The sequence below is a fragment of the Saccoglossus kowalevskii genome, chromosome 18, assembly GCF_978046115.1.
Source record: "Saccoglossus kowalevskii chromosome 18, keSacKowa6.1, whole genome shotgun sequence".
Taxonomy (NCBI): domain Eukaryota; kingdom Metazoa; phylum Hemichordata; class Enteropneusta; family Harrimaniidae; genus Saccoglossus; species Saccoglossus kowalevskii.
Window position 1 is genome coordinate 11,587,829 of NC_140658.1, and position 288,358 is coordinate 11,876,186.

The window sequence follows — 288,358 nt, forward strand, 5'->3', positions numbered from 1 at the left end:
AGATGGTCTTTAAACACAGGTTGTCAATATGTTATGCCTTGAGACTGCCTAAAAGTGGTCACTATAGACAGATGGTCTTTATACACAGGTTGTCAATATGTTATGCCTTGAGACTGCCTAAAAGTGGTCACTATAGACAGGTGGTCTTTATACACAGGTTGTCAATATGTTATGCTTTGAGACTGCCTAAAAGTGGTCACCATAGATAGGTGGTCTTTATACACAGGCTGTCGATATGTTATGCCCTGGGACTGCCTAAAAGTGGTCACTATAGACAGGTTGTCAATATGTTATGCCTTGAGACTGCCTAAAAGTGGTCACTATAGACAGGTAGTCTTTATACACGGGTTGTCAATATGTTATGCCTTGAGACTGCCTAAAGGTAATCACTATAGACAGGTGGTCTTTATACACAGGTTGTCAATATGTTATTCCTTGAGACTGTCTAAAGGTAATCACTATACACAGGTTGTCAATATGTTATGCCTTGAGACTGCCTAAAAGTGGTCACTATAGACAGGTTGTCAATATGTTATGCCTTGAGACTGCCTAAAAGTGGTCACTATAGACAGGTTGTCAATATGTTATGCCCTGGGACTGCCTAAAAGTGGTCTTTATAGACAGGTGGTTTTCATACATAAGTTGGTGATATGTTATGCCTTGAGACTGCCTAAAGGTAAACACTTTAGACAGGTGGTCTTTATACACAGGTTGTCAATATGTTATGCCTTGAGACTGCCTAAACGTGGTCACTATAGACAGGTTGTCAATATGTTATGCCTTGAGACTGCCTAAAAGTGGTCACTATAGACAGGTGGTCTTTATACATAAGTTGGTGATATGTTATGCCTTGAGACTGTCTAGAAGTGGTCACTATAGACAGGTGGTTTTTATACATAAGTTGGTGATATGTTATGCCCTGGGACTGCCTAAAAGTGGTCACTATAGACAGGTGGACTTTATACACGGGTTGTCAATATGTTATGCCTTGAGACTGCCTAAAGGTAATCACTATAGACAGGTGGTCTTTATACACAGATTGTCAATATGTTATGCTTTGAGACTGCCTAAAAGTGGTCACTATAGACAGGTGGTCTTTATACACAGGTTGTCAATATGTTATGCCTTGAGACTGGCTAAAGGTAATCACTATAGACAGGTGGTCTTTATACACAGGTTGTCAATATGTTATGCCTTGAGACTGCCTAAAGGTAATCACTTTAGACAGGTGGTCTTTATACACAGGTTGTCAATATGTTATGCCTTGAGACTGCCTAAAGGTAATCACTTTACACAGGTTGTCAAGATGTTATGCCTTGAGACTGCCTAAAAGTGGTCACTATAGACAGGTGGTCTTTATACACAGGTTGTCAATATGTTATGCCTTGAGACTAGCTAAAGGTAATCACTATAGACAGGTGGTCTTTATACACAGGTTGACAATATGTTATGCCTTGAGACTGCCTAAAAGTGGTCACTCTAGACAGGTGGTCTTTATACATAAGTTGGTGATATGTTATGCCTTGAGACTGCCTAAAGGTAATCACTTTAGACAGGTGGTCTTTATACACAGGTTGTCAATATGTTATGCCTTGAGACTGCCTAAAAGTGGTCACTATAGACAGGTGGTCTTTATACACAGGTTGTCAATATGTTATGCTTTGAGACTGCCTAAAAGTGGTCACCATAGATAGGTGGTCTTTATACACAGGCTGTCGATATGTTATGCCCTGGGACTGCCTAAAAGTGGTCACTATAGACAGGTGGTCTTTATACACAGGTTGTCAATATGTTATGCTTTGAGACTGCCTAAACATGGCCACTATAGACAGGTTGTCAATATGTTATGCCTTGAGACTGCCTAAAGGTAATCACTATAGACAGGTGGTCTTTATACACAGATCGTCAATATGTTATGCTTTGAGACTGCCTAAAAGTGGTCACTATAGACAGGTGGTCTTTATACACAGGTTGTCAATATGTTATGCCTTGAGACTAGCTAAAGGTAATCACTATAGACAGGTGGTCTTTATACACAGGTTGTCAATATGTTATGCCTTGAGACTGCCTAAATGTGGTCACTCTAGACAGGTGGTCTTTATACACAGGTTGTCAATATGTTATGCCTTGAGACTGCCTAAAAGTGGTCACTATAGACAGGTGGTTTTTATACATAAGTTGGTGATATGTTATGCCCTTGCACTGCCTAAAAGTGGTCACTATAGACAGGTGGTCTTTATACATAAGTTGGTGATATGTTATGCCTTGAGACTGCCTAAAGGTAATCACTATAGACAGGTGGTCTTTTTACACAGGTTGTCAATATGTTATGCTTTGAGACTGCCTAAAAGTGGTCACTATAGACAGGTTGTTTTTATACACAGGCTGTCGATATGTTATGTCTTAGGACTGCCTAAAAGTGGTCACTATAGACAGATGGTCTTTATACACAGGTTGTCAATATGTTATGCCCTGAGACTGCCTAAAAGTGGTCACTATAGACAGGTTGTCAATATGTTATGCCTTGAGACTGCCTAAAAGTGGTCACTATAGACAGGTGGTCTTTATACATAAGTTGGTGATATGTTATGCCTTGAGACTGCCTAAACGTGGTCACTATAGACAGGTTGTCAATATGTTATGCCTTGAGACTGCCTAAAAGTGGTCACTATAGACAGGTTGTCAATATGTTATGCCTTGAGACTGCCTAAAAGTGGTCACTATAGACAGGTGGTCTTTATACATCAGTTGGTGATATGTTATGCCTTGAGACTGTCTAAAAGTGGTCACTATAGACAGGTGGTTTTTATACACAAGCTGTCGATATGTTATGTCTTAGGACTGCCTAAAAGTGGTCACTATAGACAGATGGTCTTTATACACAGGTTGTCAATATGTTATGCCTTGAGACTGCCTAAAAGTGGTCACTATAGACAGATGGTCTTTATACACAGGTTGTCAATATGTTATGCTTTGAGACTGCCTAAAAGTCGTCACTATAGACAGGTGGTCTTTATACACAGGTTGTCAATATGTTATGCTTTGAGACTGCCTAAAAGTGGTCACCATAGATAGGTGGTCTTTATAAACAGGCTGTCGATATGTTATGCCTTGGGACTGCCTAAAAGTGGTCACTATAGACAGGTTGTCAATATGTTATGCCTTGAGACTGCCTAAAGGTAATCACTTTAGACAGGTAGTCTTTATACACGGGTTGTCAATATGTTATGCCTTGAGACTGCCTAAAGCTAATCACTATAGACAGGTGGTCTTTATACAAAGGTTGTCAATATGTTATGCCTTGAGACTGCCTAAACATGGCCACTATAGACAGGTTGTCAATATGTTATGCCTTGAGACTGCCTAAAAGTGGTCACTATAGACAGGTAGTCTTTATACACGGGTTGTCAATATGTTATGCCTTGAGACTGCCTAAAGGTAATCACTATAGACAGGTGGTCTTTATACACAGGCTGTCAATATGTTATTCCTTGAGACTATCTAAAGGTAATAACTATACACAGGTTGTCAATATGTTATGCCTTGAGACTGCCTAAAAGTGGTCACTATAGACAGGTTGTCAATAAGTTATGCCTTGAGACTGCCTAAAAGTGGTCACTATAGACAGGTGGTCTTTATACATAAGTTGGTGATATGTTATGCCTTGAGACTGCCTAAACGTGGTCACTATAGACAGGTTGTCAATATGTTATGCCTTGAGACTGCCTAAAAGTGGTCACTATAGACAGGTGGTCTTTATACATAAGTTGGTGATATGTTATGCCTTGAGACTGCCTAAAAGTGGTCACTATAGACAGGTGGTCTTTATACACAGTTTGCTTATATGTTATGCCCTGAGACTGTCTAAAAGTGGTCACTATAGACAGATGGTCTTTATACACAGGTTGTCAATATGTTATGCCTTGAGACTCCCTAAAAGTTGTCTCTATAGACAGGTGGTCTTTATACACAGGTTGTCAATATGTTATGCTTTGAGACTGCCTAAAAGTGGTCACTATAGACAGGTAAATTTTATACACAAGCTGTCGATATGTTATGTCTTAGGATTGCCTAAAAGTGGTCACTATAGACAGATGGTCTTTATACACAGGTTGTCAATATGTTATGCCTTGAGACTGCCTAAAAGTGGTCACTATAGACAGATGGTCTTTATACACAGGTTGTCAATATGTTATGCCTTGAGACTGCCTAAAAGTGGTCACTATAGACAGGTGGTCTTTATACACAGGTTATCAATATGTTATGCTTTGAGACTGCCTAAAAGTGGTCACCATAGATAGGTGGTCTTTATACACAGGCTGTCGATATATTATGCCTTGGGACTGTCAAAAAGTGGTCACTATAGACAGGTTGTCAATATGTTATGCCTTGAGACTGCCTAAAGGTAATCACTTTAGACAGGTGGTCTTTATACACGGGTTGTCAATATGTTATGCCTTGAGACTGCCTAAAGCTAATCACTATAGACAGGTGGTCTTTATACACAGGTTGTCAATATGTTATGCCTTGAGACTGCCTAAACATGGCCACTATAGACAGGTTGTCAATATGTTATGCCTTGAGACTGCCTAAAAGTGGTCACTATAGACAGGTAGTCTTTATACACGGGTTGTCAATATGTTATGCCTTGAGACTGCCTAAAGGTAATCACTATAGACAGGTGGTCTTTATACACAGGCTGTCAATATGTTATTCCTTGAGACTGTCTAAAGGTAATCACTATACACAGGTTGTCAATATGTTATGCCTTGAGACTGCCTAAAAGTGGTCACTATAGACAGGTTGTCAATAAGTTATGCCTTGAGACTGCCTAAAAGTGGTCACTATAGACAGGTGGTCTTTATACATAAGTTGGTGATATGTTATGCCTTGAGACTGCCTAAACGTGGTCACTATAGACAGGTTGTCAATATGTTATGCCTTGAGACTGCCTAAAAGTGGTCACTATAGACAGGTGGTCTTTATACATAAGTTGGTGATATGTTATGCCTTGAGACTGCCTAAAAGTGGTCACTATAGACAGGTGGTCTTTATACACAGTTTGCTTATATGTTATGCCCTGATACTGTCTAAAAGTGGTCACTATAGACAGGTGGTTTTTATACATAAGTTGGTGATATGTTATGCCCTGGGACTGCCTAAAAGTGGTCACTATAGACAGGTGGACTTTATACACGGGTTGTCAATATGTTATACCTTGAGACTGCCTACAGGTAAGCACTATAGACAGGTGGTCTTTATACACAGATTGTCAATATGTTATGCTTTGAGACTGCCTAAAAGTGGTCACTATAGACAGGTGGTCTTTATACACAGGTTGTCAATATGTTATGCCTTGAGACTGGCTAAAGGTAATCACTATAGACAGGTGGTCTTTATACACAGGTTGTCAATATGTTATGCCTTGAGACTGCCTAAAAGTGGTCACTCTAGACAGGTGGTCTTTATACACAGGTTGTCAATATGTTATGCCTTGAGACTGTCTAAAAGTGGTCACTATAGACAGGTGGTCTTTATACATAAGTTGGTGATACGTTATGCCTTGAGACTGCCTAAAGGTAATCACTATAGACAGGTGGTCTTTATACACAGGTTGTCAATATGTTATGCCTTGAGACTGCCTAAAAGTGGTCACTATAGACAGGTGGTCTTTATACACAGGTTGTCAATATGTTATGCCTTGAGACTGCCTAAAAGTGGTCACTATAGACAGGTGGTTTTTATACATAAGTTGGTGATATGTTATGTCCTGGGACTGCCTAAAAGTGGTCACTATAGACAGGTGGTCTTTATACACGGGTTGTCAATATGTTATGCCTTGAGACTGCCTAAAGGTAAACACTATAGACAGGTGGTCTTTATACACAGGTTGTCAATATGTTATGCCTTGAGACTGCCTAAAAGTGGTCACTATAGACAGGTGGTCTTTATACACAGGTTGTCAATATGTTATGCCTTGAGACTGCCTAAACATGACTATAGACAGGCTGGCAATATGTTGTGCCTTGAGACTGCCTAAACATGGCCACTATAGACAGGTTGTCAATATGTTATGCCTTGAGACTGCCTAAACATGGCCACTATAGACAGGTTGTCAATATGTTATGCCTTGAGACTGCCTAAACATGACTATAGACAGGCTGTCAATATGTTATGTCTTGAGACTGCCTAAACATGGCCACTATAGACAGGTTGTCAATATGTTATGCCTTGAGACTTCCTAAACATGGCCACTATAGACAGGCTGTCAATATGTTATGCCTTGAGACTGCCTAACATGGCCATTATAGACAGGTTGTCAATATGTTATGCTTTGAGACTGCCTAAACATGGCCACTATAGACAGGTTGTCAATATGTTATGCCTTGAGACTGCCTAAACATGGCCACTATAGACAGACTGTCAATATGTTATGCCTTGAGACTGCCTAAAGGCAATCACTATAGGCAGGTGGTCTTTATACACGGGTTGTCAATATGTTATGCCTTGAGACTGCCTAAAGGTAATCACTATAGACAGGTAATCTTTATACACAGGTTGTCAATATGTTATTCCTTGAGACTGTCTAAAGGTAATCACTATACACAGGTTGTCAATATGTTATGCCTTGAGACTGCCTAAAAGTGGTCACTATAGACAGGTGGTCTTTATACACAGGTTGTCAATATGTTATGCTTTGAGACTGCCTAAACATGGCCACTATAGACAGGTTGTCAATATGTTATGCCTTGAGACTGCCTAAACATGGCCACTATAGACAGGTTGTCAATATGTTATGCCTTGAGACTGCCTAAAAGTGGTCACTATAGACAGGTAGTCTTTATACACGGGTTGTCAATATGTTATGCCTTGCGACTGCCTAAAGGTAATCACTATAGACAGGTGGTCTTTATACACAGGTTGTCAATATGTTATTCCTTGAGACTGTCTAAAGGTAATCACTATACACAGGTTGTCAATATGTTATGCCTTGAGACTGCCTAAAAGTGGTCACTATAGACAGGTTGTCAATATGTTATGCCTTGAGACTGCCTAAAAGTGGTCACTATAGACAGGTTGTCAATATGTTATGCCCTGGGACTGCCTAAAAGTGGTCTCTATAGACAGGTGGTTTTCATACATAAGTTGGTGATATGTTATGCCTTGAGACTGCCTAAAGGTAAACACTTTAGACAGGTGGTCTTTATACACGGGTTGTCAATATGTTATGCCTTGAGACTGCCTAAACGTGGTCACTATAGACAGGTTGTCAATATGTTATGCCTTGAGACTGCCTAAAAGTGGTCACTATAGACAGGTGGTCTTTATACATAAGTTGGTGATATGTTATGCCTTGAGACTGTCTAAAAGTGGTCACTATAGACAGGCGGTTTTTATACATAAGTTGGTGATATGTTATGCCCTGGGACTGCCTAAAAGTGGTCACTATAGAGAGGTGGACTTTATACACGGGTTGTCAATATGTTATGCCTTGAGACTGCCTAAAGGTAATCACTATAGACAGGTGGTCTTTATACACAGATTGTCAATATGTTATGCTTTGAGACTGCCTAAAAGTGGTCACTATAGACAGGTGGTCTTTATACACAGGTTGTCAATATGTTATGCCTTGAGACTGGCTAAAGGTAATCACTATAGACAGGTGGTCTTTATACACAGGTTGTCAATATGTTATGCCTTGAGACTGCCTAAAAGTGGTCACTATAGACAGGTGGTCTTTATACATAAGTTGGCGATATGTTATGCCTTGAGACTGCCTAAAGGTAATCACTTTAGACAGGTGGTCTTTATACACAGGTTGTCAATATGTTATGCCTTGAGACTGCCTAAAGGTAATCACTTTACACAGGTTGTCAAGATGTTATGCCTTGAGACTGCCTAAAAGTGGTCACTATAGACAGGTTGTCAATATGTTATGCCCTGGGACTGCCTAAAAGTGGTCTCTATAGACAGGTGGTCTTTATACATGAGTTGGTGATATGTTATGCCTTGAGACTGCCTAAAGGTAATCACTTTAGACAGGTGGTCTTTATACACAGGTTGTCAATATGTTATGCCTTGAGACTGCCTAAAAGTGGTCACTATAGACAGGTGGTCTTTATACACAGGTTGTCAATATGTTATGCTTTGAGACTGCCTAAAAGTGGTCACCATAGATAGGTGGTCTTTATACACAGGCTGTCGATATGTTATGCCCTGGGACTGCCTAAAAGTGGTCACTATAGACAGGTGGTCTTTATACACAGGTTGTCAATATGTTATGCTTTGAGACTGCCTAAACATGGCCACTATAGACAGGTTGTCAATATGTTATGCCTTGAGACTGCCTAAAGGTAATCACTATAGACAGGTGGTCTTTATACACAGATCGTCAATATGTTATGCTTTGAGACTGCCTAAAAGTGGTCACTATAGACAGGTGGTCTTTATACACAGGTTGTCAATATGTTATGCCTTGAGACTAGCTAAAGGTAATCACTATAGACAGGTGGTCTTTATACACAGGTTGTCAATATGTTATGCCTTGAGACTGCCTAAAAGTGGTCACTCTAGACAGGTGGTCTTTATACACAGGTTGTCAATATGTTATGCCTTGAGACTGCCTAAAAGTGGTCACTATAGACAGGTGGTTTTTATACATAAGTTGGTGATATGTTATGCCCTTGCACTGCCTAAAAGTGGTCACTATAGACAGGTGGTCTTTATACATAAGTTGGTGATATGTTATGCCTTGAGACTGCCTAAAGGTAATCACTATAGACAGGTGGTCTTTTTACACAGGTTGTCAATATGTTATGCTTTGAGACTGCCTAAAAGTGGTCACTATAGACAGGTTGTTTTTATACACAGGCTGTCGATATGTTATGTCTTAGGACTGCCTAAAAGTGGTCACTATAGACAGATGGTCTTTATACACAGGTTGTCAATATGTTATGCCTTGAGACTGGCTAAAAGTGGTCACTATAGACAGATGGTCTTTATACACAGGTTGTCAATATGTTATGCCTTGAGACTGCCTAAAAGTGGTCACTATAGACAGGTTGTCAATATGTTATGCCTTGAGACTGCCTAAAAGTGGTCACTATAGACAGGTGGTCTTTATACATAAGTTGGTGATATGTTTTGCCTTGAGACTGCCTAAACGTGGTCACTATAGACAGGTTGTCAATATGTTATGCCTTGAGACTGCCTAAAAGTGGTCACTATAGACAGGTTGTCAATATGTTATGCCTTGAGACTGCCTAAAAGTGGTCACTATAGACAGGTGGTCTTTATACATAAGTTGGTGATATGTTATGCCTTGAGACTGTCTAAAAGTGGTCACTATAGACAGGTGGTTTTTATACATAAGTTGGTGATATGTTATGCCCTGGGACTGCCTAAAAGTGGTCACTATAGACAGGTGCACTTTACACACGGGTTGTCAATATGTTATGCCTTGAGACTGCCTAAAGGTAATCACTATAGACAGGTGGTCTTTATACACAGATTGTCAATATGTTATGCTTTGAGACTGCCTAAAAGTGGTCACTATAGACAGGTGGTCTTTATACACACATTGTCAATATGTTATGCCTTGAGACTGGCTAAAGGTAATCACTGTAGACAGGTGGTCTTTATACACGGGTTGTCAATATGTTATGCCTTGAGACTGCCTAAAGGTAATCACTATAGACAGGTAGTCTTTATACACAGGTTGTCAATATGTTATTCCTTGAGACTGTCTAAAGGTAATCACTATACACAGGTTGTCAATATGTTATGCCTTGAGACTGCCTAAAAGTGGTCACTATAGACAGGTGGTCTTTATACACAGGTTGTCAATATGTTATGCTTTGAGACTGCCTAAACATGGCCACTATAGACAGGTTGTCAATATGTTATGCCTTGAGACTGCCTAAACATGGCCACTATAGACAGGTTGTCAATATGTTATGCCTTGAGACTGCCTAAAAGTGGTCACTATAGACAGGTGGTCTTTATACACGGGTTGTCAATATGTTATGCCTTGAGAATGCCTAAAGGTAATCACTATAGACAGGTGGTCTTTATACACAGGTTGTCAATATGTTATTCCTTGAGACTGCCTAAAGGTAATCACTATACACGGGTTGTCAATATGTTATGCCTTGAGAATGCCTAAAGGTAATCACTATAGACAGGTGTTCTTTATACACAGGTTGTCAATATGTTATTCCTTGAGACTGCCTAAAGGTAATCACTATACACAGGTTGTCAATATGTTATGCCTTGAGACTGCCTAAAAGTGGTCACTATAGACAGGTGGTCTTTATACATAAGTTGTTGATATGTTATGTCTTAGGACTGCCTAAAAGTGGTCACTATAGACAGATGGTCTTTATACACAGGTTGTCAATATATTATGCTTTGAGACTGCCTAAACGTTGTCACTATAGACAGGTTGTTTTTATACACAGGCTGTCGATATGTTATGTCTTAGGACTGCCTAAAAGTGGTCACTATAGACAGATGGTCTTTAAACACAGGTTGTCAATATGTTATGCCTTGAGACTGCCTAAAAGTGGTCACTATAGACAGATGGTCTTTATACACAGGTTGTCAATATGTTATGCCTTGAGACTGCCTAAAAGTGGTCACTATAGACAGGTGGTCTTTATACACAGGTTGTCAATATGTTATGCTTTGAGACTGCCTAAAAGTGGTCACCATAGATAGGTGGTCTTTATACACAGGCTGTCGATATGTTATGCCCTGGGACTGCCTAAAAGTGGTCACTATAGACAGGTTGTCAATATGTTATGCCTTGAGACTGCCTAAAAGTGGTCACTATAGACAGGTAGTCTTTATACACGGGTTGTCAATATGTTATGCCTTGAGACTGCCTAAAGGTAATCACTATAGACAGGTGGTCTTTATACACAGGTTGTCAATATGTTATTCCTTGAGACTGTCTAAAGGTAATCACTATACACAGGTTGTCAATATGTTATGCCTTGAGACTGCCTAAAAGTGGTCACTATAGACAGGTTGTCAATATGTTATGCCTTGAGACTGCCTAAAAGTGGTCACTATAGACAGGTTGTCAATATGTTATGCCCTGGGACTGCCTAAAAGTGGTCTCTATAGACAGGTGGTTTTCATACATAAGTTGGTGATATGTTATGCCTTGAGACTGCCTAAAGGTAAACACTTTAGACAGGTGGTCTTTATACACAGGTTGTCAATATGTTATGCCTTGAGACTGCCTAAACGTGGTCACTATAGACAGGTTGTCAATATGTTATGCCTTGAGACTGCCTAAAAGTGGTCACTATAGACAGGTGGTCTTTATACATAAGTTGGTGATATGTTATGCCTTGAGACTGTCTAGAAGTGGTCACTATAGACAGGTGGTTTTTATACATAAGTTGGTGATATGTTATGCCCTGGGACTGCCTAAAAGTGGTCACTATAGACAGGTGGACTTTATACACGGGTTGTCAATATGTTATGCCTTGAGACTGCCTAAAGGTAATCACTATAGACAGGTGGTCTTTATACACAGATTGTCAATATGTTATGCTTTGAGACTGCCTAAAAGTGGTCACTATAGACAGGTGGTCTTTATACACAGGTTGTCAATATGTTATGCCTTGAGACTGGCTAAAGGTAATCACTATAGACAGGTGGTCTTTATACACAGGTTGTCAATATGTTATGCCTTGAGACTGCCTAAAGGTAATCACTTTAGACAGGTGGTCTTTATACACAGGTTGTCAATATGTTATGCCTTGAGACTGCCTAAAGGTAATCACTTTACACAGGTTGTCAAGATGTTATGCCTTGAGACTGCCTAAAAGTGGTCACTATAGACAGGTGGTCTTTATACACAGGTTGTCAATATGTTATGCCTTGAGACTAGCTAAAGGTAATCACTATAGACAGGTGGTCTTTATACACAGGTTGACAATATGTTATGCCTTGAGACTGCCTAAAAGTGGTCACTCTAGACAGGTGGTCTTTATACATAAGTTGGTGATATGTTATGCCTTGAGACTGCCTAAAGGTAATCACTTTAGACAGGTGGTCTTTATACACAGGTTGTCAATATGTTATGCCTTGAGACTGCCTAAAAGTGGTCACTATAGACAGGTGTTCTTTATACACAGGTTGTCAATATGTTATGCTTTGAGACTGCCTAAAAGTGGTCACCATAGATAGGTGGTCTTTATACACAGGCTGTCGATATGTTATGCCCTGGGACTGCCTAAAAGTGGTCACTATAGACAGGTGGTCTTTATACACAGGTTGTCAATATGTTATGCTTTGAGACTGCCTAAACATGGCCACTATAGACAGGTTGTCAATATGTTATGCCTTGAGACTGCCTAAAGGTAATCACTATAGACAGGTGGTCTTTATACACAGATCGTCAATATGTTATGCTTTGAGACTGCCTAAAAGTGGTCACTATAGACAGGTGGTCTTTATACACAGGTTGTCAATATGTTATGCCTTGAGACTAGCTAAAGGTAATCACTATAGACAGGTGGTCTTTATACACAGGTTGTCAATATGTTATGCCTTGAGACTGCCTAAAAGTGGTCACTCTAGACAGGTGGTCTTTATACACAGGTTGTCAATATGTTATGCCTTGAGACTGCCTAAAAGTGGTCACTATAGACAGGTGGTCTTTATACATAAGTTGTTGATATGTTATGTCTTAGGACTGCCTAAAAGTGGTCACTATAGACAGATGGTCTTTATACACAGGTTGTCAATATATTATGCTTTGAGACTGCCTAAACGTTGTCACTATAGACAGGTTGTTTTTATACACAGGCTGTCGATATGTTATGTCTTAGGACTGCCTAAAAGTGGTCACTATAGACAGATGGTCTTTAAACACAGGTTGTCAATATGTTATGCCTTGAGACTGCCTAAAAGTGGTCACTATAGACAGATGGTCTTTATACACAGGTTGTCAATATGTTATGCCTTGAGACTGCCTAAAAGTGGTCACTATAGACAGGTGGTCTTTATACACAGGTTGTCAATATGTTATGCTTTGAGACTGCCTAAAAGTGGTCACCATAGATAGGTGGTCTTTATACACAGGCTGTCGATATGTTATGCCCTGGGACTGCCTAAAAGTGGTCACTATAGACAGGTTGTCAATATGTTATGCCTTGAGACTGCCTAAAAGTGGTCACTATAGACAGGTAGTCTTTATACACGGGTTGTCAATATGTTATGCCTTGAGACTGCCTAAAGGTAATCACTATAGACAGGTGGTCTTTATACACAGGTTGTCAATATGTTATTCCTTGAGACTGTCTAAAGGTAATCACTATACACAGGTTGTCAATATGTTATGCCTTGAGACTGCCTAAAAGTGGTCACTATAGACAGGTTGTCAATATGTTATGCCTTGAGACTGCCTAAAAGTGGTCACTATAGACAGGTTGTCAATATGTTATGCCCTGGGACTGCCTAAAAGTGGTCTCTATAGACAGGTGGTTTTCATACATAAGTTGGTGATATGTTATGCCTTGAGACTGCCTAAAGGTAAACACTTTAGACAGGTGGTCTTTATACACAGGTTGTCAATATGTTATGCCTTGAGACTGCCTAAACGTGGTCACTATAGACAGGTTGTCAATATGTTATGCCTTGAGACTGCCTAAAAGTGGTCACTATAGACAGGTGGTCTTTATACATAAGTTGGTGATATGTTATGCCTTGAGACTGTCTAGAAGTGGTCACTATAGACAGGTGGTTTTTATACATAAGTTGGTGATATGTTATGCCCTGGGACTGCCTAAAAGTGGTCACTATAGACAGGTGGACTTTATACACGGGTTGTCAATATGTTATGCCTTGAGACTGCCTAAAGGTAATCACTATAGACAGGTGGTCTTTATACACAGATTGTCAATATGTTATGCTTTGAGACTGCCTAAAAGTGGTCACTATAGACAGGTGGTCTTTATACACAGGTTGTCAATATGTTATGCCTTGAGACTGGCTAAAGGTAATCACTATAGACAGGTGGTCTTTATACACAGGTTGTCAATATGTTATGCCTTGAGACTGCCTAAAGGTAATCACTTTAGACAGGTGGTCTTTATACACAGGTTGTCAATATGTTATGCCTTGAGACTGCCTAAAGGTAATCACTTTACACAGGTTGTCAAGATGTTATGCCTTGAGACTGCCTAAAAGTGGTCACTATAGACAGGTGGTCTTTATACACAGGTTGTCAATATGTTATGCCTTGAGACTAGCTAAAGGTAATCACTATAGACAGGTGGTCTTTATACACAGGTTGACAATATGTTATGCCTTGAGACTGCCTAAAAGTGGTCACTCTAGACAGGTGGTCTTTATACATAAGTTGGTGATATGTTATGCCTTGAGACTGCCTAAAGGTAATCACTTTAGACAGGTGGTCTTTATACACAGGTTGTCAATATGTTATGCCTTGAGACTGCCTAAAAGTGGTCACTATAGACAGGTGGTCTTTATACACAGGTTGTCAATATGTTATGCTTTGAGACTGCCTAAAAGTGGTCACCATAGATAGGTGGTCTTTATACACAGGCTGTCGATATGTTATGCCCTGGGACTGCCTAAAAGTGGTCACTATAGACAGGTGGTCTTTATACACAGGTTGTCAATATGTTATGCTTTGAGACTGCCTAAACATGGCCACTATAGACAGGTTGTCAATATGTTATGCCTTGAGACTGCCTAAAGGTAATCACTATAGACAGGTGGTCTTTATACACAGATCGTCAATATGTTATGCTTTGAGACTGCCTAAAAGTGGTCACTATAGACAGGTGGTCTTTATACACAGGTTGTCAATATGTTATGCCTTGAGACTAGCTAAAGGTAATCACTATAGACAGGTGGTCTTTATACACAGGTTGTCAATATGTTATGCCTTGAGACTGCCTAAAAGTGGTCACTCTAGACAGGTGGTCTTTATACACAGGTTGTCAATATGTTATGCCTTGAGACTGCCTAAAAGTGGTCACTATAGACAGGTGGTTTTTATACATAAGTTGGTGATATGTTATGCCCTTGCACTGCCTAAAAGTGGTCACTATAGACAGGTGGTCTTTATACATAAGTTGGTGATATGTTATGCCTTGAGACTGCCTAAAGGTAATCACTATAGACAGGTGGTCTTTTTACACAGGTTGTCAATATGTTATGCTTTGAGACTGCCTAAAAGTGGTCACTATAGACAGGTTGTTTTTATACACAGGCTGTCGATATGTTATGCCTTGAGACTGCCTTAAAGTGGTCACTATAGACAGATGGTCTTTATACACAGGTTGTCAATATGTTATGCCCTGAGACTGCCTAAAAGTGGTCACTATAGACAGGTTGTCAATATGTTATGCCTTGAGACTGCCTAAAAGTGGTCACTATAGACAGGTGGTCTTTATACATAAGTTGGTGATATGTTATGCCTTGAGACTGCCTAAACGTGGTCACTATAGACAGGTTGTCAATATGTTATGCCTTGAGACTGCCTAAAAGTGGTCACTATAGACAGGTTGTCAATATGTTATGCCTTGAGACTGCCTAAAAGTGGTCACTATAGACAGGTGGTCTTTATACATCAGTTGGTGATATGTTATGCCTTGAGACTGTCTAAAAGTGGTCACTATAGACAGGTGGTTTTTATACACAAGCTGTCGATATGTTATGTCTTAGGACTGCCTAAAAGTGGTCACTATAGACAGATGGTCTTTATTCACAGGTTGTCAATATGTTATGCCTTGAGACTGCCTAAAAGTGGTCACTATAGACAGATGGTCTTTATACACAGGTTGTCAATATGTTATGCTTTGAGACTGCCTAAAAGTCGTCACTATAGACAGGTGGTCTTTATACACAGGTTGTCAATATGTTATGCTTTGAGACTGCCTAAAAGTGGTCACCATAGATAGGTGGTCTTTATACACAGGCTGTCGATATGTTATGCCTTGGGACTGCCAAAAAGTGGTCACTATAGACAGGTTGTCAATATGTTATGCCTTGAGACTGCCTAAAGGTAATCACTTTAGACAGGTAGTCTTTATACACGGGTTGTCAATATGTTATGCCTTGAGACTGCCTAAAGCTAATCACTATAGACAGGTGGTCTTTATACAAAGGTTGTCAATATGTTATGCCTTGAGACTGCCTAAACATGGCCACTATAGACAGGTTGTCAATATGTTATGCCTTGAGACTGCCTAAAAGTGGTCACTATAGACAGGTAGTCTTTATACACGGGTTGTCAATATGTTATGCCTTGAGACTGCCTAAAGGTAATCACTATAGACAGGTGGTCTTTATACACAGGCTGTCAATATGTTATTCCTTGAGACTATCTAAAGGTAATAACTATACACAGGTTGTCAATATGTTATGCCTTGAGACTGCCTAAAAGTGGTCACTATAGACAGGTTGTCAATAAGTTATGCCTTGAGACTGCCTAAAAGTGGTCACTATAGACAGGTGGTCTTTATACATAAGTTGGTGATATGTTATGCCTTGAGACTGCCTAAACGTGGTCACTATAGACAGGTTGTCAATATGTTATGCCTTGAGACTGCCTAAAAGTGGTCACTATAGACAGGTGGTCTTTATACATAAGTTGGTGATATGTTATGCCTTGAGACTGCCTAAAAGTGGTCACTATAGACAGGTGGTCTTTATACACAGTTTGCTTATATGTTATGCCCTGAGACTGTCTAAAAGTGGTCACTATAGACAGATGGTCTTTATACACAGGTTGTCAATATGTTATGCCTTGAGACTGCCTAAAAGTGGTCACTATAGACAGATGGTCTTTATACACAGGTTGTCAATATGTTATGCCTTGAGACTGCCTAAAAGTGGTCACTATAGACAGGTGGTCTTTATACACAGGTTGTCAATATGTTATGCTTTGAGACTGCCTAAAAGTGGTCACCATAGATAGGTGGTCTTTATACACAGGCTGTCGATATGTTATGCCTTGGGACTGTCAAAAAGTGGTCACTATAGACAGGTTGTCAATATGTTATGCCTTGAGACTGCCTAAAGGTAATCACTTTAGACAGGTGGTCTTTATACACGGGTTGTCAATATGTTATGCCTTGAGACTGCCTAAAGCTAATCACTATAGACAGGTGGTGTTTATACACAGGTTGTCAATATGTTATGCCTTGAGACTGCCTAAACATGGCCACTATAGACAGGTTGTCAATATGTTATGCCTTGAGACTGCCTAAAAGTGGTCACTATAGACAGGTAGTCTTTATACACGGGTTGTCAATATGTTATGCCTTGAGACTGCCTAAAGGTAATCACTATAGACAGGTGGTCTTTATACACAGGCTGTCAATATGTTATTCCTTGAGACTGTCTAAAGGTAATCACTATACACAGGTTGTCAATATGTTATGCCTTGAGACTGCCTAAAAGTGGTCACTATAGACAGGTTGTCAATAAGTTATGCCTTGAGACTGCCTAAAAGTGGTCACTATAGACAGGTGGTCTTTATACATAAGTTGGTGATATGTTATGCCTTGAGACTGCCTAAACGTGGTCACTATAGACAGGTTGTCAATATGTTATGCCTTGAGACTGCCTAAAAGTGGTCACTATAGACAGGTGGTCTTTATACATAAGTTGGTGATATGTTATGCCTTGAGACTGCCTAAAAGTGGTCACTATAGACAGGTGGTCTTTATACACAGTTTGCTTATATGTTATGCCCTGATACTGTCTAAAAGTGGTCACTATAGACAGGTGGTTTTTATACATAAGTTGGTGATATGTTATGCCCTGGGACTGCCTAAAAGTGGTCACTATAGACAGGTGGACTTTATACACGGGTTGTCAATATGTTATACCTTGAGACTGCCTACAGGTAAGCACTATAGACAGGTGGTCTTTATACACAGATTGTCAATATGTTATGCTTTGAGACTGCCTAAAAGTGGTCACTATAGACAGGTGGTCTTTATACACAGGTTGTCAATATGTTATGCCTTGAGACTGGCTAAAGGTAATCACTATAGACAGGTGGTCTTTATACACAGGTTGTCAATATGTTATGCCTTGAGACTGCCTAAAAGTGGTCACTCTAGACAGGTGGTCTTTATACACAGGTTGTCAATATGTTATGCCTTGAGACTGTCTAAAAGTGGTCACTATAGACAGGTGGTCTTTATACATAAGTTGGTGATACGTTATGCCTTGAGACTGCCTAAAGGTAATCACTATAGACAGGTGGTCTTTATACACAGGTTGTCAATATGTTATGCCTTGAGACTGCCTAAAAGTGGTCACTATAGACAGGTGGTCTTTATACACAGGTTGTCAATATGTTATGCCTTGAGACTGCCTAAAAGTGGTCACTATAGACAGGTGGTTTTTATACATAAGTTGGTGATATGTTATGTCCTGGGACTGCCTAAAAGTGGTCACTATAGACAGGTGGTCTTTATACACGGGTTGTCAATATGTTATGCCTTGAGACTGCCTAAAGGTAAACACTATAGACAGGTGGTCTTTATACACAGGTTGTCAATATGTTATGCCTTGAGACTGCCTAAAAGTGGTCACTATAGACAGGTGGTCTTTATACACAGGTTGTCAATATGTTATGCCTTGAGACTGCCTAAACATGACTATAGACAGGCTGGCAATATGTTGTGCCTTGAGACTGCCTAAACATGGCCACTATAGACAGGTTGTCAATATGTTATGCCTTGAGACTGCCTAAACATGGCCACTATAGACAGGTTGTCAATATGTTATGCCTTGAGACTGCCTAAACATGACTATAGACAGGCTGTCAATATGTTATGTCTTGAGACTGCCTAAACATGGCCACTATAGACAGGTTGTCAATATGTTATGCCTTGAGACTTCCTAAACATGGCCACTATAGACAGGCTGTCAATATGTTATGCCTTGAGACTGCCTAACATGGCCATTATAGACAGGTTGTCAATATGTTATGCTTTGAGACTGCCTAAACATGGCCACTATAGACAGGTTGTCAATATGTTATGCCTTGAGACTGCCTAAACATGGCCACTATAGACAGACTGTCAATATGTTATGCCTTGAGACTGCCTAAAGGCAATCACTATAGGCAGGTGGTCTTTATACACGGGTTGTCAATATGTTATGCCTTGAGACTGCCTAAAGGTAATCACTATAGACAGGTAATCTTTATACACAGGTTGTCAATATGTTATTCCTTGAGACTGTCTAAAGGTAATCACTATACACAGGTTGTCAATATGTTATGCCTTGAGACTGCCTAAAAGTGGTCACTATAGACAGGTGGTCTTTATACACAGGTTGTCAATATGTTATGCTTTGAGACTGCCTAAACATGGCCACTATAGACAGGTTGTCAATATGTTATGCCTTGAGACTGCCTAAACATGGCCACTATAGACAGGTTGTCAATATGTTATGCCTTGAGACTGCCTAAAAGTGGTCACTATAGACAGGTAGTCTTTATACACGGGTTGTCAATATGTTATGCCTTGAGACTGCCTAAAGGTAATCACTATAGACAGGTGGTCTTTATACACAGGTTGTCAATATGTTATTCCTTGAGACTGTCTAAAGGTAATCACTATACACAGGTTGTCAATATGTTATGCCTTGAGACTGCCTAAAAGTGGTCACTATAGACAGGTTGTCAATATGTTATGCCTTGAGACTGCCTAAAAGTGGTCACTATAGACAGGTTGTCAATATGTTATGCCCTGGGACTGCCTAAAAGTGGTCTCTATAGACAGGTGGTTTTCATACATAAGTTGGTGATATGTTATGCCTTGAGACTGCCTAAAGGTAAACACTTTAGACAGGTGGTCTTTATACACGGGTTGTCAATATGTTATGCCTTGAGACTGCCTAAACGTGGTCACTATAGACAGGTTGTCAATATGTTATGCCTTGAGACTGCCTAAAAGTGGTCACTATAGACAGGTGGTCTTTATACATAAGTTGGTGATATGTTATGCCTTGAGACTGTCTAAAAGTGGTCACTATAGACAGGCGGTTTTTATACATAAGTTGGTGATATGTTATGCCCTGGGACTGCCTAAAAGTGGTCACTATAGAGAGGTGGACTTTATACACGGGTTGTCAATATGTTATGCCTTGAGACTGCCTAAAGGTAATCACTATAGACAGGTGGTCTTTATACACAGATTGTCAATATGTTATGCTTTGAGACTGCCTAAAAGTGGTCACTATAGACAGGTGGTCTTTATACACAGGTTGTCAATATGTTATGCCTTGACACTGGCTAAAGGTAATCACTATAGACAGGTGGTCTTTATACACAGGTTGTCAATATGTTATGCCTTGAGACTGCCTAAAAGTGGTCACTATAGACAGGTGGTCTTTATACATAAGTTGGCGATATGTTATGCCTTGAGACTGCCTAAAGGTAATCACTTTAGACAGGTGGTCTTTATACACAGGTTGTCAATATGTTATGCCTTGAGACTGCCTAAAGGTAATCACTTTACACAGGTTGTCAAGATGTTATGCCTTGAGACTGCCTAAAAGTGGTCACTATAGACAGGTTGTCAATATGTTATGCCCTGGGACTGCCTAAAAGTGGTCTCTATAGACAGGTGGTCTTTATACATGAGTTGGTGATATGTTATGCCTTGAGACTGCCTAAAGGTAATCACTTTAGACAGGTGGTCTTTATACACAGGTTGTCAATATGTTATGCCTTGAGACTGCCTAAAAGTGGTCACTATAGACAGGTGGTCTTTATACACAGGTTGTCAATATGTTATGCTTTGAGACTGCCTAAAAGTGGTCACCATAGATAGGTGGTCTTTATACACAGGCTGTCGATATGTTATGCCCTGGGACTGCCTAAAAGTGGTCACTATAGACAGGTGGTCTTTATACACAGGTTGTCAATATGTTATGCTTTGAGACTGCCTAAACATGGCCACTATAGACAGGTTGTCAATATGTTATGCCTTGAGACTGCCTAAAGGTAATCACTATAGACAGGTGGTCTTTATACACAGATCGTCAATATGTTATGCTTTGAGACTGCCTAAAAGTGGTCACTATAGACAGGTGGTCTTTATACACAGGTTGTCAATATGTTATGCCTTGAGACTAGCTAAAGGTAATCACTATAGACAGGTGGTCTTTATACACAGGTTGTCAATATGTTATGCCTTGAGACTGCCTAAAAGTGGTCACTCTAGACAGGTGGTCTTTATACACAGGTTGTCAATATGTTATGCCTTGAGACTGCCTAAAAGTGGTCACTATAGACAGGTTGTCAATATGTTATGCCCTGGGACTGCCTAAAAGTGGTCACTATAGACAGGTGGTCTTTATACATAAGTTGGTGATATGTTATGCCTTGAGACTGCCTAAAGGTAATCACTATAGACAGGTGGTCTTTTTACACAGGTTGTCAATATGTTATGCTTTGAGACTGCCTAAAAGTGGTCACTATAGACAGGTTGTTTTTATACACAGGCTGTCGATATGTTATGTCTTAGGACTGCCTAAAAGTGGTCACTATAGACAGATGGTCTTTATACACAGGTTGTCAATATGTTATGCCTTGAGACTGGCTAAAAGTGGTCACTATAGACAGATGGTCTTTATACACAGGTTGTCAATATGTTATGCCTTGAGACTGCCTAAAAGTGGTCACTATAGACAGGTGGTCTTTATACATAAGTTGGTGATATGTTTTGCCTTGAGACTGCCTAAACGTGGTCACTATAGACAGGTTGTCAATATGTTATGCCTTGAGACTGCCTAAAAGTGGTCACTATAGACAGGTTGTCAATATGTTATGCCTTGAGACTGCCTAAAAGTGGTCACTATAGACAGGTGGTCTTTATACATAAGTTGGTGATATGTTATGCCTTGAGACTGTCTAAAAGTGGTCACTATAGACAGGTGGTTTTTATACATAAGTTGGTGATATGTTATGCCCTGGGACTGCCTAAAAGTGGTCACTATAGACAGGTGCACTTTACACACGGGTTGTCAATATGTTATGCCTTGAGACTGCCTAAAGGTAATCACTATAGACAGGTGGTCTTTATACACAGATTGTCAATATGTTATGATTTGAGACTGCCTAAAAGTGGTCACTCTAGACAGGTGGTCTTTATACACAGATTGTCAATATGTTATGCCTTGACACTGGCTAAAGTTAATCACTATAGACAGGTGGTCTTTATACACAGGTTGTCAATATGTTATGCCTTGAGACTGCCTAAAAGTGGTCACTATAGACAGGTTGTCAATATGTTATGCCTTGAGACTGCCTAAAAGTGGTCACTATAGACAGGTGGTCTTTATACATAAGTTGGTGATATGTTTTGCCTTGAGACTGCCTAAACGTGGTCACTATAGACAGGTTGTCAATATGTTATGCCTTGAGACTGCCTAAAAGTGGTCACTATAGACAGGTTGTCAATATGTTATGCCTTGAGACTGCCTAAAAGTGGTCACTATAGACAGGTGGTCTTTATACATAAGTTGGTGATATGTTATGCCTTGAGACTGTCTAAAAGTGGTCACTATAGACAGGTGGTTTTTATACATAAGTTGGTGATATGTTATGCCCTGGGACTGCCTAAAAGTGGTCACTATAGACAGGTGCACTTTACACACGGGTTGTCAATATGTTATGCCTTGAGACTGCCTAAAGGTAAACACTTTAGACAGGTGGTCTTTATACACGGGTTGTCAATATGTTATGCCTTGAGACTGCCTAAACGTGGTCACTATAGACAGGTTGTCAATATGTTATGCCTTGAGACTGCCTAAAAGTGGTCACTATAGACAGGTGGTCTTTATACATAAGTTGGTGATATGTTATGCCTTGAGACTGTCTAAAAGTGGTCACTATAGACAGGCGGTTTTTATACATAAGTTGGTGATATGTTATGCCCTGGGACTGCCTAAAAGTGGTCACTATAGAGAGGTGGACTTTATACACGGGTTGTCAATATGTTATGCCTTGAGACTGCCTAAAGGTAATCACTATAGACAGGTGGTCTTTATACACAGATTGTCAATATGTTATGCTTTGAGACTGCCTAAAAGTGGTAACTATAGACAGGTGGTCTTTATACACAGGTTGTCAATATGTTATGCCTTGAGACTGGCTAAAGGTAATCACTATAGACAGGTGGTCTTTATACACAGGTTGTCAATATGTTATGCCTTGAGACTGCCTAAAAGTGGTCACTATAGACAGGTGGTCTTTATACATAAGTTGGCGATATGTTATGCCTTGAGACTGCCTAAAGGTAATCACTTTAGACAGGTGGTCTTTATACACAGGTTGTCAATATGTTATGCCTTGAGACTGCCTAAAGGTAATCACTTTACACAGGTTGTCAAGATGTTATGCCTTGAGACTGCCTAAAAGTGGTCACTATAGACAGGTTGTCAATATGTTATGCCCTGGGACTGCCTAAAAGTGGTCTCTATAGACAGGTGGTCTTTATACATGAGTTGGTGATATGTTATGCCTTGAGACTGCCTAAAGGTAATCACTTTAGACAGGTGGTCTTTATACACAGGTTGTCAATATGTTATGCCTTGAGACTGCCTAAAAGTGGTCACTATAGACAGGTGGTCTTTATACACAGGTTGTCAATATGTTATGCTTTGAGACTGCCTAAAAGTGGTCACCATAGATAGGTGGTCTTTATACACAGGCTGTCGATATGTTATGCCCTGGGACTGCCTAAAAGTGGTCACTATAGACAGGTGGTCTTTATACACAGGTTGTCAAAATGTTATGCTTTGAGACTGCCTAAACATGGCCACTATAGACAGGTTGTCAATATGTTATGCCTTGAGACTGCCTAAAGGTAATCACTATAGACAGGTGGTCTTTATACACAGATCGTCAATATGTTATGCTTTGAGACTGCCTAAAAGTGGTCACTATAGACAGGTGGTCTTTATACACAGGTTGTCAATATGTTATGCCTTGAGACTAGCTAAAGGTAATCACTATAGACAGGTGGTCTTTATACACAGGTTGTCAATATGTTATGCCTTGAGACTGCCTAAAAGTGGTCACTCTAGACAGGTGGTCTTTATACACAGGTTGTCAATATGTTATGCCTTGAGACTGCCTAAAAGTGGTCACTATAGACAGGTGGTTTTTATACATAAGTTGGTGATATGTTATGCCCTTGCACTGCCTAAAAGTGGTCACTATAGACAGGTGGTCTTTATACATAAGTTGGTGATATGTTATGCCTTGAGACTGCCTAAAGGTAATCACTATAGACAGGTGGTCTTTTTACACAGGTTGTCAATATGTTATGCTTTGAGACTGCCTAAAAGTGGTCACTATAGACAGGTTGTTTTTATACACAGGCTGTCGATATGTTATGTCTTAGGACTGCCTAAAAGTGGTCACTATAGACAGATGGTCTTTATACACAGGTTGTCAATATGTTATGCCTTGAGACTGGCTAAAAGTGGTCACTATAGACAGATGGTCTTTATACACAGGTTGTCAATATGTTATGCCTTGAGACTGCCTAAAAGTGGTCACTATAGACAGGTTGTCAATATGTTATGCCTTGAGACTGCCTAAAAGTGGTCACTATAGACAGGTGGTCTTTATACATAAGTTGGTGATATGTTTTGCCTTGAGACTGCCTAAACGTGGTCACTATAGACAGGTTGTCAATATGTTATGCCTTGAGACTGCCTAAAAGTGGTCACTATAGACAGGTTGTCAATATGTTATGCCTTGAGACTGCCTAAAAGTGGTCACTATAGACAGGTGGTCTTTATACATAAGTTGGTGATATGTTATGCCTTGAGACTGTCTAAAAGTGGTCACTATAGACAGGTGGTTTTTATACATAAGTTGGTGATATGTTATGCCCTGGGACTGCCTAAAAGTGGTCACTATAGACAGGTGCACTTTACACACGGGTTGTCAATATGTTATGCCTTGAGACTGCCTAAAGGTAATCACTATAGACAGGTGGTCTTTATACACAGATTGTCAATATGTTATGCTTTGAGACTGCCTAAAAGTGGTCACTATAGACAGGTGGTCTTTATACACACATTGTCAATATGTTATGCCTTGAGACTGGCTAAAGGTAATCACTGTAGACAGGTGGTCTTTATACACAGGTTGTCAATATGTTATGCCTTGAGACTGCCTAAATGTGGTCACTCTAGACAGGTGGTCTTTATACACAGATTGTCAATATGTTATGCCTTGACACTGGCTAAAGTTAATCACTATAGACAGGTGGTCTTTATACACAGGTTGTCAATATGTTATGCATTGAGACTGCCTAAAAGTGGTCACTCTAGACAGGTGGTCTTTATACACAGATTGTCAATATGTTATGCCTTGAGACTGCCTAAAAGTGGTCACTATAGACAGGTGCTTTTTATACATAAGTTGGTGATATGTTATGCCCTGGGACTGCCTAAAAGTGGTCACTATAGACAGGTGGTCTTTATACATAAGTTGGTGATATGTTATGCCTTCAGACTGCCTAAAGGTAATCACTTTAGACAGGTGGTCTTTATACACAGGTTGTCAATATGTTATGCCTTGAGACTGCCTAAAAGTGGTCACTATAGACAGGTGGTCTTCATACACAGGTTGTCAATATGTTATGCTTTGAGACTGCCTAAAAGTGGTCACCATAGATAGGTGGTCTTTATACACAGGCTGTCGATATGTTATGCCCTGGGACTGCCTAAAGGTAATCACTATAGACAGGTGGTCTTTATAAACAAGTTGTCAATATGTTATGCCTTGAGACTGCCTAAAAGTGGTCACTATAGACAGGTTGTCAATATGTAATGCCCTGGGACTGCCTAAAAGTGGTCTCTATAGACAGGTGGTCTTTATACATAAGTTGGTGATATGTTATGCCTTGAGACTGCCTAAAGGTAATCACTTTAGACATGTGGTCTTTATACACAGGTTGTCAATATGTTATGCCTTGAGACTGCCTAAAAGTGGTCACTATAGACAGGTGGTCTTTATACACAGGTTGTCAATATGTTATGCTTTGAGACTGCCTAAAAGTGGTCACCATATATAGGTGGTCTTTATACACAGGTTGTCTATATGTTATGCCTTGAGACTGCCTTCAAGTGGTCACTGTAGACAGGTTGTCAATATGTTATGCCTTGAGACTGCCTAAAAGTGGTCACTATAGACAGGTGGTCTTTATACATAAGTTGGTGATATGTTATGCCCTGGGACTGCCTAAAAGTGGTCACTATAGACAGGTGGACTTTATACACGGGTTGTCAATATGTTATGCCTTGAGACTGCCTAAAGGTAATCACTATAGACAGGTGGTCTTTATACACAGATTGTCAATATGTTATGCTTTGAGACTGCCTAAAAGTTGTCACTATAGACAGGTGGTCTTTATACACAGGTTGTCAATATGTTATGCCTTGAGACTAGCTAAAGGTAATCACTATAGACAGGTGGTCTTTATACACAGGTTGTCAATATGTTATGCCTTGAGACTGCCTAAAAGTGGTCACTCTAGACAGGTGGTCTTTATACACAGGTTGTCAATATGTTATGCCTTGAGACTGTCTAAAAGTGGTCACTATAGACAGGTGGTTTTTATACATAAGTTGGTGATATGTTATGCCCTTGGACTGCCTAAAAGTGGTCACTATAGACAGGTGGTCTTTATACATAAGTTGGTGATATGTTATGCCTTGAGACTGCCTAAAGGTAATCACTATAGACAGGTGGTCTTTTTACACAGGTTGTCAATATGTTATGCTTTGAGACTGCCTAAAAGTGGTCACTATAGACAGGATGTTTTTATACACAGGCTGTCGAGATGTTATGTCTTAGGACTGCCTAAAAGTGGTCACTATAGACAGATGGTCTTTATACACAGGTTGTCAATATGTTATGCCTTGAGACTGCCTAAAAGTGGTCACTATAGACAGATGGTCTTTATACAAAGGTTGTCAATATGTTATGCCTTGAGACTGCCTAAAAGTGGTCACTATAGACAGGTGGTCTTTATACACAGGTTGTCAATATGTTATGCTTTGAGACTGCCTAAAAGTGGTCACCATAGATAGGTGGTCTTTATACAGAGGCTGTCGATATGTTATGACCTGGGACTGCCTAAAAGTGGTCACTATAGACAGGTTGTCAATATGTTATGCCTTGAGACTGCCTAAAGGTAATCACTTTAGACAGGTGGTCTTTATACACGGGTTGTCAATATGTTATGCCTTGAGACTGCCTAAACATGGCCACTATAGACAGGTTGTCAATATGTTATGCCTTGAGACTGCCTAAAAGTGGTCACTATAGACAGGTAGTCTTTATACACGGGTTGTCAATATGTTATGCCTTGAGACTGCCTAAAGGTAATCACTATAGACAGGTGGTCTTTATACACAGGTTGTCAATATGTTATTCCTTGAGACTGTCTAAAGGTAATCACTATACACAGGTTGTCAATATGTTATGCCTTGAGACTGCCTAAAAGTGGTCACTATAGACAGGTGGTCTTTATACATAAGTTGGTGATATGTTATGCCTTGAGACTGTCTAAAAGTGGTCACTATAGACAGGTGGTTTTTATACATAAGTTGGTGATATGTTATGCCCTGGGACTGCCAAAAGTGGTCACTATAGACAGGTGGACTTTATACACGGGTTGTCAATATGTTATGCCTTGAGACTGCCTAAAGGTAATCACTATAGACAGGTGGTTTTATACACAGATTGTCAATATGTTATGCTTTGAGACTGCCTAAAAGTGGTCACTATAGACAGGTGGTCTTTATACACAGGTTGTCAATATGTTATGCCTTGAGACTGGCTAAAGGTAATCACTATAGACAGGTGGTCTTTATACACAGGTTGTCAATATGTTATGCCTTGAGACTGCCTAAAAGTGGTCACTCTAGACAGGTGGTCTTTATACACAGATTGTCAATATGTTATGCCTTGAGACTACCTAAAAGTGGTCACTATAGACAGGTGGTCTTTATACACAGGTTGTCAATATGTTATGCTTTGAGACTGCCTAAAAGTGGTCACCATAGATAGGTGGTCTTTATACACAGGCTGTCGATATGTTATGCCCTGGGACTGCCTAAAGGTAATCACTATAGACAGGTGGTTTTTATAAACAGGTTGTCAATATGTTATGCCTTGAGACTGCCTAAAAGTGGTCACTATAGACAGGTTGTCAATATGTTATGCCCTGGGACTGCCTAAAAGTGGTCTCTATAGACAGGTGGTCTTTATACATAAGTTGGTGATATGTTATGCCTTGAGACTGCCTAAAGGTAAACACTTTAGACAGGTGGTCTTTATACACAGGTTGTCAATATGTTATGCCTTGAGACTGCCTAAAAGTGGTCACTATAGACAGGTTGTCAATATGTTATGCCCTGGGACTGCCTAAAAGTGGTCTCTATAGACAGGTGGTCTTTATACATAAGTTGGTGATATGTTATGCCTTGAGACTGCCTAAAGGTGGTCACCATAGATAGGTGGTCTTTATACACAGGCTGTCGATATGTTATGCCCTGGGGCTGCCTAAAAGTGGTCACTATAGACAGGTGGTCTTTATACACAGGTTGTCAATATGTTATGCTTTGAGACTGCCTAAACATGGCCACTATAGACAGGTTGTCAATATGTTATGCCTTGAGACTGCCTAAAAGTGGTCACTATAGACAGGTGGTCTTTATACATAAGTTGGTGATATGTTATGCCTTGAGACTGCCTAAAAGTGGTCACTATAGACAGGTGGTCTTTATACACAGTTTGCTTATATGTTATGCCCTGAGACTGTCTAAAAGTGGTCACTATAGACAGGTGGTTTTTATACATAAGTTGGTGATATGTTATGCCCTGGGACTGCCTAAAAGTGGTCACTATAGACAGGTGGACTTTATACACGGGTTGTCAATATGTTATGCCTTGAGACTGCCTAAAGGTAATCACTATAGACAGGTGGTCTTTATACACAGATTGTCAATATGTTATGCTTTGAGACTGCCTAAAAGTGGTCACTATAGACAGGTGGTCTTTATACACAGGTTGTCAATATGTTATGCCTTGAGACTAGCTAAAGGTAATCACTATAGACAGGTGGTCTTTATACACAGGTTGTCAATATGTTATGCCTTGAGACTGCCTAAAAGTGGTCACTCTAGACAGGTGGTTTTTATACATAAGTTGGTGATATGTTATGCCCTGGGACTGCCTAAAAGTGGTCACTATAGACAGGTGGTCTTTATACACAGGTTGTCAATATGTTATGCCTTGAGACTTCCTAAACATGGCCACTATAGACAGGCTGTCAATATGTTATGCCTTGAGACTGCCTAAACATGGCCACTATAGACAGGTTGTCAATATGTTATGCCGTGAGACTGCCTAAACATGGCCACTATAGACAGGTTGTCAATATGTTATGCCTTGAGACTGCCTAAACATGGCCACTATAGACAGGCTGTCAATATGTTATGCCTTGAGACTGCCTAAAAGTGGTCACTATAGACAGGTGGTCTTTATACACAGGTTGTCAATATGTTATGCTTTGAGACTGCCTAAACATGGCCACTATAGACAGGTTGTCAATATGTTATGCCTTGAGACTGCCTAAACATGACTATAGACAGGCTGTCAATATGTTATGCCTTGAGACTGCCTAAACATGGCCACTATAGACAGACTGTCAATATGTTATGCCTTGAGACTGCCTAAAAGTGGTCACTATAGACAGGTGGTCTTTATACACAGGTTGTCAATATGTTATGCCTTGAGACTGCCTAAACATGGCCACTATAGACAGGTGGTTTTTATACATAAGTTGGTGATATGTTATGCCCTGGGACTGCCTAAAGGCAATCACAATAGACAGGTGGTCTGTATACACAGGTTATCAATATGTTATGCCTTGAGACTGCCTGAAAGTGGTCACTATAGACAGGTGGTCTTTATACACGGGTTGTCAATATGTTATGCTTTGAGACTGCCTAAAAGTGGTCACTATAGACAGGTGGTCTTTATACACAGGTTGTCAATATGTTATGCTTTGAGACTGCTTAAAAGTGGTCACCATAAATAGGTGGTCTTTATACACAGGCTGTCGATATGTTATGCCGTGGGACTGCCTAAAAGTGTTTACTATAGACAGGTGGTCTTTATACATAGGTTGCCAACAGGTTGTGCCTTGGGACTGCCTGAAAGCCACACTGGAAGCTTTTAACATCAGTCACGGCACATGGGAGCAGTTGGCCCAAGACAGAGTAACGTGGTGATCAGCTGTTCACAAGTTAAGGTAAAGTATGCGAGGCCAACAGGATTGCTGCTGCTGAAGACCGCAGACAGACCAGGTAGAACAGAGTCAACAACCTTGTAGCAGCTACTACCATTCCCTGTCCCCACTACCAGAGAGCCGCTTCCAGGCACAGATTGGCCTCACCAGCCACCTGCGGACTCACAGAGCACCCCCCCCCCCACCCCAGGATGACTAGATGGTCCTCATTGCATCGACGAACAAACAAAGACATTAAAACAAGTTTGACCATACATTATGAACCTTTCAGCAGTACTGACAATACTCAAGTGAACACAGTAAATGTTGTTGAACTGCACAATATACATATATATATAAATGTGACAAGAGTGCAATGAAAAGGCAATAAATGCACAACTTAAATGCAAGCAACAACAAAATGTACTGTGCAAATATGAACAATGAAAGCTATTGATCTGAAGCAAAATTGCATGCACGATTAACAAAACTTGTTCAAAATCTGACCACGGACAGCATAATAACGAACTATGCAAGCCATATTGTCATTGTATGAAAATTATCATCAAATTCACTGCTTAGAGGGATATCGCATTAAATGGTCTGATAGGAAAACAAGACGACACAAACCACCAAGACAGACAGCATTTATCTCATTTCACTTTATTTTATAATCCAATTTGTTCAGAAGTAAAATACATCATTTCAATTCTGACATGTATTCTCAAACAACATTAAGTCAAAATAAATTTTCAAAATATTTGCTTTTTGTTTAAAAATGGCAACCAATATATACACAATATATATTATATATATGCGATGAAAACTGAATCAAATAGACTGCATATACCGAGTGTTCAAAGTTGCATTACCACTTCGCATGTTTGTGAGGTCGCTTGACCAATATAACTAGTATGTTGATGAGACTGTGTTCGAGTAATGAGCTACAGAATATGTAAGTAAGCATTCTAACTTAAGCTAAATTTGTAAACAGACACGAGATAAGTACAGGCGTGTTTGAAGAAGAAACTCTCCAGCATGGGTGGAAAGCAAAGGCAGGGTATCTACTTTTAATATACATTTTTTTAGCTAAAACAGCAACATTTGAACTGATTTTTTACATATTTGCAAGGTTGTAATGCAACTTTAATCACAAGCTTTTAAAAAACCCAGTAATAATAAAAAGTATGATTTAAATTAATCACATCGTTGGAATGTCAAAATTGTTATGTACCGTAAGTGTGACTCATTTCAATAAGGAAAGTCTATGCTTTGATCAAAGCTTTGTTGTACTGTGAAGCTAGCAAAAATAAACTAGATGGGTTAACGTATTAAAACAAAATACTGCATTGGCGCAGACGTACTTCTGAATGATTGTTGTACATCCAACATTTCTTGTGCATTATCTTCATATAACGATAGTAAATGAAGATTTGCAGGAATGTTTCACTGATCGCTGCAAGACAATTCAACCATACAATCCCCCTAGATATTAATCAAACGGTGAAACTTCTTACATGGCTACACCATCGACATCAACACTGACACTAAAAATAATATCATTGGTGAGGATGATAGTTAAATAGTCATATCAACAAAAGTGTCCCGAGATACACTAAAATTCCGTTGCAGCCATGTTAGAAGCCAGTTATAGCAGGGTTTTTGACATTGCTTTACTCGCTTCTTCTTACCCTTAAATCCTGTATTGATTGCATGTAATTCTATTCTATGTAGGTTACATAACGCGTGTAGATTATATTTGTGCGACAACTGCGGCAAGATCAAGAGACATCTAAAACAAACCATTTTGAGACAAAAAATAACAAAACAAGTCATCTTCCCATTTGCCTGTGTCACACATGTTTTTTTATCTACACAAAATCATTGGAGAATACATCCAAGATGTATTTACAGAAGTTGATTAAGTTGAGAGCACAAAACAAACACAAAATTTAAAAAACAAACAAACAAAAAACCATTTTTTTTTTAAGTAAAACCCGACAAACATAAAATCTGATAATATATGGGTAAGATGCAGATAAATTGAATTGGATACAAGCATTGCCATTAAATGGATGGATGAGTTATGATTTAAAACAATATTGTAGGGCAGCTCATGCATAAGCAATTTGGAAGTATTGGATGACAATGACAAACAATAATGTGGAACAGTCAATGTGGATAAAGTTGGTCACTGATTTGGTGAACTGAAAGAAATACAATTATACTTTGAGTTTGACGTTATACAATTCGTAGAATTCGAGGCTAGTGAGTGAATGAATTGCAAGAGGAGTGGAAATAGTTTGGGTATTGGTGAATCAATTCATTATCAGTTTTACAAATTATTGGTATAAACGATTGAGTGTTTTATGTGATATTATAATATTTTTCTAGGGATCTAAATCACTAATCCAACGTGTCAAACCCTGATAATTAGGTATATTATGTATGATATTTAACACTCGCAGGAGAACCTGATGAAATAACAACAAAATCAAATGAGAAGACAAAACAAAATTGAGAAATCTAAAGGAATCTTCTCAGTGTGCAACTTTAAAGTGCAGTGATCAACACAACTGCACGTTTGGCATGGGTCCCATATTACACATAGCAACGTCAATTACAATGCATACACCAAATTACAATGCACACTGCTGTATTGACCACTGTTCTTTGAAGTTTCCCACCACTGAAATAACAAGAAGTGTTGCCACATGTTAACCCATGTACGCATTCAATGAAAACTTGTGACACAGAAGCAGTAATTATGCAGCACAATATCAGTTGGCTAATTCATAAATGCATCAACATAAAAGAAAACGTACATATTATTGGAAAAATTGCCATGAAATGCTACATGGTATGAAACTGTATAAGGTAAACTGAAGAATTCTACACTATGCTTTAAAGTTGCTCTCTGAGATTATTTGATAGCTTCAGTGCCAGTACTATGCTAAATATTTCACTGATCTGAATTTTTGTGCGATTTGCAGGAAGTGTTCATGTATTCATCCTGATTCACCATTGTGAACAACAGCCAGAATGATTCAGAGTGCAACTAAAAGCTATGGTTTTAAATAAGCTAACATCAAATATGGAAGCGGTGACATGTAGATGAACATCACTGTTAAAAGAACACTTGTCTCATTACAACTCACAAGGGACATCCTCTCTGATTCAAAGTACACTGTAATTGTTGCATACTGTTTTGATAATATAATGATTACAATGATAAAGTTATAAATGTTACACAAGAAAGTTAACTTTAAGTACCAACAAATGATTTTTTTTTTTTACCTTGCCACTTTTATCTCGCCTATAAAAAAAATATACTAGCTCATATTATATATTCCAACACTTGTACATAAACTGTACTGTCAACCATTTTATTCTTGTGAGAGTCGATAAAAGTTGTATAATTTTGTAGAAGTGAAAATTCTCGAAAATTGCGAACATTTCTAGAAGTGAAAATAAAAATAAATGATGTGAGTCTAGGATCAGAATAAATCCTATTTAAAGGACCAAGCATGTAAGCAAGTATTCTGCGTGTATTTCTATTAGTGCTGCTAATAAAGCAAATATGGCATATTAGAAGTAGGCATATTAGAAGTAGGCATATTAGAAGTAGGCATATTAGAAGTAGGCATATTGGAATTCACACTTCTGATTGGTGTGATCAGAACATGGAAAATTGCATTCAAAAACAATCTATTCTTTGGTATGCGTTGGAGTGCTTACAGTTCACAAATAAAAACAGATGCACATATCAACAATTTAGTTTTTGTTGAAGGAAGATATCGGCAATATCTTTTCCCAATTTACTTTGTATATACATTACAAAAGTTTGACCTGACTTAAATGAATCTACATGGATAAAGCGCTAATTCTTCCAGACTATAATGTAATTGTGCGAATGATGGAATTATGGTCCGGTTACAAGACTGTAAAAGATTTGTACTTACTAGCTTATTTAATTTTCATTTATTCCTGATAAATGAAATAGAAGATTATTTATGACTTCAAACTTCTAAATAAGTGTTCTACAGTAAAATAACTAGCTACTAGAGGACTAGAAAATAACAGAAAATTCACTGATAATCAGACAAAACAACTTTATCGTATTATTTACTTGGGCCATTTTTTGAATTTAATTCTCATTGGTTCATGAACAATACATATAGTTTGACCTATTTTGGGGGATTTTGTTGTTTTAAGAACAAAATAAGTGTACCAATAAGTATAAAATTGATACTATAGGCCCACAAAAATAAGTTATTTTTTTACGATTTAGTCTGAATATGAACAATGTGTGAACAAATCTGGTTCAATAATTTGATACAGGTTTGATTTGATGTCTTTTAAGTTCATTTGCAGAATGTAGTACTGCGAAGCAATTCATAACCATTTGTAAATTTTCGGAAGAATATTAGACATGTTATTTATACGGAGGCCAAAAAGAATGAGCTTACTTGAGAACCTCCCAATTCATAGTCACTTCTATCCTGTGTAGAAGATTCTCGTTTTACTGATTACCAACTTTTTATAATATTTTGAAATTTCTAAAACTTTTTAACTGTGAAATCAGTTGATTGCCCAGGAATACATATTCGATACCTTTATGGCGAGTGTAACCAGTACATCGATATCTGTTTTCCAGGCTAAAGTCACTTCATAATAATGCATTAAATGCAATCAAATATACATAAACTAATAAGTGACAAGGTCAAATACGATAAATTGAATAAAACGAAAGTCTCGCACACACAAAAAATCTTCAATTGAAAAGTTTCATCACAAATTTTACAAATACCTTTTTGAAAGGCTGCTTAATAACAATGTTCATAATTTCTATAAAAAAAATATTCCATGAAATAATGCTGTTCATTTCCTCTAAGATTTTCCTGTATATATTTCAAAAAATTTACAAACATTTGCAGCTTTTTTTGCTTATTAAAAATAGACAATTCATAGTTTTAATAATCTCTTCACTTTCAAGAAAATACAATGATGAAAAGATTGGTCCTGTAAAATAGCCATTTTTCTTGTAACTACTGAAATACAAGTGGAATACACACGCACCAACTCTGATATGATATTGCTCATAAACTTAGGTGGTCCATGTAAACATTTATCAAGGTTTTAGGGAGTCTTATAAAATCATTTGCTTCCCTGCATGCAGGAGCAGACCCTGGTCGATTAATAAAGATTAGAAAAATATCAACTGTTTACAAATAGGTCAGCTTTACAAATTGCACGTTTCATGCTTGTAATTTTACTAACAAAAAAATTGCAATATTTTATGAACTTCTTACCTGGTATACTTTTGTTGAACTTTTATGAACGTAATTTGTTTTGAACTAAACAGACAAAATGTACTATTGGCTGAAGGTTTTGATCAACAGTTGACAAAAGTTTTGGCATTCAAAGGGTAAATCAAGTTATACACAAACTGGCAGTAATCATGTCAATTTTTGGGCATGAAAAACAAAGCAAATATCAACAATTTCCAGAAATTTAATTTGCTTATTAAGTTATATACCTTATGAGTCAACCAAGGTCTGAATACATACAGGTATATTGTACACCCAACCAATAGCAGCTCATATTGTGGCTTGTTGATTTGCATATACTGTATAGATCTATAAGTGTTCTCCCTAGCATTTTGTTAGCAAGGGAAACAACAACAAAGGAATACATATGACGACACTTGGGGAATGGGACGTATACATAGCATTCTATGCAACTGTTACAGTGGTACTAGTACTTTTCTAATTTTATTATGCACATAACTATAGTTGTAATTAAATTTAAATTATTTGCTACCACAAAGAGCCAATCAAAGATGGCAAGGGGGGCAACGAAGCCCTGTTCAGGGAGAACACTGTCTACCATCTGCAATTACTCTCAATCAGGCAGGCCTCTCACGCCTTCAGGAGGTAAAACAAGCATGTTTGATTGGAAGTACATTCAAGATGTTCATTGGCTGGTGTACAATATTCATGTAAATACAGAGAAAAGAAAGTACCCCCTCCTTGGTACATGTAACATGGACCACTAACAAATAATATTGTCCCTGACTATTATACCACTATTTCTCATGTTGCAAGGTGAGAAAAAAAAGAGACCCACAATGCACTATTGTTGCATTATGGGTGTAGACCACAGTAAAAATGCATGTTAAATGTAAATAGATGAACTGTTAAAACAGATTTGGTAGCGATGCACAAATACCCACAATGCATCTTGTGAATGTTCATTGGTAAAAATTAGTACCAACGTAACCGAGTGTACAAGTCTTATTTACCACACTCTTGCTACAAACTGACAAACTACAAGCAAGCATCATCTAGTGTACACCTAACACTAAACCACCTGCTAGTAGATTCGACAATCAATGTAAATCTAACACACAGCGTAGTTCATAACATAATAACCCACCTAAACAAAAATCTATATGTAAAATGTCAATGGGAATTGAATAAATTTGGTCATACAAAATCCATTTAAAGTATTTACTGAAATCTTCTCATATTGCAAAATGCACATTTTTCTCGGGTTGTCAAATCATTTTTCTATTGACAATTAGCACCAGCTGTATTATTAGGTAAAAGTCTAATGATATTTTGATAAAGTCACGCTGCCTACCAACACAATACAAGTTGCTGTCAATCATTAATAAACAAGTTTTCAGTTCGTCTCTGACACAAAATTGAGGGAAGGGGTTATAACATAAAAAGACATTCATAATTCTATTTGCTGCAGTTTTTCACAAGTTTGATAGATTTCCTAGACTATCTGGCCTCATAGATGCCTAGTAATTTATGAATCAACACCAATATGCCTCAATTTAATAATCATACTTTGTCCTATGTTTTGAATACTTGACAAAAATTTGGGAACATTCAACAGTGACCTAGACAATGACAATACAAAATCAAAATTGTTCAGTACAAGACTGAAGCTAGAACACTAAAATCTGCATGTAGCTGCATATTTTCAATGCCTAAAAGTATATAGTAACAGCCCTTACCACTTGGGAAATCTACGCTGTCACATTCAAAACCTGGGAAACTAATATTGCACATTTCAAACTGAATTTAAGGTGACACTAGGCTCATAGGCCAAACTGAAATGAACAAAGATAGTTCCTGTATGTGTAGCTTTACTTTATCATGATTGACAAGTCATTGTAAAATCATTGGTGAGCCAAATAAAGCAAGGAAAGGTTGAATGAGACAATTAGCAGGACTGTAATGACAACAACTGGCAGCAATTATTGCAGTGATAGTTTTTAGTAGTTTCATTGCAAGTAATGCCACACGGCCCAACACATTGATAACAAAGTTACTCTGTCCTAAATTGAAATTAAAAGCTTACGATTCTCACATTAGATTTCATAGTGCTGTACACTAGTTGCACATAACGTATGATTAAAACATACATGCCACCTAATGCATTCATTTTTCAAAATTGTTTTTCGAAATTTAAGAACCGCAAAAGAAACTAGTCATTTGAACCATGTTGACTGCGTTAAAAAACAACTGCTTACAAATGTACATACTTGCAACTATGACGTGGATCAACAGACATTAGCATCCATTTTATGAAAGCCATTGTTGGTAAAAGTTTGGTATGTGAAGTTTAAACAAATCAAGCACAAAAATCACAATTACGCAAACAGTTCTTTGTCCGATTTCATAGATTTTTTCAGAGATTGAACTCAAGATCAATTAAAAAAACAAAATGTAAAATATTTTTCAAGTATCAGTAATAATTCATTACTAATTGACCTGTGAAAACGGAGCACTCTAATTTATTACTCTAACAGAATTCTTCTCCACCACTTTGTAAAAGAACCAAACAATTCAGAAACTATCTCTTTTACATTATTGTTAAGAACATTGTAGTCTTCCTTTTCTCATAAAAATGTGTTGGCTAACTGTTTTCGTTTTCTAGTAGCAGTAAAAATTGATTTTGTTTATTTAGCAGTCACGTGCTGTAATTAATGTTGACATTAGTGTTATCATAATTTTTGGATAGAGTGTTGCAAGGGCTACAACAACATGTAAAAATTGTTAGTCATTAATCATTATTATTATTTTTATCAAGCTTTTTCTGTTTTGCCCAACGAAAGTCTACTACATCATTAAGTACATGTTAAGTATTGTGTAATTATCATTTGATATACAACAGAAAAATGTATGTATTTAATCTCAATCAAAGTTGGGATTGAGGCATCTACGAGGGCAAATAGTCTAGGACAATCCTTAAATTTGCTGAGAGACTATTTAGATCACCAGTAACTTTAAATAGCTGTCATGGCAGCATGAACTTTATCACATAAACATTCAAGGTAAATAAGACACACCCGAACAACTACACTGAGCAGCCAAAGTAATATTGTAGTATATCAAAATAAGGATACTCTGTTGAATAAGTTGAAGGAATCCATCTATATTTACATACAGTTCTGTTTCTGCTTGTTTACAGTTTGCTACATAAAATACGACTATGTATTTGACGTGCGTCATAATGTCCCAAAGTACGGCTCCATGATTTCATCCATTGTGCCCGGTCCCCAATGTGTTAGTTGGTCCTGTAGGAAAATAATAAAAAAAATTTTCATGATTGATATGACAAGTTCAAACACCAATATGTTACAGAATAAGTGAGGAGGCCAAAGCAACTGACAAGATTAATTAAATGAAACTAATTCACTAACAGAGCAAAAAAAATGTAGTTAAAATTTGCACTTATGAACCTGGTTGAATCAAGGATAGTACTGGATAGTCCATTGAATATTTTTTCTGAACTGCACAGAACTATAAATTCTGATTCGTACCATTAGACATTGATTTTTCTGAAATGTTTTACTGGCTTACCATTTTGACCTTATTAAATTTCCTAACGAGTCTGCTGTATGTTTTGCAATTTGTGATCAGAATATCAAATGAACTAAACTAAGAATATCTTTCACAGCAATGTCATAACGACAATGTAATTTATTAATTATTGTTTTCTGTATATGTTTAGTCACCTAAAGAAGATGTGCTGTCCTCACACAAGTAGAAATGTCAAAACCCTCGCATAAATATAGCTGATATTTTATAGTCTCTTTTATCAGTGGTTGATCAGTTATGGCATTACATTTGAGGTAAATATAGAGAATACAGAACAAGACCCCAGCAACTTCCTGTTTTAGTTATCATCAAAAAACATTAGTCAAGATTTGTGCCATCGAAAAGTTGCTGATCTTGTTAACAATCAAATCAGTCTTCTTTCTGATCACTATTTGTGATGCATAGTCTGAAAGCAATCTGGAAGAACAATATAAAAAGAGTTGGATTGAAAATATTATAAAGTGATTCAACCCATTCAGCAATTAGGTTAGCGTTTTTAAGAGAAATTTTTTTGTGATTAGACTAAATCATTTTGATTTTAGATATGTTTAGGGCAATAAATAGTGTTTGTAATATTGACCTGTATGCATTGGTTATTTGGTGGTGACCATTTTTGATTTTGCATAAAACAGCACCACGGTCTATTCCTTTAGCAGGTGTGCGAAGAAAAAAAAGTTGATGGAATAATGAACTCTTTTGTTAAAAAGTTTACAAAATCCTTACCTGTGCTAGATAAAGGCAAATACTGGACAATTTAAAGACAAGAACTGTTCTTTTGGTTGTCTAAAATTAAAGAAAGGATCACTGTTATTATGTAACAAGTAGCAATGAATTGGAGTTGCTTTCTTAGAAATCATCCAGCACACAAGTCAGAGAAAATCACCACATTATTTTGCAATGACTTTTGTCAAATTACTTGCAAATATTGCCAATATCGTTAATAATCTCAATTGATTGCAAAAATTCTTGATTATTCGTGAACATTCTCCGTGTCTCGTCAATAAGTATATAATATTCTCATTTTTGGTAGTTTTATTAGTTCAAACAGTCTCTGGTTCTTCAAAAATTAAATTTATATAAATAAGTGTATGTCACAGTGTTCAAATCTCATAAACTAGTAAACATGTTATGTTAACCACTACATTCATCCAACTCAATATTACCCAGGGTATTCAGCATTCATCATGTCATTTGTTTTAATTCACGCGTTTTAGGAGGTGGGCACTCTCGCAAGCACACCCCTAAAAAATTATGTAAATGACAACTTTAGTTTCCATGTAACAGATTATGAAATTAGTCGTGTAGTCATTGATTTCAGCAACAATTTTACAATGAAGAAATATGCACATATTATTACATTATTAATTATGTCGAACAAAAATCTAGGGGGTTAAAATTATTCGTCTGTCGGAACACAGTCAGAGTCAAAATTTCCTCAGTTTCTTCATTGTCTAATGTGTTTGATCGTACATAAACTCTTGATGTTTTTTCGCATGATTTGACCTGCAACAATGCCTTTGTCCTGATAGGTCATCTGTTATTAACCCATCAGTATGTTGTGTTGTACCGACACAACTGTTGTAATTGATTTAAACGAAAAAATGGCATATTTTTTTTTAAATTGGTAATTAGCAATTTTTTAAAGAAACTTAATATGGTATTTACTGACTTTCACTTTTGTAACAGGTCATTGTCGATGCATAGTTTACGCACAGTTACATATTGACAACGGTCGATATCCACACTATATTATATAAATATGATAACAAGTATTCAGAAAAGGTCAAACAATGATTAAAGACCATGTTATATGATTAGACAGTTAAATTAGAGGCATTTTGGAGGGGATGGGTTTTTAGCTGAAAGTGACCCTGAAAAATGAGAAATGCCCGAAAGTGTAGGGGGTGCTTAACCGCGCATGGGCACTAAGCTGGATGAGTATGGTAGTAAATCAGAACATACTGATCCATTATTTAGTAAAGCAAAACAAGTCATTGAAAATGACACAGTCCCCATTAAATTAAGTTCTCTTTGTGCTCGTCATATTAAAGTGGAGGGGTTGTTGCGAGCGTGTCCTTGAAACTTAAGTTCCAAGTGGCGTATACAACAGATTGTTTATTTACATCAAAACACATGTTCCGTTTAGTAGTAATATGGCCAAAAATAAAAACAGCCGTTATTCGGCCATCTTTGATCTGATTATGAAACACACTGATATGTATGATGTATGTGCCAAATACAAATGAAAATGGTACATAAATTGTGGAAATATAGTAGTAAGGCCAAAAAGTCAGATGGCTGTCAATCGGCCATCCTTAACCAGATTTTGAAACAAATTGTCATAGACATGCCCACAGGATTCTGAAATATGACTCTGGACAGACTGAGGGACAGACTGAGGGACGGACGGACGGAGGGACGGACGGAGGGACGGACGGACGGACGGACTCACGAACGGTCGGGGACATGTATTCTAACATGTATGATCTATGTACTGAATTTGAATGAAAACTGACAAAGCATGTTCAAAATAAGGCATTATCAAAAAACAAGATGGCTGTCAGTCGACCATCTTTGATCCAATTGTGAAATAAATCGTCATGAACATGTATCCTAACATGTTTAATCTATGTACCAAGTTTGAATGAAAACTGACACAGCATGTCCAGAATACAACATTTTCAAAAAACAAGATGGCTGCCAGTTGGCCATTTTGAATCGAATCGCTAAACCACTGCATGTGCATATGTCCCACATAAAGTACTAGGCACATGCAAAGAATGAATGGAATCGGCCCACAGGATTCTGAGATACGACCCCGGACGAGCGCACGGACGAGCGCACGGACACACAGACGCACAGACGGACGCACGGACGGAGACCGAATTATAAGTCCCCGTTTTGGGACTTCGTCCGAACAGAGACTTACAAAGGGTCCCTTCAGCTGGCAATGTAAAACCAAGTGTATATTGTCAACTAGCAAAGCAAAATGCATCAGATTAAGCACAGTAAGCGTCCTGTTAACAGTATGAACTACACAGACCATATTAGTACCATATGCAGAGATGTATATCTTGTCATATGTCTTATTTTTGAAATCCAGTACTGTAAAGGGATTAATTATTCACTGGGTTTTAATTTTGCTTATTTTGCCGACTGGAAAATGCGATAAGTTAAAACCCAGTGAATATGTAAAATTTAGCATAGAACACATTATCTAAATGATAAAACCATGAATTTAAAACCTACTGAATATGCCTGAAATGGTAAATCAGCGAAATTTAAACCCAGTGAAACTTAGTCATTTTACAGTATACAATTAATGCAACTCTTGGCTTGCATGCACTTCTTTTGGAAATGTACAATAAAAATTTTTACCCATTACTTACCTGTGAAAATTTCCTATCAATAAATAAAAACATGGACTGTGATGGATTGTTTATGATAAGCCCAGCTTTATCTTTCCTACTAACCAGTCTCATCAACTGTTTCTCATAGTCTGGGGTCAAAAACTCGAAATCGGCCTGAAATAACAAGAAAGATAAATACGAGTTCTGTTTTTTTTAGAAATATGATGAATAGACTTATGTTGTATTATAAAATTCCACGGTTCGTATATGGATATTGCATTATGTCATAGCTATTTGTTATCAGCCACCAGGGGTATGCATTACATAGGCCTTGAACCAGTATATCATTTTTACATTTTATTCTGCAACAAAATACTCAAGTCAAGTCAGAAAGACTATTCCAGGAATATTTGAGATTATGAGGTTATCACTCAGTAGCAATTGTTCGAAGATATGGTTGATACGAGAGACATGATAGAACAGTATTATCCATGAACCGAAGGTGAACAGATAACCCTACCCATGACACCACAAGTATCAACCAGCTGTATGAACAAGTGACATCAGGTGATAATCTTTTTATCTACGTTGTAGACAGAAATGGTAGCACATCCCATGATGTCACGAGAATCAACCAGTTCTACAAATAATGGATATCTGGGTAGCATAGTCCATAGCATAGTCGACGCAGAACTAAATCTTTTCAGAATGTTAGTATACTGTAAAAGGGTTAATTATTCACTGGGTTTTAATTTTGATTATTTCGCTGACTGGAAAATGCGCTAAATTAAAACCCAGTGGATATGCCTGAAATGGTAAATCTGCGAAATTTAAACCCAGGGAAAATCATTTTACAGTATTGCAATGTGATAAGAACTCACAAGCATCGGTTTGTAAGGATCCTCTTCTCCCTTCCACTTGGAGAATAAACGACACTCCATCTTTTCTAAATCATTTCTAGGCCATAAAAAGAAATCCATTTCTTTTGTAAACCCCATAACATCCTACAGACAAGACATCGGTATTAGTACATACACAACACATTGAATTCTTTAGGTGATTTGTTGACATCTACAGGTTGTACATGTTGCATGGAACCCACTCATTGTCGCTTTGCATTGTATACAACTTAACGAACCTACTGAATGCTATCATTTTTCTATAACAATTTTAGTGCATCATTTTCATGCATTTTTCTCAACTTTTTGTTGTTGATTTTGTACCAAAAAGTTCATAATTTGCCATGGGTAACATAAAGGGATTAACATAATTTATTAATGTTGACGCATGTTGATTTAGAAATCAAAGTCTGTAGCTTAAATTCAGCCCCCCCCCCCCCAAAGAAAACAAAATTGTACGTCTGTCTCTAAGAAATTTCAGATTAAATGAAATTATTACTTGTGGAAATGTATACTTTAAAAGGGTGCCAGTTTCTTGTAGGGGTGTTTACTGACGATAGAAAGTAGTGTATTATATATGGAAAGACTGAGAACATCAAATAATACAATTATATAGCTCGATGACATACAAGTGAAACATACACAAGATACTTTTATGGTTCTTACCCGTCTCATGGATTGATATCTGGGTGCATGTAACTGTACCACATCCCTTTGTAATAGCTCTTTTGAACTCTCTAGAGAATACGCTTCATCCTACAAAGACAAAGACTACATCACAACCACCATGCTTCTAAATTTTACCAAGCAATTTACCTAAATATATCTCATACTAGTATCACATGTAAATACTACAAAGAATAAGTTGAAACTACTGACGACAATGCTTTGTATGTTTTCATTAAATGCTATGCCAGCTCAGAAGCCAGCTTGGCATTTAAGTTACGCTTGAATTGTACCTAAATGCCCTTGGTAAAAATAAATAATATCATACATACAATTAATGGAATTTGGTTTATTGTGTTATTAGAGGTTCATTTCCAATACAGCAAATGCCCAAATCTTCCTGAAGAACTGATGAGAACTCTATTGTTGGCACAGTGGTTACATTAGCCCGAGTGAATACCTTACACCTCAGAATTCAAAAAATTAATTGTAACAATGACTTAACGATCACATACATACATGTATGGCAGGAAATTCAGTGCTAGTTTTTCTCACATTGAGATACTTACTCTAACTCCCTGAAGTATACTATCTTCGTAATTATTTGTCATAACTGGAACTACTTCTGCTGCTTCAAATATAGCGGGACTCTTCTTCTGAAATGCAAACCAAGAAGGATGGTTATTTTCAGGAGTGGAGCTACGTCACAGGACATTCCACATTGCTAAGACCAATCTACCATGTATTTCTATGGGCTCTGTGCGAGCTGCTGTAGAATGTCGGTCAAAGAGGCAGTGAAAACGTCTGAAGTGGAGAAAACGGCCAAACAAAACTATTAATTTTGTAAATTTGCGCAATCAAATGTATTTATGCTGCACACGTAGGGGTATTCTTGATGCACTGTTCAGAGGAGTCTCAACAACCATCCCAAAGTACAGGTTTCTGAGAGCTTGGGCCTTTGTTTTCACCGTGATGGTTGCCAGGCGGTAAAAATGCCTAGATATCCACGCCCAAAAATATTCAATCTAAACTCAATGAGTATGTATGGACGCTAGGAAAGGTCTTTGTGACAGACAAGAGCATATAGTCTCAGTGTACTCTCTAAATCTATACGATGCTTCATTCATCTACATAAATTATTTTTCGATGTAACTACTAATGAAACTAACTTGTCCTGTTAGAAGACACAATGAGTAACACTTTATGCAAGATTATTTGCTAGTAGCACTTCCACCTTGTTGGTAGTAACACTTGTCAGTTTTTGACCTTGTAATACACTTGTAAAGTGGTAGACATTGAATGTTCCTGTTGTCTCTCCTGACCTTTTTTATGTGCAAATTGCAAGTATGAGTGCTGACACAGAGTGCAAAGATGCGTGTGTTTGATGCACGTGGATGCCAGGATAGCACATTGATTGATTGGTTGGATGGTTAATTGGTTGATTGATTGGATAATTGGTTGACTGGTTAATTGGTTAGTTGATCAGTTAGTTGGTTAATTGGTTGGGTGGTTAATTGATTTAGTTTGATTAATTATTTATTTCCTTCTTTATTTACTCTGTATTTCTATGTTTAGTTCTATGTATTATTTATTTACTGTTATAACTAGTCTTTGTAGCATTTTTGTAATAATCAATTGTGTTAGGTGAATACTACCCCCTTGTATTTTTTTTTCCCATTGAAATAATTGTATACAGGGGAATAGACTTGTCTAGCATTACGATTGCTATCTTCTGTTACCCCAGCCATGGACCAGTTGCTCATTTTTTTTTTCTTTTCTTTTTTAATATTTATTATTTCGCAATGTTCTCTCTCTCTTGTCATATGTTTTTAGTTCTTTGTACTACCTGTAATCTATGGCAAATAAATAAATACAAATACCCGGTACATTAAATTGTCATTTGATCTGAAGATGGTCGCACAGCCCTGTCATAAAGTCCAAAACATGAATATGGCATGAATATGTGTCTGCCTTGCAATGTTGCATTTAATCAACACTTGATCAACAGCCTTTACTCTTATTTTGTGCATTTTTTTTTTCGATCTGTATACATCTTATTAAAAACAACTTGCGTAATAAAATTTGAGTTGTGTGTAAGTCACAATTGGCAAGTTACAAACTGAAAGTACAACTCACAAACACCATTTTTTACTATTAATATTTTCTAGTTACACCTTCTTTTATGACAGGCTGTAAATATTTGGATTCACACTGTGTACATGTAAACTAGAAACTTGGCATGTAGGTAATATTTTAGAAATTTAAATTACAAATTGTTAACATGTTTAGAATCCATGATAAAAAAATAATAACACACTCAATGCGTAACTCATAGCCCAGGAGTAAATGATGTAGGATTGTGAATGTAATTTTCCTATGATTTGAGTTATTTCAAGTTTGGCAATAAATTCTAGCTATGGTAGAGTTATTAGCATCCCACCCATTTTTTTTTTCAATTTGTGGTATGACTGGTATAATTATTGGAAACACAGATGAATGGCTAGCTTCACTAATGAAGAAACAATAGTCTCGTTCTCATTAGCAACTCTATCCTGGGTGGAAACCAGTACAGGAACGGTCAAAGTTGACAGAGTCAGCACTTGCTAAGATTTATCATATCTGTCTGCTTAGATCCAACTAGCCAAGATCCGACTCGACACATGTCGACTTTTGCGTATCAGAATGTATTATAATAGTTGTCCCGACACTGGCACCCAGCAAACATTGTAATTGAAATTACTGGTACATGTATAATAAAAATGTTTTAAATGTTACAATCATATCTGTGTACAAACATTTCTTGGCACTTTCAGAAACACTGCTTTTAATTTCATGCATAATGTAATCAATGCAACTGATTCAAGGTGAATTTTCAGATGAAACCAACTTTTATTGGTGCAACTTTTGCTCAGAAATTACACTGACTGCAATTCGCATAATTACATCACCATATGTGTGAAATACAGTACAGCTTACATCTACTCCTTCACAAATATTTGCATATTCTCAATCCAAATTTTCACAATTTGTATCACCATCATCGCATTGCATTTTAGTGCACCATCCAGGGATAAAATAGGCTGGCTCAACCATAGTAATTTTATTAGGAAATGTTTTTAGAGACATGGGTGAAAGCATATCAGTCAGTCGGTGATGTTTGTGCACAGTAACAAGCTTCCCCCCCCCCAAATAAGTCTATATCTTTATGATAGTTGGAATGCATGATACCAAAATGTGTTATGTAATGGACAGTGTAGCCAATATAATGCCAACTGATACACAGATAGCTGTTTATGGTGCAACTTGTTATAATAATTACCAGGTGAAAATCAATAATCTTCAAAAACATCTTACTATAGTTACAGAATATGGTAATATAAAATAAATATTTTCTAAACAAAACAATGATAAATACAAAGGATGAACTAATTGTGTGCCTTCAGGAACTCTCGGCAGCTATATACAATGTACATGATTGTTTAATACCTCTCCTCAAGCAGGCATCAAGATTACTCAAATTGATTTATGTACTTCCATTGTAGTTCAAGATTCCTACTGAATTAGTCATGTTAGGGGTATACTGGTGATGGCAAGATACTAAATGCAGAACTTGAAAATGTTTCAAGCATAATAAATGATAGAACTGTACTGTGACATTTAACACACCATTACATATACATTTTGAAGTGGCACAATCGCAGAGTGCTACTTCAATATCTGGAGTTACACTTTAGTATTGTGGCAGGGATTGTTTTAAACAAGGGAACAGGGGCGCAGCGCCCTCATGCCATGGCCATGCGCCCCTCACTCTGGGGAGCAGATGCTCTGGCAACCATCAAATTCTGATTGACCAGGGATCACATGTGGCCACAGTCTTCAACTGTGACCTGTCTGACAGTAATTTTGGCCCCAAAAAAGCCATAGCATGCTGCATTTTTAATTCCAATTATCAAAAATTTCACACCCTGGTAGGGAGAACCATATCTCCCCCACTTGGTGGCGCCGCTAAATTGCAGTACTCCCTCTTGCAGTTTTATTCTAGAAAACCCCCTGTTGTGGTCTTGAAAGTAGGGAATGATGCACTGAGGAGGGGGTCTGGTTTTTAAGTTCAATTTATAACATTTCTACAATCAGTGTTTAATTTCTTACATGCATGAATTTGGATTTGAATAGTCTGTGATAGCAAGCTGGTAACAAGCACACTAGAATAGTTGATGGTGCACAAGTGCTGTCTTTATTCAATCAATTTTATTTCACTCTCCCTTCTCAGAACCACCTCCATCTCAAGAGATGTAAAAGATTAGAGGGGTTTCACCATAGTATTTAGCTTAGGGGTGGGTTGGTGTCAAGACACCACTACCAGAATTTCACCTGATTATTTTAATAAAAACCTCAAAGGCTGAAGGTTGATGAAATGCAAGAGTTTTTTTTTTGTTTTTTTTTTTTGGTGGGGTTTTGTCACATTATTAAATACCAAATCCCTATTAAAACCTAAGGTGAAAGAAGTCAGGAATGAACTGACTGAAACGCATGGTAGAAATCACCCATATTGTTTCCGAAAATGTGAGAGAGGGTACAAGGTTCATTTCCCAAATATAAAATATTTATAGTAATTAATTAATCCAACTGTAGCGAGTTAACTTAGTCCACTTCTGACTGCGTATATCTATCGCATTCCATGCCAAAAACCACCCGTTATATGCAAATCAGCTAATGCGGAAGTAGACAACTTGATTACAGAGTTTTAGAATAATCGGCATTCAGCAACAAATATAATCCTAGGGTGCGTGGAAAGTTAGTAAAAGTAGCAGAGTTGGGCACCAGTATAAAACAATAATAAATAAAATATAGAAGGTCGTAAAAAAAAATCGAAAAAATATATGGCCTTTGATCTTGCGCTAAGTGCGCAGGTGACGACATCGCCTGCCGAGACTTGATTTTTTGCTTACCTTGTCTTTAAAAGTAAAAATTATGTACATCTTAAAATCAAACTGGTCAGCTAAAGCTTCACGTTTCTTTCTTAGTTGGCCCCGCAGTCTGCTTAGCTGAACTTTTCTCCTCGTATTTGGGTCTCCCATAATGGGGGAAACAAAAATGGAATGGTCGGCGAAAACTGTTGAACAAGTTAGTGTTGCGGTCGAACATTGAGTTTCCACCTCGTTTCCTCCGTACTTGGCGTCTCCGATGTGCTTGGACCTAGGCCTACACTTCTGAAACCAGTACGGAGTATAGGTTCCATACCTCGCTTTGCGACTCACGCACCGACCCAGATTTGAAGAAACGAAGAGAAAGCAATGACACAAAACAGAAATTTCAGAAAGCAGGTCAAAACCTGAACGAGAGTTCACAACATGCGGAAATCTAAAATGGCGACCCATGACGTCACGAACGTCGTCTGCGCAGTCGTTGTTAATTTCCTCCGCCATTTACCGATGGTGTCCGACATATTCCGAGCAGGTGGTCACAGAAAAAAATGCAGATGATTGCTATACTCTCTCGGTTTCTCTTTTAAAAATGAGGAGGGTGTATTTTCGAAATAAAACAATTTTCAAGAGCCAAAATATAACAAATGAAAATTTACACGACGATTGCATATAATGTAAACGTGAAAACAATATTTGCAAAATTCTTAACTCATCCAGATCTGACCGGGGGCGTACACGCGTCTCTCAATACTCTGAAACATTGTTTTTCTGCGTAGACATAGACCCTAGAAAATCAAAAATATATTTTCGTGAAAATTCACTACCTAATTGCAGTTACCGTGAGACATTGCTTTTGTTCAAAGTTTTAATTACATTTTCTGACGATAAAGTGAGCATTTCCATAGCAACCATGACCACGCCCATAGTTTCCAGTTCAAAACATGCAGCAGCTAGATTACCTAATTATGTGGATGAGCTGAGACCTCTTTCAGATTTAATCATATCTTTAATTTCAACATGCCATACTTTTTCATATATCTATACATTTGTTAGCTGAATATTCTGCATGTATCACATTTGCTCATTCGATAAAGATGCAGAAATACTGCATATCTTTGCTTGTCTGTGAATATAAACTTGGGTTACCCCCCCCCTCTCCCGTAAGTTTGAACACTGTTTTCTCTCAGCAACAACAGAGTGTGCTGTTTCACAAAAAATTAAAATGATCAAAAAAAAATATCAAAAATCTTGCTGAGGTAAATGCTAATTTACGGATCAGTCGAACTATGCTTTTTAGAGATCCCGCCGGTATGAAGACGTATATCTGAGCAGCTTGCCATCATGCAACGACTTCCTAAATGAGCAACTCAACTAGGCCGTGTATTGTAATTTGTTTTATTGTTGCGTTGCCACTCAAGTACCGTTATTTTACACGGTATTCTAAGACGTTGTTTAATTTGTGTACACATGTTCAGATGTATTCCAGAACTGCCTTTATGTACGTGTTACGCTAACGTCTTGTCGGTTTCTTACATGAGAGGCTCGAGTTCGTAAAATGAATGAAGCTATTTATTTAGTTGAATTATTATTTTTTACAATGACAAATTTAAAATGAATATTATTCTGTTCGTATGTTTTATTATAGTGTCATGTACACACATGTCGTGTGGGCACGATGTCCAAATGTAATAAATACTTTATGACTTTATTTAATCATTTGTGCTTCAACTCGAGTTGTTCATTTATTTCACCAAGGTTTCTCGGTCAATTCAGTATTCGTCCATATATAAGTCTGATTTTAGATCGAGAACGCATGGCACAGCAAGGGTATAAATCCAATATTTCGTCACCGCTTCCGTCGTCAATTACAAGAAAAGTTTGCAGTGTCGCTACAGCCTATAACTGACGCACCTCTCAGTAGAAGTATATAATTTGTCGTTTTTGATTTTTTTTTATACTTGTCGTAATTTAAAGTAAAACATAAACTCATATTTAAAAATTTTGGAAGTATTGGGCCTCTAGAGCTCTTAGACCTTTGGACCTTTGGACTATTGGACTTTCAGGATAGAAGTACAGATTTGAGATACCGAGACTGCTTGCTCGTGCGTATTTGGTGAATTTCTGTTGAATCCACCCCAGAAGTGGCGTTCTTACTGTGAATGTCAAATACTTATAGTATTTTGTCTAATCAGGTAGGCATTTATGAATCGTTGATGTTGTGTTTACAGCTGTTCTGTTGTAGTACGTATACGCCCACGCCGTCAATGTTGTTACTGTAATCGCTGACTGGGCTGGGAGATATGCGGTACCATCGGCTATCGGGCATGTCATGTTCGTTGTGTACGAATCCATGTTACTCTACAACAAGCCCCGGTTGTATGTGTGTATTTGTGTGTGTGTGTAAGCATAGCAACGTATACATTGTGTTGTATAACCTCGGAAAATAATTTAAAAAAAAAAAAACATTTCAGCTCCAACACAGACACCATCATACTGTCCTGTGACAAACACAGTATATGTTAATTCCATAATCGAAGGTGATATATTCCGGTTATGAGCCGTGGTCGTCCCGTCGTGTTCGATATAGGTCTCATAGCGACGTATACAACGCGCGTAAAATACTAGTCTAGTATATTGTTTGTTTACACGCTGTGTGACGACCACCACAAATTCATACTAGTAGACTCTACACCAGAATTTATTACCAAATAAAATTTAATACTGAGATATCCAATTCATATATTATTTAGGCACCATCGTCCTTGGTGTATAATAATAATAATAATAATATATTCGTATAATTAAAATGACTAACTTATTAAATTTAATTATTTAATGTATTTCCACGCATTATATACGTCGCTACTGGATACATGTCGAATACGGAGCGGCGATGACCACCATGTTTTAAATAAAGAAAAGGACAGCTCGTGATTGTGGGCAACGTATAGCTCTCAGTTTGGAGGCGTTTAGAGCACACATTCTATTACGTGACACAAGTTATTACGTTAAAAACGCTATGAACATGGTCAAAAATAGTGTGGAATTATTAATGTGGGGTTAACTTTAAAAGTATAGCATGGTATTTAATTTTTGTCTATTTGTGTATACAATATTTATAAAATAAACATGTATATTGAAATTGAGTATGACATGGCATCACATTTCATGATCATTTGATTTTTTTTAAATCTTTCAATTGAATAAAATTTAACCAATTTATAATTCTGTGTGCATGAATTAAACGCCATGTCAACTATTAGAAAGTACAATAACGCAAAACGACAAAAAACATTATTATCATTTGTTGCATTGTAGGATTAAAAGAAAAAAATATCTACATATATAGATATTTACTGGCAAAACAACTGTCCATATAATACTAATATATAATCAGCTGTGTCAGTTTATTTATAACACAATGTTTTTTATTACTACTATGAACAACTTGTACCATCAATGGTTTGAGATTGTATGTATGCTAAAAAATGTCATCATTGAACTTTCATTCATCGCTTTTATTCTACACATTTGTATAACTGAACTGTAACTCACTGGGACTCACGCACTAGTATGAATATTTTAGAAATGTCTACACTAAACGAATACAAACGGCACTATGGCCTGCTATTGGTCGCACATCTGATTAGAAATGCTTGTACGTGAACAGTGCCAACGAATTAAAACCCAAATAAGTAAAAATGGTTACTGACCTTCTTAAAAAACACTTTAATTTTTTTACCGGTCTCTGCTATTAATAATATATGGGAGATGTATTCTCATCTCTCTCTGCCCACTTCAAGGGGTTCCTCAACCATATTGAACCAACTTTTGCAGTATTTTCGTCACGGACTTTTCATTTAGACGCACAGTTATATAGCAATCCAGTAGCTCTTTTTTTTATAAATGTTAATTAAATGTATTTTTTACCTATTTAGGTGTTAGGTGTCAGCAGCAACGCTCGGGACGGCATAGAATTTCAAAAATCCTACAAGAAAAAACTAAATATGAAAACTGTAAAGAAATTATATTGTTCACGAAAACTAGTATCATTATTTATATATAAAACAATTCCTAATTATATAATTCACTAGGTGATCTCCCAAGATGAGTTCTGACGACGAAAACAAGAAGAAAAAGAGGAACAGCAGAAAGAAATCACATCGACAGAAAGTAATTCCCCGACCGCTGGGAGAAACCGTGGAAGGTATAGATAATGACATTGACACATTGGAACTCGAGGAAAAACCGAATTCCAACAATGAACCCTGGTTAAAAGAGTCGAATAAATTCAAAGCAGCCCAGAAGGGTTCTAAATCTATTGGAGATGCATTTCTGTTGTATAATAACGACATAAAAGCCGGTGATAAATTCAAGAGTTTTAGGACATCCAGAAGGAAAGACTTCTGTCCCGATTTCAGCAGTAAGTGTAAAATAAAATTTGTTTTATTTTTAATTAATGGATTTTTTACAGCCACTTTTTTTCTGAAAAGGTATATTGCTTGAACAAATCTCAGTTTTCACATGTTTGTTTTATTACAAATGAAGATGAAGGCGGGATTGAAGCACGTAGACAACATAAACATAGAAAACATTTGGAGCACTTCTGCTAGTAGACAGGAAAAAATCGCGGTCACGCTAGTTTTCGTGATCACGTTAAAAAGGCAAAATAGACAATTAATTATATTTACTATCATTGTAAAACAAAAAGAAGTCCCGACTTTGCTAGTCTATTCTGCTAGGAACGCGTGGATGTTTTGCTTTGTGGAACAATTTGTTATACCTAAGATTATTGGAAAAAAGTCACATAAGTAAGAAAACAATATATTAGGATAGTACTTAAACATTTACATATGACGTACTAGAATTAAAATGCATGTAGTAACATGTCCCTGGGTGTAGTGTGCCTCTGTAATTGGCCTTTTGTCAGTATAGCAGATAGGATCAAATGGAATCCTCGGAATGTTTAGTTTCTGTTGCTTAGTTATATATGTGCACATAATTACAGTCGTATATACATTATTTTCGTAAATTGGATTTTTGGTGATGATTTAAAAATTTACTGAAAATGTTTTTACATATAACATTTTTCAAGTAAAAAAAATCCTACGCCGTGTCTTCTGTATGGTTTCAAAGTTATTGTGTTCAGTGATCCCCATTGTTAGTTGACTGAGAGAATTTATATGTATATTTGTATATAATTTCCTTCGTGTCTTCGAAAATAAAAATATGATTCTCACTGGAAATTACATTGACAAAAACAAATGATAGAACAGATAAAATAATAAGAAATGGTGCCATGCTGTCAAGATATATGTTTGTTTGGATGAATATGTTTACGGGAGTTAAGAGTTTTATTAACTGGCTGTGTATCGACTTGAAAATAATTCACAATATTTGAAGCCCAGTACAAATCTGCCATCACTGAGGAAACAGTACACTGAATACTATTTCATAAACATAATGTATTATTATATCGATCGAGCTGACTGAAATTAGAGAGTATAGCAATTCGAACTTTCATTATTTAAATTTACTTTGGAAGGGCATCCATTACATATAACGTCATGTGTAGGCTACAAAACCGATTTATTAATTGCCGTTACTGCGGCTCTATCGGGCATGTCGTAGCAACGCACCTAAACACTTCTATTTTCCGTGTAATTGTTTTTTATTCAACTTTATGGTGGTACTTACGTCGTCCATAATTCCATTCATGTAGGACGTCGAGTGGTTGTAGGCAGTTTTAGTAATTTTATACGTTTATTTTTAGTTCATGTTTCCTTAAAATATTACTTATTTGCTGTATGAAAAAATAAGGGAGAATTAAAAAAAAACATCCAAATCAAATCTAACAGTTACTAGTATACCATTTTAGTTCGATCAATCTATAATGTGTGTTGCTAATACCATGTGTCTGTATGTATAATTTGTATCCAGGGGATGGTACCTGGCACCTTTCATATATTCTAAGGTCACACAATAAATAATCAAATAACAACTATGTAAACTATGTCAGGTACTATCAACAGATTAAAAAATAAATAAAAAATAAAATCACAAAGAAAATTTGTAAAAATCTGTAACCTCCAGTTTATTACCGAACACAATTCTGGCGACTGCGATTTCAGCATGTCTAAATAAAATGACATCGTCATGACATACATATCTCCATGACAACAATCTATCAATGATCTCACGCCTATAGATAACTAGTGTACTGATTTCTGCTGGCTGGCCTTGATAGGTTTGGCACACACCATATACTAAAAGTCAAAGGTTACAATTTAGAGCTTGTTTCTGTCAATCTTAAAATACTTCGTTTATACGTAATATAATCAATTGGGTACATTTTCAATTTTCAGTCGGGTTCGTATATATTGTCTTAATATTCTAAGCAACATAATTGACTTAACTATGACTAATGTTAGATTTAATATTAATATCAAGGCTGATGAATTACATTCAATTGCGTATGTATGTTTTCGCCCATTTCGTAGTCATACTAACTGTGTGTTCGTAGTGTAGAATGACATGACCTCAGTCTGAGTTAAACAAGTCCATACACGATCTTGGCATGAATATACATGTAGCTGACCCTGCATCGAAAAATAGGTTTCTAAACAATTACTTATCTAAAATCGATGCTTGCATATTTTTTAAATAACATAAAATAATTATCATAACAACTTTTGAAATTTTTTTCCCGGATTTTGTTTTTAAAATTATGACGGGCATTCTTTTAAAACTGACGCACCATGACAGGGGCATACATATTTGTTGGGCCATAGTAATAGTAATCCGAATCCGAATCTGGAATGTTTGAAAAGTGATGGCTTCATGTAAACAAACATATATTACATGGCTGTATGCGTCGCTATGGGTCTCATATCGAAAATGACTTGGTGGGACGATCACCGGCTTTAATCATTAAGGAAATTTACTTCACCATCTTAATGTATTTTTTTATTCATATATTATAATGGTGAAGGAGCCAAAGGAGGACAGTTGGATGAATATACAGCTGAAGACCAAACGCCATGTAGCAATGCGAATAGAGCGCTCATCTCGTACTTTGCTGCCTTGGCCTCATCGAACAAAGAAGATGACACTGTTGATTTGGGGTTTGTTGAGAAAATGCTAGATAATAACGCCGACATTCTGTGTACAGATAAATACGGACAGAGTATTTTACATGAGGTGAGAGTGTCTGTCAGTATTCTTGTATCCTATGTGTGTAATGCATTTCAATGAATTTAGTAAATCTTTAATTAGTTGCGTGTTTTTTTGTTTTTTTTTTAAAAGTTCTCATAATTCATCATAATGTTTATGGCAGGTTGCTAGAGTTTGGGAGACGGACGTTGCTAAGTTTATGTTGGATAAAGGTTGTGACATCAACCAAGGCGATGAATTTGGTAGAACAGCGCTCCACGTGGCAGCCGCTGTTGACTACTCAGAAATGGTAGACTTTCTGTTAGACAATGGGGGTAAGTAAACACATAACGCTTATACATTTGAGCACAGTTCCGAATAGTTTCTAAAGTTGAGAAATGGGAACAAACAAGCTGTTATGTTGTAAAAAATAACTGTAATTCTGTTGACGCAATCTTTAATGGGGTATATTATACATTTTCAATCATTATGTCTGAACAAAGTAAGTTTGTGGGTCGAGGTATGGAAGAGGATGATGTATAATAAATACATATATTAATAATGTACTTTTAGGATAGTGCATGTCTGTAAAATCATGAAAAAAACAAATTGTCACAGCGAGGCTGCGAGATAGATGCACTGCTTTTCATAGCATCTTAAAAAGCTGTATTTGTCCATTCGCTGATGTATCATGTTTGTGCTGTACAGCTGATATTGAGATCAAAACGGACGGAGAACAGCAAACCCCCTTACACTATGCAGCCAAAAATGATGCGGGTAATTCATTAACAACTTTAATCAGAAGAGGTGCTCACATCCATGCCAGGGACTACAAGAAGAGAACGCCTTTACAAGTGGCCGCTGAAGGAGGTTAGTTGATTTGATTACCCTGGTTGCATTGGACATTGAAGTCACTGATCCTTACAAGAGTGGCACCAGTGAGCAACTTTCAAATTTAAATATTGGTTTGTTTACATCTATATGTGTGCTAGAGATGCACTTTACCTGACAGGTATTATAATTAGTTAATTAGGAAATCAAGATGACCTCTCTTGTCCACAAAACTATATATTTTCGGAAAGTTTATTGTATGAATTTTAAAATTTTTTTAGTGTTTTTTTGTTATGGACACTGTAGTTTGAAATGTGCACAAAAACGTGCTTTTTCAAATTTCACTACTTTAAGTTTATGCATAAATTAACACCCAGGCTAATTGTCTGTACGATTATTGTAATACTGTTCAACGTAAAACAATGCTCCGACATTGTCAATCATTTGTGAAAATTTCAAAACAAAAGGTCAAAGCGTATAGGAGCAAATTTTTTAAAGTTCTGGGATGTGCAATAAAAAGAAGATGAGATAATTGCTAATTTGTATAACAATTCACTCTGTAAGAAGTTTGCTAATGCCCATAATTAAAATGGCTGTAACAGTTCCAAATTTAAATGTATTATCGTTTTGTAAAAAGTTAAATATAGTGCATAATATGGAGATCCCGTCATTTCTTTGTTTTCACCATGTTTCTTTTTTATTATTTATGTACAGCCTTGCTAAATCTTGCTAAGCATTCAAAAGAGAGAATGTTTGCACCTGTTATCTATATTTTAAAATCGTTTTTTGAGTATGTTCCACTTTTCACAATTCTACCAAATTTTAACAGTCTATAGCCAAGACTGTTTGGATAATAAAATGCAAAAAAAAAAAATTCACTCCCAAGTGCCCATGAACCTGCATCTCTACCTTAAGGTAACAGTGGTTGAGATTTCACTATTTGGGGAGGTCGCTGCAGAACTTAGTGAAGAGTTGTGCTCTATTTAGTTGTAACTGTCGTTTAAAGAGGTTGGAGTCAAAAGATGATATGTCATATTCATCAAACCTTCACTGTTATGCATTCACGTCATCGGATTACCGAAAAGAAAATTGGGGTCACGGGATAATTTTTCTAGATATAAAAGCCTAAAATATCAAAAACATGATCAAAACTATGGTGAAAGGGTTTTTTTCTCTCCTATTTCTTCTTGGTGATATGGAATGAAAAAGTCATATATATTAATGAACATAAATCTAACATTGCGAAAACATTAGAAAAATTGACATATAATTTAGTTTCCAGTGTGATAACATTTATTATTAATATTAATATTAAAATTAAAATATTATATACAAGGTATTGCGTATATGTGACGTAACATGTTCAGTAATTCAAAATTTGAATTTGACTCAATGTGCCTTAAGGTAGCGAGAAGGGAAATTTTCACTTTTTTCTTGATTTATTTATTGTTCTCGCCGCCAGATGTACCGTGTTTAAAGTAACAGTGTCTTAATTACTTTGTAGTGAACCTGCACAACATGGAGGCAACTCCTCTTCAGTATTTCCAACCAAACTAACTTATAAACCATTTTGCTTTGATCCCAGCTTAGATGATGCATATGGAAATATAAACTGCATGCGAAAGTATGATGTATATTCAGATTTAGTTTACTGTTTTGCAATGCCTAACATGTACTATGCTGTGTTTTTCTTCTGTACTTTCTGAATTTGGATTTTTCCTCAAGATCGCAGTGAAACAGCTCGACTTCTATTAGAATTTGGTGCTGATGCATCAGATGAAGATGACAGTCACATGTTAGCATTGGTGTTAATGATTACCAAGATGCCACCTGTGGTATGTGTATTTCAAATATTATGTTGAAATATCATATTTCACTTAATGCAACATTGTCAACAAAGTTAATTTCACTAAAGCCATCCGCATCCAATTGCATTTATATAATGTTTCATATAACTACATATAATTACATATTAATTGTGAATACAACAAATTAAAACAAGTTAATTAAAATAGTAAACGAAACAAATGTTGTTGTTTTTAACCCTTGGGGAGAAAACGCGTTAACGGCAACTGGTAAATGTAACTTTGTTTCATTGTGTTGTGTTTATTGTGTCTTATTGTATTTTGCTTCCAATTCTCAACAGAAAGTCATGTTTATATGGAATTGATATCAACATATTTGTTCATATGAACATTTAGATGGATGTAAACGTATCTCACCTGATATTAGTACATCGTGTTGTTTAAGTTAGAATTGGGTTAAAACATTTTCGCAAATTGATTTTTATAAAAAAAAAATAAAAAAAAAAAACTTTGACAAAATCATCTTGTGTCTATCTAGGCTGAATTATATGTATAGTGTATACATACGGCCCTTGAATGAAGTGGTTCTTCAATTCTTCAAGTAATGTTCCTGAAACATTACTTGTATCAGCAGAACCTTGCATAGACAAAACATCTTCGCATAGTAGAAACGGAATTAATAGTATATTTTAATTGTAGGCCAAAGCAGCCATGAATCAATATCATAGAACTGATAGAGCTAATAGAATACAGTACTTTGATCTGCATCATTTGGAACCTTTCAAACCAGGTAGGTGAAGTAATATGGTCAAAGAATCTCCAATCCACCAGAATTAGAGTTTGGATGTGATTTTCCGTACAATTGCGAGATCTCGCGAGATGCACGAAAGACGCGCGTCGAACGTCTGCCGCAAAAATCGAACGATTTGATTTTGAACTCGAATTTTCTTATTTCGTAGCTCACACCGACCGGCCGATCTTCGACAGAGGAATATTGCTTCCGAATACCCTTACTTAATCGAAATTGCCTATCATCAGATGTGGACAGCACATTATTAAGCATGGAAATGTCCCCGAAATACTTTCGCGTTTGTCGAATCCCACGCGATGTTTGACGCCACTACGATGCTATGACCTTTGTTTGTCCTGTTTTTACGTTCGATTTCACGCATAACGCGTGATTCTAGCAGTGTACGGAAAATGGTCTATTCATGCTGTATATATCTGATAACCATGCATTGAATGACGTAACACCTGGAAGAATCAGAATAAGCAAATATGTTATGTATATTGTTGCATATTCATGGATCGTCTAACAGCAAACCAATTCATTCATATATTCCGTCATTTAATTAAGCGTAATGTATTTTCACATGCCATTTGCTGGTGCTAGTTGTATGCGTTATTGGATTACAACTGTTTTTGATGCACTAAACAGTGACATTGATTTCTTTGTTCCCAAGGTGTATTTGTTTCTCCAAGCACATCAATAATGTTACAATTTTTTTTTGCAGAAGAGAAGAGGCCCCCATGTCAACTACCAGTGAGTGCATGTGGCTATGATATTTTTTCTAAAGCTTTTATGTTAGACTGATGTTATATTATGGATATTGGCTAGGATTTGTTCTCATGATGCCGTGTTATTGTTTCGAAATCACCACTGAACCTTCAACAGGATTAAATTTCCATACAACATCCGTACCCTTTAAATCAACCACCAAATTATTATAAATAGACTAACCTTTCAATGTGTTTTGTTTTGTTGTAGTTACAAGTTATTGTTGAGTACAGACAACACGATCTGATTATACATCCAGTTATGAAGAAGCTCATAAAAACGAAATGGAAACGATTTGGAAGGTAATTTAACGCCTCAATCGAAAGTGAAAGTTATTAAGCTCCGACAGACAGACAGACGGACAGGCAGACAGACACTAACATACATGAGAGAATGAATCATGGCATGTGATGAGGATATATGTGTTGTTCAATTGTCATGCACTGAGAACATGAACAATACATAACTTAGACATATTTGATCAACCCATCATTCTCTCAATGACACACTGTTCTTTTAACTTGTCTTTTAAAGCGAGAATGAAACGATGATGGGAAGACCATTCCAGCACGAAGCAACTGAAATATTGCACTGCTGCTGCCCTGAAATTTGAAATTTGCAGAGTATCCAATGGCAGCAGTGTGTATATTTAGTTGCCATTAAATATTTTGCCCAGTAAGTGCAGACATGTGCGTTTTCCCAGCTCCAGAAAGTCCCCATAATATCCAGTGATTTATCTCTCTACCCGAGCTTCTTCACTTGTAATTAACTCTTAATTAATTAACTTACGTACTTATTTATTGCAGTCGTGGGGCATGGACGCAGACCATTTTGAACTTTATTTTCATTATGCTGTGGACAGTGATAGGAGTAACACTACCCCAGGACAGTGACCAGTATAACTTCCCTGAAGACCTTTGGAGAGTCACATTAGAAGTAAAGTCGAGATAATTCATTTAACAATGTACTCTCTACCACACATAATCCAATTTAGTTGTTACATAATGCAATAATCAGTCAACTCTCATGTGAATACATGTGCACACACGTTAACCCACACGTGTTTCCCTTGTCTGCAGGTCATAGCACTTGTGTTTACAGTGTACATGATCATAAAAGAAGTACAAGAGTTCTTAAAGTCCAAGAACAATTTTAATGTAAGTCTGGAGTCTCATCAGAATTTAGTTTTAGTTAAAATCTCCAACGCCTATAATGTAGTTTAGTTTTCATTCAATCTGTATTTTCTCGCTTGTTATATTGAAATAAATAAATATATTTAAAAATGCCATCATTTTGTACAAGTTGCTTTTTACCATTATTTTGGAACATTTTTAATCTACTCAGAAATGGAAAGAATGGCGGACTGCTGAGCTTGAGCGAGACATTGAATTTTGTCACCCAAGATGGCCACAAGAAAAACTGTATTTAGAAAGAGAGGTGGAAGAAATTCAGGATATGGGACCATCATATTTTAGTGATTCATGGTAAGTCAGTCCTTGGTATTAGCTAGATCCTCATACTCCAGAAGGACCACGTATCTCTCCTTAAATTGACTTTGTTGTGTTTTCCTGGCAATTGCTTGTGAATTCTGATGTTGTCGGAGTTTGCTTATTGTTAAGTATTGGCATTCACAAACTGGTTTTCGTAATGCTGCCAATAATTGTTGCTAATTCGGGGAGTCTATATTTTGGGAAAGTCACATGACTCAAATGACGTCTGAAGAAGCCAAGCGATATTTTCCCTTGATGAATAACTAAATTAGCACAGTTTGCAGTTACTCTTCTTATATATTCAATCTCCACTTTTCAGGAATTACTTTGACTGGTTTGTGTATCTTCTGCTGTTTTGTTGCACCATCCTCCATTTAGTTGATATCGCATTGGAACAGGACAGCGATGAAACAGGAGATGATATTCCAAGTAAAGTATTGCACAGACTCTTCGCTGTCACCATCATATTCCTGTGGCTGAGATTAATGAAGTCCTGTCGCGCTTTTACTGCCCTGGGTATGCTACAACACTAATAGCAACATTTTAATACCGCCCTCTCATCTGTCACTCATCCCAGTAAATCATATCTGTATCTCACACCTGAAACTTCAAAAAGTCAGCCCCAGAACCAGTCTGGTGTCTGAGTTGATATTAATTTATATAATTTTCATATTGCAGGGCCATTTATTGTCATATTGGGAAAGGTCCTGGTGGACGTTGCAATATTTGCATATCTGTACTTGGAGTTCTGGATTCCATATTGTAAGTAATTATTATAGCACATATATAGCACCAGTTAGCAGTTATATCAGCTTCTAGTGGTATCTTCCTTTTGGGGTTAACACGTCTAGCAATTACATCGCCCTGTAGCCATTATAAGGCCGTCTATCAGTTGCATTACCTTCTAGTGATTGTGTCACCTTTGCTTGTATCACCTGCTAGCAGTTGTATCATTAGTCAAAGGCTATATAATTTACTAGCCACTATCACCATCTTGTTGTTATAGCGCCCTCTAGCTGTAATATGAAACTAGAAAGCTATATAACTTAGAAGCTTAGAGTTTGGAAGCTTCTCTAGCGGAAGCTGTTTTCAGCATTCACGGAAATTCCCTGTCATGAATTTATGTCACTCTCAGTGTCATTTTATACGATATTGTATCTTTATGTTTTGTAGGCTGTGCTTTCTGGATGATATTTGGAGTGACTGGTTTAGTTTTAGGCATGGAATCTTTTTATTCTGTTGGTTATAGCCTGTTTCGTATGACATTAGTTGATGACTATGATTATGAGGTAAGTGGTATCATTCATCTTTCACGTAACATCCAGATTCTACTTCCAGTTACAGACAACTAGTATATACTATTCGAGGTCACATTTTAAGTTTATGTACAACTACTCGAACTGTACCGCCATGGTGATTATCAATTGTGGAAGCTAATAAAAAACGGTATACATTTAATAATACTTGGCTTTGCAAAAAATATTCAAGTTACTCATTGTCAAATTTGCTTATTGTTTTACAGGGTATGAAGGCGGTTGACCCAATTATGGCTGATATTCTATGTGGTACATTTTTAGCTATATCTGCTATATTCTGTCTCAGCATGCTGGTCGCATTAATATTCCATACCTTCCAAAGGTAATCAGAACAATTAATTGACTCAAAAATCGGTATACCTGTGGTGCTCTTATTGTACACCTGTAATGCTGTAATGTTGCATACACAAGATATCAACTGTAAACTCATGGCACACCCATAGTGCACCCATGCTACACTCATGCAACAGCAATGATACTCAGAGTGAATCTATATGCTTGACGCATCAGTTTATAGTCAATCAATATACCATGTTCTCGTGCATCCATTGACTAAGATGTTTTGTCACGAGACAATGATTTCACTCAATTAAATTATAAAATAATGCTCTTTGTGAGTAGAATACTGTTTATTGTTGTGAACCATTAGGGTATTGTTAATTTTGTTTCATTATTCCCCATTCTTTAGCTTTTATGACAATGCAAAATCCATTGCTGCGATGCAAAGGGCTGCAATTATCCTGGATATTGAAAAAGAACTCTCAGAGAAGCAAAGACAGAAATTTGTGACTCACATATGGGATAAATGTGCTCCAGAAGCATTGTACTACGACGATGACATCACAGGACCGGATGCTGATAATGACGTGAAGAAGATAACCGTCCAAATTAAAGTAAGCTTATACTAGTGTAACTGAAAGATCCAGTATAGGCAAATTGTCTAATAATCGAAAATTCATTGTATTTTGATAAAACCTCATTTTTGCATTGCGATGGTATTAAACATTGTAGCCATACATTACTACTCAAGTTGATGATGATGATGATGATGATGATGATGATGATGATGATGATGATGATGATGATGATGATGATGATGATGATGATGATGGATGATGGATGATGATGATGATGATGATGATGATGATGATGATGATGATGATGATGATGATGATGATGATGATGATGAAAATGGCCGCCGAGGTTTTCTTAAGAGTAAAGACTTGTCATTTCCCTTTAAATATTGTTCTATTCACTCTTTCGTTCACTGAGGAAATGACATGTTATTGTCACTTCAACTTATTCTTTGTAGTATTACATATGATACTAATATGAGACATATTTAGGCAGATGACACAATTTAGATAAGTGATAGTTTTGATTGCAAGCTACATTGTAACCTAGCTTTAAGCTATCTTAGTCTAGCTAAATGTTTAGTTGTGTATGTACCAAAATGTATGACCATGGGCAATCTGATTAACATCAAATGTATAGTGTATAGTTCCAATTTGTTTTTATTAATTTCCCTATTTTATATGTTGTTATTTTTGTTTATTTACACAATGTGTATCTATTTTCTTGGTTTTACTTATGTTATTCAAATTTTCATACAATTGTTAAGACAACTGAAATACATACAGTACTTAAAAACATCAAATTGGTTTTAACAAAAAGACCACCTGACCACCTTTATCTGGTCAAGTTAGTGTATAAGTACATAAGGATGGTAGGGTAAGGGTTATCAATGTGTAAATATCGATTGGTAGCCTTTTTGTTTTATTTGTCAAATATTTATCTTGAGACACTTGCCGGACTGGTTTCTCACTTGATCTTATTGGCGACTGTCCAGTTCTTAAATAGCATGTTCACCCTGAACCATTTTTGTGTTGTGTGCTAATAAGGCTGGTAACAATGTAGTAGGCGGAACCTCAACCAAATACAAGAAAAATGTATCATTTTTGCCGAACTGTGCTGTACAGACGATATTTCAGACTTTAAACTTGATGCTATTTTGAACCGATTTACCGCTCGAACCTCGGCGAGATTTTTAGAATTCAAGGGGGACATTTGGTGAGACACTCATTTCAAACAACTGAGTACATTTTGATTGCAAGTTGCATTGTAACCTAGCTTTAAGTTATCTTAAGTCTAGCTGAGTAAATGTTTCAATGTTCAAAGAACATGGCATAACTATTTGGTGTGGTTATATTTCTTGGGGTAACGACAATGAAACGAGTAGATTGACTGAGGTTTTGTCAGCAGTGCTTCATAGTTATATCAAAATATCAAAAACTTTAAAATTGATCGATTGATATGATTCGATTTCAGGATGATCTTGATGAAATGAGTGAAGCCCTTAGAACAGCTATTGTTACAAACACACCTGGTACGAACAGCCTCAACGATGAAGTGCGAAGTTTGAAAGCAGATTTGGAGGACTTGAAGAAAGCACACGAAATGCAGTATGATGATACCAAGAAAGATGTTCAGAATATTTTGAAAATTTTGAACGAACTCTTGAGAAGAGGTAAAACATGTGATTTTTATTTTAAAAAAGTAACATCTCTCAGTATAATCATCTAAATGCATATGGTGTGTGGCAGTTAGAGACATTATCACCAACATATTACAAACATAACACCAACAATTAATCTTCCTGTGGTTTAACAATAATCACATTCTACAAGATAACCATACTTAATGCATTTTTCCATGTTGACTAAAACCTGTAGTCAATAGGACTTAGATGCAAATATACAGCTGTCGATATCTTGGTGAGAGCGAGAAAACCTTTATACTTGTTTTTGCCCTTCAAATTGTGTTCTAATCTTCCCCATCATCTCATCCATGATCTCCATGGTATTTAGATCAATTTGAGTAAAGTTTCAAAAAATTACGTTTCTCTCGTTGGACATGGTGAATGGAACACAAATTTGTGGGGCATGAAAAGTCTCTCATACTTATCGAAACTTAGATGGCCATTTGCGACATAGTTCTATTGGCAATTACAAGGCAATTTGAGTGTGTGTGTGTAGAACCAAAAGTTGGCAGACCTAATGACGTTCAATGAGTTAATTATGATATTAGTCACGCAAATAAAATATCAGATATATCTTGTTTTAATCAAAATACATGTTAATAGGTGGTAGAGGCGGTAGTGTTGGTGACAGTTTCACCCGAGAGGATCCGGGTAACCAAACTGGTCGTGGAGGCAACTTTCATCCGAGGGGTAATGATGATGATGATGAGGAAGGTGGAGATGATGATTACCTTGGTATGAGTAGATCACATAGACCAATCAGTACTGCCGACGACCCAAGACTACAAACATTACAACGTATATACACAGCTCAGTTGATGGCTGCTGATAATGAAAGGTAACTGTTAATATAAAGTCATTTTGAACTTATTTTTGAAAACCACCCACCTAATTATTTGAAACATGATATGTTGTTGCCTTTATTAGATCTCTATTTGATTTATTCATTTCATGATATATATTTCTGTTCAAAGTATTGTATAAACATAACATCCCTGGGATACCATACCTTCAAACAATTTTCTATTTCTTATCAGTTCACTGCGTACCAGAGGTAACTCCATACAACACTACAGCAGGTCGTCTTCTGTTCTTCCAGATTCATTGCTGGAACCTGGCACTAACCGGTTCAGTATTATGGAGGATTTTCCACCAATACCTGGCTCTATTAAAGAGAAATCCCCATCGGCATCTGCAGAGAAAGCGAAGTGAGTCTATAGCAGTGTAATCCAAATGTCCCTTTGAACTAACCGTATACCCACGAAATTCATTAAATCCGTATTTTTATATGTTTTCATTATCTTGTGTGGATTTTATTATTGTTAAATAAATCCTTACAAGCAAAATTGAAGTTAATTTGAAAATTCAACCATTCGTCTATTTGCATATTTGTTTGTCAATGTGCATATTAAATTGACCGTTATTTTTGGTTTTCTTTGCCTATTCAATGAACCGGTCACTTATTTGCATATTCAACAAAACAATGGCCTAAACTGGCATATTCATACATTTTATATATTCAGAGAGGGTGTGGGATTGTAGGGCAGCCCGTATTTCAGGAAATAAAAGAATTCTTCAACTGATAAATTACTAATTTTCATACTAAACAAACTTGCACATTTTTGCAATTAATTGGTCACTTATCTATAAATTAAGTAGAACAACTGTTTCTTTCATCCTGATTTGAATATTCAGCCGACACTAATTTACATATTGAAATGCAAATATTGTCATTTTTAGACATACATGATGAGAGTAGAAATCTACCATATTATTTACATGATCGTGTCTGGTTTCAACTATTAGACCCATTAGTACAAATGTAACATTTTGTTCAATGACTCTTGGAGCACGTGTTTGGTATGCTTAGAATATCGTATTCCTGGTATTGTAGTAATGAAACGCTTTTAAATTTTGTAGACTCAAGAAATACAGAGGAGAGAGTGCACAAAAAAGAAAGAAACGACATGCACAGGAAGAGTACTTACTGCATAGACAATCTTCGGATGGAAAGGAGAAAATATCTTATGAACTTGATATTCACCAGGTGTGTTATTATCCAACGATACGTTTTTCTTATTATCAATAATGTGTTTTTTTGATGTTTTCCATTAAAATCTATTAGCTAAAACTTGCTATGTCGTGGTAGATTTGCGAAAAAGGGAATGTATTTTGTCATTTTTGTAACAAATCAATATGTTTACCTCCTCGAAATACTGATTATATTGATATTTAAATTGTAGGTATACTTACTCTGCTACTTTATCGTCAATCCTCTGTTCTAATTGATCATATGTTTTTATCGTTTAGGGTTAAAACAACTATTTTAGAAACTACTACCCTTACCATTTATTACTTTTACAATGTCTTATTAACTGGCGGTGGTCGTCGCGCCACGCATGTGTGAGATATGGGACTGATATGAACAAATACCTTGACTGTAAACCAGCGAGTACAAACTGAGGCGTTACTAAGCTTTATCTATGTAATTTCTTTGGTGATTGGAAGTTATCAGTAGTCACCGGTGGTAATTAGCGCACGTTGCTCTCAGGCCAAAACTCGTACTCGCGATTTCCGTCAGAAGAGCACATTGGATTGTGAGAAAATCAATTCTTATCAAAACAAATGTCGCACATGTGCAGCGCGACGACTACATCTCTTTAAATTACATGTATCTTTATGTTTCTATTATTTATACAAAATATAACATGTTTATAAAACACCGTGTTGCTTTGCCAATTCGTGTTCTCTCGTTTATAAACAAATTCACAGCCTACATCTGTCATAAATTATTTCACAAAATTTATATAAATGAGAGAAATACATATATGTTCTCATTTTTACTCTCATATAACCTGAAAATCAAGCAGTCTAATGAAAAATCAAGTTGCTTACATGTACATGTTTGTTTTATTTTCTTACCCTATGCATCATTTATTTGTATCTTTTAGGGAGAATGCTCTCCAAAGTCATCAAAGGCGTAACATTTGAAACAATCCTTGCCATTGGTTCTCTACATGACAAACAAGACTTGCAACCAATCAGGAGTAAGAACTAATTGTGGCAATGAAATGTGTGAACTGTTACCACTTCGCAGTCCAGAATCCGTCAGAAGACTGAACACTGACAAACCAGTTATGTAGTAAACAATTCGAGATTTTAACAGTAACCATAATATCCGTCCGCCATTAATCAATGTATTGTCTTTTTATGAAAATAATCAAATAACATCTTGAAGAAAAACTAATAATCAAAGGAGGGCCACCCAATTTGCATGTCATGTAATTGGTAAATATACTATTTATACCTAAATAATGTTAATAATCTAATACTTAGTATTTTGAATATAAAGGGCTATTTTTACAAAAACTTGAGAAATACATTAAATTTGTGATGAATATTGTTAGCATTTTGTATATTTTTATGTGAAAACGAATCTTGTAAAAAGTTTATATAACAATTTATTGTGAACAGCAATTGTATTATACTTCACACAATATATCGAATTTATTGACTCTTTTTTGTGAATTAATTTGCGATCATGTCATCTCTTTCTCGTGCAAAGCAAACATTGAGATTATGTGTGTATACGTGTCTGTTTCACTCTTGGATGTTGAACAGGCCTGATTATAATTGTTGATTTGATACTTGCATAATGATTAACTAATTTGCATAATACTTTCCAGTCTTTACACTCCCTTTAACGAAACCTGAGGTAAAAAAAAACTAAAATTCTGGAAAAGCGACAGTGTGCAAGAACTTACAGTAATGTAGGCGTTATCGACCTCCTCGTTCAAGTTTTTGGACTGCGGTAACCACTACGTCAGCAACCACGCACACCTGTCGTTGAAAAAGTTCTGCTCAATGGGACCATACAGTATTATGCCTAACAGATGACATCACGACAATATCCAGTCAACATATATATATATATATATATTACACACGTATGTTACACATGCCCGTCACGTCAATCACATATCTCGGTGAAACAAAATTTCTTCGAAACGTGCATTTGCATATTTTCCCCATTCTGTATTGATGTGTTAACGGGTGCAGCCAACGAGTGGTGTACCTTAAAATATTCTATTCAAGACAACATATATTTTACGAGTCTAGAAAGTCTGACTGTCTAATTTACATTAAAGAGAAAGTTGTTACTAATCTACAATCCGACCAGAGTATTTTTGAACACCTCTTTATGTGTTTGATTTGTTTGCCACCCCCCCCCCCCCCGCCAAGATTTTTTGAGATTTCTGGTATTCCACTGCCCGCGAAATATTTTTGTGAATGTTCCCTTTTGTATAGTGGGCGAAGTGGCGTGAATTTTATTTTTTCCCCGTTACTTTTGTTGTTGTTATTATTGCGAAAGCCGTACGCGGACTCAATAGAAGATGTGAAGATAACAGATAATTGTAGAATGCTCTAAGGACATGAAAATAGACGAAAAACTATTTTGTAATAGACACAATGTTACGGTCTATATATCTCATTGTGAAGAAATATACGGAGCACGGATACACTGTGACGAACTCACGGATGCATGACGATCTAAGTGTCGATGGATAAGTTCTATCAGAAAAAAAAAACATTCTTACAGCATATATCTATATTTAAAGCGAGAGGGTCGCCACCTGCGCACACGCGGGAATTGAGTTCCAAGCGATGATAACAACACACGCTAAAAACGCAAAGACGCATGGATAGACGCTTGTTTGTAAACAATGACACGCTATGACCATCTGACGCATGCGCAAGTGACGACTCCCCCGCTTTAATGTCGAAATATTACCGCTAAGAGGATTTAGGAAGTGTTTGAAATGCATAATATGTATTTTATTTTTCCTCTAAAATTATCGCTAGATATTCCTTATTTCAAAACTGAATGAATGTTTCAGGTGTAAACAAATATTTTATTTTGTTCAGCTAAAAACAATGGAAAGATCAACGTTGATGGCGCTTTTTGGTAAAAAAATATCGTTTTTCCTAAATATAGCTTAAATTTTGCTAAAATGGTCGAAAATCGGGGGGGGGGTGGCAAGAAGACCGGGCAATGACCTCACAAACGATATAATTCAATGCCTACAGTTCTGACTTCAGTATGTCAGTATATTTTCTTTTTTCTTTTTGCGACTCATGTACCGATCTAAGAAAGCAGTGACGCAGAAGTTTCAGAATGCGGAAAAACTTGAACGCAAGTTCACTGTACTTAAAATGGTGACCTATGACGTCATGGTATTCGTGACTGCGTAGTCATTTTACCTCCGTCATTTGCCGAAGATGTCCGACATGTTCCGAGTAGGTTGTCAAATGATTTTCCGAATCCGGTGACATTTTCACATAAATCTACCCTTTAGAAACATTATTATATTTACGTATATGTTTTGGCAGTCACTTTATCTTCTATAGTGGCTATTGTTGTTCTGAATAGTGAGAAAAGACTAAGTTTACAGTGTTATTTACGTGCGTATGGCAACAATGCAAATGAGCTACTGTTTTGCATAATCGAAGGCGACGTTAGAAAGGTGCGATATACCAAAACTGTCTACTCGTACGTGTTTGGTTGATTCACGTTGTATCCGTCCATGAAATGATATTATTAATGTGATACACCAAGTACTTAAAGTATTTTAGTCAATCAGGTAGGTGTTCGTTTATCGTAGTTATCCAATTCACAGCTGTCTAAACGGTTGTACGTCTGGACCGTCTGTTATAAATAACATATACACACATTGCTTGTAACTGTGTTGCTGTGATTGCGGTGCTGGCTCTATGTAATGCTGGGAGCTATGATCATCGTCTATCGACACACAAATGGCATATCTACGAAACCGCGCTGTCTTTACACCGACATTGTCGTATCGGTGGGTAGCAGCGTAAACACGTTTGTGTGCGACCTTGTTAAAACAAATACACGCTTACTCGAACAGCTCTGTGACCCGGGGTCTGTGACAAGCATACATACATACATACACCACAGTCCCTTAGAGAGACTGTGCATACACATATGTATTAAACCTCCGGAGATTGCTTGACTAAACGTGAATACTGCTATTGCAAAATGATTTTTTGACTCCCATGTGCGAAGCACAAAATGGGAGTCTTTGCAGTTAGTGTGTCTGTATGTGTGTATGTGTGTATGTGTGTATGTGTGTCCGACTGTTCCACTGCTATCTCAAGAACCATACATTGGTTTTTGATGAAACTTGGTGCATAGATGCTCTGGGCCAATGCGCAGATTTGATTAGGTTTTGGTAAAAATCCATGCTCGTTAATTACCTAATTTGCATGATAATTAGCTAATTTTTAGCTGTTCTATGACTGTTCCACTGATATCTAAAGAACCACTCATTGGATTTTGATGAAACTTGGTACATAGATGCTCTGAACATATGCGCAGATTTGCTTAATTTTTGGTAAAAATCCGTGCATATTAATTACCTAATTTGCATGATAATTAGCTATTTTTTAGTGGTTCCATGACTGTTCCACTGATATCTAAACAACCACTCATTGGATTTTGATGAAACTTGGTACATAGATGCTCTGAACTAATGCTAGGTTTTGATTAGTTTTTGGTAATAATCCGTGGATACTAATTACCTAATTTGCATAATGATTAGTCAATTTTCGGTTTTTCCACTGATATCTCAAGTACTAATCATCACATTTCAATGAAACTTTGTACATAGATGTCATACGACACTGCACAGACCTGATAGTTTTTATGGTAATATCAGTACATATTAATTACCTAATTTGCATAATTAATTAATTTTCAGCATTTGATATAAGTAGTTAGCATTACATTTCAATGAAACTTGGTACTTACATACTCAAGGACTATGCAGAGATTGATTGTTTTCGATAAATATTTGTGCATATTAATCACCTAATTTGCATAATTAGTTAATTTTCAGCTTTTCCACGGGTATCTCAAGTACTAATCATCGCATTTCAATGAAACTTGGTACATAGATCCTTTAGGACTATGCAGAGACCTGATTAGTTTTAGGGTAAATAATTGTGCATATTAATTACCTAATTTGCATAATTAATTTTCAGCTTTTCTACTGATATCTAAAGTACTAATCATCATATTTCAATGAATCTAGAATTATGCAGACCCAATTAGTTTCCGGTAAATATTTGTGCATATTAATCACCTAATTTGCATAATTAACCAACTTTCACACTGATATCTCAGGTACTATACATCACATATCAATGAATGTACATGGATGCTGTAGGACAATAGACAGACCTGAATAATTGTGGGTTAAAATCTGTACATATTAATTACCTAATTTGCATAATTAACCAATTTTAATCTTTCACACTGATATCTAAAGTACCGTAAAAACTCCAAAATTTCGACTGGTTTTAAATAATTTGTGTTAGAAATGTGACGTGTTTTTAGAGTCAAAATTAAGGTGCATTTTCGGACGGTCGAATTTTTCAGAATAGAAATCAGCAAAAAAAAATGGGGATGATAGACAGTGTGCTTCATTAGTTTTTAAAAAATGCAATGTCCGTCAATTGACGTAAACTTCCTCATGTTTCACGGTAAAAGCAAAGGTCGTGGCCGAGTTGTAACTCAAAATCTAAACAAAGTCATCAATCAGTGAGTATTATGACAAGCAAAACAAAACATCAAGACGCGGAGAAGAGGTCAGCACAAAACTAATAGGTCAAAAGACAAAGCTGTCTCGCACTACCTAGGAAAACTTGTGAATGTTCGAAGTACAGGTACCCATTGGACAAAAGATACATGGAAGTTTAGCAAACGATCTCCCCGACCCAGTGCAATGTATCCGGTTAGAATCAAAGCTCACGTGTCCCTTATTTGAGCACCGTACCGGTGATTTGAGGGACCAAATTCTGCCGTAAATTCGCCCTTGGATTAAAAAATATAATGGGATTTAAGAAAATAAAATGGGACTTTTAAGGTGTATTTTGGCGTCATTTTTCGGACATTTCAATCAATCCTGCCGGCTAAAATAGAGTCTAAGTTTTACCGTAGTCATTGACGTCTGTCTATTCAAGAGTACACGTGTATGATTTTTATCGTGACTAGCGTGAGCGGGTAAGCTTCCTTTCGAGAATGAGCTGTTATCACTGTGAACAATGTTAAATTTTTCTTCAGATGACCAGTTTATTTTTTAAAAACAACTAATTTTTTTATTTAAAAAAAATCATGCCGTTTTCGCATCATCCAGCTTTTTGATTGGTTAATTAGCGATTTGACCTATTTGACCTAAGAGAACATGGCGGATATCCTACAGCATCAAACGTTTATACGAGACCGGAATCATTCGCTTACGATGAAACTAAGTTGACTTTTATTTGTATTTCATAACCATTCAACAAATTTATTTTGTGTACATTATTATAATCACTACTGAGTACAGTAATAATCAACAATTCAGAAACGCAGCATGCCGAGATTTTTGTGTTCGTTTTTATTTGAAACTTCGTTTATTTAGAATATATTTTCGTTACCAATAAAATAAAAATCTCTCAGTCAATCAGAAACCCGGATTCATGCCTTTGAGGAAGGTCCCGTTTGAACGCTCACATCGGTTTTTTTTTCGTTTGGGGGAAAACTAAAACTGGTCGCAATTTTCGAATAAGAATGAGTCGGCAATTTTTAGTGGAGTCGAAAATTTGGAGGTAAATAAAACACCGAAACCCGGCAAATAAATAGGCGGTCAAATTTTTAGAGGGGTCGAAATTTTGGAGTTTTCGCGGTGTTAATTATTCCATTTCAATGAAACTTAGTACAAAGATGCTCTAGGACAATGTACAAACCTAATTAGTTTGGGGTAAAAATCTGTTCATATTAATTCCCTAATAAGCATAATAATTCATAATTTTTTGGTTCTGTTACATTGCGCAGACCTCATTAGTTTTACACTCAAATCTGGTCATATTAATTTTCTGATTTGCATAATTAGTTTTCAGCTAAGTAATTTCGAATTATATTTAATGTGTCTCCAATACTCTCAGCACATGGGAGTTCTTTCTAAGCTTTCTTTGATTTATTCTGTGATGTACATAGATTTATTAATACTAGTTTTAATAGTGATATACAACTTACCTTTTAGATTTCACATATTTATTTTGCTGGTTGTCATTTTAATCATTAAAAAAAAACATTTTTAATCACTGCACCTATGGGAGTGGGGTTGGTGGGACTAAATTACTAGTAATTTATTACCAAACGCTTCAGCGTGGTATTAAGATTTTGTTTTCAGGCTTGGGTGGTACCAAGGTGGAAAATGGTTGCACATATGGGGGGTAATTCCTGGAATTGCAATAGAGAGGGTTCAGGCCGAAATACATATATATAGTGTTTCCATGTTTCGTCTGATATTTCTGTGGTATTCTGCTGCTGTAAATAATGCAAGATTTGTTCCGAAATTCAGTGTGTTGTGTGCACTCCAGGGTTATTCGTTTTTTTGCTCAAAACACCCCTATTTTTTAATGGCAGAGTCGAATAGTTTCACTCCCACTGGGAAATCTGCATTGTTACTTGAATGAGAGCTAACTAAACACATTTTCCAGACCGGCGAAAGTGTATGCAACAGCCAATTTTAACAGCCTGTCACGTGATTTTAGTCTGAATGTCAACCTCAAAAGAGGCTAATCCATTTACGCAGGTATAACTGGGAATAGAATATGTGAGGGATTGTATCAACAGAGATGTGTATAATGAAAAGTAACATCTATCCTTCTTTTGCATCGCTGAGCATTTCTGTTTTAGTATACTGGTTTGAAAATGTTGAATTTGCATGATTTGCAATGTGTTTTTTTACTGAAACTCCCCTATTGATCGAATCCCGGGTTTGAAAGAGAACGGCACACCACGTGATTCGTTTGAATACAATGGTGAAGGCACGCAAGCATGACTTACGTTGTCAGCAGTAGTCGCTGAGCTTCACGCTACAACTTCACTTGTGATGTTGCTTGTTAGCCGTGGATTGAATTAATCTTGATTACCGGTTAAAATGTTGCTTATTTGGCGTTGGTGATCTTTATTTGGAACTGGGTAACGTCGCCAGCAGAAACCTCCTGGGATTTTGATGTTGATGGTTGCGCCTCCATGGCAATCGCTAATTTTACTGCGGGTGGATCTTCCAAGAGCCCTTCGGGGTTTATAAAACTCATTCAACATACATAAAGTTCTCTCAATCGTAGTAGTCCATGTGATGTACACCTAATATGCCAAACATGTTACTGAACGATTTTGCCAATGAAAACAAGCCGGTTGTCGATCCACTCCACTAAAAAAAAACTAGCAATATGTTTTCGGCTGTTGCCATGGTAGGACATGAACGTGAAGCTAACGTCGGTTTATAACTAAAACTGGGCACCGTATACAAAGTTCGCAAAAAAACATTCAGTCCTTAGAAGTCATTTTATTTTATTGCTAGGACGTATGCTGTTGTTAGGGATTGGTCAGTTACTTCGGCCTGGGGGTGGATAAGTTAGTAGGGGGGTTACCCTGTTTTTGATTTTGCGAATGGGGGGGGTCACCCTGTTTTCCACAATTCACACACGCGCTTATGTATATATTTTTTTTAATTTTATTTCAGAACAATAGATTAAAAAGTTAATCGTACAAATGTGTTCTTAATAACAACTATTACCCATATTGCCTATAAATTTGTTGATGCAAAAAATGTTATAGGCTAAATATTTTGGGGTTGAAGTTGACAAATAACTAACAGATTATGCAATGCGGCAGAGCCCCATGCAATTATACAGTTAAGTTTTGAACACATCCCAAGTCCATGTGATATCAGATTATTTTATTTAAAGTCTGAAGTCACCATTGTATAAGATATTTACTGGATTTATCCAATTGTAGCTGGAGACGGAAAAACACAGCAATTAGTACAAAGAGCAGTGACAGTTTTTGTTCAGCAAATCAAAAAAGTTAAATGGATTCATGTATATAAATAAATAGTTTTTTTGTTTTTTTAACTTTTAAATATGCATATTTTGCTCTGTAAAATACCAAAGTCCAACACAAATTTATACAAAAATCAAAGTGTCCTTTGTTTTCATAAGCACAGACTGTGCTTCAGGTGTAAAGCTTTCCTGGTCTATAAGATATGAAAGATATATTAAATCCAAATTAGTTTTCGAACCGCCTAGATTCAAATCCTCTTTTCCTATCTTATAAGGGCGTTTATCAAGTGAGTACTCCACAGCTTTGTTTTTATTTACTATCTTTAGCAGCATAGATTTCCCTACTTCCTGCAGCTTTTTCTGTAGTCGTTTTTTGGCTTTATGCTTCCCTTCCCCTCCTAAGGTGACTGGTCTATTAAATGCAAACACTAAAAATTACGGCAAACCACGATATTTTCAATGCACATCATACATTTTGTAATCATGTCAGAGCCAAAACTGTTAATGTTTCTTTGTTTTTCGGGGGGGGGGGGGGGGGGGTCAGCATGTTTTAAAATATAATGTTAGGGGGTCGCCCATTTTTTTGTTGTCGATAGGGGTGGGTCAACTGAGATTTACAGCTGACAAAATGGAATCTGCCGACCCCCCAGGCCAGAGTAACTGAACAATCCCTTAAATTTATTATTTCCAACCGATAGTATTTTCTAGATTGCAGGCAGCATTTACAGTTCATTCAAAGTTCAAAGTTGCGTCGGGATTACGTTGATACAGTGTAACAATGTCGGCGTCGGTGATCTCGTACCGGTGTGCAACGTAGCCAAAATAAAAGGCATGAATACAAGACTAGTGGGAGGTAATAAATTTGGGGTCGAAAGTATTCAAAAAACAGTTTTGGGCTGTTGCCATGGTAGCTGTGGACCAGGATTGTTTTGCCAATTAGTGACGGTACGACCTGCCTGTCAATTATAAACAAAATTAGCCAAGCCAAAAAAAATCTCAGTAAATTTTTGCCCACACTCAAGCGGATTAGAATGAGCTACGTCCATGCTTTTTAATCATAGAAATGTAGGGTGTGATACATTTGACGTGAAGGTATTAAAACATTCAGTTGTTGGCTGTTTCCATGGAAACGGTGGTCAGAATTTGTTTTCAGATTTTACCAATAGTAACTTTGTGCCCACACTCAAGCTGAGCAAAATGAGCTATGTCTGAGGTGTTGCATCCAAAATTTGTAGGAGATACATTTCCTGATAACTAGGGTGAAGGTGTGACCTACCTGCTAAGTTTGAGCGAAATCGGCCAAGCCAAACAAATCACAGAAGAATTAATACGTGGAAACACTAGAAATCACACGCACACACATATACACAAAATTAAAGTGATTTTAAGGGCAATCCAAGTGGAGCGAATCGCCAATACCATGTTCATTTGCATATTGACCGTGAAAATACCAAAAACATCATTGCACGGGTGATATGCAAATTAGTTTTAGTCAAAATAAGTTACTGCTTAGAAGTACCATTACTGTTCAAATTTCATTTCACTCGGCAAATATATTCATGTACCCAAACGTAAAGTATCGTACTTCTAAATATTGTTTATTTCTGCTATGTTTCGAAAAACGCTACTCTTGAACGGACTACTTTATTCGCTCTCAGACCTCATTTGCATATGGGTGTGGAAGTACAGATTTTGATTTCAGGGACGAATCAAAATAAACTGCAGTATATATGTAATAATGTGGAATACTTCCTTTCACTGTGAACATTTTTCCGCTAAAATAAATTCCAGTGAAAATGCCATTTCCCTCATACTCTATTGAGACTTGACACAGCACAGTGAAAATTTGATTCACACCGTATGCTTGAAAACTTTTCATCGAAAATAAATTAAGTGAAATTCTGTGTGATTTCATGAGAGTTGAAAATGAAAAAATTATATGACACCCAACCCTACCACTCCATACACAATGTAACCACACCTCAAAAACATCCTTTCACCAGTGTATTCTATTTGAATTCACGAGAAATTTAAATAAACAAATTCGGAGTGTCTCGTGCCACGCCCGTGGCTATTGCCACGTCCCGGAAGTAAATGTACCGACGTTCTATGTGTAGTTTCGGCCGTCATATACAGATTTTTCACTTGTTTTACCATCGGTGTTTGAATAAAATACTTTCACAGTGGTGTCGTTGTCAGAAATAATTTCAATTCGCGCATTTTATACGAAATTGTGAAGTCCAACCATTGACGGAACTTTTGTACGCCCTCCGGTGTTGGGAACTTGGAACACTACGTTTACCTAAAGCCAACCTCGGCGTTTATCAATCTAGTAAAACAAGTGAAAAATCTGTATATGACGGCCGAAACTACACATAGAACGTCGGTATATTTACTTCCGGGACGTGGGAACTTGGAACACTACGTTTACCTAAAGCCAACCTTGGAGTTTATCAATCTAATAAAACTCGCAAATCACGGCGTCGTTATATAACGAAAATACACTATTAAAATAATTTTCTTCAGGAGATACGTTACTTGGTTTCTCTGGAAACTAGTAAATCAAATTACTTCAGAAATGACTAGGTAGTGCCTGCATGAACATGTATTGAGCAATCATTACATAGCCTTGTAATTTAACATGCACTGGTTTAATTTTCCCATTTAGGCGGGGACATTGAATTGTGTAATTGCGTCGATTAACGACTTGTTTAACAGGGAAATAGTGTGAACGTACCACACAGTCAGTTGTAAAAGTAAATGTGGAAATATTGTTGAAATTTACTATGCTAAGTTGCAAGGTTTTTTCTCTAAAAAAAACAACAGGTCGCAATGACAATGAATATACTATTGATATTAGTCGTGCTACAAGTGTGTTCATGCTCTGTGTTATAAACTCACTTTCAATTATAAAACCTGTTTTATTATTCGGATAAAATAACTTGGGTTTTCATTCGTACAGTCGATGGCCTCGTCGTCATAATTCAAAGTATCACCTGTTGCATATTATTGAATATTGGTAATTTCCAGTTACATTTAACATTAACCATATCTCTGACTGTAAAAAAGAGGAAATAATATATTATCGGTACTATATTCATTTTATTTAAAACTTTAAAAATACGGTAACGACGCCATAATTTGCGAGTTTTACTAGATTGATAAACGCCGAGGTTGGCTTTAGGTAAACGTAGTGTTCCAAGTTCCCAACACCGGAGGGCGTACAAAGTTTCCGTCAATGGTTGGACTTCGCATTTTCGTATAAAATGCGCGAATTGAAATTATTTCTGACAACGACACCACTGTGAAAGTATTTTATTCAAACACCGATGGTAAAACAAGTGAAAAATCTGTATATGACGACCGAAACTACACATAGAACGTTGATACGTTTACTTCCGGGACGTGGCAATAGCCACATTGTCTCCTGCCACGCCCGTGGCAGTAGCCATATTGTCTCCTGCCACGGGCGTGGCACGAGACTCGGCCAAACAAATTATATGACAACGAACTTAATTATAATTTCAACCTCTAGTTCAGCACTGATTAAATAAACTACCTCGTCTTTATGCCAACTTGAAGTTATTCAATGCCTACACCAGTGACTTCAAAATCTATGTTTCAATTCCAGGAATTTCACTTCCTATTAATTGTATGAGAGTGCCAGTCTTTCATGAATTTCTATTGTCATGTCAATTTCTTGTGATTACTCGGAAAATGAAGCTGTAACCACAGACCACAGTGCTGCAACTAAATCCTGGTATAAGCACCGGTTAGGCAGTCTTGAACTATGCATGTGAAGCCAGCTGAGAGGTATATCCAATCCTATAGATTTCTCATTGTTTGGTAACTATTTGCTGCAAATGCAACAAAAATCAATATAAAAATATTACCCACACAGCATTCTACAGGTTACTTGTTTAGATCAGTTTTTGTTTTAATTGTATTCATTCTAGTAATTGTTTTTAACATTTATTTTTTAACTCTGTCTTTATTTTATTCTTATTTTCTATTATTGTGTTTTCTATTATTGTCTTGTATTGTATTTAGAATTGTCCTAGTCTTGTAATACTTTTTATTTACCATACTGATCCCCCTTGGTAGTGTAATAAAGTTATTATTATTATTAAAACGATTTAACCTAATTATTATGTGTGCGTATAAGGATTCTAATTTAGTCAGGTGACAGTTGGAGCCCGTAATTTTATCCTATTACTCAGACAGATTATAATTACATAAACTCAAAATGTTGATTTGCTATGAAATGCTTGTGTAAACATTCAACTTCATTTCATTGTGAGTGTTTTCAGTCAGGAGTGTACTGTCGCATAGAAGTGCACACTCGATGCGAGAGTATACCTTTATATTTCTGAATTTCCCTGTACAATTTTACCTACAACTTTGTTTTTTTGACCTGATAGATCAAGTCGGTTATTAACCAACCGAAAAGTTAATACCATAATTGCTCTATTTAGAAGTCTGTCTCCAAATGAAAATCAGATTTTTGTATGTATACATGTAATCATTAAAATATTATATATTTTGACAAATAGAAACACCTAAACACGTAAGCACATTCTCTACTTACATGTATAAAGCAAAAACAGTAGACAAGATCTGAACTTAAAGCGAGGGAGTCGTCACCTGCGCATGTGTCTTTAGTGTGCGTTGTTATCGTCACTTGTGAGTCAATTCCCGCGTGTACGCAGGTGACAGCCCTCGCGCTTTAAAGTTACGAGTCATCTAATTTATTTAACATAAAAGACATTAAAGGGGTGCTGTCATCAGAACTGGACATACACATCTCAATTTTCTGTCATTGTCTATTGTTATACTGTTCCCTGGTTGTTTTTTAACCTTAATTTATATAGCATGGCACACATACGCCACATTTCATTCCAATGCACTGACAGTTAAAGCTAGAGATTAGGTATTTACAGTTGATATTGCTGGAGATCATAATGTACATGCGCTATGTTGTGAGGCAGTCTTAATTTTTTTTTTTTAGCACATAAGAGCAAAAGCAGGTTTTTGTTGGTTTTAGAATTTTGTTATGTATGTGTCTCGTCTATGCTGTGTAGTTAGGTCAAATAAATCTCAGATGTCTATATATTGTTTAGCTCATGATCATAAGCCTCGTTTTTACCAGCATACCTGTAAATGTGTACCAATTTATTGGCCCTTTAAATACTGGTTGCTATGGCTTAACTGTTCTTTGATGAGCCACACCATTTCCTATGTACTTGCTCAAGTTTGAATAAGGTTGTTGGTTTTATTTTAAGTACCACAGTTGTCAGCCACATTCTCATGTTTAATTACCGGTATATCGACTTTTCAAAGCGGGGGTGGGGGGGGGGTGGGGGGGTGGGGTCGATTGGGATTAGGTCCCAAGCGACGATAACAACACACACTAAAAATACAAAGGCTCATGGGTAGACGCTTGTTTGTAAACAATAACGTGACGCTATGGCCATATGACGCATGCGAAGGTTACGACTCCCCTGTTTTAATGTTATTTCTTCCATAAAATTCAAACCTGCATACTGCACAACAACAGTGGTGTTTTTATATTGAATCATCGCAGGATATGTATACATATGAGGACAGGCTATTGTCTCAGGTATAATTAGTCTTTCCGGTTTTAGTTGGACGTGTATGCACATGTACGGTAGGCTAAATTGTCAAACACTTTAATTCATTGATGGTTCTATCACTATACTATGTCTCACACCGGTCGATATTTGGAGTGGTGGTTTCCATGCAAGCTACACAATACAACACATGAGTACAATATTTACACAAAAACTTTACAAACTGTATGAAGACTGGTGTGTCACTGACACAGCAGGAAATTGTACCTTGATGTATAGTGGTCTTGAAAAACATGAATTTGAAATTTGGTAGAATCAAATTTGGATTTATCAACAAAATAAGTTTAAAAACAAAAGAAAGCAGGGGTCACAAGTCACCTATACAGTCGTCTACAATTTTAGATTTTACTCTTAACACATTTCTAAGCAGTCAACAAACCGATTCAACTTGGGGGATTCTATTTTGACTCGGAATCCCGACAAAGTCCATGTTAGAGGGAACACTGATTTTAAAGTCTTTCTCTACCAATGAAAATTTAAATCATGAATTTAAGAACGTTTAACGCTTTCATAGATTATGACAAAAAAAAATAAGAATAAGTGTTATGTCATACATACATGTTTATAGATAATTTAGTTGTATATGGTTTACATTGTGCATTATAAAATTCAGCAGTTTCATTTTATACATGTAGTGTATTGTCAATTCTTGTTTGTATAAGTCTTTGTACAATTGTTTGTCAGTTTCAGCGTGGTATTATGTATAGCGTCCTTGTATTTATGCTTGGATACAGAAACAGTTGGTATGTAAAATGCAAAACAAATAAAATAAAATAAAAGATAGGATTGGTGTTTACATTGTTTTTATGATGTGCACTAATTCATACATACTGTGGAATACCGGTACTTTATTTTCGTTGGAATTAATTTTCGCTGAAAAGGCTTTTTGGGCATTTTGTATGGAATTTATTTTCACTGATTTTTGATGAGTTTAATGTGAACTATAGAAAAAAAAGTATATTTGCTGGATTTTATTTTCACGAAATCATCCCTTCAGCGAAAATAGCGAAAATAAATTCCAAGCGAAAATAAAGTATTCTACAGTAATAGATAGCATTGGCGCTTACATAGTTTTTATGATGTGCACTAATTCATACATACATGACTTGCATACAGTCTTTTGTTGTTGTTTTTTTAATAAAATAACAAATCGGGGAATATATATAAATGGCAAGGTTACCATGAAAACTGTGTTACCGCAAAATAAACAATTTACTTATGATCTTTGTAGATGTCCTCTTGTGACACTAATGATGTTTGTCACCTGTCTGGCACTAAAGTCATAATTGGAGTTAGATTAATGTTGGTAGAAGCTGCGCATAAACTGAAATTAAGCTACTTTGTGATTTCATTGAAGTGTTCATTAATATTAATAGCAAGAGAACTCTTTTGCAAGGGTCACAAGTCTCTTGTTGATTTCGTGGTAACCAGGCTTTTGCTATTTATACACTATTTCATTTTATTGAAAAATCACCAAAAGTTAAACAATAGACAAGAAAAGAGTCTAGTATTCATGTGGTCACATACACTGTACACATACATGTGTCTACTAAACTGACCATTCAATATTTCCAAACTGGTATCCATGCTATCTTCCAAGATTTGTTTTTCATTTCAAGTCAGTTGTAATGCTGCTAATATACCAAAACTGGTTACGTTTCCATGAAAATTCATAATTCTTTGTATTGTATTGTATTTATTTACACCAAAAAATGAAAATATACATAATACAATTAATTTTTCCTTTGCGCACATGTATTTAAAAATGCAAAATAAAAAAGGATTTGTAACTATTACCTCACTTGATAACTACCGGTATTTTTCATAATAAAACTGACCTTTTTTCAAATATTTTTCTTTAATAATACTTGGAAATAGAATGCATTCTTACTTAAAACCATCATACTGTTCTAATGGTTTAATTTGGGTCCAGCGTAACTCAACATTTAGCTAGCTTTAAGCTGCCTTATAACTAGCTAAGCTTGTTTTCAAAACTGACACATACTGTGAAATACTTTATTTTAGCTGTAATTAATTTTCCCTGAAAAAGCTTTTTGTGTATTTTATATGGGATTTATTTTCACTGATGAGTTGAATGTGAGACATAGGAAACAAAGTATATTCGCTGGATTTTATTTTCACTGAAGCAGCCCTTCAGCAAAAATAGCAAAAATAAATTCCAAGCCAACATAATGTATTGTACAGTATCTAATTTCTTCAGAGTAATCTACCTAAGTATGTCTCATATTTGTAGCATAAGTAAATAATACAAAAATAAGTCAAAATTATTGATGGTTATGATACTTGCTTTACAAATTATGTTTTCGGGAAAAGATTTAGCCAGATTTTAGCCTGTTTGTAAATTAAGTCAAAGTTAATGTATTGCACATTGATCAACATTTAAAGCGCGGTGGTCATCACACAGTGCGTGTTCGAATTTCATGTAAATGAACAATCATGTATTTTACACGCGTTGTATACGTCGCTATGAGTCCCATATCGAACAGGACGCGGCGCGACGACTGCCGCTCTTTAATTGATCACTGTCTAAACTGAAACAAAAACCTACATTTAAACTATTGAATTAACTTTGAATAAAGATTTGTTACAAAGACAGCAGTGTGCGTAACCAAGTTTAAAAAGTGTTCTCCTTAAGTTTATAGTAGTTTTTACAATAAAGATCACGCTAAAAAAACAGCGCTTTCTTCATACATTGTCATTATAAAACTACATGTAGTCTTTCACTGTACCATTGAAAATCTTGGTGTCTTGTAAAATCTTCCATAATAAAAAAAAAAAGAAAAAGAAAATTCTACAGGGAAAAATGCACATACAATGTGATCCAAGTGTAATTTAGTATAGCTGGCTTGAAACTAGCTGAACTTGCTTTCAAAACTGTGTAATCTGTCTAAATACACTGCAAAGAATATCAGTTGAATTCATTTGATGACAATCGTACTCACTTTCAGAATTTTATGTTTCAAAGTCATCTGACAGCCAGCATGGAAATTAAATTACTATTCACATGTGATAAAATAAAGACTATTTTTGTCCTAATTTATGCATTTTAACAAACTTGTGAATAATATCAGAACTTTTACAAAAAAACTATAAAAAAAATTAAAATGCCCGGAATTTTTTTTTTCATTACATTACCTAATTATTTTGTTCACTAGGTGACCCTCCAAAATGAGTTCTGATGATGAAAAGAAAAAAAGCAGTAAAAAGAAATCGCATCGCCGGAAAAAGATCCACCCATCACTGGGCGACACAGTGGAAGGTTTAGATAATGTTGCCGCAATGGAGCTTGAAGAGAAACCAAAATCAAACAATGAACCCTGGTTAAAGGAGTCAAACAAGTTCAAAGCCGCCGAGGAAGGTCCTAAATCTGCTGGTGATGCGTTTCTGTTGTATAATAACGTGATAAAAGCCGGTGATAAATTCAAGAGTTTCAGAACATCCAGAAGGAAAGACTTCTGCCCCGAAGCTAGCGGTAAGTGTAATATAAAAATGTTATCAAAATTGCTATATTCAATATTTTTGGGGAATGATCTAGCCATAGAAAGCATACTAAAAAAATGTATTTGCCAAACAAAAACTGCTGAATGTGATTCACATTATGTACAACTGAGGACAGAATAGTGTGACTGTTTCTTGTTCTTCTTTGTAGTTTCTGTGTCAGAATAATTCTGATGAATTTAGCGCTGCCACCAAACTAAGACATGGCAATATAAAACAAAACGTGAAAATAGTAATGATATCATGTATTACATTGCATGTATTTTTGTTTCCAGATGTGCAGCATACCTGCACCAAACACATGTTTTTGTCCTTGGTTGTATTAATTGATGCGACTGGATTGGAAAACCATATTTTTATTTCTCATATTTTTATTTAATTTCATCATTATATTCATTCATGATTCTATCCATGTAGGGCGCCCAGTGTTAGCAGGTAGTTTTATTTTGTAGTTTTATATGTTTATTTTCTGCACGTTTTTTTTAACCATATAACAAATAACTCTGTAAAGTAAATAACAGTTATTTGTTTTGTATGTTTTTTCTTAAGGTAGAGATGCAGTTTACCTGACAGGTATTTTAATTAGTTAATTAGGAAACCAAGATGATCTTCCTTGTCCACAAAACTATATATTTTCGGAAAGCTTATTGTATGAATTTTAAAATTTTGTTAGTAGTTTTTTTTTTTATAGACACTGTAGTTTGAAATATGTACAAAAATGTGCTTTTTTGGTCAAAAGTGATTTAAAAAAAAATAGCTTCTAAACTATGCTTCTGTTTCCTGTCAAAATTGGTTTATGGGTACATCTGTTTACTATGAAGAAAGCGTTGTCTTGAAAACTGTCTACCAGTTGTCAATTTTGCAGGGCAGCAGCTCAAATTTCACTACTTCAAGTTTATGCATAAATTAATACCCAGGCTAGTTGTCTGTACGATTGTTGTAGTACTGTTCAACCAAAAACAATGCCCCGATGGCGTTTTGAAGATAAACACATTGTCAATCATTTGTGAAAATTTCAAAACAAAAGGTCAAAGCTTCTAGGAGCTATTTTTTTTAAAGTCCTGGGATGTGCACTAAAAAGAAGCTGAGATAATTGCTAATTTGCATAACAATTCACTCAGTAAGACGTTTGATAATGCTCATAATTAAAATGACTGTAACAGTTCCAAATTTAAATGTATTATCGTTTTGTAAAAAGTTAAATATAGTGCATAATATGGAGATCCCCTCATTTCTTTTTTTCACCATGTTTCTTTTTTATTATTTATGTACAACCTTGCTAAATCTTTCAAAGCATTCAAAAGAGATAATTTTGCGTCTGTTATCTATATTTTAAAATTGTTTTTTGAGTATGTTCCACTATTCACAATTCTACAAAATTTTAACAGTCTACAGCCAAGACTGTTTGGATAATAAAAAGCAAAAAAAAAAATCTCACTCCCAAACGCTCTTGAACCTGCATCTCTACCTTAATTGTAACAGTTTATACCCTATTAAGTTTGATCTAACCTGTTTACACAGAACTGTTGATTACATGTATACCAATGAAACACCTGTATGACTGTGTGAGTGTTAGTGGACACAGAGTGGTCACAGAGGTTTTACTGTCATGCACTATTAAAATCACTCCTAATATCACTAACAATTCTTATTTTTATTTTGTTAAAATGGCACATGGTTTAATTAACAGAAAGATTTAAAAAAAAATGGTGTCCCAGCGAATTTCGGCCACCAACAAACCACGATTTGCGATTTACAATTTTGATTCACAATTTGCAGTTTTAAATTTAATTGCAATCATATATAGGAATTACAATTTAATTAATGTCAATTAAATGGTAACTCTGTATAGGATTGTGTTTCAATTAAGTTTAATTGTCAATGACTAAAATTCAAGGTAGTAGAAATAACATCATACAGATTGTATCTTGTTGTAATAATAATTGTACCGGTAATAATGATTTTCATAGCCTAACCTTTTCACCACCAGACTTTCTCGCCCAAATTGTTATGCACTTTTTTTCTTATATTCTTTAATATTTCTGCAAATGAACCCAAATTTTGGAGCCAACAGACACAATTTTAGTCAATTTTCAGTTTTTACTCAAAATATTTGCCTATTTTTGTCCCAATATTCTGAAGTTAAGTGCAGACTATAAACTGGTCTATTTTTTTTTGAATTTGTGATGAAAAGAGGGAACTGGTGGTAAAAAGGTTAACAACAATAAAGGTGGTAAGGTATTGTAAAGGTTACCAAACTTTACCACTCTCTATAACACTAAGCTACGCAAACTTGGATTAAATATTAATAAATCGCAAACTGTAAATCACAAATGGCTGTTTAGTGGTGGCCACAAGTTTCAGAAAGAAATATGCTTAGCTTAATAAATATCAACATTATTAATCAAAGTACTAACTTAGCAACTTGTTGATTGGGAGAACTTGTGATTATATACATGTATTCATGTTCAAATTCTAATGTGTCTTCATCAATAAGAAATGCATTGTCATAAAAAATTGAGAAAAAATGGTAGAACAAAACAAAATAGACCATTTTCCGTTCACTGCGAGAATCACGCGTTATGCGTGGAATCGAATGTAAAAACAGGACAAACAAAGGTTGTAGTGGCGTCAAACATCGTGTGGGATTCGACAAACGCAAAAATATTTTGGAAGCATTTCCATGCTTAATAATGTGCTGTACACATTTGATGATAGACAATTTTGATTAAGTCAGGGTATTCGAAAGCAATATACCTCTGTCGAAGATCGGCTGGTTGATGTGAGCTACGAAATAATCAAAATCAAATCGTTCGATTTTGCGGCAGACGTTCAACGCGTGTTTTACAGGCGTCTCACGAGATCGCACAATTGAACGGAAAATCACATATTGGAGCATAAAAAAATGAACCATGCTGACTGAAAAAAATATTTGTTTTAGATACAACAAATGTAAATTTATTTTATTTTCAATCTCATCCAACAGTATTGAATGACTGCATTTAAAAATGGCTATTATCAGAGGTACATTACTTGGGGTTTGCAACTACGGTGACATGATACCAAGATCCCGTCACAATCTCGCTCTCGCATAAGCGTTCCAACTCAGAAAAATGCGAATGCGCATGCCCGAGGTAACGAGGATACTGGGATGTCCAGGTGGATCAAAATAGCTGCCCACGATATGACGGATTACGAGAACTATATTTTCTGTACATTTTCGATGTATTACATTTTTCACTATGATAGTGACAAGAAAAGTTTTATGTTTTCATTACAAACCTTGAACATTGATATGTGTCATGTCAGAAGGTCGTAGCCTCAGTCTCGCTATCTACGAGAAGAGACTTGAATGGGATCTTGACATGATGTCACCATACAGTACTATGCGAGTTGCAAACCCCAAGTAATGTACCTCTGCTATTATAAAAAATGATAAGTACGTGTAGACTGTAGTGTAATTCTATCAATATTAGAAGTGGAACCTTTACATACAATGTGACTTGCAGTAGTACAAATTCTGCTAGATATAATGTACTAATACAGGAAAGAATAGCATAATCATTTCTTATGTGCGCTTATTTCTAGGAATTAACCTCTTTCTATAAATTGTTCATTGTATCCTCAGTCAGCTTGAATTCAAGTGACTGTGTAATAAAATAAATTAAATTAATTTACCGATATTTACGATTACAAATGTATTTATGAGTGTTAACATCCTGAATCCAGCCAAAATCCAATGAAAGAGAATCGAGTAAAAATAGCAAACTTTCATAGCCAAACACTCCATAACAACAAACCAACTAATTACAAAATTCAACCACAATCATCATCATTGTGGAAAAGCTGACTGAAGTTGACTGAGTTTGTACATTACATGTATAACTGTAGTTGATACCTTGCGCAACAATTTCTATGAACTAGAAAATGGTGCCACCGAGATTACCCATGGGGACAACAACAAAAGACAGCAATATAATTTTGATAATTTGTTAAGGTCATCTTCAGACAGTTTAAATTAAATGAGCATGCTATTCTTTTCTCTGTTGTATTGATTGTGGAGACTGCACTCGAATTTAAAATAACTTCATAATAATGATATAGACTAGTTTACTGAATGGCGTCTTTACAAAATAATAATTTTATGGACTCTTAAAAAGCTGCTGAATGTATATGTCACATGATACACAGCTGTCACAATTACTTCATATAACAATGTATCACCATATTTTTGTTCAATTTCATCATGGTCCTTTTCTTCTGTGATTCTATCCATTTAGGACGCCGAGTGCCATCAGGTAGTTTTAGTAGTTTTATACATTTATTTGTGTTTTCTAATCACCTAACAAATTTGCACTAATAAATAACAGATTTGATTTGCATGTTTTGATTTTTTTCTTAATTCTTCATACCATCATATCAAGTTTGAACACAGTTTTATACATAAATCTACATGTAAGACTTTCTTGTGTTTGGGATTAACTGGCATCAATGTTCAATAACTCCACTATCATGCCATAAATCATTCAATCTACATTGTCAGCAAGCCCACATCTGTGATAACAATTGTATTACTGTTTTTTATTATTTGACCTTGATGTATGTTTTATACATACCGCATACAGGGGTCAAAGTTGACAAGGTACAATTGTCCGCATTACAATCGCTCAAAACTAACTCATTTACGTATATCATTTTTGAATTTTAATACCGTATTTGCTCCATTAGTAGTGTGTGGTAAAAATAAATAATATTTTAATAGTATACTCTACAACAAATGCCTTGCTCTTGGAGATGTGCTTCTAACAGAGCGGATATGTTATTTATAATTTCATAATCAGCGTTCTCCTCTGCTTAATATTTCAGCATGACTTCCAATTTACTTATAAATATCTGAATTTCTGTTATATGTACAATTGATTAATCAACATAACAATCACTTCTGTTTTCTTGAAATTGAAGCATAGTGGTACTACGTTATTTCTTATTAAATGCAGCCTTATTTATAAATTGCTACAAAAATAATAAAATAATTCTACCTATATATTATTACAATAGTAGTCTATTTAATTTCTCTAAGGTACCTTTGAAATTTTTAATACTAATAAATTCTTATTTTTACCACACACAGTTTCATAAATTAAAATTCATATCACTGTGCTCCACAGCGACCACCTATTGATTTTAAAATCAATTGATCCATTTTTTATAATTTACTCATGTTTGTGTTTGCAGTCATAGTAATATTTTTTGCAATGCTTGCGTCCCCCCTCCCTCTATATCAACTCACTGTTTATGATGAGTCCATCATGATATTCCACCATTTGTAATGGATAGGATGAGATCATATCAATTGTAGAATGGTATGTGAGCTGATCTAGTCTGTGATATTACTTGTACACCCATCATGATTAATGCCACGATATATGTATATAGTACATCATGTTGATCTTTTATTACTGTGGCTTTGATTTGTTTCATACACCCTAACCCTCAGATTTGTTTCATACACCCTAACCCTAGGATTTGTTTCATACACCAAACCTGCAATTATCATCAGCTACAGTAATTGGCTGAACATACAGCTGTATTCCATGTCATGTTGCCTCCAAATCAAGTTAATATTGCTAGTTAGGTGTATGAAACAAATTCGCGGCCACAGTAATTATAATATTACATCATATAAAATATTCAATATTGTTTGGGTGAATAAGGTATTCAGAATTTGTTTGGGGTTCATCTACAGTGACTCAGATGATTCATAATTATTTGCTAATTGTTATAAATGACTTGACATTTGCAGTTCAGGGTTTCAATTTTCAAGGCTAAAATTGCCTTCAAGAATACCTTAGCGAAATAGAATCAACACAAATGTCTTTGATTCAAGCCCTCTACTTAACCCCTAACCCTTACACATGGTGTATGATTGTCAATCATTTACCTGAACTATTTAAAACCAACCTTCTGAGCAACTGTAGAAGTGCAGATTTTTTTTGTCTTAGGGGATATATGGTATAATATTAAAAACATGTTTTGAAACACTTTATGTTTGTTTTAAACTGCAGTGAGTTGCTGTTAACAATAACACAAACACTTGTATGTTCATGTTTATATATATTTTAAGTTAGTTGTACTCTATATTATGTAATCAGTTTCTAGTATCAAATAATATTGGTGTAAAAAGTTACCAATCTATCCTCTCTGTTACAGACTTGTATTTATGTGTATTCATGTATTGTTATCTGCCACCACTCAGCTGTCTGTCTCTTCTGTACAGATAAACAAATACTATAGATCACACTAAAATTTAATTTACATTTGGTTACCAAGCAACAAGAGTATAAACATGTGGTTGCTAAGCATCCTAATTTCTATCACCAAATTTATTAATATTTTGAGATTTGACTGTTTTCAGGGTAGCTCTGAGATTTATGAACAGATGACAAATAATTGTTTGACATTTTTAAGTAAATATTTCAACTAGATATATTTAGTGTATAGTTCAGACTCAAACCTTTTGAATACACATGCTATGGCCGTACAGATTTCCTTTAAGTTGCATCCTGTAGCAAATAAATGCTTATGTGTCATATATTGATTTCAACAGCAACAGTATTATAATTACCCAGTTAAGTTGCTATGGTTACTCATCAGTGACAATAAGAGCTAGAATAACCATAAAAAATAACAAAAATGAATTTGCCAGTTAAACTTAAAAAAAGTTTAATGTTAAAATATACAAATACATTTTGAGAAAAAAACAAATTTACAAATTGTTAACATTGCTACTCGTATAATAATTAATTTGTTTAGACATTTCATAAATATTACCTTTCACTGTGTTGCATTTAGTATATATAGTTTCCTGTTCTGTGTTATTCCCGTTCACGTTCACGTAGTCGTATTCCTGAATGCTCACCATTTTTCTTTTTTCACCGATCCCTTCCAACATTGATGTCGTCACGAATATATTATAAACCATTATTGACTCTGCTTGTTATGTGTAAGTATGCTTGTTTTAGTTGCCTGCAATTTATCGCATTTTGTTGTGTAATTCTGTGTACATATTCATGCATATAATTTAAGAAACGGCGTCTGTTTTCTTGTATTTTGCAACTGAGCTAGATCACTTTGAAGCTTTTTTCTCCAGTGCCATGGCTCTGATTGGTTAATAAAGTTAATCATTTATTAACCATTAAATATTTGACTGGCTGTGGAAATCTTTTATCTTGTGCATATCAATAATTTAAGTTTTTCGAAGTTGAAAATATTTTTTGCAGTTAACAGATAATGAGTATTGATTCTATTTTCACCTTGTGCAGTTTCTTGCAAATATTCATGTGCACCCCCTTGTGTAAAAAAAAAAACTTGCACGCTGCACTATTAATAATGATCGCATTGCACTGCAAAAAATGCTTGCCCAATATCAGATAGAGTCACAGATAAGTCCGGGTTAGACTGTTCATTAAAAGGAATATAGGAATATATTTAAAAAAAAAATATTGTGCTCGTTTACATTGTCATTTAAAACTGAGGGTGCTGCATCCAGATTTGATATTGTAGTGGATAACTACAGTACCGGTACAATCATAGCATAACTTAACATTTTAGCTTTCACTTTGATTAATGAAAGCTCATCTTCCTCTCGAAACCAACATATATCCAAATTGCATCTAATTATGTCTCATATTAATAATATAGGTGGGTATAATAAAAATAAGTTTTTTGTGCATCAACATATCAACCAAGCTATATTCCCAGTGTTTGCTGGTGTTTAAAGTGGTGGGGAACCTGACACAGTTTTGCAATGTGAAAAAGCAACTTTAATAAAAAAAGAAGCAATTGAATATAAACATTTTCTAAATACTTTGTATACGTTGATGCACATTTAATACAAAAATGTGTGATTATTAATATTGCAATAAATTTAAAATATCGAATTGGGTGCCATTTAATGGATGAAAACATTAATTGGCTTAATTTCACTTTGTCTCCTAAATTGTGTTTACAGCAAGTCTCAGAAGTATTGGGGCAGCTAATTTGCAAACTCACTAGTGAATTGGCTAACTGCTTGGGTTTTGACTAAACGGTTGGCTTTCGAATCTCGCTGGCGCCGGTTTGTGATCGCGTCTACTCTTGGCGAGTCTATATTGCATTAGGGGATATAGAATGTTTTACGCATCCTCATCCTCCATGTCTGGATTCCCCTGAATGATTTGAGCCCCAAAATTGCCAGTCAGCTGGCGTGATAATATTATAAATGCGATTAATCCACCAATATTTATTATATGAGGTTTAACCTTCTTGAACACTGCTAAAAACTACCCCCGGTAAATAGACAAGTTGAGAAACAGTTTCCTACAAATCAGGGGAAAAATAACAAACTTTCACACTCAAACGATCCGTTAGGGTAACATTAAGCCAACCGCTGAAAAAAACGACCTCATTCGTCGTTTTTGTGTGGACACGAAGAGCATAGAACACTTTCCCTGGTATATTTGAAAGCGAAATCGCCACCCCACTGTAAGACAGTCGACTATTAGCTCCTAAAGTATGAGGATCGTCCCCTACTGTTACATAGATTTGTCTTAAGTGGGCGTGACCGCAAGACGACGTCAGCGAGATTCGAAAGCCAACTGTTTAGTAAAAACCCAAGCAGTTATCCAATTCGCTAGCGAGTTTGCAAATTGGCTGCCCCAATACTTCTGAGACTTGCTGTAATGCTACATTGGTTGTGGCTTTATTACTAATCCATTAAGTTTTCTTATCTAGATACATTATACCAATGTAATGTTTATCACAGATTGCTGTGCATACAGAGTGTATTACTTACATGCATTCACTTTCACTCAAATGCCATACACTATGTAGTGTAGGATCATCACTGTTTGCATTATACTGTAAAATGACTAATTTTCACTGGGTTTAAATTTCACTGATTTACCATTTCAGGGATATTCAGTGGGTTTTAAATTTACGGTTTTATCATTTAGATAATTTTACTTATTCACTGGGTTTTAATTTAGCGCATTTTCCAGGCAGCGAAATAAGCAAAATTAAAACCCTGTGAATAATTGATCCTTTCACAGTATATATAGTCCACAGAGTATAGTCCACCGTGTTCAACTATGCTTTTCTTATATATACTGATACTTTAGATAGTAAGCTTTACACACAATTGTATATTAGCTGTAGTAAAAAGAAATTGTACATCCAAATATTTTCTCTTGTGCTCTTATGCAAGGAGATTATTCAAGATCATCATCTCTTTCACATGGGCAAAAGTTCCATATTTGGACTGTAGTAAATTGTTTTCAAATTACCAGTTTAAAGCGAGAGGGTCGTCACTTGCGCACACGTGGGAATTGAGTCCCATGCAACGCTAACAACACACGCCAAAAATAAAAAGGCTCATGGGTAGACGCTTTTTGCGCTGGTGCGACTCCTCTGCTTTTAGGTCCGCCACTTTTTACTCTTGAGTTTCCCTAAGATTTTTCCCTTTCAATTGGCTTATTGACAGTCTGATCTAGTTATTGATTTTGATCTTTGAGTGATTTGTATTTTGACCAAAGAGGCAAATCACGAACTTATTGTTTTCATTTAAGCAATTTTGGATAACATTTCTTTTTATGTGTGGTTTATTTGATGGAGCCTTTCATTAAGGAAAATATCGAAAATTTGCATTTTATTTGAATGAATTTTTAATATTTTTACTAATTAGTAGCGTCAAACATATGCTGCCCCATTTCTTGATAAAATCCATCGCTAAATATTGTAATTGCACAAATGATTATCACCCAGTCACATTACATCTGAGCTCAAATTTCAGAGTTGAGTGGCAAAGTAAAAAAGTAAAAAAAAAAGCATTAGGCAGAGAAAATTTCAACATTCGATGAAGAAATAATAAATAACAGATCCTCAATCATTTAGGTGATGTCAATACAATATAAGCCCCACCAGATAAAGTAAACTTTTAGAGCCACTATCTGATGCAATTTCTGCATTCAGTAATTCTGAAAAAAATTGAAATTGTTTTGCAAATAACAAAAATTAATTACAGTCCACAAAATCGTTTCATTTATAACTTTGTCAGAGTCTGGTCTGCAAATCTGAATTGGAAATTAATCACACATCCATATGCCAAACTGTAAGTATTATTTAAAACTGCCTTCACATGTAATTAATTTCCTATTCATATTGTTATACCTAGTCTCTGATGGTAAAGGAGCCAAAGGAGGACAGTTGGATGAATACATACCAGAAGACTACACGTCACGTAGCAATGCGAATAGAGCACTCATCTCGTACTTTGCTGCCTTGGCCAAATCGGACAAAGAAGATGACCTCATTGATTTGGAGTTTGTTGAGAATATGCTGGATAATAATGCTGATGTTCGTTGTACTGATAAACATGGACAGAGTATTTTACACGAGGTGAGGGTGTCAGCGGTCTCGTATACTGGGCATCATATGATATAAATGTATATGGTATTTGTTCTTATCATACACCTCATATCGCCCAGCCTCGTAACGCTATGGGAAGTGCGCCCTGCTTTCATTATTCAAAAAAAATGCGTCTTTCTAAATTATGTAGTTTGAGGTCACCCCGCGCTAATTATAATTACACCTATAAGGTACTGTAGAATACTTTATTTTTGCTTGGAATTAATTTTGCTTTTCCTATATTTCACATTAAACTCATCAAAAATCAGTGAAAATAAATTTCATACAAAACTCCCTAAAAGCCTTTTCAGCGAAAATTAATTCCAGCGAAAATAAAGTATTCCACAGTATATGATAGAACTTTTATGGGCTGGATACAGCATTTGCTGTCCTCGGTTTTACGACCTTGAGCCGGAAAATCTGTATCCAGCCCCTAAAGAATATTACAGCTAGTTTTGCTTTTTTAGAAAAACTTTTAATTTTTAAAGAGAGTATCATTGTCATCAGTAATTTCAACTTATTCTTTGTAGTAATTATCTATATTACTCTACACTATTTAGATATGTGATAGTTTTGAAGTTAACCTGGTCTTTTAGTTGCCTTTGTACCAAACTGTATGACCACGGGCAATCTGATTAACATTTATTTATTTATTGAAACAGTTGTTTTTGTTCATTTACAAAATGTACGTCTATTTTCTTTCACTTACGTTATTCAATTTTTCATATGATTATTAAGGCAACTGAAATACATATAAAAGTACTGAAAAATGTAAAATATAAAAAAAACAGTTTGAAACCTAAATGGATCTAATTGTAATCACATTAGACTACAATAAAATCTACATATGTGCAGTTCTGTTGATAGTGTCGTTTTAAATATCACTTTTGTATATTTCTATGGAAATTTACATCATATGTTATATATATTTCATTGCAGGTTGCCAGAGTTTGGGAGACAGACGTTGCTAAGTTCCTGTTAGATAAAGGTTGTGAAATCAACCAAGGTGATAATTTTGGTAGAACAGCGCTACACGTAGCAGCTGCTGTCGACTACTCAGAGATGGTAGACTTTCTGTTAGACCATGGGGGTAAGTACAACCATAACGCTTTCTAAACTGTGTTCATTTTTACACGTGTGAATATTTTGTTTGTGCCCAAATGTGATTCTGAGCATTGACAGGTTATGACTGGCATTCTGTTCCACTAAAATATAATACTGTAAAATGACTAATTTTCACTGGGTTTAAATTTCGCTTATTTACCATTTCAGGCATATTCAGTGGGTTTTAAATTCACGGTTTTATCATTTAGATAATGTGTTCTATGCTAAATTTTACATATTCACTGGGTTTTAATTTAGGGCATTTTCCAGTCAGCGAAATAAGCTATTACTAAAATTAAAACCCAGTGAATAATTAACCCTTTTACAGTACATGTACCACGTAGTATAGACTCGAACAGTTGGCAAATGAACCAGTCATCTTCCTCATTGTATTTCACACAATTTTATACGTGTATGGATTGCCTAAGTAAACTGAAAAGTGCTATCTCCCCCATCAATTTCCCTCATCAGAACATTGCAATATCCATTGCAATTTTACATATAACTTTTAATTTTACAAAAGTACAAACTCTATTTGATAGGGATGTTTGAATTGGAAATTAAATTCAACACTTTAATATATAATAAATTGTGTTTGAATGTACCCCCATGATGTAAATATTTCAGTAATATTTCATTCAATTCCTTTGCCTAAAATCTGACTGAAATTGGTTTTAACAGGAAAACCTCCAAAAAGACCACCTGTCTATAAAGAATATTTTAACCTTTATCTGGTCAAGTTACATAAGGATGGTAGAATGGTAGATGGTAGTAAAAATTTGAATTATTAGACCACTCAAATGGGATCAATTTTTGGGATATAAGCATTGTAAAATAAAATATAAAATAAAATAAAATAAGAATTCTATCAAATGTGAATGTGAGGCTATCATGTGATACATAACCAATACTAAGTATTGTTTGCTCTATAGCTGAAATTGAGTGCAAGACAGATGGAGAACACCAAACCCCCTTACATTATGCAGCCAAAAATGATGCTTGTAATTCATTGAAAACATTGATCAGAAGAGGTGCTCACATCCATGCTACAGATTACAAGAGGAGAACACCTTTACAAGTGGCTGCTGAAGGAGGTGAGTTGATTCTAGATAGTGTTCCTTCTGAACGAATGTAGTACTTGCTTCAGAACAGTTTTGATATTTTTACTAAGTTGAATTATGTTTTTGCTGCCTGATATAAAGTATGATATTCATATGCGTATTTTTAGTGTGCAAAATGATTGGCATTCTAGTATCTTGGTAACTGTATAGTGAACCTTCTTATCTGCATGACATACAAAGGATTGACAATTTGACAACACAAGAAACATCATGTGATGCATGATGACAATGTGACATCAAGCTTGTCAATATAATCCAGCAGCCAATCAGTGATGATACAGAATTCTGTACCGACTACATAGTCACATACTTTAGCCATTCATCAGGCTATTCTCGGGTTTCCTCAAAATGGTTGAATTCCTTTTTCTGAAGTCTAGCGCCATCATCACTTTGTTCAACACTTATGAGACTATTGATGATAAAAACTGCATTGAATGCATACATGAGCATATGAAAAAAAAATATATTCTGATTTTACTTTATTACTTGCTTCACCACATACATGTTGTAATTATTCTCTAAAAAAAATTTTTAAATTCTAACTCTCAGATCGCAGTGAAACAGCTCGACTATTATTAGAGCTTGGTGCAGATGCATCAGATGAAGATGACAGTCATATGTTAGCATTGGTGCTAATGATTACCAAGATGCCACCTGTGGTATGTGTATTGCAAATATTTTATTTAGAGATCACATTTCACCCAATGCCACTTAGGGAGACTTTGAAAAATCTATGAATAATACACTATTGAATTGATCTGAAGTGTTGTGTTGTGTGTGTGTATACTCCTGGTTATGTACTGAAATCATGGAGACAGTCGTTTAGTGACAACACAGAATTTGTGTTGACTATGAAATTGTGTAGTGATTCACCAGGCCATTTTTCGGTGTACTCTATTCCTGGCTAGTCACAACTTGGATTGGATAAGAAGTTGGATGCTATATTTGCTCAATTAGAAAGTATGTGTACTAAAAATTGCATACATATTATGCTAGATCAGTAAACCATATGTTCTAATTTGACCATAGCCTCCCAACTACCGTTAAAGTTCTAATAGTAACTGCATACGTAATAGTAACCGCACCCCCAATTTCGGTTTCGGGGTTAAAGAATACTAAAAAAAAATTGAAAACTTGAAAAGTACCTATTACTAACCCAATTCAACAAGACCGTGACTGACTTCATTGTTGGACCAGCTGGTCCAAAACGGCATTGTTCTTAATCCTATTCATTTGTTTCGACAACGTGCCTAATAATATTCACACCTATTTATTGTTCAGCGGTGATAAGATGTCAGACACGCAGTGAAACTGCTTTTGTTCTGGCGGCAACCTCTGTCAATACTCTTTATGAATATGTCTGTGTTTCGTAAGTTTTCGACAATGAGCTGTTATCACCGTAAAAATATTATATTCTTCCTCAATGTTCAGTTTATCTTTCGAAAAGAAATAATTTCTTGATTTAAAAAAAAAATCATGCCGTTTTCCCATGGAAATCAAGGCCAAAAGATCACACTACATTATCGGTAAATCTCTTCCGTTATAGTTAAGTTATAGTTAAGAAAGTATGAGGTGGTGTCTAAGCTCTTGAACATATCAATGCAATCCCAAAGTACAGAATAAACCTTGCTGGAATAGAATATTTTGAATGTAACTTGGCAATTGGTAACTTGATAAATTTTCAGTAAAATGATGAAAACATGGATTAACCATAAAATTTCTGTAACAGAAACTAGAGTTGATTTTCACAGTATATTATGTTCAAATTTCAGGCCAGAGAAGCTATGGATCAATATCATAGAACTGATAGAGCTAATAGAAAACAGTTTTTTGATCTGCATCATTTGGAACCTTTCAAACCAGGTAGGTGAAGCATCACTCTGTGTAAATGCACAAATCCTGATCATGAGATAAGATTTCACAATCAATTAGACTTTATAGTCTAAAGGTGGTTGCTCTTGGTCTATTAGTAGACATTCACTTCACATTTCATAAGTAATGGTTTATGTCAGGTTTTAGTGTGATTCAAATGGGAGAAAAGCGCTACATTTACACGACAGCATTTTATCAGAGCCCTACGGAACGGACATCAAATACGCCAACAAAAATGGCCAAGTATACGTGTTCGGCTCGATCCAAGTTTGGCTCCAATAAGCCCTTGGGGTTGTACTCCGTTAGGGTTGAGCCCCGACATGGTTCTGAGCATGTATATGCATCGGGCTCAATTATCAGGCCCAAATCATGCCTTCAATTGTCTTCAAATAACTTCTCATTTCAATTGTAATTTTGTGTAATTTTTTACCAAATTCTGCGACAAAAACTTGAAAGGACGACTGCACAGATCCAATGGAAATTGAAGAAACTTTTTGAAGACACCAAAGATAAAAATCATAAAAGCGGTTACAGTGCAGCTTAAAGAAAAGAACACAAGCACGACAACAAAATCATTTTTAGCCTAGTTGTTTTCATACTAAGTATTTGGCGCCGCTGTTCCATTCCGCTCTGATCGAACTGAATTGAACTCTGGCAGATCTTGTCTCTCGTTTGGCACCCGATCGTGTAAATGCATTGGAGATAATCTCCTGTTATCTGCTCCGATAGAATGCTGCAAATAGCTTTTGTCTGAGCTTGTGAATAGACAGATAAAACAGTTTAGGTTTTGAGTTGATACCATAAATAAAACTATAGCTGGGCTCCCGCTAACCCTTTACCAGTCAGGAATGGTGAATATACATTGTAACAACAAATGTTGTGATTTCTTATATTTTCTCTATTTTTTGTGGCTAAACAAGTTAGTATTTGTAGGGCTTGAAATTTGGAATTGGAAGGGCACAAGTTCAAATTTGATAAAACTGCCCTTCCATAACTGGTTTTTGATGAGCACCAAATGCAATTACCTTTGATTCCTCTGTGAAGTTCCTGTAATGAAAAGCAATATTACCGGTATAACACCATAGATAAATGTATTTTATTCATTGCAAAAACAAAGCATATTGGTTCTATACTCGACAGGTAACTTGTTTGTACATTTAGTATAATGTATTGAGTCTGCCAGATACAGTAGTCTTTCTCCACTAAACTTTAAGCATATAATACACTGCAGAGATCTGTATTTGGAAATAATGATTTGACTATTCCTGATTAAACTTCATAAAAGCAACTGACCAATAAGTGCTTGTTTTAAAATAGGGGCACCAATCATCTGGTTCTTACAAGTAGATTAATTGGTTTCTTGTAATGAAAGGAATGCATTCTTATTGGTGCATTTACTGAGCACATTGTAGGTGTGTTTTACTATCACTATCTTGCAGTATCCATTGGATGCCACAAAGAGTGTTGGGGTTCACAGCAATGCCCTGTAATGTCATTTTAAGGCAAACTTACATACTGTGGAATACTTTATTTTCGCTGGAATTAATTTTCGCTGAAAAGGCTTTTTGGGCGTTTTGTATGGAATTTATTTCACTGATTTTTTATGAGTTTAATGGGAAATATAGGAAAAAAAGTATATTTGCTGGATTTTATTTTCACAAAATCATCCCTTCAGCGAAAATAGCGAAAATAAATTCCAAGCGAAAATAAAGTATTCTACAGTATTACTAGTATCAGTTTCTTGTGTGTTTCATACCCTACAAACTGCATGCATGGTAAAACAATATAGCTATCTTTTGTGTTTTCATTTATGTGGATACAATGTATCTATATGATGTGACGTCAGACTAGTGTCAGACCGCTAAAACAGTATATCTACACCAGAACTAAAATTTGTATTTCTTTTTTCAGATTTTGAGAAGAGGCCTCCATGTCGACTACCGGTGAGTACATATACTACCGGTACTACTACTACTTCACTTATCTTCCCTATGGCCCTCATATTGACAATAATAAGGGCTCTAAATTCATGTTCTGTTTGGTTGGTTGGGAATTTAAAAACTAATTTATCTGGGGGTTTACCCAACATGTACTATGCCGCAAATAAATAAATGTAACAAATAGTACAAGTGATGAAATATCAATATCAGTACCATGTATTAGTGGTATACTTGATTGTTTTTTTAATTTTTTAGTTTTGATTTTAACCCTTCACCATGTTTCTGTTTGTAGTTACAAGTTATTGTTGAGTATAAACAACTAGACCTGATTATACATCCAGTTATACAGCAACTCATAAAAACAAAATGGAAAAGGTTTGGAAGGTAATCATCATTTAATTTAAAATAAGTACATTTACATGTAGCTGCTAATTTTATTTATTTTTTACCCGGATCAACAAGTAAAGAAGCATGTTGAACTCCATTCTTGGAAGGGAAGATGGCAACCAATCATCCAGTGGAAATGCGCTTCACGTTCTGTAAGATTGCACCTGAGAGATGAGAATGAAAGATTTTATCATCCTCGTTCGATCCACCAAACTTATATGGATGTAACTGTATTAAATAAAATATTAAAGATGCATTCCAAAATTATACTGTCTACAGAGCCCTTTCCATTGACCAAATGAATTTTTTGTTTTTGTTTTCACTCAAGGACACTTTCATTTAGGAGCTACATCTAAAATTGAATTCATGATTTCTCATATAACTGTACAAAATTCAAAGTTCTTACAAGGGTCAACTAGTAGATCAGTGGCAATACAACTTTCTTGACACATTGGAATGACAAGTTATGACATAAAGAGGATAATAATTAACACTGAGTGACCTCGTATGACCTCAAAACATTTAATCCAAACTTCAGACATTACCACTCAGTTGTGATTGATTTCATGACCCGAAAGTGAAATCAAATCCTGCACTTGTTCATCTTATCGATTTAGATCATCTGTTTTAATATCAGTCACTAGGTGGGGCACTGACTATTTACTTCATATTGCAGACGTGGAGCATGGAAGCAAACCATTTTGAACTTTATTTTCATTATGCTGTGGACAGTGATAGGAGTAACACTACCCAAGGACAGTGATCAGTATAACTTTCCTTTAGCCATATGGAGAGTCATATTAGAAGTAAGTACTATTGCTGTAAAATAATAGCTGGAATTAATTTTAGCTAAAAGACATTTTAGCTGTTTTATATATGCATTGATTTTTTGGTGAGTAGTAGGATGTAAAATATAGGAAAAAATATTTTCACTGAATCATTCCCTAAAGGCCCAGTTGAATTGGAGGTGTGGCTATGCTAATGAGTGTTGTTAATCACTTGCATAGCCTATGACGCATCCTGTTTCAGTGGTCCAACATCACGTTACTTTGATTGACAGTAGTTAATTATTCAAGATTAGTAGCGTGTCCCTTTCCCTGGTTCATGTTTTTGATGTTTATCCGCCAAAATCTCAGCTTGTACACTATTTATTGTCATAAATACTACACACAGTCACTGCTGTGATATTCATAGTCACATACATCCACTTTGCCACGACATAATCGACCTGTAAATTGAGAAAATCTACAAAGTATACTAATATTGACATTAAGAAGCTTGCAACAAATAAGTTTAAAGTAGATTTTAAATTTAGCCTGCATAACCAAATTTGTTTTGCGGGTTTTACCTCATCTTCACAGAAGTCTTGAAAAGCTGTTTAGATTTGACTCATTTAACCATATCAATTAATTTGTGACATCATGAATAATAATGAATAATTTAGTCACTATGACAACAGTTGGTTTAGCACTTTAAAAAAACAACTGTCATCCATTGTTTGAAAAATTAATAGTGTGCACACTTGCTACTTAGGAGCCTTGTAAATTTGCTGCAGTTTGGTTTTGAGTTTTGGAGACTTCTGCATCATTTTTTTACAAACATATGGCCAAGGACGTGGTTTAAACTTGCAATTCAGATGGACAGACAGACAGACATGTGGCACAGTAATTTTTTATACTAGGTCTCAGTGAAACAATGGCTTGCAGGTTAACTTTCATTTTCCGTGTGTCAGCCCTTTCCACTTTGGCTTATAGATGTTTTGACTTCAGAAGTTGTTCGACAGCTAGCAAAAAAAAGCAAAAACTGATTTTGAGGAAATTTATTCCATAGAAATAATTGAAATGATTTGTGGTTTGTATCTTAATCTGAATCTGAAGTTACCCATACTAGGAATCACGCAAGCACACATTTTCTCATTCACACAATGACATCAGATTTTACTTTTGCAGGCGCTAGCCCTTGCATTTACACTATTCCAGATAATACAAGAATTACAAGAGTTCTTCCAGTCTAAGAAGAGTTTTAATGTGAGTATATATGCAGTTTCAAATTAGCTTAGAATACAGTAACAGCTTTTGGGAAACTTTGTTGAGTTACTTAATTGCATCTTACAATATTATTAATATTTTTATTGTATTGTAATAATTCTAGAAATGGAAAGATTGGCGGACTGCTGAGCTCGAGCGAGACATTGAATTTTGTCATCCAAGATGGCCACAAGAAAAGCTGTACTTGGAAAGGGAGGTTGATGAAATTCAGGGTATGGGGCCATCGTATTTTAGTGATTCATGGTAAGTCAGTCCTTGGTACAGGGCCATCATACTTTAGTGATAAGTTTATCTTGGGTGTGAACGCCTCTAATTCTCCACTCATAGTAATCACTGTATATTCAATCTTTAATTTTCAGGAATTACTTTGACTGGTTTGTGTATTTTCTGCTGCTTTGTTGCTCCGTTCTCCATATTGTTGATATCGCATTGGAACAGGACACTGATGAAACAGGAGATGATATTCCAAGTAAAGTATTACATAGACTCTTCGCTATCACTATTATATTCCTATGGCTGAGATTGATGAAGTCTTGTCGTGCTTTTGCAGCACTAGGTAAGCAAAACAAATTTACGAAAATGTTTTATCGGTACATAGATTGAAATTTTGAAAATTGACTCATAAAATGTATACTATAATCATAAAATGTATACTATAATCTCATGGTTTGCATTTTGGCTTTCTGACGGCACCAATTTCAAGACCAAAATGTTAAAAAATGCTTTAGGCAGATTAAAATTTTGAAAATTTACTCAAAAAATGTAACTATTGTAAAATTGGTATTTTGGTTTTCTGAGTGCACCAATTTCAAGGCCAAAATTTCTGAGAATACTTTATATGCAGAAAATTTTGTAAGGGAATCAAGGCATTCTGGTAGGCCATGTAAGCAATTTTCACTGAGTTTCAAGCCCTGCTACCAATACTATACGACATGATTAACCATCAGTCTAATTAGTAATTAATTCCAATTATACTGCTAAGACAAAAGTTGTTTGTAACAATTTTTTATTCCTATTAATATTTCAGGGCCGTTCATTGTTATGTTGGGAAAGATCATGATAGACATTGCAAGATTTGGATATCTCTACTTGGAGTTCTGGATTCCATACTGTAAGTGTTTTTCCCATCGGCAGTTATTATAGTGCTGTTTGGAAAATAGGTGTCCAGCAGTTGTATTCTCCTAAGGTATTCTCTGGCGGTTATATCACCCTTATAGTAAATATAGTCAAGTAATTATATCATAGTGAAAATGCACCATTTATTTCTCTATTGTTAGCAATACTTCTAGAGGTGGTTAAGATAAATTATTTGTAAATAGAAAGTATTTTTGTTCTCAAAATTATACTGTAGTGAACAATGTGATATAGTATTGAAAAATACATTTCATGTAAGGGGTCTCCTGATCTGTAATTTAGATAAATAAAATAGCTGAATAATAACAATATACACACTGGAGGTAATTAACATATTCTAGTGTTACATACCATGATACTTTGCTATTTTCGAGGAGAGAATGAGTAGAGCAGGTATTTCAACAGAAAGGAATGTAATACAGTCTGAATATTAGTGCTTTTGGCCTAGCGCTAGGAAACTGCAGCTTTCCATTCTTTCCAAATGTTGTTGTTGTAGGGGAAAAATATTTGAATGTATTCCGTCAGTAATAAAAAAAAACAATTAACTGATTTTACATATTGTGTTTATTTGTAGGCTGTGCTTTCTGGATGATCTTCGGCGTGACTGGTCTGGTCACAGGCATGGAATCTTTCTATTCTGTTGGATACAGTCTGTTTCGTATGACGCTAGTTGACGACTATGATTACGAGGCAAGTATTATACTAACATTTGTCACATACAACATTCAAACATTTTACAATCACATACCAATGAAATGTGACACAGTAGAAGAGAACAAATGATTGATTGATTTATGTTTCAAAAGATGTTTTATTGATCCTAATCACCCTTTAATGAAGATGTTCAAAAGCATTATATAATAAAAATTTAATATAAATTTTTTTTTCACTTGAGATGAAGAGTAACTGAAAAGTTAACACTATATTTGTCACACTGAAAAAATAGCCACTCAAAAGGTTTAAGTGTACTTACAAAAAAGTAAACAAATTTAATTTGACACCACTGATATTGTATGTTATTGTGCCACTGATGGATTGCATACACAGTTAATGTTTATTTCACTTCTTTTTCTTATGTTTATTGTTTGACAGGGTATGAAGGCGGTTGACCCAATCATGGCTGACATCCTGTGTGGTACATTCTTAGCTGTGTCTGCTGTACTCTGTCTTAACTTGATGATTGCATTACTCTCTGATACATTCCAGAGGTACACATGTAAACAGAATCTCTTGACTTGTTCGCTCTGTTGTCTCAACATAATTTCACAGGCGTTTTCAGCAGTGATTTACATACTTTCAAATAGTTATCGCTGAGAATGTTCTCAAAATGGTTATCTCACTATCTGTGTTACCGTACTTCAATTGTGATCTTCACATATCACCCCCGATTGCATGCCCTCATTTTTATCATCAATCAATCACATTCATTAAAGGGAGGTGATCATTGTGCCATGCATGCACAAGATATAAACAAAGATGACGTACAGACCAAACAAGTACAAACTGAGATGTTCCTAAGCTTTATTTTGGTAATTTTTTTAGTGATTAGAAGGTATCGTAGGAATCACCAGTGATAATTAGATCAGTCGCCCCATAGTCAAAACTCATACTTGTGATTTCTCTTGGAAGAGCATGTTTAATAGTGGGAAAATAAAATGTCTCACACGCACAGCATGACGACCATGGCCCTGTAAGTTTATAATCGATCACTGTCAATTAATCCCAATTTATATTGATTGTTTAGAGTATATGACAATGCCAAGTCAAATGCCGCAATGCAGAAGGCAGCTATCGTCTTAGGTGTAGAGGATGGACTTTCAACCAAGGATAGAAAGAAGTTTATGACCCACATTTGGGAACACTGTGCTCCAGAAGAATTGTACTACGACGATGACCTCACAGGGCCAGGTGCTGGTGATGATCTAAAGAAAATCACCGTCCAAATCAAGGTGAGTTTCCGCTATTGTAAAGAAGTAGTATAGTTTAAATCTTGAAATCAACATTTTAAAAATAGCACTGTTGTTGCAATTTGTAAATTAATCTTCAGTCTGATTGTGTTAAACATTTACTATCTTCAAACTCAATTTCTTTCAATAAAATCAGCTATTGCAACATTTTCATTCTCTTTTATGTAATTGTTTGGTTTTTCAATACCATCAGAATGCAGGCTGATGAATGCTTAACATCAACAAAAAAAAGAATTTATTTTTGAAAACTTATATGGATGCTGTTTACTACAATATTCAGGTTAATAATAATACCGGGTACCAGTGTTTAATTCATTGACTATATTAACCTGTCAGGTTCTTTTTATCATAAGATAAGCCTACTGTATTACTTTTTCAGCTCCAGCTTTCTGTAGAACATTCACATCCAAATATGACAGTCCGATAGTTGACTGTTATTCCATTATTTTTTCCTTCCACATGTGTAGAACAGTTTTGATACAACTGACACAAGTTGTCTGAAATTTTATATTTCACTTTCAAACTTGCAAGATTTTCAGACAACATTTAAATCTGCAAAAAAACAAACCTTGCCATGCAAGGTTTCATTGCGGTGCATTATTACAAAGAAAGACGTGTGCTTAAAGGTAGCCTACTTATAAATGAAAATACCCAGAATTTATTAATTTTGCAATAAATTATGCTCAGTTTGAATATTTACATTTTAATCTCCATTTCATTGTGTCATTTGTTCATTTTATTTTTAACACACAAGTACAATGTATTTGGTTAATACTCTTCTGATAAATTCAACTAATTAAATAACCACATTTAATCTACATCTACATGTATATGGGAATAAAAAGCAGTTGAGCTGGAATCACTAAGATGAGACATGTTCTAGGTTACCCTATTTATACTGTTCAAAATTTGATTCAAAAATGTCAACAAAAATTTCTAAAAAAAAAAAAGTGAACAAAAAATTGATTGTGCCTGAATGTTTCAATATTATTTAAAAGACAAATGTTACTTTGAAGTAACCATGATTAATTTTGCCATACTGCTAACTTTTTTTCTGAAGGATGAGCTTGATGTGATCAAAACGGATATGTATACTTACTTTGGAATCAACAAAACTGCTGCGGTAATAACTCAGCATGTGGTTCTATCGATGTCCGTGTGTGTGTGTTAGTGCATGCATTGTACCCTACAGCATGGTTGAGGGTGCTCTGTCTGATCAAATTAATTGGATCAACTCTAAGAGTTCTATATTTTGAATTGCTACAACAGTGATTATTTGCATGAATAACAATTGATTATGAAATTTACGCATGTTATAATACATATCACTGAATTTGTGTGTGCATGCTACATTTTGTAAATCCTCACATCTCCTAGATGCTGTATTTGGGAATTCCATAACATTTCTGGTAATGCTATATTTGGACTATTAATAAAACTCTATTTAGTCATCCAATGGTACCAATGATTAGATAATACTGTGTTTTGGATACAACTTAACAATTTAATTTGAAAGTTTACACATTGCCATCTTGTGGCTTATGTAATATTGCCTCTATCAATACAGAAAACAGAGCGCCCTCAGTGGGGGGGGGGTGTTGAAATATGTACTAGTAGTACCTTCAGTAATGAATTTTGGTTTTCACTTAGTAGATGATGGTGTTGATTTGTGCCAATGTTTCTAGCATGGTGTGTGCAGTTCAAGCCAACCCAAATTTCACTGTTATTTCTAAATCCTACTGTTGTCTTATCAGTTTCATGTTAGTGACATTAGCATTGTAATAATCTGTACCTCACATATTGCTTGTTTCGCAATTGTAACATACATATTATGGGGTGTATATATATTTTTATAAGAAATTAATATGAATATTCATACATATAATTGTACTACCTTATATGAAGCCAAGTAGTCAGTTATATGTTCTATGTCATATGTGATATTAAATGCATCGCATTTTGATTTGAAGTTTTATTTTGAATAACGCTTAGTGATCATTGCAGTTGTCATCCACTGTGGCAGCTTTTTTGCTTTCAGGGAAAATTCCTGTTCCTGTCCTTTATTCCCTTCATCAGCTTTGTCAGTGTTTTGTGCTTGTGGTTGCAGTAATTCACAGTCAGTTTGTTCATCAGTTTTTCAACCAACTTTGATTCAATATCAGGATGACCTAGACGAAATGAATGAAGCCCTGAGAGCCGCAAATGTTACACACACACCAGGCTCAAACAGTCTCAATGATGAAGTGCAAAGTTTAAAAGGAGATGTGGAAGATTTGAAGAGAACCCAAGAAAGACAATTTGATGACATCAAAAGAGATGTCAAGAATGTCTTGAATATATTAGAAGAACTCTTGAGAAGAGGTGAGTGGATTTTTAACAGAAAATATCAGAATTGACCACTTAAAACACATCTATAAAATATCAGTAATCTAAATTTCTAATGTGAGAACAATGTTTCTTTTAATGAAAAGTGTCACATTTTGAAATTATAATGTCTGATCCATAATGTTCTTAGGTGGTGGCAGCGGTGGTGGTGGTGGTAATTTCCATCGAGGAGATCCTGGTAATCGCAGAGGTCGTGGAGGGCGTTTTGACCCCAGGGATGATGGTGATGATGATTACCGTGGTATGGGTGGATCACACAGACCAATCAGTACTGCAGATGACCCAAGACTACAAAGTTTACAACGTGTTTACACAACTCAGTTGATGGCGGCCGATAATGAAAGGTAACATCAGGACTAGGCATTCATTATTTTAAGATGCACTCGATACATTTTGTATATTTAGAACACTATTGTGCCTCAGTGATGTGAAAATTACCCAGAGGTTATTAACCTTTTAACCACCAGCTCCCTGTTTTCATCTCAAATTCAATAAATAGTTCCGTTTATAGTCAATTTTTTTAGTAAAAACTGAAAATGTTGGCTCCAAAATTAGGGTTAATTCATTTCCAAAAATATTGAAGAATATAAGACAAAAATCCAGACAAATTTGTGAGAGAAATTCTGATGGTGAAAAGGTAAGTAATGTCATTCAATTCGACAACTGATTGATTTTCATAGGGTTTGTTATTTACAATATCCCTCAAAAAATTTACTGACTGACAACTCCAAGTGATAAAGCTCGTTGATTGCAGTGATGCTGCTTGAATATTAAAACTGCATGCATGGTAGTGCTATAATAACATTGAAATACCATATAACTATTTTAAAATTGTTTTTCATCAGTTCACGGCGTGCCAGAAGTATCTCACCACACCAGTACAGAGCACCTGTTCTTCCAGATTCATTGCTGGAACCTGGTCCTACCAGGTCCAGTATTATGATGGATCCGGTACCACCAGTCCCGGGCACTATTAAACAAAAATCGACATCGCCAGAGGCAGAGAAAGAGAAGTACGTAATCAATCACGTATTTTGTGTTGTTTAAAGTCAAGGGTCAAATTGTGTTCAATATTACAAATAACAGGTTATATATAGCATTGTATATAACAGTATGTCGACTGTTCATAATCCTACTATTGTAAAAATGAAAGTAATACGTTTTGATTTGTTAGACTCAAGAAATACAGACAAGAGAGTGTACAGAAAAGAAAGAAACGACATGCACAGGAAGAGTACTTACTCCATAGACAGTCTTCAGATGCAAGGGAGAGTTTATCTTCTGAACTTGATGGTGATGTGGTGAGTTATTGATATTCAGTGGTGTGTGATTTTCATGTAGTCTGTCATTGTAACCTACCACTCACCAATGTAACAACTATTTAGTCTCTCGCTATCACTGCAATTTATAAGTTTTTATAAATGTAATATTGAATTTCTGAAACTGTACTGTTAAGTTTCTATAACAGATTGACATTCTTGACCTGTCGTTATGGCACAGTACAGATCCAACCTGTCACTATGGCACCATAGAGATCCGACCTGTCACTACAGCATCGTACAGATCAGACCTGTCACTCACTCCATCATCGAACAGATCAGATCTGTGTCGCTACAGCACAAAGGTTTTATCATACACCTTGTATGTGTAATTACAATTTTACCATGGCCTGACCTCGAACACATGATGTACCGTACTTCCCCGAGCATAAGCCCAGGAGCCTGAACATGTAAAATTGGAAAAAATAAGGGCTTATACTCGAGGACCACCTCAGACAAAATAATTTGTTGGTGCGTTTAAAACTATAACCATCTCCCAGCCTCGAAACATTATCCAAATTACATTTTTCTGTTCACAGCGCCGGTCTCAGAGGAATATTACGTCATTTCGAGAAAACTAAAATGCGAAACGAGCAGTCATTGATTTCAACGACGCTTTTTACAATGAAGAAACAAATATGAACAAAAAACAATAAAATTATTACAATACAGTTCACATACCGTCTAAAATTATGGTGCAAAAATGAGTAGGGTCTGTGGAAGAATGGTTGAAGGCAAGATCGTACGCAAACTCTCGATACAGAGCTATTTCCGCCATGGTTTCATCATAATTTGACCTGAACAACTTCCTTTGACCTAACGAGTCACGTCTTTCGTTAACCAATGAAAATGCTCTGTCATACAGTCAAAGTTTTCCGATTATTGATGAAGTATTTTTATTAACGCAATGTAGAAGTGTATTACCGCGATGTTAAATGCGATCTGTTCACACTGATTTGGACAAAAAATGGTGACTTTTTTCCCTAAAAACTGTTGATTTGCAATTTTCGAAAGGTAAACCGAGGGTGAGGGAAGTATTTAAACCTTTCACAGCCGCCAACAAGTCGTGTCGAAAAATAGTTTGCTCGTTCACAGCCCATTCACGATAGTCTCAATGAACAAGATTATTCGGAAAAGTAAAACAATGATAGTGACCAGGTTTCATGACTTGACGACTTCACATTTTTGGAAAACTACTACTCATAAGAAATATGGATTATTTCAATATTGCAGCATGGGGGTTCATCCTGAGTAAATAACAGGATAGAAAACGTGCGAACTATGTGCGTTCGCCCGCCGTATACTGTATTTTAATAAATGGCGTCGATGCTCGGTAAAAACACCATGGGCCTATACTCGAGGATGCCCTCAACTCGTTAAATGTCCAAAAACAGAGGAGTGGACTAATACTCGGGGAGGGGATTATACTCGAGGAAGTACGGTACACGTTTTGCTGGGCCAGCCGTGATACAGGTAATAATTGCCTTGATGTGGTGTTACAAGACCAGGCAATGATGATATACAGATCTGACCTGTCGCATTTTCACTTTCAGTCCCAGTTCACTGACCGAGATGGATTAGTGGTTCATATGAGTGGAATGTCTGTATCATCACCTCAACCAGATTTAGCAAAAGAGGTCAAGATCAAGTCCAATGTTTTGGTAAGTCACTATCTCTTGATAGTTTATGTGTTAAGTTTCTTTTAAACTAAGGTAGAAAAAAAAAAACATGTTCCAAATACAACTGGATTTTTCTGATTATCAGAATTTGTGGCAACGAGAATTCACAAAATTTTTGAATATTTTCCTCACATGTATTGTGCAAGTGGTATCATAAATGATGTCAAAAGTTATAGGTAACAATTATGGATTCCAATTGCCCTGATATTCAGGAATGATAAAGAAGAATGTGACATTTATTTATGAGAAATTTTAATACGTTCCTGATGATGTAATACACTTATTGCAATTATTTAACTTGTACCAACTTTGATACTTTCAGGGCGACTCATCTCCAAGATCGTCAGAGGCTTAACATTTGTAACAATCAATGCTATTGGTGCTCTACACAACAAATCAAGGCTTGCAACCAATCAGGAAGAAGAATTCAAATCACTTTGAATCAAGCCTGTCATGTGTGTTAAGCACTAACTAATGTTGTATATTTTACATCCAATAATATCCGTCCACTTTTACTCATCTGAGGATCATACAATTATGTAATGATGGAGGGGGGCAGCTATTTTTTGTATTCAAACTTGTATAGTTTTTGTGCTGAGAAAATACAATTTTAATTTTTATAAAACAATGTAAAATTGTTATACATTTTATTTTGAATATAATTGAGATGGATAGATAATTTTTACAAATACTTAATATAGATTTTATGTGCTTTTGATTGTGTAGAGATGATCGCATTTTGTATATATTTTGGTAAAAAAAATTGTAACAGCTTATGTTTAAATTGTAAATTTTTGAAATTTTAATATTAAGAGAAATGTTATACTAACTTCTGATGTACTTATGATGTATGCGTGTATGAAAAGGGCATTAGTTTATTTTGAATGTTTGGCTGTTTGGTTTCAACCAATTTACCACCATTGGTAACTACCATTACTGCTAACAAAGTAGTCCCAATCAAGCATTTCTCAATTTCAGCAAAGTTTTAATGAAAACATTAAAAAAAAATGTTTATAATTTGTATATGACCTAAAAATAAATATAAAAATTAGAGACAATTAATCTAAATGGTTTAGTATGCTAACGCTTTTGCCACTGTATTTATTTGTACATGTATATCATTCACATCATCTCTGAAATAGTGAGGCTGAATTTAATCTGTTTAGAAACAGAAATGGAATGAAACAAGCATATTATAATTACACATTTATTATTTTTTTCATTTACAAAAAAATAGAATTCTTAGGATACTTTGAAACTTTTGGAATCACCATTAAGGCTTGAGGGAATAAAATATCCAGTTTTCTGGTCATCATCATATGCGATATCTAAAATTAAGATTATATGCCAATTTTGAAAAAATGTGCCTGTCCAGCCTGAAGCCCATCGCACACCACTCTCTATGATATGAATATGGCAATCGTGGCAATAAGTGCAAACCAGATAGTGTCATGTTACGATGATATGATGTGGAATGTATTTTATTCATTTAGTGCATTCTGATTGGTGCAATTCTGATAAATATTGGCCAAACATACTGAATGCATACAACCATCTACAGTGTAACAGTCAAATTATGTTGTGTCACATCTTAGAAGGTTTTGTGTGGCGGGCTTAAAATGTGTTGCATTTTATCGTCTACTTATCTTTTCATGTTGATTGAAATATTTCAAATTGTAGAAGTAAATAGTTTTGAAATTAGAACAAGTGCGCCCTCTAGGGAAAATACTTACCTATAGAGGGCAGAGTTTCATGTAACAACATAAATTGTATTTACGATAGCTGTATATGACTTAACCAATATTAATACTGGAGACATCTCGATTCCTCCATCCATGAATTACATATTGGAGTTTTTGAGGGTTGAATGAAGACAAATATATTGTAATAAAAACATTCAAACCTGTGATATTTCCACTTTTGTACTTTTGAAAAATAAAACATATATTGGGTAGCTTTTTATGATCAGCTTTCCAGTATTTTATTTTGTGACTGCAGAATAGTATATCACAATATTTACAGCGAGTGCTAGGATAAAATAAATCCTGTGAACTGCTATCTCCCTAATAATTCCCTAGCAAAGTTGTAAGAGATGTTTGTTATGACTTCAACATGGGGTGTTGTAAAAACGACAATTGTACAATGTACAAGTAAATCATTTGCAACATGAGTTCCTTCAATTAAATCTGCCAGTTTGAGCAATATTAATATTGATCATGTAAATGTTTCAGATTCAGATGGGTTTGGGGAAAAACTTGTATCTACATAGATTGACCAAGTTATGCCAAACTTGTCTCTTATCAAGAAATGTCACAGCCGTGAGCGAATTAGACTTCCAAATTCAGTATACAATGAGCACAGCTGGTTCTATATCTAGTCGATAGACCCACATGTTTGTCAAGACATGGCACATTCTAGTAATGCTGATTACAACTTAAGACCCGCTCAGATTCAGATAGTGCATTTACCATAGGTTTCTATGGCACAGATATCATGCCATATTTCAAATTGTAGGCTGGCGACATTAATTATATATTTCGAATGACTGGGTCCTTTTTGTTTGTCTGGGTTTTTAAAATTTTTAAATAATGCATTTTTTCTTTAACATTGTGCTCTATAGAATTGTTCTAAAAATAGAGATTTATGGAAAATATTAGGACAACAATTTGTTGGTTGTTTATTAAAACATTTCATCCCATTTCTTGTTTTTGAATATCATGGATTTCACACTATAAATAGCAAGTGCCAAACTACTACTATGGCAATTTTGCCGCATCAACCAACAAGACAATGCCTCACCATTGTAATTGTGTTGCTGCATCAACCAGCAAGACAATGCCTCACCATTGTAATTGTGTTGCTGCATCAACCAGCAAGACAATGCCTCACCATTGTAATTGTGTTGCTGCATCAACCAACAAGACAATGCCTCACCATTGTAATTGTGTTGCCGCATCAACCAACAAGACAATGCCTAACCATTGTAATTGTGTTGCTGCATCAACCAGCAAGACAATGCCTCACCATTGTAATTGTGTTGCTGCATCAACCAGCAAGACAATGCCCTCACCATTGTAATTGAGTTGCTGCATCAACCAACAAGACAATGCCTCACCATTGTAATTGTGTTGCTGCATCAACCAGCAAGACAATGCCTCACCATTGTAATTGTGTTGCTGCATCAACCAACAAGACAATGCCCTCACCATTGTAATTGTGTTGCTGCATCAACCAGCACGACAATGCCTCACCATTGTAATTGTGTTGCTGCATCAACCAACAATACAATGCCTCACCATTGTAATTTATGTTGCTGCATCAACCAACAAGACAATGCCTCACCATTGTAATTTATGTTGCTGCATCAACCAACAAGACAATGCCTCACCATTGTAATTTATGTTGCTGCATCAACCAACAATACAATGCCTCACCATTGTAATTTATGTTGCTGCATCAACCAACAATACAATGCCTCACCATTGTAATTTATGTTGCCACGTCAATCAACAAGACAATGCCTCACCATTGTAATTTATGTTGCTGCATCAACCAACAAGACAATGCCTCACCATTGTAATTTATGTTGCTGCATCAACCAACAAGACAATGCCTCACCATTGTAATTTATGTTGCTGCATCAACCAACAATACAATGCCTCACCATTGTAATTTATGTTGCTGCATCAACCAACAATACAATGCCTCACCATTGTAATTTATGATGCTGCATCAACCAACAATACAACGCCCCACCATTGTAATTTATGTTGCTGCATCTATCAACAATACAATGCCTCACCATTGTAATTTATGTTGCTGCATCAACCAACAATACAATGCCTCACCATTGTAATTTATGTTGCTGCATCAACGAACAATACAATATCTCACTATTGTAATTTGTGATGCAGCATCAACCAACAAGACCATGCCTCACCATTGTAATTTATGTTACTGCATCGACCAACAAGATAATGCCTCATCATTGAATTTGTGGTGCAGCATCAACCAACAATACAATGCCTCACCATTTGTAATTTATGTTGCTTCATCAACCAATAAGACAATGCCTCACCATTGTAATTTATGTTGCTGCATCAACCTACAATACAATGCCTCACCATTGTAATTCATGTTGCTGCATCAACCAACAATACAATGCCTCACCAATGTAATTTATGTTGCTGCATCAACCAACAAGACAATGCCTCACCATTGTAATTTATGTTGCTGCATCAACCAACACGACAATGACTCGCCATTGTAATTTATGTTGCTGCATCAACTAACACGACAATGCCTCGCCATTGTAATTTGTGTTGCTGCATCAACCAACAAGACAATGCCTCATCATTGTAATTTGTGTTGCTGCATTAACCAATAATACAATTCCTAACAATTGTAATTTATGTTGCTTCATCAACCAATAAGACAATGCCTCGCCATTGTAATTTGTGTTGCTGCATCAACCTACAAGAAATGACACACTATTGTAATTTATGTTGCTGCATCAACCAATAAGACAATGCCTAACCATTGTAGTTTATGTTGCTGCATCAACCAACACGACAATGCCTAACCATTGTAATTTATGTTGCTGCATCAACCAACAAGACAATGCCTAACCATTGTAATTTATGTTGCTGCATCAACCAACAAGACAATGCCTAACCATTGTAATTTATGTTGCTGCATCAACCAACAAGACAATGCCTAACCATTGTAATTTAAGTTGCTGCATCAACCAACAAGACAATGCCTAACCATTGTAATTTATGTTGCTGCATCAACCAATAAGACAATGCCTAACCATTGTAGTTTATGTTGCTGCATCAACCAACACGACAATGACTCGCCATTGTAATTTGTGTTGCTGCATCAACCAACAAGACAATGCCTCATCATTGTAATTTATGTTGCTGCATCAACCAACAAGACAATGCCTAACCATTGTAATTTAAGTTGCTGCATCAACCAACAAGACAATGCCTAACCATTGTAATTTATGTTGCTGCATCAACCAACAAGACAATGCCTAACCATTGTAATTTAAGTTGCTGCATCAACCAACAAGACAATGCCTAACCATTGTAATTTATGTTGCTGCATCAACCAATAAGACAATGCCTAACCATTGTAGTTTATGTTGCTGCATCAACCAACACGACAATGCCTAACCATTGTAATTTATGCTGCTGCATCAACCAACAAGACAATGCCTAACCATTGTAATTTATGTTGCTGCATCAACCAACAAGACAATGCCTAACCATTGTAATTTATGTTGCTGCATCAACCAACAAGACAATGCCTAACCATTGTAATTTAAGTTGCTGCATCAACCAACAAGACAATGCCTAACCATTGTAATTTATGTTGCTGCATCAACCAATAAGACAATGCCTAACCATTATAGTTTATGTTGCTGCATCAACCAACACGACAATGACTCGCCATTGTAATTTGTGTTGCTGCATCAACCAACAAGACAATGCCTAACCATTGTAATTTAAGTTGCTGCATCAACCAACAAGACAATGCCTAACCATTGTAATTTATGTTGCTGCATCAACCAATAAGACAATGCCTAACCATTGTAGTTTATGTTGCTGCATCAACCAACACGACAATGACTCGCCATTGTAATTTGTGTTGCTGCATCAACCAACAAGACAATGCCTAACCATTGTAATTTATGTTGCTGCATCAACCAACAAGACAATGCCTAACCATTGTAATGTATGTTGTTGCATCAACCAACAAGACAATGCAATAAAGAATGCATGTTCTCAATTGTGAAATGGTTCTTTTTGACGTCATCCAAGTCGCTCAGGGTCGATTGGTTATCCATCTTGTCTCTGCTTCGGGGATATAGGCCCGTCCATTCAATAACTACATGTGACTCAATAGGTTCATTTCAATGCCGGAAGGACACTTTCCAAATTTTACGTCAAGAGTACAGTTATTAATGGCGGACAGTTTCACAAATCTAACTTGGTCTGGTTCGCCCTTAATTAATTACTGGACAAGAATAGCATTGAAAGACAACCTAATACATGCCTATAATAACAGGCGATGTCAATTTGAGCTATGGCTGACACTAATACTGCCCATATGATCATGAAAATAATCATCATACTTTCTCTGATACCAAATTTAATTTACTTTTTTCTATTCGGGAGTGCATCTACAAAGTATTTTATAGTTTTTACGAACAATTTTCCTGTTTGTGCCTATCTCCGCAGCCTTGGATTGTTTGGTTTAAAATCACTGAATAACTGAAAATTACCATTGCCCAGGTATTTTTGGCATAGTATACACATTCAACCAAACCATCAACCCAAACGTTTACAATTTATACTAAGACACATAATAAAAAGTGCGTACAATCAATCACTCATTCATTCATTTATGCAAATTATGAAAAGTAGCAACTTGATTTACATATCCTTATTAATTACGACGAAATACACTGTATTTGATACGTTTCATTCAATACAAAAATTAATCAACATTTTAAGTCCGAGTTCCCATCATTGTTTACTGGGTTGTCATGGGCAACACAGCTTTTATTACATGTAAAAACGTGTATTTGATTAATATTCGTCTGCCCTCGTACGAGCATGCCAACACTGCAACAGTATGGATATGTTTTGACATACCCAGGGGGAGGACCAGCTTTTGTAAATTACAGCCTATGCCAAAAACACTGACTTGTTATAATGTCTTTTATAATGCAATGGCTGCTGAACATTGGAAAACAAAAATCTAATATTGCCAAAATTTAATTATTTTAATTAGCCTTACCTTCACCTTCACAAAAATTAATAAAAGCATCGGGACAATTGTTATATAATCTCGTAAGGAATGGTAAGGGAAAGAAGGTTAGTAGATCAATTCTGGTAAATAATATATACTCTGTAGGAGTGAAATTGCCACACATAACGAGCGTAATTAAAAGTCAGAAGATGTCCTGGATTAAAAACTCTCTCTCAACCCAAATTTTTAGTCCTTGGAAACAAATGTTCAACATCATTGTTGCCTTCTGTGGAGGAAAATTGCGTTGGAATTACAAGAGCAATGGGCTACGTAGATTATGCGATCAGGTTAGTAATGACTTTTGGCGGGAAATAACGAACATATGGAGCAGGGTGACAGATAACACTAGACAAAATAAGACAGCAAAGAACTATCTGGGTCAAACATTATGGTATAACTGGGAAATTCAAAAAGGAAACAATACTATATTTTATTTTATTTTGTTTTGTGTGTGTTTTTTCTGTGTTGAATAAATAAGTGTAAACAAATACCTTTAGCAATTAGTAAAACTCTGCTGGTAGGAGTCTTTCGCCAAATTGTCTTATTGTAATTGTATCTATGTGACGTAATCTTTTTTTAAAGCGGAGGGATCGTCAACTACGCATGCGCGGGAATTGAGTCCCAATCGACGATAGCAACGCGTACTTAAAAAGCAAAGGCTCATGGGTGGAAGCTTGTTTGTAAACAATGACTCGCTATGGCCATCTGACGCATGCGCAGGTGACGACTTCCCCGCTTTTAGTTTTGGGTAGTATTCATATAATGTATAAACTTTTTGCTATACTCGTATCCATTCTCTGAATTAATGCCTGACTGTGAAGGATAATACGTGGCTTTTTTCGATAATAAATTCGATCCAATTTTTCATGAGAAATGACCGGAGGGGCATTGTATTGGCGTAAAAACAATTATATCAGGACCGTCAGGATTCTTTGAGCGCTTTCATTGCATTGTCGCCGTAACTATTCGGTAATATATTTCAACAATGTAGCGTTAACTGCAATGTCGAATAACAAAACTAAGTAAAACTAGTCCTGAAAGTAGTAAGTAATTTTATTTCTTTTCAAATTCCGAAGAAAAACAAAGTTGTGCATCAGCATGCCTAGACCAGCTGATTGCAGCATTACTTCAAACTGGTATTTTAATATGTTGTGAAGACCGGCGCAATCACTACTTTATTTCCGCTATGATGTACGTAGCGGTGGCTGCTGCCAACAACGATGCATATGGCTGCCACCTTTTGTCCTTTTCTTCATCGGCATAATCACACACACCTCTCACAAACATACACCCCTTGGAAGAGATACTCGTTGCCGATGCAACACCGCTATTCTCCATCTCAAAACCAATCACGTGTTCAGCTTCAGCGAGTTTATCGCGAATCTCTGCACTTCGCATGACACTGTTTGCAGACGCCATTATACCGAAATGCACCTTAGGTACTCCAGGATTACGTAACATCGGTTCTACAGGATGTTGCTTCCCGCCTGACAAGATATCTTCATCATCACCTGGTCTGCGAAATTTTAGTTGGTTTTCTTTTGTGATTTGTTTATTAATCAAGTCAATTAAAGTGTTACCTATTTCCGGGTTTTGTTTCAGTTCCCGTGCAGCGCTCAAAGCCTTTGGATGGAGGTTAATAAAATGTTTATGTTTAATATTTTCTTTAAAGTTTTCTGATGCGACTTTAGAGACTAATTTCCCGTAATCATATTGCACAAAGGCAGGACCATCATTTTGAATTGGATAGGAGACAATGACGTCACCTTTACGGACATGCGGGCGAATGTAAGCTGTGGTTTCCATGGCTTCGGATTCATCATAATCGGGATTGGGTACTCCACCAGCCACGCCCACCATGAATACTATGTTGATCGTGTCAAAGACGTCACACAGACGACAGACAGTCACTGCGGCGATTGCTTCACCCACTTCAACCAACACCACATGTTTACCGCCTATTTTGCCGAGTTTGTATTTGTTTGGATCTCCTTGTGGCTGTGTTCCGTTGTACGCTTCGGGTGGAGAATCTAGCATGAACGACATTGCTTGATATTCGCACTCCAATGCTGTGACAATGCCGATAGTGGGAATAAAATCTAGAAAGAATTAAAGTGAGATGCTTGTAACGTTAAAAGGAACTGAAAACATATTTGTTCGGTCGCAAAATATTTGTATATTTGTTTTTTTGTTTTGTTGTTTGCATGTATTTCGAAGCACGTACCTAGGTACATGTGTACATTCCGTGTAAAAGCGTTGTCTAAATATTGATAACTTACGAAAAATTGAATATTAAATAAATACTGTAACAATAAACTAACGTTGATATTTGTGTTCACTTCGGTCAGCGGGAACAATACTACTAGTATCTATACAGTCGCTCTTTGATTGGACTTGTTCATGTCGTGGTATCCCGGGCTTCAACGAGCTGTGCGTGCCTGTCAAAAAAATCATGGACTCAAATACTAGTACAGACACACACAACATTTTGTGGTAAACCATAAAATAAATTATGAAATGAAGAAAGTGACGTAAGTATATATTTGCAACACCTACGAACATATTTTACCTGACTTATGGTACTGTTGTAATTGTTCAGCCAGTCGTTTTCTTCCAACATTATCCAACATTATTTGTAACAAATCAGTGTTGTTCTCTGTGATTTTGCCTCTGTCGTAGAGGGCCTTAAATAAATTATGGGGATGTTTGAATTTCTTTAATTGTCGGTCTGGAATCATTCTAGCCTGATATTTCAGTTCATCGAATACATCTACAAATAAAAATGAAATAAAGTATTATCACAAAATGTATTTTGTGTAACGTATATAATAATATAGTGTGATTGTACTACATATACTTTAGCATGGGAGATTGCTGTTTCCCTGTATCACCATAATGTATACATAGGTATATATGAACAAAACATAACAAAATAGATGCATGAAGTGATTATCGTCACGGTAAAACATGTCTCTCGTCGTAGACAATGTCCCAGGGTTGAGAGACGTTCCCATCTGTGCACCGTCCCGAGCCTGTACGTACAAACCTTATAACATATTGGCACTGTAGCCTAGGAACGTATCTCACATGTATTCGCCCCGCTTAATATGTCACCGTGGTTAATATATGGTTGTGATAATAAAACATCCATTTAGTTGCCTGTGAATCACGTCAACTTCCAGAGCTGCCAGAATTGGACATGCTTTATTTTATACCATTATTATTACCTGAATGTTAGTAACAAGCAGCGCCAAGTCTGGTATGCCAACAACTTGACACAAATTTGGAATAGTGTACTACTTCTTGACTATAAGTTTTAAGAATAAAGTATCAAAATATGCATACGTTGGTCGTAATAGTGTTAAAATACGCGACGTCGTTCAGATCCGTGTTATCTTTTCATTTTAAATAGACGTTTTATATAAACAAGTAGATCTCACAACACTGTTGCCACCTAACCTGGAACCGGTTAACAATATGTCTGCATCGTGGTGTTCAATGTTGGTAGCATTAAAACTCACTGTATATCGTGACATTCCTGAAGTATTTCATGTGTATTATTGAATTATTACAGGGCGGCAGTCGTCGTGCCGCGTCCAGTTCGATATGGGACTCATAGCGACGTATACAACGCGTGTAAAATACATTGTTTACTTACATGAAATTCCAACACGCGCTGCGCGACGACCACCGCGCTTTAAATTAATTGAATATAACGTACCATCAGTAATGTCCTGTGAAATACGGAACAGAAGCTCATTAAATAAGTCGGGTAACATTCCACCAGTAGCCATTTTGATAGTAGTTGTGTGAGGTGGAGTTTGACCAGTAGTAAACGTACACAGCACACGGATGCACAAAGTATATCATTGCATTTATAGTGAGAGGGTGTGTGTCTAATTGAGATAACAGCACACAGGTAAACATAATATGTATTTGCGAATATGGTGAGAGAGGGGGTACACAAAGTATATCTTTGTATTTATGTTGAGAGGGAGTGTGTGTAATTGAGATAACAGCACACATACAATATGTATTTGCTTATATGGTTAGAGAGGGGTACACAAAGTATATCATTGTATTTATGTTGAGAGGGGGTATGTGTAATTGATATGACAGCATACCTTATATGCTACCTTCACCATTATTTTAATCATATTGTTAAATATTGTTACTGGCATGAGTGTGTTGGTGGCGAATAAACTAAAGCATGACCTTTGAACTCCTGCATTAAAATTTGAATTTCGACGGTTGTTATAGGTGTATGAGTATTCACATCGCCCTCTAACAGGACTGAATTCATTCGCAGCGAAAGCTTTAGTAGTCATTTCATTCATCTAAAATTCTTCATCCTCTGTGAAAACGGTATGTTGACGCTCCGGACCCCTTAGGTTGTATATCTGACCAACAAAGAACTCCCAATTTCACCACTGAGGGCGTTAAGCGAATCACCCATGTATGAGTTTAATTTTCCGAAAAAAGAATGTACTATATTGTATACTTTTCAAATATGCAAACGCGGTGTTAAATTTGACAACAACCTTCAGTATAGTTGGTAACAAACATATGACACACTTTTGCTTCAAACAAAAGAGGGCGCTGTACTATGGAAAATATATGCATTATGTCGATATGAAGATATTTATTCATTCTTTCAGATTCTTTCAGCGAAATCATTGTTTTGGTGTGTTTGGTGAATTAATTTATGATTTTGTCCCTATTACAATAGACATTTCGTTTATGTCTCAGCTAAACTTCACGCCAAAAGACAGACAGACAGACTAAAGCATTTCACAAGTTTTTGGAGTATCTCGCTTTTTTATGCGACTTTTTCTGCTGTTCCATGTCAATGAACATACCACATTGCCTGTAAGTGTGTGAAACATTGTTTTCTTTGTGGCTGAGTCTTCGGTTGTGCAGTGATCAAAGTGTCTGTAGTACGTGACTTATTTGCCCATGGCATCATCATGCTGATCATTTAATGATACGCAAATTATGCAAAGTAGCTAATTGCATAACGTGTCTTTATTAATTACGATAAAATATGATATGCGTTTATTAAATACAAAAAATAATCATATTTCTCTTCATTGTTTATTGGGTTGTTATGGGCAACGTAATTGTTTATTCATGTTCATACTCCGAACATGTAAACTATTTAAATGTTTCAAATTCTGAAGATATAAAGTTGTACACGGACATACATTGTCCAGCTGATTGCAGTAATACTTCAAACTGGTATGTTAATGCTGTAAAGACCGTCGCAGTCACTATTTTAGTTTTTCTATGATGTACGTAGCGGTTGCGGCTGCCACCAACGATGCATACCGCTGCCACCTTTTGTCTTTTTCTTCATCGGCATAATCGCACACACCTCTCACAAACATACACCCCCTAGAAGAGATACTCGTTGCCGATGCAACACCGCTATTCTCCATCTCAAACCCAATCACGTTTTCGGCTTCAGCGAGTTTATCGCGAATCTCTGCACTCCGCATAACGCTGTTTGCAGACGCCATTAAACCGAAATGCACCTTAGGTACTCCAAGATGACGTAACTCTGATTCTTCAGGATGTTTCTTCCCGCCTGACAAGATATCTTCATCATCACCTGGTCTGCGAAACTGGTGTTGGTATATTTTTTCCATTTTTGTGATTTTTGCATTGATCAAATCATTTAAAATGTCACCTATTTCCGGACCGGCTCGTTTCAGTTCCCGTGCAGCGCTCAAAGCCTTTGGATTGAGTTTAGTAGCATGTTTGTGTTTAATGTTTTCTTCAAAGTTTTTTACTGCGAATTGAGAGACTATTTTCCCGTAATCATATTGCACAAAGGCAGGGCCATCATTACGAATTGGATAGGAGACGATGACGTCACCTTTACGGACATGCGGGCGAATATAAGTTGTGGTTATCATAGCTTCGTATTCATCATAATCGGGATTGGGTACTCCACCAGCCACGCCCACCATGAATACTACGTTGATTGTCTCAAAGACATCACACAGACGACAGACAGTCACTGCGGCGATTGCTTCACCCACTTCACCAACCGGAAGTTGCACCAGCACCACATGTTTACCGCCTATTTTGCCGAGTTTGTAATGGTTGGGGTCTCCCGTTGGCTGTGTTCCACTGTACGCATCGGGTGGAGAATCTAACATGAACGACATAGCTTGATATTCGCACTCTAATGCTGTGACAATGCCTATAGTGGGAATAAATCCTAGAAAGAATCAACATTCATGTGAGATATTTGTAATATTAAAAGGAAAGTCGATGTAATTTAGTGTTTTTTTAAACATTTGTTCGGCCACATCTTTATATATTTATAACATCATTACCGTGAAAAAATGTATTTTCATGTTTTATGAGCATGCGCATTATGTCTATAATTACGTCATCAAACGAAGATATTAAACTCGTCTAAAACATCTAGGCACATGTGTACAATTTCCGTAATAGCTTAATATTAATATTCAAACAAATAAATAAATAAACAAAACATTAATCTCACGTTGATAATTGTGTCCACTTTGGTCAACGGTAACGATACTATCTGTACAGTCGCTCTTTGATTGGACTTGTTCATGTCGAGGTATCCCGGCCTTCAATGCGCTCATGTGCGTGCCTGTAAAATGGATCGAGAACTCAAAAACTCGCACAGACGTACAGAATATTTCGCGGCAAACCATGAAATAAATTAAGGTTTTCATATGAAGTAAGTGACGTAAGCATATATTTGCAACACCCTTGAAAATATTTTACCTGACTCATGGTACTGTTGTAATTGTTCAGCCAGTCGTTTTCTTCCAACATTATCCAACATCATTTGTAACAAATCAGTGTTGTTCTCTGTGATTCTGCTTCTGTCGTAGAGGGTCTTAAATAAGTCATGGGGATGTTTTAGTTTCTCCAATTGTCGGTCTGGTATCATTCTAACGCAATAAAGTTTCAGTTCATCGAACACATCTACAAATTAAAATAAAATAAAGTATTACCACAAAATACACTTTGTACTTAGTATAAAATAATATGGTGTAATTGCACTACACATAATCTAGCATGAGAGATTGCTGTTTCATTGTGATTTGTCACTGATCTATCTTCACAACAGATAGTTTTAAGCAGTCGTCGAAGTGCGCGTTCGAAGTTTATGCAAATAAACACTGTATTTTACACGCGTTATATATTTAACATGGGACCCATATACAACAATTGTAAATTAAACAAATCATAACAATATAAATGTATGAAGTAATTCTCGTAAAAAATGCCTCTGATCGTAGGCAATGTCCCAGGGCTGACAGGCATTGCCCTGTGTGTACCATCCCGAGTCTGCACGTAAAAACATATTGACAGTATACCGTTGGAACGTATCTCACATGTAGTCGCCCTGCCAGATATGTCACTGTGGGTAATGTAAGGTTGTGATATTAAAACAATTGATATGTATCCATGAATTTGCCTGCGAATCACGTGTACTTCCATAGCTGTCTGAATTGGGCGTGCTTAACTTTATATCATAGTATTATTATCTACATGTTGGTAACACGTAGCGCCAAGTCTGACATGCCTTGACAACTTGACATCAATTTGTAGCAGCGTACTACAGTTTTAAAAATAAAGTTCCAAAGTATGTATACGTGGTATTGTTAAAACACCGCGTCGTTCAGGTCGGTGTTATCGCCTTTTTAAATAGTTAGACTTTATCTAAATATAAAATAGATCGCATAACAGTGTTGTCACCTTGGAACTGGTTAACACTACGCCTGTATCGTGGTGTTCAACAATGTTTGAAGCATTATACGACTTACTCTATATCGTGACATTCTTGAAGTATTTCATGTGGTTTGTAAATTATTAAGTTAATTGAATTGTGCATACCATCAGTAATGTCCTGTGAAATACGGAGCAGAAGCTCATTAAATGAGTCGGATAACATTCCACCAGTAGCCATTTTGATAGTAGTTGTTCGGTGGAGTTTGACCAGTCGTAAACGTTCACAGCACAAGGTACATAATATATCGTTGTATTTATGATGAGAGGGGGGTATGTGTAATTGAGATGACAGCGTACAGGTAAACATAATATATATTTGCGGGGTTACACGAAATATATCATTGCATATATGTTGAGAGGGGGTGTGTGTAATTGAGATGACAGCATGCAGGTAAACATAATACCGGTATATATTTGATTATATGGTGAAAGATGGGTACACAAAGTATATCATTGCGTTTCCCGCCAGTTCCCATTACAAATTAGCTGGTTTTCAAACATATAACGTGTCCTTGCGCAGTAAACTCTGAGTAGCTCAGACGACAAAACGTATTTATGTCTATTGGGGGGGGGGGGCAAAATAGACTGGCCGATTGACCGTGAAAATCGCGCGATCACGCTATTTTTTTCTTTTTGTAAAACAAATAATTAAATGAATTACTCCTTATGTACGACCAGAATGCCGTAAAACATTGAAGGTATCCCAACATATGGCCTATTCGTATACAGGATATTTATGTAAGATATGGAGAGCGTTTACACTCCAAAATAGTTAAAATTGTATTGATTTGATCCGTGCGTGCAATGCCAATAGGGAAAACAGTTTTCCATTAGTTACGATCACTGATAAAGCAGCAACAAGTGCGTCCGATGATTAACGTAACTGCCAGAATAAAAAAAAAAAAAACAATTCTATTCAAGATCAAAAGTATGAAAGATCGTTTTAACAACACAACAGTAAATTATTTGTCTTTGATAGTTGTTATAGTCTATATGTGAGTTATTCAGTGCAAGCTAATTGTCACTGCCGTTCGTTATATTCTCGTATTTTCAAGGAAATTAGAGCGGTTTACAAACAATATAAAATTGACCCTTGTACGTTGTTTGACATTTGTTTTGTATTTCATTACTAAAACACAGTATTAAAAATCACAAAATTGTTCATGTTAGTTTTTTTTGTTTCAAAACTAACTGGCGTTAAGATGATTCACTAGATAAGCACAGTCATCATGATTGAGACTGGTAAAGAATACTAGTATTGTAAATAAACAGCTTCAAAGAAGAAAAACTTATTATGACCTTGGACTTGTTAAACAAATAGATGTTAGAAAAAAAAAAACGATAACTGACAAGCGGTTGTCTCTATAAATATATATTTTTTAATTAACTTAATTATGCTGCAAATTTCTGTCTTTATTTCAATTGTTCAACTTAGTTTTCTGTTCTATTTCATTTTATTAATTATTACATATGTACTGCAGTTTATTTTGATTCGTCCCTGAAATCAAAATTGGTATTTCCACAACCCTTATGCAAATGAGGTCTGAGAGCAAACAAAGTAGTCCCTTCAGGAGTACAGTTTTTCGGAATAAACAATATTTAGAATTACGATATTTTCCCCTTGGGGTACATGAATATACTTGCCGAGTGAAATGAAATTTGAACAACAGTAATGGTAGTTTTAGGCAGTCACTTATTTTGGCCCAAACTAATTTGCATATCACCCATGCAATAATGTTTTCGGTATTTTGACGGTCGATATGCAAATGAACATGGTATTTCCATTGGCTACCGAACTATTTTTATTTTGTAAACACATTTTCATCTGCTATTTTTATCCGGTTCAAATCGTTCATTAACATTTTTGGCATGTACATCACATAAAATATTCGAGATGCGGTGTATTCTGCTGTGCTGCTTTGCTCGTGAAAGTACGGCCGCAGGATACACCGCATCACTCGTGAAAATAACTTCCGTACGCAACGAAAGTCACGGGGAGGGTGTGGGGTTCTGTCATAGAATACGTTTTATTGGACCAGAGTTCATAGCACCAAGAGCCAAATGATTTCCATGACTTTTCCAGACCTTTTCCCAAACTTTCGTGCATCCCCCCCCCAAGACATTTTGACCCTAAATTCAGGCCAACATCATCATAAAAGTTCTGAAGATATGGTAGTTCCCTGGAGAAAACGGGCCTTTCTAAAATGAATTAATAACTAGGAAAACACACTTTTCAAAGACTTTTTCATTTTTCCTGTAATTTAAAGACAACTCAAAGACTTTCCAGACCCCAAAATATCCAAAGACTTTCAAAGGACTTTTCCAACGCTATGGACCCTGTGGACATAACTCCTCCGAGCTATCCTCCTCACAAATACAAATGATTGAAATTTCAGGGTCAAAGTTTACATTCTAGATGTAAATGTTCAGGCTCCAATCTATATGAACAAATATGCTTGATCACCAGATGATGATACTTCCATACGTGATAAGTCCTTAAATATAGGTAAACTTTTCCAGGAAGTAAAATAGATTTAGGCCAATAATTTCCAGAAATAACGTAATTTTCACCAAAAACTTTCTTGTTCATCTCAGAAATGACATCATTTTTACCAAAATATGCAGAGTTTGTTCATCTTATTTCAGACCAAAATGTCCGTAGAACAGGGTGTATTTAGGCGAGAGAAATTGTCAATTTGCTTGGAGTATTCAAAATCTGTTCATGTTTGAGGAATGATGACACATAGCTGAGATAAGGACGCACATTTATTTGCATACATAGACTAGGCCCACAAATAGGTCTCGAATTCATTCATCTCACATGACACTCTCAAAACACAATTTTGGAATAAGTTGGTACATGAACCAGAAATACCAAATACATTCCTAAATCACAGATAAAAAGAAGAGTTTTAAGTCTGTATTATATGTAATATACTTTTTAACTAGTATATTCATATAGTATTTATTCATAATATGATTCATGTTGCTCCATAGAAAAATATAAATACAAGTAAATCTTCACCTTAACAGATCACTCACTCTTTTTAGTAAGGAATCAAATGCTGGAAAGTTAAGTAGGAATATGTATGATATAGGCTATACACTGTAAAGTAGGTGCTGTCTGTTTTCTCGTAAAAAAGAAACCTGCCTCTACCCTGAGAAACACTAAAAGTGAACTGATTATACTGGTTATATATATACAACTATTTAACCAAATCATGAAGACAGAACTGCAATGTGTAATGTCGAGTCAGCAACAGTGTCAATAGTTCAATTATGTTTTATATATAAATATTATATTTACTGTGGAATACTGTATTTTCGCTGGAATTAATTTTCGCTGAATAGGCTTTTTGGGCGTTTTGCTTGGAATTTATTTTCACTGATTTTTGATGAGTTTAATGTGAAATATAGGAAAAAAGTATATTCGCTGGATTTTATTTTCACGGAATCATCCCTTCAGCGAAAATAAATTCCAAGCGAAAATAAAGTATTCTACAGTACATAAATAGCTGTTGACTGATAATTTGGCAAACAATTGGCAAAAACAACAAATTTAACATTTTTTTTTCATAGAAAAAGCTTATCATAAAAACATAACCAAATTGAAAATAACTTAATCAATTACTGTGGAATACTTTATTTTCGCTGGAATTAATTTTCGCTGAAAAGGCTTTTTGGGCGTTTTGTATGGAATTTATTTTCACTGATTTTTGATGAGTTTAATGTGAAATATAGGAAAAAAAGTATATTCGCTGGATTTTATTTTCACGGAATCATCCCTTCAGCGAAAATAGCGAAAATAAATTCCAAGCGAAAATAAAGTATTCTACAGTAATTAAGCAGCTTGGCCTAAACAGGTAAAATAATGAAGTACAATAGAAATAAGACAATGGCTAAAGTGCTATATATCTGGCAAAGACAGATACAATATGTTTACAATAAATTATACAATGGCTAAAAGGTTACAATATGGTTACAAATATTGAGAATTTCAATTAAAGTTATGACAAATATGGTTACCAAGACTACAATATACAGTTTTTGTACAAAATTCACATAAGATGGTGGACGTGTCTATGGTTGAAAAGAGTTATATAAACTGGGTTTAAATTAATACTTTCATGTTTTAATATACTTCACTAGGTTCCTTTAGTTTGAATTTAGCAATTCAATTTACCGTACTAAAAAAATTGATACTGAATATTGAAAGGGGTTAGGCGTCATTGTTGTAGTACCATCATATCATAGGTTTGACAACATAGTAATAATTTAATATTTATAAATTATATAATTAAAGGTGATCCATGTATGCAGAGAAGCGGAAGTAAACTGATTACCAAATTGGTGGAGAAGAGAAGGCAAATACTGAATGTGTAGTTTTATTGATAAGCACTATCAACATAAAAAACATCCAGAGGTCATAAAAACCATGTCATTGGTGAGATAAACATCCCATAATCATCATCAGGAATGCCAATGAGAACAAACTTCAAGGAAAGTAAATTCAAATTTGTGTTAATATGTACAACTGTACAAACTATTATATTTACAAATTTAAAACAAAGTTCTTAGTTTATCTGATTTACAAATTTAGCACCCACAATATAGAAGATTTTCGTCATAAATTCTGATTATCCAATCACACCTGCTGATTCGTTGAAATAAAACAAGCATGTTTTCTAAAACTGAAATAGAATCATCTGTATATTAAACATAATTGGGAATATGATGATATACCAATAAATACAGAAAAGGGAATACTTTAATACAAAAAATATCAAAATAATCTTCATGAAAAGTACTTTTAATTTTTTTTTTATTTGGCAAATTATAAATTAAAATGTGAGAAACATTTCAGTAGTGCTGTGCACCTCTGAACTATTTACAGTGTAAACCTGTTGGACGATCTCCACAAACTATATGTATAATTTCTTTTGGACGGGTGTGACTTTTGATAGCTTATGAACCATTCAGCCGGGTTTACAACATTATAAAGTTATTTACAAATTATTTAAAATAAACAGATGTAAATATTCTACGCTGATTTTTCAATGTGTTTCGTTTTAGTTTTTCTTTTACCACCTTTTTTCTCGGTGTCTGAGGTCGTTCTTGGAGTCTCATCATCATCTAGTAGATTTTCTCTGGAGCCTCGTCTTTTGGGTTTAGGTTTCCTAGGAGTTTCACCATCAGTTGTTGTGTCGCCGGTGGCAGCAAGTTGCTTAGTGGTTACCCTTTTCTTCTTTCGTCTTGCTCTATTGAAACAATAATAATGATATTAACATGATACAGGTAGATATTATTAATTGATATTAATTGGTCTGAATATTTTTTGATATATAACGTTTTTACCACACTCTCCAGTTTAATTCAAGATACAATGAACAGTGTTCAAGTAGTGGATAATTTGAAATCAGAAAAAAATTGGAGTGGTTGTGTGCGTTTGTAGTGTCAACATTATGACGCCTTTCATTTAAAGCCGGCGTGTCGTCACCTGCGCATGCGTCAGATGGCCATAGCGTGTCATTGTTTACAAACAAGCGCCTAACCATAAGCTTTTGCATTTTCAGCATGTGTTGTTATCATCGCTTGGGACTCGATTCCCGCGTGTGCGCAGGTGACGACCCTCCCACTTTAACTTTACACCTACTAAGTGACCTACCAAGTCTAGAAAATAAAAAAAAAGACAATACTTACGGTACAGTAGGTATGTCCATCTCACTGACTGTGTCTTCGGGCCCTGAGAGTATTTTCAGCTCACCAGTAGCCGTCACTACAGCTGACATCTATCAAGTCGGATACAGAATACAGTAAAAATTACAGTATACATGGTAACACAAGTTATAGGAGGTTATTGTAAAGTATGCTCGAAAGACCGTACAGTGGAAGTATCGACCAAAACGCATAGACCTAATCACTTGGTTTATTTATCCTAGAACTGGAGAAGATGGCGAGAATTAGTGGAATTTTAGTTTTCAAACATGTCTGTCATTTTGAAAATATCAAATAATTGTTTCATATTTAGAATTTTACATTTCCTAATAAGGGACCCATGCAATAGAAGAAAATTGAGGCACTTTGTAACATTAACACAGTGACCGATTTTCTAATAGAAACCTATAACTATGATAAACTAGGCACTTTTAAAACATAGCCTGTGAAATTACAATAATCACAGTTACGTAAATTTCAAAGCAGTTTTCCCGAGAGTTTTTGACCATTGTTTTCAACAGTTGTGGTTGTCTGGATGTAAAAATTCATGGATGTTCATTCCCAAAAATTGATATATCACAAGCAATCAACATATGGGGCTTATCAACACGCAGCAATAATACAAATCTAAAGAGTATACTTTAAAAGCATTCATTTTCACACATATTTTAATTTCACCATTTCATATTTTAGCATATTTACTGTATTTAAACACATCATTTCGTGATTGTATTTTTCCATTTGTTTTGGATCTCTGTGAAGGCTTTCAGTCAGTGATTGTTAAATTCACGAATTTGCCAATAAAAACAACCATAATTTTACATTCTCAGGTGAATTTAATAATTCAGCAAATTTTACTCATTATTGAAATTTAAATCCAGTAAAAAATTAATACATCCACAGTACTAGTACATTCAAGGTAGTTGACGCTGAACCTCGAAATTGTACTTCAGACACATGTGTGCCAAGCAACAATTTTACTACTTACATTTGATTTATTTTTGGCTTTAGTTCTTTTCTTTGGTTTTGGTGTTTCATCCAACAAATCATCACTTTCTGATGGACCAGTACCGTACATACTGGGTTTCTCGTTGACGTCACCACCATCGAGGACGTCCTCTATATCCTGCATTTCCATGGTTTCTAAAAAGATTAGACAAGAGTAAAATTTAATTTAATTTAATGTCATATTTCTATTTTTGTGTCATTACTATAATTAAGACTTAACCCTTTTTCTGTCAAAATGTTTCTTTGTTACTTTTGAACCAGAGAGTAACAGTTTCACATATAAAGGTCTATTTTGTAAATGACAAAATATATTGACTTTGGAGGTCAGAGGTCGATAGTAAAAAACTTAATACTGGTTATACTTAATAAATAACCATTGTAATTATTATTACTGTAAAACTGATTTGACACTGCAAAATATACAAATACATTTTTTTATTAAAATTGAAAAATAAATAAATAAATGATTTAAAGATAGTGTCACATAATGAATGATTCTGACTGGGGTCCATCCAAAGTGTTTAGATATAAAATATCAAAGCAATTGGGCCTATCATTTTCAAGAAAAGGTCGAAAATAGTATTTCTATTAAAATTAATAAAAATATTCATTAAAATGAGGGACAAAAACAAGTTTTGGGATTCTCTTGCTCCTTACGAGCCATTTGCGTCTATTTCAGTTCTGTAATTATATCAGTTACAGCTACTAGTATATTAGTATTACTTTTACAACAGTGAGTGCATACAGTTCTCAATCCTACCACCAGGGGGCAGTAGACACTTACCCTGAGGTGTTACATAGTTTGCAGGGAAGTATCCTTGCTGACCATTCTTTACCAATTCACCCAGCCACCAGTTTTCATTGTCTTGATGTAACACTGTTATCACATCACCTCTCAATAGATTCAGCTCATCCGATCTGGCTTGATTATAGTCATACAGTGAAACTACACGTCTGTGTTTAATGTCCTTCAGTGGTGACAAGGGTGCATTGAAACTGAAGGAAGCTTTCCCACCAGGACCCTGCAGTAAAGCATGATGATTGGTTACACTATTTATTGGGCATCTAGAAACTGAGTTACTCATTGTACAGAAGGGACAATCCAGAAAATGAGGACAGATTATGCAAAATATTATTATATATTTGGTGATTGGATGACTGAGCTCTGGAATGGATTGAAAACGACGCATGTTATTAAAGGCTGATAGTTGTGTCACGATGCCTAATGTTTAATATGAATTCTAAGAAACATATAACACATGTAAAATACATGATTGTTTGTTCTAAATTTGCTGTGCAATGAACTTCACTTTAGTAGAACTGAATTAAAGACTCACAGTCATGTGATCGAAGTATTTTATACAGGTTGTATAAGTGGGCATGGAACCCATGTTGAATACAACACAAAACGAAAACTATAGCGATTTAACCACACATTGGCCACCATTGACACACACTATTGAGGACACAAAGCATGACTGAGGATTACAAATCTTACTGATGGGTCAAAGTTCATTGGTGTTCTGTGACTAATTCATTTATTGGTATCTAATAATGGTACAGTTATCCAGAACAACGTTTAATCTTTGCGAATCCACATTCATTCAAACTTGGAAATGATTAAAACATATTCAACATAAACTTACACCTCACAGAATGCAGCTTTAAACTTCACATACATTCAGCAATTCATTTTAGAATTTCATGGAAACAATACATGGATCCATATTGAGCATGGTGCAATGACAAGGAGGCATCAAGATACAAAAATGTCATGTGATGTTTTACTTACTGCCGTGAGTGCTACGTTAGGTCCTTTCCTCGCCAATGAATGGCCAGCCCATCCTCCAGTACCCATCATACCACCTAATGATAATGCATGAAATAGAGATATAACACTCAAAATAATACACCGGAATGGTTATGAGCTAGCAATAATTTGATATTGTATAAAATGAAAAATAAATTGTTTGATTCTAATTTTCTGGGACACTGAGCATCCACACCAGACCAGACACACTTAAAATGTACAACACATGAAAGTAACATCTTCACTAATCAAAGTCCATTTAGTTGGCCATCATCTCAACACTACACTTTGGCAGACTCAGTTCAGTGAGAGTGTTTTAACCTTTTCACCACCAGTTCCTTCTTTTCATCACAAATTCACAAAATAGTTCCGTTAATAGTCTGCACTTTCCTTCAGAAGATTGGAACAAAAATAGCCACATTTTTGATTTTGTCAGTTGGTCCCAAAATTGGGGTTTCTCTTTGACAATTTGCTGTTTTTGCCATAGGCTATGTGCATCCAATCAGATCTTTGTATTTTAGATGATCTTTTGGTAGAATTACATACAGGTTTAATAAGGAGTATATTATGTTTATGTAAAGTTCTTGAAACAATGAAAGCAGTATGACTTGAGGGTACAAACAAGAAAATCAAACAATAGAAGAAAAACACATGAATTAGGCGTAAAATGGAAAAACATTTAAATTTAAATGCACTCCAGTATTCTAACTTACAAAACAAACAAAAAAACCGGAAAGTAAGTTACAGTACTTGACCTACAAGTCACCTAAAAAGAAATCAAATTACAAAAACAAACAAACCTGATGTATAAGCTCCCATACCAAGACTTGCATGCGGTGACATCATCGACAGCCCACCGACCTGTAACAGCAATACAATGACGGTTACATTGAGAAATCAGGTTGCAGAAGATGTATAACATTGTGAAGACACATAGAAATGAAACCTGGTTTTGCATAATCTTTGCATATTTATTCTTCAAAAACAATCAATGTCAAATTTGTACCATTGATAGAACTGAATGAAAATCTGAACAGTACATTGGCAGAAAGAATGGCCAAGGAACTCTTTTATTTTATTTTTTTCATTTAGCCACCCTATCTCATTTATTGTACATGCAATAATCATGTAACTATGACAATGTGCACTCTGTATATTCTGAAAGCTTAGATATATAGAAGACCATATATATTTTGAAACATCAGGTACTCAGTGTTGCATTATAAAAAATTTCTGTGAGCAAACATGAAAAACAAAAAGTTCAATAACCATTTTGCTCTGCACATTAGTGTGTTTCCGCTCCCAGGTCATTTGCAAAAGACAAGGCCTAACAATGAGATAAGTTTTGATCAATCACGATCTACAAGATTTTTACATCTCACAAACAATGTTAAAATCATCTGTTCTTGTCTATATACATGCATAAGCTTTCAGAAAATACATGCATTGCCATATGGTAGGCACATGTTGAGAAACGAAAACACTGATTCAATTCAAGATATATCAAGTTAAATGATTTACAAGGTAGTAATATTACGTTTATAGAAATCACATGAAAACTAAGTTCTGATAATGGAGGAGTTTCAACAGAGTATTCCCAATACTACGGTAATATGCAAATATGAATTGACAACAATAGATGATAATATATGATGTTGGCAACTACAGTAGAATACTGGAAACCATTTAGACATTACACCACTGCACGGTAAGACACACTATAGGAAAATGAGCATGTACTTCATTATGACATGCCACAACGTACGCATATATACACCTTTAAAGTAAAATAAATACACCGACAGATGTACAGCAAACCCAGGCATTATTGAATACAAGTACATGACAGAATAACATGCATAGACCAGAGACAGAAACAGACGCTATCAATAGAAACATAAATAAGACTGAGGAAAGAAGCAAGAAGCAAGGCAGACGTAGTATTCTTATGAGGATAGAAGTACTGTATTTGCTCTTTTAGAAGTGCTTTTCCAGTAGAAGCATACATAGATCCAAACAATGCTTTGATTGTATGCTGAGTCATTAAAATATTTCAATCATTGACACACATGTGCCAATTTATAGAATCACATACGCTAATAGGGCAAATACTGTATGATTGTCATCAAAACAGGTGAAATACACAACACTGTAATGATGAATTACACTTTTATTATGCGAGAAGAAAAAACCATATGTACACCGTACACTGATTATAGCAATACCTGATGGGGAGTTCTTGGTGTAGGCATATCCTGAGCATATTTCTGTAATTATTATTAGGTTGCACAAGAAAAGCAATGGGCAAGTTAAAATGGAGGTTGCAATGACCTTCACCCTTCAAAATTGTCACCCATCACCCCTATGTGTATTAGTTTCAACCACACAATAAAGCCAGCACATACATGCATATAAAATCACACCACATGCATAGAATTATCAGAGAAGATTGCATTACAGGAAAAATTATGCAACATGAAAAATTAATATGCATAAATTATGTGAATTTCATGGTACCCACAATGTAGTTTTTCAAACAAAACAATTGTTGGTACATGTATCTTATAGAATATTGTAGGTTTTTTTTGTTTGTTTTTTGTGCCAGGCGACAATTTCGGACATTAAGTATCACTGTTGTCTCTCCTGACTTTTTTTTGTATGTGCAAATTGCAAGTGCTAGTGACGACACATAGTGCATTTTGCCACAGAAGTCATATTCATGTTTGGGACTACATGACAGGGCTGTGTGGCCATCTCTCTGTCAAATGGCAATTTGTAATGTTCAATAATGATCATTCTAGCTCAATATTACAAGAAAGTAAAAATAAAAAAGAAATTTGCAACAGATGCAGCAGTTGCCCCTTAAGTGCAGGGTGCAATGATGTTAGCATACAGTATGAAGACAGTGTTGAATGAAATGTATGTAAAAGGAAAGTTGGGATACGCTTGGTTTTCCATTACTGTAAAAATGACTAATTTTCACTGGGTTTAAATTTCCCTGATTTACCATTTCAGGCATATTCAGTGGGTTTTAAATTCACGGTTTTATTATTTAGATAATGTGTTCCATGCTAAATTTTACATAATTACTGGGTTTTAATTTAGCGCATTTTCCAGTCAGCGAAAAAAGCAAAATTAAAACCCAGTGAATAATTAACCCTTTTACAGTACTACAAGAACACACAAACTATGTACTTATTTTTATTTTGATATCAGAATTATCAAATCAAGAGGTGCAACAATATTCTATTAATGTTGATGATTTGCTTCTAATTCACCAATATCATTGAAAGCGATTTTCACCAGTAGACTTTGGTCTTGAACAACTTTTCAAGTTCAAGTTTAGGAAAAACAGCTTTAATCATTCTATTACGCAAATTTTCCTGAACATGTGCCAGTGCATTGTGGGTAACCAAGGAATGCCAAATACAGATGTGATGTAATCATTTTTAGTGCAGTGCATTGTGGGTGCTCCATAAGTCTTCTCAGTGCAAATATGTGGTTGTACAGTGTTGTGAGAAATGAAACAACGTGCATATTATTCATTAATTGCCATCCTATGGATGTTCTGATTGGTTGACAGAATATTAACGATACAGAAATCAGAAAAATTCAGAATACTGAATGAAATAAGTGATTTTGAAATAGAATTGTCCAACACTGTACAGGATAATATGATTATAATACATATGTATTTGTTTTATTATTAAAAGTATAATCACTTTCATAAATGTATATATCAACAAAATACTGTCAAGTAACAAGTGACATCAGCTGTGATGTTTTTTTCAATTCTGCCATTGCTAGCTCATAGTTTCTAATGGACAACCACTTTTAGTTTTAATGATAACAAGAGAAATACTGCGGAATACTTTATTTTCGCTGGAATTAATTTTCGCTGAAAAGGCTTTATGGGCGTTTTTGATTGGAATTTATTTTAACTGATTTTTGATGAGTTTAATGTGAAATATAGGAAAAAAAGTATATTCGCTGGATTTTATTTTCACGGAATCATCCCTTTAGCGAAAATATCGAAAATAAATTCCAAGCGAAAATAAAGTATTCTACAGTATCTGTTTTTTTTTTTCTGAAAGATGGCATGCACATATTGTTTCATTTCCTAATACCAGTAAAACCCATTACTCTTTTACAGGGATAAGTTTGTGTGAAATACCTTGAGTTTAGATTCTGGTCTCCTATTATCGTGACCCTAAGGAGTGAGTGTGTAATATTTACAATGAAAAGAGAGAATACAATCATTCATCATTAGTATGACAATAATTTTCTGTTCACTGCAAGATCCTGCATTTTATGTAAAATTGAACACAAAAACTGGATAAATAAAAGTCATAGCATCATAGTGACAGCAAAACAACGTGTGAGATGTAACAAGTATTTAGGGTCATTTCCACACTTAAAGAGCGGTGGTTGTCGCAAAGTGCGTGTTCGAATTTCCTGTAAATAAACAATGTATTTTACAAGCGTTGTATACGTCGCTATGAGTTCCATATCGAACAGGACGCAGCGCGACGACTGCCGCCCTTTAATAATGTGCTACTTGTTGTATATACACGTTTATGATGGTTAAATTTTGATGATGTGAGGGTATCTCAAAGCAACATCCCCCTTTTCAAAGATTAACATTTTGTCATTGAACAATAAAACTCAAAAACAAATCATTTGATTTTTGCAGCAGACATTCGGTCCACGCTTTTCACACAATATGCAAGATCGCGCAATGAACGTAAAACTACTTAATATCATATTCCCATTTCACCATGTGTCAATACTGTTCTCAATTTTGTGGTGATACCAAAAGGGCAGCATGGCAGTTTTCAGATTACCTACTTAAATAATTTTATGCGCAAATTTTTATCAATTGAATAGTTAGAATTTATTAATCTCTTCCAGTCAAACCAGAATTATCCTCTTAACTTCCGCAGACTGTTCAATAATTGAGTATTTTTGGATAATCATCAATTTGGTGGAGGTGTTACAGTACATTGTGGATATAATCTGTTTTAAGTAGTGTTCCACTGATAGGAATACTATACGGTATTGATATAAATAATATTGGCATAAAGGGAATACTGAATACATTAAAATATACATATCACAGAGTTTGATATTATCACTCGACATGCACATGTTATTATCACTCGACATGCACATGTTAGTATCACATAACATGCACATGTTAGTATAACATAACATGCACATGTTAGTATCACATAACATGCACATGTTATTATCACATAACATGCACATGTTAGTACCACATAACATGCACATGTTAGTATCACATAACATGCACATGTTAGTATCACACATAACATGCACATGTTAGTATCCATAACATGCACATGTTAGTATCGCATAACATGCACATGTTAGTATCACATAACATGCACATGTTAGTATCACATAACATGCACATGTTAGTGTCACATGACAATACGATGGGGATGATGAGTCTGAAGCCATAGTCACATAACTGTGAGAATCACCTGTCTGTGCATATAATCTCCTCTATGAAATGACAACACACTAGCCTTCCAACAGGAACAGGAACAGGAATGAATACCTACAAGTCACCACAAGCAACTAAATTCTGCAGATCATCAGGCATTGAGAGAGCTGTCCACAAAGCCATAAAGTGAAGAGAATCTGAACACAGAGTATATTGAATCCACAATATCAACCACAAGATCCTGCTCATCACAAACTAAATGCCAACCATGAAATACACATCTAAAATTCTACTAAATATAAAGATGAAATGGTAAAACTCACAGGTATCGGTGTCTGCCATGTCCTGTCAAAGGTAGACCCCCATGTACTATTCATAGTAGTATCTGCATACGCACCACCCATACCAGGAGTCGCGTAATTATCACTCATTCTCCCTGATGTCATCTATGAGAATACAACGAGAAATAATCAGTATATATAAAAACATTACAATACTCAATCACACACAGTCTGAGCATTAATTAATCTCTTACTTGATTAGAAGTGCATAAAATAGAAACAAACTTAAACTTGCATCAATAAAATATACGACTTATTTTGATTATAAATGACACCTATGTATTTTACACAAGAATCCCAATAATGGAGCAAATATGATGACAATTTGGTACGCGGCTTCTTTTTTTTATCAACATAGCAACTTAAATTTGTAATGTATCTCTTAATCTAAAAGATGAACATGATTATTTTTGCTTCTTATTTACTGTAAAGTACTTTATTTTAGCTGGAATTAATTTATTGTAAAAGTTGAATGTAAAATATAGGAAAAACGGTATATTCGCTGATTTTATTTTCACTGAATCATTCCTTCCGAAAATTAATTCCAAGCAAGAATATAGTATTTTTAAAACTAAATGGACGGTAACTTATAACCGTATTTTCTCTATTAGAAGCGCTTGTTTACTGTTTTGGTTGCAGTGGAACTACAGAAAACTGTCATCTGTTCCATTGTAAATTAATTCAGAACAACATGTGCTTCTAATAGAGCCAATCAGTGTATGGGATTACAGTGAGAATTATACATGTCACATATACCTATGTTAGATGGTTAGTAACTATGAAGTCAGATGACATAAAGTCTGAATTTACTGAGACTAATCTTGAATTATTATAATTATAGCACCTATATATTGAAGGAAATGATACGTTGATTAGTACATATACAATAGACGATAAATATTATTAATGGATAATGCTGTATTTGATTACGCTTCACTGTGGATGATGATATTACAAGGATTAATTTCTCATATTGAGTATATTTCAGTTCAGTATATTTTTTGGTGGATTTTAAGAAATAGAAAGCAACAGTAGTTTTATATATTGTGTTGTGATTCCCATATGTGAATCAAATACAAGATACAGGTCAATTTTAATTACAATGTATCAATGTATAATACAGATTGATACATTTTATTCTCATACTGTTGTTACAATGTACTTGAGATGTATTTACACTGCAGTCATTTGACAGAGTATTTAAAAGCATTGTACCCCAAAGATAAGCAGAATCTAATGAAAAAAATCAGTGAAAATATATGTGTTTTTTTTTAACAGGAAGTTTATTAAACATCACATCTTTTGTATCATGTGTAGTGTTTCGTACCAAAATGGATGACATTGATTGATTGCATTTTCAAAATCACTTCAGGTCAAGCCATAGCAATGTTAATGTTTTACTAGTAATTCTTACTTTTATCTTTGTGTGATGCAAAATTACCACGACTGGCCTATTCCGTGGTGGTAATTATTGCTATTAAATTTTTTTGAAATCTGAGTATGAAAAATTTCAAAAGAAGGGACGATGAATAGCAAATAATGCTAACTATTTGGCATGAAAAGCCTACATGAAAACTTGTTGCTTTAACTTGAATAGAATATTATTTTATGTCAGAACCAGAGATTTTACAAATTCACTCTAAAAAAATTATCATATAGAAAATAAAATTGGCATAACTGGGAAAGTCTACAAAGCACTTTCAGTACCAAATTTCTCCCACCGAAAATACTGATCCAAATTGTCAAAAAATTAAAACGAAAGCTTGCAATATCAGTTTTATTTCAGTCCAGGATCATTGTTAAAAATCCACATTTTATTGTGATTGTGGTAATCCTACAAAATATTACAGTAATTTACTATATGATAGTCATAGTTTGGATTTACCACTGAGAGATGCATAGATTTTCTCTCACTGATGTTTTCATCATTTCCATCCAATCAAAGTTAACCTTATAAACCACATTAAACCCATGCTATAGAGCTGTATTCAAGACACCCAATGATTTGATTAATGTAAAGAATTAAAATTAGATAAAAAGTTAAGAATAAGTAACCCAGCAATTCACTGCAACATAAAGACAAATACAGGAGAAATGTATTACGTGCAGCTTCACTTGTTCAAAGATGAACACACAAATTTTGTTAGTGTCAAGTCTCTATAGTCACCACTAGAGGGCAGTACGGTACTGGTTCTGACAACACTGAACACCATGGTCCAATCACATTTACATAAATAAACATGTGAACTTTGACTTTTCCATTACAATCATCAATTTTGTTCACATTGATCAGTTTCTGAAATTTGGGAAAAGTATCAGTCCGGTCTAAAAATGACACAGTACTAAAAACAAATTATTAATTTCGCTGATAAATTATGAGAAAGCATTAATAAGTCAATCCCAGGCGATTTCCCGTTCATTTTGAGATCGTGCTGAATGGCTGGAATGAACATCATAAAAGTCAAATGATTTCTATATTGAATTGTCAATCTTCCAGCGTGAAAAATTGCATAGAGATATCGTTACTTCATGCAAATAACACCAAAATACTTTCTCGTTAGTTGAACCTCATGCAATGTTTTTATGCCACTTTGATACTATGTTTTTTTTGTGTCCGTTTTTTATATTCCATTTCAGGCATAACTTTGGATCACGCAGTGAACGGAAAATGGTCTATTATGCTGTTCAGGGTGTTCAGTGTCATCCATTAAGATATAACAAGAATTTGTTCGTTAACATAAATATAATTATTGAATTGTATTGCCACCTCTTGTTGATTCCGTTCTCGTACTTCGCCAAGCAACCTGCTAAAAGCCTGCAAGTTCCAATCAAAGCAATGGGTGAAGGCAAGGATAACACAATAGGCAATGACAATGGATAAAACAATAGGTAATGGACAATTGGAAAAAAAAAACAATAGGTATAACAGGGATGAAACTGACACAGCTTGGATGCTAAATAGTACGATTGCAGCAGGTTTTTAGCTTTACACTGCATAAAAACAAAAGAATTATAAGATACAAGAGGGCATCACACTAAAGATGGTCAACACACGACTGGATATCTTAAGCAGTTTAAAACCCTTACTAACAAAAGCAATTACAAGTCAATGACAAATCAAAGACTAGTCTGGCTAGGAGTTACAATGAAAAAAGGCTATATTAAGTATAGCAGCATGCTTTTAATGCAGTGCCCTCTAGCACCAAAAGGTAGAGCTAAAAACAAAAGAGTTTCAAGTCACCCTAAGAGGACACCATAATGGAAAACCACAAGAAGAACAGCAGATAATAAAAAAAATCTAAATCTGAGGATATGATACTCACGTTAACTGACGCTAATTTCTTAGATACTTGGTCCATTCGTCTGGCTTGTTGGGCGTTCACAGCTTCTTCTATCCTGTCCTTAGTAGCCAAGACAGCTTGTAAATCGGATAAGCCAGTACTTTGTAATGTACTGGTGCCATCTTTGGATTTATCAATCTCTTTCAGTTCACGGATACCCAGATCAATCTGGGCAACTACAAGATGAACATAACACACGGTAACCTATTTTATTCTTAATTTCTTATGTCATAATATCTCAGCTACAAAAATACACTACCACAATAAATTATATAATAATAATATATACATTTCTAATTTATTGAACACAACAGAGTTTTACAAGGTCACTGTGTTTCCCCTATCTGAAAGTCCACAGCGCATCGATAATACATTTCCAATTACTGAGAAATAATCCATATTTAATAGTAGTATTTCATGTTGAGTGATTGATAATTATAATCCTGGTGCATACTTCACAGAGGCTGCAGGGACATATGTCTAGATGCCCCACCCTGATAGCCTTGGGACCATAGGAAATTTTGAAACTTTGACAATACAATTTCAATGAGTCAAAATCAATTTAAATAAATCAATATAATTACGTACAAGCCTTGTATATAATATTGTTTATTTCACATATTGAATGGATTTTAATCTAGCCCAACCAACGAAATAAGCTAAAAAAAATAAAATATTATGTTCTTACCTTTTGCATCGTAATTATAGATTTGTACCGGATGATTTTCACCAAAAGAACAGAACGCTATCATGTGATCAAATGGATGGTAAGCGACGTCAGACACAGGATTCGTATATCCCAAATCAGAATAGATAGCGACTTGATCGCCTGAAATGACAATTCAGTAGATATTGAGGGAATCAGGAAGAAAACACCGACAGTTTGGCACTTCTCAGGAAGTCAAATGATACAGAAAGTGGATGATGATACTGAATGAAATAAGTGTACTATATTCTCTCTATAAGTAGCATACATTTACGAAAAATGAGTGGTGTGTCAACATGCGAAGCCAAAATAAGTCATATTTTAATGAACAATTCTACAAAATAAATGAAATTTTAGTTAACCTGAAATTTTATTGGAAAGGCACTTCTTATAGAGCACATACTGTATTTACAAGTTCTTGAAAGACATTGGATTTTTCTTTTTCTTGTTTTTTTATAGGTGGACATTTATAGACTCTGTTTCTCTTCAAATATCCAATCAAAGCCCATGTTACAAACTACATTGCACAAAATATGTCTGATTTGTATCTCACTCGATTAATATGATTGGTTCTCATATTGTTGTTTCGAGCGAAGTTTTAGTTATTTGTAAAATAGAGTAGAGTAGAGGAGGATAGTATAAAATGTCCATTATCTAAGTATCTGTATTACAATACAGTGAGTGTCAGTTACCTGTATCGGTATTCCATACATATGCCTGGTAGTCTTCACTCCCGGAGAAGACAAACGTACCACATGCTGACAGCGAACTTTTTAGTTGTTCACGAAAATTCAAAGCACCAAGATATCTCTGCATAATTGTATATCTGTAAAAATATTTCAAGAGATTGTATGTAACATGATATCGATTTTTAATTAGTGTGAATTTAACTTCCCGAAAATTTCAACTACATTCTTAAAGCGAGGGAGTCATCACCTGTGCATGCGTCAGATGGTTATAGCGTGTCATTGTTTACAAACAAGCGTCTACCATTGAGCCTTTGCGTTTTTAGCGTGTGTTGTTATCGTCGCTTGGGACTCAATTTCTGTGTTTGCGCAGGTGACAACCCACTCGCTTAAAATGACAGACATGCCAATATAAATCATATTTAAATAACCCAGTTTACAATAGATGTAATTTTTGGTTTACATGCATCTGTTCGAAATGAAACAAAATGATACAGGGAATCAAATTATATGGATAATGATAAATACAAACAGGAAAATACAAAATAATTGCAGGACTATCAGAGACCAAAGAGTTTGGAAGATGGATATACTGTTAAATATATAGGTTACACCATTATTGGAGATGAGAACAGAAAGGTCAAACTCACATCCTGAGGTCAATCATTCGAATGTTGTTATCTCTTCCGTGTACCAGCAGTCGAGTACCGCCGGGATGTAGCTTGATACTGTTGATGGTCACACCTTCCATTTCTTTTTCTGCAATCGTCTTTTCTATCGACCATTTATTTTTCGCAGCTGATGATAAAAAAACAGAAAAGTTGTAGAAAACTGGGGATCATAGTGACACTAATGTGACCTTGCCAATTTTATCAAAATGACTCTTTCTCCCTCAAGGTGAAACCATGTAGGTATATCATGCTGTGCCATGCTGTGTGGCGCGTATCGCGTGGACGGGTTTCACGTTCTCTGCACGTAATAAGCTCGGTTATTAAGCATCCTTTTTTGGGGATGCCCGGTGGCCGAGGGGAAGACGTGTAGTGGCGTGAAGCTAGGCGATTAGGTGCCGTACGCGAGCACTGGTTCGAGTCACGCACGCAGTACGTATTTACTATAATTAGACATAGTCTTTACCTTGCCGTTTATTCGGTGTTATTTGCTTACTTTACTTCCTATGTCGACAGCAACTATGAGTTTAAAAATTATTTCTCAGTACTTATTCACTGTTAAAATGCTGTACCATTACTTTCACCATCCTACTACAGCCAGATCTGAAGGCCTTTGCCGCATTCTGGCCATGCTGTGTGGCGCGTATCGCGTGGACGGGTTTCACGTTCTCTGCACGTAATAAGCTCGGTTATTAAGCATCCTTTTTTGGGGATGCCCGGTGGCCGAGGGGAAGACGTGTAGTGGCGTGAAGCTAGGCGATTAGGTGCCGTACGCGAGCGCTGGTTCGAGTCACGCACGCAGTACGTATTTACTATAATTAGACATAGTCTTTACCTTGCCGTTTATTCGGTGTTATTTGCTTACTTTACTTCCTATGTCGACAGCAACTATGAGTTTAAAAATTATTTCTCAGTACTTATTCACTGTTAAAATGCTGTACCATTACTTTCACCATCCTACTACAGCCAGATCTGAAGGCCTTTGCCGCATTCTGGCCATGCTGTGTGGCGCGTATCGCGTGGACGGGTTTCACGTTCTCTGCACGTAATAAGCTCGGTTATTAAGCATCCTTTTTTGGGAATGCCCGGTGGCCGAGGGGAAGACGTGTAGTGGCGTGAAGCTAGGCGATTAGGTGCCGTACGCGAGCGCTGGTTCGAGTCACGCACGCAGTACGTATTTACTATAATTAGACATAGTCTTTACCTTGCCGTTTATTCGGTGTTATTTGCTTACTTTACTTCCTATGTCGACAGCAACTATGAGTTTAGGTATATCAAAGTGCATTAACTTTTTCACCACCAGATTTTCTCACCCAAATTTTTCTGAACTTTTTTCAAATTTTTCGTCAATATTTCTGGAAATGAACCCTAATTTTGAAGCCAACAGACTGAATTTGAGTTAATTTTCAGTTTTCACTCAAAAAAATTGGCTGTTTTTGTCTCAAACTTCTGAAGGAAAGTGCAGACTATAGCACAATTTGTAAATTTGTGATGAAAAGAGGGAACTGGTGGTGAAAAGCTTAAAGAGTCAGGATTTTCTGGAGAAAACTCTCACAATAGGCAAGAACCACATGGTATGCAGAGATCGTAATAATTTACATCCTTACCAGCGCTACGTTGCCTGAGATGCATTGATGCATTCCATACAATAATAGAACCAACGCTGTCAGCAGAGTATAACTTATCACCTTCGTGACTAAAACACAGACAATTGATGTAACCTTTGTGGCCGATCAACTCGTGAAGAAGCTGTAAAGCAAATACAAAGTTCGTGGTTAAATGAGACGCAAGAACTCAAATATACTCAAAGAGTATCTGACAATTGACCACTGTGCAGCTAGCAGTACAGTATACAAAACATTATCACTTTGGGCACCATAATATTTCCCCACCAACCTTTTGATTTTTTCTATTTTTAGGCATTTGTTTTAATAATTTTTTTTTATAATTTGACTAATGACTACAGGTATTTAAAAAAAAACACAAAAAAATAGAGGGGTTTATTTTGTGAATGGTGACAAAAATGTACGTTGGTGCTCAAGAAGTTGAAGGAGGTGAAAAGGTTAAATAAAGGTGAGAGTCATTCTGAATATTTGAATCACAGATCAACTGTGTTTGACTGATAATAAGGTCATTCTAAAAATTGAATTTTTAATCTTTAATTTTGGAGAATCTTGTTTATACTACCTTTTAAATTAATTCTCTCTGATACCCTTCACCAAATAAGCTTGCATCATGTTTTTTAAAATATTTTTTAAACATTTTAATCAAATCAAAGTCCCTGTAAAATGACTAATTTTCACTGGGTTTAAATTTCGCTGTTTACCATTTCAGGCATATTAAGTGGGGTTTAAATTCACGGTTTTATCATTTAGATAATGTGTTCTATGCTGAATTTTACATATTCACTGGGTTTTAATTTAGCGCATTTTCCAGTCAGTGAAATAACCAAAATTAAAACCCAGTGAATAATTAATCCTTTTACAGTAATTTATGTCCATTTGGTTCCAATTTAACAAAGAAATACATGACAAAATTAAGATGTTTGAAAGAGACATTTTTTGCAATTCTAACATTTAATAGTGTGTAGTATCCTTTAAATAGCTGTAACAATCAATCTTTTTTTTCTGATTTTTATTTTTAATTAAGTATTAGTATCAAATTGTAATGGTGATCGCTGCAATGTGGACACTGAAAGCATAGCATATACGCTATATACTGACAATGTACATCAAATATGTCCAGGTCTCTAGTGGACGACAATTAGTTTTCGCATCTTGTGTGACATGGTTTTGTGTAGGAGCACTTTTGTCCATGCATCTGTGTCTAAAACAATATTTCAGTGAGATTTTGTCATTTCTATGTTAAAACAAAAATATGTTCAAAATCACAGCTATTGTGACTTTAAAACAAGAAAGAAATGTATTCGCAAATATGCAAATTTGACAATTCACAGTTCATACTTGAATACTCACCTCTCCGTGTACTTGAGCACTCTTTTTATTCCATACCCTGATAACATGATCAAACCCTCCCGTCACAACGATATTTTCCGACTGTGGGTGATACTGCGCTGTGTAGACATATGCAGGATGTGGGAATATACGTATTGCTGTCGCACCCACAGACTCAGTATCCCAGATTCTAAAACAATAATAAACCACTCAAATATTCAGAAGACAGTCTGTGAAACAGTCACCATGACAACATTAACCCTTTGATCACCAAAATCATCCTTTATCACCTTAAACTGACAAAGCATGTCCAAAATACAACATTTTCAAAAAACAAGATGGCTGCCAGTTGGCCATTTTGAATCGAATCGCTAAACCACAGCATGTGCATATGTCCCAGATGAAGTACTAGGCACATGCGAAGAATGAACGGAATCGGTCAAAGGGATTCTGAGACATGACTCCGGACGGACGCACGGACGGAGACCGAATTATAAGTCCCCGTTTTCGGACTTCGTCCGAACGGGGACTAAAAATTGATGAATCAACATTTTGGCTGGAAACAGTCTGGCATTTAACGGGTTAAAGATACATTGTATAAGAACAGATTGCATCCCAAGACTACCATCCTTTAGATACAATAACTACACAGACATGTTTAGCATATTCAAAAAAAAGAAAAAGATTTTCAATATTATCATACCTAGCTGTGCCATCAGACGATGCTGATAATATCTCCTGATCGTTGTCAGACCAACATAAATCGTAAATAATGCTGTAATGTCCCGGCAGTTCACCACGGAGTCTGCCCGACGGAATCTGCAAATGAAGCGATACAGATTGCAATGATTCAGAACAGTATGCATACAACAAATACTAGAATGTGAATAGGCACAATGGGTTCCCATACATAGTTAATTTCACATTGTAGTATACAAGACTCCCTAGCTGATATGTTTTATATCCCTAGGTGATGTATATTATCTACACATGACTCCCTAGCTGATATGTTTTATATCCCTAGGTGATGTACTGTAAAACATGTCTTTTTAGCTAGCATGTTATTTTAACTAATTTAACTAATCTGTAATTTCACTAATTCAAGATGTCACTAATTTAAAATAAAGTATATTCTCACAATGAGATTGTTGACACTTTAGCTAAAATAATCGGTAGATTGAGTCAATTCATGCATAGAATCAAATTCGCTAAAATGGCATGTGGTTATTTAAATATGTTTTACAGTATATTATCTACACAAGACTTCCTAGCTAATGTTCGCTAAAAAATACTTCCTCACTCATATTTATTACATATTACTAGAAATATGAAATGTTTCCAAAGGTGGGTATAAATACGGCACTCAATCATAAGACTCCCTAGTTGATGTTTATTATACATACATGACTCCCTAGGATACGACTTATAAACTCACCTCATAGATATAGATGGGATAACTGGCTTTATCAGAACCACCACACGCAAGACTCCTACAAAATAAAAATACATGAAAAATCACACAAATAAAATAAATAAGATGTAGTCAAATACGCATCTAATGTACATGTGTAAACATTATGGTCAAATAAAATTAATAGAATGTTAATTTCTAAATAGGGTAGAGGTACAGTTACAATTCAAGCATAAATTAATATTTAGCTGACTTGAAGCTGTACTATGTTTTCTGCCACATATCTAAATTATGTAGAGTCATCTCACTAAATATTTACCATATTGGTTACACTGGTAAATACTACAATGACTAAGTTAAGATTAGTTATAATAATGATACACACTTGTAAGTTTAGATCCAGCTTTAAAGTAAACTTATGCTGTTTTGTAGGTAGAGACAGGAATGAAAATTTTCAAATCTGTGCATACATTCATCGGATTGTTATTCCTCAAATATGCCAAGATTAACCAAAACATAAACGCATATATATGCATGTCAATTTATATTCTAGATTTGTTGTGAATTTTCTGACTGGTGGCCATTTTTGTCACAACATAACATTTCAAACACTTCATTCTAATCCTGTAAAATGTTTTTGTTGACTTGAAGTATATGTTGGTTTCTCATCTCAGTACAACAGGTAATTACTCATAGTGTTGGTCTAAATTGCTATTCTCGGTGGTATAGCTACGTCACAGAACGTTCTATGATGTTTGGACACACACAACAATGCCATTGACTATGTGTATACTGCTGTGAAACGCCGGTTGAAAAGTTGATGAAAACTGCTGAAGTCGAGAAAACAGAACAAACTCAACTTTGAGGAAAGCCCAAACAACTAAATTACACTGATTACACTGTTCAGGAGAGTCTCAACAACTATCCCAAAGTACAGTTTTCTGAGAGTTTTCAGCCTGTTTTTATCATGATGGTTGCCAGGCGGTGAAAATGCACGGATGTCCACCCCAGATAATATGTCAGCTTACAACTATGAACAGTACATAAGTGCTAAATATTTATTATGTCTTTGATAAAAAAGAGGTTTGTGGAATAAAAATGCAACATTACCTTCCATCATGTGAGAATTTCAATACAAAACATCCTTTCCTACCAGCGGAGAGAGAGTAGGTTGGTTTATTCGGTACATGACAGGTCTGGCCCGGTAGCCTGGACCACATGGCTGGATTACCACTCTTGCCTTTGTCTCTACCTCTGTAATAAAAATAACAATTGTTGTCATATTACATATTATAGCACAATATTAGGTGTGGAAATACCGAAAAAAATAGTTTTGCCATGTTTTGACATCACTATGACCTTTGTTTTCTCTGCTTTTACTTTTGATTTTACACAATATGCCGGATTTCGCAGTGAACACAAAAATGGTCTATTTAATACTTGGTAGTGTGGTTGCCCACAATCTCACATGGATCTAGTTCGTCATTCACTGTGGTGCTGTGGGAGGTTCATTATTGTTGATAAGGCCACTCATATCTATATGTTTTGTTTACCTTCCTGTGGATGCTGAAGACATTCCCCATCCAACACTTTTCTTCAGATCTTTGTACGTCATTGTTCCTTCCTCCTGTTGAGAAAATAAAAATCAAACTATTAGAATTACGACATCAAGTGGATATCACCAAGTTACCATGGTAGCAGACTGGTGTTTATTCCAATGACATCAGTCTGCAAACTTTGGAAATCAGAAAATAAACAATTAATGTCAGAACAGATGTTTCTTCTAATAACTTCAGGAGTGATCAAAATTTGTTAAAATGCCACGTACCATAAAATTTAGTGTTTTTCTAATTTTTGCGCTGTCATGATTAGTATCTCAGTGAGCAAGCCAAAAAAAGCATTCTAGAATTGCCGCAGTTGTATGCCGTAACTTTGGTACAGCACAGTATATGAGATCAAACTACCGACAACAATTACCAACTTTATTTACAGCAACAGTGTTTGATCTACAATTCTTGTACCCCACGCAACAAGTTACATGCATAAAACTAAAAGTGCTTTTGCAGCTATGATTTGTAGCTGTACCATCACAATACTATGACTAATCCAAAATTTAAACTAATAACAATGAGTAGACTACTTACCTCTTGTGTAGCAAAGAATGACCTGACAGCAGGCTGGATATTATTAGGGGGTTGTAACCCTTTTAACGTTACGTACAGCGTTGATGGGTACGGTTGACGTGGTAGATTCAACCACCATTGGTACACCTAGAAATGTAACATATCAGAAATGCAAATGATATAAATACCATAACAATATTTTCACTCAATCGTCACGCAAGTTTTGTAAACTTCACAATAGAGTGCATGTATGTAAACTCACCATGAGTTTATTGCGTCGTAACTTTGCGGTATTGCACTTTATATTAGCATCCCATTATAATAAAAAATGAGAATACCAAATATGGAACAATTACACAGGATTTACATGATTTCCATTAGGTGCACTAATTTTCACCCACATTGATATTTCGGCAGAGGGGTATGTACGTGATACAAAACTAACATATCGGAATTCGATGCTGGTTGGCTATTTGCTTATGAGATCAAGTCACGCTTGTACCAAATAACAAATACTCGTAGATAAAACACTTCACTTACTTCTACAGACCCTTGTTTAGCTCGGTAGTTCACTGGCGGGTAAAATAATTGAAGTCGGATTTTCTTTCCTGTGTTAGGTGCACCATGACTGCCGACAATTTTTAAAAATGCCCACGCTACCCGATGCCATCCGCCATCGTTCCTAACATTGTTATAAGTAGCGGCGTTCATACTGATGAAATCTAACAGCTGAATATAAGGAAGAGAAATGAACTTATCTAAATTCCATAGAAGCCTTTATGAAAGCTGCAAATGGTCTGGTGAGGTTCTATGTATGTATACCCCCCCCCCACACACACACACACACACACAAATACCAAAATATTCATGATTATAGTTACAAGTTAAAAGCATTTTTTGCCTTTGCATTTTCATGAAAAATAATAAATTTAACAACAATTTTCAAATAGAAACAAAGACCAGCTTATTAATAAGTACTTTGATTTCAGAAAACAAATAGACTTTTTCTTAGGACCAGACACAGTACCGTAAAATCTGTATTAGAAGCCGCATCCCTATTAGAAGTCGCACCCATTTTTTTTGAATAATTGAGAACCAAAAATTCATCATTTCTCATATGTGTAGATGCTCTATTAGAAGCCGCATCCCCTCTGTTGCATTGTACCATTTTAATAGAAGCCGCGGTTTCTAATACAGATTTTACAGTAGTTGTTTTTTTACAATATTTTTTTCTAATAACAGCTTTTTGCTTACCTCGAAAAAGACAATTACTTTAGGATAGTCTTCTTTTAATTGTATAAAATACGAATAATTTTCATTAAAAAGCAGTAATTCTTCCCAGGCAGGAATCATAGATCTGTAAAAAAAATATTCTAATGATTAATCCGACATATCTACTCCATAGAAAGCCACAATTGACTCTTCTTTAAAGTTCACATATTCTTTGGTTGGACATCAGAGCATTTTCACCGAAAAAAACGTATTTTGGTCTAGTTGTTGAGACTCCCCTGAACAATGCAACATATATATGGTTGCTCAGGATTATTTGAGTTTGTGCTGTTTCCTTGACTTTAGCTGTTTTTACCGGCTTTTTGAACGGCATCCTACAGCAGGTCACACAGAGCCCATAGAAATACATGGTACAGTGGTGTGCTTCTTTAGCAACATTCTGTGACGTAGGTTCGCCACCAAGAATAGTCTTCAAAAACAGGCTTCAATATATGACTACTTAAAATACTTTATTCTGACATGGAATTTATTTTTGCTATTTTCACTGAAGGAATGAGATTCAGTGGAAATAAAATCCAGCAAATATACTTTTTTTTTCTTATACTTTACATTTACCTTATTCAAAATCAGTGAAAATAAACTAAACACCCAAAAAGTCTTTTCAGCAAATATTGATTCCAACTAATAAACAAATCTCAATTTACCTTCTTTTCTTAAAATCAAAAGGTTGCGTCATCATCGGAAGCACATAGTCTACTTTGTCATTTTCTTTTTCATAAAAATATGTTACTGGTCTACCTCTGCAAGACAAAATGCATTCCCATCGTTAACATATACATGTATGTAGATGAGGTCACAGCAAACATTTTAATCAAGTTGTTTTATTTTTTAAGTCACCCTCTGTCAGTGTATGTATATATGACAATTTAATTTGCAAGTTTGAGTGTAATAGAAAAATTGTTCTGTAGTAGGTCCCAACCCAAGTTCAAATCCTGTGTGTACTGGACACCAAAAAAAGATTGACTCATGCCAGTGGTACATGTGTAAGTGTGCCACAGACTGGCAGAGATTCACTTATTTAATAACCACTATTAAGACAGTGAACAAAGTAATCATGGTAAATCATTAAATTGTTCACATACATGCAAGTCATTCATATTTACAGATTTTACCGAAAAATATGGTTTTCTTATGCAAAATAATCCCAAAAGTGGCCATGTAAACAAGTTAATGGGTATTTTCTGGATGATTTGTAATAATATTTATAATTCTTCAGTTTTTTTGTGACAGGCATATGTAGTTTTCATAACACCACATTTATCAGCATAGGCCATGGACAAAATTTTGAGATATGATGGAATATTTCTGTCAAAGAAACAAATTGTTGGGGTTGAACTTGAAGTCGTTTTGTGGAAAACTTAGTTTGTGACGCTATATTTTTATTTCAGATTTTGAGTATTACAGTAACCCTCTTGGTGCATTTGAAGGATTTCTGAGTATGTTTTGTCAGCAAACTACCTTAACAGATAAAAAAAACAGATGCGGGATTGGTCAAATTTTGGTTAAAGTCAGTAGGTATTTATGTTGGACTTGGTATTGTTGATGTAAGGATAGTGCATTTAATTACCATAAAACCATTATGATAGAAAAAAGGTTACACAGATTTGTCACGTGCAGTACAAGTACAGTCTGGATGAAACCTTTCATAAAAGCACACTTAAGTTCTGGTATATCAGCGTCATCAATAATTTCAGCTTACTCTTTGCAGTACTCATTTTTGACAACATTTATTACACGTTAAAATTGCAAAGGCTCATGGGTAGATGCTTGTTTGTAAACAATGGCTATTGCCATCTAACGGATACGCAGGTGACGACTCCCCTGCTTTAAATACCCATATTATATCGTATCCGTGCAATAACAATTTCTGAAAGTCTATTATGTGTGTTGATACTTTTGGCGGTACCTGATCACTGCATTATAATAAAACATTAGTTACCCTCAAACTATACCAAACATGGAGTATGGTTTTTGTGGCAAAAATGCACTGATTATATATGTAAATATAAAAACTGCTTGCATACTGTTTGCACCAGATTACTGGTATACAATGGAATATATCTTGTAGGGAGAAACCACAATAAACACACTACTAAACAACAATTAAGTGACCTACTTAGTTTGTTTTGTCACATGTTTACCAGTCTCCAGGTCCACTAGATGTACTCTAACCACTGGATGAGTCAGATACAGATCTGTTTTCAGACTGTCTGTTCTGTGAATATTTATTCCCAACACTGTGCCGTCATCGGGGGTGTACTCAGGTTCTGGTGGTAGATCCTCTGCCACAGGTTCTACAGGACACAGGAATTAAATTTACAGTTGCAGTCTCAGATCATTTTATATTTGGGGAAGGGGGGGGGGCTAATATGGGAAATATGTATGAACATTTCTGTGAGTTTCAGTATGGTCCATCGTTTGTGTTTTGGCTTCTTATTCAATTGGATGTTTGAAATTTCATTTGTAATGCTAACAATTTCAATGTACATAGACTCACAAATGTTCACTTATGGGATCTGCAGTATCTCAGTATAAGGGTAAAACTCCAAACACATTGAGGTCTGAGTGTAATTTAACATTTAGATCTATAACAATAGGGTGCAAATGTTATCACAATTTATTTTGTTTCTAAAGTTCTACATTATTGTAGATTTGGAATTGAGCCATAGATCTTTTAGTGTTTTTACACCAAAACTTGTTGGTAACTCCACATCGGTTTTGACCATAGCTTCAACATAAACTATTCTAGAATTGTATTTTGTTTTTTACTGTGTGACTGGTTGCAATGGCTACTCAAAAAATCATCTTAAACAAAATCAGCCTATAGTAACTATGACAACTCACCTTGTCTTTTCTTTTTCTTTTTTTTCTTGCCTTTTACCTTTGATGTCTCTGTCGCATCAGTCCTATCATCTTCATTCTCCGTCCTGGTTGTTTCGTCAGCGGATCTGACCTTATCAAGTTCATCTTCTGTTTTCTCGTCTTCCGTTACTGTTGTTGATTTAGGTTTCTTTTTCTTCGTTTTCTTCCTGGGTGTGTCTTCCAGCTCTGATATTGTCATCGCACCACTGATAACATAAACAATAGGTTTGAGTTTCGCCGTTACCTTACAAACTTGTGAACTCTGGTGTAAAATCGTTTTGTCTGCGTAGGGGGTTGATTTCTCCAAACACTGTTCAATAGCTCATCAGAACACCGAGAACCAGAGAAACGAGCGACAATATTGTGTGCATTAGAACCCCCCCCCCCCCCCCCATTCTCACACAGAAACCAACTGATAACGATATAACTCAAAGTTCATCTATTAATGCAACAGTTCAAATTGAGTTCATGCCTTTTGATGATTTGAAAATAGTGATTTGCAATAATGTAAAATACTTTATTTTAGCAGGAATTAATTTTCGCTGAAAAGGTTTTTGGGTGTTTTGTATGAAATTTATTTATTTATTTTCACTGATTTTTGATGACTTGAATGTGAAATATAGGAAAAAAGGTATATTCGCTGGATTTTATTTTCACTGAATCATCACAAATACTAATAAACTGTGTACACAAAAAACATTCACTTCTGATTAAAAACTAATCAAATTAATTATTGCTTCTCACCCATCATCTTCAGATGTCACAACCTTCAATTTTTTCTTCTTTTTAGGTTTCTTTGGCATGTCAAGTTGACTATCAAGAGCAGTTTCCTCGATGTACATATCGTTATCTACGCCTTTCTTGGCTTTACGAGCATTCTTATTGTTTTTTCTAGTGCGAGGAGATTCGTCTTCATTGTATATATTTGCTGCGATGATTGAGTCTTCATTGTCTTTCTTAACAGCTGTGCCTTTCTTAATTGTCTGAAGCTGTAATAAACAAGACAGACAATCATGACAAAGGATCCTAGATAGGGATTATATTTTTAAAATTGCAATGCATTAGACGTCTTACAAGTATGTTTATTTGCGTAGTCATTGAACTATTGAGTAGATGAATAATAATAAAGTCAAGTCGTGAAAGGTGGATTATTGTGGGGCTACGTGTATATAAAACTAGTTTTGGTAGTGAGATATTTAAAGTTCAAAGTACAAAAAAAGTTGGGGTAGTTATGGTGAAAATAGCTGAATTTAACTACACAGAACATGGAAACAAAATTTAAATTTCAAAATATACTGGTAATTAGTGTTACAACTAACCCACTGTTAGTAGGTATTTGAGGAATCTAAAAGAGTGGTGGAACAAAAAGTTGAAAGACAAGTTAAACTAGCCGACTGACTATCTGACTGTCTGTAAGTTGGAGATTACAACACACGGTAATAATTTATACTGCAAATTCCAGTCACACGTATACTACTACAGTAAACAGATCAGGAAATCCATTATCATCAAATCGCTGTCAAAAACAAAATTAGGAAATTTTCCTTACCATTATCTCCTCGTCTGTTTTCTTCTTCGTCTTCCTCTTTTTTCCATCACTAAAAAAAAAACAATGAACAGTAAAATTACAAATCTGCTACAATATACATGTAAATACTAATAAACTATGTGAAACCTGCTATTTATTCACTAATCACCTTATTAACAGAGGCCTGTACATAGTCTATGCTGACTTATTATTGATGCAAGGTTACATTGACAGCCATTTTATTTTCACACAAAAACATGTAACACCTGTTTGGGGGATAAAGAAATTCATTTCATTCTAATATAAAGAGCATTACCTTTTAGATTTATCAACAACTGCTTTCAGAAGATCTTCAATTTTTGTGTCAGGTTGTGAGGCTAAAATAGAGAAACATCAGACAGATACAGTGATGTGCGTATAATTGTTACTGAAGGAGTTCTATAATCAGGATTTTGTACACTCAGATATTCAACAATGTATAACAACTGCCCGACTTAAATCAGTTGTCAAATGTCAGTCTAGCGAAATCAGGAATAAAATGTAATTTCAATTTAGTGAATAGGGATGTAAATGTCAGTTTGGTGAATCTACATATATCTGTTCAAATCCCTACTTCAGACATTGCAGCAAGGTAGTTTGTCAACACATTGGGCTTATATCGCTTATAAGATGGTATATACGAGTATGTAAAACTATATTATATGCTACAAAGTGAAACAAAATTGATATTTCTAACCATACCACTGGCAAAATGAATTATGCTAATAATTAATCATGAATTTTATATAACGCAACCAAGAAAACAAAACATAAAACATGAAACAAATACCATATAATATTTTAGCTGGAGTTATTTTCACTGATAAGACATTTTGGCTGTTTTGTATAAATTTATTTTCACTGATTTTTGATGGGTTGAATGTAAAATACAGAAAACAAGATATTTTCACTGGATTTTATTCTCACTAACCCATCCCTGCAGCGAAAATAGCAAAAATAAATTCAAGTGAAAATAAAGTAATTTACAGTATTAGATCATACCTCAAAACAATATTTATACTGTACCAAGTATCTACAAAGCAATGTGCTAACATTAATCAATATTATGCTACAATATTTTCATTCAAATTATCTAGGTTTGTAATTGGTAATTCAGATTCACCACCAAGATATGTATATGTGGCAGGTTTGAGTTCATTCATTCATAATTTGGTTCAAGAACAAATGATTCTTCAAATTTTATTTCCAGAAACTGCAAAATATGATTCTATTTTTCAGCTGTGGAATAAGAGAAATACTAAATTGTTGCTTTACACATTTACTTATAATATTTTGAATGAACTACATACTGAAATTAAAATCAAAAAAAAATTTGTGATTAATTTTTTAACAAAATAAAATGGCTTAAAGTTAAAAAGAAAATAAGCAACATAAAAAAAATGTCCGCAATGCGTATCACACAGGTGTAAAACGGTGATGAGACAGTTATAAGCAAATTTAACTTGCCAAGCTGCAGCACCTGTTGGGTTTCTGTTCAAATATCGCTATGGGCTTTTATATTTTTTCATAATTAAAATGAAAAAACATTAGAAATTACAATTTGATAGGCAGCCATAGTAGTAATCTGTTTACAAAATATAAATATATATATATACAAGATGACCCTGATGAGGGATGTGACAGAAATATTGAAACATGACATTGTGTCTTACATTCTCTTTCGTGTTCATTTTCTTTTCCTATCACTTTGGATTTCTTCTTCTTTTTTCTTATGAGAGCTCTCTCTGTAGTGAAATGAGCATGGAATATGAAGTAAAGTGAAATGTACATTGTTATCAATCACCCAAATATGGCAAGTATGGAAATGAGCTGATAAGTGACAGGAAAAAGGTAGGAAGTCTGTCTGTGGTATGAAGCATATACTGTAGAATACTTTATTTTCGCTTGGAATATATTTTCGCTGAAGGGATGTTTCCTTGAAAATAAAATCCAACGAATATACTTTTTTTTCCTATATTTGACATTAAACTCATCAAAGATCAGTGAAAATAAATTCTACACAAAACGCCCAAAAAGCCCTTTCAGCGAAAATTAATTCCAGCGAAATTAAAGTATTCCACAGTACTCCCCGGACATCAGCATTTTGCGGGTATTTTTTTTAAAATTCATTTTAGACAAAGAGCTAAGTGTTTTCTGTTTTATACGCAGTATATGAGAAATAATTAGAAATGTCCTAATACACTAGTTGCCATTATGACAAAATTGTTCAAGACTAAGTTTGAGAAAACTGAACCCTTGAGAAGTCTGTCAAATGATAAGTTGTTTCTTGTCTTGTAGACCATATGTTCATTTCTATGTCAGGTAATACTGTAAAATCTGTATTAGAAGCCGCAGTACAATGCGTACAATGCAACAGAGGGGATGTGGTTTCTATTAGAGCATCTACACATATGAGAAATGATGAATTTTTGATTCTCAATTGTTCAAAAAGAATGGGTGCGACTTCTATTAAGGATGCGGCTTTTAGTATAAATTTTACGATACTAACTACCGAAAGAGCCTACATATACTGTAGCACTGAATCAGAATATATATCAAAACATTCATGGCTCTGCTACATGGCAGTTTAATGTTTTTGAGTTGATTTTGATCAGATAAAACACAAAACAGCTTTAAACAAGTCTGCATGCAATTGAATTGGACGATATCTATTAGTGTTAGACAACTACGTTAATGCATATTCAAACATATATGTAAATATGAATCACCTGAATCCCACAGATTATTAATTTGTTAAGATGAAATGCTTTGAGAAATGGAGGCAACTACTGCAAATGTTATAATGCACTAAACAGTTTACAAAAATGGTCTATAGAAATTGTAATGAAATCTACTGAATTGTACAGAATAACTGTATTTGCTTTCCAATCTCTAGAAGCATGTATGAACCATTGAATCATTAAACTATTATTTATTTTCCCATAGAAACATACTACCTGTAATGTACATATAGGCAAATGCACTACTAAGATGGTGAATATAAATGTATGTATTACAAGATCAACTTTGTCACTATTCACAAATTTTCAATCAACATAATTTTTTCAAAAATTTCAATCAAGACTTGTAGTCAATAAAAACGTGTGTTCATTTGGTTCAAAATTATCAAAATACTTTTTAAAAATACATAAAAACAGATAAAATGTAATTGTTGCACCAAAATGATGGTGAGAAAAATTATGACACTCAAACGGTTAAAAATAAATATTATACATTTAAATTAAATTAAATTTAGCAACAATTTATTTAGTTTCATGGCTGCAATATACATTGAAACAGAGTATCAATTTTGTTCACAGCATCTATGTATACTTTAATCAGATTTAAATAATTTAGAAAGAGACAACATTTATCAAATTTCATAAATCAGTGAAAATAAACAAATTTTGTAGTACCGGTAGTGAATATTTTCACATTGGGGGGGGGGGGGGGGTATTACACAGTGTCAGTGAATTTTGTGAAAATATGTCTTCACAAGTGCCATAATATCCTGAAATTTCCTAGCAGTGAAAAATATGCAATTTACAATATGTCATAATCAGACATAAACAATTTTTCTACAAAATAATTTATCAGACAAAATCAAATTTGTGATAGTAAAAATTTGTATTTAAGAGTTCATTAAAATCACAGCCCCTCTATCACTTTGACTGTGTTAAAATCAAATAAACAATCAGTTTTTCACATCTTGTAAATGCATCTATTGGCTACAGAATTCTGAAACCTCAATGCCCGACCTCCCCTATCCTGAGCCCTAACCCTAACACTCTTGCTAGGACCCTAGCATAATTGTATATGTTCCTCCAGATAACTGAATTTAGTCTGAAGAGGGGCTAATAGAATTGAAATGATGCCGGGGCACTAGAGAGCCAGGGTTAGAATTAAGTGAGGGGCTCCTGAAGGAACTCTTAACCAAAATTCATGGGGTTTGCACATGCAGCATTATGCAGCTCCCCTGATAATTCCCAATAATATAAAAATTGAGCTCTGCAATAATTACGTCAAAATACTCGACACAGTATACTACAGAATCGCAGTCAATCGCGTAACTGTATCGTCAAGTATATAGGGTCAGTTCACTGGCGATACATTGCACACCGTAGTCAGTCACTACGACAACCACGGAAGCGTCACAGCCCTGACCTGTCGACCTCTAAACAAATACAAGGTTCGATTGCCTTTGTTAGTATTTTCTGTGATCAGAACAACCCCATTAGATATTCCGGTGTCCGGTTTGTGACATACTATTAGTACGATATATCAGCGACAGCGTGGATGCCAAGGTTTTGCGTTAATCTACGCATGATTTGGCGTGATTCCGGTGTCAACAAAACCGTCACAAACATAATTCACGCCTCGATCGAAATAACAATACGCAGAAAATGGCCAGTCGGGGACTTGCTTGAATGTACTGCACGGAACAAAAAACCTTGCTCCAAACCTGTTGGTGGAACTCGGTAACCTGGGTGCAAATCCATCTACAACGTCAGAAACACACAAAAAAATACAAAATTCAACAACAAATCTTACCTTCGACGTCCATGATTGAGACTATTTGTATCCAAAATGGTTTTGTTAGGGGGTCTTATTCCAAGGTTTGTACAACCAGCTCTCTGATTGGTGAGCGTAAAACTTGCTGAAAAGAATGTAATTAGTTTTGGTCGCTAAGCTCCATAATTAGTCTCTCTGATTCGATAAAAGTGCATTATATGAGTGTAAAAATTGTCATAATTAATAATAATATTGAAAAAACGTCTTTATTTTAAAGTCACCCCGACTCGCCCAGTTCCCAAAGAGCCAATCATATGCGAGCTTATTGGAACAGTGCTACATTCAAGCACCCTGGGTAATTTTCGTCTGGCTAGTACATGTACACCCTAACGCGGCATTCCTTCGAGTTACCGATCTCGTAAACCGTACAAGCCCCTCGCACAAGAGTGAACAGACGTTAAAAAATATGGTACGGTATTTGCTCTAATAAAAGCGTAGAAGGGCGTATACAACACTGTAAATGGGGCACTGAAATATTTCTTACATATATTTTGGTGAAAATGGCAATAAATAAGTTAATAAATAAGTAAATAAATAAATAAATAAATAAATAAATAAATAAATAAATAAATAAATAAATAAATAAACCAGAAGAGAATATGGGGTGGGTGACTGGATGTATGGAGGGTCACTGAGTGTGAAAGGGTGAATCGGAGTAATTTTTCGAGAAAATAGTTCTATGATAAACCTGATTACAAATAATGTGTAGCATGTTCCAACAACATATGTACGAACAATATCTTTAATAAATATAATTTTAGTTAGTGAAAATATTGAATTTTACTCTTTTAAATTTAAAGAATTTTGCAATGTTAAAAACATAAACTCTCTATTATATTATAGCGTGTATGGACTAATGCTATTAACATGTAGATTTTTTAAATGGGTTACGAGTTCAAAATATAATGAAAACTAACATAAACTTGTATTTTCTATAGTAATTCATGTCATGAAATTTTGCTCGTTGCTATGTGGATATCCTTACTGAGATGAAGATTCAAAATACACATAACAATATTTCAGGAATGCAAATGCTGACATTGAGCGCCCTCTAGCGGTGTAGTCGATTCGATCCGCATGTAAGTCTGTTCCTTTTTCGAGATGAAGAGTTACATCTGAATATATTATGCTAAATTACAATGTGATTAAATCATTAACTTGAATTGTATACAATTTTCGAAAAGGAATCATAGTTACGGCAACACGCTCGAATTCGCGTGAATATGTTGACTTATTGCCGGGCGCCACAATCAGATAAATTTCACTCACTTTGAAGGACGCCCTCTATGTTTAAATTCCTGTAATCAATGTGATCAACCCAAAATTAAAATATGGTGTTTTTTTGTGAATATATTCATACTCAAGATTCATTATTTATTGTTATTTGAACTGAGTACGTTTCTGGAGATGAAATTGAATGCCAACTATAATGCTAATTACCTGTAATGAATCCTTATCGCTGGACTAAAGTTGCTTAGTCCAGCGATAAGAATTCATTACAGGAAATTAACAATATAGTTAGCGTTACATGAAAGCTTATTGAATTTATGCAACTAATATTATGTACAATTGACTTAATTTACATTTTATTAATTACAATTTAAAAAAAATTCTAGTTCGTCAATATAATACGTATAGTCGACAATACACTCATGTGATCGTGGCTGACACACCGTTCATCTACGAAGGCTGGCATGGTGGCGCCAAACTTTTATAATGCGCTTCAATGCACTTGTTACATCATAAATTTAAAACGGGCGAGTCATCACCTGCGCATGCGTCAGATAGCCATAGCGTGTCACAATCTTCTTCCCAGAGGCCTTTGCGCTCTAAGCAATAGTGCCTTTGCCACAGGCAGCCTTCAATTTTGTGGTCAATCATCTCACTATGCACGGCCATTTTTCCGCGGTTGTTTCATTTGAAACCGAACTACAAAAAGTGGAAAAAAAACGTATGTGACATCTGAACTATTCATTAATGTCAGACTTCAGTAAAAACGTAAATACGAACCATTTTATCGCGAACTATATTTTGCAAGGTAATGTTATAGTGGTGAAACGGCGCACGTGATACACTAAAACTTGGAGGAAAAAAAACGTTCTGTTAACGAATATAGTTGGGAAAGAAACATTAAATACTAATTTCACTGAAAAGGGTTTCCTAACATTTCCGTTCATCTTGTATTCTGCTGAATATTTCAATACTATTTCTGGCTTGAACGGGTTCGATTTTCCGCGTCTAACTGCCCTGAAACACAAAGATTCTTGTAAATTTATAAAGTTATTTATTTATTGTACAATCTAATGCTTTCTCATCTGGGAAAGGATTGTACGTTTCTAACGCAAGTCATGTATACTTTAATCTAATTAACTGAAAATTTTATTCAAAGTCAGGGTCTTGTAGTTCGAACGTATTCGAATATGCAAATGAGTTCTATGCAAAGCTGCTTTGTGCAGTGATAAGTAACGCGTATCGAACTGTGCGGAGTTCGAGCGTGTCATTGTTTACAAACAAGCGCCTACCCATGAGCCTTTGCGCATTTAGCGTATGTTGTTATCGGCGTTTGAGACTCAATTCTTGCGCGTGCGCAGATGACGACCCCCCCCCCCCCCGCTTTAAATAATGTGACGTAGCGAATGTATAAGTCTAGTTTCAAACGGACCTCGGCGGTCCGATTTACGGTCAATATTAATACACCTTTTTTTCCTTTCTTTTTTAACAAACTACGAGCTTTGGCTTTTGTTGAAAAGGGGAACCAGAACGGAGTGCGGAACAGCGAAAATAACAGTCGTTTATTTACCTGTATATGCGACAATCAATCTGTTTGCGCTTGACAAGAACATGTTTCTGACAGTAGAACGATCATACATTGAAATGTTTGACAATGACTATTGTTGATCCGTACAAAGGCATTTAGACTTTTGCTGGGTTTCAAGGCGAATGTGTTATGTAACACGCGCATTGTTAGCCCTGCGTACAGTGTGCTGTGTGTACGGGGACGCGTTCGGTTGTTAGATGTCCCCACCACAGCCCTGCGTACCTCCATAGACAAAGTCTGGGAGCGCACCGTAATTGGTGCGCAAGTTAAAAATAAGTAGTTTCCCAGCCGAAATCGGTTGAAATGACGATAGTTACCCGTAACAACCATTATAAAGTTATCTGAAACTGAAATGTCTTTAACAAAACGACTAGTAATGACGGACAAATTGTAAACGCGTAGGTACCGGAGGAATTATCCACCAAACGCCGCCATTTTTAATTTCATTCACGCGAGAGAATGCGGGCTAATCTGCATTGGCTCGGAAGGTTGTAAATGATTAGCTAGTTTGAATTTGCATAACAATACTGACAATGAACGTGCATTCAACGCCACAAGTTTTTTTGTTTTTTTAGCCAATCAGAATTCATCTTCCGAGCCAGTGCAGATCAGCCGGAGAATGCGTTTGTTTTTAGGGCAAAGTAGTCGATTTCATCCAGAATTGGACTCCGAACTGGGAGTTCTGGATATATCTGGTAATCGATCATCATTTTTGGTACCTGGGCATATTATTTCATTTAAAAAGTTATATTTTTCAAAGTCCCGGACTTTGTCTATGGAAGTTCGCAGGGCTGTGGTGGGGACATCTATCAACCGAACGCGTCCCCGTACACACAGCACAGTAAGCAGGGCTAGCGCATTGTCAGTTCCTATACGAGACGAGCCAGATCGACTGCGTCACACCACGCCCTACACTGATAAAGCAGGTCATGCAAATAAAAAACAAGTTGTCAGTGTAGCACGGCAAGTCATTTCAAAAACGAAATTATCTCACCCAACCAACCGTTTTATGAGTTACAAAGTGTTTGCGATTTTATGAGAATCAACGCAGTTATGGGAAACGTAATAAGTTACTAGTATAGTTAACTCATGGAACTATTGAAAAAGAGAAACTGTTTTGTTTTTTTTCTCGTTTTTTCTTCTTCTATGGTTAAGCGCATTCAAGTTGTTCATTCAACCATTTCTTTGTATTGTATGGTGTGTTCTCAAACTAATAAATACTAGTATTCCTAAAATAAGTACAAAAACAGATAAATAAAACAAAATAAATGACACTATGGACTTTCAGTCTAGTTCCCTCTGGTACGCTGACGCTGTAAAACTAAAGGGGGCGCCATCACCTTGACTCACTGTTGGTCAACGTCATATGAATCGCGCAACATAATATATGGGTTATTATGTAAGTTTAAAACTCAGACTAGTAATACTAGTCTGAGTTTAAAATTATCATTTTCATGAAATATCATTTTGGTGTGTGTTAAATTATCGTATCGTTACTTTCCCCGTGTAATTTCTCTTTTTAATAGAATGTCAAAAAAATGCGCAATTGATATTTTTTTAACAATTTAAATATTTTTGAGTAGTTTTATTTTTAGAAAGTATTTTTTTTTGCTATTTGTTTAAATTTGTGGAATATTTTATTGTATAGGCCCAAATTGGTGTTTTGCCTGCTAGGTTATATCTCATTAAAATAAATATTAAAATATAAAAAAAAATCTGGATAATAATCACAAAGTATTGCAGTACTTTGCCATAATAAGAACAGTTCCATACAAGCAAACTAGAATTTTCGAAATTCAGACTTTTGGAATAATTCAAGATAATATTATCATCTTAAATCGCCGCTCCACAAATTGATATACTATAATTTTCACTGGGTTTAAATTTCGCTGATTTACCATTTCAGGCATATTCAGTGGGTTTTAAATTCACGGTTGTATCAATTAGATAATGTGTTCTATGTTCAATTTTACATATTCACTGGGTTTTAATTTAGCGCATTTTCCAGTCAGCGAAATAAGCAAAATTAAAACCCAGTGAATAATTAATCCTTTTCTGTATGACGTAATATCTCCATATTGGTCCATTACAACTGACACTGACAAAATGGCCGCCATTCAGTAACCTATAAAAACGACCATTTTCTCGAAATTTAGGCTAGTGACGCTTATATATGACCAGGAGCACAATTTATTCTGGATACATTCTAGATACGTTCATGAGTAAAACGAAATCTATAGACAATGGACTGGACATCAGCTGCCTGCGGCGAACTGTCAATGCTTCACACAGTTAGTGGTTTAACTGTTACACCCAAGGTTATACAGAATTGATCGATCACCCACTGTGAATTGTGTTGTTTACATATCGGTGTGTCAGACGACAGTTGGAAATCGGACAATGGACATCACTATTGTACCACTTGACTCGTTTCCATTGATAGATAGCAAGTACTACACAGTGTGGGACGTTTTAGCAATTAGCAAAGTAGTTCTAAGTAGTAAACTCCGGTCGTTGAAATGCAGGTGAATCAGATTGAAAGGAGCTCACCCATGAAAGAAATTTACAATAAAGCCCCATTCCTTATGACCAAGTATAATATAGTATATTTTATTTGACATGAAATCACGTAGTGAATACATAAATTATGGTCAACTAAACATAAAACGAGCGCATATATACTATTTCAAAATCATGGTAAAAAAGACCTATCATTGCCGTATCACACATTATATCAACAAAGTAAATATACGACACCTTTCAAGGACCCCTTGTCTATTATAAAACATAATTTACAAACCCCATGTGGGGAGAAAGTAGGGAATTCGGATATATTGAGATGATGACAGAGGATGTCGTGTCAGACTGATTTAAATAGTAAAACTCGGTTGAGTATTGTAATATCGTATTGCATCCCACACAGCTTATTGGGTAAAATACAGACTGGAATGGCAAAAAAGCTGCTAGCCACATAATATAAAGTTGGCCTTATATAGCTTTGGTAAGAATTCACGTGAACTTGACAAAATAACACGCGCTAATCGCTCATTGGTCGAAAGTTTTATACTTGACATTATATCATCAAGGGGGACGTGTCCTCTCCCAGGTTCGGACATGGCGACAAATATGACTTGAATAAATATTGGAATACTCGCACATGTAACGATAATTGTAGAACAGACAAGTGATTATAAAGATTTCAACTATAGCCTTTGGGTGCCTCCGTTAAAGTTTCTTCTATTTCCTGGTGGCGCAGTACACTGATGATAAATTATAGTTTTCTGGGCATAGTGTGAAGGGATTTAGTAAAACTAGTATATGTGAAGCAGTAAATTGAGAAACTGGGTGGCCAACAAAATTAACTCGAGGCGACGTCTGGATCTCGTTCACTGTATATCAATCTATATACCATTACAGCTATAGTCATAGTATATATATATATATATATATATATATATATATATACTATGACTATAGCTGTAATGGTTTATCGAACCTCAGACAAAACATGCCCGGTCACGTGCCTGGCTGACACGCAATTGAGTTAAAGAAAAAAGAATTTGTTGGCTGTACCTGATTGTACGCTCAAGTTCAAATTATTTGGGAAAAAAAGATATATACAACACCAACTTACAACCATGGACACACTAACAGGTGGTTTTCTTTAACTCAATTTATCATAGTTTTGATATCAGACGACGTTACTACGATCAAAGACAGATACTACATGTATTTTCTAGTGTTTTTGTTACGATATAAGGTATATCAATCTATATACGTCTGGTACTTTTGATATGTACACGCTGTGTTACTGTAATCGACATAAGCTCAGTCCGAATCTTAAAGTTACCGAAGCATGATAACGCAAAGTGTCACTGGCCCTGGTTCGCCGTTCATCCAAGCGAAGACGACAACAGATACGACGACGAACCGGGAAGCTGTTGGATGTGTTCTACAAATAAAGCAATAAATCATTATGGTCTGATCAACTAGATAAGTATAAAGGCCCTAAGATAATATATGTAAAATTACTAATTTTCACTGGGTTTAAATTACTCTTATTAAGCATTTCAGGCATATTCAGTAGGTTTTTAAATCACGGTTTTATCATTTAGATAATGTGTTCTATGTCCAATTTTACATATTCACTGGGTTTTAATTTACCGCATTTTCCAGTCAGAGAAATAAGCAAAATTAAAACCCAGTGAATAATTAACCATTATACTGGCATGTCTTTTTACCACCAGTTCCATCTTTTCATCACAAATTCACAAAATAGTTCCGCACTTTCCTTCAAAAGATTTGGACAAAAATAGCGAATTATTTTGTGTAAAAACTGAAAATTGACTCAAATTTTGTCTGTTGGCTCTAAAATTAGGGTTCATTTCCAGAAATAATGAAGAATATAAGAAAAATATGATTTTTTTTTTTGCAATTCGTACGCTAATCCTTACACCGGAAGTAATTAACAAACGGTACGCATATAGACTTTTCGGCAGGTTATTGTGTCAACAAGTGTGCTGAACCTTTATTGAATTCTCGATTTGGTTATCCCAATCAATACCACGGATGAACAACTGGTGATTTTATTTGGACGCAAAACCGCCGCTAATTTCGATTTCTGTAAACTGATATCAAATGGACACACAAATGTTCCCGGTAATGTTCCGAGAGCAATATGGACTCCATGTACGGTGTACACATCATCCGGCATCCGTTTTTCTTGTTTAATTGAACTGTTAAACCGGGGTTATTACTTTCACTCGACGTGTTGTCCATACTTACAAGTCAGTCATAGATTACGCACTATACTACATATTTGTTGAAAGTGACGGTTATGCTACAAGTTTTAGGAACAGAAGTCCATCGCGGCTATGCTGATATGGGAGGGGATTGTTTTAATGTTTTAGTTTTGAACAGATTAATCGGGAGATTTGTATCCCATGTTTTCTATGATTAAAACTTAATCTTACTAGGTAAATATATTCTGAATATTGGTCACATACACCTGAACATGAAAGTTCTAAACTTTCACGAACCTAAAATTTTGTTATCAAGGTTGCTAACAAATTCTCCGCATCGAGGGATTGTATTCTGATCGAGACGTATATTAATTTTGTTTCCCGATCTAGTAAATTCTCCCGTTTTGGGGAAAAAATAATTACTGACGGACGGCGTGTTTTGTGTGCAAATGGTTCGTTCCTAGGGTATAGTACGTGGCAACACGGCACATCTACTATAGCGATAGAAAGACTGTGATTTAAAGTAATTAACCCTCTTCCGGACCGACACCAAACACAAACAGATCATAAATTGTGCTAGAATTTGGGAAAAAACTGTAATATCATAAAAGGGTGGTGGTCGTCGCGCAGCGCGTGTTGGAATTTCATGTGAATAAATGATCGAGACGTATATTAATTTTGTTCCCTGATCTAGTGAATTCTCCCGATTTAGGGAAAAAATAATTGCTGACGGACGGCGTGTTTTGTGTGCTCAGTTGCATAAACTTTTATTGAGAAGAGTCACAGTGAGTTGTAAACAATCAAGCTGACCCATTTTCGCAGCAAACTGTAAACTTTGAGTACAATGACATTACGGTGACAGTTCTCTGGCCATATATGGTCATGTACATATATCTCACCAAACTAGTCGATTTCCTCATAGTATGGTTGTAGCAATGAGATATGGCGTATTTCAGTTTCCAAATACGCATAATTCATCCTGTAACATGTTGTTTATTCATTCAACAATTTAATAATTATTTTGTGTACGAGTATATATTTTATTTTTTTCAGGATGCCACGAGGATGAGAATGGCAGCGTGACGTCATAAACACGTCACAACTTTCCCGTGATGTCAGCTTTCTGGACAACATGAGAGCAGATGCTGAGTTGTTTACGTACAGTGCGTACGCATTATTCTCAGCTGGGAGCATTTTGATAACTGAACTGACGGTAATCCCCCGACCCAACTCTCTGAACGCACAAATATTTTAAATGGAAACTCGGTAACAGCATCTCTACCATTGTGGGAGCAGCCAAACATTGAATAAGTCTATTCAAAACAAGCGTGCTGCCCCGGTGACGACAAAGGCTGTTTACTCCATGCCTAGGTACGTGTGAAGAATTGCCCTGTGGCTAGGACACCACATCACAACACCCGACCGCGCCATATTTACGACATCTAATAAAACATTGTTGAAAGAACACATCCCGTCAATATACTTTTAAGTCCGTTCCGACTTAAATTCTGTCCGACCAGGGACAAATCGAAAATGTATTATTTCCGCCCAGATGAAAGATAATTAATGAAGCAATGTTGTTTTCGTGTTCAACTTGAAGGTTATAAAATGTGGACATGTTGGCATCTCACAAACTTTCTTGTGTTTACTAATGATGATAATGATGTCGATATCATATGTACGCCTTTAATTAAGTGATTAATAATTTCCCGGCGAGACGCCGTAGAGCTGCATACATAGACAGAATGCGACAACCGTGGCCAGCGCGTATTACCGACAAGGCGGAAATGAAATCAATGCTTCCGTATCAGGAGACGCGTGCGTGAATAGAACTGGTACTAGAAAATTTGGTATGTGCTGTGAAAATATAACACTTTCCAGAAATTCATTCTTAAATATAGGTTCCTTTACTGGAAGCATTCTTGACATGTTGTTGGAGGCAGACATTCGTCTGTAAATGTTTAACTGGTAGTGAGGGCCCACACTCGTACGACATCATGTACGTTATTCGCTTGGACAGTCTAAACACTGTACCCAATTAAGAGGTACTAGTATGTCACTCGAACGGGTGCTTCCACTTCCCCCTCCCAAAACATGAACCTCGACGCCGAAACACAGCGTAATGTTAAGTATATTATCGAATTAAAATAAGATCAGGTATATCATAATACAGGGGGCGCACAATCCGGTTAATGGGGAGGGTGGCTGGTGTTTATCTTTGAGATTCAAATGGTTCGTCCCTCGGGTATAGTACTGTACGTGGTAACACGGCACATGTATAGAGATAGAAAGACTGTGATTTCAAGTAATTAACCCTTACAAAATAGGTAAATTCACCCAAAATTGTGGTACCCAGTTGGTAGTTATGAACATACAAACCCAATAGAACACGTATGTGCAAGTTGGGTTTGAATTGTACAATATTCTTGTTTCTTTATTTACAGGATATCGGCTAAAAATGTGACGGAAGTTATTGGCCGCTAACCATTGAACCAACTGTCAAACATCATAAACTAATTATTTAGCACTAAATTGGCCAACATTATCGGTGTTTGGGACGACCGACCTGTCAACCGTTCTCTCTCGAGTGCCCTCTTCCGGACCGGCACCAAACACAGACAGATTATAAATTGTGCTAGAATTTGAAGAAAAAAAATGTAATATCATAAAAGGGCGGCGGTCGTCGCGCAGTGCGTGTTGGAATTTCATGTAAATAAACAATGTATTTTACACGCGTTGTATACGTCGCTATGATTCCTATATCGAACGGGACGCAGCGCGACGACCACCACCCTTGAACAATTACTCGTTTTCATCATATTTAGTTAAAATAGAATGCACCGCGCTCTCTCACATGCGTGTCAGTACGTTTGTTGTTATAACATAAGCTTAAAATACGACATATTAAAAGTACCTTCCGATCTAAAAATAGCATTCGCTACCAGCCACGGTTCAATATGATGTTTGTCCTCATCGTCGACCTACCTATATAAATAAGGGCATCCCCGAACTTACTTAACTTATGACGTTATTAACATTCAACACGGAATTCTATCGCACGACAGGCGACAAATGAGAAACTTTTTTTAATTTTACTAAAGAAAATGTGTTTACTTAAAAACTGTCGTCACAGGATTTATTTTTAACGAGATTTAATCGGCGCTTATCCAATGGGGCAGCGTTTAGCGGAACTCGGTTCAGACGTCATCGGAACGCAATGACCTGCATCGAGATATGAACAAAGCGTTTGCGTTAGTAATTGCTGTACGGCTTGACAAAACAAGCCACTCGGGCGCACGGTATTTGGCTTGTATTAGCTTTGCCGTCTGTATTGTGTTCTTTTTATCACTATTCTCATTTACAGCCGGGGGACCGGTGCGCTGTTGTTACTGTGTCACGGGGTTTGAACCACTTTTACAACAAGGGGTTATAGCTATAACCAAAGTATAGTGAATAGATGGGGCTGTGCTACAACGAACTGGTTCCATCTTCAATACAGTGGCGGATCCAGCAAAATGTATTGGGGGGGGGGGGCTTCGCTTAAGATATACGGAGCAAAAATCGCAGAGAAGCCCCCCTGGCCCCCCTCTGGATCCGCCACTGCTTCAATACGATATTTCCTGTTGTGAAAAATTCGATAGTAAGGTTGTCGTTTAACAAATTGATTAAACCACAGGTCCCTCTATCATAGATATTATCATACAGAGAGGGAGTGTGATTAAACGAATATATGACACCGTATTTGCCCTCTCTAACTGATCTACGTTATACCATAGACCATTGAGGGTCTATGGTTATACCGGGTAATCTCCGTATTTGTCTCACATTTCTTCCTAAAGCACTCAGTAATTCAACACCTCTACTCAATCCCGTACGATTACCGTTATAAACGACTCTTAGCACACCTTGATACTGGCATATACTTGGGGATAGAGGGACTGTGCTTGGGAGTATTGCTTGACAAGGCGCCGGAAATGGCAGTGAATCGTGAGAATGGATGTATGTAGTAGGACTATGTTATTGACGCCAATGGGGGGACGGGCGCCCAAGTACAGGGAGTAAAAAATAAATAAAAACCAGTTGAGTGTGCACACATTCCATGACCAACTAAAAATCACGAATTTGATTGATCTAGAATTTGAAATCCTCAAACTTATGACTAAAATTAGGTTCTACATCCTTCTATCAATTATAGTCTAATCACCGTGTATAATAATGGAGGAAATTTCGAGACATAACTGGAGGAAAAAAGGAGACGAAATCACAGTTCCGGTATTATTCAGTGGTCTCCGGGTGTAGTGTGTACATAAATATTTGTCAAGTTGTAAGTCAAGGTCTGTCAGAATTGTTCAAAATTATCTAAATCCTGAGGTTGTCACTAGGTACGTTCGTCGGTGTTATGGGGTAAATTGATGATTTAAATAAACGTCTCTCCATTTCATCATTATGGCTGCTTAATAAGCAAGAAAATATGTTCTAATAATATGTATAGTCTTCATCACGTCATAACCATATGCACATAAAATCTAAAAAAATCAGTTATTTTCTTCAAAAATGCTGTCAGGGCCGGCGAGGCAAAATGTCCGCCAGACGGCCAGTCGATGATCGACAGCCCGGTACCTAGCTTGTGGTACTTTTCAAACCATACGCATGTATGTAAGGACACTCTCTCGATTACATGGACAAAGACTGGGATTTATAGCCATCCTTTCAAACTGTACTTTTTATTGATCTAAAAAATTGCATTCAAACCCAGTGTTGATAATAACGAGCGGAACTATCAAGGATGAATCAATCGATCCGTTCTCCCACTGTTACGTAATCAATTGTACACTCAATCAATTATATGAACAAATTGACCTCTGACATGAAGGTGGTTATAATCGAGGAGAAGACGTGTTAAATCATCCCGAGAATGAACACGTAAACATAAGATGTATAAATCATTTAATACTTCGGATTCATTCTAAAATGTCAGTGAGTTCAACGAATCTACCGGTGTGTTCCTCCACGCGCATGGTTTGCGTTTTTTCTTCAAGGCTGGCTTTTGATCGACTTGAAAGGCAAACAAAGTGCTTTCCTACTTTGTCAATCAAAACAAAAAACCGCCCTTACAATTAATTCTCGTCCCATCCTGTTTACAGAAAAGGGTCAGCTCGTTTCAAACAGCGACAACACCGCCCACGTCGCCAGGGACAGTTCTGGCCCAGCATCACGTAGTACGGGTCGGACCTGTCACCCTGTTATCCATCCTCCCCATTTTATTTAATAGGACACCCCACGACACTTACATGGACGAGAAGACAAAAAGGTCATGAATTATTCATGACAGCAAAGTGTTTAAAAGAATTACAGCTTTCAGCGCGGTTGTCATTCACAAGCAGCACCAAGGGATTGATCAGCTGCTCTAACCGAACTGATTTTTGAGTGTGAGAGCAGTGGATACTATATTAGAAGCAAACTTCGAGGCTTCATACCTGTAAACATAAAGACTATATCGCAAGGTAAGTCATTATGGAATTTTCTCCGAAGCGTTTCAAGCCACGAGCAGTGTCGAAGTGGAATACAAAGTTTATTATCCAATTTACGAGGCAACTGGCAAATTTTCCTCTCAGCGGCGTTATTAAAACTGGTGCCCAATAACGCATGGACGGACTCGCCTTTGCGCCGTAAGTCAATGTTCCGGGGTTTGATGCGATGTGGCGATTTACGTCGGTGTTTTCGGTAATATCGGCTTTTCACGAGATATTGTCGCGAATATTGTAAAGAAACCCGGCGTACTTTAAACGCTAAGCAGGCCACCAGGTGACGCCGAATGGGACTTGATATACGACGTTTTAATAGTCTCCTTTTATTCTAATTTGTCCCACTTTTCCCGCCAAATCTCAGCATGCAGACGGTAAGTCGGCCATCCGTCGGAAGAATTCGGTTGGCGGCAAGCCGTGAACATTGCGATAAATCGCGTTTTCCATGATGCGTAACGCACGCCGCGGATGTCACGTGACGAAACATGTAATATATGTGACCATTCTTTTGAATTATTTCATTTTATATGATAACATTCCGATAATAATAACACAATTAATTGAATATAGTGCAGATATAAACATGCTCGTTTTTAAAATGACAAATTGTAACCTATTTTTTTATTCAACCTTCGACGTAGTACTGGCTGAACGTTGTACTGTGACTGACCGAGTGACCGACTCAGCGATTTGCAAAGTAGATCGTCATTCAACACGAGTTACTCATTGTGAGTTCAATACTGACCCACGTCAAACCATCGTTGTTCTGTTCGGCAAAGCCAGACGCTCTGTTACTGGAGTTTGTATAGTGTCTGACCCGTAGGTCATAGATGACATGTCTGAAATGCCTAAACTGACAGTCACAACCAAGAGCGGGGGCATTTCACCCAGTCCCGGCCCGGCCCAGAAGCGTTATAATCGGGTTAATATTCGCGGGAGTGATAATTTTAATTTAATATAGGTCCGTGATTGAAGTATGTTCCAGTTAGTTTCAATTTTGTTTTCTAACTTGAAAGTGAGACAACATTCCCCATTCAAAAACTCTCTTTGGAGCGTTTCTCTTCAAAAAGGGTTGGCAACAGTAAACTGATACGCTGACCTGAATCCCGGGCCTAGATAGACACTTTCATGAGTTGTTCTCCTGGGAGATCAAGTTAACACACTTCGTATTTATGCCAACGTCTTTTTAAAATACCCTAAGAAATAAAGAAACGAACAATTCAAATATGGCTGCTTGTATCTAGGTGAACATTCAAGGACAAACAGTTGCTATGCGACGTCATTTATTGTATTTGCCCTAATTGCATGTGTTGGCCTTGAAGTTCTGATTTGGTTGGTTTTACGGCTCTGGGTGAGCCCCTGGCAGAAATATCATATAAATAAAAGTCTCATCAGTCAAATTTCTCTCTTTTCCTTCTAAATATATTTCAAGTGGTCGAAGTTTATTGTTATACCACGTAATAAGTATATACTCTATCGAATATAAGTTGGAGTCATTGAAAAAAGAAAAACCTGAACTTGAATGACACCCCCAAGTTCGTACGATAGCGATGGGATACGTCAAATCGAACACGCCATGATAAAACCAGTGAAAGGTAAACGTGCTTATAACCGAATATTACTGATAACCTTCAGCCCAAACCGATAAATTTTACCCATCTTCAGCACTATTTAGCTACCCTAAAAAATTAGTGTATTTCCCGTCCTTTGAATGTCCTATGAACTATTACTGAATCCTGGAGTAAAATATCGGTGACCAGATTGTTGAGACTACCCTTTACATAACACTATTTACTAAAAATCCCGACATTTGTTCAGACACAGTGGACTGTGGTTCACATTCCGGCCACTATACAAAAGGAAATTGACAACACAATTTTGGGCTGAAAAGCATGAAGAAAATCGTTCCGATTGGGCCACTTATAAAATATACCCTCAGTTGTAGCGGGTCACATGGAGAATGCCCCAGGGTAGGTGCACGTGCTTTCCGTAATTCATTGCAGTGAACATGGACCTTAAGAAATGGTTCAGACAATAAAGACTCGACCGTTACAGTTGCTAAACAGGGTTAACTTGCACGAATTGAGAGCTTTTGTATAACGAGTAGATAAAAAAAAAATCGCCCCATACTCAAGAAAGAGTCCGGAATGACCAGCCAATCAGATCAAAGCATCAGCGATGTATTAATCCCGCGTGGCACCAGTGTCTTAGTTATTGGGGTCAGCTTGAGGTCAATCAGGCACACTACTTTAGACAGTGTTGCTTTAGGCGTGAAAGACCGAAGATGGGACAAGTACACGACGCAGTTTTCTTTTCAATGCGCACAGAACATGCGCAACACGACAAGTAGGTTTCCCAGTACCTTTAATTCAAGAAATTGAATGTAAACGCACCTCATACCAGTCTTAAATAAAACTGATCAACGCGTGACCATTATTACATCTTCCTTGGTAACTCATTTCAGGCGTTCTCAACAATTTTAACGTCGCGTATGCAATGGCATGTAAATTAATAAGAATCTAACTGACGGACAATTGCTCCAGTGTACTGCTCAACGTAACCAGGACAACACGACTTACTTGCGTCAAATCCGTTTACTCAGTGAACTTCAAACTAGTTAAGTTAATCGGTCTGAAAATGATTCACGAAATTCCAATAAGCTGTTCAGAGTTCACTCGGTTGGGAACAAAGGAAGGCAAATAGAAATACCTGGTCACTGTACCACGTGATTGGATCCTATAATTTAGTAGCGTGCCGGACGCTAAACACTTAAGGTGTGTGCTCGTTTCTATTGCTGAACCCTAGGCGTAACATCGTATCGCTTGAACCCCAGAAAGCAGAATTCCTACTAAGTTATACTTACTTCTAAGTTCTATCGCTCTATACGTAGGGTCTAGCATCACACGTATCACAAACGCCTGGGAGGGGGGGGGGAGCACATGGAACATGTATACGTGATGTACCATCAAAATGAGTTTTTTGCCCTTTTCGGCCCCTAAATTAGCAACTTTTCGGCCAAAACTTCTTTAAAACGTTCTCAATGTTTTACAGGACCCTCTCCTTTGATACACACAACGCTGCTTTCGTTTTTATTCACATTTTCCTAATTTAAGCGTCTTTATTTTATAGCGCCATCTAACGTCTGCAAACGATGTCAGAGACAAAGACAGAGATTAAAACACGTGTGGAAGTTCCAAATGATGCTCAAATATTGACAAACGGAAACAGCCTGAACGGTGAACATAAAAAAGTTCAATGCAATGGACTTACTCGAAAGAGGAAGAATCAATTTGGTGACCATGACGACGACTACATGACTGTGGAGACATGGAGGAAGAGATGGAGGAAAGGACAGACTAAATTCCATTTGGAGAAAGTACATCCGTAAGCATCTGCATACATTACTTCTACTGTGCCTTACGCATTTCCGTTAGCTTAAATGACGTTATTTCCATAAAATAAGGTTACAATTGATGTTGCACATTTATTTCTTTGGCATCACTCCTGTTTGTCAATCACCCTTTCTCAGAGGGGGGGGGGGTTGTTAATCAATCCTCTACAAAATACACGCAGTTATTATTGAAGTACACAAATTGTTTAATGTGGTAAATCGCTGTGATTGGAGAACTGTATCCAGAGATAGTGTCAGGATGTATAACCTTTAGACATGCATATGACGTCACGTTATTATTAAATTAACGTGAGATGATGACAGACTACTTTGACACACATATATTTATTTGTAATCGTCGATTTTTCATTTTTTTTGAAGAATACTTCAAAAGCATTATTCGTGGTTGACGAAAGAAGAAGAAAAGCAGCGTTTTTTCCTTCCACTTTGTGGAAAAAGCTTAGATCTGAAATGGTAAGTACTAGTTTTAAGATTAGAGCCGTACAAGAACAAGTTACTAGTACGCAAATACATCGCAAGATTTGTAACTTTCAAGGATTTGGATAGATCCACCGCTAGTAACGAGTAGATTCACATAATCATGGCAAATCGAACGTAACACAGTTTCGCCTTCTTCTAGGCTCGTCGACAAAGGTCACGTTGTGGTCGGTAACGAATGTTCCGCAGAGGGCGTCAAGCAGTTTTTTGATGAACACGATTTAGAGTACACAGTCGAACCTATAGAGGACATTGCTGGCGACATTTACAAGGTATTGGGTTAAAATATAATAGAGGGTGTACTGGTGATATTTATTGGTTGAGATATCTCTAATGTGAGTTCACGTATGGCCGCCGAGATCTCGTTGAGAGCGAGGGAGTCACGAGACTTGGTTTTGTACCCGAGTGGTGCTCCATACTCTTATAGGGCATCACGTCCCCTGTTTCAGATTACATAGATGCATAGTTCTAAGATCAGGGGGCATTAGATCCTACAACGGGGACAGAATGGAACACTATTTGAGAGGCAAAAGCAAGTCTCGTTGCTTTCTCGCTCTCAATGAGATCTCGGCGGCCATTTTGAGACTCAGATCCAACATTCTCGTTATGCAGTATAAATAAATTACATGTCCGTCACATGTAAGTTGTTCCAAGGCTGAGAAATGTTATTGAACTGGCGACCTTCCTTGGGTGGATTTATATTAATTCGTGAGTTCATCAGAAATTACAAGGATGTTTGAATTCTAAAGGTTATGTATGAAACATAATTATTCGCACGTGAAATCAGACCTACTTAAAGTCACGTGTTCTGAAACTGCTCACATCATTTGAACATAAGTTTTCTAATTGAAAAAAAGGAACAATGTAAATCCAATTAAATGAAATTCTATCATAACTAATTAATGGCGATATTGGGCAAATATGCCCCGATTCAACAAGGTCACAAATCATGGTATTTTTTGGCGACCCAGAAAATACCCTAATGGTTTATCCATCCGGGCATTTCGTTTTCCAGGCGATCTGGTTGGTCAAAGAGTTCATTTAGTTTCCGAACTGTGGGCGGTATACCAAAAATCTATACTTCCGTTTCCGTATTTTGTTCTTTTAAACGATCTTTTGTTGGTCGTGCTACCTTTATTATTTCGTCTTTTTTTATCAGAATTTGTGTTCTTTTATTTTCCTACAAACTGAAGGCGTTGAATAAAAGCGCAGCAGGCGATAATTGTATAGCGTGAGAAGACTGCGTAGCACCACACACTGTGTCACTGTGTGCATGTAAACCCATATTTTTCCAACAAAATGATTGCAATTTGTTCATCAATGTTGCGTTGGTTCAAATCAAAATTTTGAGGGACTATTTTAGTGATTATAACACGAATAGTCACGTACAGAATGAACAAAATGGCGGACTTGATGACGTAGTCGGATAAACACGTCACGTGACACCAACACCCAAAGAACGAAAACACCGCGAGATAACATGAATATACTTCCTTTGACGATGGCTGTAATAATGTTATATTCACCACTCACTTTTGTTTTCTCACCAGGCTAAAAACTTAGATGTTACTATATATTGCTGTGACTTTTTCCTAATTACCCCAGAAATAATTGGTACTTTTGATGCGGTGTGGGATCGAGGCTCGTTGGCGGCCATTCACCCAGAAGACAGGAAAAAGTAAGTGTATCGCCCTCCGTTGACCATTTTATAGTTTTTCGTTTAATAACACAAGTGCAATAATACAAGATTTGGAACGTCACGGGTTACTACAAATGACACATGCAGCCCAGTAAATATCGTGACTATATTCATATGTTTTTAGGTATGCCGACGTGTTTTTTCCATTGTTAAAAAAAGATGGTCGATGCTTATTAGATTTGTTCCAAGTTGACCACGAGCACTTCGCTGGCCCACCACACACATTCCCTCCGGAGGAACTACAGACCCTACTTGGTAAGCATCTTGAACCTTACAGTCTTCTATAGTTCGCACGATCGAACCATGTAATTAAAAAAAATAATAGTAACCGTAGAAGGCGCTGTTTTCAAACAACCTTTCACTTGATCATTTTTCAGGGAAACATTTACAGGTGGAATTAGTGAACACACGTGACGCCCTCACCAGTTGGCAAAAGGAATGGGGAGTTGCGTATTTCATTCAAAACGACTATTACATCACGCACAAGACGGAAGAAGTCCCGAACAAAGAAGAATGTGAACACTGAATCATGGAATTATTTTAAATATTTGTCGCTGAATTTGAGGCCAATCTAGCAAGCAAATGAATGTTCTGAGATTTATTAAGTCACGAGATATAAGTCGACAGTTGCACAAATATTTAGCTTCTGCAACTTCTGGAGGATTACCCCCTACAACTTTTGAAATTACAATTTGTTTGATAGTCCGTGTATGAAAGGGTGGTTGGTGTCAGGGTGAAAGAGGTTAAATCTCCGAAACCAGTGAAAATCACCTTCGCGAAATGACTGAGTACGGTCTATGAAATCGATCAAATTTCACTACGAACAGCAAAACACACAACCGCGTCACGTTTTATTGTGTTTATTTCATATTTCCATATCGTTGTTGTTATGTCGATTCTGTCATCACTTTTTGCTCATCAATTTTTTATTATTTTTGTACAGCCTTGCTAAATCTTACTAAGCATTCAAAGGAGAGAATGTTTGTGCATGTTTTCTATATTTTAAAACCGTTTTTTTGAGTTCCACTATTCACTGAGTTGCCAAACTATAATAGTCGAGACAGTCTGGGTAAGAAAAAGAAATCACTCCATGTGCCCACGAATCTGCATCTATACCTTAAACACATTTATAATGACTTGTTTTATAGTATAACTCAAACATTATTTTCTAATATGTGTACAAACAACCAGGATATAACCAATCTCCCAGTTCCGCCTTTCAGAGTCGTTTGTGAATTAATTCTGAGTACCTCATCAAACCCTTCTTTGTGGTTCATCCTCGTTCACAGTTAGTTATGTCGCCAAAATATGCCTACCAAATAAATAAATTAGTAAATGTTTGAACTTGAATACCGATTTTTTAGTAGTCCGGGCTTACCGCAATGACCATGCTCTTTATGAATTGGTTGCGAACGAGCCTACAAACTTGATGACGTAATCGAAAAAGATATCACGTGCACCAGATACCAATTATCAGCTTACAAGCAGGTACAATCGCTATGCATATTAATTGTTATAAAACTTATTTTCAAGGTGAATATTTTATTCGAAAATTACAGGTGTAAACATTCTTTGTTTTAACTTGTATTTAGTTTATTTGTCAACGACTTTTACTTTCTATATTTCTGAGTTCAGTTGACCTTAAAATTACAAAGTATTTGTATGATGTACTAATAAGATTTATCCAAGCCGTTTCTAGTAACGATATTGTGTTATGAATGTTAATGATATGCTAATAAGATGCAACTATATGCCAAGCTATTTCTAGTGCTGATTTTAATGAGATGTTTCTAGATGTCAGGCTATTTTTAATGATATTCAATTTTTGTTCAAGTGGGTAACATACAACTTTTTATATTCTCCCGTTCCCTCAATGGACGTTTGTCCTTATTTGGACCGGAATGGATGCCTTGCACAAAGCTTATATTATACTATTACGCCAGTTCATAACGATTATGTTAAAGATATTTTTGTTCATTCAAAGTATGTTTTATATTGTTTTTCACGACACCAGCTGTTTCTTTGTATTTGTAGCAGGAAATCAGCCAATGTAATCGTTACCATAGATACGCGTATTATAATCTGATAGTTTTACACTGGATCGAATGTGTAGCCGCGGGAAAACAAAAGCCGGTAACTGTAACCGACATTACGAATTTAACAGTTTTCTGAATTTTTCACGTTTTGAGTAATAAAATACATGTCAGAAATAGCTTACGGATTCTCAGCGTGTGTGTTTACATCCCTTCATCCGTGACGGAATCTAGCTTGTAAAATGTCGTCTGCCTTCATGTTGATTTTGGTGGGAAATCCCCAAATCTGAATGTTTCATAGTATCTGAACGGTGAAGCTCGGCATATTTTATTCATTCAAGTTGCAAGAAAGGGCGCAACGATATTATCGAAACTACCTTCTCTGCCTGCCACCTATTGATGTTAATGAACAAACCGGAATTTCCGCTAAATTCGGTGATCGATCGTGACTAATTTTACACAGGCGACAACATGACAATGATGTGTATGGGATAAAGACCAATTGAAGATGAGTGTGACAAGGCGGCTTAACGTCGATTTGAGACAACCGTTAAGTAACATTAAGGTCTTAGTTTACTTGTTAATCTCGGTCTCAGCCGATTTTAGCAGCGTGAACTGAGTTGTGTTTGCACCCACTGCAACGCACAGAGGCCACAACTCACTGACACATTATTGTAACTACATTCCTAAGTATATCAACTGCACAACAGAAACCTTATAAGTTTGATAATCTTCAATTTACTTAATTGTCGGCCTAATTTGCATAATTGAATAAGTCTTCAAAGCTATTTGCGAAACATCGCAGTTCTTATTAATTATATTCCCGAAAAACATGTCACTTTTCGTCAATGCTTTTATTTAAATTATTTAAATTCACCAACTTGGATGTAATCTGCCAACATATGATGTGATGCCTTGATATGTTTGCGATGCGTTTCCAGGCAACCGGCTTATTGTCAGTCTCCGCTTATTGCGTTTTCTTTTTCTAATTAGTCAAATTGAAGTGTTCATTTCACGCCCGCGGCAAATTGTGTTACTTTAATGGCTATTTGTTTTTACCAATTCTTTGCGACAATATTGCGACTATGCAACCGTTACACAATATCTTAACTCGGTACTAGTTGAAACAACTCGTCAAAAATGTTCCTCCGTGCATGGAGGTATATACCTCTATGCTCCGTGTCACCTGAACAACACTGACAATAACAAAATATATTACTAATATATGAAGTGACATTTTTTATTGTCAATGAGATGAATAATCCAATATTTTGTTATTCAAACAAACTTGATAATCTGCCCTTCGTTTAATTTTCATCAAAAACATCCAAGGACATACCGATCCACGAAATCGATTTCATAACCATATTTATGTCGAACGTGTCCACATATTTGATGTCTGATTTATTGGCTTTTACGGAATGCGCGGGTGAAACATCGCATTCACTTCTGTATATTGCGTTAAAACATACCTCCAATGAAACGTGCTCATCCCCGGTTACATGTATTCAGTTTTAGTCCCTGTGTTACTGGGACGCAAAAACCACCCAATCGTTCAAAATTGGATTCGAGAAAAATTGTGTTTAAAGACGTAGCAACAAAACAAAGTAATATTTCACTGTAACACAATGTCAACACATACTGTAAAATCATTTATTTTCACTATTTTTATGTTTTGAGCATATTCACGGTGTCTTAATTTTGCGAATTAAGACAATGAGTTTTATTGTTATTTTATGGAGATTTAATTTAGCGGTTTTTAATTATCAGTTAAAATAGTGAAATTAAAACCCAGTGAATAATTAATACATTTACAGTATTCGGATTCTTGTGGCCCAAATATGTAAGAACATATTTGTGAAACTTTACGGTGAATTTTTACCCGTCACCGTGATTTTTCACAAATATTTATACAGGTAGTGATAATTGTGTTTATTTGGTAGAAAATTATCAAAAAAATGAATAAAAATATGCTTAATACTGTCTCAACATTATGGCGGAAAAATCATAGGTTTCAAAATGTCAATGTGTTTCGACCGGAAGTGATCATTTTCACAGATTAAGCTATTAACTGACGCAATGAAAAGACCATTGGTTGACCATACGAGAATTCTGAGTTCTTCCTGAGACTTACGGTGTTTTCAATGTGTCTTTGTTTTCACTGATTCCCATGGTGACTGTATTTCAGCACATCAAGAAATGTCACACGTGACTTATATTACAATGACAATTAAAAAAAATATTTGAGTGAGTTTTAAACTCATGACTCGATTGAAATTTCACGTTCGCTATGGGTTCCATATTCATATGACGTAAACAACGCGTTTGTTTGTTTGTTTTTTACACGAGGTTTGAACGCGTGGTGTAAGGCGAACACCGGCCTCTAAACAAAGTTGGATGATTCAGGATGATTTCTCCCAACAATCGAGAAATAAAAAAAAACGTGTTTTTCTTACGCGTAGATAGTCACATGATATTTTTTTCAGTTCTGAGAAAATTGCTACTTTCAAATTTTCGTATGCACGTGGGCGCTGGGCGTTATGGACCAACATCAAGCACATGACAAGTAGCACATGACCCATTCAATAAACAAACAAAAAATGAGCAGCACCATTTTTTTGGGTTGGAATCGTGACAAGAGGTTAAATGAAACTGTATATTGTCAATTTAATAAAGTTTGCCGTCGTGGTTGAGGTCATTTCAGCGCGTGCTGTGTGTTTTATCTGTTTGGGACTGGAACCTAGGGTTGTGACACTGGCTCCACCCTAACTTTGTGAGTGTGATTCTCTGGTAATAGAGAGTCCGGGATATGAGACTTCATCACACCCAGGGGAATAACAGTCTCTGGCAATGGAGTACCAGGGAATATATGGAATCCTGGTTTCACAATCCCATCCCGGGGAGTGGGGATCCCTAGTAATCGAGAACTTAGGATTCAGGCCCTGGTTTCACCACGCCCCTGTGAGTTGTTGAAATTCGTGCCAAGGAACTGCCAACCATGAAACCGGTGTCACAGCCACCAGGATATTGTCGATCGATACGATATACAGCGCAATGGACAAAAGTATCGAGACTCTATTGTTCAACAGGCACGGTTTAGCTACGTGACCACAACGTCAGTAAATACTGGCACGGGTGAATAAGTTTCTAATTACTCCGCTAATGTCGTTATTGATCTGACAAAATTAAATTCAAACGCAACATTAAAATACCCAATTAATTTAGTATCCTCGAAGGTTTGCGGGTTTCGGAACGCATTCATCCAAAACCCACTTATTGTGGTATGTTACGCAGTTGTCTTTTGTGTCTGGCTTATTACAAAGCTTGGCGACTGCAATTAAAATTCCATTATGTTCTCTAAGTAAACTTCTCCACAATTTCATAATTGCAGAATTCCTTTTTGTTCTATTCTATCGTCGGCTTTCTTTCAAAACTTGTTGCACGCACGTGTACTTTTAAAGGACCGCCTATTATCTTAATGATACCAGATAAATTGGTGTTTTTTCGTATCACTGGGGCGTTTAAAATGCGATAGTATCTGCATGTACGTCGACGCATTGGTGCTTTCAGAGGGCTGCTCATTAGGGGCAGGTGGAGCCAAGTATGGGAAGTATATATGCCCGGAGGGCTGAAGTAACTTATATTGCCCTTATGGAGCCTATTTGTGCTATGGTCATTTATTTACCAATGTCTCTCTATTTATTCAGAACTTTGAGAAGGAAAATTTAAGTTTTGAACATTTAACTTCTGGTCGCAGTTCTGAGAACTTATCAGCCATCCAAGTTAACGAGTCCATGTACACATAAACGGTAGAGGCGATTTGCAAAAAAAGACTCGTATTCACTTGTAAATTTATCTTTAATTCAGTTAAATACTACTAGTAATTATAGTGCATTCGGTACCGAGCCTCAATGCAATCCGAACCAAGACAGCAGCAGCTAATATAGTGCTAGATACGCAGAAAGGTGAATAATGTAGAACACGTTGAAATAGATGCATGCAATTTTAGCGGATTTGACTCTTGGCATGAATTAACAGAACCTTAATTTAGCTAAAATGTCGACTGTGAGAATAGACTTTCTGTTAAATTAGATGCATCTTGAATTAGCGAAATTACAGATTAGCTAAAATAACATGCTACCCAAAAGACGTGTTTTACAGTAGTATTTCTGTTCGATCAAGTTAATCTCTGAAAAAACTGTGCTTAATTTGGTCTAATTTGTACATACAATACGGATTTTTAGTTCATAAAATAAATTCAATGAAAACACCCACCCACTTGTCCCGCAATTCAGTCGATATTAATACACACCCATTCATTGGCAAACAGATTGTCAGTCACGTACAGAGTTTAAGCTTTCTGGTAAATGCAACGCGTTGACCATTAAAACATGTGTGAATCGACAATACATGTTACAATTGTGTGTTTTCCAACTATTTGCTCTAAAACTTTAAAATAAAACAAATAATTATTAAACTCTTGAATTCCCAGTGAAGGAAAAAGACTACATTAAAGGGACATAGTAGCTACGACACTTCAAGTTCGACGTTAGTTCCAAGCGAAGTATACAGTGTAACAGTGCGTATGTGCGAATATGAATGTCATCTTTATATTGTTCAGTGTCAGAATAACCGGTGTTAAACTTCATTTTTAATACATTATGTATATCATTTATATGTACACCGATCCCTTCATCATGGCACTAACGCATATATCAGTCAGTTTACGCCTGTACACTTTGTAGCAGGAAACCCTGATGCTTCAGACGTACCTGAGTGACGGAAAGTATACGTTTGTTAGGGATGGCGGGGGTATAAAAGTGTTATTTAAGTGTTATAATAACATGTTTATACGTTTAACCTCAAATAGTAGAATAAGTATTTGTATTAAACCAAATAATTAAAATATAATAACTTATACTATATTATCCACGCATGTTTATATTCAAGTTCATATTTGTATTTGGTTAATTACTGATCATAAGAAACATCCGTGCACGTCAATTCAGTATTTTTTTGTGATAATTATACTGAACAATTGCAAATGTCCTATTTTTTCATTTATGTGGAAAAAGGTGCGAACTGTATGTGTTAAATGTGAGGGTTCAAAGATTAGGCGAAGGTGACGGGAATGAAAAGTATTGCCCGCAACTTGAGTTTTAGCTTTAATCGTGTCGTTTTGATGCATCTATGAGTCCCTCACTCCACCCCACCCCACCTACCTCATCCCACCCTACCCAACCCCAATATATCCATCCACGTACGCTTACATGTCAATATTTTGAATTCAACCGACATCGTTGAATAAATATACGCATGCGCATTTCCGCTCTGTGGTCACATCGACCGATTTATCTTACTTGTTGCGATACCCTTTCAATTATACTAATTACCGGTATCTAATAACGTCGATGCATTAATATTGTATGTCTTTTCCCCACAACTTAATCAAGCCAATTTAATGTACATCATTATGTAGAAGTAATGTTCTGTAAATATTATATTGGCGCATTAACTAGAAATGCACAGTGTCCTTACAAGCGCAGATGACACAACAGTGTGATTAGGGTGTTTACTAATTTTCAGTACGTCTACACGTGGGTGTGGCGGGGTACTAACTATAATGCCTTGTTGGGTATTCTGTTCACAGGCCCCATACCCACATGGAAGTTTGTCGCAGTGCCTAGTGTGGTTGCAGGCAAGAAATACAGATACCAAAAGAAATTTCCTAAAAAAGTTTTCTTTATAAAAAAAAGAAAGAAAGGGAGTTGTGATGGAGACAGGCAGGCAAGCATACTGGATAGTACCAATTGTTTCTGTCTTGCATTGTTATGTGAGGGCTCATTAGGTGTAGGACACACATGTTTCCCACGCAACAAAGAAGTATATGCCTATATACCTGGTCCATATAGATACGTTAAATAATTGGGTAAATTCAATGGTTTCTTAATCGTCCAATTTTCATAAAAATAGAAAAAAGCATCATAATTATTATATCATTTTTTTATTTTAGTTACAAGTATTGTATAAGTGTCGGTTTTTCGTCACATTCACAATTAATCACCATGATTTGCGTGTTGCGAAGTCAAATGGTATTTTCGTCGCAGTACGTCTTAAACTCTATCATATTATTCAGTTTTTTCGTAGCTGATTGCGTTATAATCTCTGTAATAGATCCTTAAAATAAGTATCTATCACATCAAATTCATGGCAGCAGCACAACAAAAATCATGAAACGCATTGTTACATTTTGTTTTGTGACGGTTCACACAATCAGCCATCTTCTAACGAGGCTTCACGTAGATATGCGTATACTAGTCATACCCACACCAAAACAAATCCGAGAAAGTTCAAGCTCAGAATTCACACGACAATATGCCCCGAGTGTTAAATATCGTAGCAACATTTAAACAATGCTCGTGTTTTTTTATTTCAATGATGTTATAGCAAGTTATAGCAAAGCACTAAGAATGCAAATGATTCTACAAACAATAGCAATAACCCCCACTATACCCCGTGAACTTGCCCTCCTCACCCAGTAATAAGTATGACTCGATATATAATGGTAAATGTGTAAAATTGTAAACCACAATAAGACTGCCTTGCTATATTTACTCACAAATTGCAAATATATATTATCGCAAATGATGTATGGTATGTTGTCACAAATTACACATGACTATATTTAACGTCATTATAAACTGTTGTTGACTAAATACCCTTCATGTGTTATTTACCTTCGACATTGCTATCTGAATGGACATGACCCCGGCCTAAGTCAACCTATTTTCAGAATATCCAGTTACCCGAATTTAATAACTTACATACTGTGACAGGTTGATGCATACGTATTATTGTTTGAGAACGTTAAATTATTGGACTCTACCTTGTCAACATAATTGTCAGATTGTAATTTCTATGCACATTGTACTAAACAAATCATTCAAAATGTGTATTTTCAACATTTTCAACAGACAAGCTGAGAATCTCTGAATATTAAAGTTTAGTACATATATCCCGAAATTCGCGCGAATTTTGCACATAATTTTACATACTGTAAAATTACTAATTTTCACTGGGTTTAAATTTTGCTGATTTAACATTTCAGGCACATTCAGTGATAAATATGATTTGCTAAATTTTACTTTTGAAAAAAAGATTATGGAATACTAATTATGAAATATTTGAACGAGTTACATTGTGTAATAAAGTTCTAGAAATATAAATTAAGTAAATTTTAATAAAAAATATATCAGTCATCAGATATAGCTACCTCGCACAGATTACCTACAGAAGATCGCACTTATTTTTTCTTTGATATTTATTTATTCCCAATTAATACAAAAACAATAACTAACTATGCATTTTGTTGCAAATAATTTCCACATACAATGTTATATATGCAGAATCAATGTTTTAGATATAAGTTTATGATATACAACCATATTTTGTTACCACTTTGTGACTATTTTTTATCCACAAATCGTTCAATTATAAAATTCAGACTTACGAACAATATATAATACATACTGTAAAACATGTTGAAAAGCGGCATGCAATTTTAGCGAATTGTGGTAAAATGACGTAATAGCGAAATGTTGATTTAGCGAATCTCTCTTGTCATTGTTGATTTCTTTGTTTGGCGGTCATTTTGAATTTATAATAAAGTCATTAGCGACATCCTGAATTAGCGAATCAGTTCTCTCGCTAAATTCACGAAAAAGACATGTTTTGCAGTACATAATACAGATTATAATACACATTCATCTAATAGAGGAAAAGACAATGTCAAAAGAAAATATTTAGGTAATACAACCAGCTCTATGTTGAATACTGAAACACAACAATATATTAATATTACTAATTTGAGAAACTGGTTACTAGTATATGAAGTTTAAGAAAAACAAAAACAATGTGTAGATACAGCAGTGTTTACATAATACTAGGTAAAAGTGAATAATCAGACCAACGCAAACGACGCAAGATCATCCACAATCAGCCGCACGTTTTGGCTCAAGCGGGCATTTGCAGTGTCGACGGGTTTACAGTGCCTGTGCAATATAGTAGGGAGAACAAAGCTGTTCAGATTTTAACATTTTTTTTTAATTATGATGATGTGTAAACGAAACGTTTAAATTTTCGTTATCGGCCGGTGTATTGCTAGTTCCTTGGTCCGTTTTCATTTTACTCTGCACACAACCAGAATGCTTCGTTTTTTGTGTTGTTGTCGAAGTCTATACTGTAAAATACTTTATTTAAGCTGGAATTAATTTTTACTGAAAAGACATTTTGTGTGTTTTGCATGGAATTTATTTTCACTAATTTTTGACGAATTGAATGTAAAAAAAATTCGCTGACGTTCGTTAGTATACGTTGTAATTCGGTGCAAAATTACCTGGTATACCATGCCTAGTGATGGTTTAATGCACAAATTTACTTGTATGAGTCCCTGTTGAAACAACTGTTACACGAGCTATTGGTCAGTTGATAACGTTTTATAACAGACATTCGCATAATAGTCGGCAAATATGTAAACAAACGACGTCACAGCGCGACGGCTTATATGAAGATAACAAATAATGAAATACAAATTTCGAGTTCATTGATCTAATACATGACATACAAATGTAGACAAATTGTCGATTATGCGTTTCCCGAGGCATTCCATACCCGCTGATAAGGTTTGTGATTTACACCTTAATTTCCAATATCCACCACACGCGAAATTGAAAAGTGTTATTTTTCAAATTAGAACTATCTGTATCGCTTACAAAGAACGCAAAATTTCGATAATTAATTAGATTCCCGGCACTCTGTGTAATTGATTATTATTTTGGGAAAAACAATATTACAATAGCATTCAGTATCAACAAACCTTGTCTCTTTCACAATAATACTGATCAACAAGTGAAGACGGACTGAAATTGATTAATCGACACGTTTTAGAGGTCAATATTGTTAATAATCGTAATAGCTTCAATTTGAATCTGGTTCATGACAGTCCAAGTTCATGTTCTAGATCGATGAATCCATTACTTGAAATTAGTTTAGCACCCGAGGGTCCTTGACCATTGTTGCAATAGTTTTAATAATTCACGACTTGGACACACCATATTTCGCTCAATATCAGCAAAACCTTGCACAAGCAATTGTTGCCCGCTGATAAGATATTTAGACACCCGAACTAACAAAAAACAACGATGAACAAAAAACAAAACAAAAGCACATCGAATTGGCCTTCGACTTTGCTCAATTCCAAAGAGAGATCATTTCATCTTGTTGCGTTTCATTGTACGCGCTCCACAAAGGCGACGAAAAAAGATACGCGATTGGGTTTCCATGGAGACTCGCCTTCCATGAGAAAATGATGAATGTTGTCTGTATCAATGACAGTGTAATTATAGACACACTTGTATGCAACTGACAAGTCGTATCTCTCCGTACATTGTAACATCGCATTGCCTAACGGGGTTGAAATAAACACCATTGTACTAGTAATGTGCTTCGCGTGAATGTGAAATTCACTAGGGGTGATAAATGGAAGAATTCGCTGAATTTGTAGCACGTCTAAAGACGTTGAGAGATGAGAGCTCTTCGACATGTTCCATATTTGATTCAATATATTTGAATTGCAGTGTAATTTGGCTTGTATTTCTATCAATTGCATATACAACAAAGTGGTAAATAAAAGCACGATACAGCGTCAGCCATCGGAAACAAAATGTCACTGAAACAAAACACATGTCTCATTTACTAAGAGTTACCAATGTTTGCACCCCCCCCCCCCACAAAATTGATACAAATTATTGCCGTGTCACTTTTTCGCGACTGAAGTTTACGTATACTTCACGTATAAAATCCACCATCTTCCTGTGGTACTGACTTTATATCCGTTCAATGCAATATTCAAGGGCCAAGCGAATTAACAAACATTTCTCAAAAATACGTCTGTTAACGAACTGCCGATCACTTTTAGATGGTCAAATCCAGGTAGAATTCTAACTACCTAATTTCTAGGCGATTAAGCGCCGTATGCGAGCATCGATTCGAGCTCAGACTACTATAGCATTCTGAGGTTCGAGTCACGCACGTAGTGCATGTTGGCTTTGATTTGACTTTTACCCTGCCGTTTAACCGGTGATATACTCGCAGGAAGTTGTGTGTTTTTTTCTCCACAGATTTCGGTTATACGCAAACCGTGAAAAGTAAAGTTGGACCACGCAGCGCTACACGTCACGGACCACGCGTCACAGTTCTCACGTAGCTCTACAGTCCTCACGCAACGTCACAGTCCTCACGCAGCGCTACAGTCGTCACGCAGCGCTACAGTCGTTACGCAGCTCTACACAGACGTCACGCAGCGTCATAGTCCTCACGCAGAGTCATAGTCCTCACGCAGCGTCACAGTCCACACGCAGCCTCACATCCCTCACGCAGCGTCACAGTCCTCACGCAGCGCTACAGTCCTCACGCAGCGCTACATTCCAATCTCCTTCCCAGAGGCCTTTGCGCTTTACGCAATAGTGCCCCTGCCACAGGGAGCCTTCAATTTTGTGGTCAATCACCTCACTACGCACGGCCATTTTTCCGCGGTTGTTTCATTTGAAACCGAACTAAAAAAAAGTGAAAAAAAACGTATGTGACATCCGAACTATTTATTAATGTCAGACTTCAGTAAAAACGTAAATACGAACCATTTTATCGCGGACTATGTTTTGCAAGGTAATGTTACTGTAGTGAAATGGCGCACGTGATACACTAAAACTGGGGAGAAAAAACTTTCTGTTAACGTATATAGTTGGGAAAAAAACATTAAAGACTAATTTCACTGAAAGGAGTTTCCTAACATTTCTGTTCATCTTGTATTCTGGTGAATATTTCAATACTATTTCTGGCTTGAACGGGTTCGATTTTGCGCGTCTAACAACCATAGAACATACAGGTTCTAGTAAGTTTATAAAGTTAGTCATTTATAGTAGAAACTAATGCTTTGGCATGTAGAAAGGGATTGTACATTTTTTTTAACGCAAGTCATGTATATTTTAATCTAATTAACTGAACATTTTATTCGGAGTCGGGGCGTGAAACGTCTTATTAAAGTGATTAAAGTAACCAAGTGACTTACGCATAACTTTGTTAACCGACAGGGTCTTGTAGTTTGAACATATTCGAATATGCAAATGGTTCTATGCAAAGCAGCTTTGTGCAGTGATGATAAGTAACACGTATCGAACTGTGCGGAGTTCGTCCTCGGGGGTGGAACTACGTCACAGACGTTCCACGTTGCTAAGACGCGCATCACTGTACATTCAAGAAAATTCAAGAAAACAACACAAACTCAACTTTGAAGTAATCTAGAACAACCAAATTTATATATGTTACACACGCAGGGATAGTTTTGTTACACTGTTCAGGGGAGTCTCAACAACCATCCCAAAGTACAGTTTTCAGCTAGTGTTTGGCCTTTGTTTTCACCGCGAGGGTTTCCAGGCGGTGAAAATGCCCGGATGTCCGCCCCCGAGAATAGATCTTTTATTCCTAAGCTAGGGAACGTCCCACTAGTCTCTGTCACAAGCTAATTTAAATATTAATGACCGGACCTACTTTTTGCTATGCCATGAGCGCGTTCGCGTCACTCCCTCGGGGTGCCCCAAGCGACGTGGCTGAAAGTAGATGTATTGGTCCGTTGCCATGCGAGTGAAACTAAACACCTTTTTACATATCCATTTCGTAGTTTGCTATCTTTTTCCCAACATCACCTTGAGGCAACGACGCGAACGCACCGACGATTTGAACCGACGATTCACATCTACGTCTCCTACCGCAGGATCTACTTTTTCATTATTTTAACATTTTGAAAATATTTTAGCACTGAATGTAAAAATATTTGATATATTTATTTTAAATAACACACATTTTTTCAACAGAAGCTAAGAATATATTCTACAAAAGAATTTAAAAAATACGCGGAATACCAACAATTTTGGTGTCAAATGTCGCCTGTGACAGAGTCTAGTTGCAACTCTCTGTGTGGCTCCCTAGGTCACGAAGACTCTGCAAGGGAGTGAGAGTGGCAGCGTCACATTCCTCGCGCAGTGTCACAGTTCTCACGCAGCGTCACAGCCCAGACCATTTGATTTTTGAGGGGGGGAGGTCAGCTCAGTGAAAGGCAATTTTTTTTTTTTTTTTTTTTATCAGTAGGTTTGCTTGCAAATTTTTTTTTAGGAGTTCATCATATCCAACATTTTTTTTTCATTATCTTCAACGGTGGTAGAAAAGACTTGCTATTTTACTGCTATTTTACGTTTTTTTGACAAAGTGGCCTCAATTTCGACAAATTTGATCAAAGCTCAAGACAAAACAGTCGGCCATTTTGGTCCAAATTTTGAAAAAAATATGACGTGCACGTGTAACCCAATATACATGATCATCTTATAAAGTTTGATTGAAATCGCCCTATTCAGCTTCGGGAAACAGTTCCAGACACGTTACAGACTGTGAATTTAAGATATTAAACAAAATGGCCGCCATTTCGACAAATTTGATCAAATTTTAAAACAAAACATGGTGTTGTATTGTCTTGAAGTATAGTACCTATGTACAAACTTTCAAGTGAATCAGGCGATATCTTTCAGAGGAATCAGCACAAAAATAAAAAAAAAAATGACATGGCTGTGAGTCGGCCATTTTGGACCGAATCTTGAAAAAAAGTGACGTGCACCAATAACCCAATATGCATGATCACCATACAAAGTTTGATTGAAATCGCCCTGTTCGCGTTTAAATATCAGAATTTAGCAAATTTGAGGGACAAAATGGCTGCCAGTCAGCCATATTTAATTGAATCGTAACGACAATTGGCATATGTAGGTCATTATAGATTGTCTGTATACCAAGTTTGAACGAGATCGGTCAAAGGCTGTCCGATAAATGGATCCAGAAGGACGGACAGAACCGTTTTCGGACTTCGTCCGAACTGGGACTAAAAAGGTTCGTCGGTAGTCCGAAAACAAAAAGAAAAATAAGAAAAGAAAGTGTGCTTCGTCCCCACATCCTGTTACAAAGCAACAAAAGATCACTGACATTGTAACAAAAAGGGCTAAAATGCAGGTGATTGCTACATGTACTAAAGTGGCTTATGACAGTGGAATGGTTGGTGCAAGTGAGGTGGGTGGTGAGAGTGGAATGGTTGGTGAATGTGGGTTGGGTGGTGAGAATGAGATAGTAGGTGTGAGTGAGGTGAGTGGTGAAAGTGAGGTGGGTGGTGAGAATAAGGTGGGTGGTGAGAGTCGGATTGTGTCAGAACGAGATTTCTCTGTAAGAGTGTGATGTAAAACATTTGCTGACAAAAAATTTTCTCATTTATTTTAATATTTATTTTATTACATTTTATTTATTTTTGACTCCCGTGTGCGAAGCACACAATGGGAGTCTTTGCAGTTCCCCTGTCTGTATGTGTGATTTGATATCTCAAGAACAGTATGTTGGTTTTTAATGAAACTTGGTGAATAGATGCTCTGGGCTAATACGCAGATTTGATTAGATTTTCATTAGTCAATTTTCGCTTTTCCACTGATATCTCAGGTACTAATCATCACATTTCAATGAAACTTGCATAGATACATAGGACGATGCACAGACAAATATGAGATATACTAATTACCTAATTTGCGTAATTACTCAATTTTTAGCTTTTGATATTTCAAGTACTATGACTTCATTTCTTTTCAATGAATCTTGGTACATAGATGTTCTAGGACAATACACAGACCTGATTAGTTTTGGGTTAAGATCATATTAATTACTTAATTTGCATAATAAATCATAATTTTTGATTGTGACAGTACTTATCTTAATTTAATGAATCTTGGTACATATATACTCTAACACAATGTGATGATCAAGTTAGTTTTAGGTTTATATACATCTATAATAATTATATAATATCTATAGTAATATAAATCTATAATAATTTACTTTTCAGCTTTCAATTAATTTAGTTATGATTAAACATCACATTATAATGAAACTTTGTACATGTGCACCCTGGAACAATATACAGACCTAAAGTAAATCTATACATAATAATTTCTCAATTTGTATAATAATTCATTGAGGTAATCCACAGACATGCATATTGCTTATTTATGATTAGCCCATTTCTGATATTAAACAAAAATCAGATTTAAATTGAATTCATCGCAGAGGTGCTCTGGAACTAATTAGAATAAAAACCATGGATGAAAAATCAAATGTATTTTCTGTATGTATTATAAATTGTGATAATGTGAATCACATTTTTTCATGTTATGCATCTCAAATAGCAGACAAAAATTAGTTGCCAAGCTTCTTGTTTGAAAAGCAAATCTTAAATTTTGAATTAATTTTAATGTGTCTCCAATACTCTCATCACTCAAGAGTTCTTTCTAAGCTTTTTTTGATATTTATTTTATTTGTACTTGTTTAATACGACATGGTTCCATACAATCATGAATGTATCTTGTCTATTATTGTGGTCACATAACATACTGTGGAATGCTTTATTTGCACTGGCATTTTATTTTCCCTGTTTTACCTGTAGTCAATTTCCTGCAAAATAAATTCCAGTGAAAATGCAGCTTTCTCTATACGTTGCATTGAGTCTTAATACAACATAGTGAAAATTAGATCCACACAATGCCAGAAAGCTGTTTTCAGCGAAAATAAATTCCAGAGAAAATAAAGTATTTTACAGTAGTCAGCAATATTGCAAGCAATTTTTCTAACAATGTTTCTGTTTTAGTCTGTAAATGTATTTAAACTAAAACAGCTAAATTGTCAGAGATATTGCATGCAATACCGCATTTGCTCTATTAGTAGCGCATGCTCTTGTGTAAATAACAGAGATGTTTCTATGGTCAAAATACATCATATTTTAATAAATCAGTATACAATTGTTGCTGTACATGTGCTTCTATTGGAGATGCTCTTCTAATAGAGCATATATGGTATACAATCTAAATGCAACCAGAGTGAAATTGTTTTTGAAATTAATATTGAAATGCAGATATTAATTTTCCCTCTGCTATTAATTAATCCACAAACCAGAATTATTGACATCCATTTATATATGACCTAGTTTCTTCTTGTACTATGTGCCCCCTTATCTTGGCAGGAAGAATTGGCATATTTTTATGACGCAGTAATTCAAGTGAATCTACCGTGTTCAGAGATGACACGACAACAGCTGATGGAAACATTTTTTTCCCGAAGTCATATAGTGACAAATATTTTTTTTCCCTCTAGCAGCGTCACAGTCGTTATGCAGCGTCACAGTCCAGCGCAGCGCCACATTCGTCACGCACGTCACAGTCGTCACGCAGCGTCACAGTCCACACGCAGCGTCACAGTCCTCTCGCAGCGTCACAGTCGTCATGCAGCGTCACAGTCCACGCGCAGCGCCACAGTCCTCACGCAGCGCTAGTCTCACGCAACGTCACAGTCCTCACGCAGCGCTACAGTCCGAACTCCGCACAGTTCGATGAGCGTTACTTATCATTGTGTAAAGCGCAAAGACCTCTGGAAAAGAGATTGGTTACAGTCCTCACGCAGCGTTACAGTCGTCACTCAGCGTCACATTCCACGCGCATCGTCACAGTCCAAACGCAGCGTCTCAGTCCTCGCGCAGCGTCACAGTCTTCACGCAGCGTCACAGTCCCGAAGCAGCGTCAGAGTCCTCACTCAGCGCTACAGTCATCACGCAGCTCTACAGTCGTCACGCAGCGTCACAGTCCATTTTGATAATGTTTAATGAAATATGTGTATTGAAGATACGTGCATGTGCACATTTCACACAGAATAAGAATTGAAAGCTGGACATTTCATTTAAAGCAACGATACTTTCCATAGAGTAAGCTTATTGTTATTAATCGCGTCGACTAACTTCCTGTTTTACTCAATATCTTACATTACGTCACATAGAAATGGAGATCTGCAAAACAACATAAATGAAACAAATGGTTTGTTTATATATAATTGTCTCGTGCTAGTGAACACATCATTGGTCAGCACACCATAATTATATTTAAGTGTAAATGTGAATTATATGAAAATGTTATTGGCACTGGGCATCAGAACCGGGTGTTATTGGCACTGGGCATCAGAACCGGGTGTTATTGGCACTGGGCATCAGAACCGGGTGTTATTGGCACTGGGCATCAGAACCGGGTGTTATTGGCACTGGGCATCAGAACCGGGTGTTATTGGCACTGGGCATCAGAACCGGGTGTTATTGGCACTAGGCATCAGAACCGGGTGTTATTGGCACTGGGCATCAGAACCGGGTGTTATTGGCACTCGGCATCAGAACCGGGTGTTATTGGCACTGGGCCGGGCATCAGAACCGGATGTTATTGGCACTGGGCATCAGAACCGGGTGTTATTGGCACTGGGCATCAGAACCGGGTGTTATTGGCACTGGGCATCAGAACCGGGTGTTATTGGCACTCGGCATCAGAACCGGGTGTTATTGGCACTGGGCCGGGCATCAGAACCGGATGTTATTAGCACTGGGCATCAGAACCGGACGACAAAGTGTTGTTTCTTTCAATCACTGTGGAGCACATTTCCTGATGATTCTTTTGTTCTACCAAGATATCTGTTATCTGTTATCTATCTGAGTTATCTGTTATTAATTACGCAAAGTAGAAACGTACCGCACATATGGCGCACTCCATTGTTATATATCACCATGACAGGTTTCTGACCGTCTGTAACTAAACTTAGGTGGGAGCTCGCAGGGACTGCATGTTGTCGCCATTTTCGCTTGTTTCTTTTCATTCATGATTTACACACTGAACTATTTCAAGTTCACATACTGGATGACGATGTAGGGTGTTTGACTTTATCTGTTATTTGTCGGTGATTTGTTTTTCATGCCGCATAACATAATAGGTTAACTAAAATCACCGTATTCAGAAATAGTGACAGGCTCCGAAATAACGAGAAATGGTTTTATGATGGAATTTGTGTAGCGGTAGATGTTTTCTATATATTTATAAATCGCTATGGCGTCTAGTTGAATGTTGCTACAATCTTAGCGAAAGTTAGCAGATGCTCTAAAACACCAAGATATATACTATGTTTACGACAGGCAAATTGCAATATTTAGGGGTTATTCTCAGAGTAAACATGCAGGCATTTGGACCGGGGATCCAGTCATTGAAAATACACATTCTACAAGTTTGTTTTGAAATTATATTATAATCCATTATTACGCGTAGTTTTCAGAGGGTAGCTAAAGCGTCATACTATATTTAAAGTAATTTATATATTCGACACTATGTAGGCTGTCCAAAGGTTTCACTTTCAATGTAATATGACTGGAGTAGGTAAATTATTTTAGGTTAAAATTTCAAAAAAAAATTATTTTCATATAGATTTGTATAGTCCATGAGTAGGTGATGAGAAGGCTTTTTATTAAATTTATTTTCATAGCAAAAAAAAAAAAAAAATAGCACAGTGCAAAGTGTCTTCTACAATTTAAATACGTAAGTTCCGTTTTGATTTCGAAACATTATTGGCAAAAATCTTAAACTTATTTATAAAGTGTGTTTGGCAATACAACCTAGGACGAATGTGGGTTATTCTGGAATGGCCCAAAACCCCCAAAATAAGACGTTATTCGTTTATCAAAGAATACTACAATTCAGCGGCTCCACTTATTTAGATGCAAAAATCCCTAGTATACTACGGTTTACATCTGCTAGTACACTTTTTAACGTCAAAGTCTTGTTTTTCAACTTCGCGTTCCTCATATGTTATATTGTAGCGCCAAGGAACACAAAAGACTTGGAAACACTTTTGTCATTTCCACATCGTTACACTTGTCCTTCCTGACAGGCTGGCAACGTTAATTGAATATCCCATTGTTCTCCTTAATACGCTAAAATGAACATATCCGTGCCAAGTCCATCTGCCCAAAGTAGGGCTTGTAAGCGCGCACTGTTCACATATAACCATTGCACATTGTTTTTGTTTTTTATGCGCAGTTTTCGCAGCCAGCAACGACAGAATAATATTCAATTCATATATACCAAAGCGATTGCATTTCAGAGCAAAGGGTGTGCGACTTGCAGAGTTTATGCTACATGTTTTTTTGTGAAGCAGTATAGGGCAACAGGTATTACTAAAAGTAGTGTGATGCGGATTTGAAAAATGTGCAAAAAATCCGTCTATATGCAAAGGCATCATAAAACATTTTGTAGAAATGTTTTATTGAAGATATCGCAACTGCATTAAGTTTCATTTCTTACAAATATCCCTGCTGGTTTTTGTTACGATACGAATGTATTCGATGGGTCCTACACCGAAATATACAACGCGTGTAAAATACGTTGTTTGTTTATACGCGCCCCGCACTACAACTGCAAGCCAATTAAAATAGGTACGATTCATGTTTTGTATCTCGCCAAACCAAGCAGCAATAACACGCTTCAGCGTATCCATTTTTTATGACTGTTAAAATAACGTAAAGAGAAAGGAGAAGATGGTGACGAGAATCTGACCCCTCACTCTTGTCACAATACATTTCACGCGCACTGAGAGCGCTGGCGCTGTAATTGACGTGCATGGCCACAAACGATGAATAATTCGTTGTTAGATGTCACGAGACTTGCTCGATTTCACTTGATTTCGCTGTATAACCAACTCTATTAATCAAATGTGAAATGGAACATACAACAACCGACTCTCTATCTTTGTTAGATCTGACGAATAGATAACGATTAATGGTAAAGATATCAACGTCGCATTGCCGTCGTCGCCATCCAGATTGCGTCATTGAACGTATCAGTTAAACATGTGCGTGCCAAAGTTCAATTTTTAGACTGTCAGACTAAAATCGAAATTGACATGAAAAGTAAAAGCACAATGTTTAAGACAACTCGAAAAAAATAATTGATTTTGAGAAACAAATTGACAAGAAAAATTGTCCTGGGCGATATGCGTCGAGTGCACACTAACGAGAATTTCAACACTGGTACCTTTGGTTTCATCATAAACAAAGAATACGACGATTCTAATTATCTGGCAATTCAAATTTGCCAAGTTTGTGACTATTCTATCATATAATGATTGAGCCAAAATATAAACTCAATTTTCACACCTATCAGAGAATGACCTCACCGGGAGTGTCGGTTTTTAATGGCTTCATGATACCATTGGCGCCATTCCAAAACCAACGTACCCAATATTTGTTTCGAATTGTTTACCTAACCGATGTACCTCTTTAATCTGCTGCGATGTTTTACTGTGTTCAAATATTTCTGAGACAAGCGACATATACCGATAATAAAATAACTTACTTCCGCGTGAAATAACTTATAATGTTTTTTTGTTGTTAAATCCTGACTTATTTCTTAAGTGCGAATACATCACGTTTGCGACGACGATGCATGCCCGTGTAACGATCTTCTTAACAAAATGGCGTTATAAAGGAGTTGTTGTGATATCCCGGAGCACAGTCCCTCAACACCCGGTTGGGAAACGTTAATACTTCTTTTGTCTCAATGCGTGTTTCGCCTTCGTAAAATTGTTTATTCGTTGTTTATTCGTTAATCCGACGACCAAGCATAACGCGCACTGTTACCAGCGATCGGGGGATTAACACAAAGGCGTTTCCCAACCGGGTGTTGAGGGACTGTGCCCGGAGTTAACCAGACCCGATCAACCACAACAAACCTGCGAACCTCAACCTTGGTTCCCATAAAGTCGTATGCAGTAGTCTAGAACCCACTCACGTAGGAATAGCGATCGAGTTCAGTCAAGACGGATTTGCTATCGGGACGTATGGATCATGAGTCCGACGCGGCAACACCCATTTACGTTACCGTGGTCGCAAATATAGGTTTTCCCTTCTTCATGATTACACTTGGTTAAAAGAATTAAACTGGTTACAAATGTGTACCTCAATGATACACATTGAATCGATCAATCAAACGTTTAACATTGTAAGAGAGAGGGATAATAGTTTGAAAATTATACTCGTTGTGTTCACACCCCGACTCAATCAATGGTTTCAACAAAACCAATACATCTTGTGGGGACGAAACGAGCTGATATTAGCTCTTTCCTTATAATTATATAGATTGCTCGGTGTTGACGTGTGCTAAGTTGTACAAATGTACCTTGTGACGTGCAATGAAGGTATTTGCAAAATAATGGGACACCATTACTTCAATGATTAAACCTTCGAACCACAATTAGATTCGGGTGTTTTAGCGTTAGAATTTCTTGACTGTTGGATTAAATTCACCTGTGATATTTCTTCAGAATATCATAGCAGTTTGTTTATTAGCCATTCGTGAACACCGGTATTGGATCATTTGAGAAATGTATACGACCTGTTAAGTTCCTAGACTACACAAAAAATATATACGCGATCAATATCCATTTTAATATTAAGCCATTATTACAAAAAACTTTGGGAACGATGTAACACATTGATATCTAATAAATGAAACATGACGGGTTAAAACTAGATAGAAGAAGGTTTTATTGAATCAGTCATTCGCTTCGATGCCCAGTACCGATATCACGACATTGAGCCAAATCAGAGACTTAGATTTACATGAAAAGATGAAAAGTTAATTCAATGCAATAAATAAGGTAATAAATGGAAGAATAGTCAATTGTAAATCTGTGACATGTGCGAGATAACACAGAAAGAAAGATGAATGTATGTGTGAGTTACATTCTAACTTTGATATAACCAAACACAAATATAACTCACCATGTTTTAGTGTATGAAGATGCGATCTTACAGTCCATTCACGAGGTGTTTGAGGTTTGTTGGCGATATACATGTGCAGTCGACTCTGGACCTAATGTAGATGGTTCTAACAATACTATGATCGATAAACCTGATGCACGGGGATTAATTATTCGCTGGGTTCTGTTTATTTCACTCATAGCAAAATGTAAACCCGGTTAATATGTATGGTTAACAAACTAATCATGCAATGCCATGCCATGCCCTGCCATGCTATGCAATGCTATGCTATGCTATGCTATGCTATGCTATGCTATGCTATGCTATGCTATGCAATGCTATGCAATGCTATGCTATGCTATGCTATGCTATGCTATGCTATGCTATGCTATGCTATGCTATGCTATGCTATGCTATGCTATGCTATGCTATGCTATGCTATGCTATGCTATGCTATGCTATGCTATACTATGCTATGCTGTGCTGTGCTGTGCTGTGCTATGCAATGCTATGCTATGCTATGCTATGCTATGCTATGCTATGCTATGCTATGCTATGCTATGCTATGCTATGCTATGCTATGCTATGCTATACTATGCTATGCTGTGCTATGCTGTGCTGTGCTGTGCTATGCAGTGCTATGCTATGCTATGCTATGCTATGCTTTGCTATGCTATGCTGCTATGCTATGCTATGCTATGCTATGCTATGCTATGCTATGCTATGCTATGCTATGCTATGCTATGCTATGCTATGCTATGCTATGCTATGCTATACTGTGCTGTGCTGTGCTGTGCTGTGCTGTGCTGTGCTATGCTATGCTATGCTATGCTATGCTATGCTATGCTATGCTATGCTATGCTATGCTATGCTATGCTATGCTATGCTATGCTATGCTATGTTATTATATCTTTGTGCCATTTGAATTTTTTTGTATACAAGTGCATGAACGCCAGAAGCAAAGAGGGCGCTTTACGAAATCATTCTTCTTGATTCGAAAATACATTTACAGTGACAGCGGATATTTGACACTGATCTGTTCTTGCATGAAGAGTTTTGATATACGGATGTACTTCTGGCAACAATATTGATTATTTATTGCTAGATAAAATGAAACAATATTCAAACATGACGGAAGTCAGTACATGGAAGAGGCTCCGGCTGTTCAGCCTGACGGGCAAGGGAGGAAAATCACCCTATACTGCACAGTCACAGAACGTTTGCATCCCCGACCGACAATATGTATACCAAATTTATCCGATTCAATGTGATCGACGCCCCCCTTCCCAACGTTCGAGGTCACACCAAACACTTTCCCTGTGTGTGTCGTTTACTGCCATGAATACATCGCATGTGTGTTTTATGCATTTGATATGATTTATTAGCACTCAACGAAAAAATGTAAAATGTTTGTTTTATTAATTACTCTAAGTGGTCTCTCAAATTTTGTGTTAAAAGCCATTTTCCGCGTGCATTTATTTTGCTAGTTGACCCTCTGAGCATTTATGGCGGGTCACGAGAGATAGTTTAAGGTGGAGTAGGCTCCTTATCTGTACGAGAGATCGCCCGTGAGTAAAATCTACGAACGTGTAATGTAGTACTTAATAATGTGTTGGTCTGTGAAAGCTTATCTCCGTATCTGATGTTTAACGCTATAATGGTGATAATATTCATGTCTGACATTACAGAACTTTTAATTTCTTTCTATTTACGTTATCTGCCGGGAATACTAATGACAATTTAATATTATTGCAGATTCCTGTTTGATTTCCTTTGTTCGAACATCCGTGTGGGTCTTTTTTATGGCGGCACGGCGGCTAGTCACGTGGCATCTTGGATGCAAACACATACTTCTTGTAAGTAAAAAACAAAATGTCTTCCATCTACATTTCGGAAAAATTTAGTATGGGTAATTGAGATTAAACATTATTACACATATTAGTATTTTCCAAGTCACGGTGTCAGCTACAGTGAAATTGAGACATTACAGATGCCACTTGGTGTCCAGATAGCTGATTGTTTTCACATTTTTGTTTTTTTCTCCATTACAACAAAATACTATGTAGTGCGAAACCGGAAATGGCCATTAATTAAAATGACCAACTATATAGAAAGTATTAAAGCGATACCTTAAATATGTGATAATAGTAATGCAACAATTAATAAGGTAAGTGCGAAATTAATAAGGTAAGTGTGATACTAGTATTATTAAAGTAAGTGTGATATTAAAACAACCATTCAAAACAAGAACAACTTGAATTCCCCTTATTTCTGATCAGTAGGAGGATGCGTTCGTCAAGCTCAAGTTCATTCAAGGTACGACTTAAAAGCGTGCTCATTTTTTTCATTTAAGGCCTAAGTGGGCCGAATCTGCATGACATGACTGATGTGTGCGCAAACCAAACATGATGTCGTACTTCCTGTGCATATTACCCATGTCGCATTGCAGAGATTAGACGATTGATTACACACGCTATGACACCTTTCAATAGAAACACCAGTAGTCACCCACAGCGTCGGTAGCAGTCAGAAAAAGTGCGATTATATTTTAACTGTCTCAATGTTCCCCATATTTAGTGCATTAAAAGTGTTAAAGGAAAGCAAACAGACGATCCTTTAATTTGTGTTTGCGCGTGAAATCCAACACGCGCGATCATGTCATGCGCATACACAGTAGTCGCCGTGTCAGTTTCTATGCTCACTCAATCATTGGAGACACTTATAACTCTGTTTAATGTAGTGATTTTCTCCAAACATTCATTATTCTGCCTTTAACAGAACGTGGCACACAATCGTGAATAAATAGGCAATTAATTTCCGCGTTTCGAGACATGTTCTCTAGATGTTTGCTTTTTATGATTTGCAATCCAAATTGTACTGAATTATTTCGGACTTTTTCGTCAAAAACATTTTCCTTTTATTTCGATTGTGGCAATCATTTGGGTTTCTTGTTCAATAATAATTTTCGTTTCCTGACAATTATTATTTTTTGTGTTTCCCGCCTTACATTAATTATTCTTCGCTGTCAGTGTTCTGGTAATTTCGAGCCAATTCACAATTTTCGTTAGCTGGCAAATAGTTGGTTTAATAATTTACGTATTGGGTATATATGATTATTTTAGGCAATTAAACGTCGCCTCTTTTTTCCAAAACAAAAATGTCAAAGAAAATTGAATAATAGTACTGGAACAACGTCGACAATGACGAATATAATAAACATCTTGACATATACAGATTTCGAATCGTAAAACAAAAACATATTTTAATACTCGAGGTAAATACAGCGAGATGAGCAAGCTCATTCAAGAGCGGGCAGTTAACCTTTAGTCCCTATAGGCGCCATTGTGACGGTTCTATTTCCTAGAACGCGCTCCGCCATGTCGCGTCTGGTTAGTGTCATGGCAGTAAGAGTACATATAATGTTATTCTTTTAAGAACGTCGACATTAAAACCGCAGTGTAAATGGACGAGTTGTTTTCTGAGACTGATTGGCTTCAAGAGTGATACATTATTTATGTGTGTGCAAAGATTCTCTGTGCTTATCGCTGTGTGATGATGATTAGAGGTTTTTCTAGTTGTCGGCGACTATAGCTGCTTGCGGTTCCAGGAAAGAAAACAAAACGTTCTAAAGAACTGAGTCGGTTAATCATAATTAATCAACCAATCGATCGATCGATCGGTTTGTCAGTCACCCACCCTGGGGGGGGGGGGCAATCGATAAAACAGTCAGTAAGTTTAAATTAATTTTAAATGTAATTTAATTTTCGCCAGAAATTGAACATAACATTACCATGTACTTGGGTACTTTGTGGTGGGACCATGAAAGTGAGTTCAAAAGAACTAGACTATTTCTTGGCACTGGATGATTAAAACAAATATAGCTGAAAAACAGATCAAAATCAAAAAAGTTACGGAAAGTCAGTAAGACAGTCAGTCTATCAGACAGTTGAATTATTCCTGAAAACCACAAAGTATAATAGCGCATTAGTATTCTACTAAATAAAATCCCCGGCTCTCCGATCACCGTGCATGAACATGTCGATTAGAACATGCGGTAAGTGAACATGATACCGTTTGATCGACGTACACATAAACCAATTTGCGATCCGCATTAAATTACCTTAAAATGTTTGTTGTCTATTAGTCCTCCCGTCCCAGATGTGTTATTTGACGTGTTTCTAATGAGAAACTCGAGTGATATCTAACCTTCTATTGTAATCGGTACATCTCGACAATGCAGTTACAGTCGGATGTATCTGTCGTGAATATATATTATTAGTATAATCGTATAATAGAATACGACGACATCGTGACCTGTGCTCTCGTGTATTCTGTAGACTTACAGTGTAGTAATAACTGCGCCGATTGTCGATTGAGCTTACTCCAATAAAAGGTGATTGTCGCCGTGACGCGTAGTGTTCGGTGTGGGTCCCACGCGCGTGCGCGTGTGTTTGTGAATGGCGGCATGCCACTATGACGGTTTCAGTGTTAATAAGCGAAAACCTTCGATATTAATATGCGAAAACATGAGTACCGATTTATGGAAAATTAGCAATTGATTTAGACTAATTGGGCTTAACTGAAGTACCATGGTCGTCGCGCTATACGTGTTATCATTTCGTTTAGAAAAACAACGTGTTTTAAATGAGTGTGTGTATACGACGCGCAACAACGATTGAGGTGCGTTCTAATTGTGTGTAAATAAACAAGATATTTAAAACGGCATGCATAGATAGATGTTCCACGCGTAGAATGGGGACTTTCACAAACGCATGTGGTCGCGACATTTACCTGGTCCAACGTCAACGTGATTCATAGTACCATTTATTATTGTAGTGAAAAGTGCAAGAGAAAAGAGAAACAAATAATAATCAAGATTATTCCACTCAATACACTTTCATCACGTCTTAAGACGTTACACTTTTGAAATCACATCTAAAAAAACACATAAGTTGGCGCGCTAACACTCGTGCGAATTCCAAATATGGAATGATTACGCGCATAAGCGTCCTCTAATAATAAAAACAAACATGGCTGCCACTAGGGTTTGACCTGACTCCACACAAAGAACTTCGCTGATTCTGTTCTAAACTTTCTGGATTTCGGCATTCCCAGGATGTATCGTTGGAAGAAAAAGATTTATAATAATAAGCTTATTGCGAAGATACCTCAAAGTATGCACTCAGACAGTACGCCGTCGCATCGACCTCCGCTGCGCGTCGGTCGATCCTACCGGTACCGCTGTACTGTCTTCGTGCATAATTTGAGGTATCCTCGTAATAACCTCATATATTATAAATACGTTACTGCGTCTCCGTAAGCTAGAACGTGCAGTAATGTTGCGGTATTGCACGAGGTATCTGTATGATTGGGAAACGAGAATTACAAATATGGAACGAGTAAGCAGTATTTTCAGGACGAGTGTAATGGATTTTCACACTCAATACGAATAAGTACAATGACTTTTCCACTCTATGGTCAATTCATAGCTTTACATACCGCAATAACAAGCAGATGGCACAGGAAAGATGCACGATAATAAGGTTAATACGGGAATGCCGCAAAGTTTGCAACTCTGACAGTACGCAGTCGCATAGTCGCTTGAAATCCCACAACACTGTCTTTGCGGCACCCCGTAGTCTCAGAACATATATAGACGACCACTTACCACTTCAGACATTTATCTGGTCATTTTCGACACTAAAATACCAAATCACATTTAACAGAAAAAGACAGGTTTGTGAACTATGCGTAATATCAATAGGGAATGTTGAGTTTGTCCTCCACAATAGTCACTAAACCCGAGCAACGATGTTCGAAATGACGTAGATGACATATCTTTATTTTTACGCATGCACCTTTTTCACTTATTTTGTCTGCGTATTTTAGATGCATATGTGTAATTTTGTGACAACACTCTGCTGTTGAATTACAGTTCAAATCAAATACAACACATGGAACACGTGGAATCATAGCTAATTATCACAAAATGTTAGGTGCTGTATAGTTTTCAGGTTGGACATACGAAGTATGTGGATTTTTCCTACCCACCCTCCTATACAAGAGTATGTTAAAAACAATCTAATATGACACCAATGCCTGTTATCGAACACCAATACATCGTCAATTGCCCGGATGTGTAACCTTTAGGGTCAAGTGACAGTACTAGAAATTACTATCACATGCGTCCGATCAAGAACTGCATATAATGCGACAGATTTAGAATTACTAGAATGATGATCTCTTTCTTATCATCGCTAATTTAAAGATTCCAACTAATCTTCACCCTGGGCGCTTTAAAACATTCGTGGACTTTTCATCCCGATACCATGACCTACTCAAGAGGTTCCTGATGCAAATGTGCATATATAAATGGATTTCTTGTTTCTTAGATAAACCAGTGATAGAATTAGTCACAGTGAGGTCACAGTCATCCAAGTGAACAGCTGTAATCCGGTCCCGGATTTGCTATTCACCAAAGCTGCAGCAATACGATGTAATAACACGTTTCCTCGTCGCATCACAACCTACATGAAATCTACCTGTTTCAGGCAAGCACAATAACGTTAAACATACGTATTTCAAAAAATTACAAAAACGTATACCCCAAACACAACAATAATAAATCGGGATGTTAATTTGCTCCACCATTACTTGTTTAATTGCATTGTTCTGATTGGTTCTTTATTAGCAATTTAATTTCCTTACTTCTCATTTCAGATTCAGCTTGTCCATGTTAGTATGGAAAACGAGTGTCAATTCATTATTATATCAAAAATATCTTATTTTGTTGTGGGATTTATTTTGCTCCTCATATTACGTCAGCAGTCCCGGTGAGCATGTGTATTTGGTGCAAAATAAAAACATACAATTTTATCCAAAAACATGGACGGTGACCCCCTGTTTTTTATTACCGGTATTGCTCATAGTACAATAATCTGGGAGAGTAAACAAAAGTTATATCGAACTTTCTCAAATGCAAACGAAATTCATGTCATATTCGTCTATCATTAACATGTAATTATGAACGCCTGTGTGTGACTATATTTACACTACACTACACTACACTACACTACACTACACTACACTACACTACACTACACTACACTACACTACACTACACTACACTACACTACACTACACTACACTACACTATACTACACTAAACTACACTGCACTGCACTACACTGCACTGCACTACACCACACTACACTACACTACACTGCACTGCACTACACTACACTACACTACACTACAAATGTAACACTTTGCGTCACGTATCTATCAATGGTAGCCGTACTTAATATGGAAATGATCTGCAGGGACTGGTGTTTATCAGATATAGCACAGGCCCGTGGAAATGTGTAGTAGAGGTTCTACGATGCGGGAATTTCGTCCAACTAAAAGAATAAATCTTTTTAACAGTTTAACATCTTGATAATACACGCAACATGCTCAGTCAATGACGTCATAAGACGCAGCTACAGAAATACTGTGATTATTTTTATTACTTCTGATAATCGGATTGGCTGACATCTATACAGTTGGACCAATCGGCTTATAAGATCATCCAAACATTTTCCTTCTAATGTCCCTTTCTCATTATTGACAGCTCGTTCTTACTAAAGCCCCGAATCACGTTAAAATCCCAGGTTAATACCCATGTCGTAGACTGTTATCACGAAGCTCATAATGTTTTACAAGAACACGAGTTTTCATTGTGTACATTTAGAGCTTACGGCGATCTGTTGGTGCTGGCTGTCAACATATCATTTTCAAATATTAGCAGACTGCTAGTGTTGATTAACGTATCCCCGAGTTATCCGTCTCACAGATACACATTTTGTTCCTATTTATTGTGATTTTAAAAACTTAAAGCGCTACACTTGTCGCGCAGCGCGTCGAAATTCGTGTAATAAACAATGTGTTTTACACGCGTTGCGTACGTCCCTATGAGTCCCATATCGAACAAGACGCGACGCGACGACTGTAGCGCATTAACGGATAAACTTTGGGGTTTGATAGAGATATACCTGTGGATGTAGAACATTCAGTGATGCGTTGCTAAGGAAACGGTGGTATAGAGATACTCCCATCACCGTGTGTAGATTTAACATTCAGTGAATGAGAATTTACTCATAGGGATCCCCGCATCTTCCGTGTACAATTCTTCGATAGTAAAGCTTGTCGCATTTGTATTTGGATACCGTAATCTCCAGGGAACGCCCTTCTGCCCTCTGGGAATGGATCCACAATCTCCGTTATTTGTCGTGATGAAGTCGGTAATATTGCCGCGTCACGTTTTCGTCTTCCCGGGGCGCTCAATAAATCCGGATTGTTGATGGGATTAGTATTGTTTTTACGTTTTACCTACGAAGTTATATGATTACTATCAATAGTTAATATGTACCTAAGCTTCTTACATTTTAATGTGATGAATTCTTTTGTTAATTTTATTCTCCGGGGCAAAAAAAAGTGAAGGAACGCACTCACCGTGTTAAAATACCCGCCATGGAATTATGGTGCTATGTTATTCAGAAATTATTCATTAAACAAAGTACATTTACACACACACAGACAAATAATATTGCATTTTAATTGTCATTCACATATCTTAAGATTGAAAATTTTGACGGGAAGAATTCCAGTGTGTACTCCTAGTATATTCAACTGAGCCGCTTTATTTTAAAGGGCGGCAGTCGTCGTGCCGCGTCCTGTTCGATATGGGACTCATAGCGACGTATACAACGCGTGTAAAATACATTGTTTATTATTAAACTAATCATGTCTGTGGGTCACCCCAGAGCATCTATGTCAACATAATGTGATGATTATGCACATTGTGCTATTTCGGCAATTACTATGCTTGAATTTCAATCTAAAACTAATGCATTATTCTCAAGAACTTATATACCAAGTTTGAAAAAAAACGTATGATTATTATGCAAATTAGGCAATTAGTATGCGTAGATTTAAACCCCGAACTAAATAGGTCTGTGTAATGTTCCAGTGAAAATATGTATCAAGTATCAGTGAAAATATGTATCAATAATATATTATTATTATTATTATTATTATTGTTATTATTATTATTATTATTATTATTATTATTATTATTATTATTATTATTATTATTATTATTATTATTATTATTATTATTATTATTATTATTATTATTATTATTATTATTATTATTAATAATAATAATAATAATAATAATAATAATAATAATAATAATATTATGGAAAAGCCGAAAAATTATGAATTATTATGCAAAATAGGTAATAAGTATGCGCAGATCTAAACCAAAACTTATCAGGTCTGTTCCGTGTCCTTGAGCATCCATGTTTCATTGAAAAGTGATGATTGGTAATTGAGATATCAGTGGAAAAGCCAAAAATTGACTAAACATTATGCAAATAAGGTGACTAATATTCAAAACTTTCCAGGTCTGTGCATTGTCCTATGGCATATATGTACTAAGTTTCATTATATTGTGATGATTAGTACTTGAGTTCTCAGCAGAAAGCCGGAAATTGACTAATCATTATGCAAATTAGGTGATCAATATGCACAGAGGTTTATTCAAAACTTTCCAGGTCTGTGCATTGTCCTATGGCATATATATACTTAGTTTCCTTTTAATGTGATAATTAGTACTTGAGATCTCAATGGAAAGCCAGAAATTGACAAATCATTATGCAAATTAGGTAATTAATATGCATGAAGTTTTACCCCAAACTGTACAGTTCTGTGTAATTTCCTCCAGAACATTCATGTACCAAGTTTCATCAACATCTAATGATTGGTTCTTGATATATCAGGGGAACAGGCAGACACACCGTGAGACACAATAACCGCAAGGACTTTCATTTCGTGTTTTGCACACAGGAGTAACATATTTATGTTGTCAAGAGCACTGAGCTTTCGTACACAATATATATTGCGTAATGAATGACCCATGTGACCAAAATCTAAGATGGCGGCAACGAAATAACGTGACACCGACTGAGCGCATGCGTACCTGTTCTTACAATGCACTGCACGGGACAGTCTCTGACAAATTGTTCCCGCGGACCATTATCTATATATTGCCACCCGCCATCTTAATATGTTAATTTTAGAGCCCGTGACTGTCTTGTGATCTTGTGGTCAATACAATATCCAGGTGCGGTTGACGTATTGTAAGTCAGATGATACAGATGTATTGTGCATCGTTCAGATATTGAACTTAACGCGGACCTGCAGCCCTCTTGTTGAATATCCGAATGATTGCAATTCACTCCTATACATATACACATACATTTCAGTCTGTTTGACATTCCCCACACTAACGTACATTTTTAAAGAAAAATACTTTCAGAAAAGAAAAAAAAAACGTTGCCCTATTTACCGGACTAGAATAACCTTGCTCCACAAAGCATGAGTTGACTGTTCAGAATTAATATGGGTTGGTTGATTCGTGAGTTCGTGTACAGAAACATAAACGCTCTGCACCTGCGCTTACTTAAAGTTTGAGAAGAAAAACAAAAATATATTTAAAATTAGTTGATAAGCGATGCCAGTAGAATTGAAATGTATGTTTTGAATTCATTCACATTTTGTCACGAAAGAATATGTTTGTGTGTTTTTTCGTTGCATGTAGGTGTGTGAATAAGGACTATATTCTGAACCAATCTGATTAAAATCTGATGTAGTGTACGGGCTTTAATTATTTTGGCTATAAACTTATTTTAATTTTATTTTTTATTACTTTTGTTATTAATGCCTTTTTATTTTACTTTGATTTTGATTTTTTTTAATTCCGCCCTACATACATCTGATCCGACGCCTACGTAAGTCCCGTTCAAATCTCGCGTAAGTAACAGCCAATCACAGGCCCCCTTTTATAGAGGCTGTCGGTTGCTTACTTTTCAGTGTAGCGATACTCTACGGGCAATCTTTCTGTACATTATATTTTGCCCACTTGAATAAACCATTAATAGAAAATTGCTAGTATATTTTTATTTACAAAAGAAATTCCACAGCATTTTCCAATTTTTGTCATTACATTGAATATTTTGTTCACTTCCAACAAATGTGTACACTTCCTGATACATCTTCGCCAGCCAAGGTTCGTTTATTCAGTCATCGCTTCAATTTTACATCAAACACTGAGCATAATTATCTAGAATGGAAGCAAAAAAATAAGTAAATCGTAATGATTAGAACACTGTAAACAGCTATAGTAAACAATGCAAATTTTAAATTGTATAACGGTCACCGGCCCACGGCATCGACGCAGAAAATTGGAGCAATAAAATATTTCCTGATCAATTGCGATGTGTTCCAAATAAAAAATATTTTATTCCAGTCCAAATCAGCTCAATTACTTTGATAAAGAGTTATTGTATAATGTACAAAATGTTGATACATTTTGATGAATATTTACAGCTACGGCTTCAATACCGTAGACGGTTTTGACCCGATCGTCAACAAAACATCACCCGTCTCCAGGGCAAGCGACTGGAAAAAGACACCGGTGTTCGGTCGAACCGGTGGAAACAAAATCGTCACTCCCAGAATAACTACGCAAAGTAACGATCTAAACTCGAACCATTCGAGCCACAATATAAACATAAAAAAATGACTTTCGTTGCATTTGACAATGATAAACTTACCGAAAAGCCATGTTCTTCTCGGTCCTAACGTCGGTATAATCCGCCATTTTATGTTTGAGTGTGTTTGCCACCTGACTCTGCCCAGTGACGTCATCATGTGCGCTATAGAAGAAGGTCTGTGATTCGTTGACTAAAATCGTCGACAGTGGGTCTCGTTGAAATCTCGTTACATAGGCATCGGCTCAGATGTATGTAGGGCGGAATTTTAAAAAAATCACAAAATCAAAATCAAAGTAAAATAATAAAATAAAAAGGCATTAATAACAAAAGTAATAAAACATAAAATTAAAATAAGTTTATAGCCAAAATAATTAAAGCCCGTACACTACATCAGATTTTAATCAGATTGATTCTGAACCATTTCCGCACGACTCACTTAATTACCCATAATACATCGTGAAGGTACCCACTGTTAACCATAATACACCATGATTGATGAGATGGGTGCTTCTTGGTTACCCAGAATGTACCATATTTTTGCAAAAAGTCTGAATATATTAGTATATATCATTTTTTTTTTATTTTTTGGGGTGGGTGGGTAAAATAAAACACTGAACATGATACAACGTTACGTGATCTCGCGAGATGGAACCATACTTTACCACATTCACATACACCGACACGCGAGATTTGCGGATATAGGTAACACCAGCTGTTTGTGTATTTCGCTTATCTAGCAGTGTGTCACGTTTATCATATCTGAACGCGGCGGGACTGTGTGAATGGTGTGCTGAACCAAAAATGCATATCCTGGGTGTTAGCAAAAATGGCCAATTGTAATTCAACGCAGAATTCCGATTGCCACTTTTTCAAAGCTTGGCAAAAATTCTTGTACCATTTAATAATTATTCGCTGAGTTTTATTTACGCTTATTTCGCTGACGGGTAATTAAAATTAAAACTCAATGAATATTTAAATTTAACAAACTTATCCCTATTGAATTGTAAACCCTAGTAAATATCTTCTTTAGCTCAAATCCCCTGATCAGAAATTAAACTCAGAGAATATTTCCTCTTCTACAGTATAACCCAAAACATTTGTTTAATCATGTACTATTTCATCATTTCAAAACACTGGTAAATTTTCAACCGTTTTTTTTTTTTATTCCGACAATTGCAGTGACGCTAACTATAATTCAATAGTCGTATACCGTTAACATATGGCGGGCTATAACTGACTGCCGTAACTGAGTTCATTAGAAGACATCACCGGGAAATGTCTGCTTTACCCCCACCTCTAGGGACGCAGCTACCGTTTTGCTCCTGAGACCGTCCACATCACGCGTTATTAATTAGTTTGGTTGTCGGTTCGCCCGCGCAACATGCATGTTAATGAAGTGACACTCTAATTGACAACATCCGTCACCTGAAATTGCTTACCCGCCCTTAATTTAAAGGCCCTCCTCGCCACTTTTTGCTTTATTATTTTCCGAAATTATAGAATTCATTAGCCTTACATTTTGACCTAAAAAGATAAATTCAAATATATGCGTAACAAGAATTTCTACTCGTGTTTGACGAATCCACTCTCGGTGGCATTGAAGCAGCCTGCCGCGACGACTCGATATTCTCTCGGCGAACTATTCGAATAGTTGAAACTACCGGTGTTTGTCGTTGCGTACATTCACGATGACGCTATGCGTTAACTGTGAGGTCAACGGCACATCATATCTGTCTTGCCGCGGAAAGATTCTTTCATCCGCTGTTCTCATCTGACTATTGTGCGTGTCATTCGTTCTACTATACTAAGTTTAAAAAACGGTCGTTAATCACCGAGTTATTAGCAGTGAAGATGACACTCATGACTAGACACATGTCTTTAAATAGTAGAACATTTCCCGTTTTTCTTTTATTATTATTAAAAAGTAATTAGACAATTAATAAAAAAAGCGACACAATTAGAATATTAAAAACTGGATTCTCGAGCTCATTCGCTTGAAACGGCAAACGCATTATCGTCCTTTTAATGCTAGTAAATGTTCCGATGTTGATGAGATCCAAATTCTCGTCTTCGTCACTGCCAAAAAGATCCTTCTAAGCTTATTCGTCTTGTGGTGGTAATTACATTGAAGTCCAGCTGTAACGAAAATATTAAATTTTAATACTAATTTCAAATACATTATGAGAACTGAGAACCATAATTACTCAACTAATCGAGATTATGGGAAATTTGTCGTTTTTAGTAATTCGATAAACGATTCTCATTAACATCTAAATTCTTCACAACAATATTTCACTAAATAATAAAAAAAACACCGGAGAATTTCGCCATGAATAGTTTGTATATTTAACAATTACCCATACAATGGGACAATCATTCGAAGGGCATATTTCATATTTAATTGGATTTCTGGTGTAAAACTGCTCTATGGACCGTATTCCCTGTCATCACCGGATGTGACGTATTTACCCACAATGCCACACATATCTACTCTTGTCTGGGAAGCGTTTTCCCGCTGCGAATAAGGAATTTGTTTTCACCTGGTAGAACACACAAATCAGTCACTATTCACGATTTTACCAAATTCATCTAGTTATCAGTGACTTGTTTTAAAAATAATAGAAACAGTTTTCTTGTTGTGTATTTACTACATTCTGTATTTGTACAGAAGAATTCGTCGAGAATTACTTACTGTCGATTACTAACCTATATAACGAGATATTTTTTCCAGCCCAAATAATATTATTACGGAGGTTACTATTATATACTCTTCTATACTATAATTTTATGTTAATTGCGGGTTAATTTTCCAAAGACTACAAGTCTTGATCAATGATTTGAAAAGAAATATCGGGTTTATTTTGTGAAAGGTGGCGAAAGTGGATTTGGCCTTCAAAGAGTTATATTAAGAATAATTTGTACTTCTCCGTATAAACAAATCCTCTTGTCAACAAACATCTACGACAGAAATATACAAATCCTAGTTATAGCGGGTTGTGTTTTTGAAAACTATAGACTGGGGGTGGTTGAGTAACATCAAAATTTGATGAGTATATTTTCCCTTGCTAATGTCATAAGTGCCTAAATAATATAAAAATATAACTAACTTTTTTAAGTTAGGAATTAATAAATAAACGCCCACCCGTCAGATACACGTGTTCAGCCATGACCTTCAACGCTACTTGTCATTTTACTTATGCGTGTACATCTGTGTGTACTGACAATGTCAGGGCTGGATCCGACTTTTGACGAGACACCGGGACCCAATCAAACTAGATTATTTATACGAGACAATACAACGGTAAATACAAGCGGTTTGGTTTAATGCATATTGGCACCAGTCGCTAGTCATCCTTGAGATGAAATGACCTTAATCAAGAAATTATGAACAGATAATAGCGTTTTAAGATTAATTTTGTTAGGGAATTTGCGTGACTTTGTTAGCAATCTGGCTTTGTATGGTGGGAATAATTCTATTTATCACGCAATTACAGAAAAATGTACAGTCAAACTAACAATAACGTTTTTGTTAGTCGGTAAAGTAGAGAAAAGCTGTAAAATAAGCAAAGAATTCCCACCACTGTAAAATCATTAATTTCCACTGTGATTGAAGAATTATTTTGATATTTAGTTATATTGTCAAATTTGCTTTTATTCATTGGTTTAATGGTTCATACAAGCAAACATAACAAAATTAAAATCTAGTGAATAATTAATGAATAAAAAGTACTATCCCGCCAATACTAGACGCTCGTTCATTTTAACAGTGTATTCACGCATGTCACTAGAACTGCATGTACTAAATCGGACAACTTACTTCAATAAAAAAATAAATAAAAAATAAACAAGAAAACAAACAAGCAAATAAATAATTTACATCCAACTCTTTTATGGTGATTTCTATTTCCGGATGAAATTCCTTTCGTGAACCCTAGAGAGAAGGTATATGGTAAATCATTGGAAAAATACGATATGCTAATCGAATGCCGTTTATTTGGTTATTCACCCTGGTATTTTATTGCTTCATTTTATGCCATGTGTATTTCTACTACGTCTAGCGCTGGTCATATGAGCTGGGTCTAAAGTTAAGGGGACATAACGAGTGGTTGAGTTCAATCATGAGTTCATTTCGTCTCAAAGTTATTTTTTGCGTTGATTGCTGGTGATATTTAACTGCTAAACATAATAATACACTGCGGTATGCACTGATACATTGCATGCCACGTAGCAAATACACGCTTTCCATGCCACTGTCATGGTTTGACCTTATCGAGAAACTGACACAGGTATTCACGCACGACTTTTGAGCGTCGCAGTCGCCACGCGGTGCGCGTACGACTTTTACGTAAACAATGCGTTTCTCACACGTTGTATGCGTCGCATGGGACCCATATTTTACAAAAGACGCGGACTATGACGCTTTAAAAAATAGTTTGTCAATATTTATTTGTAAGAACAAAATTTACTAAATAAAATGTGCCTGCTTTACATAGATCTACTTTTCTGTCCTTTTCCCTGTATTTTTTTTACAAAATAATCTCTATGCAGTTTTTTTCCCACAAAAAATGATCATCTCCCTCAGAGTTTCTAACAATCGTACCCACATGATAATTAGTGTCAAATATTGTGTGGCAGTGCAACATTTGTACATTTTTTTTTCTTGAATGTGCCAATTTTTTTCCACCTTGCATGCATTTTTTTCTCTTGGTGTCTAGCTAGCAGTTTCCTTTTTTTTAAATAAATCTTTCAGCCCCTCCCCCACCATGATTTCGAATGGTCGCCCTTAGTAGAACAATAACTTGCGCACGGGTAATTCTCGATCTGTTGTGTCAACGTTTCCTAAAAGTTGTTTTATCAACAGGGACACACATACGTGCAAATTACACAGATATCGACAACGGCTTTTATCACTCAAATATTAACTGTCGGTGAAGATGAAGCTTGGATCATTAAAAAAAAGACTATAAACATCGTGTTGATTAGACCTGTTTTATCGTCGAGTATAAATCGAGACGTTTATATCTAATGCTGTCATTTTGACTCTCGGTGAGAGATCTGACCGAATTCCCAGCGCGCGTTGGAGCACCCCTCTTGAAATAATACAATGTAGAACTCTAATTTAAAGAGACATTATGGGTAGATGTTTATTCCGTATTGCAAGTTCTATACACTGGGCTATCGCGAAACTTTGCTTCGGTCCCTCACAATATATTGCCGTCTGTTGAGCTATGTCCCCACGCGTGTAATTTTAAATACGTAGCAATAACTCGAGTGCAAGGTTAATTCTGCATGTTATATGTTTTGGAAAATAACGAATACTAGTATACCATAAATGTTCCGCTCAGATTTTTATTTCTATATGTGTGGGCGCATACTCTTTCATCCAATCGTGTCCGTTAACATACAGTTACTAGTAACCGTGGTTAAAATCGATCAAATAGCAGCGCATTGGACACGACAGTGTATGCGTGCCAAAGCTTTGTTCCTTTGTGATCGCCTCTACGAATGACATTTCATGGCGTTGAGTCAAGTACTTGAATATCAACAGGAGATTATCAACGCGTTAACGAATACCAGTACTGCCCAATACATCAAATTTCTTGAGAGATCAATGGATTGCGTATTTTTGTTGTAAGCAGCCACAGACGTCGCGCAGCGCGTGTATTTTACACGCGTTGTGTACGTTGCGATGTGAAGAAGATGACGCTTTAATGTATGAATGAACAACCATGGTTCAACAAATTTGTTTCACACACAACATATTGTTGAGAACATTCACTGCATGTTGGTTCCTTTTTTTCCTTCCTTCTTTTTGTTCGTGGATCATGACGACAGTATTAATCATGTACCGCAAAGAGGCCGTAGCTTACGACGGTGATTGCCAACATTTGCCGTAAAGTGACCGTGAATTACACCGAGTATATCAATTACGTGACGCAAAAAGGCTGTGCTATCATATGCCGCAAAGAGGCCAGGTTTTACGACGAAATATTAGTTGTGGTGTTTGGATTGTACTGACGTTCTTGGATTTTATTGAAAATCATCTCCCATCACCACATCATGCATTTCCATGTTTAAATGTAACGATATAAAGAAAAAATTACCATGGTTACCATAGTTAAAATATCAGGAAAGGATATACAGTATTACACGCGCAAATGGCTACATTTTTTACGACGATGCTCGGGAGCACTTGGTGCTGAGTGAACATAGACAGTAAACACTACACATGAAATCGACAGAACGGACTAACTAGCAGACTACAATTCTCGGAGTGCAGCCATGGCTGATGGATACATTGAATCGGGTGATCATTTGAACACTCCCGAGGGAAGACATTTTCCTCATGCTTGGACGAGATGGAAGTCAGTAACCGCGAGACGGAACTCGCTTATCATTTTAACAACCGCAGCTGGTAATACCTAAGACAATGCAATTTAATATCCGGTCCATTATGCCAAATTGCGTCATATAATGAAGTCAGTGAGTCGAGGCGATCGAACAGAAGCACGAGTCTTTCAGTTTCACGTAATATTTTTTTTGAGTAGGACATCACATCCGCCATGTTTGCTACGTTATTATTGCTAAATTGACGCTTCAATATATTTGTCACGCAAATGACGTCACGACACGTACCGCAAATGAAAGTGATGAATTTGAATAATGAAAATTTAAAGGGCGGTGGTCGTCGTGCCGCGTCCTGTTTGATAGTATGGGACTCATAGCGAGGTATACAGCGCGTGTAAAATACATTGTTTATTTAAGTGAAATTCGAACACGCGCTGCGCGACGACCACCGCGCTTTAACAACAGGACTAACAGCGGCACATTCTGTTTGTTTCTAAAATGGTCAGATAGTGACGTCACCCCACGTCATATAACGACACACGTAATCCATAATTCATGATAGCTTTCACGTCATTTTAATGGCGGAAAAATCAATGCCATTTACGAACCTCATTTGCGCGCCTGTAGGGTCGTTCAAAGTTGATTGTGTTCATAGCATGGACGCATACATACGTACAATTGTTGCGTGTAAAATTATTTCTTAAGTTCGTGGCGTATCAAAACAACCACACATTGGTATGGTGAATAACTATTCTTATTTCTAGGATCGGCAACGAATTATAATGAACAAAATGATTTGCAGACCTATCAGGGCAACAAATGATACCACGTGATATTATTCAATCGGACGTTACTTTATTTGTACTGACTAACGTCATGATTTGGTTTTATTTGTTCACCACTTACCTCTATCAATAAATAACAGCGGAGAATATTACATGGCTTGGTAAATTAAAGATTAACTACTCGGCAAAATATAGAGATATTAGAAAACGAAGTACAAATGTTTCTGCCGCCAGCAGTGTTCTCAATTTTATTACGATCGGGTAAGTTTATGCACAAATGGATGGTGTCCGGAGGCGAGCACTCGCTACCTAATAATTCATTTATTAAATATAAGCGTGTAACATGTCTTACTCGACCAAGTGCACGTGTTCGTAAGCTCTGGATACAACTCAGTGGTTACGGTTCCGTTAGAATCCTCCCGGAATAAAAATAGTTATGGGATAGCCTTACCTCTCGAATTATACATATTATGGCGCTTTAAGATGCAGTCGATGCGGCAGCGTTCTCACGCGAAATAAAGTTATATCTATTATATTTAAAGTATTTCTTTTTTTAAACATTTTTTGTACATGATCCCTCGGTGTGCACAAATATGATGCCGCGCGCGCTACTTTCGCTTGTCCCACCATTACAATAATTATGATCCCTTCCATGCAGTCAAAGACACGTCACTTCCGGAGCTTGTAGTCTTCGTGCAAAGACACTACCTGGTGTTCGGTAACATGCACTGAGGAGGTTAATTCCATGACGGGGAAATATTTTAATCCAAGCTTTCGAAACGCATAAATTACAATCGCATTACAATTTACGTGTAATAAAACCAGCATTTTGACTGCTGCTGACGTTCACGTAAAAATACTATCCCTTTTTGCCTCGGGGCTCTCTCTAACTTGATTCCCATCCCATTCACATGCATTGTTGGGTTCCTCCCATTACAATAAAAAGCCGGCGTCGCTCAATAAAAGAGCAATACAGTAATTTTTTATACCAACAAATGACGGAAATAATAAAATTAAACCACCTATATTTTCTTTCATGTTCGCAATTGTGATCAAATTTAAACAAACCGCACACAAAATAATAATTTGATGCAATCGTTTTTTTTCTATCTAATTACATTTTATTGGACCTCATTTAAAATTGCGAGTTTTGAATGAGATGCTAGGTAAGTGGATCATTTCGTTTTGAGGCAGACGATATTTTGTGTTTTCCAAAGCGTCGTCTGTTAAATCAACACTGTTTGGTTTGTTTACGTATTCGCACATTGCAATGACATTTTCAAGCCAGAATACAGTCCATAGACTGAAATGATAGACCCCGAAATGCATGATATTCAGAGATGCGTCATTCAGTTTTAAACGTCGGTATTATCAATGTTCATGTCACGTATCTTGCGAATAAACTAACCGAAAACTGGTTTCGACGTTGTTCCAAAATTGTCTGGTAAACTAAACGCGAGTGAAAAATAAAAGAGCACAGAAAAAAAAAAATGGAAACACATATTTTTCATCATGACAGCGGGAAAAAAATGTTCTCGTTTTGTCGTCTGCGCATAGGGTACACCGAGTGCCATTTTCCCTTCTAGTTTCATACTCCGGTGAACAGACATTATATCAACCCCATTTAGATACATAGGCATTATGTTATTTTATCCCGAGGGGTAGACTCTCTTACCCATCATGCATCGCGCCATTTACCCTCAGTTCACCTCGGCCATCTCGTATTCTAATGGACACCAAAGCAAAACGCCCGCGGCGGTAATCCAAACCTCCGATGTATCAGTTAAAAAGCGCATATGTCTACACACGCTTACTACCATAATTCATCAGCACGAAAGAAAAACTCATTTTTATTGCCATTTAAAAGAGAAAATATAAAAAGTAAACTTAAACAAGAACCACAAGTCGTTGAGACTTTATCGATCGTTAATAATTGCCGGTAACAATTTAAACTAGAGTTGGTGGTGACATTTTAATGTGGACCTTCCAGTTTCTAACTTATGCCACGGCGGCCTTGACATCTGCGATTCAAAAAGTTTTTTTTTTCATCCATTTGAGTCAGCTGCTTTCACTAAACCCACTGGAGCGTGAGAGGTGCATTAGTGACGAGGATGGCAAATAGAACCATTCGGGGAACAGTGGAATACGGTTGAAAATATGAAAGAAGTCGCGAACACAAATAGTTTCTTCCAGACCGAAGGACGCGCTACAGCCATATAAGGAAGTTGTACACGTAACCATACATGGTGCGATGCGAAAGTTCTTGCTTCTAACCAATCGCAGATGGCCTTTGTAACACGTGATTGGCTTTCGGAAACGTTGCTGCAACATGCGACGTACTTTATTATTGCGCTTGTTTTTTTAATTTAGAAATTGTATTGTTAACTTTTCAAACGTCAAAGTCAACATGATTGTTCAACTATCAAAATATAAATGTGTATTTTTTCATATTTTTTCTTTAAATGTTGATAAAGACCTGTAGCTTGTGTGAATGTTGAAAATTAACAATAAATGAAACAATAACAAAATCTGTTTAAAATGTTGTACCAAAGTATTGGTTTACTCCTCCAGCGCATTGTGGACACACATTACATGGACACAATCTTGGGATTTCGGGCTTCCCCTTGAACCGATTTTTTGGAAAAACGAATTTTTCAATATTATATTTATAATTACGTATCATCATTGATAACACTTTGCGAACAGCTACTAAACCGTTACAATGCATTACATGCTGTGTGGGATTATCACCACGCATGTACTTTTTGACAGTGGTGTGCGGAAGTACACCCATTTTAACATGTACTGCGCACGTTCGCTCGCTTCATGAGTTAAATGGTCCGCGACCGTTCAACTGCGTGGCAGATGAACTAAAAACGGAATTCGTGGTCACAAGGGAACGGTTGGCTAATATGATTTAGCAAAATGACAGAGCAGTCATCGAAAGTATCTGTTTACACAACAGAAAACATATCAAAATGCAAATTTCGTTTAGAGCACGAAATTGAAAATGAACAAAAATGGACATATGCTCGATTGGTGCGCGTTTGTCGTGATTAAGCCTGTCAACTGAGACAGCGATATATGATTGGATTCGATGATCAATAGATAACTTCGCCCAAGTTTTATGTCATTTTTCCTCCCCGCCGCTGAAATTGATTTAGTTTTTATAGGAACGGGTAGTTAATGACCGATGTCGATAGATATATCTGGATAAATGAAATATTTTCGCGATAACGAGATTACGGTGTACTTTTCAATTCTGTGTCGGCGAATAAATATGAAAAAGTAACAATTCCGTTTAACGATATATCCCTTCGAGGAGTTTTCACGTGAATTTAAACCGATATTCAAAATTTTCTATTTAGCGAGCTTTCAAATAACGAATGATAACCCAAATCTAAAATGTTTTTGATGCTTTTTTTCACGAAAATAATTTTTAAAATTCATAACGTGCTATGATGAAAGTATTAAATGTGTGAATTACAACGAAGTTGACGGTCAAAATCATGCTTGTTTAAATTTAAAGGGTTAAGCCTTGGCACATGTACGTGTGTTCACGCACGCGAGGGCATGGAACTGACAACTACGCGTAAAATAACATAGACACCCAAATAAGAAAAATAATGGATGTAATTGCGGAAACAAAGACGCCGCTCAGGCTTTAGCTGGAGAGAAGCAATTTCAAATGACTGAACACGTGTCCACATATCTCAGAACAACCTCTGAGATGACTAAGACAACATTTAATACAACGTAACAACGAACAATGTCAAAAGTCGAACGTTAAATTGATATAAACCCAAGTCGATATCACATGGTTGACGTGAATAAACAGTTGCGTACATGCGCCAACTAGATGAAGTTTATATGTCCAGGGCACTAGAATAAAACACGCGTTTAAATTAGCGTATTGCAGAAACGTTAGTGAGCGGTAAAAACAATGACAGACTTTCCAGGTTCTCATATAATTCCCTCAATTTATCAGTCCGTGTACTCTATCATGGAGGTTGCCAAACTAGAGCGCAGATGGCCTGATCAATATTAACCAATTGTACTTTTCCCTCGGGGTATTTCATATTAACGAGTAATCATACGACACGGAGCGAGAGTCTACTAGCGCGAAACGTGTATCACTGCACAGTCGTCGGGCTGTTAGCCATTCACCAATTATTGGCGCTGCTTGATGTTTACAATGTCACATACCGCTAAAAACCTAGAATAAACATCAAATTTGCAGTCAGGGTCGTCTTGTTTCTCGGTGCTTTCTTATATGTCTAGGGTAATGTCTCAGTTGGGAGCCACATATCGTTGATGAATGAATGTTGGTGCTTTCATCATTTTTTAGTCTAAAAGTTGTCACCAGGTTAATAAAAACGCACCCGAGATGAAAACCGCGAGCCGTTTCTCAAACAAATCATCTCAATTGCAATAAATATCGCCCTCCCTTCGAGCTACGATATCTATTGTTATCCCCGCTTTGTCGGAAATTCCTATAATTTTGTAAAAAGATTAATTTTCTTAGAAAGTTTAATAAAAGAATTTGATTTAGTGAATAGGGGGGTTTCAAATAACGCTTGAACACGTGACGAGGAAGTCACCGCGAGCGAACTTTAAAACTGAAGTCCTCGCGACGTGAACAAAGTGATGACGTCACAACGTGTATACGACAGAAAGCTGTGTATTTTTTTTCTGTAGAAACAATTACATGTTTATTTCCCTCGATATTAGCTATTACAACTTGTTATTTGTGAGTAAACATGGCATCAAAGCCTGGTGTTTAATGACTGGCGAAGCACTCCCTCTACTCCGAAAACTTCAAAAACGCACTTCGTGAATGATGGTAAAAGATTATTTTAGTTTGTCATGTAGGAAAGTAGTCAATTTATAGTATATATGATATGGTGTATTCTGGTAGTGTTCAGCTTGTAGCTTTCACGTCTCACAGCTAACCGAGTTGCAGGTACTCAGCTAAACGCTGCCACCAGGAGACCGTCACCGTTGTCACACAGCGTATAACGCAATATTTTAATGCGATAATTCAAATGTCGGTGCAGTAATACCGACACAGATGCGGCGTTGACATCAATTTGGGGTTGATGGCCAATACAATACAATCAACTTTGTTTTCGCAATTTTCAATCAAGGCAATTAAAAAAATATTGGTGATCCGACCGTAAAATGTTAAGCTCTCGGTAAAGCGTCAAATTCGGGTCTGTCGAAGTTAAGTAGCCTGTCGGCGAGACGTGATAATAGGCGAGTCTATTTGTATTTCGACGTGTTTCGGGGAAAAAAAAAAACATTTGAAAAACGATGCATGAACATTAGCGTGGATTGCGATTCGCTTAAATTGGACGTTAAAGTCGCGTCGTCCGTCACATATTTAACTACCATGATTAATCCTAACATAAAAAATAACGAATAAATGCTTCGTGTAGCTCTATTAATGTAGAGTTTTGCCAATTTTAACGAGAAACGAACAGTATTCTAGTTAAAGGGACGGTATGCCTCTCTCGAAAGTACTATGTTACGGAAAACCACTTGCGTGACTTGTTGATCGACATCCTGAAACTCACATACGGGACATTCAGTAGTGTCACAATGACGAACGGACATGGCCATGAATATATTTGTAAGTTTTCAATTGTCATCGAAATGTTAGGTTTGTAGTAACAAACAGGGTTCGCAGCAATTCTGATGCGTCCACACAATTATGAATTCAAAGTACGGTGTTTGTTTACGTTTGGTCTGCTTTTACGAGACGCGGTTAGTGTCGGAAATCATGATTTTCCTCTTGTTACTACAATTTGTTCACACCCACATTCGAGTTCGGAAACGGTTGTCAAAAAATTACGGAAAAAAATATCAAGAAGCAGATTGTGTGCGTAACGGTGTGGGATTCACCGATTTGAGCAAACGACTGAACATGAACATTTATAGATTGTCGGTGTTTTCCCCCAAATGCGTTGTTCTTTGAACGGAAGAGCAGTTTTCAATCCACTGCTCAATTATCACATGTATTTTGTTTATCTCAATCGTTCTGTGTCCAACAAGAGCATCATGGTTGGAGGATTTTTTATAACGATCTTGATAAAAAAAATGGACGTGGTAATAAAAAAATATCTTTTACAGTGCAACAGACCGTTAAAAATGGCGCGCTGTTCACAGTGTTAGAAAAGATCACTTTGGAAGTGAAACTGTAAAATAAATGCCAGATCACGTGAAAATCCATGATTATATCTTGAGCCCTCGCTGTGGATTTCTCACACTCCCCATGAACGCGTTCTATTTCCAGGTATATTCACAGCGACTATTGGATTACTTTGTTTCACAATTATGTAAATTAAGCTTTGAAATAAACACTTCCGCTCGTCGAGTGGCAGTCGCGCGTTAAGTCCAATTTTGAGTAAACATGTGAACGTAGCGCAGATACGGTTTGACAGATATGTCAATTTCTATGTTCGTGAGAGTGCGCTATTGTCAATAATTAGGACTAGACCAGAATTGCTGTATGCGTTTAGCAATTTTCACTAATTCCACGATTCTGACGCATAGAACGTGAGAAAATCGCAATTCTAGGAATCCGCACGAACCATTTTTTTTTATGACGGCATTTTGTTGGGAAACAGAGCCACGTGCAGATGTTTCCCTAAAAAGTAAGTTACAGACGCGAGGATTAGTAATGTTGAGTCGTCAACGTTGACCCGCCCACTATACTTAATAGATATTATGACTTCAAATCCCAAACCTACTGGAACTCACGTTGCACTCGCATTTGCAAACACCATAACCCAATATAGAGTGATAGGTGCAGCACTGACACATGTGACTGCTACTAGTATGAAATAATCAACACACACGTTATTACATTTATAGAAGAAAAAAAAAACATATTTTACTTAAAACAAAAAAGAACTTGTAATTGCCAATTCATTTATGAAATAATTGCACAACAAATTATGGTTGAATACTAATCAGTATGTTTTCGATATCAGAAGAGCGATTCAAAATAGCAATCTTTGAATATACAACTCCTTTTTTTCGTCTTGAAAATTATTATTTTGAAATTGCGATTTAACAAAAAATAAGTCTCAATACAGATCGGTGTACATGTCCTTGTATGCAAATAGTTGTCGATATAATCAAGCGCAATAAACATGCCAGTTTTCAAATCACGTTAACTTTTATTTTATATTAAGATTTCGAGAGAATGCCAATGTCCCGGTAATGCAATAAAACTTTCATTCGATGAAACTAATTATTTCAGTTCAAACCAATTATCGCAAGCTCTCGCCACCCAAACAACTAGCAGCTCGCTTGCTGTTTAATTTGTGTTCTGCGTGGACCCTATGTCAAAATATAAACTCGGAATAAAAGAGTAGAAATTAAGTATTAGAAGATCCATGTCGAACATCTGGCGAGAATTCTGCAGCACTAATCCAGCACTATTGGCCGTTTGACGGCTTTCAGTCAATCTTTCAATATCGTGGTCACGGCGAGTATTCAACGCAAACAAAGTCAAAACGTGCAGTTGTAGACATCGGATCGGACGCGGCGCTAACGCGTCGTCGTCGTCGTCGTCGACGGCACTTTTGTCGCCTTGGTTTAGAATCAATATTGCAAAGCGGTTGACCTAATATCTCTGCCAGTTCATGTCAATGTTTACATCACTTTTAATAATGATGTAATAGCACGGTTGTCTAAAGTGTATTTACCTCTCTTGTCCAGCGCTGCGACGTCTTACACACAACCCGTCCGTCTCTCATGTACTGGGGTTACATGGCTTATCGCCGCATTGTTTGCATAGTGGGGGCGGCGACGTTGGTACTGTTGTTGGGGTGTTAGGCCCTTGGAACAACGACGATGCCGACTTGTCTGTCGGAGCGCGTGTATATGAATACGTTTCATACATTGCACTAGCGGGCACTGTCTGTGCTTGGTTCAAGTAAGTTACCATACGTCTCATTTCTTCCAACGCACTTGCCTGCATTAGAATGTAGTTCTTAGCCAACAATAAAGTAGCAATTTTAGACAATTTTCGGACGGACGGACTGTGAGCGTACGGTATAACTGATCGGAGTTCGTCTAATGCATCGTTCAAATCGTGCATGCGTCGACGTTCGCGGGCGTTGATACTAAGTCGGACCTGTCGTTGCACTTTTTGTTTTTTTGGATTGGCACTTTTAAGGTTATCGCTTATGTCCCTGTCGTTATCACTGTTATCCGGCTGGCTAGACGAGGCACATTCTGTATCTCTGCACCCCTCCTTCTGGGAGTCATGTTCCGCGTAATCGTCGCTTGTCTCTCGGTCCGAGTACTTCCTACCAACACTGCCGGGCGACACAATCTCTGTCCGATGTTCTCCGTCAACAACGATGATCTCATCGTCACCGCTCGTAGAATTATTGAAGAATCTTCCTCGTACGAATTCAATTCTTTCACTCGCCATTGTGATATCCGGGATCCGCTCCACCGAAGCACCACTCTCAGCAATGGAGCCAAGTTGTTTATACTCGTGAACGGGACGAATAGAAGACGACTGGTAGCCCAACTGGCTTTTACACACTTAGCGTTTTAAAACTGAATATAAACACACACTAGACCGTTCTCTGTGTATAGCTTGGGGGACCGTGACTGTCACGTGCCGGAAAATGAACCAATCAGCCATCGTAATTGATTAATGAGATTAGGGAGTAACGTACACGCGTCCATTTCATTGGTCCGCTTTTATTCCTCGTCGCTTCCTAAAAAAAATTATTACAACATTTGCAATAGCGACCTTGGCGGGATGATTAACAGTTACTAATGTGATCTTATTTTCAGAAAGAAATTTACATATCCCGATCGTACGCCGCCTGTCTAATTAACAATATTGCTGAAACAGGAAATACTCACTTTTTTCCCTTAAGCTGATTGATTTCATGTCCAAAACGCATGCCCGTTTAAGCTTGTTAGAAAAACATGTTATTTTTATTTCATTTTATCTTCGAGTTCTCGCATAATTTCGCTTGAGTCGGTGTCTAACCGTCAGATCTGTAAACGTATGCGTGTGTTTTTTGAGCATCTTCGTCTGGCCGTGGAGCTCCCTGCTCCAATCGTTTGTATTTAATTGATTTGTGAGCGAGAGCAACAGCTATTGCAGTTGGAAGTTTTGTTGGGTGTTACAAAATTGTTCTCTAGGCTGGCATCTGGCACGGGTTTTGAGTCATACTTTTATTGCTGTTAAAGGTGGATTTGATGTGCACACAGGAATACAGAATCCGCGTTGTGTTGTGCTTTCATAAAAGTACTAGAGATCATATACACCCAAAGCCCATCGATAACCTACCACTGCGGGAAACTCAGAGCCCGGGCACTCACGAACGTGATATTATAACATCCGGCACTTGAATATGAGACTACTCTAGTCTAAGTCGTAAAATAATAAAATCATATCAAATTGGCCGACCGACGGTTCACTTTAAAGCGGGCGAGGAATAATGTATTTAATTCAGTGCAGAAAAGGATTACCCTTTCGAAAACACTGCGTTAGAATCTCCTTCGTGAAAAGTTGCAACATTCATAGTACAATGTATGCTAGACACTCTACGCACCGGCCTGATATTTGTACAAGACACCTTTATCCTTCAGTTACCCAATTGCTCACGCGACGGTACTGACAGCACTAGGTATCCCATGGTTCCTTTCGTCATTTGCATATACCCATCCCATATGGCTGCTTATTACATGAATTACCCTGTGGATGTGTTCGCGAAGTGATCGCGATCCTAGTACGCTTAATTTCGTTTTCGGGAAATTTGTTCTCAGGGAATATAAAATATAACAAAAAAACATAATTTGTGTATTATACATTGTTTCGTGTTTAAATCGGCATCTATCAACGAACTGTATTTTCCGTTCAGTAATAGTATGAGATCTACTTTACTATACAACAAGGCATACCGTTTTAGTCGGTGAATTTCAATAGAAGCCAATCTGTCTCTCTCGCTCGCTCGCTCGGGTCCGATACTCAGCTGTCAACCAGCGAACGCCGCCGCCGCCGGTGGAGCGATTCACCGGGTCTCTAAGCAGCGAGGGAGGCGCGCCGGCGGCCGGCTTTGCGAAAGACCAGCGTTCAAGACAATCAAAAAGCATATAACCATCGGGCGAAATATACGACCCAATGACGGGTGTCCATGCACTGACAACATGCCCCACTTATCGCTCCACTTATAATGTAATGAGTGTCAATGTTTGCTGATTATACAGAGTGAACAGGCGAAATTGTAAGCTGGCCACTCGACTGAGTTATTAAAATCTTGTGCCGAGCAGGGCACTCGTGAGTTGTGTTTCTGATACTTGTTTCAAGCTGCGCACCAGTAACAATCACCCGGGCGTATGTTTTCGGGTTGGTCATTTCCTCCAATTTGGAGTACACTATCCCGGCTTCAAGTTGGTGCCAGACACAGACAATAACACAATACTCAATCTCGCTGTATAAAAACAAAGATGAGAATTTATTAAAAGTGAAAAATTCACTAATATTCGAAGCCAAGATTTTGGCGGTAATTTTATAATGTGACGAAAAGGTTAACTATAGTCTGACAGATGTCGGGACGATAGTGCTACAATAACAGTAACAATAGAGCGACTGTTGATCGAATTAGGAGGATGAAACACATACATATATATAGATGCAAATCAAACATAGTGAACTCCATCCTCGTTGGTCCCAATGGAATCCTCGCCAGTTGAAATCCATTTGCGATCATGAAAACGACAAGCCATTTAGAATCGATAAAAAAACGGTCGATTGTTGTTTTAAGCACGGCACTATCGCTTGGAGTTTCGCTGATTGACATTTCATTATTTTCGCTACAAGACAGCATCGTACGATTCGTCCAAAATATTTTTATAAATAATTTTAGAGGAAGCAAAAAATAATATATTCAGTACACAGACATGATGCCGAAGAGGGGAGCATAGACTTTGGCATTTATGAAAACATTTACTGACAAGCTAAAACAGCACTAATCAGGGTATTCGTAGCTGTATCAGGGCGGTTACAGAATCGTCCTTCTACAGAGCACATACATGTACAGTATTAAAGCCCATGTACGGGCTTGTGGGTGGCGCGCGTCATTTGGGTACGTCACAACTCGTAGGCTTGTGACGACAGACGCGCAAACATAATCCACGAAGCGACGACAACCTTTCGGGGCTACGAGATCAAGCGTTAACCTTCCAAGTCGTGCTGTGATACAGATATTTTAGCGAGTATAACTCGACTAGCTACGAACTAGGCCGGTAACCCGACTAGCTGTGAACTACTGTAGATCAGTATAACCCGACTAGTTCTGAACTAGACCGCCGGTAAAACCCGACCTGCTACGAACTAGGTGTAACACGACTAGACCGACTTAGCCCGATATAACCCGACTAGCTACGAACTAGACCGGTATAACACGACTAGCTACGAACTAGACCGGTAAAACCCGACCTGCTACGAACTAGGTGTAACACGACTAGACCGACTTAGCCCGATATAACCCGACTAGCTACGAACTAGACTGGCGTAACACGACTAGACCGACTTAGACCGGTATAACCCGACTGAATATGAACTAGACCGGTATAACCCGACTAGCTGCGAACTAGAATGGTGTAACACGACTTGACCTACTTAGACTGGTATAACCCGACTATCCACGAACTAGACCGGTATAACCCGACTAGCTACGAACTAAACTGGTGGAACACCACTAAACCGATTTAGACCAGTATAACCCGACTAGATACGAGCTAGACCGGTATAACCCGACTAGCTACGAATTAGACTGGTGTAACACAACTATACCGACATAGACCGGTGTATCACGACTATATACGAACTAGACCGGTATAACCCGATTTGCTGCTAACGAGACCGGTATAACACGACTAGCTACGAACTAGACCGGTATAACCCGACTAGCTACGAACTACACCGGTATAACCCAACTAGCTACGAATTAGACCGACAAACATGGTGGGTTTGGTGACGTACTTGGACAGAAATACTACGTGACACTGATCCACATTCATTTATACCAATTGACTTCAATTAAATTCAAGGTGGCCGATAAGGATAATTGTCAACAATTAAGTCATTATAAGTCAATTTTCGCTATCAGTTTAAACACGACGCCGCGTCACCAGATGGTCGCCCATAAGCAGAATTGGTCACGAGACCTCCCATTATATTGAACTTGGACATTTATTTTGTATATGACAATTAAAAAAAGTGTTTTAAAGTGGTAGATGTATTTCATTCGTGTCTTTGGTATATCACATACACTATGTTTTGAGAGCGAAACCTTCTTGTATGGTAGTTATTTCCGGTCTCCGATTAATCGAACGCATGTATTTTCCGGTGCCTTTGGATGAATGATGAAATGCACTTGAACAAAAGCATGAAATTAATTGCCAAGTGTAGTTTCGTCACATTGGACATTTTGTTATATTACACGGGGTCTGCGCTGAGTACGCACAACAAACTTTTTCTAGTGAATAGCGCTTTCTTGTTTATGAACTCACTGCTTATGAAATTACTGAATTATAAAGAATGTACAATACAAAACACACATTATTTATATTGTTTTGTTTATGTTGAAAATACTGGATGCCACAATGAGGCGACAGTCACCCTCGATCGTCAAACTTGCCTATTGACCACGTGACCATTCTAGGAATAGAATAATTACGTCAACTGAGTTGAGATTAACACGTGAGAGCGTTACCCACCTTTAACATTGCGTGAGATCTTTCATTAATTCTTTATAGCGTTATCATTTTGACTGACGGCTTCAGTTATACGTACACTAATTAAACCTACCACCCCGTTGTAGTAGTTCGTTTTGACGCGGTCACAGCCAGTATGACGTCACGGTTAATTCGGGGTTTTATAAATGTATGAATTTAGAAACACGTGGTGTTAGGGTTTCGTTCGTTCATTCATTCGTTCATTTAATCAAATGTATCCAATTTGTACTTCAGTTGATTCATTAATTCGCAATTAATTAATTAACTCGTAATTAATCAATTAATTGTTAAGTTAATCTAAAACTGAGACAATATTAAAAAATGTTTCATCCACATTATAGTCTAGGTACGGCCCTTCAGTTTGGTACAAAAATACAAGAAACTCGAACGGGAAAACGAGGCGATACAATATTTGCGACGAAAAATGGGCAATAAATCATTGCTATATAGTGCGGAAGAAATCATTTTTTTGAATTCTGAAAAGTCGACTATACAATTCACTCAAAGCGTCACTGCCGCGAAGGGAGTTCAATTTCCCAGTAAACAAACACTTTTTGCACATACTATGCGACACGTCAAAAACGCGTACGCGACAGATAGGACCCGTGCTGAACAAGGCGAGCGTGACTGGGCCATGGTTAGCATTCGGGAACTTTTGGCTATTATTACGTTTTCATCCCCAGAGTCATATGAGGGCTGAAATAAGATTTGCGCATTGTTTTGTTATCTATAGTTTCATCCCAAAAATCACGAAGATTTTCCCTAATTTGAACGTGTCATTTATTCCAATATAGAGTTACATGTGTTAGCTACATAATTCGCATCAGGCATGTTTTTTTCGAAAAAAAAACAAAATATGAAAAAATAATCCAAAGACTTTTATGAAACTATGATTGAACAACCCAAAAAATCCAGACTCTTGTCCCGCATGCTCGGTGTAATGCCTTTCCTCCATCTCACAAACGTTGTCTTCAAGGCTCGCTCGGGTGGGCGTTCAAACACGTCGGAAAACTTCAAGAATGGAATGGAAAGAGTGCGATTCCGTGAAGAAAGATTTTTGTTCTATTTGTGCAATTACGTTAGACACGTGTATGTGCGCACTTCATTCACTTTGGTCACGTGGCAATCACGTGTCTAACCGGTATTAAAGGCAGGTTGTAGCATATGGGAGCCGCCGTGCTTCGCAGTGAGGCACGTGTTAGAGCTTTATCACCCGCCACGCAATGCATTCATTCGCCGTTTCCTTTGTTTATAACACCAAAGAACAGAATTGATTCAATGGCCCAATACAGGACCTCGTTCGCTACCGTTCTGTTTTACGACTTGTTTTCGCACATTTGCATCGACTTGTGCAAACTTCAGCTACTCCACGCAAGCCCTTCTGTCGCACCTCGTACAATAGACAACATTTACACACCATCGTTAAAGCTGAAGTGGACGAGTATTTTGTGTCGATTTTTTTTTCAAAGAGCACTACCGGTGTTTAATTGAAGACTGGGGAAATACTCTTCTGATGGCCGATAAACGAGACTGGTATTTGAGACACGTACGCCCTGGGTTATCATACATCACACCAGTAAAGCAAACAGGTATATGCCCACTCACCGCGCGCACATCGGGAGGGCCCTTATTGTGTGTATGAGTGCGCGTGTGTTTGTAACACATTCGGAACAAAATCATCTTTTCGAAACTCTGACCCATGGTACGGCATTGAGTATATAATGAAGAGTTTCTAGTGCGAATGTTTGCGTAAGTGAACCGAAGCAAGTTTAGAGTCGCAAATTAAAGTGCCCATGACGGTTGATATTAGCGTCGGACTTATGATCAATAAAAAGTTGGACGTGTCCCACAAGCATACATGCTCCAGAATATTTGTTGTCTTTTCTACGGATGTACTTTTTTAAAACATTGACACAGCGAGACTGGAAGCCCGAGCTCGATATGATACTAACATGAACAGTCTAATGTACAGTACGCCAACTGTCACGTAGTTTCACCTCATTGAGTACTTACACTACTATTCGTATAATTGAGAAAGACTTCCACTGTGACCGAGTCCCTGTGTTGAAATTGTTTTTTTTAACGAATTGATATTTCGGATAGCGGCCTGCAAAAGCACGCGATGATAATAATAAAATGCAAACGGTGCGTCGTACGAGAAATATTACATCGCTGGTACACAAGGGGTGGTACAACGGTATACGCAATCGTAGTCTCAACATCGTGGCGCAACACAAAGCGCCCCATGAAAGGGCACTCCGTATGCTGTGTCGACGGGCGTCTAACTATTACCCGAATGGTTTCCTTTCCCTTGCATCCGATTTTTTCAACCGTCCCCTCTCCGAGCGCTGAATAACAGCTGTGACAGACGAACTATAATTTTAAAACATCATCAACCTGTCTCTCAAAGTAGCAAAGTAACGGAATAAAAAACAACGACGGACACACAATTGACAATCGATGTGTCGAACTTATGTACAAGTAAGTCCCAACAGAGAACAATAGGTATCTAATTTGCATAACAATATACTAAGTAAGTACATTCAAATTCTCGGGACACTACCGGCATATGGTCGGCAGATCTACCGATTAGCGTTAGCTCTATGCGAAATAAGAAAAAAGAAAGCATTGTTTTTTCCACTTCAGGGAGACTTCAATTATACCCGGGCATAAAGGAAACTGTACATAAATTGTCTTGATGTTTATGTTGTCCCGCTTCCCCCAATTCGATCAATGTAATAGCATGGTGATATGACAACAATCTGTTCTCCTAAAGTTTGTAACGGTGAAACAGAAGCACAACAAATAGCATCATGGAACAGACCTCTCAACGCCCACATGACCGGTACATGAGTCTAAAAGCTCAACAACTAAATTCGGTTTAACCAATTATTTTAATTCTATTTGCAATATCCGACTGTTACCATGGTAACCGATTCCATCTTTCGTTGGACACAAAAAAGTGATTAGATAAACTGGTTCGAATTCGAAACGTTTTATTTTTTATTTTTTTTTAATCAATTAGAAGATAGAGCATATAAGCTCGTGACGACCGATCATTCAACCTGAAGCGGGACAAAATTACTAAAACAACTTCCCACCGCCCGTCATCGGTGGTCTTATTTTTCACGGGTTTACTTAAATCAAGGTTGATTGAATTTGTTCCATTTGGGGGCTTGTGTTTTAGATCAATGACATGTTCGAACGTATATGCTCGCTGTGATCTGAAAAACCTGAGATCAGGCTGCGTCGCGGTGATTTGAATTTCGTCAACAGAGATACGGTGACGACTTTTATTCGTCCTGTTTGTGTCGTTGCTAGTCTAAAAACTGTATTGATCGCTAGGAAATGTTGTTAATTGTTTATGAATAACCGGGTTATAAGTAACAATGAATACTCAGCGTAACAAAGGCATTCCCTTCATCTTTATAAAAAATTGTCATTTTCACAATACAAACTGAAACGAGGGGATTCTGTTGACCGATTGAATAACATTGGAAAATTACGTCGTTGCGCACTGCGCTGGTTGGATTCTACCGTCAGCGAAATTTATAAAGATGAAAAAAACGCCTTTATTGCGCTGAGAGTAAGTGGTTCAATCAATGATTCTGATTTTAGTATTATCTTCTAGTTGAAGACAGACACCTTGTATAAACTTATGATAAAGTTAGACGTTCTATATTTAGGCACATGAGAGGGGGGATGGACGGTAGAAAAAATGGCCAAACTCAACTAGTTTTGAGCTGCATTTGGTTTTGTTTTTATAAATATAGCTTTTTTCTGTAATTTTACTTGTAGCTTTTTTTTAATACAAAATTGTCTTTCACTTTTGTTTATTGGTCAATGTCTCACTGTATATATTTAGAACAACTAATTGTTAGGTTGAGTCGAAATTATCGAAAGTTTTTGCCCGGATCGGTGATGTCGCTAAGAGTGTTATATTTCACTTTCGGCGTAGCGCCCTGTCTGTCTATCGAAAGTGTTTAACCCTATCCCGTTTAAATCCCCATTTGTAGAGACGGCGTAATGATCGCAATGTTTACAGGAGTCGAATAAACTCGATTCACCGATACATCTAGTTGTTTTGTTTTGTGATAGATATATAGACGAGACGGCAATTCGGAGAAGAGTGCTCGAGTCAAACGTTGTTTCTGACGTCATCTTTTGATTGATACCGACGCAGACACCATCCAGGCGTCAACCTGTTTGGTTTTGTGGGGTGAGTTATTTCTCTTCGTCGAGTTTCAGAAGCGTAAACTTCCCATTCGATAATCGAAACACACTCATCAAACTTCACCAGTCAGTTATTGTTTACAGACAAAAAAATACTCTCACCTTTTATATGGACATCTTCTATTAGGCGCGAAAATCATCTGTCTTTATCGCGCGTCTTAGATCCACGCTCCTATAAAAGTTTGACAATTCGACGCCAGGGATAATGTGAATGGATAGGTTACAAATGAAGAGTTACGATTTCTTTAACAGATCTGTCATCAATTTTGGTGAATAATTCAAAATAATCAGCGAAGTCCTCTGGAAACATGATTAGACACGACACGCCATTATGGTTAATAATTGATAAACTAATTCTCCTTCGTGTTATGAACCCGCGTTGTGTTATCGTCTGCTATGAGCCCGCACGCTGTCTTATCGTCTGCGCAAGAATGATCATAATTTTTCAATTTGTCTGTTTTCTTTTGTCATTTGGGTTTCCGTTTTGATAACAACCTGCCAGGAACAAGAAAGTCTTTCACTTCGATGAACAATAAGGTAATATTTAGAGAGGCGTTTAGTGTAAACGTGAAATGTGGCTTCTATTCTTTTGGCGGGATCGACGGGAGTGGTGGGAATCGCTTACTTTCACTCGGACTTCATCTTGAAAGCGCTCGAAGCCACAAAGGAATTGAATCAGTGCTTTGATGAAATCTTACTTAATCCCGCACCTGTGTGTCTGGGGAGCCCCGCAGAATGTTGCATTCTCACCTTCTCATTGTGCAGTCTGCTCTTTATTGTGAAAAATCCTTCACTGCAGAGACATCATTTGTTGTCGCAACAAATACATGAACATTAGACCGATCCAAAGTGTCAGCGACAACAGTGTTATGAGAGTAATGGCAGTTTACATTAGAACTGTATCAGTCCCACTAATACTTTCAAATGAGATAAAATAAATGCACGGTATCGTGATATGTTAAACTATAAGAACGTACTGTAACGCGTCGTACACTAAACCCGGTCTACATATTTGTAACCACGTGTCTCGAATTACCCAATGGGCGTTCGAGATTTTCCGTTATTACATGCCGTAACCTAGTTATGGTATGGCATAGAATATCAAAGTACCGACATCTCTGAATATGCGACAAATTATGACAATTCGTACCACTGTCGTTCATGAAGAGAAAGGCCACTTTAAAGATGCTTTGAGTAAAGGGTTACCGTCCCATTTACGATTTCTATTGCCTGACAGGCTACCGTCATTTACGGTTATGCCACTAAGCGTCCACCGACTGTGCGGCTTATACCCACTTTCTAAAATTGTGCAATACAATTGTGATTCGACCCGGACGAACATATTAGACGAGAGTGCTTCCATTTGCAAATGATTGCTCCAGAAAATTCAAGGCGAGTTCACACTGAAACGTATATCGTGCTAAACACTGTAACAACGATGTTTGAAGTTCTTTTTTTAGCGTTTTTTGTACTCATATGTTCAAATCCAACGTCTCATGAATAATTAATTACATTGCGCTTGGTTCAAAATTATGTTGGGTAGGTGACAAAGTGTTGTTTAGCAAGCCTTGCCCAAATTAAAAGGCTATGGTCGTTGTTTGTTTACTTGAAAATCGAAGGCGCGCCCGCGCCGCCCTTTAAAAACCCATATCAGCGTGTTACACATTTTTGGTTCATATTTTTGACATTTTCGATGTGCTTTCCATCCTTATATGTTTAATTATGTAATTTATGGGTAATTATTCATGGCAATCAATTAGTGGGAAATCAATAACGGGTAATCATTGCATGCTCAAACTGGTGCATAGTACGACACGTAGCAATGACAACGTATCGGACTGTAGTATAGATATCGGGTTTACTCGACAAACTTAGCAGATCTTCATATGTACATATGTTTGGGACTTCGTGACTGGGATGATTGGCCGTAGTCTATCAACTAGACCTAGCCGGACACAAGCACCTGCATCAATGAACTTGGCAGAATGGAGTTCCATCAACCCATTCATTATGACGAATTAATCCATCCAGTCTGTTCCCATCAACCCATCCAGTCAGTTCTTACTATCCACCCATTCTGTCCCCGTCAACCCATCAAGTATAGTTTCATCAACCCATTCATTATGACGAATTAACTAATTCAGTCTGTCTCCATCAACCCACCCAGTCAGTTCTTACTATCCACCCATTCTGTCCCGTCAACCCATCAAGTATAGTTCCGTCAACCCATTCATTATGACGAATTAATCAATCCAGTCTGTCCCCATCAACCCATCTAGTCAGTCCTTACTATCCATCCATTCTGTCCCGTCAACCCATCAAGTATAGTTCCATCAACCCACTCATTATGACGAATTAACCCATCTAGTCTGTCCCCATCAACCCATCCAGTCAGTCCTTACTATCCATCCATTCTGTCCCCGTCAACCCATCCAGTATAGTTCCATCAACCCATTCATTATGACGAATTAATCCATCCAGTCTGTCCCCATCAACCCACCCAGTAAGTCCTTACTATCCATCCATTCTGTCCCCGTCAACCCATCCAGTATAGTTCCATCAACCCACTCATTATGACGAATTAATCCATCCAGTCTGTCCCCATCAACCCATCCAGTCAGTCCTTACTATCCATTCATTCTGTCCCCGTCAACCCACCAAGTATAGTTTCATCAACCCACTCATTATGACGAATTAATCCATCCAGTCTGTCCCCCATCAACCCATCCAGTCAGTCCTTACTATCCACCCATTCTGTCCCGTCAACCCATCAAGTATAGTTCCATCAACCCACTCATTATGACGAATTAACCCATCCAGTCTGTCCCCATCAACCCATCCAGTCAGTCCTTACTATCCACAATTCCGTCCCCGTCAACCCACCAAGTATAGTTCCATCAACCCACTCATTATGACGAATTAATCCATCCAGTCTGTCCCCATCAACCCATCCAGTCAGTCCTTACTATCCACCCATTCTGTCCCATCAACCCACCAAGTATAGTTCCATCAACACACTCATTATGACGAATTAACCCATCCAGTCTGTCCCCATCAACCCATCCAGTCAGTCCTTACTATCCACAATTCCGTCCCCGTCAACCCACCAAGTATAGTTCCATCAACCCACTCATTATGACGAATTAATCCATCCAGTCTGTCCCCATCAACCCATCCAGTCAGTCCTTACTATCCACCCATTCTGTCCCATCAACCCACCAAGTATAGTTCCATCAACCCACTCATTATGACGAATTAACCCATCCAGTCTGTCCCCATCAACCCATCCAGTCAGTCCTCACTATCCACCCATTCCGTCCCGTCAACCCATCCAGTATAGTTCCATCAACCCACTTTTAGGACGAATTAACCCATCTAGTCTATGCCCATCAACCTATCTAGTCTGTTCTCATTATCCACTTATTCTGTTCCCACCACTTATCCAGTCTATGTATTTTACACGCGTTGTATACGTCGCTATAAGTCCCATATCAAACAGGACGCGGCACGACGACTGCCGCCCTTTAATTATGATGTCACGGACCAATGTATATATCCACCAATCAAACTCAAACTTCGATATCAAGGACATTTTTTGCTCACTCACACCTTTTGTGGATGTAATATTCAAATGCGGACCACCGAATATGATATAACAATTGGGAGGGGGGTTCTGAAAATAACAATAATGTCGTTGCCGAAGAAAACCGTGAGAGAATCGGGAAGCAAAATTGTCGCCAGGCATATAAAAACAAACTAAACTACACGCACTTTACTATTCAACCGTGTTCCATTTCTCTTTTCTCACTAAAACTCCGCTCGTTCCAATTAGAATGTAATCCGGCTAGCCATATCGTTTCCCGCGTTTTATCACTCTTTCATATACCGTTTTATGGCATCGTACCCGATGTCGAAATCTGCACAATTAGGGGCTACATGTTGTTTATTTTCATACAATCACTGCTCTTAGGGGAGAACCTAATTGAATGGCACCCGTAAAACACTTTTTTTTTGGCTGACAAAACAGGAATCCTTCATCTGGGCCATACATATCTAACTATTTGTAATACGGGATTGTTTCTATTCTTGCTCGTGATTCGTTTTTTTTTTCACATTTCAACCTAGAAATAGGAAACATAGTCAGCGTTAAGTAGATAATTAAACATCGCTGACTGTATTTATTTGACGAGCTTAAAACAGTTCCGATAAATAAAACATCGCTGTATATATTAAATTTCCAATCCAATTGGTCTATCAATCCTATCCAAGTTTTTCAGACCGTATAATGTTGACATTTTTCTTTTCAGATCAGATATATGACGACCATTTTACACCGCATGTTTCTACTGTTTTCTAACCCGTCCAAATTATTGATCGATCATCCTTAATATACCAGCAAGGTGGCATTGTGAAAGCAATAATTACATTACCATATTAAATTATCCTTCGCTTGCGAAAATATATACATTTGATTAAGATTTCGTCGAGTCCAGTATAGTCAGTTTGTTACACGTGCTACGTGAACTATCCGTAGTCTTAGAGCAAGTCGTGTCAGTGTGTTAAACTAAGCAATAAGTACTATTTTTTGCAAACTAATTCAAAATTTAAGAATAACTTGTAGGCGGATTTTGAATGTTTCCAATGTGCAAAGACGCAGTAACGCGTTCAAGTTTAAGAATAAAAGAGCACTATTTCAAAATGGCGCTGATGATCATTGAGACGTAATGTTTATTGCACACGTCACCAATTATCGACGTCACAGTTAAAATTACAATCTCATGAGGGGATGAACTTATGGGGTCGTTGACGCGGGACCTCTCCGCAGTTGATGTAATCTCTTACACAGTGTGTATGTGAACATATATACTGTAAACAAGGTTGACACGTAACGAGGGTCAGGATTCACAGCTATGATAGTCAGTGTTCGAAACTGACCCCGGTGCGCACGCACACACACTCACGCAGCACAGTGGCACTAACGATGAACAGACGAGATTTGGATGATTTCCTCTTTGTTAATGCGTTAAACTTAAATCTTTATCAGTATAGCCATGCTATGTCGATTACTGCCATGCCGTGTTTCCTTGGAGAATTGCGTGGTATTATTTGCTGGCAAGGCCTTTAATAAATTTCATCAAAAGAAGGGTAACTCTTATATATGGCATTAAAAGAGACATTTGTCTTTCCATCCAATCACACATTCAAGAATCCCCGAGTACGATCCCCCTATGACTCTCGACGGATTATGGAACAATGATCCGTATCCATGGCAACATTGTGTCACTGTTTTGTAATGTTACAGTAGGGTGATGTTTTAGCCATTGCTGGCGTCAGTGCTTGATTGGCATTCGTGATATTCAGCGTAGTCATGGCAATGCTAATGAATGACTGACTGACTGACTGACTGACTGACTGACTGACTGACTGACTGAATGAATGAATGAATAAATGAACATGAACGATAGCATGATTATATCGCATCGACAACCCCTAGACAGAAGGGAATGAAATGTGTTACCATTTTGTTTTTGATTTAAAATATTGAAAATAAAACATTCAAGTCGTTATAATATGTTTTGATACGTTATGTTCTATGTTATATTGTGCTCAGATTTACTGTTTCATGTTACATTATGTTAGATTTTATTCCAAACATTATGTTGTACTGTGTCACGCTATGTTGTGTCAATGTGTATAATTGACGTGTTTATTTCATGTTATACCTTGTACTATCAATGTAGTGTTTTTTTGAATATCTTGACGTCAGATCGAAATAACTGTGCATAAATAAACCAGTGCATATCATATATTGTATGGAACAAAAATATATTATTATATTTCAAACAAAATCGGAAATTATATTATCTTCGTCGATTTTTTACCATTTGAATGACAATTTGATTTTAGATTGGTGGCAGTGTATCTATTTATGTTGTATTATGATATTATGTGCCATAATTGTGCGATATTTTACGGGGTATTACCATATAAGGAAATGCGAATTCCAAATATGAAATGATAACGCGTGTAAGCGTCCTCTAATAAAAAAAAAAAACATGGCTGCCACTAGGATTTGACCGGGCTTCACACAAAGAAGTTTCTCGTTTCTGTTCTAAACTTTTTGGATTTCAGCATTCCCACGGTGTATCATTGGGAGGTAAAGATGTACAATAATAAGATTATTACAAAGATAACGCAAAGTATGCACTCAGGCAGTACGCCGTCGCATCGATCTTCTCTACTCCCGCTGTACTGTCTTCGTGTATACTTTTCAGTATCCTCGTAATAACCTCATATCATGTAATACTATGTGTTATGTTATGCTATGTACTGTTGTGCTATGAATCAACGCCTGACTGATACTAGTATACAACTAAGAACAAAATAGCATGTATGTTACATATAAGCCGTGAGTCTGCAGACGCCTGTCACTTACACATATCGCATCTCGATGGCGGCACTAATAATCCCACGCGCTTCTTGTCTTCGGTTGTATTCATTTAGGTAACCAATGAGCGAGACGATTGAACTCATAAAACTAGGAAATATTCCATAACGTCCACTCAACATCCGCATCAACATTTTAGTTTCAATTGAAGGGCCAATTTACTGGTGGTTGTAGTACGGCATGTTAGTCGACTATGTTCTAGCAAACGTCAGACGCCCTGCGAGGCCCCAAACAGTTAACTACCGTTAGTTGTCGTACTCTGACGAATTGATACTATTACTGTGATTTTGTTTCAAGCCCTATTCCTTAACTATAGAAGGACAATGTAAAAATCGTCATATTTGACCTAGAGTACTTTCCTAGTAAATGCTGTACAAAATCCGTCCAGCATCGAATGTTAGCTGATTTCTAAAACAATATCGACCCACCACATGAATAATTAGACCTTTCACGTTCCAGGGCCGGTTTAGTATTTTATACCATACAAGGTAAACGTCAACTATTCATGTTGCGTGGCCGCTCCAGAACGATTGTTATGCAACATCACTCTAATCAAGGTATACTTACTACTAATAATATTTTATGTCACATTAATGTCTACATTATCTTCATATATTTATAATTTAAAATCAATAATCCAAAAATATGAATAGACGATTTTTATATCGGCTTTCATAAATTACAGCTGTTTTTATCCATATTCAAGTTATCTTGTCGTTTGTTATGATTTCATATTGCTGAAAACGTTATTAGTTTTTAATGTATCACTAAATGCAGCAAGCGATCACCTGACATTAAATACGTGTTCAGGTGGCCGGTAAGTATAGAACTAATATTACGTGTTCTGTTAATGAATAATCATGTTATAACGTTTTTGTTCAATATAACACAACACAAGCTACTGCCACTACTGACACTAATACTCACTCGCTCACAGTCTCGCTGGCTAACTGACTGGACTGACTGACTGACTGACTGACTGACTGACAGACTAGCTCGCTCACTCTCTCTCTCTTGCTCACTCACACACACACACACACACTCATTCACTCACTCAGTAGTGAATGTCTTTTCTGAATCCGAAAGTTGTGTGTCATAGGGGGACTTTTGTTTACAGTTATTTATTTGGTGCAGACATGCTTTTTTTAATTATTCAATACGCTAGACGATGGATGTTGATACTAAATGTATACGCATGCTTGAATCTTGCTTAACGCCCATAATGCAGCACGCTTTTAAACCCCACCCACAATGCCGCGCGCAGATAATCCACGTGATTATTTTAGACCAATCGTGAACAGTTGCGGGCGGCCATAACGCTTTCCTCAAACGACCACCGCGCGCCACGACCCCGAGACCACGGAATTAATCTTACTGGCGCATTGTCAGACAGTATTGTTAGTCTGTCTGAGTTCATCAAACGTGAAATGGTCTTGTCACGTTGTCGCCGTAAATTATCTGCTTTTATTTATTGCAAATTGAAGCAGAAGCGCCACACCAGTAATCAGCAAGTGTCAGTTTTGATAAGACTTGTACATTATCAGTTCGTAGAGAATACTCCAAGGAGAGAAGAACCGATAAAGTCGACTAATTATAACAACAAGAGAGTCCCAACCGACGGAGAGAATAGATAGCAAATTTCATTGACTCCCACTTTTGACGTTTGCCAATTTTAATCACGGCCGCGTTTAACATCAGTTTATGAAGTTAAGTAAACCTTAAATGTAACTCCCGCCGTCTTTCCATCGGTCGCGCCAAATTAATTCATCTTTTGTTTAATGCACTGATAACGCGCCGCAGCTGGGGTCACCTATTACCGCGAATACCACGGGAGGAAGTAATACATATATACTGTTCGCATTTATAACGCTGTTTTGACTTTTATGTTTATATTTAGTCAAGTGGTTTCAATTACGGCAGCCTTGTCGTGCGTAAAGGAAAATGTCTCACCGGTGACGTACGCGGTACACTATCGACTTCTCTTACTCACTAAATACTGTATTTCTAAATTGTCTCTAGTCAATTTTTTTTCTAGCGCGAATTGTTAATCTCGAATCATTTCTATGCTTTAAACATTTAGAACATCTTATAGTGATGTCCGCCAACATTTTCTATCTTCTATTTACCAATTTTAGACCAAATGAAGATCGTCTGTCCTTGGCCACATGTTAACTTAAATATACCGCATGCAAAATTGATTCCGTTCTTCTCATCGTACTAAAATTGCAACATTGGGTGATTTGTTTATATTATTTCAATTTTGTAAATTGACCATAGCATGTCACATTGTCCGAAGGAGGTGTTAAGAATTCGAGGGAGAGAAGGACTACTGTTTATTGAATACTAAACTCAAAATCGTTAAAAATCGGAACACGGGCATTATGGGTCATTACACCGTCTCGTGCACGTAACGAGTCTAATGACGAAACCAATTCACGACAATTGGAAGCAAATTTTACACTATCATTTTGTAGTCTGTCGCCGAGCACACATATTCCCGCCAAAAATACGAAAACAACTTACGAGTGAGGAGGAAAAACAAAAAATAAACGGTCTTTCATTCTTTGTCATGATATAATTGCATTTATAATAAGTTGAAACAGATAGTATGTTCTACAAATGAAAGTATATTTGGCGCTTTTTGCCAAGAAATGTTAAAAAAGAAGAAGGAGATTGAACCAGTGTGCGAAAAATCAGCAATTTAGTCGTGCACTCGCAGTTATAGGATTGGAAAAAAAAACGTACCCTATATTATACACAGCCCATCCATCAATCTAACCGTACCCGATGCATATCGGTTTCTATGACAACGCCAAATTAATTAAGGACTCTGAGAGAAAGATAAGTCCAAACGATTAAGACACCGACTGCAATGCGACACTAGGGATCTCTAACGGTAAAGATGTAAACGTCACGATAAATTGAGTAAAACAATGCTTATCTGAGATCGTATTTAACACTTAATTGCCTCTAGAAGCGCTGAATCCCGCAAATCCATATCTCAGAGACATGTCCGCGAATTCCAAACAGTGCGCACATGCGTAACTACACTCCGATCAGGGTCAGTAACGAGTTATGCTCGTAAATTAAAATGTACGTACACGTTTGACCCTCCACTCGACCTCACTTTGCGCCGAAGTCGGCAACTCATCTCACAGAAACTGTGCATGCATACTTATGCGAATTTTGTCAAGAGTCAACGTTTAATAAATTTAAATTTCATACTGTACTATTCACAGAGGTCAAGCTGGGAAAACGAGTGAATGAGTCTGCGGGTTTCCTACGAGATGACAGCTTACTGAAGTGTGTGGAGACACAGATTGTATGGGAGTCGTCATCGAGCGAGTCTTGATTTCATCAGGCCAATTTCTTGAAGTACAAAGCAACGGGTTCCTGTGATGCTCATTTTCAAATGTGTTGTTAGACGTTGCCATCTTGCGTGGGCTACCTCAAAAGGATTACAGACACATTCACCAAGTCCGGTGACGGCTCTGACTAAACCGGGCGCTAGGCTTGCCTCGTCGGTTCTTAACATATTTTGCCCAAAATCACGTAGTTTTGGCGGGCAGAAGTGACGGATGCAAAAGTCCTTTATCAACGTTCAACGGTGTAGCGCTATGGGTGGACCGTTAGGATGAAAAAAACACACGAAACAGTGCCTTTCTCTCTTTATGGCGTCATTTAACAATTAAATCATCTCTAATATCTGGTCTTTAGCAGTACTTTCCCAGAATTTAATTTACACAAATTAACTTCAGCGAATCAATCATTCGTATATGATTCCTCGCCTCAATTATAATATTTTTTTTTATCCTAATAACAATAATTCGACATTAACATGATTACCAATTTTGTTCTCCATTTCTCACTGAAATGGAAATCTCTTGTCAATGTAGTTTAATCGAGATGGATTGACGAAGTTCAACCACCATAAACACATAGCTTTCACACCGTCTGGTACTGAAAAACAGGCCGCCTTTTCATGGATTACTTTTTAATATAGGAATCACACTGAAATAATATGGAGAAATAAAATAAAATATGAGAATGAAATAAATATATTAAAATAAAGGAAAATATGAAAAAATTAGAAAATATGAAAATAAATGAAAAAAAAAAGTCATAGCGTTAGGCTCAAATCCGATAACCACCGTGATTGAGTATGCAATGTTCAAAACTAACTGAGTTCGGTTAACCAAATATTTAACTTCTGATTTCGAAATTGAGATTCCATGACCACACCCTTCGTTACTAACAACATTTTCAGTGTAATTACGTCGATTTTGTTCTCATGATATGTAACCAAAGCAGAGGATAGTAAACAACTCCAACCCCACGCTCATCCATTCACGAATCTCGTCTCGCGGCAGTTCACGTATTTTGGCCTTTGATGTGCATAACTCATGCGATCGTTGTACCGAACTGAAGAAAAGAAAAACGAGACAGAAACAATCCTTTAATAGATATAAATTCGAAATACCTTTTAGAAATGTAAAACGCTTTCAACTTTTAGACAACTCAATGTGTAATTGACTTGGGTTTTCCTTTAAACCGGTCCCCGGGGACGCGAGAAGGAAGCTTCGGATGCAGACTTCGCTCAATTCATATCGTCAAAAGCTTCAAGATGGCATTTATATTCTGAGTAACTTTCCGTGTATATATTTTATTAATCGTATTTTTGAGTGGAGATCGTGGCAATTGTCTACACTCTCTAGGGTTTCATCAGGTTCAAACGCGCGAATTGTGGGCAAAATACCAAGGAACCCGAACGGACAATACTGTTAATGAAAACGTGTAGTTGAAAAGCCGCGCGTTCCAATCTGCTGGCAATAAATAAACCGCGTCTTCCTTTCAGCGCTGTGAAACGTATTCAATGGGTTGATTAGATCGAGTTGTCCATTTCACCGATTAATAAAACCGTATAATGGACAAGAAACCTGGAAAACTGAATGATATTGACATCACAAGTCGTTGATAATAAGCATAACCCGTACTCGGGGGTTTGCACAGAGAAACGTAACCCTGACAGCAGTATAGAAGAAATAAAGACGCTTTCTTCTTAGCCGTAATTTTAATGTAGTTATCGTTTTTGTTAATAGTATTCATACTTTGCAGATATAGGTGTGAATAGACAATTATTATTTATACGTTTTTAAAGCCGAGCACCATTGCCGCTAGCTGTATACTACTTTAATACATTGAATTACACGGCGCTGATATTCACGTGCCTGCAAGTCAAATGGGATGCCGTCCTGCAGCTTAATCTATTTTGTCCTTTATGCTCAAAGTATTTTTTCGGATAATCTCCTTTTACCAATTAATCTCCCAAATAAGTATAATTTTGTAAAGTGATTACTACTATCATATTATTATATTATCCCGTGGATTCAGTGTCTTGTTGTAAGTACATTGCTCTAACATGTTATTGTTGTACTTCTCTGTCTTCCACCGTGAAGTCTAAGTATATTGCTCTAACATGTTATTGTTGTATTTCTCTGTCTTCCACCGTGAAGTCTAGGTACATTGCTCTAACATGTTATTGTTGTACATCTCTGTCTTCCACCGTGAAGTCTAAGTACATTGCTCTAACATGTCATTGTTGTATTTCTCTGTCTTCCACCGTGAAGTCTAAGTACATTGCTCTAACATGTTATTGTTGTACTTCTTTGTCTTCCACCGTGAAGTCTAAGTACATTGCTCTAACATGTTATTGTTGTATTTCTCTGTCTTCCACCGTGAAGTCTAAGTACATTGCTCTAACATGTTATTGTTGTACATCTCTGTCTTCCACCGTGAAGTCTAAGTACATTGCTCTAACATGTTATTGTTGTACATCTCTGTCTTCCACCGTGAAGTCTAAGTACATTGCTCTAACATGTTATTGTTGTACTTCTCTGTCTTCCACCGTGAAGTCTAAGTACATTGCTCTAACATGTTATTGTTGTATTTCTCTGTCTTCCACCGTGAAGTCTAAGTACATTGCTCTAACATGTTATTGTTGTACATCTCTGTCTTCCACCGTGAAGTCTAAGTACATTGCTCTAACATGTTATTGTTGTACATCTCTGTCTTCCACCGTGAAGTCTAAGTACATTGCTCTAACATGTTATTGTTGTACTTCTCTGTCTTCCACCGTGAAGTCTAAGTACATTGCTCTAACATGTTATTGTTGTATTTCTCTGTCTTCCACCGTGAAGTCTAAGTACATTGCTCTAACATGTTATTGTTGTATTTCTCTGTCTTCCACCGTGAAGTCTAGGTACATTGCTCTAACATGTTATTGTTGTATTTCTCTGTCTTCCACCGTGAAGTCTAAGTACATTGCTCTAACATGTTATTGTTGTACTTCTCTGTCTTCCACCGTGAAGTCTAAGTACATTGCTCTAACATGTTATGGCGTACTTCTCTGTCTTCCACCATGAAGTCTAAGTACGTTGCTCTAACATGTTATTGTTGTACTTCTCTGTCTTCCACCGTGAAGTCTAAGTACATTGCTCTAACATGTTATGGCGTACTTCTCTGTCTTCCACCGTGAAGTCTAAGTACATTGCTCTAACATGTTATGGCGTACTTCTCTGTCTTCCACCGTGAAGTCTAAGTACATTGCTCTAACATGTTATTGTTGTACTTCTCTGTCTTCCACCGTGAAGTCTAAGTACATTGCTCTAACATGTTATGGCGTACTTCTCTGTCTTCCACCGTGAAGTCTAGGTACATTGCTCTAACAGGTTATTGTTGTATTTCTCTGTCTTCCACCGTGAAGTCTAAGTACATTGCTCTAACATGTTATTGTTGTATTTCTTTGTCTTCCACCGTGAAGTCTAAGTACATTGCTCTGACATGTTATGGCGTACTTCTCTGTCTTCCACCGTGAAGTCTAGGTACATTGCTCTAACAGGTTATTGTTGTATTTCTCTGTCTTCCACCGTGAAGTCTAGGTACATTGCTCTAACATGTTATTGTTGTACATCTCTGTCTTCCACCGTGAAGTCTAAGTACATTGCTCTAACATGTCATTGTTGTATTTCTCTGTCTTCCACCGAGAAGTCTAAGTACATTGCTCTAACATGTTATTGTTGTACTTCTTTGTCTTCCACCGTGAAGTCTAAGTACATTGCTCTAACATGTTATTGTTGTATTTCTCTGTCTTCCACCGTGAAGTCTAAGTACATTGCTCTAACATGTTATTGTTGTACATCTCTGTCTTCCACCGTGAAGTCTAAGTACATTGCTCTAACATGTTATTGTTGTACATCTCTGTCTTCCACCGTGAAGTCTAAGTACATTGCTCTAACATGTTATTGTTGTACTTCTCTGTCTTCCACCGTGAAGTCTAAGTACATTGCTCTAACATGTTATTGTTGTATTTCTCTGTCTTCCACCGTGAAGTCTAAGTACATTGCTCTAACATGTTATTGTTGTACATCTCTGTCTTCCACCGTGAAGTCTAAGTACATTGCTCTAACATGTTATTGTTGTACATCTCTGTCTTCCACCGTGAAGTCTAAGTACATTGCTCTAACATGTTATTGTTGTACTTCTCTGTCTTCCACCGTGAAGTCTAAGTACATTGCTCTAACATGTTATTGTTGTATTTCTCTGTCTTCCACCGTGAAGTCTAAGTACATTGCTCTAACATGTTATTGTTGTATTTCTCTGTCTTCCACCGTGAAGTCTAGGTACATTGCTCTAACATGTTATTGTTGTATTTCTCTGTCTTCCACCGTGAAGTCTAAGTACATTGCTCTAACATGTTATTGTTGTACTTCTCTGTCTTCCACCGTGAAGTCTAAGTACATTGCTCTAACATGTTATGGCGTACTTCTCTGTCTTCCACCATGAAGTCTAAGTACGTTGCTCTAACATGTTATTGTTGTACTTCTCTGTCTTCCACCGTGAAGTCTAAGTACATTGCTCTAACATGTTATGGCGTACTTCTCTGTCTTCCACCGTGAAGTCTAAGTACATTGCTCTAACATGTTATGGCGTACTTCTCTGTCTTCCACCGTGAAGTCTAAGTACATTGCTCTAACATGTTATTGTTGTACTTCTCTGTCTTCCACCGTGAAGTCTAAGTACATTGCTCTAACATGTTATGGCGTACTTCTCTGTCTTCCACCGTGAAGTCTAGGTACATTGCTCTAACAGGTTATTGTTGTATTTCTCTGTCTTCCACCGTGAAGTCTAAGTACATTGCTCTAACATGTTATTGTTGTATTTCTTTGTCTTCCACCGTGAAGTCTAAGTACATTGCTCTAACATGTTATTGTTGTACTTCTCTGTCTTCCACCGTGAAGTCTAAGTATATTGATGTAATATGTTATTGTTGTACATCTCATCTCATCCAACACATTAACTAATCGATCGATCATAGAATCACTGGCTTCAATCAATCAATCAATCAATCAATCAATCAATCAATCAATCAATCAATCAATCAATCAATCAATCAATCAATCAATCAATCAATCAATCAATCAATCAAATCAATTACTCAGTCAATCAATCAATAAATCAAACAATCAATCAATCCATCCATCCATCCATCAATCAATTAATCAACCAACCAATCAATCACTCTATCAATCAATCAATCGACACTTTGTACTCCCTCTGTCTTAGCTTACTTCTATTTCCCTGATTTCAAAACTTTATAGAATTAGTTGTTTCTATTGTAAATGTTAGACCAACATCCTTGACAATGCTTCTAAAAGAACGAAACACCAATAGTTTTAAAGTGTTGTTAAACGCAAATATTTTACCAAACCACCGTACCTAAGCTATTGGATTTTCATTTAAAGGTACATTAAACCGTATATATATAACTAGGTTTTGAACGCAGATGACAGCAGTTTCATTTCTTTGAAAACATACAATTTGTTTTACCTTCTACCAACGATGTACCAAAATAAGACATTTTTTATTTAATTTTTCGAGAATAGGTTTTGCTAATATATTAACCATGTGATCATTTCATAACGATAGATGCATGGCTAAAAGACACATGGATTTCTTGAAAGATTGCAAAGTTATTTCTTCTGACTGACCATTCTAAAAGTTGAAATAAAAAAAAAAACTTTCTCCCAAATCATGAACTTCAGAAGGGTGTGCTAGTATGTTGGCCAGTCGTCAATTCCAAATGAGTGCCACAGTGAGACATAGCACACGTCACGGGGAAATCGCACAATCACAAACAATCTGTTCACAATTACCAAATAATCGACAAGTACGCCATGATAGTATGTGATCAAATCAAAGTCAGAAGTGATGCCAAGTGTTTCCTAATATTATTCATGTTCTGCAAAGTTGTTTTCGAAAAAAACAACAACAAAACAATTAATAATTAATAACAATGTAGTCTACATTAAACATTCTGCTGCAGTATATTTTGGAACTTAACTCGAAAAATGTCACGCAAACAAGGTATAAAACTTCAATTGCATTACAATTCAGGTGCATTCAGGATGTAATAGATTGATTATAAGAAAAGAATCACCGGTCGACTTTCCGGCATTTAATTTGAAATACATATTCATTTGCATATATGACACGTAGTTTTCTGGCTAACCGAGACCAGTGTTTTAATATCGACATTTTATTAACATCAAATGTATGCCGCTAAAAAACCGCGCCATTATTGGTCGTAAAAAAACACACACCACAAATATGTCACGCATCGCAGGAATCGTAATGTTTCTTCGTAATAAAGGTACACGCCGTAGCATTATTTGGCTTATATCACCAATGCGTATTCTTCGTAATTATGAGAACAGATTTGTTTTATATAGCAAATTTCATTTGTATAATTTCCATAAACACGAATAAATAAATAATGATCGCATGAACATATATTTATAAGTATGCTGGTAGGGTCACGAAAATCTCGAAATTCCAGAAGCAGTGTATGCAGGCGGGGGGGGGGGGGGGCTTCAATAGCTGACTCGACCCCCTTGCCCCAACAAATCAATTTCCTTAAATAAGAAACTGTGCAATTATATACAATAATCGAGTCGCCTGACGCACTGATTTATTATTCTAAATCAATATTCAGGCGAGTAAACCAAATACAGATCATATTCAACAGAAGGTTCCTCACCCCCGTCGGTCGATGTTTTGGGAGCGTATCTTTTTCATAATTACACGCTGTATCGAATAAATCATTTTATTATTGAATTGCACTTACACCAATCAACATATTAAGTATAAAAAACGAAACGATTCTCTTGTATGACAAAAAAAAAACGCATTTAACTTGATTATATATTTGAAATATCATAGAAACCCACTATGCATTATTCACCAGTGCCTTGTACTAAAAGTTCGAACAGTAACCCGATCGCAATCAAATTAATTAAATAAATTCTGTTTAATGTTAGCGGTATGCGCGTGTATATGGAAATCGAACCCGCCACCTCCGGGCGATTGTGCCCATCAAATGTATAATAACTAATTGCGCCGCTCTGATTTTCTCAGGCAATACTTGTAATGTAATCTAGCGGGACAACTGAATCTAATCCGCACGCGGATATAGTTTTATAAACTATAGTTTTGAGAAATCGCTAATACGGTTAGGTTACCGGAACAAATAATGGTCTTCTCCTTGTCCGAGTCATCGGAGACGGTTTCTACTTCGGATTTCATCATCGTATAGCGATCTTTGTGTTTTCGATGCATTTCAAATCAGATTGCATCGGCGTTGTTTTGTTGCTATAATAGACGCGTTGACACCGATTTCGAGCGTACCGCAGCGTACACAGCTATTAGTGCGGAGGGTATTGAGCTTTTAACGTTTTCTGTCAATCATTGTTGTCAATATGCTGACTAGATGATTTAAAATTAAATTATTTTGGTTTCCTTTTCAGATCTATTACGTTTTTTGTACATTGTTGGTGGTCGTCGCGCAGCGCGTGTGGGAATGTCATGTAAATAAACAATGTGTTTTACACGCGTTGTATACGTCGCTATGAGTCCCATATCGAACAGGGCGCGGTACGACGACTGCCGCCATTTAAGCTAATCGAGTAGTCCAATATCTCGACAACATGTGGAACCCCCTCCTTCCCCGCCAGGGATGGGGTACGGGATGTAGTAAGCTTCCAGTAGGCATAGCTACCGAGACAATTATATTACGTTTATTACATTAAAAAATCAGTCAATAAAAAGTAAAAATGTAATGAGTCCCATATCGAACAGAACGCGGCACGACGACTGCGGCCCTTTAACATGAACGCGAACTGTGTATGTTTGTCTGATTACGTTTCAGAAAATAAAGTTGAATGTTTACTTCGATTATAGTAATGTTATTGTTTGTGCCCAGAATTGTTTTTGTCTGTTTACATCGACACGTGACCAGGCTGCAAGTAACAATCGAAATTGAAATCCGCAAGTCTCATTACTCCTTATACATCATGACGTGAGTCCAAAATGAAACAACAAACAAACAAACCCGTTATTTTCAAGTTTTGGTCCGGGCACTTAACTCTTTAATGTCTACATTGTTTTGTTTTACTTCCTGGAGAAGCAACTCAAAAGTTGATAATTAATTGTATGACGTCACGGCTGATATACGAAGAGACCCGAGAATTACCGAAATTCGAAATCCTACACATTTTCATTTCACTGTTTCAAATTAAGCACAATGACACTGTCGAATTGCCATACATACATTTGTAAAAGGTAGTTTTCTTCGGAAATGTGTGTTATATTCACACGTATGCTGCAATTGAGGGCGCTGTTCTTACCGCATTCTTTCTTGTCTTATTTCATGTTGGAATGGTGCATCGTTCATTTTACTCTACTTGTGGATTTCAATCATTCTAATTACTGCTCCAATTTCAACGTCATGTGCCATTTTGTATGATTATGTTACCACAAAATCACAATGTTTCACCCTCGTTCGCAGCTACAAATGTTATAATCATTTATACACCGGCTAAGTGATTGGCAGTGCGAGTAGTCAGCCAGCAACCGCGTTGCAGCTGCTGATTTCGTAAAGCAGGTGTGGTCCTGTCTTCTGAGTGGCCACTGTCAACAGATGGTGGAAATTAGAGAATGATTTGTTGATGGATAAATATTATGCAGACCTTCGTACATCGAATTCAATTAAAACATCTAGCGTATATATATATATATATATAGGTAACACCAAGCTACGCCCTCACAACTACGCCCTCACAACTACGCTCCGTCCCATGGCGTTAACCACACTAATATGTTTCCAAATTTCTATTAATTCATCCCACCATAATGACTTGACTAATGGAATAATACCACGAACTCCTGATAGTGTACGATCGCTCGACGCAAATGCAGTTGTGTGGCATTAAGCGAGAACGAGGCTACAGGTTGGTGTCGTTAGCAAACAGAATATCCAAAGCACCAGAGACCCACAAATCCGTTTGTACTTTGTTTTAAAGACAGAAGCTTACTAAATTTCAGTATATTACACTCTTATGGGGATAATGACGCGAACAAAGTTGGGGGTCGCCACGCACTTTGAAGAACAAATTTTGATTCCGGTAGTATTGTTTTTACCCAGCCTTATTTTTTGATATCAATATTTGTACATAGAGTGCAAATCCAGAAACAATATCCTTCTTCTGCGCTCTGAACAATTTGTAGCAAACGTAGATCCGAGTCATTATCGACATTAACAACGAAAATCATTTTTTAACTTTCTAGATTTCGCTTCTTTTCAACAAATAACGGCAAACGATGAGATGAAGTTTATTTAACTGTATAACGTTATATAGCATGATTTGGATATTTTAGAAATGGACATTCAAAATTTTCTATAAATTGAACATTGAGATTAAAATGTGATTATAATTTTTGCAGGAAATCTAATAATATTTATCATTATAATTAGCTAGTTTACGTTTTATTTTGTCACTAAATGGCGAATCAAGTAGTATGTTCGCTATAAGTCTCCAAATTAGGCTTGTTTCAGTTTTCCGTGAATGAATGAATGAATGAATGAATGAATGAGTGGGATGTGCTGTCGTGGTTTTCTAATGCACCATAAGAAGACAATCCACTGACTACTGGCAAGAGACACGGTCAAACGTCAACAGGTTGGGTAACCAGCAGATAACTTTACAAATTACACTTGTACATAAGGGGCCAAAATCGGATCACTGTCGGTCGGAAGTTGTGATTAGATCTTTACCATACAAATTAGATCTTTACAAATATCGGATTTAGACGTTGCGGGCGTACATTATCAACTGACTCAGCAGTGCGGAGAGTTTGGCAGTGTGGTTCACTGCATCGGCGTGGCGTAAAACCAAATGCGAGGATCGAAAATAAAATAATGAAAAGTGTGATAGTATAATTATATGTAATTACATTTATTTACAAGCGCCACAGCCAACATAACGCGCCGTGTTCTACATGGGTCAGGTATGACTTATACAGCATTACATTTAGATTCCAACGCCCAGTATACGAAACTTGAGCTGAATATGTGAGGTTATTTTAATTTAATCTTCCAGGCAAAAATATATGACTTTTTGAAATCGCATTAGAAAACTCTGAACTGATCATAGCTATATGTAATTATTAATAAACTAAAATAGAATGTACTTTTATTATATACAAACTTGTGAATAGTTGAGTCCAGTACAAACTTGCACGTATTTACCACGCGTTAGATATAGCTTTGATATACTAGTAACCATTTATTTTATTTCTGGAGGTCAAGTTGGATACAGATCCCTATTAATGCTGAATTTGTAAAGGACGGAGGTCGTCGCGCAGCGCGTGTTCGAATTTCATGTAAACAAACAATGTATTTTACACGCGTTGTATACGTCGCTATGTGTCCCATATTGAACACGTACACAGGTGACAATTCCGAGTCCCCTGCTTTAGATAGTAGATATAATCAATATCTAATTTGCTCATTATAAAATGAATGCCATCGCCCCCTTTTCCCCACCAGGGTACAAACTGACCTACGGTTTGCTTATTAAAACGTCACACACTGGACTCAGGTAATAGTAATTCCTATTAATCTTACAGCACGTGTTGAAATTGCAACTCACTGGCTATGCTCGAGACGAGAATAGCCCCACCTAGCGATGACACATTGAACTACCCTTGTTTTTGGCTTGTCGTTTGGCCGCTGGCAATCATGTTTAAAACGCCACAGTTGTCGCGACACTTCGTGTTCGACGTGAATCGTATACAATGCTTTTGAAAAACACTGTTTGTTTCCATAACATTCAAACTTATTTTGCACGGTGAGTTTAATACTCTGAAAAAAGGGAATCGTTGTCAATGTGTGCAAATTAAACTTGACTGATAATTAATCCCGTCATATATTTTCAAAGAAATAACTACATCTATATGTTATCAAAAAACGTAGAAGACCAATAGCGTTTGTATGCAAGTATTTAGACAGGGAAGATTACACATGCGTATGTATACGTTGAGGGCGCTGTAAAAGGATGTTGTATTACAACTAAGAATATAGTTCTGTATTGGGTACGAGTTGGAGATCATTCCTTAAATTGTATAAAATCTAAAATATTTGAGGGTCTGAATTTGAGGAAAATGTGTAATAAACAAATCAAATTTCGATGATTCTCTGTGTATCTGATCATTGAAAATTCTTCGGCTTCTGATTTATTGCGTACTCTTTTGAATAGTCCCCGTAAAACAATGACACGTCCCTTGGCGTTTAGCCCTACTGCGGGGAATATTTTGAAATGACAATTTGTCAAAAAGCGTAAAAAAGGTTCATAACTAAGAAACTAATTTCAATAGTAGATTTTATTAGATTTTCAAATAGCCGGTCACATGAAATAACTTTAATAGTTTTATAAAATATTGGAGCAAAACGTGCGACATTCGTGTCATAATGATATATGACTACGTGAGAAGAAATACATATCCTTGGTGAAAATACTCATGTATCCATTTCACTGCGTGAACATGTGCGTCATATTTCATATTTTATCTGCGTTTTTACAATTTATATTAAATATTAGGAGACGCAGTCGAAAGTGCATAACAAAATGGAGTAGTAAAATCATCTCATGTGCAGTTCAATTGTTTTACATGTTTTCAAATAAACATTTAGCGACATTTAGCGACAGGTAAACGAGTACTTATTCCTTTCCTTTACAAATATTTCGATGCCAAAAAACAACAATTAAAACAAAAATGCAAAACACACTAATATCAATTAGTAATGGATTTGTTTTCAGACTATCTACGAGAAATTGACAGATACTCACATAATTACATTTAATGCATGTGAAACAACGCATATTTCCAGCTATACGACTGTACGTTAATTTTTTTGTATAGACAAACGTGTTATTCAAATACCACGGACACTGATATAACAATTGGATAAATGTTTGGTCTTAGAATATTGGCATTAACTACGATATCTATTGGAAATATACTGATGTGTATTACAAGCTGGTATGGGTGGATGTCATCATTTTGAACACCAAATCATATGAATTTTATAATGTTTTTATTATTATTATTATAAATAAAATAAAATAAACGAAATGATGACCAGGTACACACCACATATCAAGTAATTTTTCGTGATTTGTTTTACTTGTGAGTAGTGTCTATTTCTATCCGTATTACTCTAGTATTTAAACAAATTGTTCTGGGATCAGCAGACGAACGTAGAGGGCGTATGTTTCATTTACATAGTTTTGGTAACATTATAGATTTATGGGTAATCTGGCATTGAAACACTCTTACGATTGGTGTGATTGTAGTTCTTCACGATATTTTAAATATTACAAAACTAAAGTCTGGTCGGATTCCCTACAGATAATTTTACAGTCACAACGATCACAAATCGACGGCCATCTTTGCTCCAGCGTGCAAGCGCAGTCCCGTACCCCATCCCTGGCAAGGGAAGGAGGGGATTCCACGTGTTGTCGAGATATTGGACTAATCGTTTATCACTTGACTGTATCACTTGACTGTATTTGCTGAGGTCAAACATACCCAAAATAGAATAGAATGAAATGAAAAATGCAATTAAAATAAAAACATCTATCTACAGTCAGATTACATGTTTACACACACACAGACAGTGGCAATAAGCGGAAAGAGACGGTCGTGTTCGTTATATGATCAGCTTGTAGGAATACGGCACTCGCATATTATTCATGTTCTGCAAATAATAAAGTCGGACGTTGGCGCCAGGTTCGCCCGTGCTCGTCTCTCTCGACGCGAAGTCTTTCAGGTCACGTTACTAATTGCTTTCGCAAAAAAGGAAGTTATTAGTTTTTTACCTAAGCATCGTTTGTGATGATCTTGTGAAAACTAATGACTGCTAAGACACGACGTGCATCTGATGGAATTGTCTCATCCGGGATATTAACTCTCCGTATTGTCCGTTTCTAGAAAGCTGACAAAGCGACTGTTTATTCTTATTTGAGGGAGGGGAGCACATATCCGATATATCCACCCGAAATAGGTTAAATAGATAATTCGTCACAAGTCTGCGGCAACCTGAAATATTTTTAAAAATTATAATCAAATACACGATATAAGTAGAACCAACCAATGGGTATTTATTTTACAATGATTGTAATATATCTACACGTATGTTGTAAATTTCGACACAAGTCTGCCATTTTGTTGAAATGATTTTAAGGTAGAAGCCTACTCATAATTTTTACGAAAGCTGGTCGTAAATCGCATGACAATGTTCGTTGGTTTATTGTCTAAAATCATGAAGCTTTTGTCTCATGACAGCACTATCGGATCGGATTATTGAAATATTTAAGAACAACAAAAAGAACGCCGCGGCCACCATTAACAATGTACAATTTTATCATGATGTCACCAGGCTGACAATTTGAGATATGACATATTATCTCTGCCGTCAGGACATGTGGTAAAAGCACTATAATACTGCAAAAATGGCTGATATCTACTAAAATACAACTATAATTTTCTGGAAAATTAGGGTGGTGTCCCCCAATTTTGTTAAGTCAATATCCTTCTATTGCTCGAAAGTACAATTTATTGGAAATGAATATGTCCAGGGTATTTGAAATCATGAGTAGGCTTCCATCTCAAACGAAAACATTCTGCAAAATACGATTAACTGAGCTGTAAAAATTCCGCAACATTTAGCCCGTTCTCTCCTCGAAACCAGTACCCGAGATCGGTCGGAACATAACAACCCGGATTATAATATATTCAATACAAGAATACTTTGCATACTAATTCGCATGTACCATAATTTGCATACTCCATTTGCATCTACTGGTAAACCGTGTCAGTTTTATCGTAGACAGCCTTGTCTCGCTACTCGACTATTCTGTGATGGCAGGTCACCAGGGGTCAACAAGTTCCGGTCGAAACGGAATTGAATAAATACAACAATCATACTAACAACGAAATCTCATTTCCTCCGTATTTATATTCTAAGTCGTATATCCGCGATTGTCAGAAGAAAGACGTCTCTCAATTCGTTTTGTTTTTGTTCAATTTATCTCCCCGGTACGTAATTATTAGGGTCGGCGTTTGTTTGAATACGCGGTAATAAAACAGTAACGTTTGGAGTAGATTCAAATTAACCTCGTAACACCGCGAGATTTAAATGACCTATTTCTTTGTTGTTATCACGACACCCGTATATGCGGGCATTAACAACAACGAACGCTCGTTCCCGGATGTATTAATTTTATAAAAGATGCTTCTGACATTTTTTATTGAAGCTAAATTGCAGGATGTCCCATATTAAGTTAATGTTCTATATGAATGTAAAGCAGCGAGTAAATTGAAATACCCATGCATCAGTGCTTGTTTAGGTTGTCATTTCACGTCTTGGAAATACCATTAATATTACGATCTAGACCGAACAATATAAGCTGGGACCAGAAATGAATCATATTGAACGATATATTCAAATTCGGCTTGATTTCAGTATTACGTGACGCCATTAACCGATTACATCATCACACTCGCCATGTTTAACCCATCCTCGTTCGTGGCATGTCGTGTACTACGCACTAAATAGTTCCCCAAAATATAATTATATCACACCAACCTTTGGAAATTGAATGCTTCATTTATCAGTCCGTGAACTCCCGAAATTTATTTCAAGTCACTTTTTATAAAAGTGGGTATGCAACACACGAGTTGGAACCCCAGCCGGTTAACAAACGCTTCATGTACCGACTTCGAACGAGTTTGTGCGGAAAGCTAGGCTCTATTTGCATTACATTGATATTAACCGGGAGATTTATTTTTCGGAAGCAATACTCCCAGTACGATTTACCTTTAGTTACATGGCGATCGTGACTAGAATTACATAGTACATATATAAACGCGAGAAAGATCGGCTTTAAACTAACCTGGCCAACTGGGAGAAGTACTTGAAAGGGTACACATCCAATATTAACGGGATATTTTTTTCTGATGAGAAACGGCGTGCGAATGCACTTAAAAGAGGCCACAGTGAGCAATGATTGAATACCATAACGCAACCATTTCCGCCTTGCCCCCCATGCCACAAATCCGAAAATCATACGCACTGACTCTCAGCGGAAATAAAACAATTCAAGAATCATTCTGAAAAAAGATGATCCCCTTACGCTCTCGTCCCAAGTGACGATAACCATGTTATTAGTGAACGCTTGTGCGAACATTTATCAGTGGTCTGTCTGCCTTCTAGTGTTCAGTTCTACTACCAAAAATGCTAGGCGTATATTCCTGCCTGGCCACCTTGTTTCTATATGGTTACAATCAATCGAGATATCTTTTTAAATAACCTCAAATTTCGATGTATATATATATATATATATATATATATATATATATATATATATATATATATATATATATATATATATATATATATATATATATATATATATATATATACATATCTTTCTTATCTGAAAGAGTGTGCCTGACTGTCCATACTGTCCTATCAGTAGGCGTCTCCATCACAATCCATTTTGGGATTTTTATCGATATATACATTTGTTCAATGACAGAAGATGATTTACATATTATAAGGGAACTGGTTCGAATCGCTAATCTGGCGATAACAACAATTGCGATAAACACCACAAGAATTGTCAGTTGCTCTAGCATATACACATTTTTTAAGACAATACATTAATGTAATGCATCGCTAATATGCAATGACGTCATATCACCTATGCTGTCTTGTGAAAATGATTTTTGTATTCTGCTTTTGAAATTATGAGGTTTTGATAAGTCAATTCAAAAGTGAAAATAACATGCTCCATTCGCAGGACATTAAAAAAGAAGTCGCAAAAGAAAAAAAAAGTTCAGGATCAAACCAATATACGTAACCAATACATAATAACACATGATCGAATCAGTGAAACAATTACATACCGGTATCCCAAGATATACAAGATACTCCTCTAATTCAGAACTTAAGTAGTTTCGTTTACAGAGGTTGACATTTCCTCGACCTTCTTTATACGCAGGTTATATTTATATTTGAAGAAGAAGAAACCCACATTTTTTTTCAAATGAGAAAAGTTTTAATTCGCCCTGGTACGTGTACGTATGTATGTTTGTTGTAATGCCATTGAATTGCCCCAAACCTGATGTAAACCAGAGTGGCGACCAACTTATCTAAGCAATTATCAAGGTGACAAGCCCACGATAAACTTTTCCAGGCATGATGTTATCTAATGCTTCAATCACTGTATAATCAACGTCTAAGTGGAGTAGCCTCGGGGTACAGCAGGTAACCTACAGAGTGAGTATAGCGATGATCTCTCATTCATTCTGTTTAATAGAAAGCCATTTAGTGCCAATGCATCCAGCTATACCATGCTTCTTGGTGATGTACATTTTCAAATTGTATGTATTTGCTAATAATGTAAAATATCATCGTATACATACTGGCTCAGACAAAGTATAGTATTTACTAGTAGTTTGTAATTCTGCTTGATCAGAATCTAGGGAAACAGCCCACATTTGTTCAGATGCAAATATAGTGGCTGAGATCTTGTAAAAAGTCTTTTTCTGTTTTTCAAATACCGTCGTCATTGCGTTAACTGTTTCCCTGACTCATATCACCATGATATTTTAGTTTCTGCAACATCCATGGAACCATAATATTATATCTTATGTGATTCGATAGTACTTCTGCTGAGTTCTACAATCTCTTGCTAAGTAAAATTCTGACTACTGCTGTCTGAATTAGTACCGTTCTTATTGGTACCATGAGGACGAAACTCAAAATATCTACAATAATTTGGCCTTACAGACTCCATGGCGGAAGCATCACCCGTTTTGTTCATGTACAGAGCCCTCACGCTTCACAATAACTGTATTTAGCTGATTACTAGTGAATGGCTGTGTTATGTCTGTCATCGTTTAGGCTCATGCGAGATCCTGGACGGAACTTGACTCAGTGATTTGGAACTAATTACGATATAACCGTCGCCATCCGGACTACTATTTCTGACAGTTTGTATTTGCAGTTATTAATATAGTGAACGATTAACCAAATGATGTGACGTGTTCAGTACTTAGTGTGATTGGTTATGTGCAAGTTGAATGTGTGGAAGTTACGCCTTATGTCTTTAAACTTCTTTGTAATTGGTTAAGTTTTGATACGTAATAAACGGTCTAAGTCTTTGGTCTCAGAGAGACCTTCACGAGGCGAGAGAGTCTTGGTCGTTGCTGGGCAGAGACCCCGACGAGGCAGTTTGCCTCGAGGCGTTCTCGATGTGGCTAAAGACTAGCTATTGAAACGTATATCGTTGTGTGCGTCTATTTGACATAAAGCTTAAGTGACTTTCCCGGTTCAGTACCTCAAGCAGACGAGATATAGACAGACGAGAATTTTCTTTATGATATAACACACAATTTGTACTTTTAAGGATAATACTGTGGTCTTTCTATATTTTCTGTTGTAGGTTGCCATATGAATTATTTCTTACGTTAACGTTTTCGTAGGTTACAAACCTTCTTAATGACCCTTCTTCTTGTTGTCATGCATCCAATCTCAGTGTGTTGATATCTCATTTATAATACAGCTTGGATGCAAACGGCCGCCAAAATCTCGCCCAGAGCGAGAGAACCACGAGATTTGTTTTTGCCCTTAAATAGTGTTCTATTCTCTCCAATTAAGGTAGAGATGCAGTTTACCTGACAGGTATTGTAATTAGTTAATTAGGAAACCAAGATGACCTCCCTTGTCCACAAAAATATATATTTTCGGAAAGCTTATTGTATGAATTTTAAAATTTTTTTAGTATTTTTTTATGGACACTGTAGTTTGAAATATGCACAAAAATGTGCTTTTTTGGTCAAAAGTGATTAAAAACAAATTAGCTCCTAAACCATGCTTCTGTTTCCTGTCAAAATTGGTTTATGGGTACATCTGTTTACTATGAAGAAAGCGCCGTCTTGAAAACTGTCTACTAGTTGTCAATTTTGCAGGGCAGTAGCCCAAATTTCACTACAAGTTGTCTGGCTAGTTGTCTGGACGATTGTTGTAACACTGTTCAACCAAAAACAATGCCTCGACGGCGTTTTGAAGATAAACACATTGTCAGTCATTTGTGAAAATTTCAAAACAAAAGGTCAAAGCGTCTAGGAGCTATATTTTTTTAAAGTTTTGGGATGTGCACTAAAAAGAAGCTGAGATAATTGCTAATTTGCATAATAATTCACTCAGTAAAACGGTTGCTAATGCTCATAATTAAAATGGCTGTAACAGTTCCAAATTTAAATGTATTATCGTTTTGTTAAAAGTTAAATATAGTGCATAATATGGAGAGCCCGTCATTTTTTTTGACCATGTTTCTTTTTTATTATTTATGTACAGCCTTGCTAAATCTTGCTAAGCATTCAAATAGGAGAATGTTTGCACCTGTTATCTATATTTTAAAATCGTTTTTTGAGTATGTTCCACTATTCACAATTCTACAAAATTTTAACAGTCTATAGCCAAGACTGTTTGGATAATAAAAAGCAAAAAAAAATCTCACTCCCAAGTGCCCACAAACATGCATCTCTACCTTAATGCGTTCTCTGACATATGTTACCATGGTGTTTGTGAACAAGATGTCGTCAGAAAATGGAAAACTATTTGAGCGCCAAAAAACAGTCTGTTGATCCCCTTCTCTTAACGAGATCTCGGCGGATATTTGTGTTTGGCATTTGTTGTGATTTATTTGGTCCAGGTTTCGGATGAGCAGAAGCATGTAAACATTATTTGTTCATTTATTTCATTTAGCTGCATTTAGATTGTGGTTTATCCCAGTAGATGCTAAGAGCTTTCACATGAATATCTGTTTGTTGTGCCAGGAATACGGCCGGTGCTATATGTGAAAAGGGATGTGCAAAACTTAACTGAACATCTGACATCACTTCTTGGGTGTATATCTTCACATAAGTTTCTCACAATGATTTGATTATGTACTTGCGGGTTTTTTACACTGCTGCAAAGTGAGCTTTCACGTTTTTAGCAGACAATTTTGGTATATTTCGCATCTCACACGTGGAGCAGGATGCATCACGTCTGGGCTGGATGTCTTGAGATCCATATATTCTCTGTCACTGATACAGCTATGCACTGGTTTGTCAGTTGTTGCCAGTGACGTTTACGACTTTAGATTTCAATTATGCATGATGATGTTACTACTTTTAAATACACAATTTCGTATGTTACATCTGGACTTTTATATTCTCAAAATAGACCCTTTTTGCAAATACACCTATCTATTATAAATAGGCGCACCAATTCGTGGGCGATGCTTCGGGGAGGTTTTTAGAAAAGGCTATTTGACAAATGATAACGTTTTCATGTTACAATCTGCGGTGCAGTAACATTTCACTGTCTTTGTGGATTTTCTCAAACGCATTTGACACTGTTGAGCTTTAAAGGTTATGATACATTTTGTTGGAGGGCGGCAATAAAAGGTGATGTTTAAGAATTTACTTTAACGTTAAACGTATTGAAACATTGCTTTATTTAAGTCCATTACTGTTCTTCTTTTCCATAAATAAATTAACCCTTACTTCAAGTATATCAGTCACCGGATTTAGTTGAGGTTTTGGGTTTGTTGTTTACAGACGATGCGGTTTTATTTATCAGAATGTTTTGTGTAATTTGTGTAAGATGACATGAACACATGAGTCGAAAATGAGGGATCGCCACGGACACGAATCAATTAAAAGAGTGCAATTATCTTGCTTCCATAATATTTTAGGTATCTCAAATGTATTTATAATGACTGCTAAGAGGCTCACCAAATGGTATGCCATTTCCCAGTCAAGAACTAAACCAAAATGGGCCACTAATGTTAAACAACTACTAGTATTATTATCGTGCAATATGTAAGATGTTTGGGATGTACAAGACGTCTCAAATGTTGATTATTTGATTACGCTCTGTTTCTAGAATGTAATATCGCTTGTATTTGGTTTCGCATGGATAGAGAAAACTATCGAATTTCTTTTCAACATTTGTCTTGAACGCGAACGATATTTAGTTCTCTAGTCTGTCCCTACTTACAGGTGCATGTTATCGCTTTTTCGTCGCCCGTCTCAGGATTCAAATAGACAGGAAAATGATATTGAAAGAAGTGAACGAATCTATTCTTTATTTAATTGTTTTAAACCTGAAGAATCATATTATTACTTATTAATCTGTCCGTTTTTCTGAAATCTTAGGGAAAATACATTCCAAGGTTTTATTTTACATTTTCTTTATATTATAAATTTGTTGAATTGGCGAGGGCGGTTGACAGTCACGTACTACAATCTGTCTCATTCATTGAATAGAAGATTTGAAATTTACTAAATTTTACTACAGGTATTATATATTTAGTTTCGCATGCAATCGGTATTTCGGATTTTTGTCATGACCATCTAAATCTCACTGAGACAAAACTAATCATGACAACAAAACAACTGATAAGTACACCATAGGACATCAGATCAGTAGGGGAAAGATATATATATATATAGACCCCATGGTATATATGAATGATGTGAGGCGTTTTAGAAAAGAGTGAACATATCTTGCTTCACGAGTCATAATCAAATGGAAATGAACTTTTAGTTTCACGGCGTTTAGTCGGAACAACTGTATGTGTTCAGTACTTCTAGGTATGGTATCCAACCTACCGGTGTACAGGTATCCACGTGGCAGTGAATTGGGACCATAATGCATGTTTTTCAGCCCCAAACGATTGATTGTACACGCCCGCTGAAGGAGATAATTAACATTAATTATTACGACGATATTAATGTTACATATAAACGTTTTTTGGCATTCGTAAAAACGTCAGTTTGTGACATCATTTTATGGACGAATGTAATTATTTCAACCAAAATCTTTAAAAAAATAGAATAACGTTTTCAAAAAAGCCTGGTTGTCCAAAATGTTATTTATTGTTATTATTAATACTGAGCTTTCTTTTCCTTGACGTTTAGTTTATCATATCTAACAAATATTTAAATCACGTTTGTTCACTTACTAAAGCTAGGCTAACAAAAATAAAAATAACGTGGCTTTCCCGTCAGTGTCACCAGTTTGACTTTCTTCTTTGTCTTTTGCAGATTGTACAATGTCTGAATCTGAACCACTGTCTTTCACTGTCAAGTTCATCACTTGATGTTTTACTGACAAATAGTGGCAGCTTATAATTCCGTCCACCTTAACTCTTTTGACTGAAGCTTTTGTTGGTATGCTATATTTGTACATACATTTATTCAGCTCATCTACTTTTCAGCTTCCTCACGCTGAAGAGTGACTTTTTCCTAAGCTCCATGATGGAAGTGCTTGAGAAGAAGATAGCGACAAGTGTGGCGTAGACATGTATGGCATAGACTTTAGACATATACTCGGATGACAAAGATGACAGTGACAACATTAGTGGCATATATATGAATGAAAAGGACATTGATAGGACTCTTGACAAGTATAGTGAAAGAGACATAGATGAAAATGACAAAGAAGATAATGACAGAAGCAATAAACACACTGACACGACTGGCGACAGATATGAATGACAATGATGAGAGTGGCAAGACTGCTGACAAAGAAATGAATGATTCGAGAGTGTAATAGACATGGATTTTTTCTGAACATTTGTTTGCTTTAGTGTGTTGCATTTCTGAAACGGGTTCTTGCAGTTAGCGTCATTCCAAATTTACTGCAATTGTGAATCGATGTAACTATATATAAATTTTTCTATCTACACCATTCCATATTAAATTTAAAGCACATTAGAATCTACAAAATTAACATTAAAAGGGAAGTCAAGCCAAACAACACAAAATCATTTTCTCAATTTTCTCAACAGATTTTATGATGTCATACTTTACCCACAATCCTTTGCTCGAGAATCAAAAAGGCTGACTACATAATACTAATGAAATGTTGAATATAAAAAAGTGATATAAAAAAACTGTAAATTGCATTCTCCTACATTTGTGGAGCTTTTTCTAAGGGAGTCATTGTGTTGTTTGACTTGACTTCCCCTCCAATTATTTCATGATGAATTGTTTATTTTAGAGCACATATTTTGTTATAATTTTTAATCACATTACCCAAATGTGTACAAAGTGCAATCTTGATTTATGATTATCAATTCACATTGATTTGATAATTAATAGGTGGTCATAAAATATGTTCATTAATAATATCTCACAATCTGACATCCTATTAATTGTTTGCATTTAATTGTTATTTGTTTAAATATGTATGACCTTGAATGTATACTAAGTATTGGTATTTAAACTGCCATTTATTAGTAGTAAGTTTCCCATTACATTAGCAGTGGCAGAAATCCAGATATACAATCTGCATATCTCTAATATACAAAAGAGTTTTCTACCGACATTTTGTATGACTTTCCATATCTGAACAAGATAACCATAATTCATGACGTACATAAATGTTTTCTGTTTATATTTATTAATATTTGCATTCAGATCTTCACATTTGACCAAACAAACACAAATAATCACTGCCTCCTCCTCCTCCCGTAATTATCAATATGTTTACCTATCGCCTCCCATACCCCTAATTTGTTTGGCATATCCCCTCAAAATTCTCACCCCCCAATTATTTGCGATGGTCTCCTTATTTATTTACTTGCTTTACTATCTATGCTTAAGCATGAGATTACGAGGTCTATGACAATAATGTCGTTACATATAATCTTTTATTTAGCCCATTGTTTTGTATAAACCTACAATGCGTTCCATTAAATGCAAGCTATATTATGTATGATCGACCTCACAGTAACACGTGATCCTGTGGCAGGCACATTTTACGCTAATTCAGGGTACAGTTCTAGTTCACAATGTAGACCTTCACTTTCACTTCCACTTATAATTGAGACTATTCAGCGGCAAACATCGTTTTCCATATTGAGACATGTCCTCGTCAATCCAAGAAAATGCTGCGCGATTCGCAATGGGGACATGCCACACTTCATATCGCTGATTCGTGATAAGAAATAAAGACATCTACTGATAATCTGTCTGACGTTATATGGTCGTAGCAAGAAAACAAAGAAAGATAAAAAACAATCTTTCGGTCAGAGGCTAAGGTAAATTACTGTAGTCAATTCGGCTTGTGTACGTGAGCCATGACTTCCAGCACCTTGGAGAGTAGTGTTTCTGTCTAATCACCTTATTAACGGCTGTATTACCTGGATACGAAAATATCGATAATTCAGCATGGACGAGGTCTTGTGAAAAATTGAGAGCAGGTGCAATGTTCTCCTGTTTAATCACGAACTGGGTCAAGGAGGAATACTAACCGAGGGTAATGATCGAAATTAGGACAATAATTGAGGTCAGTGCATGTGTACCGTACATGTGGGATACTATTATTCATTTAACGAGTGTCGAATTATAAGCGATACACAGCTATGGCACTGCGCTTCATACAAATCAGCTTAACATGAATCGGTAATGTACAATAATTCATATTTTGATCACGTGAAAACAGCACCTTAATTTGCTCTGGACTAACTTCTTCACTCACATCAAAGAGAAAATTGACATTGACATACGTACGAAAGAGAAAACAGAATAAATAATCCCCACAAGCACTGCATCGACGATTCTCCGGGAATGCATATGTGTAACACGCATCAGTCAAAAGGGATGTCATCGTCACGAAAACCAAACAAAAGAAACAACATAATCTCATTTAGTTCCCAGGCATAGCGTTATCTTATTATTTCCATTCAATCACCCAGAGGACAGTGAAATAGAATGACATTTAAAAGGAAATAAGATTACGGATGGTAGACTTCACGTGCTAACAAAAAGGTGTCATTTCGTGAAATTGACATTTGATAATGTATTCGTTTGCATAAATTGAACTAAAAGACTCTATTAAGTGGTATTTTCTATCATTTCCAATTTAACTGCAATATTGATCAGCCCTGTTTCTATCCCCGTATAAAGTATGTCAATTTCCTTACAAGAAACAAACAATATTATTTATTGTTTCATGTGAAAAATCAAAAAATCATGTAACTTAATAGGTTCGATAAATTGTCATGGTTACAGACGAACAAATGATCATTAGTTTATAATCAAAGCTTGTCCGTGAATTACAAATGGAATATTCATTTGAAAACACATTCAAGACTTCACCATTTACTTTAAACATTAAGGTAGATTTCTTATATAAATTCAAGTAAGAAAGATTTATCCATTTTGCATTAATTTGTACTGCCATCAATCAAAGGACATTGACCTGCAAATATGGTTAAGATCAACAGTCTATTGCGATTGTAATATCCAGTAATGTCCAGATTCTGTGCTTTTGATTGGTTAACACCTTGTCACATGGGGGTTATATAATATTACTCTATCGCTCGTACATGGTAAATTATTCCTAACGTGACGTAACTTTGGAAATAGCCGCCGCGCAAGTTTATGGACTGGGACCTCTTTTTAGAAACGGCGGCCATGACTGCTGTGATTCACTTTGCAATTCTGGATTATTTAAAACATCTTAGTTTTAAAAAGTGACAGGAAATTATTTTCGTGTTACCAAAGATTATATCTCTCTATTCACATGCTTATACACTGGATAATTGAATGGCAATGAGTCATCGAGAAACAAGCCATGGTGTTACTGGCCATAATTCTCTATAGTAAACTGGCCTAAAAGTTTTAGTGTGTTTTAGAGAGGTTGTAGATATTTATTTATTTCCAGGGATAACAAATGGGAACAAGTACTATTTATAGGCTTTTAATATATCTAAATACAAATAATTCAAAAACAATATATTCAAATACTCAATTGAAAAAAAAGCAAATTATACACAAAAAAAAGAGTTTATACATGTTTGCTCAACAGATCCCAGAAATATGCCTAGCAAATGGTTGGTGTTCACGAGATTATTCAAATTGTTCATAGTTCCACTCAGAGCAGAATAATACTTAAATTTGTAATCTACTTCCCAACAAGGTTTAAAAGCGATAAGGTATGTTCATTGTTTGTGACGGATTTAAATGAAATTTTAATAAAATATATTAAAAAACTCACATAAACTTAACATAAATCCCTATCCGAGTATATACTTAAACTGATACTCTTAAGAAAAAAACTAAGACGAGGAAAATCTAAAAAAATTCCAACATTATTGAAAGAAAGGGAATGTCAATGTCAGTAAACAAACTCCGATGACGTCAGAACCCACATGTACACTTACAATTCCAGGAAAACAAAATGGGACCAGCACAACACAACACAGTACAACACAATCAATTCAAGGAGGGTTATATTGACCTCCTGGAAACTAACCAAGAAGTGATGCTAACTGTTTCGAAAACAGTGGATACATTCTACATAGTATCTTATCCAGATAATTATTTTCGAACAACAACGTGATCTTAGGATCGTAGTATTTGCTATAACATATTTTTAACGACTGTTCTAGTCGACGTGTAGCAATGGATAATACTTTAGCGTACAAAATCCGATGACGTTACAGAAAATGTAAATACGAGCAACATGTTTGACTGTAAAAAACTAACTGTGATTAATATTGCAATTAATATTGTTGTCTAGATTCTTCCGAATTGCAGGATACAACAATAGTTGATTCATTAATAACATATTCAAATATCATTCTCCCTAAATACAAAAACAATTATACTTGTGTTTGATGAATTATAGATGGTTCCGCAAACGACAGCTCTCTGTATATTTTTACACCTCGTGATGAAGCTCAAATGTATATATTTATTCAACGAATTCAATATTTAAGTGCTGGTGGATGTACTGGCAGTCATCGTTTTAGATAACTGTTGTCGCCTATTAATACTAAATCGGTCACTATTGAGGGGATTTGTTTGCATTTCGATTGTAGCATGTTTCCTCGATATTTAATCATTCAACACACTTGTGAAAAATAATGATGATGCAAACGTCGACTTCTATTTCGGATTTGCTGTGGTCTGTCCTAAAATGCTTTTGTTTTCTGTATGCATTATGTAGATCAATGACGTCATTGCAGAATTAAAACTATGAATCATCGCGATATTATAGTAGCTTAGGGTGATTAGAGAAAACTACTATTTTAAAACTGCTTTATTACAAAGACACTAAGTGTTTTCAGATGTTTGCCAACCCCCCCCCCCAAGATGTCAACAGGTCGTAAACAGAATTCCGTGCTCAGAGTTCGCGTGCATCGGCCCATTTGTGTTACCGCACGAAAGTGTCGTTCGTTTCAGCGTTTGATGTCATTTCCGGTGAAACAAAGGAGTTCCATTTATTTCCAACCTTTTCCAAATATTACATAAACGTCAGATTTTATACAAACTTGATTACAATAAATGAACCTTTAGGCGTTGTGTGTGTTGCTATCAATCAAATCGGGCGCCATGAGATCAGAATGATATATATCTGTCTACCTGATATCCCAAGATGCAATACGTCAATCACATGGGAGCATGGACATCACTTGAAACCGACAAGCACATCTATACGACTGTTCTCTGTGCATTGAGGTACGCATGTCGTATGCCCAGGACGCAGAAAAGTGACAAAAACGTGAAACATCTGAAGCTTTCACAAGTTGTAATATACATAAGAAGTTATAATTGGGTTCCAGTTTTTTACAACACAAGAGTTTCTAAACTCAATGTTGAAATGCTATAAATAAAATCCTAGTGTCTAACTGGTTTGTATTTTCTATCCTCCAATTATCACTCCGCGAGTTGCCCTACATCTTTACTAGGAAGTATTGAGAGCCCCTCAACAACCCTGTGATCTACGCCATAAATATAGGAATAAAATAGGAATTTGTATGTAAAAAAAATAAATAAATAAGGACACGCTCCCCAAGTGGGTAACATTAAAGAAAAAATGAATTTGGATATTAATAATTGATAATAATGCCAATATATTAGGTAGAAAACATACACAATTCTTGCAACGCCCCACTTGGGTACGGATGCACTACAGGACACCGTAATAAATAATAGGGAATAAACGGGGACATCATACCAATGGGAGATTGTATGTTTATCGTGAAAGAGCAACTAAAAAAATCTCGCATCAAAATTATTTTCCATGAAAGAATAAAATTGCGATGTAAAAGAAAATACAGATAATGCAATATGTCTAAAATTGACGTCGTTTCCTCTTACAGACGAAAGATATTTTTTTCACTCTATACTCGTCTCACTAAAAGAGACAGTATGATAGTTGTAGCGCTTTTATCGCGCATTTATGTTCCAAGTGTTATTTTCTGTACCGTAACATTATGTATACGTAGCAGCTACTCCAGGGTACTGAGTTTCTATGCCATTTCTTTCTATCTGTTATGTTTGTTTTTAATATGTTATGTACGAATTTTTTTCTCTCTCTCTATCCTGCAATAAAGACTTGTGGCTTATTGTAACAAAATAAATAAATTAATTATTATCACCTGTGTATATGATTACCCGGTGTAATCCCCGGGATTGCCAACTTCACCTTCAAGACTTTATTGGTCGCCACCGTGTCTACGGTTGGTCCCTGTTGCTTTCGTTATTTAATTATCTAGTTATCGGCCATGGGTATCTTCTTGTTATTCGTTATACCTATCTACGAAATAATCTTACAGGCAAAGTAAAACACGAGCCGTTCCGCAACATTGGGTAAAACAAAGATTGAAATCTAATAAAACAGGGGAACTGTAATAACAACATTGGTATAGATGTGCATACGTATGAACCGTGTGACTGGGAGGCAGTGTGAATACTATGTTGTGAATGTTTGTTGGTTAGTGTTCTAACTTGATAACAGTTATTGCGTAGTACGCGCCGACAACGTGTATAATCAACGCGAAGCTACTTACAAGATTGTAACTGATTGGCCACGACGCCCTAACGCCTTGCAGTCAGACCAATCCGTGAACAGCTTGCTTTTTGACTATTTGTTTTCGACGTATCATCAAATTTTGCCTTGTATATGTTTTGACTCAATGGTTGTCTGACGATTCTGTGATCGGCGTTGTTCAATGGATGCTACTGTGATATTATTGTATGTGAATAATCAGACGAAAATTAAATGTGTTTGATGCAGTAGTAGTTTACGTAATCAGATCATATCCTGTCTTATACCAGAGGCCGTTTCGGCTTTCTGTTCGGTAAATTTCAACTCGAAACGCTGGCAACATAGCTCGCATCGGATAAGCTTCCCCAGGTGAACGACTGGATTGTAGGATCTGCTACATATATCACTATGAGAAATCCTACAGGCGGCGAGATAGTGCTTAACGTTCAGTCCAATTTTATAATTCAACTGAGCCAAATGAATTCTGGTCACAGGTAGCCCGGCTATTCACCAGCAGTCAGTTATATTTTCATGAGCCTATTAAACGTGAACTCTCATACCTCACCCCAAATCATATGCCAACGTTAGGCTGTTTTGATGAAATCAAGGAAGTTCGCCATCAAATTACCCCGTTATGTTATCAAGGCCGTCAACATGCTAGTGAAAAACACCTACCATGGTCACCAGTGACTTTTTACCTTTTGGCGATGTATTGGCTTAAATAGCAACTTCATCCTGAACAAATCTAGCCCAAGCCAAAATGAAAAAAAAATTACACAGCCCCTTTATAGTAAAATTACATTTCGGATTTGCAACGCTATTTAAACTTTCAAGTTTTTTCAAGACTCAGGTAAATTTACACCGAGCATTGCTGTTAATGGGACATTGCAAACTGCTCGTGGTTCGGGTAAATTCAAATTGCAACTCAAATGCCGCTGGTCGTCGTGACTCGTTATGGGACCCATACGACGTAACGACGCGTGTAACATATATTGTTTGATTACATGAAATTCGAATTCGGCGCTGCGGGACGACTGTCTGGGTTGTGATTGATTCTGCAAAAGTCTGTAAGTTGCGCGATCCTTGTAAACTTGGCGCGTACTGCCTTTGTCTGACGTATAGACTTGATTGACTTCGCGTATTCGGACGTAAAACAATCAATAACGCTGACTGCTTCACGCAGGCTGAACAAACGAATGACAAACGATAAGCGATTCGCATTTGTTTTCCATTCAACATGTTCTCTCAAATGTCAGCACTCAGGAGAATTTAACGTGGATTACTGTTTACGTTTTAAGAAACCGCTAGAAATGCTCCGTCATTTCCCCTAGCTTAATGGAGCGTTAATCTAAAATAAAACCAATTGTATGTGACCAGTGGGATGTACTAGTGTTCGCAAGAATTTTCTGTAACATTAAATTCAAACAGTATTTATTTATTTATTTATTTATTTATTTATTTATTTATTTATTTATTTATTTATTTATTTATTTATTTATTTATTTATTTATTTAATTATCCTAGATTCCGAAATGTCACGTTAGCTTCACACTCACCATTTAGATGTTGAATAAATCCTAGATCCAACTGATCTTATCAAAATCTTAACATTTAAGTAATTGTTCAAAAGCAATAAACTTTTTTTAACATTGTAGTACTCAACCCAACATGATGCGTGAAATACACGTGTAAAAATACATTATTTTACGTTGTGGTTAAAACACATCATTACTATCAACACATGTCGTGTGGTATAACATATGACCATATGATTACCACCTTTTGGTTCATTATTGGATGGCTTAAAATATTTAAAAAAAATCAAGTGAGTCGGTGCTCCTTTCAGACAGGTGACGAATATGTGTTCGCATATACAAAAACAAATTGAATATTTTTTTCAACGGGGGGGGGGGGTTCCGGACCCCAAGAACCCCCTAGATCCGCCACTGCTATACTCACACTTCTTCTCTGTCATGACAGACATAAGGCTCTATGAGACCTTTCGGTAAATATTGCAAAGCATCACGGGATTGGAAGCGTCTGGTCAGCGAATATCGCCAAAAATAGACACAAATCACCACGTATGTTAACTGAGGTAAATACCCTTTATTCCGGATTCTGTGATATGTAACCGATTGTATGATGTTGGTAATCTAGTGACAGGAAATATTAATGATCTCTTGAGAGATGTTCAGAAACTCAAAATACGACCATACTTGATGTTTTATTTATAGCTGTCTAGCTTGCCACGGCAAAATATACGCCAATGGAATTGGCACACAATTGCCACAGCATTAATTATTCCCAAAAATATATCTCTTATTGCTACTTCGGAAATTTCACAGAATACGTCAATTGCTTCTAATAAGACTGACAAAAAGATAAACATCTTACAGACAGACTGCAAAAAGTGGCCAGAACGTGACGTCACTACACACGCGGTTAATGGTTACAATTTCAGTCAATTTCAGCGACGAGATATTGACACACGGGCAGACGGCAATTTACAAATCACTGTTTGCTTTTTCGACAAACGATACGTTGTTCGATAAGATACCTGTTCGTATCAGTAATGATTGCTATGGCCTCGACGATATGACGACGACTTATACGTGGTCGTATTAAATTGCAATATTGCCTGAAATCTCGAGATGGAATCCCCTTTTGAAATCTCGAATGGCAGTATCGCACGAGTCATGAGAAATCATGTTTTGAATAATACGAATAAGAAAAAAACACGCAACATCGCATTCAATTTTCAGTCACATGGTAAATGTTTATATAGTGAATTGGCAAACATTTAAAGAAGTTCGCTTTCGGCCACACATATTGATTACAGCGAAGAAAATAGCACGCGAACCCGCCCAGGATTGCGGTTAATTTACTTTTTTTGGGGCGCCGACACACAATCTTTTGCGAAAAGTCTGAACGTACGCCAGCAATCGTTCAGCACACACTTACCATATATGCAATATTTGCACATGCGTAAGGATATGTATTGGTCTTGTCATCAACACTTATGAATATAATATTTATTCATTAACAATTTAAAACTGAAACGATGAAATATGTATTATGGGTTTTCCGTCTCTCACATTACTCCTCTGATGTGAAGTTTCAGGGAATTTGCCATGAAATTGAGATAAAAAGTAACTTAGTCGAAGGTCTGTCAGAGTACGCAAAAGCTCGACTCATTTGCTTCATCGTATCGCCATGACTACGCCAACAATTGTCAGAAGGACAATCCAATAGATAACTGTCTTTTAAATCCTTTTTCGAAAGAAACACGACTCAATCGGGTGATTATGGCGGAGTATGACAACCACTGTACTATCTCGTGAATCCGCCTATATTGGCGTCTATCTGTCTGTTCCTGTCTTTGATATTATTCAGATCACTTTGTAACACTGTGCCTTTGACTCTATTATTACATTGAATTGCCCCTTCAGGATCTTGTCTCACGGCTGTAATCATCCGCTGAATTATCAAACAATTTCGTGAACAAAATTACAATGACAGGAACTGGGTATCAAACTACTGACGACGATTTCATTACTGTTCAATTTTCCGTATTGAAGAACATGACAAGGAAAATGTTATCTATACGAGAATACCCTCAATTGAAGCCAATTCTCGAGAACGCACTTATTTTCCATGGTTCCCTGCCTGTCAGTCACCACCGTGGCTGGACAGAACTCAAGGACAGAACCACCGTCACGGGTCAAATAAAATAACAACATCTGTGATCGACACAAATCTCTTGATGACCGATGTTTTTACTACGATAAATATTTAATTGATAACAAAACAAAAGTTATAGTTTTGTCACATTCGTATTCTGATTGTCGCTGTGTTTAGTTCGTCGTTAGTTGATTTGTATGCACTATGCCTTGACCAGGATGGCGCCATTTCGTATTTTATCCGAGTCGTCGGCAGATTAATACGTTCTATGATCTCATTTTCTATTTCGTCATTAAAAGACTGGTACGCACCATCCTCGCTCCAGATTAAGCCATTTTGTCGTTTGTCGTCTGTAGATTACTGTTACGCACTATGCCTCGTCCCGGTGACGTCATTTTGTATTTCGCCATTTTGTATTTCGTTGCAGATTAGTTCGCATTCGCCCGGCGACGATCACATTACAGGATCTATCTCCATGAAATATTAAAACTATCTTGTTTTTAGTATCTTAAATCCTCTCTTTAGGAAAAAAAAAGACAAATCCAATGTATTTCTTTCCTGTAAATTACTCCATAGCTTTAGACATTGATATGACGTGACATCTATCTTATCAAATCCAAACTGAGTTTCCATACAATTTAATGACACACAGTATATCCATGCACTCAGAGCGTTTTGCTGAAATCAGCGTGAAATCCGTAAGTAGACAAATGATTATTATACATTTACCTTTTTTTTCCGAGGCAATAAATTCGATGTATATAATGATATTACGACGTATTCATAGCGAATACTATGATGTACTATATAGGAACATATATTATTCAAATGATGGAGCGCGTTATAGCACGGATGTTGTAGGATCTATTTTGAATTCAGTGTAATTCCGAGTTTGTGGGTCAGACGATCAATGACATTTCCAGTAAATATTCGATAGATGTTATACGTATGATCAGCACAGGGTGTCGTAGTTCATGGCATAATAGTGTGTTTAGACATTGCATCATAAACTAAACTGCGGTGTATATATCATACACGTTAACAAAACAACATGGGCTACACCCGAACAGACAATATTGTAAGGAAATCGGTTCTTTATTAAGAGATTTGGGCATATTTAATACTAGTATATGGAGGCGGTAATATTGGAACAATAAACACAAGCTATGAAACATGAATGGTTTGAACTTACCCTAACGTAATCGTTTGACAGGGAAATTTTGTTCACAGTTTTGTGATATTCAGAGAAACACGATAATGTAAAAAAAAATAATAATTATATTGTAAATATCGACAAATTCCAGTTGAGTCGAAGCACATATAAAATGCAAAATTGTATTCGTCATCAAAGAAACTGCTCTCTGATTGTAAGTGTAAGCAGCACTGACTCGCAAATTGCTGCGACTTTATGCCACCACAGTAAGTGCTCCAACAAGCGCGAAACTCCTTTTGTGGGCGTCAAAACAACATGCTGCAAGAATCTGCCCTGAAGGGCCAATCTAGAAAGTCGTGCTGATTATACAGCCATTCCCTCGGCCTTCTAAGTATCAAACTTTATGCGGAACAGCGCCACCAAGTGACTGACTCGTGTTTTTTTTATAGGTGTCACCGCGTGAAACCATTCACGCCGTTCATACATTATAGTCTGCTGCGTTCCAGATGTGCTTCGGCAAATTACAAGAAAACGTCGCAAAAAATGGACATTATTGTCGATAATTGGTTTTTCGATCGTTGTGAAGTACATTGATGCCAAACAAACTTAGCAGCTCAGTTTTGGCGTCGATTAATTCGTCCTTCAACTTGTATTGTCGATCCAAAACGATACTGCACATTTTACTGGATCCTTTAAAGCGCGGTGGTCGTCGCGCAGCGCGTGTTCGAATTTCATGTAAATAAACAATGTATTTTACACGCGTTGTATACGTCGCCATGAGTCCCATATCGAACAGGACGCGGCACGACGACTGCCGCCCTTTAAACAAAGAGTAGAAAGTTTATTTGCAAAAAAATATTTGAATGAAGATACAGATTCGTATATTGTCATGACGCAAAAAGGGCAGTGTATTGCGACGATGATGATAATCATCATTTGCCACAAAGACGAGCGCGATTTACAACGATGGTAATTACCAGGAACCTCAAAATTGTCGCGTACTTCGACGTTGATAGCCATCATGTGCCGCAAAGACACCGTATATTGCGACGATGGTAGCCATCACGTGCCGCAAAGTGACCGTGTATTGCGACGACGGTAGCCATCATGTACCGCAAAGTGATCGTGTATTGCGACGATGGTAGCCATCATATGCCGCAAAGAGACCGTGTATTGCGAGGATGGTAGCCATCATGTGCCGCAAAGAGACCGTGTATTGCGACGATGGTAACCATCATGTGCCGCAAAGTGACCGTGTTTTTTGACGATAGTAGCCATCATGTGCCGCAAAGTGACCTTGTATTGCGACGATGCTTGTGTTTTGTGGCGATGTGTGGTTACGTATATATCGTGCAATCCTAAATACCATCTGTTGAATTCTCGCGTTAATCTGCTAAGTGTCGAGATTTCAAAACACTGAATATTTTCATCTCACTGTCGTCGAAATATAAAATCCATAACTTGAAACTAATTCCCAGTAGTGGCTAAACATATGGAGCGAAGTAGAGTGTGTTGTCATGGTGAAACAATCCTATAATATTAACATTCCGCTGTGCTTGCTAAAACATCATCCCATTTAAATGATCAGGTGTGAGACAGATAAATGGAGACCTCCTTGACCACAAAAGACATACCCCTCGTAACAAGCACCGATGCATTGAATCGAAGACAGTGCATCAAAATTGCCCTGAGTCGATTTTATTTCCACTTGCCTTCGCTTTCATAGATACATAATATTCATTTACGCATTGGGGGCTTGGAAGTTTTCGTTCATTTTTTCACACTCCGTGGCACAACAAGCCGAAGATCGATATACATTGGTTTAAAACTGAAACAACGGTCAAATGTCTTCTTTTGTGTTCGATTCGATGTATGCGTTTTGTCGTGTTGAAATTAACTGCTCCCCGGAAAAAGTAAATTTACTGGCGATTCGCGAGATATATTCTTAATGTTGATCCTTGTTGCGATGTCGTTGGCGAGGAATCGTGAACACTACCACGTCTGAATATATTCTATATTCTATAAACGTTCTACAAAATAATGTCTTTTATTATTGTGTTGCAGCCGGCGTACAGATGAACGTTTCATTCTCATATATGTTGATCATTCATCACGAATGCTCAGCAATTCTGCTTTTTGCTAGTAAACTGGATTACTCGCAATAAAAGACCTATCGTATTACGCTATGATCCCCTCCCATCAATTTCCGCGATTTTCTTATTGCTAGTGAGAGATTAATGTAAAAACAGTTACAACCATCGTAATTTGTCGAAGCAAGAGAACGCAAAGCGTAAGTTTCTCAACCTCGCGCCGCTCTTCCGTGGCACGTCAGCGATGCGTTTTTTTTTCAAGGAGCCAGGATCGGCGCATCGCGTTTCGTTCCGAAAAAAAATGTCACGCTTACAAGAGCGCAGACAAGATACGTCGCTTGTTTACACGATTTTCGAACAAGCTGTGTGACTACTGTGGAACTTCAATGTTTTAACTCTCTGTGTAAAGCAGTAAGGTTCATTACCTGCATTCAGATCCGACTGTGTATATTTTTGTGATGATGTAATGCCCATTTAAAATCACTGCATGCAGCGAATTTAACCGCTAAAACGTTGCGAAATTAAATTAGGAAGATGTATTATTGAAAAAAGTAGCCTTCGGGCAGTGGGTACAAAACACAACAATATATAGCGTATTGCTGTTATAAATATATAATGAACAATTGTGGCAGTCGAAATGCGATGTTATTGCTTTTGACGGAATCTACATATCGCGACCTATTGCGTATATCTTATTGTCAGATGTGAAAACCCTACGTTTTGCCTCAAAATTCCCCCTCGTCAGGAACTGTACTTCTTTGCATATCTACACATAAGCAATAATCTGACGTCTATGGAACAATGGGAACCGTTTCAGATGACGAAACAGGTTGTGATGGAGAATTTGTTTGGTATTGCTCGTCGAAACATACATACCACAGTGATTTATTGTAAACTGAATAGTTAGAGCGTAAAAAGTGAATAACGATGTAAAGACTCAATGACAGATTCACACAATTCTGACATTCAGTAACGTGCACATGTAGTAGGAGGAGGTTACTGTTCGGAATGATGTGTTTAAGTTGATGTAAAAAAAATCGTCTTACCAATGCGATAAAGTAAGTCGTATGTTGCGTTTTTCCCCCCAGAAATTTATGGCTTACGATAGTGTCTCGCCTGTTGACGTATTCGCCAAAAGATACACCCATCATTTCTAACTATTGAGTCATCGGCGTGTCACCTATGATATAAAGTGCTAATTATTGCCCCAGTATTGAAAGCACAAGCACGAATATAATGCACAGATGCACAGAAGAGCGTGTAACCATGGTGATTTTGAACGGCTATGGTTTAACTGATGGGGTAACTACAACGCCCTCAATATTTCCACTCTACCTTTCATAATCACGTTCATTTCATATTTGTCCAACAATATTAGTAAAAATGAAATTAATGAATTCTGCAAATTTGCATATATCTTATAGGGCAAGTAGGGATCGGACAATTGTGCCAAGCGTTGCTATGGTAATTAAGTGATCGTATTATAATGGACGGAATAGTATACCATGTCATATAGCCTTTGATTTGTTTGAAGTTACCACTATATTTCGAGATATTATCTCACTGGTTTAATCTTTGCTCAACACTGTGTAATACCATTTAATTGATCACATGTCAACATTATGTTATCCGAGTTTCCTGGCGAATATTTAATCGCTTGGGTAATATCAGATAAATCTATCATTTGATTTCTTATCTAATTTATTCTAATAAAGGGTGATGCAAAATATTATAAATTACATTACGTTACAGTAATTTTACAGTAACTAAAAAAAAATAACAATTTCATCTTGACAAAAGGTATTTTTTATTCGTAAAATCACTATTTTCAGACAATCTGCCAGTACTTATAACACTCACACACAAACACGGACGCAATTTTGACGTGATTTATTGGTAAATAGTAAAAGTGCATTTGTCTTACTCTCCGTGTTACCGACTTTTCAGAACTAAATCAAGCGTACAGATTTAGATGCCGCAATTGTGACAGCGAACCGTGATTACGACTTAACGAATCAGGGAACGAGGCCTTGCAGACTGTCATACATTTGACGGTAATGCTCATCTTGCAGACAAGGCGTCCTTCCAGTATCGATGCCTCC

At 36.5% G+C, this 288,358-nt stretch overlaps 7 protein-coding genes and 3 long non-coding RNA genes across 17 annotated transcripts; 4 read left to right on the plus strand and 6 right to left on the minus strand.

The window, feature by feature from the left end:
- Positions 1–30,985: 30,985 nt before the first annotated feature.
- On the minus strand, positions 30,986–49,525 carry LOC100369253 (uncharacterized protein C6orf62 homolog). Its single transcript, XM_002741620.3, has 7 exons — positions 49,103–49,525; positions 44,723–44,809; positions 44,154–44,243; positions 43,470–43,592; positions 42,628–42,762; positions 39,962–40,021; positions 30,986–38,934 (listed from the first exon to the last, which is right to left on the minus strand). The coding sequence occupies exons 1-7, from the start codon at positions 49,229–49,231 to the stop codon at positions 38,866–38,868; spliced, it is 693 nt and encodes a 230-aa protein (XP_002741666.1). The 5' UTR covers positions 49,232–49,525; the 3' UTR covers positions 30,986–38,865.
- A 1,592-nt stretch (positions 49,526–51,117) lies between these two features.
- Positions 51,118–53,217, plus strand: LOC146731553 (uncharacterized). Its single transcript, XR_014927107.1, has 2 exons — positions 51,118–51,270; positions 53,173–53,217. It is a non-coding gene; the product is annotated as an uncharacterized LOC146731553 (long non-coding RNA).
- A 1-nt stretch (position 53,218) lies between these two features.
- Positions 53,219–69,932, plus strand: LOC102810157 (uncharacterized; the record flags this gene model as incomplete). The annotated part of the gene is made up of 21 exons (XM_085492922.1): positions 53,219–53,507; positions 56,073–56,278; positions 56,415–56,565; positions 56,939–57,100; positions 58,787–58,896; positions 59,566–59,656; positions 60,381–60,409; positions 60,635–60,726; positions 61,231–61,360; positions 61,504–61,581; positions 61,769–61,908; positions 62,234–62,430; positions 62,593–62,676; positions 63,088–63,203; positions 63,437–63,552; positions 63,919–64,123; positions 65,559–65,757; positions 66,373–66,607; positions 66,807–66,977; positions 67,690–67,816; positions 68,721–69,932. Coding segments are annotated over 21 exons (2,961 nt in total), but the record flags the coding sequence as incomplete, so codon positions are not given.
- A 1,075-nt stretch (positions 69,933–71,007) lies between these two features.
- On the plus strand, positions 71,008–115,223 carry LOC100369396 (uncharacterized). 5 transcript variants are annotated; one of them, XM_078005906.2, is made up of 25 exons: positions 71,008–71,411; positions 85,514–85,830; positions 90,137–90,154; positions 96,082–96,290; positions 97,239–97,389; positions 98,336–98,497; positions 99,074–99,183; positions 100,297–100,387; positions 102,308–102,339; positions 102,629–102,720; positions 103,400–103,529; positions 104,673–104,750; positions 104,875–105,014; positions 105,131–105,327; positions 105,799–105,882; positions 106,480–106,595; positions 106,998–107,113; positions 107,650–107,854; positions 108,933–108,995; positions 110,035–110,233; positions 110,388–110,601; positions 111,103–111,270; positions 111,432–111,558; positions 113,130–113,237; positions 113,578–115,223. In XM_078005906.2, exons 2-25 carry the CDS (start codon positions 85,527–85,529, stop codon positions 113,608–113,610), a joined length of 3,147 nt encoding a protein of 1,048 aa, XP_077862032.2. In that variant the 5' UTR covers positions 71,008–71,411; positions 85,514–85,526; the 3' UTR covers positions 113,611–115,223. The 5 variants fall into 5 exon arrangements, with proteins under 5 accessions (XP_077862032.2, XP_085349331.1, XP_085349329.1 ...); XM_085493205.1 differs by lacking the exon at positions 108,933–108,995; XM_085493203.1 differs by lacking the exon at positions 90,137–90,154 and having other exon boundaries at positions 96,067–96,290.
- A 6,024-nt stretch (positions 115,224–121,247) lies between these two features.
- Positions 121,248–122,707, minus strand: LOC144343189 (uncharacterized). Its single transcript, XM_078005901.1, has 3 exons — positions 122,647–122,707; positions 122,399–122,515; positions 121,248–122,176 (listed from the first exon to the last, which is right to left on the minus strand). Exons 1-3 carry the CDS (start codon positions 122,705–122,707, stop codon positions 121,248–121,250), a joined length of 1,107 nt encoding a protein of 368 aa, XP_077862027.1.
- An 8,062-nt stretch (positions 122,708–130,769) lies between these two features.
- On the minus strand, positions 130,770–164,442 carry LOC100369545 (jouberin-like). Of its 4 annotated transcripts, XM_085493221.1 has the most exons (31): positions 164,363–164,442; positions 161,485–161,556; positions 160,089–160,149; positions 159,794–159,842; positions 158,989–159,233; positions 158,227–158,450; positions 157,499–157,676; positions 156,027–156,122; positions 155,347–155,449; positions 154,633–154,821; positions 154,114–154,239; positions 153,523–153,596; positions 153,080–153,223; positions 151,994–152,048; positions 151,262–151,377; positions 150,580–150,748; positions 149,212–149,353; positions 147,587–147,734; positions 146,943–147,076; positions 146,233–146,373; positions 145,527–145,720; positions 144,971–145,018; positions 142,186–142,308; positions 140,567–140,602; positions 138,618–138,659; positions 137,193–137,253; positions 136,375–136,448; positions 135,367–135,604; positions 134,563–134,717; positions 133,560–133,648; positions 130,770–133,117 (listed from the first exon to the last, which is right to left on the minus strand). In XM_085493221.1, exons 1-31 carry the CDS (start codon positions 164,373–164,375, stop codon positions 132,901–132,903), a joined length of 3,756 nt encoding a protein of 1,251 aa, XP_085349347.1. In that variant the 5' UTR covers positions 164,376–164,442; the 3' UTR covers positions 130,770–132,900. The 4 variants fall into 4 exon arrangements, with proteins under 4 accessions (XP_085349347.1, XP_085349349.1, XP_085349348.1 ...); XM_085493223.1 differs by lacking the exon at positions 144,971–145,018; XM_085493222.1 differs by lacking the exon at positions 138,618–138,659.
- A 12,873-nt stretch (positions 164,443–177,315) lies between these two features.
- On the plus strand, positions 177,316–184,035 carry LOC100369695 (thiopurine S-methyltransferase-like). The gene is made up of 7 exons (XM_085493416.1): positions 177,316–177,447; positions 180,598–180,852; positions 181,241–181,333; positions 181,500–181,629; positions 182,908–183,035; positions 183,181–183,311; positions 183,434–184,035. The coding sequence occupies exons 2-7, from the start codon at positions 180,620–180,622 to the stop codon at positions 183,580–183,582; spliced, it is 864 nt and encodes a 287-aa protein (XP_085349542.1). The 5' UTR covers positions 177,316–177,447; positions 180,598–180,619; the 3' UTR covers positions 183,583–184,035.
- A 32,792-nt stretch (positions 184,036–216,827) lies between these two features.
- Positions 216,828–217,842, minus strand: LOC146731554 (uncharacterized). The gene is made up of 2 exons (XR_014926929.1): positions 217,499–217,842; positions 216,828–217,005 (listed from the first exon to the last, which is right to left on the minus strand). It is a non-coding gene; the product is annotated as an uncharacterized LOC146731554 (long non-coding RNA).
- Positions 217,843–219,315: 1,473 nt separating this feature from the next.
- On the minus strand, positions 219,316–241,789 carry LOC144343187 (uncharacterized). Its single transcript, XR_013418905.1, has 2 exons — positions 241,687–241,789; positions 219,316–219,574 (listed from the first exon to the last, which is right to left on the minus strand). It is a non-coding gene; the product is annotated as an uncharacterized LOC144343187 (long non-coding RNA).
- LOC102810374 (class E basic helix-loop-helix protein 23-like) lies at positions 231,465–233,145 on the minus strand. Its single transcript, XM_006825117.3, has one exon. It carries the CDS (start codon positions 233,018–233,020, stop codon positions 232,334–232,336), a length of 687 nt encoding a protein of 228 aa, XP_006825180.1. The 5' UTR covers positions 233,021–233,145; the 3' UTR covers positions 231,465–232,333.
- Positions 241,790–288,358: the final 46,569 nt, after the last annotated feature.

Excerpts from the sequence above, each read along its gene's own strand:
- LOC100369253 (XM_002741620.3), bottom strand. The coding sequence starts at position 49,231 with ATGGGAGACCCAAATACGAGGAGAAAAGTTCAGCTAAGCAGACTGCGG. Across the intron at positions 44,244-44,722 it reads GTATACTTCAGGGAGTTAGA|GATGAAGCGTATTCTCTAGA; the intron begins GTAAGTATCTCA and ends TTGTCTTTGTAG. Across the intron at positions 43,593-44,153 it reads GATATCAATCCATGAGACGG|GATGTTATGGGGTTTACAAA; the intron begins GTAAGAACCATA and ends TCTTGTCTGTAG.
- LOC100369396 (XM_078005906.2), top strand. The coding sequence starts at position 85,527 with ATGAGTTCTGATGATGAAAAGAAAAAAAGCAGTAAAAAGAAATCGCAT. Across the intron at positions 107,114-107,649 it reads CTCTCTGATACATTCCAGAG|AGTATATGACAATGCCAAGT; the intron begins GTACACATGTAA and ends TTGATTGTTTAG. Across the intron at positions 108,996-110,034 it reads GAATCAACAAAACTGCTGCG|GATGACCTAGACGAAATGAA; the intron begins GTAATAACTCAG and ends ATTCAATATCAG.
- LOC102810374 (XM_006825117.3), bottom strand. The coding sequence starts at position 233,020 with ATGGCGAGTGAAAGAATTGAATTCGTACGAGGAAGATTCTTCAATAAT.
- LOC144343189 (XM_078005901.1), bottom strand. The coding sequence starts at position 122,707 with ATGTTGGATAATGTTGGAAGAAAACGACTGGCTGAACAATTACAACAG. Across the intron at positions 122,516-122,646 it reads ACAACAGTACCATAAGTCAG|GCACGCACAGCTCGTTGAAG; the intron begins GTAAAATATGTT and ends TTTTTTTGACAG. Across the intron at positions 122,177-122,398 it reads AAGTGAACACAAATATCAAC|ATTTTATTCCCACTATCGGC; the intron begins GTTAGTTTATTG and ends AATTCTTTCTAG.
- LOC100369695 (XM_085493416.1), top strand. The coding sequence starts at position 180,620 with ATGTCAGAGACAAAGACAGAGATTAAAACACGTGTGGAAGTTCCAAAT. Across the intron at positions 181,334-181,499 it reads AAAAGCTTAGATCTGAAATG|GCTCGTCGACAAAGGTCACG; the intron begins GTAAGTACTAGT and ends GCCTTCTTCTAG. Across the intron at positions 183,036-183,180 it reads CACCCAGAAGACAGGAAAAA|GTATGCCGACGTGTTTTTTC; the intron begins GTAAGTGTATCG and ends ATATGTTTTTAG.
- LOC100369545 (XM_085493221.1), bottom strand. Across the intron at positions 159,234-159,793 it reads AAACAGACGAGGAGATAATG|CTTCAGACAATTAAGAAAGG; the intron begins GTAAGGAAAATT and ends TGTTTATTACAG. Across the intron at positions 154,822-155,346 it reads AAGTAATTGTCTTTTTCGAG|CTGTTAGATTTCATCAGTAT; the intron begins GTAAGCAAAAAG and ends CCTTATATTCAG.